The sequence below is a fragment of the Rhopalosiphum padi genome, chromosome 3 (genome assembly GCF_020882245.1).
Source record: "Rhopalosiphum padi isolate XX-2018 chromosome 3, ASM2088224v1, whole genome shotgun sequence".
Classification (NCBI taxonomy): Eukaryota; Metazoa; Arthropoda; class Insecta; order Hemiptera; family Aphididae; genus Rhopalosiphum; species Rhopalosiphum padi.
In genome coordinates, this window is record NC_083599.1 from 47282969 (window position 1) to 47571326 (window position 288358).

General features: G+C 27.8%; 5 protein-coding genes and 1 long non-coding RNA gene across 8 annotated transcripts; 3 read left to right on the forward strand and 3 right to left on the reverse strand.

Moving 5' to 3' along the window:
• The first annotated feature begins 15796 nt into the window (after positions 1-15796).
• On the forward strand, positions 15797-18396 carry LOC132924529 (tetra-peptide repeat homeobox protein 1-like). Its single transcript, XM_060988893.1, has 2 exons — positions 15797-15955; positions 16861-18396. The coding sequence occupies exons 1-2, from the start codon at positions 15941-15943 to the stop codon at positions 17773-17775; spliced, it is 930 nt and encodes a 309-aa protein (XP_060844876.1). The 5' UTR covers positions 15797-15940; the 3' UTR covers positions 17776-18396.
• Positions 18397-26575: 8179 nt separating this feature from the next.
• LOC132924008 (ATP-dependent zinc metalloprotease YME1L) lies at positions 26576-37295 on the reverse strand. Of its 3 annotated transcripts, none has more exons than XM_060988063.1 (15): positions 36782-37295; positions 35917-36036; positions 32728-32974; positions 32166-32279; positions 31822-32004; positions 30574-30668; positions 30398-30488; positions 29749-29901; positions 28587-28719; positions 28420-28522; positions 28134-28359; positions 27902-28053; positions 27695-27841; positions 27466-27627; positions 26576-27163 (listed from the first exon to the last, which is right to left on the reverse strand). In XM_060988063.1, exons 1-15 carry the CDS (start codon positions 36812-36814, stop codon positions 27032-27034), a joined length of 2091 nt encoding a protein of 696 aa, XP_060844046.1. In that variant the 5' UTR covers positions 36815-37295; the 3' UTR covers positions 26576-27031. The 3 variants fall into 3 exon arrangements, with proteins under 3 accessions (XP_060844046.1, XP_060844045.1, XP_060844044.1); XM_060988062.1 differs by having other exon boundaries at positions 30574-30656; positions 32124-32279; XM_060988061.1 differs by having other exon boundaries at positions 32124-32279.
• A 13691-nt stretch (positions 37296-50986) lies between these two features.
• LOC132925144 (zinc finger protein 271-like) lies at positions 50987-52243 on the reverse strand. Its single transcript, XM_060989565.1, has one exon. It carries the CDS (start codon positions 52241-52243, stop codon positions 50987-50989), a length of 1257 nt encoding a protein of 418 aa, XP_060845548.1.
• Positions 52244-54405: 2162 nt separating this feature from the next.
• On the forward strand, positions 54406-68616 carry LOC132925145 (chymotrypsin-1-like). Its single transcript, XM_060989567.1, has 6 exons — positions 54406-54660; positions 54766-54888; positions 55910-56103; positions 56158-56429; positions 56511-56626; positions 68554-68616. The coding sequence occupies exons 1-6, from the start codon at positions 54406-54408 to the stop codon at positions 68614-68616; spliced, it is 1023 nt and encodes a 340-aa protein (XP_060845550.1).
• Positions 68617-69032: 416 nt separating this feature from the next.
• Positions 69033-173111, forward strand: LOC132927772 (uncharacterized). Its single transcript, XM_060992365.1, has 75 exons — positions 69033-69313; positions 78640-78684; positions 78754-78911; positions 78979-79100; positions 79636-79777; positions 79854-80006; positions 82417-82621; positions 83006-83124; positions 83187-83311; positions 83762-83896; positions 84080-84287; positions 84361-84491; positions 84568-84734; positions 84819-84989; positions 85065-85174; positions 85487-85678; positions 85809-85937; positions 86010-86197; positions 86957-87139; positions 87525-87798; positions 87893-88034; positions 88098-88271; positions 88391-88686; positions 89777-90017; positions 90132-90280; positions 90871-91056; positions 91205-91374; positions 92542-92765; positions 92947-93109; positions 93742-93967; positions 94112-94325; positions 98192-98457; positions 99603-99803; positions 103564-103806; positions 103893-104045; positions 105999-106247; positions 106491-106640; positions 106740-107002; positions 107214-107340; positions 109266-109436; positions 110588-110733; positions 110821-111060; positions 111910-112108; positions 112215-112414; positions 115153-115302; positions 115385-115556; positions 116746-116964; positions 117552-117660; positions 119535-119674; positions 120325-120567; positions 121451-121632; positions 121833-121983; positions 122059-122227; positions 123311-123492; positions 123643-123797; positions 125053-125184; positions 125342-125444; positions 127257-127367; positions 127480-127654; positions 127748-127936; positions 135206-135315; positions 135468-135580; positions 136312-136423; positions 136563-136692; positions 139307-139515; positions 142701-142857; positions 147810-148060; positions 151429-151562; positions 152506-152706; positions 156569-156690; positions 156872-156993; positions 157106-157217; positions 166420-166551; positions 167711-167910; positions 172796-173111. The coding sequence occupies exons 1-75, from the start codon at positions 69244-69246 to the stop codon at positions 172880-172882; spliced, it is 12594 nt and encodes a 4197-aa protein (XP_060848348.1). The 5' UTR covers positions 69033-69243; the 3' UTR covers positions 172883-173111.
• LOC132927773 (uncharacterized) lies at positions 147985-185373 on the reverse strand. Its single transcript, XR_009661832.1, has 3 exons — positions 185239-185373; positions 149013-149108; positions 147985-148112 (listed from the first exon to the last, which is right to left on the reverse strand). It is a non-coding gene; the product is annotated as an uncharacterized LOC132927773 (long non-coding RNA).
• Between the last annotated feature and the right edge of the window lie 102985 nt (positions 185374-288358).

The window sequence follows — 288358 nt, forward strand, 5'->3', positions numbered from 1 at the left end:
TTTGACGAATTCTTTTCGGATTTCCGTCGCCTCGCGCGGCACTTCGCGTCCCTTCGCGCCTCCACCGCCGCCGCCGCCGCCTCCACCACCACGTACACCTCCACAGCCGACGACGCAAACGCTGAGCATCGCCGCCGATCTGGAGACGGACGTCTGGAACGGACCGAACGACGTTCGCGCGGGCTCCCTCCAACTGCCCCGACGTATTGGGAATTAAACGGCTATGTATTAATAAACTCCTACCGGACGGTTTATAAATACCGCACGCCGCCGCCGGGTCCGTCGACTCGAGTGCCCAGCGGTATACGCACTACATTTTATTATTATTTATTTATATTATTAGGCGTGTGTGTGTGTGTGGTGCGTTTTATCAACGATCGAAATCCATCACACACGACGACGGTCGTGCGCGAACGTGTCCTCCCCGTGATCTTCCGAGGAGGTCGATCGTCTATAAACCTTCGTCTATTTTTTTTTTGTTTTTTTCTATCGTGTAGCCGTTGTTTTTCCAAAATGTTCATGTCGTATAGATCGTCTAACGAATCGGTACAGACTAACGTTATCGCAGTCATATATTATATTGCTGTCTTTCTAGTCATATATCTCCCGTCGGCCGTCACCTGTCGGTATAACACCACCGGTTAGGGTCACACCGTTTGGTACAACACGCAATACGACATATTATAATATAGTTTTAAGCGGAGCACGGATGTAGTAAAAATTATGAAAATATAATAAAATTAAAAAATACGAATAATAATAATATTAAAAAAATACTAATCTTAATGCATACGTATGTGATATATACCGACGTACTACTTATACGCAATAAATAAGAACATTTAAACATTTTTTTTTTTTTTTTGTAATTGAAGGAATTACAAATTAAAGTTTGATTGTATACCTATTTAATAGGTAAATGCACTTTCATTAGCTATTAATAAAATTAATTATTTAGTAGTATTTAATATTTACAATAATGTATATATATATTTTATGCGATATGTCTGCTGCAGCCTGCAGGTAACACTTGGGAATTGAAAATGATCTTCAACGTTAACTGAATTTATTGGATCATATATTATGGCCTTATATAACTATATATTATACTGAGTCTTGATAAATTTAAATTCAAACTTACTACGTTATTAAGTTTGCGTAATACTTTTAGTCGTGTGTTTTTAGAGAAAATAGTAATTGATTTTGTTTTTAATGTTACCTCTTGGACTCAGGAATGTCGTTAATTCTTTCTTCTAGTTCATTAATTAAAGTAAAACTCTCATAAGACACACTCTACAAAGTTTCATGATGTGAACAAATGTTATCTCATTTATAATTGATTCGTGTTTAATTATATTAAGAACTTTTTGAACACATTCTAGGTCATATTCTGCGAGCTTTTAAATATTACCTTTTGATATTTCATAAAGCCCTCCGTGTGATATAAAGTGGCGACTTGCCATGTCCTTCATCTTGTAATTATTACTAGAGTGGCAGGTAAAAGTACATTTTCTATTTTGTTTTAATTTTTTTTACTATTATATAATTGATTAAATTTTTAATATTTGGAAATAATTCTAAAATTTTGTCTACAATACGATTGAAAACGTGGGCCGTACAACTATATTACAAGTTACGTGTAACGCGTATTACGTTAGAATAAAATAATGTTAAACACTTAAAAATGTCCATGATTTCAACGTATTGTAAGGTAAAAGTCTTTGTCAACAGGAACGAATAGCAATACACGTCGTTCGTATGGAAAACATGCAACATTGCCAAGATTATATGTCTATAATAATATTTATAAAAGAGTTAATTTATGAATTGACTAATCGCGGTTATTATTTATTTTTTAATCAATCGCTTAGATGCCAAAAGATAAAATTTTATCCAATGAAATCTTTATGTATAGAGCATCTACAAGCAAATAATAAGCATATGTATCAATCCCGTGCATTTGTAGTCGCATCTACCACAACGTAAATACAAGTTGTTCTTTCGTGTTCTTTATTGATTTTGAAAAAAAAAATTGTCGTGTCCTATATAGAGAATATATAGACTGCATCTATTAATATTATAATATAATATAATACCTACACATAGGAATATTATAAATTATAATATATGTTTTAGCAATTTAGTAAATAAGTCACTACTACTAACCAGTGGCGTAGCCAAGTGGTGGCGGGGTTAAAGGGGCTATATCCCCCCATTGGCCGTATTTTTTTTATATTTTTTGAAACATTTATATTTAAATATGAAAATTGTCTTACAAATTTTAGTTATTTTAAATAGTAAATACGTTAACGGTAAATTAACGTTAATATGTTATCATTAGTTTAGTATTGTTATTGTTTTTGATTTTCAATAACTCAAGTTAAAAGTATTTAGCCTTGCTTATAAAAAATACTGGCTATGCCTCTGCTACTAACTAACAAGGTAGGGCCTGAAAATCAAATTGCGCAGAGGCAACATGATATTATGTAATTTAACGCAGCCGTCGCCAAAACATAGTCCCGCACCATTACCTATATTTATAATCAAAATCGTACAATCACAAAATTGATACGATAAAAAATTAATAAGTAAAACCAAAATGTTACAACTAGGAAGGTATAGTAGGGAAATTCAGTACTATAATTATATAGTGTATATAGTTATATACACTATATTATACACTTTACACGCTTTATTAGAGCGGGACGTCAACTTTACAAAATATATATAACTATTTAATATCATAATTCACCCTATAAAAATCAAACATATAAAGCATATTAAGGATATAAGTAATAACAATAAAATTATTATAGTCTATAATATAACTATATGACATTTAACGTGACTTAAAATTAATTTTGGCATCATTAAATTGTATAATGCTTTGCTACGAATTATTATATTATATTATTATAATAATACATACTTCAAATAATATTTATAGTTTATACATGGGTCGAATTAAATATATGAAATAATAATTATTGAAATGTATCTATATTTTATTATTATTTTATATATTTAACACAGTTTTCACTAATAATTAAATGTTATTTAAATATAATATATAGTTTAGTCAAAATTAGTAAACATTCCGCCAGTATATCTATATATTATCTATGCAGAGTTGCGTGAAATAATAATGATTAATTTAATGGTTCACTGAAATTTAATGGACCAATCATGTTTAAGGGACTATAAGCTCACTATTGATTCGTTAAATGAGTAATTGTTTATGCATCACGGCATTTGTATTTTATTTACGTCACCAACTTTAAATAACAATTTGTTCATGTGACATGTACATTTATAGCTTTATTTTATATTTATAGTTTTCCATTAATTTACTTAACATAATATAATAGAAAAACTTCCAATTCGCTCTGCTGTATAGTTGGTTAATATAGGTTATTCACTTCTTGTACGGTGTGTATCTTCAGTTCTAAAAATAAGCCTATTTTATAATTTTTTTTATTTCTTTTCTTTTCTTTTCTTTTATTCATAATAACTATAATATTTGCTAAAAACATAGTATATTATTAGAATATTATACAATTTATTATTATTTATTGTTACCTGTAAGTTGTATAAATGATGTGAGTGTGTTCGTGGTATAAAATATTAATTAGTTTAAATTAATCTAAATATTTTGAGAATTTCACAATATACGTATTGGCAAAAAATTTCAAAATGTAAATGTTCACGATTAATTATTTAATAATTTTTCTATTAATAAAATATAGTGTAATAATATTAAAATCGTTATTTTTCGTTTAAATTTTTAATTTTAAACGCTTTAAAAAAAAAATGTGCCCATGTGATTCCTATATATTTTAAAATATATCTAAATATAAAAACACCTCTGAGAAACCTGAAATTTAAATCTCAAGCTTTTTGATCGACAACAATGCAGATAATATGTGATACGACCATATAACCAATCGATAATAAACATAGTACCTATAGGACTATTATAGCGGTAATGTCCTCGTGACTATAGTGCGCGGGATGTCAATATCAGTGTTGAAGGCCAGTGTTTGGTATTTTTGTGAAAAGAATACACACATTATACCATAGGGATATTTATTTTTTATTGAATTGTGATAAAATACGCGACAAGTTGTACATAAAACGTGACGTGGCGAGCTTGTCCCGCAGTTTATGTGGGACTAGGATCTGACGCTGAGCGCGATGATTTACGTGCGTCTCGACGCGCCTTTGCGGGCCTGTTCCGCTGTCGCCCGCGGCCAAATCATCGGTAATTTCGCCCCCGAGACACAACAGCTACGCCTCCCCATTCTGCGCCTCTTCACGCCACCCGTCGACCACCTCATCGTACTCCTCCGCATACTGTTACTCCGCTTCCAAGTGCCGCAACCACAAGAACCGCCACCGTTGCTGGACGAAGAAATGTCTCTCGTCTCGTCGTCTGAGCCTGACTCTTCGGTGGTCTCGTCGTCTGAGTCTTCTTCGTAACCACGGTCTTCGCCCGAGTCGCCGCTGAGGTGTTGGCCGCGCCCCACGCCGGACCTCGATCGACCCTGCTTCGTCAATCGGAAGCCACGTTTCATTATTATCGCACCGCCACGTACCAAACCGTAGTCGGAGCTGCTATCGTCGTCGTCGTCATCGTCGTCGTTCACCGCGAACCTCGACAGCCTCGAGAAACGGTCGGCCGGGGATCGCTTCGAGACCGTCGTCCGTTTGCGTACAGTGTAGACCATGACTATAATTGTGTTTACTTAGTCATGGTATAGACTGTAGACGATAAACTAAACTAAATATTATCGTTGCCTAGTTAAAACGATATGTTTAAAAAAAAAAAAAATTTACTACACGACGTACAAGACTGATAACAAATTGACACACGACCGTGTGTGCGTTTTCATTTCAGCATGCAACAAAAAAAGAAAAGAAAAAATAGTGATAACTAAAATCCGCCACCGACAATATTGTGCATTATTAATTAAAAAAGTATCGTATAATATTATGGACTGAATTTCGACTACTCTTTAAAAGACGATACCATCGCATATTTTATGTGTGCAAACCTTAAGATACTGTACATCGTTTTATTGAAATAAGCTATTAATTGTGCAGTACAAGAAATTACATTGCCAATATTCTGGACGGCTTTTCTATCCAGAACGACCTAACCTAACCCGTGTTAAGAATTAGAATTAGTTGAATTAACGGTGTAATTGATGCCGTTACCTATAAACTTGGTCGTGTTACCGACATTATTATATGTAGTTGTTGTCTATAATTACCAGTGGCGACAGCGGCGTATTAAGACATTTGGCGCCCTATACAGGTAGGTATGCACAATAAAATTGTACTCCAACAACATACACACAAATATCACGAATTAAAATATATTTTAATTCGTGGCATCAGATATGCACACGGAATCTCCGCAATAAAATAAATGTTTATAACTTTATAAGTATATAAAAAAAAATCTTAAAATCTTAAAATCAGATACAAATACTTATGAAAACAATTATTATAATGATTATTTTTCATGAATCACTTACTTAATTGTTATCTTTAATAACAATTCTTTTCTTTTTTTTAATTTCTTAACCTTACTAATGTCGATTTTCATCGGCTTTTAAGCATTTGTTTAACCTGTTTGTAGTTTTTTTTTTATCATAAAATTAATCATTGTATCACAAACTAAAGAAAAACAGAAAACGATAGAAACATAGATTTATTTTAAGTTTGGTTAAATTTGGTTGATACAGTAAGTAAAATATAAAATCAATAAAACGTTTAAGATGATATTTTTTGTCAGAGTATGACTTTTGTACAAATCAAGAGTTATTGAAAAGTCATTAACGTTATTAATATTTTATTTCTTATATTTTTCATATAGTACCTAATTAATAATATATATTTATTTACAACCGTGGAGTTTTGTAAACTAAAATTATAATCAATTTTTATACGATTTAAATAATTGAATAACATGATTGTGTTTTGGTATTTTAATAATCATTTATAAGGGGTTTTATATAGGCAATATTTAAGTAAATTGCAAATTATTACATTAAAATAGGATAAACTTATGAATTTTCATTCCGACATACCGGTCGATATTATGTAATTTTAAAAATGAAAATGGATTTTAATATTTTAATATGTTTACTTTGGATCCTACTATTTCCATAAATATTTTTTTTACATTTATATTTTATTTGTTATCTGAAGAAACACAATTCACTGTTGAATACATAATACATTTTTTAAGTCAAATTTTGATAAGTGTAAACCCAAATTTGTTATAGTAATATTTAAATAATATAAGACAAAACGACAAAACATTTACACCTCATTTAAAAATACTAATTATGTGAATAATTCAATGATTATATACCTAAGTAATACACCAGAGGATATACGAATTACTTACCTTGTCAGTAAATAGATACCGTCAGATTCATTCGTGAATGTCCTTTCCATATCGCACCAGTTGTATGGAGTTTCTTTGACACTTCCACATCAAAACTGGTAACTCCATAACTAGTTTCGTGCAAACCGCGTTGATTAGAAACATAAAAATGTTGTGATCTCGAAAACCTATTGTAGGTACTACATACGTCATATTGTGTAAAATATGTGTTTAGTGTTTGTATAATGTCTACAGAATATTCTATTATACGATTACTTTTAGTATATGAAATATTGTTTTAATAAATTATATTTTTATAAAATTCTTAACGCTGTCCAATAAAATTTCATATTGATACAATTTTTAAATTAAAAGAAAAAAATAAAAAAATAAATAATTTTTCACATTTTTTTTCTGTCGAGTCATTGTGTAAAATAAAGTTGTGCGTTGTTCATATTTTCTGATCACGTATAGCATATGCATTATGCAATATATATATATAAGTGTATATAATAATATACCTATGCTCTATATAACTTTTCTTTTCCATTATAATAGTTCACGAACTTTTCACTTTTACTTTTCAATAGATCTTCTTTAATACACATGGTCAAATAAAATGTTTCTGTTACTTTCGTTTTTCAACGTAAAACTTTAGTTTTTAGCTAAATCGATTGAAACAAACTAGCTATATACGTATAAAAGGACAATGTATCCGGGTATGAACATTCCCGAATCTTCGAGGTTTTCACAACTTTTTTAAATATGTAGCTTATCATTTATAAATGTGATATTATATGATTAACGATGATATATTTTATTCTAAACAAATTAATAGGTAATGTATAATACATGTTTAAACTATAAAATTAATAAAGATTATTCAAACCGTTTATATTATTTTACAAAAATAAAATCGCTTTTATTTATATTTTGTTCAGGATACCTGCAGTTTGTATAGGTATTTATTGAGATCATACAAAATAATGCGAACACATAAACTGTATACATTTCTATAGAGAATCTTTAAAATCCAATTAGATACTGTGTATATTTTTTTCGTTAATAGTAGGTAAACGTCCATACTGTTTCCGTGTAATATCTTTTCAGTTTTATCAAATAAACAAGCGAAGTACAACTACGTCAATCAAAAATTTAACAGTATAAACAACGAATTTTCCACTAAGAAATGACATCGAGAAGCTTCAGTGATATGTTGACGGTATATTATTCATCAAATAATACTGTTGATATAAATTTGAATATTATCAGCACACGCACTTGCCGAAAGAATAATTTTTATTTGATTTAGAAAGTGTTGACCATGGACGGTTTACATATTATTATGAAAAAAATACATAAAATGTCGTATTGCACTGTATTTTTTTTCGTTTTTTTTTTTATCGTTGTGAGGTTGTACAATTCAAAATTGAATGACAACATGTAGTGTCACTGATATACAAACAAATTCAACATTCAGATATTTTAAAAATATTTTATAACGATAATCGCCATACGCATACAATACAGTACTTAAAACAGGGTTGCACGATACCTATTATAATAAACAGTTCTATTCAGTAAAGTATTATTATACTGTATATATATTTTAAAAGTATTTTGTATCTCATACAAATCATACAATTTAAAAAAAATATACGCTTTTAGTATTATTCCTGCACTATCTTGTATTAGAGTAGTGTCGTCTACTTGTATAATATTTCTGTTATTGGTATATTCTTGTTCTTCAATGAATTCGATAAAAATATTTATGATTTTACATACAAAATTTAAAATACTAGAATAATGTTTCAATCAATGGTCCCGCGAAATTTAAAAGGTATCAGTTGGGTGGTTAGTAAATTGGATCATATTTAATTTACCGGCTTTGAATTCAATATTTTTTTACATTTTATTACTTGTTTTTTGAACCACAAATATAATATATACACCTATTTTTAAAAGATACTTATTATAGTTATCTATATTCTATAATAGATGAGCTACATATGTAGACGTAATAAATTATAATTAAAATATAAATAAAGAATAAATGATAATTATAAAATATAAATATATAGTCAATTTTTATGTGTACTACATATTGTATTGTCTCGGAATTATATTAATTACTAGCTAAAAACAACGAATTTTTTAAAATAATATGTGGTATAGATTTAACAAAATAAAATATAATTTTTTCCCCTTCTTCATATTTTTTTTTATAAATTTATGAATGTATAATTCTTTTAACCTAAAATCCATTTGCTGACTTTCAGTGAATGTATGCTTTTAATTTTAATGTAAATTTCTTTCTATTCGTATAATAAGAAAGTAAAAATAAATAATGGATATTGAGATGTGACAAAAAAAAATTATATTTTTTAAAATGCAAATAGAAAGACTCGACGACATTTGTAATTTGATTTCATAAGTATAAAGCTAATGGCCTTTGGTATTGGAATTAAAACTAATTTCAATACATACAAATAAGCTCGTGTGTGATACAAATTAATAATTACATATAATAAAAAATACTCTTTAGTAGGTATATGTAACATTTTTAAATACTTTAAAATACACAACAGAATGTTTAAGTTGTAGCTCATACGTAAAAATATAATAATACTTAATAAAAAATTAATATCCAATATCATTCTAAATTTTTACAATTGTAAGACATAATGTTGTCTTAATAATAAAACAAATTTCCTTTTTTAAATATTGATTTTTAGGTCTTTTAAATAATGTCTAATACTTGTATCATATTATCTAAATGTTAATAGAAAATATAAACACATTTTATATTTAATTAAAATAACGAGTTATTATTGTATACGTAATCTATAAACGAATGTGCTCATCTATTAATATTATTTTATTAACGTTTATACGGCGTTCCATTTATATATTATATGTTTATTACATAATAAATAAAAAAAATATATTATATATTATATTATATTTATTATATCATGTTCATATATAGGCGAGTTTACGTGTTTAGACATTATAGCAATAGCTATAACGATACCTGCGAATTTAAATTAACTTATTAACTTACTAATTTTATTTTATTTTTTTTATTTAACGGAAAACCTGATTTTATATAAGGATCTACCCAAAAAATTACTCTTGGTCAGATCTATGAAATAATTTAAAAACACGCCTATGACCATGATCGATGGGTGGGATTATTGGGTGAATAAGTGAATTTGGCCATTTTTCAATTATACTAGCTCGTAGAAAACAAATGTTCTAAATAAATGTCTTTTTTTTTTAACGGATTTTCTATAAAAAAAATTAAATAGCAATTTGAATTAAATCTGGAATAAGATTTTTTTTGTTTCCTAAAACACAGTAATTTATACGGGAAACCCAACTAAAATCCATTTGTCATATATTCGTATCATAATATTAACGATTATTTTATTCTACATATAAAATAGGTACATAGTTCCTGCTATTTCAGTACTGTATAGTATAGATCAGTCACGGTTTACAATTTTTCATTTATCAATATTAATTTATAAATAATTTCGAATCACGGATAACCATGGAATGTACCTATATAATTCGAAAACATTGGTTAGAATAAAAAATAAAATAACATGATTATTTGATTTCTTTCTTTGTTTAATTATGTAAATTTGAGTAAATTTAAGAAGGTATATTACAGTGAAACCTGTCTTAAGCGGAATTGCTTGAGTTTAATACAAATTTCTGTCTATAAGACAGGTTTCCATTTTACTGAATAAAAAGAAAAATTCCGTCTTTTGGATTAAAATGTATGTACTTATTTATAGTTGATGCTTATAAAGTAATAAGGCCATATACTTTGCATTTATTAACTACCTATATTAAAAAAAATTTATTAGTCATCATTTTCGATATTTTTCACAATTGAATTCATTTAAATTTAAAAGAATTTAAAATTACATTTTTTTTTACTGAATATACTGGAATTATACACGTTTTTTAAAAAAAAAAAACTCTAAATATAACTTAAGTATACAGCATTAAATATAAATTTAAACTGCACAAGGATAATAGTAACTCGTTTGTAAAATTATGCAAGTGATGGTAAAGTTGTTTTCTTCAAAACCATCTCTTACGAAATTATGATACAAATAAAAAAATTGTTTTCTGTAGAAGATTTTAAATTTAATTTAAAAACCACTTTATTTTTTACGAATTTACGGTGTTCTTGTTATGGCATTAATCGTGCTTATAGAAATCGTTTCACCGATGATTTATTGTGTATTTATTATGCTCATTGAACTACATTAAATATTAAAATAATATTGGTTTGAAACAGCTTAGTAAGCTGCGCTGTCTATAAAATTATAAACATAGTAAGATTTATTCATACATATAATACACACATTATATAGGTACTTACGACTTACCTAAATTATAAATTAAATGTCTCAGCTATTACAATTCTATCATATTGTCAATAAATTGTTTTTCAGTGCGTTAAAACTATTATTTATGCTATATTATATCTATAGCTCGATAATATAATAAAATATTGGTGAAGATATTATTTAAGTATACCTATATTTATATATATATATTATTTTTTGAAATATAAATTATAATATTACAACAACATCAGATATGTCTTGCTGATTTTTTAAATGTCAAATTTATTTTTAAATCCTTTAATGAGGTTACTCGATTTTTTTTTCGAATCAACATTCCAAAATGATTACATTTATAATAAATGCACACATTTTTATGAGGCGTTGTATATATTATACAAGGACTCGGAGACGACCACACGCTCGAATAGCTTTTAATTACTTTAATTAATTAGAATAAAATTGAAATTCTTTCAATTAAATTAATAGTAATAATCTTCAGTATTGTATACATCAAATATATAATCGTATACGGTATACAAAAATGTGATAAATTAGGTAATATGCTCAAAACTGGAATTACTGCCATTGAACCAATCTAAAGTAGGTATTTCAATTGAATCCGTAATATGAACGTAGGTAGTTTCAAGTGACATTTTTTTTTTATTATAGAATATTATTATATAACAATATATAAGGTCAATATTTTTTTCAAACGGCATTGCGATAATAATGACATTTTGTATTTTCTAAAATAAATAACAACTGACGTGTACTATCTCATCAGTTGTTATAAGAACCTACCTACATATTATTCGTCTACAATATAAATTATGTATGCACATAATATAGATAGGCACTTAAAATTAGTAATAATAATATATTATTATCAAATATACACGAAAACGATTAAAACGTTTTTTGTAGGTTTATTTTTTTCACAGGTATTATATATAGGTTAGGATAACTGCGGTAATATATAATGACTGCCTGCCTACATATAAGAGAGATCTATTCAGCCGTTGTATAACACAAATACGTTATGAATTACGATGTATATTAGATAGAATAATATGATATATAATATTATACGTACTTATATACCTGTACGCATTTGTGTGCATTTCATAAATATTTAATATTGATAGTGTTTTAAACTTTCTTGTCACAGCGAACACCTGCAATATACAACACAGAAATGTCAAATCAACTCTGAATATTTACTTACAATAAAAACCGGAACTACGAACACGATAATTCGCTGAATTTATACTTGTTATCTAACGATCCAATAAGTACCCGTGTGTTGTGTACCTATCGTCTACCGACTATACTTCCGTCCAAATAGAGTTGTATTTTTTCGGGCAAAGTACGTTTATACAGCTATACGAGTAGGTACTCATAATATAATACTTATACACACAAATACATATATTGCATTATATGCGTGTAATATATACGTCGTCGGGTTAATACTACATTGATATCCATACAAACAAATGCAAACAATGTATACACAATACCTACGCAAAACATTCAAAATATATTTCATTAGACACGATCACACGATCGAAAAACAAAAATTGAAAACTATACGATTGTACCATTATAATGAGACCTCGAGTTAAAAATGTTTTTAATACATTGCTTATATTGTATTACATTTTATTATATTTTTTATTTTATAAATTGTCTATGTCATAATATTATTTTATACTGACTGTTTATAATGATGATTTATTATAATATTACCGCCTATTAAGCTTTATTTTTATAATTATTGTATTTTATCCACAGATATATATATATATATCTGTGATTTTATCCAAAAATAAACTGTTGAATTTATTCATTGGAAAATATAATATGTTAGAAATAAAATATTTTATCACAATAAATTAAAAAATAATTAATTAATTTAAAAGGATCAAAATATAAATTTAATAACTATATCGTCTATATCGTTATTTAAGAGTTCGACATATTCAATATTTTTACAGGTCTATCTATATCTATAACCTAAGCAACATTCTAGTACTTACTAGTTAATTATATATATAAAAAAAAATGTATACCTATCTACTGCAAAGACTCGCACAAGCCAAAACTGAATTATTATTATTTTACATTTTAAAATTATATTATAAACATTCATATTTATTACACCATTACGTGTTCGGTTAAACTAAAAATGGTCAAAATTTTGTTAAAACTATCGTACTTACATATTTCGCCAGTTTTAGCGTTTTTAAAATGAGTTTTTTTTATAAATATTATGACCACAAAAACTATAAAATAACTTGTCTAAATAAGTACCACTCGTATTTAATTTTTAGTCGATTCATTACAGGGCAATAAAAAAAAATTGGAACGAATTTCTGGCACGAGAAAAAATCCAACAATGTTCGTAGGTACTCAGTTGAGAATATAATTGGTAGTCACGTCATATATTCGTAAGTGAGTTAAAAGGTATTCAACTTGTGAAAATGCAAAAACAACAAAGTTGTTCTTTTAGTAATTATTCTATTCGATTTTTTATTGTTTGAATATTTATTGAATTTTAACTATTAATAGCATGGATGTGACCTACACTATTATATAAAAAATTGCATTTTCAATCTCAATTTAAAATATTCAAACTGTATTTCCTTATACGTTTAACACTTATGATTATTATTATTATCATACCTACGTAGGTATAACTTCATAAAATTTTAAAAATGCATAGTTCTTATGTTCGTTAAATAAGAATAATAATAGTAATTAACTCGAATAAAAAGCTTAAAACTTGGCACAGTCCATTCTTCAAAACTATATTTCTAGACTTTTCTTGAGTTGGCGTAAACATTTTACAATCATCATATTAATATAAACACATAGTACGTACATGTCTAAGCCAAGAACAGTATAGTATATTACACTATAGAGTAGGTACATTGTTCGTCTAATCAAATATTATGAATAAATATGAATGGGCCACTGGGTTATTAAGAATAATTATTTTATAAAAATATACCATGATTAATCTAAAGGCGAACTTATTATCTATTTTATAAAATAGCTCAATTTTAAAACATATACAAATTATGTTCTTCACAATCTCCACAGTCTGAATAGATCATATTGTTTAATTTTTATTATTATAATAAATTCAACGCATAGATACTTAAAGACAGATGTCTTATAATAATTATTCATTTTAAAACGACTATTATATAAATTCGAATATGAATTTGAACTTAAATTAATTTAGTTAAGTTGTTTATTTTTAATTATTTATTTATTTTTTATTATAGCAAATTATAACCTGAATTTTTTTTTTATTGTTATGGTTATAAAATACATGTTGTAAGGTTTGATGAATCTATGAAATTTTCTTGAATTATAAAATATTTTAAATTTATGGGCTTAATAACTTGTAATTTTATTTCAATTTGAACGAATAATATGACAAGAAAACAGTAAATTATGATTCCGCAAGATATGTGTATTACCTACATTTGGCTAATGTCCACAAGTTTCACAAAATAATTAACATGTTCTAGCATTAAGTTTAATAAGCGTGTACCTTAATTTTAATTATATTATATTATAAATTTATAACTAATATAACTCGAAGAATAGTTAATACTATTTACCTACTTATATAGTTACTTATAGGTACTTTAAACATAACTTAATTATTATTTTATTAAATATTAACACAATAAAATAATTACAGCTATTAAATTATTAAGCTATTAATAGTATTATATATTGTTGCAGTGACCAATAGATAATTAGTTATTATGACACGAAACAAAAATATATGACTACAAAATAAAACAAAATATGATAATATATTACTTTAATAAAATACGTAGGTATATAAATTTAAAGAAATCATTAGCGTTATTTTGGTGAGACAAAACAAAGTCAAGTTAAACAGATGACTGCTTTATTTTTCAGAGATTAAAAATTAAATTAATACCATTTGTATTCATGAAAAATTATAAAAATTAAATTCAACCTGTATATATATAAATAACAAATAATATAAAATAATAACAAACATTAATATTTAATAATATAAGCACTTAAAAATGATTGCTTGGTACATATTTATTAATTTGTTAAAGATAAAATATAAATACAGAACGACTTTTTAACCATTGTCTCTCAATTTGTATTTTTAATCAAATGTATATTTATTAAAATTCTGATTTTTTACATTATTAAGAAGTCTTGCAAAAAAGTGTTGTGTTGCGACGTTACAAACCTTTCAAATGGATTATTGCTGTTTAGCTGCGATTTATTAAGAAGATCTATTGAATTGCCTAATGTATTGCAATCGAAATTGAAACAAATAGTCTTAGAACTGTCGTCCTTTATGCGTATATGTATAGGACCACGGTCCACGGATAAAAATCACTGCGTATAAATATATTTCACTTTTATTTTTTTTTTCGTATCTACGACACGTGTATGGTATTGATATAAATCCGAACCCTACGACGACAGCATAATATAATGGGATCGGTTAAACTTCGTCTATTGTCTGAAGAATACTATTTGCCACAGATGATGCTGCTGCAGCATATAGTTTTCGAAAGGAATGCGTTTGCAGCCGATCTCGGTGGCCGTGATGGCTTCGGAGTGGTATAATAAAATGAAATATATAATAATAAACGAAAACGACAATCAAGATCATCGCAACGTAATAAAAAAAAAAAAAAACAACGTTATAGGTATTGCCTAACGCGCGTCTCGGGGGATGGCGACGATATGAAGACCGCCGCCGCGCACATCTCTAATACGACGCGACGTCTTCTTTGCGGACGGGGAAAAAAAACTGGTCGCCAAAAAGCCGTCGCACGAGTTTCGCAATCACGACCTATACATTATAGGTACGTATTTATGTGGTTATAGGTAATCCTGTATACTTATGATAAACGCGCGACACCGACCGATTTTCGATGCGGAGAAAGTGTCACCGGACAGCGGGAGGGGCATAAACGAAAATTGCGATCGGACGATTTATCTTTATTTGTCAATTTTCGGGCAACGAACGACTGGTATATAAGCCGGGGCCGGCAAACCGTTTGGCATCAGTTCACTCCGAGGATCCATCGCAGTATCCAACACACAACACAAATCGCATAGCTATATCGTTTAGTCTGCAACCGCATCCACCGCCATGGCACATTTCAAGGTAACACCAAAACACACATTATACATTATACTGTAATTTTCATGTATCGTACACTGCGGATGGGTTACCCACACGGGTCCGCCCAGTGTAGAGTCATCGATTGCACGGTATACGCTTCACGAGGTGCGACATCCGAGCTGAAACGTCCTATACGGGACAAAGTCTCGCGTCTCGTGAAATAGCCAGATATCGATGACTTTTTATTTTATTTATAATATGAACGCAAAATAACCAACTCCGATTTAAAAAAAACCTCTATTTTCAAAAGTTGTATAAACGTTTAAATTTAGCACAAATTTTTGAGTATTTTTCTTGCATTATTTAAAGTTAATTTAAAAATCGGAGTACTATAATGTAACTTGAATAAAGTTTTCCATTTTCGAATAAAAAAAAAAAATTAACGATTGAAATCTAAAGACCCCATCCTTTTTTATTGTATTTGCCCGAATTGTTGCCCCTCGCAGTAAATAGGTCCTTAAGTATTTTATCGTTTTTGGAAACGGCGTGCCAATGATGCGATGCGCACATTAGTATAGAGCCCCTCTCTTATATATGTATGACTTTAATTCTGTACAATCGACTCGTGGCTTTAATGAAGGCCATAAACTGCAGTGTGCAGAGTTGGGCTTGATTTAAATTATTTGCAACAAGTCTACAAACTAGAAAATCCCTATACGCGCTTCACCTTGTATTAATTACATTTATTATTATTTCTATCGATTTGGTTCGCAGAACGTATAGCATAATAGACATTTAAAAATCATGTAGGCTAGCTCCGATCTCGAACGTCGACCGTGTCCGTATATGGTTATCATCACACATATATTTTCATACGCATTCAGTCCCCGTGAACAAAGATCAACTGATACTTCTGACTAACCGGCGAACGATTTTACATTTTTCAGGCATGCATCGTCGGTTTGGCATTGATCGGTCTCTGCGCAGCCGATACAGCCAAGACCACTGAAACCAAAACTAGCAACAAACGAAGCGCCGACTTGTCGTACGGTCTGTCCTCTCTGGGCTACGGTCACGGAGTCTCCTCTTACTCTGGTCTGGCTTCCGGATACGGTTTGTCTTCCGGTCTATCTTCCGGCTACGGTCTATCTTCCGGCTACGGTGCAGGTTACGCTTCCCATGCCGTACCAGTCAAAGTGAGCCAATCCGACCAGGTCGTTCCCGTGTCCGTGCCACAACCGTACGCAGTGCCCGTCACCCGTCACGTGCCAGTGTCCGTGCCCCACCCCGTCCCAGTGTCCGTGCCCAGAGCCGTCCCAGTCAGCGTACCACACCCAGTCCCAGTCACCGTCGACCGCCCATACCCCGTTGATGTACCACGCAGCGTGCCAGTCAGCGTACCACACCCAGTCCCATACCCAGTGAGCCGTGCCGTCCCATACTCCGTCCCACAACCGTACCCAGTCGAAGTCCAACAACACGTTCCAGTCTCCATCCCAACTCCAGTGATCGCCGCTGCACCAGCTTACTCTGTCGGATACTCCGGCGCTTCATCTTACGGATCTTTGGGATACTCCGGTGCTTCATCCTACGGATCTTTGGGATACTCCGCTCCATCCTACGGATCATCTTACGGATACTCCGCTCCGTCATTCGGATCATCCTACGGATCCTCATACGGATACTCCGCCGCTCCAGCCTACGGATCCTCATACGGATACTCCGCTCCAGCCTACGGATCCTCATACGGATACTCCGCTCCAGCCTACGGATCTTCCTACGGATCGTCTTACGGACTCTCGTCCTTGTCGTCCGGTCTGTCTTACGGACACGGTCACTCTTTCGACGAATACAAGAAATAATAACGATAACAATATTAATATATCACAATCGTCACATCGCGTCCGACAATAATGTTCTACTAAAATATTACAATCTAATACAACGATATCGTGTAACCGCGCCGCCGAAACCCAAACCCAAACGCACAATTATCGCCGCACACTGTCGCACCGTTGCCGCCACTCATCAAATCAGATTATTAAGATATATTAAATGACGTGCGTTATAATATTATACTATCATACATGCGTATATGTGTATGCGAACCGGCGACTATATGACGCTTAATGTTTTCACACATACTCGGGTTACTTATATGGTATACTTACGATATTGTGTGTACAATATTATATGGTTCATCGCGGTCGGTTATCGTATATGCATTACATATTATCGTTGTATACATATTATATTACACTAAACTCATTTTGTATACTTAATAGTTAATATTATTATTATCATCATCATCATTACTACTATTATTATTATTTTTATTATTATATTATTATATTTTGTTATTATATACTTTATATTAAATGTTACGCGCTGTATATTATACATGATAATATTATGTGCAATACAAAACCAAAATTTTCATTTTGTCTCAATAAAACTCAAAAACAAAATTTAATACCATAAAATAGCTGTTTGTTTTTATTTACAATATATATACTACATACATACATACATACATACATACATACATACATACATACATACATACATACATACATACATACATACATACATACATACATACATACATACATACATACATACATACATACATACATACATACATATATACATACATACATACATACATACATACATACATACATACATACATACATACATACATGCATACATACATAAGTATTATTATCATTTAATGTTCATTAGTACTTGTTACCTATATAGATTATATATTATATACGCTAAATTGCTTGACTTATACTACCAACATGTTTTGCAGGTGGAAATCTACAAAATATATTAATACAGTATACACATTACAGATATAGGTAGGTACTGCATAATATATGTGCAAATTAAAAATAATATATCCTGCAGTTACCTCCCCTCCATAAGTACAGATTGTGACCATTTTCTCAAACAACGATTGATATTATTTATTAGACTTAAATGCATATAAATAGTAATGCTGAAATACAAAACCATTAATTTTACCACATATAAATGAAGAAAACATTGACAATTAATATAAATAATATTAAGTTGATTAATATTATAATATATTACAACTACAGGATTATGAGATGTTAAGATGACATTTCGCCACATTTGTTGTCTCCGTCTCTAAGTCTGACTGTGACACATATAACAAATTTACGTTCAACAGTAAGTTTATGTTTAGCTTCGTTAATTGGCCGATTAAAACATTTTATTCTCAAACCTCAAGTCAGAAGTATACCTATTATCCAGATTTTCCAGAGCCACTGGTAGGTTGTTTTTTACATTTACATTTACATATTACATTTACCTTTACCTATAGGATACGATATAATATATCACAATATTTCAAGATGCTCATAATTCACTTAAAAATGTAAATATATACAATAAAAACTTATAAAATACGTTATCATTACGATGGCGCTAGATAGCATTATATCTAAGGATAATTTTATTTTAATTTAACAATAAAATAATTCAAACTATCAATGAGATAGTGGGTATCCGTGGATTTCAAACCGTTTTAACGCCATCGTATAATTAAACTGGATAATATTCATAGCATATTAAATTTGATAATAAAGGACAATTTACTTTAATAATAAAGCTATTAACATGAAATGGTTCTATTGAACGCGAATTGTTTATGTTAATAAGCTAGTGGGACTACACGCGCGCGTGTGATATTATCTTATAGAATAAAAATAAAAAGTTAATAAAAATGATGAAAACGATTGTATGCCACTTTCAATTTAAAATAGGTATTATGATAATAAAAATTAATAATATTTATATGTTAACAGTAACTTTTATATTAAAGATAAAGAATTTTCGGATACATAAAGTACATTTATAAATGATTATTTATACCTAATTATAGTAATTACACCGTTTATCTTATGCCAAGTGTTTAATAATAGAAGCCGAAAAGGTGTTAGGATTAACCTTTTCGGTTACTACCCAAAAGCGCGAGTTGTTTGCTAACTTTTAGCTTCGATTTTCACGCTTGTATAGTATAGATACCTTTAACCTATTCAACTTTTAAACATTGTGTAGGTATTTCTGTTTAATAGTATATACATAAATTACAACAAGTTTAGTTACAACTAAAGTGTACTCCATGTAAAGACATGAACAGTCGTAACTCGTAACCATGACCAATTCTTAGATTTTTATCATAATTTGTATATTATTTTGACTACTATTTAAAAATTTAAAATTAAATTAAATGAGTATTACAACATTATTTTTAATATTATGTATATAATTATTATAGGTGAATTATAATAATCAGGTTTTAAAAATCAAAATTTTCAAGTTCGATCAAAAATTATACAACTAATTATTACACTTAATTATTAAATTTTTTTTAAAATTATTATGATGTATCAAAACATATTGTGCTTTTTAATATTTTTAATTATTAACTATTATTTGATACATATAAACTGGCAATGTTTAAACTCTCAAAGGATGGACAAAAATAATAAATATATCATATTATGCTTGATTAATTTATACCTATATACGTACTTTTCTATTATAGATATATACAAAAAAAAATTGTATATTATTTTTTTCAATATTTCTTGATGACCTGAACGAAAATATCTAAACTATTATTACGATCTAGGATTGTCATCGTGTACAATCACATCCCGATAAACATAAAATAAACCTAATGAGCCTATTGAGGAAAAAAACGTATCTCACCACTTGATATTTTTTTTCTGTTAGAAAAATCTATGAATTATAAATAGGTACATTTTTAGAAGAGACAAACAATAAAACAATGAATTATAAATTAGTTTCCTTGCAAAGGAAAAATATAAAGTAGCACGTTTTTTTTTTTTGTTATCAAATTATGTAATGGGTTAATTTTATTAAAATCAAAACACAAATAATAAAAAAAATAATAAAATATTTTAGTTAAACAATAAATGTTTATTTAATGTACAAATTTACATCAGTTAGGTACACGTTACACTCAAGAGTGGCTATAATGAGAAAAATATGAAATATAATTCATTGTAGTTAGGTTTTCGACATGTATATTCCAGCTTTATTTTAGGTGTTTTATTAAATGCTACAAAGGTTTTTAATATTATCGGTATCCGGTTGCCGGTAGGTACCTACTTATAATCTATTATATCAGTGGCGTGTTGACCGTGATTTTGAAGGGCAGTTGCCCGATCATTTATAAAGGGTGTGTACCGGGTGGCTGGATTGATGGGTACTGGACTTAGTAAGAAATTGTTATACAAGACTACCTAACTACATCATCTGAATTAATTTGATATTTAATAAGAATAATAACTTAGTTATAAAATAGTTAAACAAAGAAAACACATACATAGTAGTAATTAATACTTTAATTATAGCATTTAAAATAAACTAACACTTTTTTGTTGTGTATAGTATTCTACATGGGTAGTAGATACTGGGTACTGCGTAAGAATCAAGGGGTGGTAGGTTATTCAAAAAATGAATTGCTCGATAAAATATTTAGCTTCGCCACGCCACTGTATTATATACGATATATCCTATATAAGTACTAGCCGTTATACCTATAATATCTATGCCTATTGTACTTAATAAAGCTAGAATTGATAGATGCATACAAAAAAGATATGTTAATATTTAACGTAATAAAATGTAAGTTGGTTTAGGTACTTGCTTTATTATTTATTTATTTATAAAGTCTATACAGTTTATAATATAATATAAGATTGTATAATTATCAATTATATAATTTTACTCTAACAGGAGAAGACCAAAATATACGTACTTACCAGTTACGTTCGTTCTCTTATCACACATCAATATAGTATTAGGTGGTTTTTATATTATATTATAAACTTTAAAAATAAATAAATAATAAAGCAAGTACCTAAACCCAACTTACATTTTATTACGTACGTAAAATATTGACATATCTTTTTTTTTGCATCTATCAATTCTAGCTTTAAGTACAATAGTCATCGATAGAATATAGGTATAACGACGAATAGTACTTATTTAGTCTATAATATTTAATCGAGATATGGATATATCATATATATCTAGATATGAGATATATCGATTTACAAGGTTTTTAATAATTTCTGTAGAAATGTATACCTTAAATTTCGTATGGATATAGATACAACTATTATAGTAACTTATATCTACTTACTAACAATAACGCGCTTAAACGTAGTGCAGGAACTATTACGATACAAGGTGATTTATATTATATATATAGGTATAGGTAACCAGGTGGGTATATAGCCATTATAGGTAACGCTGCAGTCTTACCCGTTTCCGAAATCGTGATAATAATAACTAATATAACTGCAGTCAATGGCATTATGGTCACGGGATTAAGATTTTTGACGTTCTGCAGGATATTATAGGATGAGAATACATACTTCTTCTTAATAAATTCCACAGTTAGGTATATTGTGATAATGCTGCGGCTATAGGTACTACACTGCGGACAGCTTCTCCGCCAACTTTCTTCGTTTGGAAAGTAACATTTTACTATATATAATAATAGATATGCCTTTCAATGTGTAGGTATAATACACTTAGTATTATTGCCTATATTATGGTCGTTATTTAGTTTACGTAACACAATACATTATAGGTATTATTGTAGTTTATTTCTATGTATATATCATATTTTTGCGGGAAAAAACAAAGTTCCGAAAGTTTTACTAAACCTAAGTATAGGTGAGTACTGAACTACTGAAGTCCCCGTATTACTGTTAGTATCTCCATGGGGGGGAATCAATTTATTTAAACGCGGTTTCTTTTACAGTATAGTTATGCATAAATAGAGTCGAAATACTTGAAACCGACCGAGCAAAGGCAAATTAAGTATTGTTGATTTCGTAAGAATAATAATTATTAGGTATGTTGTCGGAAAACAGATTGCATGCTTAAATAAATCTCGATTAGAACGTGCATTTTTGCTATCTAATTGTTATAGTAGAGCTTTCAGCAGAGATTAAAATTATTAAAAATAAATATAGTTCAAAATAATTGATATCTAAAACGTTTAAATTTTTTTAGAATATTAAAACATTTAACAATCGTATAAAATAATGTAGGTGGTCAGGTAGATGCTACTTGTTATTTTTAATGGATTATCATATATATATTTACCTATATATGTTATTTTATATTTTCTCAGTTCAAGTTTTTATTTATTACAATAACATTGTCATATTATTACAATTTGAAATAAATGGAAAAATATAAATTGTTTTGATTAATTTATAGCTATTTATTATGTTTTCTAAAATAAATAACAATAATTTTAACTATTATTTTTTATTAAATCAAACAACTTAATTGAATGGTTATAAAAAATAATAATTATTAAATAAATAAATAATTTTAATTGAAGCTTCAAGTACCAGCAAAAACAAAAGAAGGAATTTTGAAATGGCAATAAAACTATTTGAATACCTATGTTTTTTTTTTGTACAAAATGGAATGAAAATTATTCAATTTAAATAATGACGAATAAATTATTTGTGCAATTCAAATAATATTATAAAATTATAATAATGGAAAAATAAACAAATTCTAATATTGACTTAACAAAAAAAATGTATTACTCATCCATTTGGTTCAGTAGGTAATTGTTTTTTTTTAATAAAACCTGTATGTATCACCGTTATAATCTCTAAAACTTTTTCCTGAAATTAAATAACAAATATTCTTAGACTATGAATTCTTAGTACATATTGAATTAAACACAAATAAAATTTTAATAGTGTTATGCATAATGTATATCTTATATGTTATATCCATATTACCATTACCAATACTAAATTAATTATCGATGATCCATTTGGAAAAAGTATACCAAACGGCAAACATAAATTATATTATAATATCATATACCTATATAATATATAGCCTTTTGAAAATATGAGTAGGTAATATGATTACTATAGTAGATAGTATTATAATATTTTCAATTTTCAAATTAGAAATAATATAAACGAGTAATTTGTTTTATGTGATTCATATAATTCATATAATGTGGTTAGTGGTTAAAAGAAATGTCAAACTTCTCAAAAAATTGTTGGAAGAAAATAATTTATAATATAGTAATAAGTATATAATTGAACAGTGGCATAACACATAACTGTAAGATACTCAGGTGGGGGCAAAATAATTTTTCATCAAAATTAAAACCATACCATAACCTTACTGTTTGTTTTTACACAAATCTTAAAACTTATTTTATGCCTTTTGAAAGAGATCTAGGTACATATATTGTTAAATAATATTAAATACCATTATAAAAAATAATTAAGTAAATCATTATAAAAATATATAACTTTTTTGAAAATATAATTATATGTGATAATAAAAATTATAATCATAATTATTCATGAAATTTTATTACCTATTTGACTTTTTTTTGTGACTTGGATAATGATATTATAATGTTGAAAATATATCAACATATTATTACAAATTCTTTCTGTCATATATAACAGAAGAAACATAAGATTAACTCACTTTATGCAATAATTTGAGGAAAAAATATTTTTATATTATAGATTTATGTTAAATGCACTTTTTTTAATTTAGAAAATAAAAGATTTCTATTGTTGGTATATCAGAGGCCAGAGAGGATAATATATTCCCATTTACTCCAAAAATTTCAGGGGATTAATTACTGCCTAGCCCTTCTATAACCAAATACGTATTTGAATATATTATTATTAAAACCTAACTAAAATTATAAGCAATAATTTTAAAATGTTGCTTACCTCTTGCAAACGCTACCGTTTCACTTATCATAACTTGTTTTGTTATATTTTTTACAACTTTGATTGTTACATATTAGGTATTATTTGGACTGGAACTTCAAATAAGTTGAACTTTAGTGTTAAGTATATGAATCATCACAACTCTCAATATATGTCTTGTTAAATTGTCTTTTGTAATTTAGTTTGTCGTTGTAGGTATATATTTTTTAAATTTCTTAATTCATTTAATTTCTTTGTTTAGTTGCCACCATTTTATACCAATCATCTAAATGAACATATGATTTGGACTCATTTTTAATATATTCAATTTTTGAGCACCAAACAATAGAAGATGAATAAGAGTTACCACGGTAAGTTCTTTACAATTTATGATGTTATTATATATATATTGTATGATTCGTATGACGTATTCATAATGAAAAAATTATATTTCATAATATATATTCTATAATTTCTATACTTCTAATTGTTTCACTTAAATTAATATTGTAGACAGTGGTGTAACTGGAAAATAATCTAAGGGGGGCAATATAAACTATTTATTATTATCAAAACCCTGACACCCCTCTCCCCGGTTATTTGACATAGATGCACCTATGCAGCTGATAAAATGTGTTCCTTAAAAATATAAATGCTTAATTATTGCCTTAATAATATTTATGTTCAATGCTTTTTATTAAAAAAAATTCGGGTTTTCAACATTTTTTTATGTTAAAGAGTAAAAACATATTTTTGTTGACACATAATTAAGCCATAAATAAAACAATTATTTTCTATACTTTTAAAATATTATTTTAAAACTTTAATCATCATATATTATCTTAAAAGTTTCTACTGTGTGCTGCCGCCCTGCATAATATGTAAGCACTACTATATATACGATGTACGCATATCTACAAAATTTGAGTAGTTAACCAAGGTGACATACACATTTTAAGGAAAATAATAATTTAAGTTAAGTTAAATTAACTTTTTTTTAATTAAACTGGTATTGTATTTATTTATTGGGTTATAAATATAGGTGTTAAGAGGACATTATACCCGAATGTGTTTCTCTGTCATTAGTAAAATGTACATCATAACAAATTTGTGTTCAGCAGAACACATTTTGTGACGTTAGTGATATTAAAGTAAATTTACCTATTATCAAATTTGAAGGTAAGAATATTATCTAAAAAATGTTATATACTTTTTATTGATATTATCATTTTAAAGTGAGTTATAGCTATGTAAAATATCACAACTTTAAAATTTTAATAGATTCTTCATCTCAAATATTATAACATTTTATGAAAGGAAAAAAAAAACAATTATTTAATATAAATGACTGGTGAAAATACTAAGCAAGAAAATGTTCTTAATAAATTAGCATTGGAAAATTAATAGTTATTTACTGTTGTTCTATAGAGACGGATTATATGATGTTATAAACCATTATGATTAGAGGAAGTATCTATCTTTTAATTAGGTAAATTAATTAATATAAATTAAAAAATCTTTGTCTCCTTTACATTACAATAATGTATAAAGATAAATATTACAACATCTAAATTTTGTACTAAACATTGTTTTATTTTTATTCATAAGGAAAATAATATAGGATTACACTAATGAGTGGTCTGTTAATTGAGGAAATATTTTTTTCATTTACACTGTGCTGATTATTTATATATATTCCAGTGGAAACTAACTATGTAATTATGATTCACCTTACCGGTGAACTATTTATATTTAGAAGTTCAAAATCAAACAAATCTAAGCCTTACTTAGCATTAAAACTTGGGTACCTAACTGTAACAAATGATCTGTCCTAGGAATTACAATAAAAATAAAATAACAATACATATCTGTTTAGAGTTCACCTATAGAAGGCTTATAGTTTATTTCTTAGACCTCTTAAACTAAATTGTTTTCATCTGTCTATCTACAAAACAAGATAAAATAATAGTGAACATAATTTGTCAATTTTGATAAACTGATAAAATATTTTTTTTAAGAAATACAATATATTATAACATAATATTTTAAAAGATCTAGTCAACAACTAAATACCTAATATTTAAATTCAATAATTTAAAAATGTTTACAATCCAAAATAACTCAGTAATTACAGTTAATATACTTTACTGAATAACAACTTAAAATAATGGCTTAGGCATTGTACAAAAAAAAAAAAAAAACATAAACATTATTGCAAATAGGATTTCCATTTTTAATAATTTGACAGTGTCTTTATTTATTTATTTGTTTATTAGGAAAAACATAAAGCTTAATTTATAACAAAAATTATAGCTTTATACCATTATGCTTTTTTACGTAAAATTGCTTTAACGTCTTCTGCATCTAATGTTTCATACTTAAGTAATGCTTCGGCCAAAAGCTTATGTTCTTTATGGTGAACATTTAATATGCTTTTTGCACGTTCATATGATTCCTTAAACATATAAAAACATTAATCAATAAAAAAAATTAAACTTTAGTTTATATTCAAATATTTAATTACAGTTTAAAAAATTATCAAATAATAGTTGATTTATAAAAATTAAAAAGTAGATCATGAATCTTATGATAAAATAAAAATCAATAGCTGTTGACCAAATTTAGTAATACAAATTAATACATGGGAAGGTTGGTTTAGAATAAAAAGGTACACATTTATAATAGTTTAATTTTTAATGGATCTTAACAAGACATGACTGTATTTTAACTATAAATTTTAGTTGTATAGGTTTTTACCTGCATGATTCTTTTAATTTCATTATCGATGAGTTCATTTGTAGCTGGACTTAGATCATTAAAACTCATCATTTCATTTGACTGAGACTCGTGTGTACGAAGTCCTACTTTATCTGACATTCCAAGTTCTTTCACCATCCTAGTTGCAATATTGGTAGCTTGCTAAAGAACAAAATCAACAATAAATTGCTAACATCATTCTAATAAAAGTTATTACAAGTTTACAAACTTTTAAATCATTTGATGCACCAGTTGTAACTTTATCTGGTCCGAATATTAATTCTTCAGCAGCCCGTCCACCCATCATTGTATCCATTAAAGCTAACATTCTAGCTTTTGTAACATGGTATTCTTCTTTTGCTGGTATATATGCAGTCTATAAAAAAATTGTGTAGAATAATATGGGCACTAGAGAATATTTTATAGAGATTCTTACATGGCCTAATGATGATCCTCTTGGCATTATTGTAACTTTATGAAGTGGATGAGAATCTTTGGTGAAATATGCAACAATTGCATGTCCACCTTCATGGTACGCAGTTATTGTATTTGCTTCCTCATCAGGAATCTTTGATTTTTTTTCTGGGCCTAAAATTTTATATGCATGTGTTAAAATATCATAAAATTATGAACTATAATTATTTATTTTTATCATAAAAAATAATAACCCATTAATATTTTATCCCTAGAAATTTCCAAATATTTCATAGATACAGTTTTAGCTCCATCACTTGCAGCTTTAACAGCTGCTTGGTTTACCATATTTTCAATATCAGCACCAGTAAAACCACTGGTCCCTCTAGCCAAGAGATCTACATTAATGTCCTTGCTAAGTATTTTCTTTAAATATAAGTTTATTATTTGTTTCCGTCCCGCATAGTCCGGAAGAGGAACCTACAAATTAAATTAATTTAAAAACAATAATAATATTCAATGTATTATATTATAATTTACGTCAACTTCAATGTCGAAACGACCTGGACGAAGCAAGGCACGATCCAAATCTTCACGTCTATTAGTAGCTCCAAGTACAATAATATTTTGATTTTGATGAAACCTAGCAGAAATAACAAATATTTACTAGTTAATATAAATAAAATAACATGATTACAAATATTTACCCGTCCATTTCAGTTAGTAACTGATTTATTGTTTGATTTGCATAGGGATGTAAAACAGAATTTGTTCTTTTTGCACCAACAGAATCAATTTCATCAATAAATACTACACAAGGTGATTTTTCTTTTGCTGCTTCTAAAGTTGAATAATAAATAAATTACAATAATATTTATTTAGCTTAAAAAATGCATACATAATAACCACATAATAACAATATAATGGTATATTATTCACTATATGTAATATAATTGATCAAATAAAAAAAAAAAAATCAGATACATATTAATATAATCATGTAAATACTAAGATAAATAAAAATATTATTATAATAGTTTCGTTAATCCATACGGAATTGAGAAAAGGAGTCATTCGGATTACCTATAACTAGGGCCCAGATTTAAATATCATATAAACCAACAAAAAATGCTCTACATATGTAGACTATACGTATATATATATACATAGCCTTTTTAACAAAATAATATCTTTAAAAAAAATTTACCAACATTTTTTTATTAACACACAACGATACAAGCGATAGGAAAATTACAGTTTAACATTGAGCATTTTTTATACTTAAACTACTTTTTAAACCAAAAAATAATAGAAAAACAAAATATCAAAATTTCAAACTGTATACATACTGAAAATAAATGTAATCGCGATGTACCTATCTCCAACTGACCAATTTATATATTTTTTATTTGTTTGTACAAATGAAAAATAACCTAGAAACTATTAAATATAATCTTTTGAATATCACTTTTAAAGTATTTGTTACATTAAAACTAATTATGTACATGGAATATATTTAATTAAAACACTCAAAAAATAATGCACTGCATTTAAATATGAGCTCTATTCTTAAATTTATTATTATTATTATCGTTGTAATTAAGTTACCCATTTAAAATGTTAAATTTTTTTCTAAAAAATGTATGTGAAAAATGTTGTGTTAAACGATTATTATAACTAAGTCTTTCGGATTAACGATACTATATTGTTACTATAGATCTAATTATAAGAATATTAAATACTGATATTTAATCAATATCTGTAGAACAATAAAGTCACATTGAATGATTTCAATAAATTTCTAATAAACTTCTGAAAAAAATAAGAATATAGATTGGGTAAAACTATAAAATATTAAATAATGCTTACTAAAAAGATCGCGAATTCGTCTAGCGCCTTGTCCAACTAAAATTTCATCAAATTCAGAACCAGCTGCATGGAAAAATGGCACTCCTGCTTCTCCGGCAACAGCTCTAGCTAATAGTGTTTTACCGGTTCCCGGTGGTCCAACAAGTAGTACACCTTTAATTTATAATAATTATTAATATCATTTTGATTGATTTTTACTGTATTTTCTTTTTGAATAGGTAATAATAAATTTAGAGAATTTCTTATTTGTTATAGTAGGAAATTTCTGGTACCATCTGACATCTATTGTAATACTATTATTGAAAATAGATCTTGAGTAATACAAATATTTTTTAAACTAATATTAATAATATAAATATTGTACAACAGTTTATTATAATATTCATAATAATTAAGAAGATTTGTCTTAAAATAAGTAAATAAGAAAGAAAATTTTCAGTTTATATTAAATTAAATTCATTGAAATTTAATAAGACTAAATTATTAACACAACAATTTATTAATATATTTAAAAGTAATATATGTATAAAATGAATGATGACTATATTATTTTATTTGTATTCTTTATACAATATCTACTCATTAACATTTACTCATAAATATTATAATTTTTGAAAATAGTTGTGTAACATTTAAATATTTATAATACCTTTTGGTAACTTGCCACCTAAAGACGAGAACTTAGTTGGATTTTTAAGAAATTCTACAATATCTCTCAACTCTTGTTTAGCTTCATCTACCTTTAAAACAAAATTAAACAGCGCAAAATAAATACATTTTATTAAAATAAACTTTTTTTATTATTTAATAATATAATAAACTTACCCCTTTAACATCATTAAAAGTTACTGTAATTTCTTCAGAATTTACTTCAATCTGATTAGAGAGTTGTATCTTGAACATAGTTCCTGTTAATATCACTAAAAATAAATTAATGAATATAACAAATATACTTAATCTAATAATTTCTAAATTATCTAAAAAGCAAATTCAGTACTGATTACTTGTAATTAGTAGTAATAATAAAGACATTTTACAAGTATATTCTTTACTAAGTGTCAGCCGTAGACGTTTTAAAATGGACAATTAAATTTTAAATACATTTGAATATTGGAAAGAAAAAAATATAGATAGACATAATATTATTTTATTATTATATTGTTTACTGTACACAATTCAATTTTATATTGGTTTCAATACTTTTATCTTTTGAAAAATCATAAAACTGGATCATTCAAATTTCACCAGAAAACCACTATCCACTTTTATACTCAGGCTACACATACCTTTGTTCTTACTACAAAAACTTTTATAACCTTTTTCAATTTTGTTTTATGCTCAAACCACATTGATAATACAAAGTTACTATTATAATAAAACTATAATATTATAGTAAGTTATTATATTAAATATGTATCACAGCATTCATGAAAATTCATCAAAATGTAATATAAAAAGTTTTGGTTTAATGCTAGGTTTAATCAAATTTAATACTTCATCATTCGAGATATAGATATCCTAAATCTTTTATCAGACAAGAAAGCTTAAACTGATTTTTGTCATGTTTAATAATATTGGAAATAATTTTTGTGCACTAATAAATTTCACCTATTTTAATCCCATTATGTATAATATTTAAACATATTTTTGCAATAATACATCATGCACATAAAATTCCAAATGGCCACAAGTGTACTGATCAAACTAAATGATTGATATGAAAATATTTTTTTACAGTAACAAAATAAAATGACATCAGATTCAACAACTCTTAATTTTTAACTTAATTATTTTCTTTTGCTAGATTATATTGAATACCAAGCTTTTAGTAAAAACAAAAAATAATTTTTAGACTACCAGAAATTCAATAAATCTAATTACTATTTATACTTTAACTTTCACTAATTAAAATTTTATCTCAGATTTTGTGGATATAAATTTATTTTCTAAAATGTTGGTTACAAATTATACTTAAAAATGACTGCTGCACTTTTTATAAATTTGTTAAAATAAAAGAAGTGTTAGTCTATAAATACAAATATAATTAAGCATAATAATATAAATATATATTACCAAAAATAGAAATCAACGAACTAACTAACAACCCAACTATAAGTGAAGACTGGACAATTTTCCACCATTTTTGAGATTTGGTAGTATTTCCTTTTTGGTCTTTTGCTACTAGATATCCTTCCGCAAAAGATATTTTTAACCTATCTAGTTCTTCTTTATTTAAGTTTTCATTTTTTAATTGATCTACAAAATAAATATACATATATTACTATAATAAATTGTAATTTATACAGTTTAAAATTAAATAAATAAATTACAAAATACCTATGCACATTATCACAAAACTACAATTATTTATTTACCTTTCAATTTATTAAATTCCATGCCTGAAAATAAATCAGTACCTTTCAAATCACTTCCTTTGGGAAGTAAAAGCATTTCTCTCAAACGATTTATCATTTTTTCATCATTTTCCTTACTAGAAATACGTTCAGTCTTAAAGCTTCTGAATTGAACATCTAAAATAAAATGTTTTGATAAGTAAATTCTTAAATACAACTCATAAATGGTATTATTTAGATGTACAATAGTAGTGTCATAGAATAATACAATAAACACTATGATGAATTTTCAAAATAATAATTTCAATAATTCAAAATTAATTTTATTATATCAAAAAATGTCATTGAAAATTGTTTTCAAGTACGTAAAACTCATTCAATTTTATAATTAAAATAATAGTTACATACTACATTGTAAAGTAATAAACAAAATATAACGACTATAAATAAATTAATACATATGATAAAAAAGTATTCTAAAAATAAATTTATTAATCAAAACAATTAGAAGGTCATTGTGTTTTTTTTAATATAGGTTAAATAGAAAATTATGGTAAAGAACTCTATTGCTTAATTTTTTATGTACCTACCATGAATAATTATAAAAAATAATAAAACTAAATACCTGTGAAATAAGGTCTAGGACGATGTAAAAAGTGTTTAGCAGATGAATCACGTGTATTTGATACAATTAAAATATGATTTTTTATGTTGTCCACAGTATGGTGACATTTTAGACCAAGTTTTTTATTCACTGTTTTTTGCAACAAACGTACAATGTTTTGATGTTTCTTCATTTTACAATGAACTGTATATGTGGGCCTGTTCTTTAAATACTCATCCACTTTTTTAACAGGTATATTATCTAAAAGCTAAACATTTATTAAATTAATATATATAAATATAATTTTAACTAAAATAAATATAATTTTCAGATTTTAAATAAATTTAGAAATATTAAATATTACTATTGTCTTTTGTAATGTAAGACTAGTATATAGTATATAGTATATATATAATAGGGGTTGCCAACATGACTATGCACGCGAGCCACATATATTAATGCAATAATGTTAAGAGCCAAATTATCTAATCTGTACTTTTATACCACAAAAATAATAAAGATAGCTAACAACCGATAAACATATCAAATTACGAAATATAAAATTATAAAATAATAATAATAATAATAAAAACATTTTTTTTTTTTTTTTATAAATGTAGGCAAAAAAATTTTGGTTTTGTAAATAAGACTGCGAGCCGCATACGTCGATGAAGAGAGCCGCAATTTTGCCACCCCTGATATATAGTATATAGTACTGGAAATTATTATAAAATTAATTTTTATTCTTTATATTGCACTTTAAAATAATGATTTCCAACAAGATATTATACTCACACATTATAGAATTTAATAGTGAAACTTGTATTTTATAGTTATTATTATTTTTCTAAGTATTTTGATTAAACAATATATATGAACAAGAACTTTAAAGGAGAAAATAAGGGAATGTAGATAACCACTTTGTTGTATATTAGGTGTCGAGTGTATCTCATTTTTGAGTAAGTCAATGTAAAATATGGGTAAAATTTGAAATGTAGTAAATTATACACAAAATATAATATTGAGCGAACACAGTTTATTAACTCATATTTATAAGTACTTATATATACATATATAACATATATATATATTGTACATATTATAATATACCTATTTATATTGCTACTAAATTAATTAATTTTACTATTACTAATGTTAGTAAAACTACGATAGGTTTAATTACATTTTAATGAAAACATTGTATTTGAAAATATTATGTTTATAAAACCCTGAATAAAATATAATAATATACCTACGTCCTACAATAAAGTATCAAATTCTTTAGAAAAATTATTGTTCTTTGTTTAAATACCTAATTTTGTCCAATTTGGAGCCTTGTGTTAAGTTTTCAAGCTACTTACCTAAGCATATTTTTTTTTATAATCAATAAGTATGGAATAATAAATTATACCATGGATAAAAAATACTAACTTAACACAAACATTTAGTAAAAATTTCAGTACCTATAGTTATTTGTTTTAGAGTTACATAAAATAAAAATAATAACAGTTTGCATAAAAATTTTTGTTTGACAATTTTTACTTTAACCCTCCCCCCCTCAAGTATCAATTGAAGCCGATTTGCTATCACAACCACCTTCAAAGTTTAAAATCTTATTATGCTCTTAAATTGGTGATAATAGACAGAAAAAAACTCATCATTAAAAAATCAATACATAATAAATTTGCTCAGAATTTAAAAGTTTATATAGGCATTTGTAGACATTACATGGACTAGGGTTCCCATAAGTACCAGTTATGCTGGTACACTACCGGTTTTTAACTAAGTAACCTGGTGGCCCAAGAAAGAAGTGATTTGTCCCAGTTTTAAAATTTTACTTGATAAAATGCCGATTTTTAATTAGGAGAAAACATTATTATCTTTGATATTATGGTGATAACAAAAAAGTTGTTGCATTTAGTTTTGTTTTGTCAAGTTCAAATTCAAATGCAGCTTTGTGTGTTTTCACTCATGAACAGTACATTTCAAGAACAGTAGAAGCTTTATCTATTATAAAAACTTACTTCAATAATCATCTTATGAAGAATTCTACAGCCAAATTTTGGAAAACAAATTTTTATTGAAACAAGATCATGGTTCAGCCAAATATTTAATAAAATCCATAGGAGAAATCCTGGATCCAAAAGTTCAGAAGATTGATCAATGAATTATTATTACATTTGTTTCTTTATTTTATTAATGACCTTAGCCATAAAATTTGATTAAAACGCGTGTAAACCATAATTAATAAATAATATAAATAATAGGTTTTTGTATATTACTTATTGTTGCATACATAATTCATTATAAAAAAAATTAACTTGTCGTTGGTACACATATAGTTCGTAACATGATTGCTACACTGTGAGCGCGGCACACTTTACTTTTTATATTATTATTAATTGATCGATTAACTTTAAAAATTAAACCAAACTTAGAAATATGTATATTTTTATCCTTTACAAAGAAGTTAATAAACACTTTTTATGTACAGTTCATAATTTATAAAATAAAAATAAAAAACTACAATCTTATTTCAAAAAATTATTTTTACTTTATCATATGCTCTTTACATATTGACACGGTCATTTAATTGGTACTGTCGACTTTGTCTAACGATAACTTATAGGAAACAGCAAATAGCACAATAATTTATTTTTATAAATATTTATAGACATGTTATTTGAAGGTATTTATAGTATCAGATTGATTTGATAATATTTGTACGAATAACACTCAAAATGCTATCTGTGTGAGCGGCGCGCTCACATGTGTACCAACCACGGGTTAAATATTATTTATTTAAATTTATATCTATTTAAAATACCAGGTTTGAGAAAGTATAATATGGTAACCCTAACATAGACACAGGAATACAGGATGCCTGTAAATCATGTTTTACAGGATTATACTTAATCAATTAATATAAAATAATTAAAATGTTGGGTATAGTTATATATTTGGTATTTGTTAAACTGTTTATATTGTATTAATACAAACAATCTATACACCTAATAATAGTTTCAAAAAAATATTATAATATTAACTACTATATTAACATTTTTGTTGGTTAAATTGTTAATTTTTTAAACATATTTGTTGTGACTATTATTTAATAAGATATATTAAGATCTTTTATCAAATGTTCGTTAGAGTACTCAGTTTTCAAGTTACTAGTATTACTACTTGTTTTAAATAATATGCAATTACCGATTTAGCATAGTCTGGCAATATATCTTCAACAGTTTTGTTTATGATATCAATTTTATTTTGTTTCAATTTAGATTTCTGGCCTTGAATGGTGATTCTAAGTGGAAATGCTGCAGCTACCTAAAAATATATAGTATTTAAAAAATATATATAATAATACTATATTATATAATATAGTATTTAATAGCTGTTATTAACCTAAATATTAATAAATATTGAGTAATTATAAAGCTCAAATAAAACAAATCAAAATTTTTTTATTTTAATAGATACACGTAGATATTGCATAACATTACTCAACATTTTAGTACACAATGTATATAGGTAGGCGTTGAGGGAAATTAAAATAAATATCAATACCAAAGTATTGAATTTTAATAATTAACAATTATTAAGTTAAGCCTTGTAGAATAATTTTTTTTTCTTTATAAATAACATCCTTAGTTTTATAATCAACATTAAGGTTAATAGCTAGAAATTGTACGTCTTTCATTTGTTACTTATTGAACGGATTATTTAATATGACATAAATTAACAAGCCAGATTAAAGGGAAGGGCTAAGAGGACCATGGCCCAGAGCCCCTTAAAAAGAGGAGCTCCCCAGAATATCAATAAACACTTATATTTTTTTTATACTAGGGCCCTCAAATATAGAATAGGTCAGGGCCACTAATTATATTAATTCGGCTCTACTAAATAGGGAAATGCTATTGTCGACAACACCGACATATAATGACTATTATTGTAGCTGACATTGGAGAGTGCTGTTATAGTTATCTACACCCATACACTGAATCAACAATATATTATGTACAATTTCAAATTAATTAAATAAAAACATATATTATTGGTTATCGCAACTCACCTGTGTAGGTATAGTAAATCCTAGTGTGAACATAATTGTAGATATTCGAAGTGGTAGTGGGTAGCGGATGACAGCCTAGGTACCTGATAATACTATATTGACAATTACAATATGATTATAACGACAGAACGTTTTCGATTGCAACGGACGACCGAAAACTATAGTATACTATAGCGTTGTCGGAGTCGATGGGAAACATTCAAACGGTGACGTTCGCGGTGTCTGAAATCGTAGGAAAACGAATCGATATTTTCTTCTCGAAAACGCGTGACGACGCACGGACGGAATTGGCCAGTAACGATTATGGTTTACGATGTAATATTGACGACGGTGGTGTGCAGGAGTCGAGTCACTCGTCGCTACCGCAGTCGGCAAAAGAAGTCGTGTTAAGCATATTAAGCATAATTTAATACTTTAGCCGTTCCGCGTAGCGCTTTAACCTAGTAAAATACGAAAATGGCAAAAAGAAATGTTCTCTGTTCTCTCTCTCTCGCCCCTCCTCCGACCAAGAAGCTGATAAGAACGGTCGCACGTACACGATAACACGACTCTTTACAATAAAATACACGAAAATGATCGCCGCGTCGTCGCGGACAAAGGGTACGCGGATATCTGGCGGACAGATGGCGCGCGAGATGTATTGGCGGCACGGACCATGAATGTGCTGGAGGCCGATCGAACGGTCCGAACATTTTCTGTTATCACGACCGACCGATCGAGGTACCGAACCACCGGGGCACCGACCACCGACCGTGCGGGCGGCGGATGCGAACTACCTACTGGACTAGTGTGACTACTGACTGCCGGAAAACGTTTTCATAACGATATCGTGGCCCGCGGGTCGTCCGTTGGCAGTTCGGATATTGGGCACTGCTGCTGTGGATGAGATGATTTTGTAAGTAAATCGTACACATATTTTTTTTGTTTTTACAACACGTACTCATCCCGTTGGCACGCCGAAAAATATATCTAAACGACGTTCTGCGATTTTCGAGCGAAACCACCCAGAAAGCGACTGACGAGACGAGACCCGCCATATTTGTTGTGGTGACGCCGATATAGCGATCGCGCAAGAGAAGTTTCACGAGTTCTAGTATTACCCGTCAACAATGAAACGATCGCAATCTACATCATTTAATCATCACAAGAGGTTCAAACCATCGAACGGTAGTAATAATGTTGCTCCGAATAATTCACCAACCACTTCCGATAATCTCATTTCGGTGAGTGCGACGGCGACATTGTCGAATGCACACGACATTCAAGGTTTGGAGTTTGGCGTAGGTGTTTACGTCAGCCCAGAAGAATGGATTGCTGATGAAAGTTTCGACTTGCCACAATACACCACTATATGGACTCCTGATTAAGTTGTCAAAACATCAAAATACCTACCACTAATTTGTGTTCAAAGGAACAGGTAAAACTGTTCCTTACAATAATGTGAAAGACTTGTAAAGATCTGTTTTCATACTACGTACTGCCAGAATTCACATTTAAGGATTCCAGAAATACATAGATTGTTTTTTTTTCCATTCTCATTCATTATAAATTACTTATCTACTATAATATGATTAATAACTACTTTGGTTTCTTAAGGGTCAGTTGTACCGTCTCCGAATAAACTCCGATTAGGCTTAATCACTGATAACAGATATTTTAACCGGGCTAATTTCGGCTGATTAAACTGTGATTAACTTTAATCGGAGATGGTATAACTGGCCCTAAGTCAATATCATCAATATTGTCTTTCAATGAACAATATTCACAATATAATAGCTTTACATAACTTTTTTGAGAAGCTACACAAAAAATCAATATTTATAATTTATACTGAACCTTAATTAGTTATAGTTGTTATAGTTAAATTATATAGGTAAGCATCTCATCTTGAATCTCATCAAATTTCATCTGCTCGGAGTTATCTATGTATTCCTGTAAATTCATTTTTATGATTTTTGAGTTTTCTTAAGTTAAATCACTTATCTATTACAAAAATTATAGAAGTGAATATTATTGAGATTTGGCATATTTTTTTATATTTGTTTTTCAAATAGTAATGCATCTTGTAAATTTAAACTAATATTAATTTATTTTGAGACAATATTTAAACAAATTTGTTTTAAAAGAGAAAACAATTCATCCCCTGACATCCTCTTATTGTCTATTTTCTAAAATTAATTATTCTAACAATATATTTTGTAACCAATAAGTATACTAACTGGAAAAACAAGGTATTTAAATATTATTTTAAATAAATATAAATATAATCCTGATAAATATTTTTTAAAACTAAATATGTATTTTATAACTATTTTTATTATATTATACCTACTTTATATTTGTTAAATTAAAACTTAAAAGTGCATTTATTATATTATAAAATATATCTTAATATACTGCAACTACAAAGTACAATTTTATTTTAATAGCTTATTATTAACTATAAAAAATTATATTTATAATAATAAATAAACATGTTATAGTTATACTTATATATATTATAGGTAAATTATAATCATATTTGAAGACTAATTTGAACTAATTTTGTAACTTTGTAAAACAGATAAAGTATAAAAAGTTTATATGTTATATATAACTATAGTATCTATCTGTAGCAGAGATGGTGAACTTGTTCATATACGCAGGCAAATACAAATTGTTGATTAAATATTAGTTTGTTATGTAAATAATTTAAAAGTATAAAGAACAAGTTAAACATTAAATTATTAAACAATTTAAATATATTATGATATTTTTTTGAAAGTTGTGCTTGTCACTAAAAAATTATTTCCAAGTTACAAGCATATCATAGGTTCGCCATCACTGATCTCTAGAAGTTATTGTTTTGTATTTAATTATGTGTTTTACGCATTGTATTAAAAATGTTTATGTTATACGCTTAATACAATACATAGTTGTATTCTTAGTGGAAAGTTAGGGACCAGTCTTTACAATATGTCTTTTACACTGAACTGTTAGCTCAATGTAGGTACTTAACATTTTAAATTTATTAATATTTAGTATGTAATATTATGTTCTATCAATATCTAATAGCTGTGTTCATAAAAAATAAACAAGTAAATAATTTATTTTGTATAATTTTAACAATAAACTGAAATAAGATTTTAATATTTAATTTAATAACCGACTGTTATATAAGTAATCATTATAGTCTAAAGTCTTAGAAATATATTTTTATACTATAAATGTTAGTGATGCAGAACAATTGTAACTTGTATATTTATTTTTGATATTGATATTGATGTCAATATAAATACATTAGATTTTTTATTTTATATTTTTTTTACATTTTGATTACAAATTTAATAATTTTATCAGATATTAACAATTATATAGCAAATATAAATATCCCAATATTTTTTAATAATATTTATTTATATTATTTTACTGTTTATTATGAAAATTTAATATAAAATAATATTTTAAAAAATATTTTATTATAAGTGTAAAAAAATGATCAATCAATTTATTTTTGATATTATGATATTGGTAGGTATTTGATGTTGATATTTATAAAACGAAAATATTAATACTATTAACATATTGTACTGCATCACTTATGATTTTGTTAGGCAGAGGCATATATTAAATAATAAAAATACATTCTTGTAATTTTTTTAACCATACTTATAATTAATCTCAGTATGTATGTAAGTAAAAGTTAAGGATCAATAACACAATTTCAGTGCAACTATTAAAAAACCTATTATTTGTAATTATTGATTTAAAATAGAAATTAAAATACAACAAACATTTTTTATCCACAAATTGAGTTTTAGTTATATTCCAATTACCTACATCAAGTTTAGACTGTTGCATAAGAACAAACATAATAAATGAAAATCTTTGAGCACTATATAGATGTGATATCATGAAAAAATTATAAGTAAAGTAAAATTAAACAATTCAATGTGTGTCAACAACATTTAAAACAGTTGTGAATTTACAAATCCATCTAAAAATACAGAAGGTTATACACAAATGGGTTGAGTTTAAGAAACATCAAACAATATTATTAAAATAGTACAAAGTCATTATAACGATTAACTAGATTTTAACAACTTTCTGTAGTCTATTAGTAATACTTGGTTTTTAGAATATGGTTAATGTATATCTTTTTATGCTGAAGTAGTATAACTTTTTGATTATTTAGCTATGATTTATACAATCAAAAGTGTTTTTAAATCTCAAATAATACTTTGAACTTTAAGCTTATTGCCAAGATAATAGATACAATATATATAATTATTAAATGTTATAATTAGAATACCTATAGTTAAAAGATTGGAACAAAGTCTATATAGATTATTAATAAAACATTTTAATTAAATTAAATAATTATTTTATTTTAATAACTTATTATTTATTCATGATATCACATCTATATAGTGCTTTAACATTTTTTAAATGACTATTTTCATTTATTTAACAGTTTTTACATGAAGTTTTTGTAATGTTATAATATCACATAATTATTTTATTTTTATTTTAAATGGCAAAACATTAAAAAATGATTTACAACTATAAGAAAGTTGTAATCAGATAATTTTTGAATATAAAATGGTTGAAGTTTGAGAGTTGAAATGAGTCATTTTTCATCTATCAGATGTATGGGGTTTTAGAACTAAATGATTCTTTAATCCAGGCTTGTATAAACCTTATAACTATTTTTAATTATACTATCAATTTACATATGTAAGCACGGCACTAGAATTTTTTTCCAGGTGGGGGGGGGGGTAGAGAGGCAAATATTTTTTTTTACACGGACTAAGGTTTTTTCAACAATCAATAAGGTTATTTAAATAAAATATAAATATTTTTGTATCATATAACATAATAGGTATAGCTATTAGCTATATAGTACAAATGTTTTTTATATTTTATTTTTATGCTCTAAACAGTCTAAACAGATAATATGTACAAACTTTTGAATAGTTAAAAATGTTTTAGGAATAATGTTAAATATTTTTTATATACCTTATATTGTAAGAAAATGTTTAATCATAGACCTTCAACAACTATATTAATAATGATTTACAAAAATAATAATTTCTTTATTAGGTACTTTAATATTGCATACCTTTGTGAATAAATAATTATGTTTCTTTTTACTTACATTTCATAAATATAAATTAAAGTATTTGTGTTTAGTAATGAACAAATGAATTTGTTAGACTCAACTTTAAAGCAATGATTTGGGATACCTACGTTTGTTTATTTTGAGATACCATATAGAGTACCTAGCTATTTAAGTGTCTATAGACTATAGGTAGTCTATAGACACTTAAATTTTCGAAGTTAAAAGCTATAGTTTTGTCGTATTAGTGATTTAGTCGTATTGGTTATTAACAGTTATGCGGTAAACGACGTTTGTCTAATGCAATTGCCAATTGCTTAACCCTAGAAATTTATGTTGAGCTTAAAAATTAAAATTGGTGTGTATGAATGTATTATGTATAGTTAATTATCATAGTATTTTGTTTACATTAAATTGCCGATGACCTATTGCCTATTGGTCCATGTCCTATAATGATAATGTTAACTGTATAGTGGGTTGGTCATTGTTTAAATACTTTGAAATACTTGTTTGAAATATGCTCGCCACGTTACTGGTTATTAGTGACGATTTGACATTTGCATTATATATATATGAACTACCTAACAATAATCATCATTATTTCAGCATTGGTTCGTGAGCACAAATCTGTGCAAAAACTCTGACGAATGTACATAATACGTGTATTGGTAAGCAGAATAGCAATTGATATTTTTAGCTTATATAAATAAAAATCATTGTGTAAAACCGGCAGCGACGCTGTGGAATTTACGATAACGTTTGCGCAAAATAGTCGTCGCCACTGTTTTCACAATTGTAACACAGTTCAAACCATGATAAATGTAGGTACCTATTAATCATATCGAAGATAGTAATCCACGTAGGTAATCCAATTGTTTTATACAAACATATTCGTTGCATAATATATATTATATTATTATAAATTATTAAAATTGCAATAAATAGTTGCCAAAGTGTTAAGGCAATAGACCGTTGATACCAGGGGCCTATTGTAGTTGAAAATTAAATCCAAACCGTTTATTGTTATCGATAATGAAAAAACTTAAAAGAAGTTATATGTTGATTACTTATAATTACCAATTAGGTTCGTCGTTTGTGAATATATTATGATAGTAAGCTCTAAAAGCCACACATTTATGTTATAATGCATGCTGAAAATATGCATTAAAATGGACTAAAATAAAACAAATATTGATTGAATTAAATCCAAATTAATTTAATTATAAATTATAATGATTTTATTGGATAACTAATATTTTAATGGTATATTTAAATAGAAATATAAAAGAATATTACGCACAAACAAATTGCGTCCCATATTGTATTATTAATTTATATTAAAATGTTATTATAATATTATTTATGGATTGGTAAAAATTTGAATGATACTGTTTTGATATAAATGTTATAAATAAAACGTTTTATTTCGTTCATGTCGTTAATATTATTTTTTACCAGTGGTGTCGTTTGGGAGGTGGCAGCGTGGGCATTCCCCTCTTGTCATTAGCGGGACGCTGTCGGGCCGGTTATGTGCTAGTTTTGGTATGTTTTGTTTTATTTTTTGTAAATACCTTTATACTCATATTTGGCGCAAATAAGGCATAAATTGAGGTAAAACCTAGTATGTATACAATTATGTAAGAAGCATAATAGGAGGACATTTGATTGTATTTTTAGGGGGGCTATAATAATCCAATGTAAGTGATCTGCAGGGGCTTCACCCTCGCCACCCCTTTCTTACACAAGTATAACATATTACCTTTGATTTTTTGGGGGGATAAGCCCCCCACCGATGTCCACCTATGGTAAGAAGGCTGTTTATATTGAGATAAAAATTTAATTGTTAGCTAGTGGTTTTTTTTTTATTTATTATGGGTCGGTCAAAATTTTTGCCCCTACGCAAAAACTGAAATGACGTCACTGTTTTTTTTTTATACCTTCTGTCATCCTAAATTCAGAGACGCAATTATTAGTATTATAGTTGTAAAGAAAAAACGGGACGCTAATCGCAATTTTTATATAAAGGGACGCAATTCGTATGCAGCCGAATATTAGTAAATAGTAGGATATAGTACATACATTTTGTATTCCTTAAATAAAATAAGTATATGAGATCCCAATTATGATTTTTTACCCTTGATAATAAAATGTAATATAAAAAGAAAACATTCAAATGTCAGAAAACTCCGAAGTCACTAAGCTTATAATTAGTAATTTCTTTGGTACCTATATATATAATGTTTCCTATATATAATATTTTAATTAGAATCACTGTATAGCTTACATAGGATAGATAAAATCACTAAAATCGCGATTATAGCATTACAATTTAAATTAGGTATTTAAATCAGTATTGATTATAATCATATTAATAACATAAGCATTTTTTAAATTAGATTTTAATTGAACAATATTTACCATAAACATATATTTTATATTTTTATCTTTGTCGACAAATAAAGTCATAGCTAATTTAAAGTTTTAAAATTAAAAAGGAAATAATAACGAAGACGAAAAAAAGGATAAATTTCAAGGAAATATCTGCTACTAATAAATAATAATAATAAAAAACTGTGACATATCACATATCTAATGAAAAAGGGCTGCAGTCATATACTATTCAACAGTTAATTACTCCATAAATTATAGTCGTATAGAAACTATTTAATTTTGCCATGAAATAAAAATTGGTCATTAGTCATTACATATAAATATATAATATTATGTTAATTTTAAGTTAATATGAAAACAAAATTAAGCACATGACCCTCAAGTGCAATCAACTATTGATAGTTTTTTTCTTCATTGTCCATTTTTTCTCTATCAATAATGTTTAAATGCGCTTTATTTTTATTAATTTTGTAAATTTATTAAAAAAGAAAAATTAAAATATTACTTCCTAGGATTAGTCGGTCAATACAATCAAAATGACCTTTATCAATTTGATCACACTTATTCTCACAATCTCACATTAAGCGGAATCTGTATATTGACGTAGGTATCTGTATATTGTGATTGTATATGACTTGCGATGCATGTAAGTACTAAGTATATAACACGATTCATATTGTTGCATTTAAAAATTTCAAAAGTTCTTAGCAGATCTCAATTATTGAGACCAGGCTTGTCTAAAAAAACTTAAGACATCTGTTAGTAGTTTTTCTATATTATGCTTAAAAATATTTTGCTATACTCGATTCCTATTTATAACGGCGTGTCATATTGTGCAATACGTGGAAATTCTAGCAATGCATTCCTTTTATTAGTGAAATTGTGTTTACAAAAAATCAAAATGTTAATAACAAAATACCTATTAACTATTAAGATAATAATCAACATCATTGTAAAAACAATTTTTGATACGCTATACGCATTTTTCACTTCACGTTTTATTCAAAATAATTCAATTGACTTACTTATATAGCTACATGCAAATCTAAAAATAAAGCCTAATTATAATAGGTTGATGAAAAATTGAGTAGAAATATATTTATTTTACTTGAAAATAGAATCTGTAATAGTGTAATATAAATATACAATAATATGATATAGGTATAGGATAATCTGAAAACTCCTGCAGACCAAAATTTAACATAAGATTTAATCATATAAGTAGGTATACCTACTCAAATTAAAATTGAAAAATGCTTTCTGTAATAAATTCAAAACTGTATGAAAAATATTTAAGCCTATTTGAATGTTTTAGTGAGGTTGGTCAGAATTAAAATATGATAATTATGATTTCGGCGACTAAATTATCTACTTTACACACAGAAATTGTTTGAGTTAATGACGTTCAATTTTAAAATACATCAACCAAGCACAGTGAGTATAATTTAAAATTTTAAAATTATTATTTATATTATTTTTATCTTGTGATTTTTAACTATCGCGTTTTTTATAAATTATAATAATTCTGTTATGAGTACTTATTATTATATATCGTATAAATATAACTTTACAAAATAAATATCTTACACACTGGAAATCATTCACTTGTACCTCCTTTATATTCTTTAATACTTTAAATTACGGTTTTATACTTTTTGGTTCGATAGTGTAGGTAATGAATGGATGAGGTGGGTTGTAAGTATTGTTTAGGAGGGCACTGAAGCCTCGAGGAAAACCACGGTATTTCGTATTCTCGTTACAAGAGAAATTGAACCCAAACCTGCATTATACACGCAGAACCGTTGTCGATAAATATTATAACATAATATAATATTATTATGTTCCTTGCTACATGCGACGACGGAGAGATCCGTCACGACAAAAAGGATCTATTTTGTTTTATTCGCGTCGCTAACAAAAAAAAATAATTAAAAAACCGATGACATTTTGGTTCGATACGTTTATGGTAATACGAGTTTTATACGATACGACTAACATGTACACAAATATTTAAATAATATTATTATATATTCAGCAATGTGGTCCGTATGCCGACGCACAAAACGGATTACAGTTAAGACGAATCGGATTGCAAAAAAATCACTATTAAACACGATTTTATTCAAATAACGTTAACGCACTAATATTTTAATTTATTTGTTTACTTACGTTGTCGTTTCATCACGCGCGAGGCTACCCATTTTTCCTTTATCATCTGTACGTCTACTGACTACTACACGCACTCGCGCTGTGTTGCACAGATATCGTGTGAGTCCGACGACAATGATGGGTTTATTATCATGTGTGTGTGTATAAATTATTATAATATATTTATACGTCTGCGTGCTATAGGTACACTAGATACACACACACACACACACACACACACACACACACACACACACACACACACACACACACACACACAGTGGATTACAATTTACAGTTTTATGTACATAAGTAAACCAATCGTCAATCGCCCATGATTTTTATTTGAAACGTATTATCGTTTTTGAATATTAAGTAAATTTGATTTTATATTTATTTCGTATCATTAAACATATACAGTTATATATATATTATAAATAAAATATAAATATACAGCAGACAGCTGCAGTCGACGGAGACAGAAAGAGTCGAACTACATGCGGTTATAGGTACCTAATGACATTTATTGACGATACGCACTGTTGTGTTATTCACGTGTAGGTACCTATCTATAAATATTATATTATAATATATTTTTATACAACATTGCATAACTACCACTGCAGGGCTTTGAGAAACCAATGAAAAAAGATTTAGTCGAGTTGAATCAATAATAAAAAATAATAATAAGTAAATAGTTAACCTAAAATAACATAACATATCCAAAAAAAAATATAAATAATTAATACGAAAAAAAATATTAAATTAACTCAGTCGAAATAAGTGAATTGAATTTATTTAATTACCACTCGAGTCACACATAAAATAATATATAACCTAGTGATTAATTATGCATTTTTTCTTATTTTTTTTAACTACCTATAATATCTAATAATAATATAAATAGTTTCAAAAAAGTGTGTTCTACACTATATTCGTACTTATTAAATTCTTTAATGGGTACAACTGTACTGTAGTAATTCACAGGTTTAAGCAGCTATATACGTCTTTGACTATATTAATTTTTATAAACCAAGAAATATTTATTTGTTTCTTTCTATTCATAAAATCATTGTGCAAGCTGACCGATTAAATAACGAATTAATTAGTTTTAACTGTACTGCAATCATAAAAATATTATGTAGGTACTAGGTACTTCGTACGTAATATGTACCTATATGATTTAATGTCGCGTATTATTTTTAAAAAAATCAGCTGCAAAGAGGCTAAGTTGTTACAATCAGTGATGTTGGTTGAGCAGGGCGAATGCATTGTATCAAATGTGTACGTATATGTATATAGTGTACAAGGTACACATACGCTGCATCGATGCGACGAACATGCACCGCAAGCGGATTTAATATACTTGAAACGTATACGTTTATTCGTTTTAAATTACTACCCTCAAAATCAAAGTCTAGAGTCTAGACACTCAACCCCGGCAGTGTAGGAAGGCACATTATTTAATGACAATGCAATGGCGTAAATCATAGCGAGTTGTTTCGTTGCGCGGTGTGAGACGACGGCTTGCGTCAAAGAGATGCGAGAAAATATATCGTCGTTTTAATTCACTCGAACAAGTATGTAATACTAATTACAGTTTTACAACGAATCAAAAAATAAAGTATAGGAAATGCTGAAGTACCATATGCTATAATGCTATATACGTATCTATATCAGTGTTCAATTTTAAATATCTAAAGGGAATACATTATAATTTACCCAGTGTAGCCCAGTGTAGGTACCTCCTATATGGCTATATCAACACCACCAAGTACCTACGTATCCGCACGGATACGAGTTTGAAATGCAGAAGGCAATCATTATTTACTAAGCTGTTACTGGGTAATTTTTAATAATTTTATTTTGCTAGATCAAGATCAATACCATTAATACCAAGAAGGTACTGGCATCATATGTATAGTAAGAACAGTGCAAGACTTTTTCAGTCTTGTTAATTATACCATTGATTTTATAAAAATCAATGATTATACCCATTTTTTTTATTTCCCTTGATGCAAAAACACATTTTTCAGCGTAGTTTAAATTTTTTTTTCACAACAAATATACAATAAATAATAAGAAAAATGAAAATACTATTATTTATAACATTTTATTTGGACGGTGTTCGAAGAAAATACGAATATTATTGAAACAAGATTATAATATAACAATTGGAACACTGGATGTAAGAGCACAATAACATAATAAATACTATCAAAGTCACCACTAATACGATTTATTTTTAAATACAATACATTTTATTTATGGTCCTAAATACATCTCTTTTTGAATATAATAGCTAAATATACATAATTATAATAACAGTAAGTATACTTATATGTTATTGCTTATTTTGGTGGAATTGATAAATACCGTTTGATTGTTATTTCGTGCGTCGTTTGTGTGTAATTGTTGCCGCATTGCAGTTTGTAGGTATACTGTGTATATGTGTGTATTACTATACTGTCTATACCAGTGGTTCTCAATCTTTTTAGTACCGCGGCCCAAATTTACCCTGAAAAATCTTTCGCGACCCACATGGTTTGACTTTTCAAAAAGTAGTTATAAAAAACAAAATTTGTATTATATAAATATGTATAAATTTGTAATATATACATATTTAGTATTTTATAGGTTTATAACCAATTTTTTTTTATAAATGTACTTTTAATAATGAGGTGTATGCGAAATATGTGCTTGTTTTCTGTTATCGTTAATAACAGCATTGACATCATAATTCAAAAAATTGTTTACGACCCACTAAAAATTGACTGACGACCCACCAGTGGGCCGCGACCCACACTTTGAGAAACGCTGGTCTATACTATACCGTCTTACTGTTGTAGTATAGTGTACTCACTACAGTAAGTGTAGTGCGTAGAAAAGTGCTTCATACGCGAGTTCATCAGTATTTCTCGGTGACGGGGGTACCTATTAAAAAATTACTTTTTGTATATTTTAAAATATGAGTGAAGATAAATATGGAAAGGATGTTGCGAACAAACAAAGTAACAGTGACTGCATTGTAATATAAATTATAAATATTGAAAGTTTTACCGAATCAGGAAACAAAAAACTAATTACTAATAGCAATAACAATGAGTAATTTTAAATCAATAGTTTTATAATATATTGGATAAAACGCATGTTGTTATTGGATTCTTTTAAGTATGAATTCCTAATTATATATTATACATATTAGTTATTACTATATTAAGCATAATATGTATTGTACTTTTGTAATTATATTTTATAACAAAAATTCTACAATATTCTAGCCCTATAATACTTAAATAGTTAAAGGTATTTTTTTTTTAAATTTATGTGAATAAAGCTAAACTGTAATTTTTTTTAAGGTACTTACTAGCTTATACAATTTATAATAATAATCCTATAGTCTACTAAATATACTAATATACACCATATTGTACCGCCTGTACCACGCCATACACGTACCGAAGCAATCTCGTTGCATTGCTTGTATTGTTAGTTGTTACCACTTAATAGGATGTCAATAAAGTAAAATATTATATTATATTATATTATGTTTACATTTTATTAATTATTTCATTATTTATTAAATTGTACTTGTTTTATTATAATATTATTAACAAAATTCTCTTCGTATAATTCAATTTGGTATTAATTATTAGTTTATCACTAATACACCGTACAAGAGATAAACAACGTCTTAGATGAGTTACTACCACGTAATTTTAACAATATAAAATAGTAAAATACTATAAAATAAACTAAGTTATCTAGACTATCTTCGCTCGGAACCGTTTATCAATGATTTATCATTTAATTATAATTTAAAACATACATTGTAATGTCATTTTTTTTCTATAGAGCTACTACACTGCACATCTATTGTACAGTAGAGCGGTTATCTACTTTGTATTTGTTGTTGTTGTTGTTATTTTGAAAAGTACTGAGAAATATCTACTTTTGATCATCAATAATACATACTATTGAATCAAATTTCATAAATTTATATGTATAAACAGAAATTTAAATTGGAATCTATATTTTTCAATTACAATTTATGTTTTAGTTTTTAATGAATTTGGACTGATCAATTATATCGAAAGAGCAGGATCAATTTAAATTTTGTATTTTTAATTGATGACAGATGCACACTAAAAATAATTAAAAATAATATATAATTCGATAGTAAAAAAACGATGGAAATGAATAAATAGACTAGCTATCAACTTATTCATTGCTAAGGGTACTAAAACTAGTAGAACTTATTAATACCCTTATAATGATAAACACGTTTTTAAATCAGATTTAAGTATCTATTCCTGTAATCAACGGAATACCAAAGCACCCAAATCAGGTTAAAATTGACTTGCACATATATTATATCACTGAATATGTTAAAACCAGAAGAAAACTTTACTAATGTTTACAGCATAGGTACCATCATATTGTTTGTAACGTGTACGAGCAATCGTTGTTTGGAAAACGAATCGTTTGCGTTGAAATTAGTTGAACTCAGTAGTAAAAATATAATAACTGTTTATTGAAATGCTCAAAACATTTTTGTGCGATAATAATCATAAGTACTTCAGCCGGTGCACAGTCAATCCACCATTAGTGGCAAACCTCTTATCACATACGTCGCACGTGTACGGTTTTTCACCCATGTGCGTTCGCTTGTGTACCGTCAATCTGCTGTTGGTGATACACGCATAGCCACACACGTCGCACGAGTACGGTTTTTCACCCGTGTGCATCCGCTTGTGTACAGCCAGTCGGCACCTATAGGCAAACGTCTTGTCGCACACGTCACACGGGTACAGTTTTTTACCCGTGTGCGTCAGTTGGTGTACAGTCAGTCGGTTCCTATAGGCAAAGCTCTTGCCGCACAAGTCGCACGAGAATGGTTTTTCACCGGTGTGCACGTACTGGTGTATCTTCAACCCGTTAGTGGTGGTAAGGTTATGGCCACACACGTCACACAGGTATGGTTTTTCACCGGTGTGCGTCCGCTCATGGATTATTAGATTGGAATTTCGAGAGAACTCCGTACCACATACATCACACGTGTACGGTTTTTCACCGGTGTGCGTCCGCTGATGTACTATTAGATTGGGATTTCGAGAGAACGCCTCACCACATACATCACACGTGTACGGTTTTTCACCCGCGTGCTTTCGCTTGTGTACTTTCAATCTGCTGTTGGTGATACACGCATAGTCACACATGTCGCACGAGTACGGTTTTTCACCCGTGTGCGTCCGCCCATGGTTTATTAGATTGTAATTTCGAGAGAACGCCGCACCACATACATCACACGTGTACGGTTTTTCACCCGTGTGCGTCTGCTTGTGTTCTGCCAGTCGGCTCCTATAGGCAAACGTCTTGTCGCACACGTCACACGGGTACAGTTTTTTGCCCGTGTGCGTCAGTTGGTGTACAGTTAGTCGGTTCCTATAGGCAAAGCTCTTGCCGCACAATTCGCACGGGTATGTTTTTTCGACGGTGTGCCCGTACTGGTGTATCTTCAATCCGTTGGCGGTGGTAAGGGTATGGCCACACACGTCACACAGGTATGGTTTTTCACCGGTGTGCGTCCGCCCATGGCTTATTAGATTGTAATTTCGAGAGAACGCCGCACCACATACATCACACGTGTACGGTTTTTCACCCGTGTGCTTTCGCTTGTGTAACGTCAATCCGCTGTTGGAGGCACACGCATAGCTGCACACGTCACACCGATATAGTTTTCCGCCAGTGTGCGTCTGTCGGCGTGTCGTCGATCGGCCGTTGGCGATACACGTCTGGTCACGCTCATGCGGATTTCCTGCCATCAGTTGACCGTCCTGGGTGGACGTCGTGCCGTATTATACTTAGCTCAGGTACTGTCTCCTGCACTAGAGCACGTTGGCTTATGATGACTGTTAATATTCCGCGGCAATTTCCTAACACGTAACTTAAAGTTTTGTTAAGCTATATAACAATAATCATATAGCACGTTAACCATGTTCGATTTTATAATGTTTATTAAGATATTATAACAAAGTAAGTTATATATTGTGATGCATTTACGGAAAATAGGAAAATTGTCAACACATAATGTTTCAAGCCAGTGTTTTTTTGTATTCCCGTTTGAAGTAATTATATTCTAAAAACAAAATTAAGAAACCGAAGGAAATATAAACTGATCTTATGACAGAGGTGTTACCGTTACATATATCTTATATGGGAGACTCGGGTGCGAACATTTGTTATTGGAGGCTCTTAAAAATACTTTATCATAACAAATAGTTATTTTTATTGGAATGAGTATTGTATTTATAAAAATGATGATATTGTGGCAAAACTCATGGAGCAAGACTGCCAACCGATTCAACACTTAGTGCAAATATATCGTTTCGACACCGTTGCAGAAGGTTTGGAAGAGGCATTCGGGTTTGAACAAATGTATACACTCATAATATTGTTCGGTTGCGACTGCGTCATATACTCTGATACTCATACATGGGTATATTGTGAGATAACGTTAAAGCAATAACTACTTGGTCGCGTGACAGGTGTACAATATTTACCTTTCGTCCGGATAGGTTAGGTGCCTAGAGGTGCCCTAGCGACGCGTGCGGTTTTGCGTCGAGGGGCACGAAGATTTAGCGTCTGTCGCGAGTAACTAAAAATAAATAATCATAAAAACTTATTATGTTCTTTTCGCAGCATAAAAATATTTAAAGTAAGCACTTAAAGTTAAAATGTTGAGAATATTTGTTATGATATTTTGCATGCTATTTTGTAGTTCAAAATGTATAACATTTTGAAATTTTTATGTTTATAGCTTAAAAATTGTATACAAAACACAGATAAATATGTGAATATATACCTATTTAATCAAAAGAAGTCACATCTTAAAATATTATAGCAATACATGGTTTTATCAGTGGCGGAGGCCAACAATTATAAGGAAGGGCCACATAAAAATTAAAAATGAGTATATTATAATGTTTAAGGTTAGGCTAGTGGTAGGGCCATTGGTAGGACCAGGCATTTTTAAGTAGGGTCACGGCCCTACCTTGTCCGTCCCTGGGTCTTAACACCACTTTACTGATCTCGCTGATCTCAACCATCATTATCATTTATACAGTGTATTTTTATCTTGTACCTATACGACTTTTGTGATTTTTATAAACAGTGTGATCACGATTTAAGGTACGACTAAATATCTCAGCTGCATGACTTTGTATTAAAGTGAATATTTTGGAGCGCCTAGGGAGTAGGGGGGTACTTAAATTTATTTTTATTTATTTATGATTTTCAATTTTTTAACACTTTTGGTTTGTACATGCGCAATATAACTCAAAATTTTAAATGTAAACACTACTTTTTCCTACATATTCGGACAGGTTATTTTTTTAAAACGTTTTTTGTATAATAAGTTTTTTCTATTTATAAAACTAACCAAGTTAGAGAATCAACATTTGAGTTTATGCATAAAAATAATTTGTGTTTAACAAAATTTTCAACTATTTTGTTTAACCTAGGACGTTTAACATTAAAAAAATTTAAAAACAAAAGAACTTATTATAAAATATACTGGCGGGAAACAAATCATATTCATATACTCCCCTTTTTACATTGGTTCAAATCGGAATAAATTCTTTATTTAAGGAACCCGTTGGCCGTTATTTATATCATATGTGCCAATATTATGTCATAATTATTGGATATTGATTAAATAATATAGTTTTATAAACATTTAAAAAAAGATTATGTTATGATAATAACATGGTTTATTGTCAATAATAGATATTATCACCAACCAGATTTTATGTATAACGCTTTATAGATTTAGATATATATATATGCATTCGTTATTATTATTACTATTATTATTTTAGTTGTCATGTAAATTATAAAACACTGGTCAAAAGAAAAAAAAATATGAATAATTTCAAAGAGAAAAATGTATTATCGATAACAGCAAACAGCAATCGTTTAAAACACGATGCGAATTGCATTCATTTTATTACTGGTAATTAAAGTGGCAAAATTTGAAGTTAACGTGACCAAGCTCAATATTCATGAAGGCCTTATATACAACGGCCAAAGTTATAATGTAGATGATTATCCGTATGTAATTTCTATTAAAATAAAATATCCTAACCATACTAAGAAGACCTGCTCAGGTTCGCTGATAAAAAAATTGTTCGTATTGACTTCTGCTCATTGTGTTTACGGTATTGACATAGACTATATTAAAGTAAATACCTTATAATAGCTACATAAATAAACCACATGATATTATATAATCTACGAAGCTCATTTTATAAGTTCATTTTTATTAATATCACAATGTTTAATACAGGTATATCAAGGTACATGGTTAAAAAATAATATTTCCCGAAATTTAGTTGAAATGTACATACACGAAGATTATGACCCTGAAAATAAACATTTATTTATAAAAGGAGATATTAGTGTATTAAAAGTAAGCATTAATTAATGTATGTCAGATTATGTAACAAGAGGTCACTCATGTAGTATAAACTAACTAAAAAAGCCTAATTTGAATTACTTAATTTATTTTATATTCTGAAAACGAAATACTAATTTGACAGTTACAAAGGGGGTTTATATTTTTTGTGGCATTAGGTAGTAGACATTTTCCGACCCTAACAAAGGAAATAAGTGGTATTATATAAACAATTAAAAAACAGCTTTAAAACTTATTGTTGCAGTTTATAGTTGTTTTTTACTTTTTTACACCGAAATTATTATATTAAGTTAAATTTAACAAGATAATACTTACATGGTTAGATTATTCCATTAATAATATTTGATTAGGTAATGAATGTTATTTATGGTACGAAAATATATAAATTCTTATAAAACATCCTAAATAAATGTATTGAAGTATTATTAGATTATTATTTAGGATCTAGGATTTTTGATATTTTAATTCAGAAGCAAATTATAAACGTTTAAAAAAAGTGAATTGTACTGTATATTTTTTAATATTAATAATTATTGTATATTTTTATAATAACTAATAAGATACTATATTTTATAAAGATTCAGTAGAGTGACAATTTTTTAAATGACAATTGTTGTATATATTTGTTCAAACAAAAATAGTGTTATATAATTAGTGTGTTAACCAACAATGTTAGTATAGGAACTCAAAAATATTGTGGAAAAAATTGTGGTCAGCTTCTAACACCTGCTCCTGGGTCCACCTACGCATTTAGCAATCTTAGATCAATTGCATATTTCACCACCACTCTCATCGGAGAAACGTCTATTGAGAATCACTATTCTAAAAAGAGATTCATTTAATTACTTTTGTATTCTTCATATTTATTTAATTATAAAATAAAAAATATTTTAATTTAATTTTTCATATTATATTTTATTTATAATATACTACATAATATTGCTCTATAAAAAAATATGTTTTTTATATGTAGGCGTGTTATAATATATATTATTGTTATTATATTTATATTTAGATTAATGAACCGTTTCCAAAAATAAAGAAATATATAAAAATAGGTGGAACTCCTCGTGATTTTACTGATGAAAAAATCCTCAATTGTACAGTTATTGGATTTGGTTTAATTAATGAAGGTACTATGGGCTCAAAAGGATTTATGAGTAATGTTTTTGTCAAACATGGTAGAAAAGCATGTCGAGGATCTAAAAGGTAATAAACACAAATCATTCAGTCAAGATTTAAATAATTCACATGTTGAAATAGTAATCCTATAAAAAACACATGGCCACAATATTTGTGTACGATACCAGGCGAGAATACGACTTGTGATGGAGACAACGGTGGTCCGATGATTTGCAATGGTTTGCTATATGGAATATGTAGTTTTGCAATAAATTATAAAGGTGATATAGAAAATATATGTGGCAGTGAAAATCTTCAGACTGTCCATGTGTTCCTCCACTATTATAGAAAATGGATACATAATATTATAAGATCGGATACACCATACACTCAATACACACCGACTACAGTTAGTACATCGGACACAACGGTTATAACGGATATTACGGACACTACGGACTCTACGGACACTACGGATTTACCGGACACGACAGAAACTCCAAAGACTACTACCAAAAAACCAAAAAAAAAAAACAAAAAAAATTCTGGGAAATCGATTACATCATACCAAAATATACTGTATACGATTTCAGCATTGTTATTTTATTACGTATTGTCCTTTAATTGAAATTAAAAACTAATTTAAAAAATATTTTTTTTTATGGATAATCGAATTATATTACATATTATTAAGTATATATAATAATCGAATGTCTATTAATATTTTTAGATGTAATACTAAATACCATTTTTTTTTTATTCTGATCAAATAAAAAAGTAATTTAATATTATCATCTTATTAATATTGTAACTTGTAAGGATCAATAATGAATAATATTAGTAAGTTTAGCAATGGTTTCAGGTAATATTTTAATATTTTATATTTTTATACATTACATTTGTCATTGCATTATATACTGAACATTTTAACAGGATTGTTAGATTTAGTTCTCTTTTAAAAAAACTGAACAAATTGTGAAACAGATATTAGAACTTGTAATTAAGACTTAAATTTTATAGTATTTGCTATTATAAAATTCATAAATAGCTATAGAATGTTAGTACTAAATAAAATATAATATTAGTTATTTTTTTTAAAATACACCAAATATTGGCTTAATATATACAATCTAGAATTAATAACTGATTAATATATACATATTTATTATTTAACACCACTTTTCGTGTAAATTAAAATATAATAATTAGGTAATAGTAAATATTTTTATTATTGTGTATGTTATATATTTTTTAAGTTAATTAACTTATTAATAATTTAAATAAAAATGTATTGTACCAAATAAGTAATACTCTAATAATCTATAAATAAATATTCATAATTAATAAAAAAAAAAAAAAATTGTTACCAATTTCTATAGGTCTTTATTTTTAGGTCTCTTCTTAATACTATAAAGTCTTAGTCTAGCACTCTAGCTCAAACATTAGCTGTAAGAACCTTACTATAATTTTTATTGCATTATTATAAGTTATTCTTCAAACCATTCTAACAAATATTTTTTTTAACTTTAGTAACATAAAAGTCATATGATTATTTGAATGTTTCTAAAATAATATTAGGTAACTTGTTAAAACTAATTTTCCATTTGCAAACATCAAAAACACTGCTCAAAGTTATTAACATATTATTAACAAGCAGTAGTATAACTAAATAAACGCCTAGCCATGATTTTTCTATAGTAGAGTTTTTTGAATACATAAATATTGCTAGTGTATACATAAAAAAAAAACAATGGTATTGAGTTTTTATAATAAAAATCTATCAATATAATGGGTTTTAATAATTTAAAAACTACTCGTTTTGATTTAGGTACATAAATATGTTTAATAAAATAATTTGATTTTTTTTGTTAGAAAAGTGTTTATAATGTTTAACTTTTTAATTAGTTAATGCTCACATTTACTTGAATTAATATGATACTCTTAAAAAATAAAAACCACTCTATTTATAAATGGTTTTTTTTATATATTATGTAGGTAACCTATGTACGAGTATACTATTTAGTTACATTTTATTTATAAGATTTAGCGCTCTGCTTTAAATATAATGGTTTTTTAATGTGTGGTTTATTTTTGTCTAACACCAACTTTTGAAGCATTAAAATAATTAAACTTTCTTAAACTTTATTTTTTATTCTTTTCGATTTATATTAATAAAATGTTTTTTTTTAAACAAAAAACTTGAACAATAAACATAAGATTCCTCTACATATTTTGTACTTACAAAAAATAAAAAATATAAAACACATAGTCATAGGTTTTTTTTATAATTATTTGAAATTAAATTGTTGGTGTGTTATCGGGTATTTATACGAAGAATTACGATTTTTCATTAGGTACCTTAATGATTATATTGATCATAGCATTATAACTTAAATTTTCTTACATAATATCTATCATTTAAAAATATTTAAATTGATTTTGAACTACATTTATATAAATCATGTAATATTCTGCGGTAATGTATACTATCAGTATTAAAGTATTAATTGACGTTTAAATAAACAATAATAATATTTACATATTTTAATATTATACTAATTATTATAACATAATACTATTATGTTGTACATATTTTTCATTATTTTCATATAAAATGTTTTTGCAAAAAATGGTTATATCTATCTACCAGTCGTAATAGAAAAATAAATTACCTATTAAAAAAATAAAAAATGTCTTTGGATGTAGTCTAACACAGTGGTCACAGAGTCTTCACTCAGAACAATTTTTGGTAGGTATGCATTAATTATCATTATAATAACTTACTCAATGACGATGTAAGTTCACTAAAAACAGTAAAAACCTACTATAGTGCTATACCGACATTTTTAATGTTTTGATGAACTTTATTTTATTAGTGGATCAATCAATTTTGACAAACAAATTAATTCTAACAATGATGTATTTTACTATTTAAATTACCTAAATTTGATTAGACCTTTAAATATGTTATCATTGGTATAAATTTAATTATTTAAGGTTATTTTTTTAAGTGTGGTGGGTTAAAAATCTATTTTAATTATTTATTGTTATAAAACTTTGAATAACTATAAAATTCAATGTAATATAAAATATATATTATATACGATCGTATACGTAAAAATATATATTATTAATGCAATTATGCTAATATTATGGTATTTCATGACTATGCAGATAAATCGCATGGTTCGCATTTTTTAATTTTTAGATTCTTAGTGACACGACAAATACATTGATTTTAAATTGATGTGTTAATGTGTGTCGTGTGTGTGTTTTTTATTCTTGTGTCTGAAGACTATTTTTATAATAGAAAAAAATAAAAAAGGCTTTCATCTTCAATATATTTTCTGATAAGAAAGTTAATTTAGTTGGTATTTTGGGTAGTCAAGAGAAAAGAAATTCGTAGTACTTTTTAGCAATTAGAGAAAAAACAGAAATGTTTACACAAAATAAGTTTTTAACAAATCGACTTTTTATATTGCTATATATAACACAGAAACTAATACTAGTTACCTACTTTAAAATTTTCACAAACAGTTTATATTTATGTTTTCCATACATTGTGTTTGATTTTTTCTTTCTTTAAATGTTTCTTATTTCTATGTCGATTAACGAATGTATACTATGTACTAACCAATAAACTTAAAAATTGAATACAAGGTTCCTCAACATAACAAATGTGTATTTCGTTGCTGTGCGTTCAAGTTTGTGTCTAGTGTCTATATCGATGTTAAAATTATTCCTTATAATTATTGAATAGGCATTACACACATACAAATACTCCTTTTTATAGATATTAAAATATAACCACAAATAATTGTACATCATTTGTGTTTAATGACAAAAACTTCATAAATAAATATTTTTATCCAGGTTATATGTTACTTAAAACACTAAAATTCAATGTCTAAAGTTGGTCTTAATAGATAGGTACATTATACAATTACCACTTTATTTCTCACGCCTGGCACTTTATACTTCAAGTATTTAATGTGGTAGATGCATTTCGATACATTAAATTATAAAAATTATCATGTTCAGCAAAAATATGTACATTTTTAGGCTTTTAGCACTTAGTACTTGCGAACAGAGGAGTACGATAAATTACCAATGGTTGTCCGGGTGGTGAAATAGTTCTAAAATTAAATTCATTACAATTCAAACAGATAGCGCCACGGTGATATTTTATTGCTGTTTTCAAGAGGCAGCTGAGTTTGGTCGATCGTATATTATATTATGTTCTATAGCTAAATCTAAATATCTTCTTGTTATCTAAAAATGATGCTGCAAATCTGTATCAAAATTGCTTGGATGGATACAAGAGAATAAAAAAATTAAATAAATAAATGAATAAATAAGCACCACACTATACTGTACGATGATTTTATATGCTAAAAAATTATAGTGTAGGTATGTAATATAGTTTCTAGAGTCTGGTAGCGGTAGGTAAGTGGTAAGTATCAAGAAATCGTAAGATTATTATTGTGTTTTGATAAATATTGAGAACGTGATCTTATTAAATATAGCGTTAAACAAATTAAAGAACGCTATACCGATCAGGGACGGTTTTAGTTCTTGGGGGGGGGGGGGGGATATTTTTATTTTTTTTACATTAAATTTATACAAATTAGGTACACATAATCAAACAATGAAAATATTTGACAAAATAAAGAGCAAGATGTCTTGGCCTCTATGCTCCCCTAAAAGCCGCCCCTGATACCAATACTACTAATATAACTATTTATAAAAATGCGAGATAGATACTTGATTTTTGAATATTTTAATTTTTTTTCTTTAAATTTCCAATAAATTAACTTGTCAATTATTAAAAATAAGTTTCAAAATGATTTCAACACTTTAAAATTTAAATGGTGTTAAAAAATCATTAATTCAAAATTATTTATAATTACTTAGTGTTTAATTTTATTCTTCAATTTATTTTATAAGGACGAGTACTCATGTGTTTGTTTAAAAATTATGTGAAATATAATTATATTACTTTAAAATATAAATTTACTTAAAAAGTAATCATCTGTTTTTGATAATTGATTTTCTAAATTTTCTAAATTTTATTATTAGTTTGCTTCCAATACAATCATAACATTTGTGACATATTTTATTCGTTATTTCCGAACACAATATAATATTAAAAGTTAGGTATAATGACACATTGTTGAAATCATAATTCCAAAAGTCTATACCGACTATACCTATCGTGGTGCATTGTGTATTTGTGTGTATATTGTTATAAATAATTAATAAGTATATTAATATCGGAATATTTTAGTTATATCACTTATATCTTATATCTCTAAAGATTAATAAGTAATGACAATTGATTTTGATAAAATGTAGGTGTAATATACAATGATTCACTAAGAATATCCAATCCATTTGGTCCTTGATTTTTTTGAATGAATTAATTATAAAAATTATAATTTTAGGAATAGTTTTAAAATATATATAATATATATACCAGCATTTTAGATGCGTAGAATTCGTATACCATTTAAGGAGTATAACGTGGTTATGTTATGTTATCATGTTTTCTATAAAATATAGTTCAATGGTTATACACTTATACCAACTTAGTTATTTTCAAATTAGTATTACCTTTTTTTTAAAATTATTTAAAAAAATAAAAATCATAAAATATGAACTAACATGAACAAATTGGTAATTTATTCTGTGTAATAATAATACCTACTATCTATTATAACTATACTTGAATATTGTGTTTTATAATATGTTTATTTTGAAAAATATCTTTACTCTTCTTATTTTTTTAATAAGTACTATTTGACATTGGTCATTAGTAAATATTATATTAATATAAAGTTCAAACTATATGTTAAAAGGTCGTCAATATTACTCGACAAAATTAAGTAAGTAGGTACTTCACAAGTTTAATATTAGTTACCTAAAAATATTACAAAATATTTAATATTATAATAATTTACCTATATAATCAAAACATATTATATTATTCAACATTACACTTAGTGAATGATAATTTTTATATACTTATATTATAAGCTAGTGTTTCTTAAAATTTTTGAAATCATGGAACACTAAACAATAGTATTTTTTTATGTGGAACCCTAGTGAAAATTATCTTCAAAAAAGGGGAGGGTACACAAAACATGACAGTAAACGGCAACATTAACAATGTAATATTAAAATATAGTAGTATTATTATAAATGTGCACGTTTAATACGATTTGTCCCCAATTGTTCTGTAGTTAGATTTGTTCAAAATAATTTTTAAATATTTTGAAAAAAGCATTTGAGTTTTACGGAACCCTGGGTTCCACGGAACACAGTTTAAGAAACACTGTGTTAGCTAACCTATATAATTAAGTATTTTTCATTTTTATTTGTAATTTTAAAGTCTTGATTATATGCTACTAAATATTAATATTAGTACACCACATCTATGGAAAGTACATTAAAAATAATTATGTAAATAAATAAGTATAAAATAATATTACGACATGAAAACAATTCAAAACATTAATTTAGACTTTTGAGCAATTTCTTATTCGAATCTTGGATACCAATGAATTATCAGTGGCGGTTTTACGACTTAGGCTGGGATATTATATTCGCTCGGAACGCTCGGGTTTTTAGTCTTTGACTAAGTAGCTGTTACGATTTTTATAATATATGTTGGTTATATACCTACCTACATACACCTGGTTATTTCAGTATTTAGTATATTTACATTTTTGTTACGGCTATTTAAGTATTCATATTTTCTCCGAAATGACGACGTTTACGATATATATTATTGGAATTTGCTGATAACAACAGCGTTCGGCCATTCGAACTTCGAAGAACTTTTATTAGAAGTGATAAATTGACAAGTGACAATATTATTGATACACTATTCAATATTCAGCCGTCGCGCCAGTCGGACGTGTAAATTGTCGTCTTGTACGATTTTGTTAGTTACCTACCAGTTACGAATTTATTAACAATTAATATTCTTTTGATTTAAGATTATCCGCATTCAAACAATTTGAATCAATCTTGAAAAATATTTAAAATTCAGGTTAGTCAAATGTATAACAAATATTTAAAGTTATTTTACTTTTTGATTTACAAAGTGTTTATCCATATTATTTTACATGATCCTTGATCCTAATAATATTATATGTAGTCAATTTAAAGTTTTATCTAAGTACATGATTATTTATCGTAAATGTAATTTTTAATATTTCTTAATATTTCTTATTTTAAAATTAGGTACCTACAGGCTACAACATTCTTTGAAATTTGAATATTCAATGTATCATGTATGTCAGTTATTATAATATGGTTTCTTTTCGTACAATTTACTCTTACGCGTTAGGTACTGGTCTATGATGTGTAATTCACACAGATTCAAAATTAACGACTGATGAAGTTTTGGACGAATAATTTATAACAAAAAACAAAATGTGGATTTTGTCTTGTAACTTTAAACAATTTTAAAATGCTATGTTATTTTTTTCGCTTATGTAAGAATTAAATTTTAAGTGGTAAATTATTAATGGGTTAAACCTTTTATTGTCTTACTAAATATTATAAGAAAATATTAGATATTAATTCAAAAACCACCACTGAATTGAATTACACGTTATTTTAAATAATCGAATGTTAAACAGTAGCCCATTATAGAACTTAAAATATTTTTTGAAATAACTAAACGAATATTCTATTTGTGTATATTTACAATACAAAGTGCTCAAAATATTATTGTAAATTGTAATAATATAATATTATTAATATTATGCACGAATCCCCAAAATATTTACGAACTAGTGAAATACGGTAAGTGTAAAACACATATATAAAATAAAATAATTAACGTCATTTTTATAAGAACGATTTAATTCTGTTCATAGTTTATAAATAAAATTAATTTTTTTTCAATAAATTTAAATATATGTATGCCTATTAAATATTGATAAATAAAAAATTAAATAATGGAAAAAATTAAATATTTTTTTATAATCCGTTTTACATTAAAAAATAATAGATATATTATCCTTTTTACGGCTTTAAGAACGAAATAAAACCACGTGAGATTTATAAATCTAAAAAATATGATTATGTATGAATAAGGGCATAAGGCACTTAATAATATTATGTTATTGCGTTTTAAACGTATTATTAATTATTATCAAACAAGTATCATGTATTATGTATATATATATATTTTTATTTATTGAAGTAATCTAAAATCTATACATTTTGTTTCTACATTAAATAGGTTTGATAGTTGACAAATAATAAACGATAACATGCAATCATAAGATTAGGGAGGATACCCAGTGGTATGTATATATTTAGAAGCTAAGTTAGATGCCGAATTTTTGATCTATTAGATATCAATCATAGGAACACAAATAATATAATATAATAACGAATTAACAATTATTAAAATGTTGTAATTCGTTATTAATATTTTTGAATAGTACGAGATTATTTAAAAACGAGAACGAATTAATTTAATCATCAGTTTATGAGCTCGGTACATATTATTTTGTAAAATGAACGCAACTGCAACAACAAAATATAGGTGCATATAGGTCCTGCATATTGATCGAAGATCTGTTTGGAATTATTATTGTTGTGGTGATAACTAATAGTTATATATTAAACACAATAATGTACAAATACCTAATAATTTTGGGTTCATAATATGTAAAAAAAAGACACGTATTGAATTAGTCTTTATCATTAAGTATATTTTATGATATTGCTATTAAAGCAATTTATTTTATTATTAGTAATACGATAGGTCGAATTAATTGTTGACAAAAACATTATACACGAAAATGTCATTTTGTGTGTAAAATATAATAATATACTTTAAAAGGTTAAATTACCCATGAATAATACTTTTAAATTGGAACAAAATAAAGAAAATCGTTATTCTTCGTTTAAATATTTAATTTCGTATAAATTTTCATTGTGTTTAACGCAGTAATTTTTAAACTGGGTGGGCGGTGTAAGGTTTTGTTCAAAAAACTAAATAATGACTAAAAAAAAAAAAAGGTAAAAAAGAATGAAAACCACTGGTTTAACTATTTGATAGGTCCCTTCTATAACATTTTAACAAAATTGGATATTTAAACGAGAATAACGATTTTAGTTATTTTGTTGTTATTTAGAAATATTATTCACGGGGGTCGGGGACTTGAAACTTTAACGTATTTCATTATATTTTACAATACATAATGCAAATTTTAAAATATTTAGATTAATTCTATTAATCCCATTAATTTATACTATTATTGACACTGTTCTACGGTAAGTATCTAATACTTATTGACTAAAAATTTAATAATAATATAATAATGTTTTCGACAATTATTAATTAAACCCACCGTGTATTATTTATTTCAGCAAAATAAATTACTAGAATAGGTAGTAATATGAATGTATAGTGAAATTAATAATTATATACATAATACTTACTATAATAATGCTGACAGTCCGTCTCCGCTTGGAAGCATTTTTTTGTATGCAATGATTTATCATTACATTCAATTTAACATATCCATTACACTACTACATTGACCTACTCAATAACAAGGTGTACCTACTTGAAACCTGCTGTGTAATAGAGTGTTTCCTACTTGTAGATTTATTTTTATTCTTTACCGAGTACTATTATTTTAATTTTTAGATATTTTAAGTTGGTTATTTATTTTAATAAAATATAATAAATATATTTTATTAAAAAGGGTTAACAAGCATAAATTTATTTTCCAATTACAAAACACAACATTTTGTTAAAAAGGACCTATGTATGTATATAATTTACCACATTTGTCTATTTCTAGAAAACATTTTTCACATAGAAAGTATTTTTTTAATCTAGTTTTATTTAAATATTGTACAACATTGTGATTTTATAAAATCATGCATTGTAAATTTTTCATTAAAAAATAATAGAATCCCTCTTATAAAATAAATATATAAATTTGAACAAAATTATATTTAGAAGATGTAATTTTATAAATTATAATGTTATGAAATTATATTTTTCAGTTATTTCTTTATTTTAATAATTAACGCTCCTTGTAAATTTTATTACCGCCATTGACTTTATTACTTCTCTCTAAACAAGTTTCAGGCTATGTGTCTCATGATGGATTTCACTACCTAATTTAAGGATGTTACACTGTTACTTATTTTCCTTATCAATAACATTTTATATTTAATATTATTGAAGTATATTATGGTCTTGGAAAATTATTAGAGTTTTATGCATTGCGCTGTACTGTAAAACATGTTTTGGTCTATCAGAACATGCAATAAACATATTTTCTGTTTTGTATTTCTTAAAAACAAAAAGATTTAATTAATATTATTATACATAACAAATTGGTGTAAATATTTTAATAACTTGTAGTGTTACTACTGCTTTCCATCGTGTATTTAAATAGTTATATAAGTTTGAAACTTAAGTTGTGTAGATGGATTATATTGTAACAAACACTGTAACTTGTGAGACACTCGCTGAATTTGAGGGTAAATATGTAAAAATAAATATATAAATGTTTTCATTTATTGAACTAAAGCAGTATAATATTATTACCATAGTTTAAAATTCTGTTACCACAGTCATATACATTTTCATATTTTATATTGTAGATAGAGCTGGGCCTTAAATAAGAGATATGCATATAACTTAGATATATAACTGAGATATTAATATTATGTAAAATCATTAATCAAGTTACATTTTTACAAAGCAATTTGCATCTTACATTTATATACTTTTTTGAGGTGTAATTCATAATGAATAGATACAAAAACACTAATGCATTAAAAAAAAAAAAAATTAACAATACAATTAGATTGCACAATTTAATAAAACATCGTATTTGTCTCACAATAATTGGGGTATATTTACACTTATTATAAGTGTTATAACTTATAATATTTAAAATATATAATCAACAAGCACACATTAAGATGAATATTGTTAAACATTCGCCGTCTAATCATCAGCTAGTGTGTAGTTTTTCGATCAACAGAATATAGCAAATTTGTATACTTTAAGGAAAAAAAAAAATAACTTTCTTGTATTCTTATTTTAAGAATCAACAACAAGTCAACAACTCTAGGTAAATATAAAGAATAAAAGTTAATTTAAAATAAATGCAATGTTTAAATTATAAAAACAAATCTTTGCGGTTTGTTCATATAAATATTCTGTAAATAATAATTTGTCTGTAAAATATTGAAATATCTAAGATATATAGAATATAAATCCATTTATTCTTCTGCACTATGCCAAATTTATCAGATAATAATAACTTTAAAAAACATGTATTCGTAAAATGAAATTCTGTTATAATAAATCTAATCAAATTTTATATTTATATTTATTAATATTTTATAATTTATTTCAAAAACTTATTTTACCTGTTTTATATATGTGTTCTATAATTTTTATTTTTAAATACATTTTTGTTTTAAATAATAAAACAATTATAATTATTTAATAAAATAATTTTTTTTTTTTTAGATTTATTTTTAGGTTAGTAACCTGTAAAATATATTTTGATATATTACTTTAAAGTAAATTATAACTTGTATCTACAGGTTACAATTTATTGAGTATTGAGTAATTTAGCCCTGATTGTAGTTTGTCTACGTGTCTGCGTCATGTCAATCTAGAAATGTTTTTATTTACTATTTTATAACGTTTTCCATACTATGTTGTTTACGCGAATATACCACGGATAGCAGCACAAAACACCCGTGTAATTAGACACACGAACAAATTATTCAGGGGAAACCATAGGATTTTTAAAAAAATCAATTTTTTTTCTTTAATTTCATATTGCTTTCGACATTTGTGGTTGTTAAAAACATACTCAGATTTTATAATAATGATGATGATGATTTGGTGTTTAAAAATGAAAATAAAAGTACCTTTATAAATGCACAGTTCATTAATAATTTATTTAATTTTTTAATTTTATTACTAATTTATAAGTATTTAAAAATCTTTTTTAAGTAAAAAGTAAAAATTATTTATGTACATTTTAACATTAAACCAAACCTGTAAATAATGTAAATACTTAATTTAAACAGTGTTGGTAGTTGATACCAATGACCATTGTAGCGAGGGCCTTGACTAGGATCATATTTTTTTTTAAATACAATTATAATAACGTATCGTTTTCATAATTATTACGTTAACTATTTATTTCATACTACCCATTCTTCTTCAATAATGATATATATTTGTCTCCACTGTTTATTTTATACATACACAAACATAAAAAATAAATATAATAATAATAATAATAATAATAATAATAAATCTTGACCATTTTCCTCTAATAAAGAATTAAGAATATTTTGTTTGTCATATTTAATTTAATAAAAAATAAAATAAATAACAAAGTAATGTCTTTTTGCTGTCATATTATATTCAATATAAATAATATCCCTTTATAATTATACAGTATATATAATTACAACATTGTTAATATTGGTAATTTTTTATTAAATTAATTTCAATAGTTGGAGGAAAATGGACATCATTTTAATTCAAAAACAATGTTTGTAACTAATGGAACTAAATGATAATTGACATATTTTTTTGTAGAGGAAAATGTATAGTGGAGAAAACAGTATCTCACTTTTGGATGCTCCACTATTTCGATTAAAAAACATTGTTCATTTGTATTTATTAAAAAAATAATTAGAAAATCATTAATCGCAAAACGATTATTGTTCCTGGTAATTTGGATGCTACATTGCTATAATAGGTAATAGTGCTATCGTGTATGCACGCAATAATGATTCGATTTAAGCTGTACCTACACACGGTGAGCGTTGTACCATATAATATTATAAATGTATAACACATAGCCAATGATTAACAATTTTATGTAGAACATTCGTATCTCTAACAAACATAGCCTTTGAACTTGATAACGGCCTACCTTATTTACTTGAAATATTTGACGCATGTATTTAATGTAATTCCGTCTGTAGAAAATTATGCTGGTTGTCAGTGTTTAGTAACAAAACTCATGCCACGTTTTATTGTCATAATTTTGTTTTTATTCCTGCGTTCGCGGTAATTTTTTTCTTTTATCGGACAGACCATTTTCTATGGTTTATAATGTGTGAAAAATCATATTAATTTTATTTTTTAGAATGTAATCGTATTATATATATAATTTTAAAACAGACAAATCGGGAAAAATGAAATCCGAACACATCTATGGTCTGATTGTCTTGACGCTATTCATCATATTGGATACAGCTTCGCCATGTGAGTATCCGTTGATTATTATTCATTATCGATACGATCAAATACATGAAAATCTAAATGTATATAAATCTATATATCGTTAATTTCGTTGTATGACAGTTTCCATAAATGACAACTTTTATTTAAAAAAATGTTGGATTGTAATTTCTGTATAAATAAATGCATTTATTAAATGTATAAATTATTAATTTTTAGTTCCCTGACTGTATGATAATGGACTTCTTGATAATTCGTTGTGAATATTTTTTTTATTGTTACATAATTATTATTATCTATTATTAATGAATTTGAAATACTACTATTTATTGTTGTAATAAAATATTTAATATTAAAAAAAATTTCAATTTATTTTAACTAAAATAATCTTGAAATTATTATAGACTAAAGTTATAAGTACCAAAGTACCTGAAGTTAAATTTTTAGATGTTAATATCGAATTCGAATTTTAAACGAATTTTTTGGATTTGAATGTCATTTTTTGAAAACCAACAAGTGCACTAGTCTAATGATTAAGATAATAATTGAATTTTGATTGTTTAGAAAATAATATTGTTATGCTCAATCTAGATTTTATTAATTTTGCTATTGAGGGTGTATATTAATTGTTTCATAATGAAATCAAGTGGATTATGGAACAATATTATAATGACTGCTGAGTAATAAACATAATTTAAATCCAAGATTTAACGCTTATAAATTATCTCTGCCTTGGCTTCTATTTGTTCAATTTGACATTTAGAAACAATCTTGATAAATTAGTTGATTTTAACAAAACATTTTTAAACGTATTGATTGCTTATGTTAAGTAATCAATTATTATTTATTTTGTAATAGACTTACGGCGAGTTAAATTAAAATAAACAGAAGCTAAAGAAACATTATTTGTATGTATTTTTAATTTTTATGTATAGATAAAAACAAGTCGGTGCTTCGGTGGGCGTTCACGAATTGCCTTCCGATTTCCAAAATATCATTTACTTGAATTATTTCCTTATTTAGGTAGTAACTTTTTTGTATTGGAATCGCCTTCGATAGCTATATAATTAATTGGTTTATAGGAAATATTTATATAAATTAATTAATTTGAGAAAATTGAGTCAATATTAATTGATTTAATGTCAATTAAGATTACTTAAATATTAATAAATAATTATAATGTTTAAGTAAATAGACCGACTCAGCAGTAATAATTAATAATAATAAAAATAATAAATAATCAATACATTAAATAATTTAGATGAAATATCATCAAGCACGGCACTAGAATTTTTTTCCAGGGGGAGGGGGGGAGAGTAGGGCAAATATTTTTTTTACATGGGCTAAGGTTTTTTCAGCAATTAATGAGGTTATTTAAATAAAATATAAATATTTTCGTATCATATAACATAACATAATGTAGCTATAAGCTATAATTTGCTACAAACTTTACAAACTTTTGAATAGTTAAAAATATTTTAAGAATAATGTCAAATATTTTCTATGTACCTTATGTAAAAAAATTTTTAATCACAGACATTCAACAACTATAATAATAATGATGTAGAAAAATGACAATTTCTTTATTACTTTAATATATTACATACCTTTGTGAATGAATGATTATGTTTTTTTACTCACATTTCATAAATATAAATTAAAGTAATTGTGTTAAGTAATGAAGAGATGAATTTTTTTGACTCAACTTTAATGCAATGATTTGTGATACATTTGTTTGTTTATTTTCATCCAGGAACTTATTAGTACTCAATAAAGGTAATAATAAAAAAATAAAATATTTTTTCTTATTTTACAAATTTCAAAATATATTTTATTGAAATTGTAGTAAATTTTTTCCTTATTAGACAATACTAGTAGGTTAATCCATAATAAAAAGACCAAAGATGTTATTTGTTCAAATTTCATTAATTCATTGTTATAATTTATAATAAATTCAATTTAATATTTATAATATTTTATAATTTAATTATATTGTATATATTTTTAGTTGGTGTGGGGGGGGGGGGGTTAGAGCCACATCTTTCACCCCCTTGGCGCCTTGTCTGAATATCATTCTGTTAGGCGTACAGTCAAAAACTTAAGTTTGTTTATAATGACGGACTATCTATTCTTTAACTATATATTCAGTGGTCAACAAGATTTTTGTAATCGACAAATTAATGGATCTAGAAAATAATGCATGTTTTAAAAATAATATTTTTGAATATTACGGAAATCGATATATTAATCAATTTTATACGTACAATTATTGATATATTAATTAATAGTCTAGACTTGCTATGGGAGGCAGTTCGAGTAAAAAAAGGTTATCTACTAAAATTGGGAGGCAATTCGAATGTAACCACGTCGGTACCTGGTTAATAGTGTTAAATTTAAAGTTGATATGAGTTGAATGGAGTGGCACTGAGGAAATCCGTAAAATGTTGGTCCACTACTATGCACATGTATACATTTAAAATAATTTGAACTAATTAACTAACTATTCGTTCGAAATTAATTTTATGTTTATTTATAAAAATTCTCTATATTATATAATTTTAAATATATAAAATATATATTTTTTTAACAAAATATTATAATGATAACGATAAGTATAATATATATAAGTATATATTTAAATTCTTGTTTTGCATTGAATTCGTATTATGTTAAAAGTTAAAACACATATTTAAAAAAAACGTTAATATTATTAAAAATATCAGATTATGAATGTTTAATATACAAATAATAGACCAGTTAACACGTAATTTTATAAAATGATTGAAAAGTTTTGAAATAATTATTATACAAAGTAAATTTTTTATGCATCAGTATGAGTTTCACTGTAACTTTTGACTAACGACATTTATTTGGTTAATTATTGATGAATTATTTACTGAAATTGATAAGCAAATATAGATATAAAAATTATAATAATTTAGGTTCAATTCCATATTTGTCAAAACTAGGTATTATATTATTTATATAATATTGTTTAATTACATTATAATTTGAATTTTTCAACCTTATAAGTAGGGCTAGGATTTCTATGCAGTAAAAAATTGTAAAATATGCATTTTATTTACTAAAATATGAAAAAACAAATTTTTTAAATATTAGTTTATATTATTACTTAGTTATTTTTTATTACATACTATTATTATATATTTTTTTAAATTTTCTAATGTGAACAAAAAAGCCAAATCCTGGACATATCTGACAACCAATCAATTGTAGACTTAAGGGAAAAACATGCAAATACATAGAAATCCTAGCCCTGCTTATAAGATTTATATCATAATTTTTCTTTAAATATTTATTACTTGATCAAAATTTTTGTCAACCTAATTTAGGGATATCGCTTAAGTCTTAAATGGTGCAAATGCTGTTGGTGTTAATGTAGGTAATAGAGCTTTGCACATAATTATGTGGTTGTTTAAAATTTTTATATATTACCAATAATTTGTATATTCATATATTTTAATTTATCATTTAGAATCGTTAAAAAGTTTTATTTAAAATGGAATAAGTTAAATGAACTACTGAATTATTAAGTTTATATTATTGGTTAAATAAGTTAAGATTTTAAGTAAACTCAAAAAAGAAATTATATTTAACATCTATAATTCATCATAATTTATTCTATTTACGTGTATAAAATTCCTTATTTTCAAAATTTTTATAAGTAAGTTTTTGTTTGTCTGGCATATTAAATAATTGTTTAAAAAATTGAAATTATATTTTGAAACAAAAATAATGACAGCAATATTAATTTATAAAATTAAAATCAAACATGAAAATGTTATATAGGTTATTTTATCTAAATGTTAATAAACGTATTTTGTATAAAAATTACTATATATTATCTTTTAATTTTGTTTTTGAACATACCCATAACAATATTTTTTACTTCAGTAGCTGTCAATATAATTCACATTACACAAATAAGTAAAAAGTAATACCTACTGATATTAGGTTACTTATACAGTTATACAAGTATAATTTTAATATTTATGTATTAATAAATAAACACATTGAAATCTCTACCTTAATAACTGTTCCTAGTATTTTGATCATTATCAATTAGGTATTTATTATTAAATTAAAGTTAAAGGGACCAATATTATTTTAATAGTCCGATTTATAAAATGTATGTACCTTAGATTTTGCATCAAAGCTATATACCACTTATAAAATAAATTATACATTTTATTAAGTACATATCTTATTAATTATACTTGTTAATTCATAATAAAATAAATTGATTGTTTTAAAAATATAATTTTACATTCTTCTATTTATTAATTTTTTTTTGTTCAAATATAAAATAATAATATATGAATAATAATAGTTATTAGAAATAAATGTTCACGTATTCAATGTATATACTATACAAATATTAAATTATGTTCACAACAAGTCTGATAAAGTTAACAAAATTACTTGGAATAATTTTTATTGTTATGTTAAACCCACTTGTGCATTTATAAAAAGAATATTGATTAGATATTTTACGTTGAATGTTGCTTTTATGATTTTAAATTGACAATATTGGTGGTCATATATTTTTTTAATAATTTCAAAATTCGTTGAAATTTTTATTATTGAAAATACATGGTTTATTAATGTAAAATGCTGTAATAACATTATTTTGTATGGGTATAAAATATTTTCATGTTAGTTGGTACTAACAAATAATTGGATGATCGTGTATTATTCATCTCCAGGCTAAATTCTATAGTTGTATACAGTATGCTTAACAATGCTCCAATTTATTATTTTGCATGAAACCGTAAAAATAAAAACACCAATATGTACATACAACGCATCCATATAAAGTGAAATCCATACAATAGTTTTTAGAAAGCGATTATTAATCGTATTCATAATGTTAAGAATAATACTATTATTGTGTGCTCTATATTTACACAAAGCACTATTATTATCATGATGTAAATCCCGACCGAGGCCATGCTGAGTTTCGAGTGCCAGACATTGTGATCACTGTCCCGATTTTAGATTCCGAATGGACTGTCGAGTGCATTGGTTTTACAATGACATGTGATTTTATTTGATTTTTTTCTTACTTATCACTGAGAGGACGGCAAAAAACCTCTACGCATTTCGTTCAGAGCCTGTCTAGATTACAAATCGAATATAGAGGACTTTGGGTGATTTGATTTTTGAATTTCTAACAGTACTAAGAGAATGTAACAATAGAAACGTTGAAAAAAAATAAGCCCATCTAACCATAATATTGACCAGGTTTTGGTACCTAGTTCGAAGACCAGAATTATTATGTTTTTGTTTGCCTCTGGGTGGAATATATTAAGTATTACGGGACCCAATATTTTTTGTTTATTAAATACAATTTAATATTGTTTATAGCACCTACTACTTGCTGTTTATTTAATTTAATTTTGTAATAGAAATAAAATATATTTTAATTATAAATTCTTGAACACTACTTATTATTTTTTTTCGATTTTAATGCATATAAGGTAAGTTCAAATCGACACGTTAATACGTACCTATTATATACTGTGGCTGACTCGGGCGCTTCATAAATATAGCTCTATATTCTACATAGTTCCACACTATGTTTTTTAATCATTGGTTTAATTTGGTATAAAATTGTCGAAAGTTCTATGATTACAAAATGTATATCTTGATTCGACGTAGTATAGCCGTTTGTTAAATTAATTTTTTGTTTATTATTGTTTGTTTGCGTTGTAGTTATTATAAACCATGTACTTACTTAAAATCGACTTGTTTTATTAGAAATATTGCATCACAGCTCAAAGAGTTCCTATTACTTAATTCCATTCTTATCATAAATCCTGTTTGCTTGACTCACGAGCGGGTGATGTCATTATGTATTGTATATTTTTCTACCACTACCAAACTCCTGGCACAAAGTATACTTTAGACAAAACATTTATTTGTTGTATAAATTGTATATTCCGGAAACAAAAAAATAAAAATAAATCCGTTTCTTTTTTATTTGGTTATCTTATCTGGCTTCCCGATTTAATTAATATTTTATTGTCCCAACTTTAGCTGTAATTTATTGTATTTTATTAAATTGTTGTTCCATTTATTATAATTTTTTCATTCTACTTTATTACATAAATCAGCTATTGCAGTGAAGCTATAATAATTCATAAGCATAGTCCATAATTCGCATGAGAAATAAAGAAAAAAATAACCATTGTAATCATTAATATTTTTAGTTTAAAACAAGGAAGTATAAAACATTAAAGAATTTATTTTAGATTCTGAGTAAAGAGAAATAAACCTATTGATGTATAAGGTGTTTTTTTTGTTTTCATTTTTTACGTATAAGTACACAATAAGTAATCGATATAATTTTTTAATTTTCAAAAATAGGGGTGGTTTTAGAAAGAAAATTTAATCTAACTTATACTTTAGATAGGTAACTACAAATTAAAAATTCTCCATACTAATCGGGAAAACAAAACAAAAAAAATTAAGGAAAAACGTGATTTCTTTCGAAATCGTTTTTATAATTTTATATTTACTATAAAGTTTTCAAAATCTTTTGAATCCTTTTGAGTCCTCTTTAATAGTTATAACAAAAATACATATTATGAAATATACTTGGTGATGTAAGCTGGAAGAACGTCTCCTTTTAGAATCGTTTTTTGTATACAATGAAATATCATTGAATTCAAATTTAACACAACCATACTTTTTTAATTACTTTTAATAATTTTCTAGAAATGTATAACTATTAAAATTAACTTGATTTATCAATGATTAAAAATACAATAATATGTTATTTTGTAAAAAAAAATGTTTAGTTATTTAGCAAATTACAATTTAAATAAGGCGAATAATGGCGCAAATTACAATTTTTGAAGGTAAAAAATGGTGCAAATTATATAATTTCCTTTTATTTAGTTTTATGTGGTGCAGACTACAACCTTAAAAAGTGGCGCAAATTGCATAAATACATTTTCTTCCGGTTGTTTTTGGCGCAAATAACATATGCCCCCATACTAGTGATCCATTTGACACCTAATGTATAGTAAAGCGGTACTTACTTGCCTTTTTTTTTATAATTATTAATTTTAGTAAAATACCATAGTAAACTTATACATACAACATATAAATTAATTTTAAAACCGTCAGTTATCATTTGTTTGTTTTCACGACAAAATGACAAAATCTTTTCACTATTAATAAAAGTGTTTTCAAAAATTGAAAGTGCTATTTGAAATCTAAAATTTAAAAATATCACCTACAGTACATATAAATTACAAAAAGAAAATATATAATATGAAAAAATTACTTAAACAATTTAAAATAATCATATTCTATGAAACATAAAATCAATTTTTTTTCTAAAAATTATTGTGCAAGATTAAAAGACAAAAAATTTAAAAAAAGTCATCAACATTAATATCTAGTTATCATAATCATATTTTTATTATTTATCTATACTAATACTATAGGCTAAAGAGAATATTTCGTAAATACTAAATTTGAATGTGCTAATTTCAGGATTACCAGTACGATTTCCATTAAAATTAGAGAGAGAGAGAGAGAGAGAGAGAGAGAGAGAGATACAACTTTTACTTTCAATAAATAAATAAAGCGAGCTGCTCGTAATGTGAGACGTGAGTTGTCAGTTGTAGACATAGCATACAAAAAAAGAAGAAGAAGAAAGAGAAAAGAAGTTCTAGAGACTCAGGGGTGGAGTTTTTTTTTTAACCCTTATAAAGTTGCTATAGGGTGATTCATACGTGAATTTTGTTTTGGATCACGAAAATCAAATCATTTTTTTTTTTTAAATATTGGGTTGTTAGTGGTTATAGAATTTAAATTTAATAAAAAAGTAATTGGTATAAACTAGTCGACCCACCACGCGTTACTATAAGATTTTTTTCTCAAATAAAATAAAATAATATTAAATTTATTATACTTTATTTATTAGACTCACAAAATTACTTGACTGACGTTGCCAAAAGTTTCAGTAGTTGTTCTTAGATATGGTAGAAAAGTTTAGAGAGTTGTTTGAACCATGTTTGAGAATATACTAAAAGCTATCCAATACGCTACAAACGGATATTGCTCATCCCGCTCGAATTAGTTATTTAGTTCACAAAGTACGTAAGATGCTGATTCGCGCTCGAACTGAGATACACTAAAACCGAGATACGTCAATATAGCGCAGTATTTTATGTTTATTCGTATTTTTCCCGGCCGCAGTCGAGTTATACAGCTATAATATTATAATATTATATATTAATGTCTATAATATAGCTTATAAATATTTAAATTAATTCTTTATCTATTATATGAAGATACTTATAATAATGTCAACTCTATAAACACTCAAAGTGTTAATATATCTAAGCGTGTTAATCAGTGTTTTCAATAAAAGGAATGCGACAAAATGATTGACTTATATTAACTCGATTAAAGTTCAATTTATATGTGCGGTTACATATATTTTAATCACGTGAATGCCTACCTATTTACACAATAATTGTAAACATGACTCAATCCAAACAATAAATCAGAAAATCTTCAATGAAAATTATTATAATTATAATAATACTTATGTTCTTATCAAATTATTCATATTTATAGATAGCATATTATTATAATAATATATAATTTATATTCAATAAAATACCTATTTTAATAACACAACAAGTCTCAATAAAAACAATATTATTTGCTATTAATATTTTATAAGCTACTTGACTCTTGAATCTTGATTACCACTTAAATAAATCTAAATACCTAATACACAGATAATAAACATATTATTACAAGCTATTGTTGAATACCTTGAACAAAATATAATATCATAAGCCACAAATATAATTTCTGTGTTATTCAGATAACAAGTGTAATAATATGCTGTGCAGTGGAACGACCTCCATTACAGATTAAAAGGGGCAATATTTCCCATAGTGACAAATTTTTCGTATTTTATCATACTTTTAGAATTTGAGTGGAGCGATGAATGTATTGGTTTTTAATTTATGTGTGTTTTTTGACTAATGAAATATTTTTGTTTTTAACTAATATTGGCCTAAGATATCTAATGGAAGCAGCTTAATATTATATCTTTTGTATTAGTGGAAAATTACGTACGTAATATTTTATTACATTCATACTATTATAGATCAACAAAAATAAAAATAAGAGAACTATTTTTTTAATTTTTTTTTTTTTTTTTGTTAATCTGGTTGATATTTATGTTTATCGTGATACTGCAATGTTTATAATATAATTGCATATTTATTATATTATTTATATATATATTTATTATTTGGGATTAGGAATTTTATTGAAAATTTTTTTGTTTTCAGATATCACATCCAAACATAACAGTTGTTCAAGATCTGCTTGTTTTAGTATGAAAACCACAAAGAGATTATATTTTAGTTTATTTTTAACACATTGTTAATTATTTTTGATCGTAGATGATGGAAAATTTAACTTCTTACCCGGTACCATTTATGTGTACAAACATTCCATCAGTACACAGACGACGTTTGATAAGTCCAAGAACACAGCATCGATCGCCGAATTTAATTTCAAAGTTCATATACACATTCAAGAATGTGATGGGTTCATGTTTGTGAGTACGATTCAAGTTTATTCATTACGAAATTTGACGTAATAATAACGTATTTTTTTTTTTTAAGATTACTGATACTAGCATTCACAAAGGAGTCAAAACAAGGAACTCCAATACTGTGGATGAAGAAAACTATTTAAGATCAGATGACGAAGTACTATATGAAGATTTGGAAAAAAATATGTTGAGGTGTGGTTTTGTCTTTTAACAAAATTAAAAATAATATAATATGATGAATTTCATTTTAATAACTAGTTTTAGTGATACGAAAATTGGTTTTATCGTTTCATTTTGTTTATTTCACTTAATTATTATTACTTAAAAATAAATGTCAATGAAAATGTAAGCTTTGCAATATCGTGATTGCAAAATAATCACGCAACTGGGAAAATTTGTTTTACACCACATAAATTATTATTAATTGGAAAATGGAAATTATATTAATTATAAAACAAATATTCACGACGATATGATTGTTTTAGGGTACTTGTAGTTGAGTAATAATTGGGTGACTTTTTGGCGTGGGGGTGGGGGTAGAAATTTGTCTTGGCTTCTTATTAATTTTCAATAAATAAGTTCCTTATGATTATACAATAGTGTAGGTGTGCATTTCATTGAGTTTTAAATTAGAAATTAAACGTGACTATCAAAACCAATTATACTTGACGAAATACGTACACAAATATTTAAGTGCTTCGAATGAATAAAACAAATTATTCAACAGATTTTCATTCCAAGATGGCCATATTAGCACGGTTTGTCCCAAAGATGACGAACCGGTATGGGCTTTAAACATAAAAAAAGCTGTACTATCCACGTTTCAGAATCGCATGGAGAGATTCGATATTCATCACATTGTTGCAGAGGTTGATAGTGTTTCATTTTTTTTTTTTTTTTTTTTAATCAAATTGAATGTTTAATTTATATGTTGTTTTATTTTAGAGAGACATCAACGGGTTTTGTCCAACGTCATACACGTTTTTAAAATCGAATGGTACACAAATAGTAGTAGATAAAGTAAAGGATATTTCAGAATGTACCGAGAGATATCACATGCATTCTATAATTCCAACTTCACCATATGTTTTCCAGAGTGTAAGCCAATAGTTTTTTTTTTTTTTTTTTAATACAATATTCTTAGTCATTAACTACTCACTGTTAATGCTTTATAGGGAAATTGACTTAGTTTAAAGTTTCTGGATTAATTGAAACATTTTCTAACGTAGTCGAATAACGATATTTTGAATAAAATATTTACTTTATTAAACTTCCACGTTTAACATTTACCAATACACGAGTTTTGCTTATTAAATACAATAAAAAAAAAAAAAATTAAATTGAATTAAATATATTAAATTTATACATTATCATAATAACGATGATTATAAAAATTAAGAAGAGGTAATGAGCACATAAACATATTATCTAATGTAATGACTTATACGTTATACTAAATACATGCATAAAAACATACATTTAACGTAACTATTTAATAAAGGGTAACATTTAGGCAACTTTACACACGGTGCCGTCGCTCGATACCTTTATGTTAGACGTAAATGATTATTAGTGTGAATGTTAGTAACACTACGTGAGTTACGAAGCTACTATGCATGCGCACTTACATGTCATGCCAGATAAAAAATTACAAGTGTTAAATGCTCAGAAAAAACGTCGTAGGAAAAGTTCTCTGTCTCGTAGATTGGTTTGATTATAATATTTTTTTTTGTCAAAAAGATGAACGTTTTTTAAAAAGGTATATTGGATTACGGTTTTTGATTACAACAATAAAAACAAAAAGAATAAAAATTCACGAAAATTGGTGAAACTCTTACAATAGGATTTGAAAAGACAATTTTGAAAATAAAAGCAAAATTCACCTTGTAAAAAAAGCCGTTCTTTTTCAAAAAAAAAAAAAAAAACGTATTATCGTAATCAATTCACTCTAAAGGTCTGAGAGTTTTTCTTGTGTTTGATCAAAAATACAGGTCGAGCTCTGACCCGTTACAATAAAAGGAAATGCATTGATTTTGAATAACTTTAAAGTGTCTTTTATAATAATATTTTCAAAATTCCGAATGATTTTCCTATTCGAATTCAGGTTTGATAATTATATCATTACATTAATACTTGATGGGTTTAATCAATATTATATGAATGAAAAAATGTATTCCTTATTGTAAGTTATAACTTTTAAATAATTATAAAATTTACAAATTATTCTTTATAGTGCGAGAAATAAAATTTGAACAAATAATTGAAAGGGTGAAGACATTTAATAAAAACTAATATTCTATATTATTTATACAATTTGAAGTGTTAATTAAGTTAAATGAGTATGAGTATATGATCAATATTGAAGATAGTATCAGCGCTCCATTTTTGAATATCAAAATCTAATCTAGAAGTTTTAGTTAAAAATAACGATCACAGATAATTACATATTAATAATGCAAATTATTAAAAATAATATTTTTATTTAGTCCAATAAATCTGTTTAGACTCTAGGCTAGCCTTTGAACATTTTCAAATTTTCCATTCAAAAGTATTAATAACTAACAGTATGCTTGGTGATTAAAAATTCTCTAATAGTTTAGTCTGTTAATGATGACATTTATTTTGGAAATTATATACAATATTCAATATTTAAACGTGGCTTTTGACTACCTATATTTATATTTTGTATCTATTCAAATGAGTTCTTGTAGTTCAAAACTTTTACATTATGATGTATAGTTAAAACTTCTAAATTAATCCACAGCATTGTCAGTAAATAGTTTTTCAACAGAAATAAAAACTCAAGTTCTAAAAATAATCATAATATTGACAATATCTAAATAGTTATAGTAAATAATTATGACTTTTGAATTAACAATAGGTAGGTTTTAATGTACTAATGTACTATCAATCTTTAATATTCTTAATAATATGTATGCTGTATTCTTATTAGTTGTTTGGTTTATTTTATCAATAGGTGAATTTATAGTAAACGAACCTAACCCTATGGCTAATAATATTATGTAGATGGGTTATTAATTTTATAAATTTTGTTTATATGTATATAACCTAGTTCAAACATGATACAAATATTGAAATATATTATATATAACCATCTTAACGATGTTATTACTAATTAGTTATGTACATACTACATATACAACTAATATTCATTTCAGGCTTCAAAGCGATAGATTTTTTAACTTTTTGATGTTTTGATGCTATCATAATTTTAATATTTTATGAATTTGTTTTTAAAATAACATGATTACTTTATACTCATCTTTTTTTTAAATGTCAATATTATCATACAAATGATATTTTTTTAAATATTAGTGAGCGTCTATCTAATATATTTCAGGTAAGTTGTATCTGTGGTAGATATGTATTTGTAATTTTTTTACACTGCTTTTGGTATTTTTTTCTAGTTAAGTCGTTTAATTTATATTTTTCGATTGAATATCTATAATATTATTCATGCATTAAATAATTTATAATTTTTTTTTAGAAATACCACAAATGGTCTCCGATGAAATCTTTATTCGTTTGTTTTTACCACATTGATCATCATATTATTGTAAAGATCGATTGTCAAGAAAAACACTCATTCCAACCGTTTGCTAGTAATGAAACAAATAGCGCAAGAACAAAAATATTTCAAACGATGGTATTGATTAAAGAGGATAGTGCATTGTATTCATCTCACCCCAATAGTAAGATGATTTTCAAATTTTATCCTGTAGTTTATCTAATTTGTAATTGTCATACAATCGTATCCTTCTTTTAATGCCTAATAGTTCAAATAGCTTACATATTAATACAATTATCATAAATTCAAAAATGTCTAAGAAAGTGTATAAAAAAAAAAAAAAATAGAAATATCGTGAATCTTAATATTTTAATTATTTAATCATGATTTTAATAATATGACATTCAAGTAAAATATTTTTGTATAAATTACATAAAAATTTTAATATTACACATATTGATATATTATATTTAATTACACATCTTTCGAAGATTATCAATTTATATCATATTTAAATCAAGGCAATGGAATTCATTTTAATTTATATTCAACTGTTTTATTTGATTAGCTTATGAAATTACATCCAGACAACCTTTGTTATACAATCACAAGCTCATTAGTAATCCGGATTCGTCGAATGTAACGGAAACCATCGAACTGATTAAAAAGTTATGCGCAATGAGTGAGGTACGGAAAAAATAAAAACTAATTTGGTATACAAATAATTTATCTTTTACCTTCCCTCCTAGGGACAATTCGACCCTGATTCCCCAAGCGAATTTTATAAGGTTATTCAAGCAGCTAGAAAATTAACGTATGATGCGTTAAAACACCTTTATTATCTTTCACAAAATGATTTATGTTCATCTGCAACGTAAGTTTTTTTTAAATGATGTTTGATCTTTTATTTACAAATATGTATATAACCTACATTATATATACATGCGTATTGAGTATGTATATAAATATATTTTTAAATTTAAATAATTATTAGACGTATTTTTAAATTGTATGCGACTCCTATAATTCAAAACTCGAGGGAGATGAAAAAATCCAAAGTTATGGAGTTTTTACTTTTTAGAGTTTTTGAATCATTAATATACTGTATATTGATTTGAACGTGTGAATGATTTCACGAGGGGAGAAAAATTATTCGAATTATTGAACTTACGCAATTATTGAAGTTGATTCAAAAAAGTTACAATATAGTTTCTATTTAAATTTATTTGGTTTTGTTCAAACCGTCTAAAATAAAATATACATCAGTATTAAAAATGTCATGTTGTCTTTATAATTATTTTTTTAAATTTTGTTTTATTTCAAGCAAACATTTACAAAGCGCTTTACCATATGTTCGTACCACGTCTGCAGTAATACTTATGAAAGACATAATATGGAATGGAACCATTAATGAATCCATTTCTACCAACTGGTTAATGGCAATGGCAATGTTTGATAGGTAATTGAGTTTATTTTTGTAGCATATTGTCATGAATAAATTATTTTTAAAATCACACAGTCATTAAAAATATGCTTTATCGTTGTGAAAAACTTTTAATGCTACTTATTTATTTAAATTGTGACCTATAGAATATTACGCGAAAACACATATTAAACTAATAATTGTATTATTATGCTACAGGCCCGACGATCAAGTAGTTTCTGAAATTTCTCATTTGCTACACAAAGAAAATGCTTCGTCAGATATATTATTAAGTGTTACTTCTTTGATTCATACATACTGCAAATTGAATCCAAACTGTAAAGAAAATGTTGGGTTAATACCAGCCATCGTATACATTGAACAGAAAATCAAAGAGAATATTTTGATAAAAGAAAACCGAGACGAGGTAACTAAAACTAAATATTCGAAGATAATGCAGTAAAAACTTAACGAACATATTATATCCGCTTCTCTTTTAGACGTTAATATGGCTGAAATCGTTAGGTAACACAGGACAGACTTCGCCTACTACCCTCGATACATTAAATACGATAATTGCGAATGCAGATTTAACCGTGGACATTAGAGTATCAGGAGTTCAGGCTTACAGGTCTGTTAAAAAATATAATACATTTTTATATCACACATTGGCCAGTCACTAAATTGTCTGGAATAATACATTTTAGACGATTCCCCTGTAACATAACGAGACCGATTATGTTGGACAACTTCGTTAACCAATCTTTGGACTCGGAAGTCCGTATTGCTGCGTACTTGCAAGTAATGAGGTGTCCCGTTTATAGCGTGGTGAGGCATATAGTAACGGTTTTAGACAAGGAAGAAGTTAATCAAGGTAATTAAGTTAGAGAATTTATTAGACAGTAGAATCTTATATTAAATAATATGATGATATTTAATAATATCATTTTTATTGTAGTCGGCTCTTTTGTTTGGACACATTTGCAAAACCTGAAAAAGACATCTGTACCATTTTATTTAGAGCTACAGACCATGTTAGCTGGTGACATAAATAAAAAATTTAACACTGACATACGAAAGTTTTCTAGAAATTACGAAAATTCATTTTTTTTAAGCGAATACGGCGTTGGTAAGATTTTTTGGAGATTTAATCCTCTGAATTGTAATTATTACTAATCATTGTTACAAATGTCATTTTATTAAGGTGGATCTTTCGACAGTAATGTGATATTTTCTCCAAAGTCATATATACCTCGATCGTATACATCAAACATCACGTTAACTCTGTTTGGAGAATACATTAACATACTTGAAGTTAGTGTTTAACTAGTATTAATAATAAAAAAAATCTACATCTATAATTGAACAATACGTTAAAGTTCATAGTAATTAAAATTAAAAGTTTTAATTCAATTATTTTTCTCTTTATCAGTTTAATAATTTGAGATTAGTTTATTAGTTCTGATCTTTGACGATAAATGGAAATACTTAATTAATAAGTATTTAAAATTATTTTATTTTATTTTATTAAAAATAATTTTTACTTGCGTGTATTGATATATATATTTAATATACGAAATCATTAAAAAAAAAATGATTTTAATTATTTAATTATTGTCATATTAGATAGAAGTATATGCCGAAGGCTTTGAAAACTACATAGAAGCATTATTTAAGCCCGGGGGTGTATTTAGCTCTGAACGTGTAAAAAAAGGATTGGATGCTTTGCGTTTTGTGCGAAGTTTAATGCCGGACACCCTCAGGGATAGGATTAACGAATTGCCAAATGTCGTTTTCGATAATGTGCCTCCACCAAAGGTCAGTGATAATTTAATTTGAAAAATACTATACAATATTGATTCTTAATGAAATTAGTATTAAACTTTTTTCCGAATAAATTCTTAAAAGCGATTAATCGACGTGTATTCTTATTTTGTTTTTTCTACAGATATCCTTGGCGATTAAAGTATTTGGAAACGAAGTAAAATTTTTGCGTCTTAATGGTGTAGACGAAATTAACAAAGCGATCCGTTCTTTTGATGTATATAATATTATGAAAAGTTTCATGAACGGACGAGTAAATATTTCTGTGATATTTTAACTTTTTAGCATACGCCAAGTAAAATTGTACTTTATACTTTTTCTGTAGGAATTTAAATACGACCAATCTGCCATGTTTATGGACTTAAAATACGTTGTACCTACTGGAATTGGCATGCCTTTGATATTAGACGCCGTAGGTACTTCTGTAGTAAACTTAAACATGTCAAGTTACATAAACGCAGATGCCTTCAAAAACTTTGGAGAGTTTAAATTGTTAACCAAATTGTATCCAAGGTAAATTAAAATTTAGGAAAAGTATAATGATAATATTATTATCTTGGCTTTAATTTTTATTTGTTTTTTGCGAATTAAGAAACCTCATCATATATTTTTATCTACGTTATTATTCATATTAAACAAATCAATTATTTTCCTTTAATTTTTGGCATGTCATTGCATATCTCTATAATATATACATTAAAAAAAAAAACAATCTTTATATTAAAATTTCTAAACTATATTACATCCACACATTTTAGAAAATATATATTTTAACTTCCCATAGTCCTGATATTATGATTTACGGACAGAAATGTAGCGTGTATACACTGTATACATCGTGTATAGTTTTATGTATTTTTAATAAATAGCAGTGTAATTTTGTAAGTACCTAAAATGTAAAGTGCTGTATATTTCAAAGAATCAATTATCATCATGCAAAGCATCAACATTTCCAAAACAATAATTATTCTGTTTCAGAATTTTAAATTAAAATTACCGTTTGAACATTAATAATTGGTTTAGTTTTATACAGCATACTTTGAGCGTTCTAATTTTTAAAATACACATGACAAATTACTCTGAAACGAGATTGATTTATTTAAATATATTTGTATGAAGTTTTTGACAAAATTATATAATATAAATGTTTTAGTATTATGTAATATTATAGTTATATTGGTTTCTATTTTGTAATACTATTGTCGTATGCGGAATACAATATCCCATTTATTAACTTTAAATAAATTACTTATTTCTACGAAATATGTACAGTCTAGCTTTGAATTTGGAGGGCTCAATGACTATGGACCTTCATTACGAGACCACTCAAGCCAAAGTTAAATCAAAGTTGTACACTTCAACTGCATTTGAAGGTACCACGGAGGTTAAGGGATACAAATTCGTGAATTTGGTATTTGATTTGCCGAAGATCAGATCCGATATTATTAGCATCGAGTACGTATGGATTTCTGACTATAAAATATTTATCTACAATATAAATACAATAATATTTGTTAACAAGTTAAGCATATTAAATAATATTTTGACTTATTTTATCAATATGAATAATTTATTTTATATTTATTTCTAAATATATAATATTATATATTTATTTAACAACTTGTATTATTTCCGTACATAATATTATATTTAGGTATTCAAATTATTGTTGTATAAATATCTAAGATTTATAGACTTGATTTAAGCGTTTGAAGCACTTATAATTAAAATATAAATTATAATAATATTTTAAAATTGAACTTAGATATTTTTAATGTGCAGTAAAAATATTGTACCTTCACAGCATTTAATTTACTAATTTTGTATCATATTATGACAGATCCGAGTTGTTTTTAGAAGATCATAAACTAGATGTCGATGTAAATCCAAATCGAAATTCCGTGGCTCCCTCTACATTGTCCTATAGTTTGCCTGTTCTCGAAGAAATGATGGGTCTTAAATTATACACTAATTATCGGTTACCAAACATTACTGAAATAATTAAATCGCCTATGGTGATATTTAACGGGCCATTGAGGTTGAACATTTTTCTACTTAAATCGGATGTGAAAGTCAATAAATACGTAATGGAATATAAATGGCTCACTGGAAAAGTAAGTCAATGCGTTTGTTCCTGCGTAGGTACCTATGTATTATATAGGCTTAATATTAAAACTAAGATGAGTACTTGCTACTGTTTTGTTTTAGAAAAACTCATCTATCAGCTTTATATACGAAACACCTGGATCTCAAGTTAAACACTATATGAAAGCACTTCTGGAAATGGACACTCAAACGCAAAATTTTACTTTAATAGTTCACGGAAAAACCATTCAGCTACAAGCTTTAGGTACTGTTTCTGTAGTTTTGTCTAAAAATAACTTATTTTGAAACTTTGAAACAATGTTTTTAGGTTTGTATAGGAATTCTCCGTTGCACAAGTTGATGACGTTCACACTAGATATTAACGATGTAAGACACCTCGATCTGTTCATGGAACTCAAAATCGAAAATGAAAAATACGGTCGTCTGTATTTACCAAAATTATACCTTGACATAAATGCAAGGAGAATTGCTGAACTCGAAGGTGGTTTTTATTATTATTAATATTTTTATTCAGTTTTTCAAACTTATGTTATAATTTATTATATTGTAATTACTTAAATTATAAGGTTATCACATAATAATTATTATCGAATGCATTAGGTCAATACAAATGGGTTGAAAAAAAAGGAATCTCTCAGTGCGATATCAATTTGACATTTAAAACTACCAAGTTTGATTCTACAATTGTCGGTTACATCAAAATAAACGATGCATCGACCGCATTAAATTTGATATTCGAATATACGTTCGACAAAGCTGTAACTCTAGACACGATAAAACTAGAAGTGAAAATCAGTGATCGTTCAACCAAAGCCTTATCATCATTACAGGGAACCATGCAATTAGAATCATCAGCTTATCCACACATCAATCATCAGACTTCTGCCATATATCAGGTAGATTACAAATTAAAATCTGGTTTATAAGCACATAAACACATGGGTGCACGCTATGTTATGTGAAAATATTAATTATAATAATATAGTACCCATCGGAACTAATATACTCTTATCTATATTATTCTATATTAATAACGTTTTTGACTGAAGTTAATATGTTTTATTTGTTTACCTCCGATACGTATTTAATATAAAACGTACAGGGATTATGTATAGACTTACGATTAACAGTACTGTACTTGCTTTACAAAATATCATTGAAGTATGAATTGCAATAAATTCTTAGAATATCAAACATTTTCTAAACAAAATTCATAACAGCCAAACATAAATATTTGTTGATAATACGAGGGAATACATCTTTATCAAAATTGAACGTTTTATTAGTTTATTGTAAATGTAAAACATTGTGCAAACATGTTTAATACGTATTTACTATTTTTACTATTAAAAAGTAGACAAATAAATTTTATAAATTGGACCCCAGTGTTTAAACCTCTGTTTTCAGTATTTTTTTTAAACGTCTATAGATATATGAAAAATTGTTGAGTATCTTGAAATGTATTTTTTAGGGTTATTTAAAGTTAATTCAAAAATTCGAGTCCAATATGTGACCTAAATAAAGTTTTCCTATTTCAAATAATAATAATAAAAATAATAAAAAAAAAACATCAAAATCCCGACTATACAATTCGTGTGATTGTTTTTTTCTGTCAATTCGTTTTGATCGTTGCAATAGTTTGATTATATTTTCCGTAAAGCCGCTGCCGCTACGCCACCCAACTATTATAGGAATTGTTCTGCAATTTTTTCCATTTAATAAATGCCTCCAAAACTTTTCAGTAAGGTTAGATTTTGAATATTGTCACTGTGTTTATATTATATTGGCATTAAAATATTATGTTGAAAATGTAAAATATGGTCAAAAGATACACATAGATATTATTATTATCTTATACAGATATTTATTTTAATAGTTTAATTTTATTATTTATTATATTATATTATGGCTGAATTGGATTTTATAATTATACGAATTAAAGCTCACTAAATTGATTAATCCGAAGATATTTTCTTCTTATTTCAGAAAGCACAAGGTCACACCGAATGTCGTATCGATTTCATTAACTATCCTAGCCTAAAGGACAACAGTAAAAAGTTACACGTCGAATTCGGATTTACACAAATCAAATATTATTCGGGTAACAAAATAAATATAAACTTATTCGTCACTAAGATGGCGGACAACATTTTGTTCAAGTTCATAACAAACCATCAAGACACGCAAACGATGTCTAACACCGCAGTTCTTGTACAGTATGCGCCAGGTACATACCATTAATTGTGTCTTGTTCAATTTCTTTTTACTTAAACGTTATTCAAATGCGTGTTCAACGTGTTATCAATAATATATTCACACTGTATTTTCGTAATGTGCATAGATAAAAATATCACTGCTAAGCTCGACATTCTTATGCCTCCGAGTATATTATTGAACGTAGACACAAGATTCAAATTGACAATACCATCTGGAAAATTCCCGTTGGACGTACACATTGTGGTAAAAGAAAAAGTCATGAATGAATATGACGTGAGTATGATTTTGTCAACATACCTGTTATTTACTATCGTATAGTAGATATCAAAAAAAGCAATAATGGGCTAGCCTATAAAATATTGTTAGTTGTATTTTTTAATTTTAATACTTTACAATAATTCCTGGGTTCTAATTATTTATATTACAATTAATTAATCTGATAACATTAGGTAAATTAACATAGAAATGAAATACCAGTCATCTACAACATCAATATTAATTATATTAAATTGTAGTATATAATTATTTGATAATTCTAATCAAAAATGTATTTTATCAATACTTGTCTTTGAGTAATTAAAATAATTGTTGTGTTATTATATTTGAATAGGTACAACATTTTTTTATTAACTTATTTTATTTAATATAATATTGTATTATTATTTATAATATAAAATAAAATAAAAAAAAGTATGATGATATACGCTGAATCACGACAAATTACGTATTATATACTTATATTTTATTGGTTGGTTATCATTATTTTGTTTATATACTAAACTGTTACAGTATATATTTTATATAATTAAAATATTCATTGTTTAAAACATGATTTGTACATTGATAATTATTAATTTGCTTAGATCGATTTTGCGGGAACTTGGATTGGAGGACAAAACGTTACTGCGAGAGGGCTGTACCAGGACCACTCCTCATATTACCTAACGAGTCATACGCTCAAACTTTTAATAAAATCTCACTTGTTTAACGACATAGTGTTCATGGGGAGAATCTACGTATCGGACGAGGAATACAGAATGGAGTCGTGGGTCAGTATAATACCAACGCGTGGGCCTGGTTCGGGTGCCGTCTAATTAATATTATGTTGAACGTACAGATAAAATCGATAAAACTCTTAAACGGCTATTTAAATAACATAGAAAATCGACTTATTGTATTCGCTTGTTGTGTATACAGGTGGACCACAACAACACAAAGCACGCTATACTCTTGAGGCATTTGGCTCGTTCCAATATGTTGCAATATGAATCATACGGTGAACTGAAATTAAACACAAGCACGTATTCGGTGTCCAATCTGATCGACTTGAAACATCACGAGATAACTCTGGACATGCACCTGGACCAGTATGATAATCCAATAATGATTAATAATAATAATAATTATTATCTATGTTTTCTCACCGCCTCAATATTCATTTGTTGTTGGAGATTTTGTTAAATTTTAATATTATTATTTGGGTTAATTTTTTTTTTTTTTAATAAAGCTTTTAATTAAATAAACGAATCAAATCTTCGTCGTATACTAACGCATGATATGGCAAATTTTACTATCAGAATAATCAATTTTGTTTCCTTATTTTTAATATAAGGAATAATATTTAATATTCATTATATAATAATGAATCGATGATTTATATATATATATATATATTTAGTGCCTGGTGTATTTTGTTTTCGTTGATATTTTAATTTTAAAATAAGTTGTAAACATTTAAAAAATGGAAATTTGTTTTAAATTTAAAATAAGCATAACTTACTTCAAGATTAATGAAATTAAAGAAACCTTAAATAATATTCTGACATTCAAATTTGGTAATAGATCAAATTACTTTAATGTAAAAAAAAATAAAGTAAAATTAATTATTCAGAACGGAAAATTAGCTGTTGAGCGTTATTCAAACTAAGGTAATACGAGTATTATATGGGTACGACGTACGATATTCGTATTATGGATAGATAATTTTAACCACTTACTAAAACTACAAAATTCGAGTACCTATAATATAAATTTATTAAAATATCTCCATTTAACTTATTATTAGTAATTATTTTTAATTAATAATCATTGTACATATCATCATACATCATTCATATACAATGTTATTAATATTAAATTAATTAGAAACAGTCCAGTTTAATTTACAGAAAAATTAACTATTAAAAATTAAACAAATGTATAAACCTACAGAATATAAGGTTAGCGACGGCCCTTTTTGCCACCACTTAAAAACTACCCCGTTATGCTTTTGACATCGTAAAATAAAATATTCTAATAATAGATAATTTTGGATGATACGGGTGGTACAAAAGTTATTACTATTGACTAAATAATTTAATTTTTTTTAAATTTATATTTCACTATTAAATGATCCTAATTTTATAAACTATAAAGTACATAATAATACTCGTTCGTAAAATGTGGCTAATTTTTATTAGTATACTATAATACATATTAGTTAATCATTATATATGAGTAATCATCGAACGATGTGTGTTAATGGCATGATCTAGGTACAGAGACATATCAATTTATGGTAAAGGATTTGCTAAAGAATGGAACACTCATACGATTTTTGAAATAAAATGGGACGCCAATCGAGATCCTGATCAAAAATTTTCAGTCACCTTCAAAACGAATACGACCGATATCGTGGACGGTGAACAATTTCTAGGTTTGGTGGTGATAGAATATCCTGGTCGGACAGTGAACATAGATTTAGAATTGAAATATATGGGTACGAATATAACAATAGAAATTAGAAACGCTCAATTTACCGGTTCAGTTTTTATAATTTATTGTGATTGTAGCTATTATAATAATATGCTTAAGATTAATAGGTGTACCTACCTATATTATGATAATATTTATTATTATGATGTATCAATTTGTTGTTAACAATTATAAATTCCACGCAGGGCAACACTATTTTGTTTTAAGTACAATCGAGTGGGATCCAGTGTCAAAAATTGACTTCTCGTTAATATTGAAAAACGATTTTCTATCAAAAGGAAGTGGATATATTGGTTGTAAGATGCTCACGCCATTCGAAAATTGGGTGAAAACATTATACGAACAAAGGTAATGTGATTCCATATTTTATAAACTATAGTGTAAAAACACTAAAAACTGATTTAATTGATAGTGATTGTTTTTAATAAAATATAATCAAATAAAATAACTAAAAATTTGATGAACATTTTACTTCAAATTTATGTTGTCCAGGAAAAATGATCCAGGTCTTGTATACTGAGATTTGATAGTGAAAAAGTTTCACATGGACCGTCTTAGGCATATTTTATAGTAAATTAGAACTAATACTTTACGTATATATATATATAGATTATAGATATTAAGTTATGTGCATGTTAATAGAACTGTAAAAACACTGAACTTTTAACGAATTCTAAAAATTTCTATAATTATAATAATAAAAATAATTTTTCAAAAAAATTAAAATAAATTTAGTTTTGATTTCAAGATGACATTTTTTCTTATTAATTATAATGACACGATTTGCGCCAATAATATAAGGTTAGGTTTTTACAATATATTATATTATGTAATCCGCATTAAAAACTTACCTACGTGTTTGGGTTTATTATTTAAACGTTTATTCTAAAATAATTAAACTTTGAAATTCAATATCAATCACTAGTAAGCTTTAAAACGACGTAGCTACCTGTGTATAATGTACTATATTGATGTTATAGCGTTATGATTGGACCGCAGAACTTGCACACAAACGGCAGTGTAATGTGGCAAGGTACTCAATACTTGGACTTTGATGTACAATCCGGTTACCAGACGCTAGACGAAGAATTTGGATTTTCGTTTAATACGGCTGTTAACAGTTCGTTGCAAGATCTTAATGCTATTCGCATATATATCAACCACAATTATGGTACCAACAGTTTCAACACCACTGTCTTACTGCAGGTTATTATTTTATTAAACTTAAATAATGTACACTTTTATTTTTGGTTTTTTTTTTTTTTTTTTTGATACCATTTGACACTATATTAATTTGTTCGATACATTTTGTAAATTTGTTACGATAAATATTAATTTTACATTGTTTAGATAAATCCGAAATACGTAATATCGTTGGGGTTGACTGGGAAAATTAACAGCACGAAGACTGAAACCATTTACAGCGGTTCGGTGACTACGCTCACCCCGTTTTTTTATTACAAGACATTTAGCTTTGAGTCAGAAGTCGGTATACAAGAAAAGAAACTCAATGGCGTCGTCGGATTACAAATAGATTCTAGTAATTTCAAAGTCGAGTTCCACGGTAAGATAACATTGATCAACACAATACAGCATTTTTTTTTTTAATTGAAAATAAGTTTCGTTTACTATTGTCAACGAGTTTGATAACTGTATAGTCCATAATAATCCACGTTAAACGACAAAGTTTGTCGGATAAGCAATTACACAACTTAATAATTCGGTTAATAACAGACTACTGATCACTGGTATTAATAAGCATTGTTAATTTTTGAATTATCGATTTATTTTTGTTGGTAGAATTAATAATATAGTAGTATATTATTATTATTTTTTCTGACTTCAATGTACGTTTTAGTATAACCACTTTTGTACTTGTAAGTTGGTTCTCTGTTTTGTTCGTGTTCCATATCCAATGGTCTAATTTAAATCATAAAAATATTATATTTATTCACGATATAATATACAGGGTTTATGGTGTTTTTAACCTTTACGAATTTAGATTACGTAAGTTTATTTATAGACAAAAAATATTAACAAATATTTACGAGAATGTAAAAGTCCACAGCCATCACGCGATTAGCTTTTTGTTGCGCACGTTTGAATGTCAGAATATACGATATTATTATTTTATTTTGTCGGGTTTGATTTATGTAAATACAAATTAAAAAAATGAATATACACTATTACGTCCCGAAAGTTCCGTATCACCCTTAGTAATTCCGTGGCCAATCAATATATTTAAATTTGGCTTTTTTTAGTAATTAATAATTAGTAAGGACATTATAATTGAATTACATATGTTTAAAATTTGGACATATCTACTATATTTTTCAGATTAAGTATAAATGATTAAAAAAGGTAAATTATTGTTTAACAATTAATATATTATGAATTCGTCACGGGCTAAGATTTTCAGGAAGGAAATAAAGTTTAATAATTTATATTACAGTTATTCTAATATAGGTATATTTCAATATTGCATGCATACATTATACTTATACTTGTATACAGTATATTTATATTATACATACCTACATATATACACATACTTACGTTAAGAATTATGTGAGAAAACCAAAATTTTTAGAGTGTAGATAGGTACTAAATTGCATATAGGTTTGGTTTGATCAGTTGAATACGTCTCGTGTGACATTATTAAATTATATTACTCGTATTTTTATAACGAGCATTATGAGCCATTTATATACACATATTGATAACATATTATTGTTTACGCTTATAGTAAATGAATGGTATTTTACTAATATAATATGTAAGTATGTATAATTTTTAATATGGTGACATGATTGAGATTTGCGGATCAGGGAGACGATCGTACAATTGTTTCTTTGGCTAGTTTGCCCCTGATATATTACCAACTACCAATTATATACGACTATTGGTAATAGTTTGTAAAAACAAAAGTTATTATTGAATTTGCTATTTAAATTTAAAAACATATAAAAATCATTTCCCCATAAAATCTGTCGATAAAATTATTCCAAAATACATGTTTTGTAACAAATGATCGAAATGTATATTAATAATCTAGATAATATGACCTTAAAATCATAAAATATAAGTACACTAAATATTAAAAAATGTCAAAATATGCAAAGTTATGCATTAAAAATTATTTCAATTCATAATACTAGAAACGTACTTAGCATAATATAATACGATTACCCAGACAAATATGCAAATGTATACAAATCCGTTCCCTAATCATAAAGAATAAAATTTAAGTAATTTAAATGAATCTACGTGGAATTATAGTCGTTCAATTAAGTATCTATTTTCTCGTTTGCCCGTTTAACGAAGTTAAAAATTATTAATATTGATACCTATTGTTGATGAATAAAACTATATACAATGGTATTTGTGTTATTACCTAACCTTGGCATTGAAACTTTAATTAATTTCAATAACGTTTAAATGTATGTTGTTTTTTGTTTTCATTGTTTCGGTGTGTTACATGTATAATGTATTTATAGCATATGTGTAGTATATCGGTTTATAGCTTTATTATAATAATGTACCTATAGAGTATAGACTGTATAGTGTATACATTGTAACTAAATAATTAAATTATATTAATGATAATAACACTTAAATTCTTATACGACCTAAAAACAGTGAAAATAGATATTTCTTATTCTACACTAATTTATCGCAAAATTTTAACACTAGATACCCATAGCCTATAGTTAACTATTTAAAAATATAATAATAATATTATGTGCATCGTGTATTTTTTTTGTTTCATTTTTGATAAACGTCAATAGTTCATTTAGTTCACAATAATTTCCATTTTTGTATAGATAAAAAAAACAGACCAATCAAATATTCAATTTTCACCTTGAAAATGTTTAATGATCTATCTATAACTATATGGTAATATAAGACAAACATTTATTACAAAATGTACCTACAAAAGCTATTTGCTTATAACTTAGTGCTATAATAAATATTAGATAATATTTTTATCTCTTCAAAGAAGAAAATAGTAGGTATTATGTTAATGTAACTTTATCTTGTGTACATTTAATTTAAATATGTCGCTAATTGTCTAATAAATAGAAGTGAAAACACGATATATTTTGTGTAATGTATAAAAAAGAACATTTCTAAACCGGTTACCTAAGACTGAAAACTACTTGAGTCTTAAAATTAAGTCAAGCAGCCAAGCAGGTAGTAAAACATAGGTAGGTTAGGAAGAAATAAGTTACCTACATATATCCTGATAGCTGTACCTACCAAAATTGGCAACAACATATATAAAATTATGAAATATAAGAACTGCTCATCACTATTATTTTTATGATATTATACAAACGATCAATAGTAAAGCAAATATTATGTTAAATAACACCATGTTTTTTAAAAATATAATGCTTAATATTCCCTAGTTATCAAAGCTAAATATTTTCATGAATAATAATAGTAATAAAAATACGAAATACAAATTTACATCGATTGATTATCGAAAATAATAATAATAATTTAATAATATAACAAAAATATATTTCAAAAGAAATTTTAGGCCTTAGGGTAAAATTACTATGAAATGTTAATATTTATTTTGAAATTTTCGTAAGTGCGGCATTAATAGTTAGAATAAGTTTTATATTTTAGCTTAATACGTATGAAGGACAATATTCAGGTTCTATTATATTCATTAAGAAACTGTGAATAAGTTGGCCGTGGGGTATGAGTATATTAGCGATACGTAACCTGGTTATTATTATTACCTACTTCGAGTTTCCAAGTAATTTCCTGACCAAGTGTCTATTGTGTGACATAATCCTGTTTTACGTCTACGTTTTATGCACTGAGAGCTCTAATTTATTAACCGAAAGTTGTTGATGCATTAAGTTTTTATTATTGAATTGAGATCGTTTTTGGGTATTATTGAAGTTTGGATCGTTAATAATGATATTATTTTACCTTTTTTTTATTATTACTTTTTACTTTTTTTAGTTGTCAGTATGCTACTAAAATTCAGCATCGATTTGTTATGATAACATTATTTATGTTTTTGTCGTTTATGTGTACGATGATACGCATAATGCAAGTATTTTTTGTTATAAACAGTTAATTAGATTAAATATAATCTAATATAATACGTATAATCTATAATATCATTATATCCAAAATCTAATACAGGTCTATAACTATATTATGCTGTACTGACATATTGTAGTTTTCTATAAATAAAAATGTCACTGTCAAACTTCTTTTGACAGAATATTATCGTCATCTGCAAGTGTATTTTAGGTAACAACAGCAATTCAGTGCTGATCTTTATCCCGAATTTTGGCGAAAACTTACACACATGTTTCTTTTGTCTGTTTACGCAGCAAACGCACATAATATATTATGTACAACAATAACAATTTATAATAATATTTTATTTTTATATTTTAGGTGTATACATGCCACTCGACAATAGCAAAATATTGTTGAAAATCTCAACTCCTTATGAAAGTTACAAGACTCTATACGGAAAAATAGGATATAAAGCGAGAGAAAAACACATTTTTTTCGATATATATGGTGATCACTTCAAACTAGGAACCGAATTGCGTTACTTGTATAAAAACCTATCCAACTACAATCTTAAGTTACGTATCAACACACCTGTAGATCCGTTAAGACAGTTGATCATTGCCGGTAAACTAAATAGTGAATTAGTAAGTATATATTTTCATCTGATACCTAAAAAAAATATTGTTGATATACACTAATAAACTTAGTAGGATGTATATTATATGTAAATTATATAATATTACAATCAGGACCTTGAACTAGAAACATCCACAACATGCGGTAATATAATTTAAAACCATAAATGCTTTAAAAATAATAAAATAAATATTATAAACTAGGTATACGAAAAAATATCTTTTCCACAAATAAATTACTGTTATAATAATCTTTATTCTTTGTTTTACGTTCATTAAAACAAATACTTTTTAGTAGCACTTTAAAAAAAAATGTTCAATCATTCTTATTGAAACACTCAAAATGATTTGACTATTTTATTTAAAATGACATGGTTTAATACTTCCTATAAGCAAGTAAGAAATAAGAATTATTGAGTGTTAATATAAAAGTAGTAATTTCAAAAATATTTTTCACTCATTAAAATTATTCAAATAGACTTATGCAAGTCAACATTAATAAAATATTAACATACCTATACATATTGACGTCGACATACGTAATAATATATAATTTAAGTTTTGTTTATATCATAAATATATGTAATGACCTTATACATTGACATAAGTATATTTTGATAAAATAAATTATGTCGTTTGAGCGTGTAAAAATATATGCAAATTCTGAAAGTTTACAACCCTGATAATATTCTATACAATAAATACTCAAGCTATTTTTTAAACTGTTATTTACAGTGAATTTACAGTCTTAACTAACATTTATAATATTCTAAATGATACCAAAATTAAAACCACATTAAAACATAATTTGTGAGATAGATTCAGATGACACGCTGGTGTCTCAAAAAACTAACTTAATATTTACTATGCAATTAAAAACTTTCTATCGAAAACGTTTGGTATAATACTCGAGTAACACAATTGAAAATTTTCTATTTTAATCTTTGTACACTATTTACCATAATATCAATACGATATTTCAACATCAAAAATAAAAATTTCCATTAGCTGTTTATACAAAATTATTTTAATAAGAATAAATATATTTTCGTTGCGTTATCGTATACGCAGTTGGATTGTTATACTTGTAAAATATTTATAAACTAGTGATCACTACCTTGTACATTATTATATCAATATCGCGATTGTTATAGGCTGACTTCCGGCTAGGATGGAATCACTTCGTATTGGGTTTTGCTGGAATTTCGCACTACGTCAGCTGGTCCGATTTTGAGTACGCTTTACAGATATACACGCCCGTGGAGAAGTTTACATACAGCAGCGCTACTGTAAAAATCTACATTATCGATGACATTGACTGCGAGATCCGAGCGGTTTTGCCGGATTTATCAATGGTGATTATTATTTTTATAAATACTTTATTCTTATTCAATAATACCAAAAAATAAGAAATTGAAACCATACCATAGCCACTAGAAAATAGATTTTTATAATACGAAAATAATAAGCAATAAACTGTACTTATATATTTGGCGATCTTACCCAACAATTTTATTTCATAGATTTTTAATAAAATTATATTCAAAAATAAGTATTAATTTATGTAATATTATTTTATTGGTACCCGCAAGGAAAAATTTTTAAAGTATACATTTTTTTAATGCAAGTACTAGAGTTAGGGACTTCATGCCCTTCAAAATATAAAAATATGCATTTATTTATACCCTAAAAACATTAAATATCCTTTTAAAACATGCCTTAAAAATTAAAACATTTTAATTTTTAACTACACTATATCAGAAATTATTTTTTTGTTAGGTAGTATTAATAATACTGTATTATTAATTTATTTTGTAAAGTATAAATAAATAAATGCAAATATAAAATATTGACTACTAATACTAATCTTAAATATAAATGCTGGTACAAACGAGTAAAATACTACCTAATTAATAACCATATCATTATATTATAAAAGATATAAAATTGACGAACAAGTAACAACAATGATAGATATCCCGTGACGGCGTGAGCCGTAGAAGTCTATAAGTTACTGTAAGAAATAAAAACAATATTATAGATAATAGGTATGCATATAGGTACGGTATATTATGTATCGTCTGTGTGTAGATAAAAGTTTATCGGTAATTCATAATTTCAATTATAAATGTTCTTGCAGACGAGGAAAACACTACTCACACTAATTTCATGGAATATACTTTTTTAGGTACTTACATTAAACATTTTTTTTTAATAATTTAAAGACAAATTAAATTATAATTTAAAAATATAAGTAAAATATCCACTTAAAATGAAAATATAACAAAATATGCACTAACACGTGAAAAAGAGTAAAATATTCAAAATATCCAAAAAAAATAATTACTGTAGATTCCTAGGGTTATGAAACAATCTTTTATATTACCACTAAGCTATGTTTTTAATGAATATTAGAAAACATGTTAACTCATATAAAGGTCTTAGCCCTAGTAGGTACTAATGGTTTGTATATAAATAAATACATTAATGATAAATTATAAATAGGTTGGTATTAAAATAAACACTATTTATAAATATACAATAAAGAAAAAAAAACGCGTTTTTGAATAATATTATATAATATGAAGTATATTATGATGATAAAGATGATACTGGTTTGGAATATATATTTTGTAAATTTGTTTTTATTAAATTCTAACCGCAGAATACAAAAGTTATATAATATCACAATTCACAGTACTTAGACACCTAGTAAGTAGTAGTTACTCATGAATAATTATTTTCCTTTTGTTGGTCCTACAGAAAATGTGGATTAACTGTTGATTTTCAAATGGATAAGTTATTTTTAATTCCAGGTAGCTATTGAGAAATTTAATTTGACGAATTCCAGCGTTTTTTTTAAAAATAATTTTTCAATAATAAAAGTTGTTTGTATTAACAAACATATTTTTTAACCACTTTAATAAACATAATGGTTATGGGTAATAGAATTTTGATGATTCATTGCATTTGACAGATCATAGTATATTATAATCATTTCGAAACGTTTCTATATGCAGTTTAAAGAGTATATATACATATAATTAATATACCAAGTATTGAAGTTTCAATTTAAATGACTAAATTTTCGAATTATTGCAATCATCATCCTATGATTTTTGACGTAGTTTAACGTATTTGTTATCTAACATTAACTAGTTATAATTCAATACATTTTTATTTTAAGGCCAAGGTTAAAATGCCAAAATGACTTAAAATTTGCTATATTTACATAATATGGAGTTGACAAAAAGGAGTTGCTTTTTTAAATGCAAGTTGTATTGCGCATGGAAATGATGTAAGAGATACAACTTTGAAAACCTTCAAAAAACGTTTCATCTATTTCAGTATTGTCTAGCTCTTTTTAAAATTCCCACTCAATTCCGAAGTCACTTTATAGAATTGTATTATTCTACCTGTAAAAGGAAAATACTGTAGATATAACAATTAACAATATTATACAAAACAATTTTACAACGAAACACACTGTTATGAGAGTATTCAAAATTAATTTTATGAACTATTAAATATAACTTACAACTATGACAAAATAAATTAGTTTTTGTCATTACTTGTTCAATAAAACACTATTGTAAAAATGTTTTAAAATATTTAGTGACTTATAACTATTATGATATTTAAAAAAAGATTTAAGCGTTTCTTTCTTTCGAAAAAAAACCAAATTTAAGTAATTATATGTTACCAAACGGATTATATTAAATGTACATTAAAAATGATAAACTTATTAAAAAAAATATTTTTAGACATGTATTCTAGGTTGAGACTGCCATTTAAAAATCATAAGTTGATATTTAATTAGGGTAAACGACGAAAAGGGTGACTGTTTCAAGAGTAGGTACTAAAATATTCAAGAATTTTGTATTTTTTTTTGTATTAATTGAAATTCCTGTAACAACTTTATTTTTTATAAAGTTATGATAATATACTTTTCTTGAAAATGAGTTTTGCACGTAAAAAACTTAATGCTGTTTAAAATATTTAATAATTTTATAGAAAAAGGTAACGGTTTTTGTTTGTTTTATATAAACAATTATATATTAAATTAATTTAATAAATGTATACATAAATTATATAAATGTATATCTTTAACTTACTAACATCTTTAAATAATTTAGAAATTATTCAACTTGTGCCGTACCGACGGAGTTTTTCGCTAATCCCATATTTATATCGTTGATTATGAATTATGACAACATGTCTTTTTTTTTTATAAAAATGCACTTAATACAAATTTCAAACATAATTGTGTTTGTTTATGTTTAAAAAAACCTTTTAAAAGGCTTTACCTCCCCCGGTTCAATGAAAATGATCTAAAATAAGGATGCTCTTAAAGTTAATAGATGTGCCCATCCTTTTGCGTCTTTTTCCTCGCCAATTTAAGCTACACATATTAATATAATACTCTAATTTATATTATTAAGAGCATGAAAATTAAAATTAAATATTTTTTAAACAATAATTGCAAGTGATATATCTTAATGTATTGAATACAAATAGGTATAACAATGATGAAAAATATAGGTCCTTACTACCTAAGAACCTAACAATCATTGGAACAGCAATTAAACTCTTCAAATATCGACTTACACCCAATTTTTTTATAGTAAAGCAGTGGTTCTCAACCAGGGTGACACAAAATCTCCACCAGGGTCAAGTTTCCCATTAAATGTATATAAATTTTTATTATTTTTGCTTTTATTTTTTTTTATTTGCCAATTTAAAGTTTAAAGCGTCAACGTTTATTGAACCTATAACTCAAATTAAGTGTATAGGTATTTATTAATTATTATTTTTCAGTGTATTATTGTATATTTTTTTTTTTAATAAAAGAATAATTCTAAAGTATACAGTTGAAATTGTTTATTATTTTGATGTTAGGGTGACGCAGTGTTTGACACTATTGGCTAAAAGCCTAAAGAAAATATGAATAAAAAAGGTTGAGAACCACTGGTTTAAATATTTATTGAAAAATTATTTTCTGGGATTATAGCCCTTTCTCCAGAATTTTGAGCCTAGATATATTTTATGCCTGTATACTATATAATAATAATAATAATAATAATAATCATCTTATTTTTTATATCACATTTTTAGATAGGCGTGAAACTCGTGTACGCAACCATACCCAGACCTGAAGAAATAGACGAATATTATTACGACGAGGACGCTGAGTTATCAATGGTGCTCTATAACGGGCTTTTTGAAATCGACACGGCATACTATCCCTCAGTGATTGCGAATTTCAATGTAACACAAAAAGATATTATGTATACAACACAAGTCGGCCTGTCGGCAATAATCGTAAAGGTCACATTGATAGACGAATTATTTTTAAAGGTATACAATTGGATAACATAACCTATGTTGTTTTATTTTGGCGGAAATCATTAATCATTGTAAGCTCATGTTATTTTTGTTGTCAGAATTTTTTGGATATCAAAAATGAACTGAACGTGACGACATCGTACGAACGGTTTTCAAAGATATTTTCTGAATTTGCGGTGTTTGCCGAGAACGAAAATCATATTATATCCAATTTAATCGCATCTATAGTCAATTTCAATAAAACATTAACGGTAATTCCCAAAAAGTAAAATTACGTCTAACTATAAATTTGAATTTTTAGACTTGAAATTTTTGTTTATTGAAACCCATAAAATCAATAAGTATTATTTGAGTGAAATTTAATCAATATATTCAAACTAATATTTTACGTGGATATGAGAATAATACAAATAATTTTGTGCTATAATTAATACTATATCTATTACATGAGAAAAGTGACAGTTGTATGTTGTGCCCTGCAAATAAAATAAAATAAAATGTTATTCATCTGACATATAAAGTATCATTACGATTAAAAAATTTATCATACAATTTTAAAATTTTATATTTTAGAATAATAAAAATGTTGAGCGTTAGACTACGATTGGGAAAAAGAAAGTATTGTTGATTTATGTATAAGTAATGCAGTAATGTTTGTTTTCAAAAAATAACTTTTAGTTCAATATGTCAATCAATCAATTGGAATTTGCACACAGGTGGTTTATGGATATTTCATGAAAATTGCGAAAGAAATATCCAAATAAATAGTTTAATATTTTTATTAAATTGGTCACAGTTAGGCACATCTTTATGTAACAACACTTACAAATTTAAAAGGCGTTACCAATACATTTCGTACAGCGTACTTATGTTATTCAATTAAAAATTATTAGCACACTTATTATATTTATAATCTTTAAAAATATTTTTTAGTTAAATAACTATAAATAGTAAAATAATCATAAATTTCTTATTTACCATGTAATACGATTTTTAGATTATTTAAATTTCAATTGAATATTAATATATTTATTTTCTTTTTAGGTTTACAAACTTTACATATTTGATGAGAATCATTTTATTTGATTTGATATTTGTTTTATTTAAATTAAATTGATTTACCCAGTTTAAACTTAAGACAATGAACTGCCCACGTGCAAAGAATATTAGTTTATTTTTAATATTATATTGAAACATATCCAAAAAATCATTTATTTTATTCGTGTAATAAAAATAAAAATAGAAACACTATTAAATATAACTTTGTTTTTTAAAATTATAATTATATTGACAATCAAAATGTTTGAAAGTACCACATACCATATACCTGTACGTAATAACTGTATATAAATAAATATAGGTCTGTTTATGCGTATGAGTGTTATTGGGTTATTTTCCAATTAGGAGTATTTATTAGAATTTAAATTATTTTTTAATATAAAATGGCATTTAAATAAATTCAAATACATCTTTGGTATACAATTTAATTTTGTATTAAACTATATTTTAAATGTTACAAAAATTTCCGGTATTTTAGGGTTTACTCAGTCGTTAACGGGTAGTTCAAATATTGTTATATTTCATGGATTCCAATTTCTAGTATTACTGTATTTGCTCATTTGTTGGAATATTATTACAATTCTCATACTATAGAAGTTTCGTAGGTACCTACATTAGTGTTTCGTTGAAGCGCTAGTAATTAATTTGAAATTAAATTAATATTGGAAAATAGATTAAACTATTAGTTTGGTATTAAATTAATGTTCTAAAATCAAAAGTTTATTCAAAAATATCAGCATAAGTTTAAAACACAATAATTATATTTTTTTCTATATATAAAAAAAAAAAATTATGATTACAAATAATAATATTTTCGAGTTAAATAAATAAAAATATGAACAAGATATACACATTTAAATTCCAACCATTTAAACTAATTTTTCATTAATTTTCACAAAAGAAAATTACGAAAACATAATATTTATAGCTAGCTGATATTTCACCGCCTATAACACAACAGTTTATAGTTAAGCATTGTGTAGTTTATTTGTGTGGTATGTGGGATTTTTATTTTAATACACAGAATAAATCAAAAAAAATATCTTTAGTCCTTAATAATATTATTTTAATTGAATTTAATAAATAATAAAATCCGGTTATGTTTTAATGTATGAAATCGATTATATTTTTTTACGTTATTACAGACAACTCTCGACGCTGACTTTTTAACGACGGCTTTATCGGATCCCGGTTCAGAAGATCAGGACGACCCGGATTTGGCAAACAACGTCCCATTTGGTATTTATGAGATCAAGTTCTACTTAACTTCGCCGTTCAAACTCCTCGAGTTCTGTAACTCGAGCATGAGTGTAAAAATACTGAAACATTTTTACGAAACAAACATCACGGTGAAGACTAACTACACCAACATGTTTGTCATAGGAAATATGGAGGTACAACATTAATGATATTATTTAAGTTAATCTTTAAAAACCTGAGAGGAAGGGCAAACTATGATTGGAATGATAAATTTATTAATTCGATTCAATAATTTATTTTTTTATCATAATTATATTAATAAGAATTATTTTTTTCCAAATGTATTTGTAAATTTTTCTCGCTCTCCTTTAGTCCTTTCCCCATACCTGCGAGCAATTATCAATTATATTAATAATATTGGTCGTGTGTTTTTACAGGTCTATGACGGTTACTTCGATACGATAGTGGACGTGGACGTGACATCAAAACTATTTGAATTGCCTGTGTTCCGTGTTCAAGTGAAAAAAGATTATACAGAGATAGAGAAAAACGTGCAGTTCGTGATCAGCAGACCAACGGTGTCACAGGTGAGTTTAGGCGTAAATACATGAACTTGTAACCATTTTTATATTATTATCACTATAACATTATTGACACCCGAACAAAATTGTTACGCCGTGAAAAAGGTTAACGAGGTAGTGTTGGACATCAAGAGCACTTGGCAGATAGACGGATACAATTTCATAAAGCTTAGTGGTGAAATCGTAACACCGTTCGCGGTGCTCAACCACGTGCAAGGTAGCTTACAGTACTTCCACCAGAAAGACACTAAGTCGTATTTCCTGGAATCATACCTCAACTATTCTCGGAAAGCCGAAATGAAGGCCAGAGCTCATTTAAAAGAACAGTCGATCACTCTTAACTTGGAATCGTCGCTGGAAGGATTGAGGTCAGCTAAACCACAACATTATTATCATATTTAAGATTATAATATGTTACAAAACATTACAGATTTAAGTACTTATTCAAAATTCGTATAACATTATTGATTTCGGAATGTTTTTATAAATTTATTCCATAATAGAATTATAATAATTGAATAAGGTTATTTCATAATATTAATGATTTGATATATAAATAATAATAATAATAATGTACAGGAACGTTCACTTTTTGGGATCGTTGTTTGCAAAGGATGGTCGAAAAGGAATCGATGCGATTATGATCGGTGACCAGTCATACAGGATCAGTGGCTGGGCGTCCGCAAATAGCTCGTTTCCATTAGCAGTATGTATTCAATATTATCACTATTATAATTATTAATATTTTTGTGATATAGTAACAAGACGTTTCATGGCAATATGTACCTAATTGTTTCCATTGTAGGTTTGGTTTTTATTAGAATGGTTCGATTGTAGATCGACGATTTATTCGTTTTCATTAAATCAATAATATTATATTAAGACGTATATTATAACATTTATAACAATATATTGACGTATATTGAAATATTTGTATTACCTATACCTAACGAAGTACTCAATTTAGGTATATTGCAAAACATTATTTTTAATAGTTATTTAATAAAAAAAAAAATAATAATAATAACTAATAGTACATATACTATTTTTGTAAATATTGTTATAAATTATAATCCTTTCTTCAGTGAAGAGTGTAATAACTAATGACTAATGAGTATAATATATTATGTGGATTTTATTTCAACTTCATCGTATGACAACAAGCCAGTTAGAAAGTTATTTTATTTTTAATTTTTCTATTTAACTGAGACCGTTGTTATAACTTGCAGGTTTTTCTAGTTGATTTGTAAAACAAATTAAATTCCATGTTTATATAAGCAGGTACCTATATAAAAGCCGTTGTTAAAATAAAAAATTAATTTAATATTTTAGATTCTGATTCAGATAGAAATAATCTAAATGACTAGACATTTTTACCTAGAATGTATATCGTATTTTTATTTACTTAGGTACCTATATCAACCTATAGTTTTCAAAAATATTTAGACTGATACGTTTTAAATAGCTACTATTATTGTACTTGTACAATGAACTTAACTTATACACTATTCTGTAGTATGACGGAATTTACTTAAAATACATATACGATAGCTTAGACTAAAAATCAATTTATCCAATCAAGGAGATACTAATAATAAAAATTAATATGACTAAGGCCGTAACTGAAAAAAAATTTTGGGAGAGGTCCAACGTTTTTTAAAATATAAATACCTGTACATGTATAGTTAATATTCACAACTAAAATGTTATTATTTTTGAAAATAAATCCGATCATAGGTCTGAAAATAGGTCCGATCCTTGGACCTTCCTCCCCAGTTACAGCCTTGAATATGGCATAAACTTTCCTTAAACGGATAACTACGAATTGGTTCCCGTAAGCTTTCATGATAATACAATCTTGTTAAATTAATTTTTCAAATTATTATGATATATTCAATCATCAATTTCCTTCCCATTTTATACAGACTTAGGACTGTCTAGAATTATTATAGATATAATATTTCATATTTCATACTTCAAACACTATCTAGAATACCTAAGTATGGTTAAAAATGTTGATCAGTATAATAATATACATTATACATATTATACACTACATACTCGTATTTATTGGTCAATAATAATATTTTTTCCTTACATCAATAATAATATTTAAGTGAAACTAAAAAATTACTACTAGATACAACTAGATATGAAATTATTTTTATAAACTTTTCCAGACATCGTAAAGCCTAATAAAATATTATAAGATTATCGATTTGTATATATTTTATAACAGTTGTATACTGATAAGTAATTTTTTGGGAACCAATTCGTAAACTTTATTTGACCTGGGAACCATTTCACATTAACCCCTTAAATGTATATGCTGATTCGCTTGTTAACTTTAATCAGAATATATTTTTTTTTTAATGTATATAATGATTTATTTTAAAATTCAAATTTAACACATCTATTACAATTGACAACCTACTATATAGCAGATGGAAATGTTTTAATCAACTTCACTAACCTTTGTGGTTCAACGCTTACAAAAAAAAAAAAAAAAATATCAAAAGATTTTTTTTTTGTAAACAACCTTTTATTATTATAACGAAAATATTATATTATATTATTATGATAGGTACATTTATAATATTTATAATCGACGCGTGTTAAACCGTCTTTTAGCTGGAAGCTTATTTAACTAAAGAAGGGATTTCGGTCGGAAGTATTGTGATGCAAGTGAAGCATGATGCCCATGGTTACATGATTTTAGCAATGTTGCAATCAATGAAAAAAATAATCAGATTAAGTACACTAATTGTATCCACTGAAGAAGGAAGAATGACTACTGTAGAGGTAAGTTAGTTTTGTTTATAATATGCGCAACAAATATTAATATAAATATAGGCATTGAATCGAAGATACGGAATTTTACTATTGACACTTGTGTAGTCGCACACCTGTATCGGATGAATTAGATTTATTTTTATGATAATATTACTTTTTATCGCCAAAATTAAATATCAAAATTAAATAAAAACACACGCTAAAAAATGATTATGGATCATGACGAATTATTTAATGAATGAAACATAATTAATTTTAATATAAAATTCTGTTGCACGGATTATTAGGTAGTACATTTTACTTTATTATATATATCAAGGTTGGAAAATTTGCGACCCTCATATCTCTTTTGTCCGGCCAATGCTTCTTTTATTATTTTCATATAAGCATTATCAAGTAGATGATTATTATTCAAATGTGGCTGTAGACTATTTAGGATTAAAAAATACAATTAATAAAGTCATTTATTATAACGAATCGTTTATTTAAATTTGAAACAAACATCATTAGTTGTTATAGGCAGTGTGTTATTAGACTATAGTATTTATAAATTTATGTATATTGAATAAATATTATATTTTTAAAATTTTTGTATAAAAAAGCACAAATAAAATGCTGCCTGTGGAACTTAAATTTTTTTTTTAATTACCGCTTTGGTAAATTTGAATTGCTCGTCCCGCCTACAGCTGTATATAATAAATAATCAATAATTTCAGTTAGTTTTTGTTAGGTAAATGTTTAACTTTGTAATTATTCTATTAAAAATAATGGATTTTCTATAACGTCGTATTCACAATGTTGATGTGTGTGAGGTTGTTTTGTTTTCTAGATTAGCGAGTAATGACAAATATCTAGTTTTCTAATCAAGCAGATTATTATTCAGTGAATGAAACATGATCGATATTATTAATTAAATTTGTTGATAAGCATAATATCAGATTTCTACCTCGGGGAGTAAATAGTTCATTAAAAAAAAAGCACGAGTGGCTCAAATTTCTTTAATTTTGAGTGGGCACGCGTAGGCCAATTATTATTTTGTCATCATAGTTTTTTTGAAAACTTCTCCAAATGACCTTGTATTTGATCAACGTATTATGAGTATATAATATCATATTATTTACTATATTATAATATATGTTTGTTTATTGGTTTACTTGTAGATATCTTCAATGCAAGATAACTCTCAAGCTGTATTCGTGAAGAGTTCATTAGTGTTCAAACGCCCAGGAATATATGTGGTAAACGTTCAAGGAGAATCAATAATCGATGGAGTATCCACTTTGTTATTAGGAAACGTCAAACTGTGGTACGTGCGGTTGTTAGGTCGGATGGTCGAGAGTTAAGGGGTTTCCATCGATAATAGAGTTTTAAATCACGACATTTGTGCTAACAGGTTCATCGGCGACAAAGGCGTAATCAGAAGCTCTGTGGAATCTCGATATTTACAAGGACACATAAATATCGACTGGGTAATGTCGCCGCCACAACATATCTGGGGAGCGGTAGACATCGAATACGCGCTGAATAAAATGTCGTACCAAAAGTTATTTTCCAAAATGTACTTCATTGCCCCTGATAACAGTATCAGTCAAATAACCGTAGGAGCACGTGTCACTGCCAACAAAAAGTGGACGTAAGTCATACTTATTGTATATATTATTAGTTATAACTAAACTATAATGGTTTTGTAGAAAAATCACAATTTACATTGGTAATAATAAATAATATTTAAGTATTAATAAGTAATATTATGACATTAGTTATTTAAAATATTATACTCGTAGAACAAAAAAATTACAGATCTATAATTATTTGTGTTCCTTAAGGGCTTAAATTAGAAAATAAATACTAAATATTTTTAAGTTTTTATTTATCGTTAATTTTTTTTGGTTAGGTATAATTTTAAATTAAAGATTTTATATTAATTTACCAAGTCTACGTAAAACATGCACTTCTATATTTATCGAAAGTGTTATCATTTTTTGTGTATTAACTCACCTACCACATCTGACATATATGTATATCAGTTAAGTTTCAATACAAAACAAACGTATTCGGAGGATAATAAATTAAGTTTATTAATTCTTAACTCTGGGCATGCCATTTATTTTTAAATTGCTTTTGGCTTTTGCTTTATAATACTGAAAATATATTAATAATAAACAATATCTATGTAGTAATAAAACAAGACATAGTTCATTTAAAATAAAATATTTAAAAAAATATTTCTTACTACTGAAAAAAACTGTAATAACTTTGTCAATTTCCCTTTGATAACTGATACTTATTAAAAATTACAAAATGTTTAAAAGAAAATAAGTAAAGCAATATTGTTATAAGAAAACTTCCTGTTTGTTTACATTTCATAGGGCAATGTTACAACCTGCCCTTAAACCGTGCGAATAGCTCGTTTTATATATAGAGCATGATAATATTAGTTTTCGTAATCGCCAAATATTTTATTATGTTTAATAAATAATAGATTCGAAGCTAATTCAACAGCGATGATACCGTCGCTCCGGAACATATCATTTTTGACGCATTTGATATTGCCACAAAACATTACCAATGAATACGCAATTGTCGGCAATCTGAAGATTCATGATCAATTCGAATTTATCTCGCATCTGTTCCATTACCGATCGCCAGATCTAAATTACGAATTTGCCACGTTCAGCGAGGTAAGTGTCTTATGTATAGGTGGTTACCTACCAAACTATGACGGACAACGACAATGTCATTGTTGTGGCGGACGGTTTTAAACGTGTCTGAATGTTTTTGACACAGGTTCTCTGGAACGAGAAAATAAATGGTTTGGTGACGTGGGCGTATAGAACAGAAAATCGCGTGTTTTTGGTTGACACGTTCAGTGGTAAGACAATGGAAAAGTTTTACGACATACATAATGTGTTTGACGCGAGTTTCCTTAAGCACAGACATATTTCTAATTTAGTGTACAAAAAGCCAAACAAACCGCATAATATCAGGTGAATCAAATTAATTTTGCATGTATATAATTATTATAGTAGGTAAATATTATAATGCTTACTATTTCGATAAATAATTTTGATGATAATACTATAGAAACATTTAACAGATTTTATGATGCAATGAACGTTTATTTTAATTATTTTTTAACTCAATAATATTAGATACGTAAAGATAAATTCAAATTTATAACAATAATTGTGGTTAATACATACTTATATTTTAATCTATATACCATCAAAGAATTAAACATTGAATAAATATTGTCATAAACACTATGAATATTTTTATTGCTATTATTGTTTTTTTTTTTTTTTTGTAATTACTGAATGATATTTTTTATCAAATTTAACTTATTATTTCAAAATTTATTAGTTTTTAAAAATATTTTTTTTTACATAACTTCCAATCGAAATCAAACAATATTAAAAAAAAGTTTTTTTACTGTTATAATTTTTTATTTATTTGTTTACTTTTTTCAAGAACATACATTTTTAATTTAACACATTTATGGCCATGACATATTTTGGAAAGTTGGTTAAAATAAACCACAACATAACATTTTTTTAAGTACCTATTGTGGTAAATGGTACACATTTGTGCATTTTGGAGTTTAATGAGTCGCCGAGTGAAAAGATACAGGGATACTCCACAAATTTTTTTCTACTACTCACTTAAGCTGTAAATATTTATAACTCATAAAGTCATAACTACTCATGAATCGTCCGAATTTCGATTTTTATTTATTGAAATATACAAAAAAAAATATTCTACTTTAGAATATGAAATTAAAAATGTATGTCATTTAAAAAAGTAAAAAACTTAAAAAATATGATATATAATAATAAAAACTTTTTTGTTAATGTTGTTTGATTTTGACTGGAAATTATAAAAAAAAAACCTTAAAAGATTTTGAAATAATGAGTGTGATTTTATAATAGAATCAATCTGTATAGACATCGTTATCCATACAAATGAGTCAATTTTAAATTCATAATGATGACAATGTTATTAGTTATTAGTTATTACTTTAGAGATTCCTTTTATCAATATTTAAAAGTAAAATTAGTACCCGATACTTGTATGGATAAATGTCGGATTTTGGATTTGATTTAAGTATTGTAAATTTAACTGTAAAAACGATGTATCACTACATAAAAAGTAGGTTAATAAATATTAACATAGTATAAAATTGTCTCGTTTTAGCATTTTTAGTGCTTCTATTTCTTTTGTATTTATATTAATGAAAACCATGTTTTAGACATTTTTTTAAAATTTTTATGAGTAATTGTAGGTTATTGAAAATAAAATTGTATTGTTAGATTTTTGGAATGCTTATTTTTTATTGTTAATTATCGTTTAAAAAAGGTATAAAAAATATAATGAAAACGAAAACATGAAATTTGAAAAGGAAAGTAATTATAGAGTGGCCATATTATTATTATGTACGCGAATCTCGCAGAATGAAAACTAGACATTTTATCAAGTTGGATAATAATAAAAAAGAAACTTTAGGGTCACAGAGTTAAAAATAGTATTGTATTTGTAACCAAGAATAAAAAGGCTACAAACAAAGTATTAAAATAATTGTCTATACACAGCTTATTTATAAATAATATGTTGCATAGGAATAACACACGTGCATAATTTAAAATAATAATACTATTCAGAGCGTCTAAAATATCATACATATATTTTCTACTTACATCTCTGATAAAGTAAAATATTTTAAATACGGGTATGCTAGTATGAAGAATGAAAATCTAATTATTTTTTACAAATGTAAATAAATATTATTCCAACATTTCGATCGATATAAGCTTATTATTAGTCCGCCATAATTTTTACCAAAATAATCAAGTACCTATCCAAATAGCAAATTAAAAATAAATCTTAAAATGATTATTAATATAAATTTGATTCAACATTGATTTTTTAAATTGTTTTAAAATTATTTAGAAAATAACTTACAGTCTGCAGTCATATTCAATTCAATAGTATTTGCTTAATTAATTTTCATGTCCATTTATAAAATAAGATGAACAATTTTCAGAATTTCTTGTAATATACATTTTCGAATATTACCTTCTCGTCTGTCAAAAATACCTACGTAATAAAAATGCTAGAAATACTACGCGTGGGTAGATATTGTGCAAATACAATATGTGCTAAATAGATTTACATTATGTTTTTAGAAAACTTCAAAAATACTAATAAAGTAAGCCAATCATATAAAATTACAAATAAATTTAAAATAATTTTTTAGATAGGTTATATGCATTGTGTTAACATCTTCATATCAATAAATATATTACATTTATTTCGAATATGCCCTGCGAATACAGCTCTGACACTACTTATGTAAAAAACATATTATTCATTATACATATAAGTACTTCATGAAATTTCTTAGTACCTATACATATAACTATTATGATGTGTATCATATTAATTAGGTAGAAAACAATTAATTTATGGATTATAAATCAATAATATAATTATTGTTTTGACTTTTTTAAAAGAATATAAACAATAATATATAATATTAATATAATATAATCTATGTTGGTTTCACTGAAAAACAATTATTTTATTTTTAAATTGTAGCAGTAAGGTTTTCGTTAAAAAATTGAAGTGCTTATCTGCTTAAGCAATGGTTGATTTAATTCCCTATTTGTACATAATGTGTAAAATCAATAAATTGTATAGATGTTTGTATTTATTTTTTAATTTATAGTTTGGAAGTATTTTATCCACCGGAAGTCAAGATCACTTCAGCAATGGTGAATTTCGAATCGTTCGATAATTTTATATCGTTCATTAACACGACTACGCCGTTCGTCACTATTCCATACTTTGCGTTGCGCGTTATTGCAGAAACAACACTGTAAAATATAATTTATTTTTAAACTTTTGAAACCGGAAACTTCTGCGACAATAATATTACAGTGGTGGTATGCATTCGACAGGTTGAACTTTCACCGACATATCGAAGTGTTTTGGCCACACACTAGCGCTCTATTGAACGCCACCAATTCCAAGACACTGAAAGAAGTCAGCACATTAAACGTTGGAGAAATACTTTTACAGTTCCCAATCGACAAGAAGTACCACGTTGGTAGGTTCGCGTTCAAATACGAAGTAAGTTCACTGGCATACAATTGTAATACCATATATATACAGCGTATACGTCAATTTCTTTCAGATCAAGCTACCTCCCTTTCTTTCGAATAAAAACAAAAATACCTAAGTCCTGTCATTATCATACATTTTGAAAAATCGTCTTACTATCGTCTAAGATTCGAAAATTATTGTTCAAGTCTAAGATTGTAACTCTTAAATCTTATATTTAACATAAATAGGTACCTACTTAACCTAACGTTGGTGTGTATATCTACTGTACCTATACGGCTATACATTACTTATAATTACTTACTGCCAAAAATATTAATAAGAAATATTAATTGATAATTATCGTAAATTACTAAAATATTATATCCAACATACAAATTTATAAATTATAAAACAACTTAGATATTCAATTTATGTATATTATAGTAGACATCTATAAATTACAACAATCAACAAAATAACTAAATTAGAAAAAATTTAAAATTATAGAAAACTGAAAACAATACTTAACTTATTATAATATGAGTGATAATTTGAAAACCTCATTATTTTCTTCAATGATTATACCTTAAATTAGTTACATTTTGGTTTATAACTCTTGTCTGAATTAGAAAACCACTACACACACAACACATAACTTTCACTAATTCAGCACTTACTCACTATTATAATCTACTAATTATTAAACTATTTTAAGCAATCCAAAAAATACATAGGTGTCGTGTTCTACTTATCTAGTAAAAACATATTATATTTTAAAATGTGTAAATAATTTGTAGATACATGAAAGAAAAAGTCCCGATTGAATATTTAATCGGGAAACTCTATAATTTATGTTGCCAGTTTTGCTTATTGTATATATTATTATGTTATATACTTAATTTAAAAATAGAAAAAAAAAAGCTTACAATTAAATAGTAATTTTTAATCTACGGTTTTCGTTATATAACAATAATAATTATTGGTGATTTATGTACTAAAACATAATATATGAATAACCCTAACTTATAATATAAAGCCAGACGGCAGAATAATAATAATATATCCGTACCACCATTAATCTGATCGTTTTGATTATGATACTTATATAGATATAATATGCATGTTATTTGTTGAAAATAATCCAAATTCGTATTTCTTGTTCCATTCACTGTACATTAATATTAAATTCTATAAAATACATTATTATGTATTATAGGACTTAACGAAAGAAATAATCGGGGATTCAAGAGTCGTATACGACGATATTAAAATCATTGAAGGAAACTTCACCAGGAAATTTACTGTACACGAAAACGACTTTATTGACGATGCTATTGATGTGACGGTCCAGAATAAAGTGCTACCACTTGGCGTGAAATACCTCCACAGGGTGAATAAAGATGGTCATGTGGCCACTGTGGACGTTCCCAAAACTGTGCGTAACAATATTATTTTTATTTAATTGCTTTTTTCACGCGTTTATCTGTCAAGGACGACTCACTGCCCTTTTTTGATAAATAAACACGTTGATGCAAATTGGCTATTACTACCTTTATATTAATATTATATAGGTAGAGGTAAAATATTTACCACGGAGACTAAAGATCTTAACCTTTTGAGAGGAATTTCATATGATTTAAAAAAAAATATTTTAACAAAAAGCTAGTTAATAAATAAATACATTTAAAAAATTGAATTTCACAACACTTGCAGAAATGTAGCAAAACCAATATGAAATCCTCTCAAAATTATTTTATTTTTAAGATAAACGTTAAAAAGTAATAGACGATTTAAATATGTATGCTTTAATCTTTAATTTAAACCACTTTGAGCCAATTCATAAACATTTATTTTTCAATTTTTCTCCAAATATCGATAATGTTACTTATATTTAGTCCTTGGAAAATGCCGGTGAGTCATCTTCCTAATCGCAATCTAAGTAGCTTATACATAGAGACTATTTTATATTTATAAAGCTGTTATTATTATACCATTGAATAATATTTTTGTATTGGATTTTAGGACTTTAAACGTATAGAAATGTTTAAACTTCACAACGAAACTGAATTCAACGTGACTCTTGAGATGCTGCAGGACAAATATGAAGTAGCCAGGGCAAATACATTGAAAGGTTTGGGTTTTGTGTTATGTAATCGAGATTGTTATTCGTGTGATCGTGCGGTGATTTAATATAATATTTTTGTACCTAAAGGGCTGTTATAATAATAATGACGAAAAAGAATCTGTATTGAAAATACAATAATATTATATTATATTATTATATACTTTGCGCTTCGAATTCAACTAATCTGAGGGTTGTGTATACATTTTTAGTTTAAAAATATATTATATTGCGTAATCGATCCCGAGTTACCATTCATGGGTCTAAAACAACACTTTGCATAATTAAAAAAAAATCCATTTTAATGAATCCTGAGTAAACAACGCACAAGTTCGCATTTATCAAATACCTTACCAAGAATTATTTGCGTATCGGTATCGTTTGACATTACAAGTACCATTACGGTCAACAGTAAATTAATTATTTTTCAATAGATGAAAACGTAGAATGATTGAGTGAATTTTGTGATAACTGGGCATGTCTTTGATGTCGGAAACTAATTATTCAAGGCAAGGAGAACGCTATTATTGGTGTATAATTAGATTCATTAATCAATAATATTATATTAATTTTTTGTTATGATTTAAATGATTTCACGCGTACAGACTATTAGAAGACCACAAGTATAAAATACCCAATTAAAATTAAACTATATACTTTTTTGTCTATACGTGACACGTTGACAACGACTAAAATTGATGCACCGGAAAAACGCTGAAAAAGATATAAAGCTTTTAAAAAAAGCCATAAAAGTCGGAATAAAAATATTTAAAAATTATCTATACTTGAAATTTTAATCAGTTGTTTATACACACAGTATTAAAGTTAACGGAGATGGGCATCAAAAATTATTAGCTAGTCTGTCAATCTAATTTTAACTGAGTATGCAAATGTGTCGATTCCTGAATATATATTAAAAATTAAAAATGTATTGGTGTCTAAAAAAAAAAAAAATGTTGATGAAACAAAAATATAATACTTCTTTAAATAATGTGTTTAAACAAATATTTAAAATTAAAATATAAAACTTTATACGTGTTTTTCAAAATTATAAAATTAAATTATAAACGATGGGAGCAACGTTGTGACTGGCCCATTATAAAATATAATATATGTTTGTTCTTGATAAAGTTTTTCTTTTTAACAACGTGCATAATTTCCTGGCATCAGATATGATATTATATCTGTTTTGTTAGTATTTATCACATGTATCGTTCTGAATTATTATATATTACTAATAAAAAATAAGAAATCTGCCTACCAACTATAATGTAGAATATATTATATAATGCCTGTAACAATAATCAACAATACTAAAAATGCAGAATTATATTTTAATAAATAGGTAGATATAATTAAAAAAATATTAAACTACACGTCAAGCATTTGATTAGAACTTCAACTAAGCACAAAGATTACGATATTAGGAATGTAGTGCTTTATATGTGTTACGGGAAAATTTGCACTCATTCCTCTTCAATAAGACATAATTACTTTAGGAAATAGGTTATAGGTTAGCTGGTTAGGTAAATACTACTAAATAGTTTGATTTCATTACTATACGAACTATCTGTAGCATACTTGGGATTTTTTTCAGGTTACCAGGGCAAGGTTTTAATATTGTATTACCGAAGTTTTTATTTAAAAAGCCATATAATATATAAACTTTAGAAAATAATACATAGGTACCTACTCTAATATATTTTTAATTTTAATTTACATAATAATTTATTGTAAAATTTAAAAAAAATAACTAAATTTTTCCGATATTTATTTATTTTTTGTGATATACGTATCTTTTAGTTAATTTTTTTTATACAAATAGTACGCATTTTTTCAAAATCAATAAAAATAATTTAAAGTCGTTTTCATTAAATTTGCAGTGATCAATTTCAACAGGAGCGTCGTGGTCAATTCATATTATGTTGACGATAATGATGACTCTTATACAAGAAATGTAAAAATAGTTTTGAATCCCGAAGCTTGGCTGAATTCGGCACTTAGGGTTGCTTATCATAATTCGGTAAGTAAGATTGTAATTAAACTAGATAAGAAGATGTTGGTGCACTATTTGTTTTCTATCTCTGATCCTCGCACAGTATACTAAATTTGAATTAACTATAGTTTGCCTAGTTATATTTAATACTAGAGTGTCTACTAACAAACTTGTGATATATAAGCTTTTTAAATTTTAATATTTTATATACCTATACTAGCGGTTCCTAAACTGTGCACAGGGGTGCCCTAGGGGCGCCACGAGCACTTTCTAAGGGCACCGCGGTCTACGTAAAATTGGTTATCAATGAGTATTTTTTTTGTTCTGTCTTTCGTGTTATTCACAGCAGGGCACCGTGGCTAAATTGGGCCCAAAAAAGGTACCACGGGAAAAAAAGTTTGGGAACCGCTGACCTATACTAATCATTATTTGCAGAAAAATTGAAATATCGTAAAATAGCCAAAATGTAAAAGCACAGACAATGTTTTTCACTTTAAATTTGATCATATTAAATCCACTTTATATACTATTTAAGCTAACAACACGAGATTAGTTTTGCTGAATGCGAATTTGTTACGATTCTCAGAAAGAGAAATTAAATAGCGCACTGACATCATTATAAGTATATATTTCATTTTTAAATCGCATAATTTAAATAATTCTAACTTTGTTTGAAGACACCCAGTGAATATGGAAAAATTATTGATATAAACGTAGCATATCCCAGGAGGAATTTTTCAATTATTAGCGACGTAGAGACAGACACTAAATATTTGATGTCTCAGATGACACTTATACAGCACAGAACTTTGCCGGACGATAAATACGTACTCGGATATCGAATTGATTGGAGAAAACTTGAGTCTAAAGTCAATAGACATCGTATATCTGTATTACTATATCACCCTTCATTCCAAAAAGTAAGTAATTCTAGTATAAGATGTCTCGATTAAATAAACTTCGAATTGTAGTTGTTAACTTTAATTTTATTTGAGTGGTACATATTATATTATTTTATTTATAAAAATTATTCAATGTCTGCATATTTTTAAGAGAGCTTGGATCTCGAGATTGTTTTTTTTTTAATATTCATTTATAAACATACTTTATTACAGTGATGTGTTTTCTATTTAAAAATATTTGTATCGATAATTTAAACTTCGCACCAGTGTAAATAATAATAATATTACCAGTTTCGCTGGTAAACTTGTAAATGTATAAACTAATCACACATTTGATGAGCAAATATTAGAAGACATTTTTAAAACAAAGAGTAGGTAACCTTAGTAGTATATTAATTTATTGTTATATTATAATTTATAAGATATAGGCCACTTTATTTCTAATAATGAGGAGAAATTATGCGTTAACAACGTCATTCAAATGAGAAAAATAACTAACTATAAAGTATAAATATTATAACAACTTGTTTTTAGAATAGTATACTTTGTTTGGTAAATTAAAATAATATGATTTTTAATTTATAAATTACAATTCCTCGAAAAAAAAAAACTAGTGAATTATTTTATTTTCAGTTATGAATCTATAGTTATTTAGAATGAATAATATGTTCACTTTACTTGAGTTGTTTTTTTTTTTAATGCTTTTTAATATTCACAAAATAGTTATATTTTACATTTTAATATTTTAAAATATACTGTTAGTAGTACTTCAAATTATATTTTTAGATTTGGGTTTTAAGATAATTGCTTAATGATGCAATTATCATAATATTTAATTCAATGTATGTAATATAATATTATGTATGTTGCTATAGGGTCTAACGATGTATTATATTTTTAGAATGTTACAATTAGAGGGAACTATTCACGTGGTAATTCGATACTCTTCGATTTAAATGCTGAATACGACTATGCATTGGATTCAAGACGGAAATTTACTATTGGTTGCTTGATTGAAAATAATTCGGCTAAGTCTAAACGAAACTACTTTTTATCCCTTAAAGGAAGACATTTGATTACCAGGTAATAATTAACTATAATTATGAGTCACGTGAATGATTGTATTTATGAAGGATAAGAAAGTCAACCAAATTATTGATAAAAATTAAATACCGTAAGACAAAATCATCGATGAAAATATATATTCATAAATAATTTGTTAAAACAAAAAATAGTGTGAAAAATAATTAATATTATTGCTAAAACATAAGAATTACTTTTAGATTTAAATTAGACGCCGCTGGTACTTTTAAATCACAAGAATTCTATCATTACTTCCATAACAATATTACTTATAAACGGGCATACTTACCAGATCAGTATTGGGATGGTAAGGGCTTATTGGATTTTTTTAACAAAACCATACAGATCGAGGTAAATGTTTTTAATAATAAATTATTACTACAAAAAATAAAAAAAAAACTAACATTAAATAATATTGTGAATTAGAAATATTCAATTCACGATACTACTATTATCCACGGGAATTACAGTAATTTTCAAGGAACACATTATGTGAACGGACTGATACGAAGAGGAGATGATCAAAACATTGTTGGGAAATTCTACGTTAATATTCCGCAGAAGGACACACATTTAGTTATTAATTTCACTCCAGGTGAGGATAATTAATATTATAATTTATCAATAATACGAGTATTGATTAGCATTTAACGGTAGGTATTATATTTTCCATTTCTCCGTATTATTGAACGAAAAAAAAACAACAACCAGGAAATCGCATTAATGAATATTTAAAAAATAGGAATTCTTATAGGGCGTAAATTTGATTTTAAAAATTTTTTTCTAAATCGTACACTTAAAGTTTGAACTTCATCAATTTTCACGAGTTTTTAATATTTTTTAGTATGTATTTGTATTTTTAACAACGTAATTATAAATCAAAGTCCAATGTGGCTTATTAAATACCTTCTGCTTTCTACCAAAAATCAGACCAATTTATGAAGCGTGAAAATTTTTCTTATAACATACCTATGTTTTAAGCATAAAATCACACTTGTGAATTGTAATTTTTCTGTCTAGCAGAGCAGTTGATATATGCATGCGTGTATTGTATAGTAGTCCATACAACAATACTTTACAGTTTACACTTATACTAAAAATAATTTACTAAACACAAAGGTACTGGTCGGTGGCAACCAGTGTACAAATTGATTAAATGTTAACCCTTATTAAATAGTCATTTAGGAGTAGGTCCTTTAAATATCTTATTTTGTGAAAAATTGAACTTTATATATCATGTTATGGGCAAAAGATAAAATTTGTACGTTTTTTACAATGACAAACATTATATAAGATGCTCGTCATATATTGGGCATATAATGATATATATTTATACTATGAAATTTATATTGTTAGAAAATATAATTATTTTTTTTTTATTTAAATAACAAGAAAAATGCTTCTCTGACATTTTGATAGGCATAGTCACTCTACTTCTTTACACTTGCACTTCTGTATTTTAAATTTTCGTGTACACATTACATATACATCGGTCGATCACTCAAATTGAATAATTTCCGTGTCGTCTCTAGGAATTTTGATTAAACACAAATTTTTTTACAACCTATAAAGAGCTTAAAATTAGTTTAAATATTTTAAAATTATAATGTATACTTAGTTATTATATAATTATAAGTTATAGTTATTATATATAATAATGTATATATTCTATTTTTAGATGCAACAAAACAATTGTTTATGTCTGGAAATATGTTGGAGAATAAAATTGCCAAATTTAACATATGGAGAACCGAGGATAATGTAATTATTCCAGACGTCGGATTTTCTTTAAGTCTTAACCATTCTAGATTACTGTCTTCTTCTTTGGAATGGAGAATAGATTTAAAAGATAATATTGTGGTAATTAACATGCATCATTATTATTATGACTATTCAGTTAAATTATTATATTTATTTATATTAGTATGATTTTATTACACTGGTTATGTTACACTTCGCGTTTAACTTGGTAATTTATGATGCATAATAATATTATTTGTGTATGTTTAGAGTGTGCTACGTACATCGGTTAACCGTACTTGGTGTTATATCCAAGATACGACAGAGTTTTGGACACATTACATAAAATCTCAGACGGTGGAAACTGCAAATGGCATTTGGGCTGACACAAAACCGGAAATACAAGAATTTCTCAACGATATAAGGTATTGTGATTTTTATTTTATTCAAACTTGGAGAATAGAAACTTAAGAAAAAAAAAACTTTGTGATAAAAATTGTTTTATTATTTAAACTAAATGTGTTTAATATAGTTACGCACTTTATAATTTAATACCAAATACTTTTGGTTTATTGATTTGTACATAGAAAGTATAATATGACCCTTTCTTGGAAGTTGAATTTATTCAAGCATAAATTTGGTGTACTCAAAGTTGATTCACTTTGATTTCACGAAGGTTTATAGATTTAAAACAATAGAAAAATGTATTTTAGATCTTCATAGATCACCTCGTGTACATAAAATGTTTATTATGGACAATGTTCAAATATTCAAGCATTATATCGATTTATTCTATTGATTTTAAAATAGGACATATGTTCAGTTTAAACAATAAACAGTAAAACTTTCAGAAAATTAACAAAAAACTGAATCAGAGATTAGAAATATTATTTAGCATTTATTTAATAACAATATTATATTTGAATTATTTCTAAGTAATTTATAGGTATAGTTTAAGGTTTTATGAATTACATTTTGTAATATTATGTACTTACTGTAAGGAAAATAGTTATATTGTTAAACAGTTAAGTTGAAATTTGACTACATTATTTCTACACTTATTATTTCAAAAAATTGTAAAGTTTTTACGAATTTATTTTTATATAATTTTGATTTACATAGTTTACGTTATGAAAAATTAAATTTTTTTAATAATGCGTAGGTATTATCATCATTTTATATATTATACATTTTCAATATTATATTCCTATGTAAAATATTTTAATATCTAAATTAAAATCAATTATCAAATTAGTAATCAATTAGTTATACCTAAGTACCTACCATTAGCAGCATTTTATGCTATATCATTGTGTCACTTTTCTCCGCTGTTTAAACCTTTAAATACTGATAAATAATTAATTACTCATTCGAAATTCGATTTTTACGTAAATATAAAAATAGTTAAAAAAATTTGATGCTAGGTATTTAAGATGTCTTCTTTCATCAAAAAGCAAAATTTCAAAAATAATAACGATAAAAAATTGTAAATATTTTTTCCCAACAACATTATTTTAACATCAATTATTACGTAAAAAAATATTTTCAAAAAAATTGAAAATCGTCTGAAATAATGAGAGTAGACAGATAAATGGATCATCTTGTTTATGTATACTTACCTATATTATTTACACATATTGTTTATTCTACATTTATTCATGCTGTTCGTAATTTATTCAGCAACTTCCACGTACTAGAAGAAGATTTGGCGTACTTCAGAAAGGTGTTCAATAATTCTTACAACGCGAACGAGTTTTATCTGAAAGATATCCATGGGCTGTACATTGCAATGATGGAGGACATGTCATTTATGTAAGTATTTCACGAGCATTGAAGAAATCGAAAGTGTTATAAACTTATAAAATTAATGTATTACCACGATGCATTTTTGTGGTGTTCCGTTTACACTACGATAATAATTAATACATTTTTCCTAATATTAATATTATGTTTTCGTTTCGTTTTTTAGGGATACAATGGGATCATTACCACAAATCGTCAATGAAATATGGACAGCACTAGGTGACACAGGCCAAACAATTAGGAAATCTATAGTTTGGTTTATCGATAATGTGAGTGATATTATGCTTAATTTAATATATTATACAACGGCCATAATATATATATGGTTTTACAGTAATAATTTATAAGTTTAGTTAACTTGCTGTTAAATAATCACCAATATTTTTTCTGATTTTTCTACATATATAATATATAATAAAATAAATAAAAAAAATTATTACAAATTGTCAGTTCTTTTTGTTACATTCTATATGCATAATTTTAAAAATCTAAAAATAATCAACTACATAGTGACATAACTTAAAAATTTAACATGAATAATCATACGTTTTAAATTTTACTTAATATATCAATTTTTCAAATGGAATTCTCGTTTAATACTTAGATGTAACTTTAATTAAGATATAAAGAAAAAAAATTGATAAATTTACTATTATAATATTATATTCTTGATTCTTATTCTCATTTTGTTTTTATTTAGGTTGTCCACAACATTTAATATTTTTAATTTAAACCCATAAAAACTATAAAAATATTAGTAAAATCATTTTCAATAAAAATATAAAAATACTCGAGAAACAACTTTTTTTGGAACAAAATATTAATACAATTAACATTTATTTCATATTTTATTATGAAATTTTAATGTTAGTTTGATCTGAGGTGCTTGCTTTTCCCGGATCTTAACATTTTTGTTATTGAATGTACACAAGTTTATCGAATGCGTACCATAACTTTTAGTAATTATAATTATGTGGCATAACTCTATAAGGAAAATCAATTTGGAAACAACTACTATATACGCCCAGCAATGCAATGAAAATGCAAGATACCTAAATTAGGGATACTTATATCAAACATTATTTTATTATATTTATAAGGATACAAACATTATAAGGTATAATATTATATTATAGTCTAACCTGAGAATGGTGTATACGGCCCATTTTCAGAAGCACGTTAAAACTACTTTATAATTGAATATCTTTTTTACATAAAATAACAGTATAAATATTTGTATTAGAAAGCAGAAGTATAAACAACTGCTGCATATTGTAATAAAAACGGTTTGAAACAACAACATTTGTGTTGTTAAATTAACTCTTTGAGAATTATTATTATTATTTGCAACGTTCGTGTACTTATATACAATTGTCAATTACCTCGGTTTTACAATATTTTATAGTATTCCGGTCCCCATTGTTTTTAATGAAAATGTATGTATTCGAAGAGCTATTATAATACTTGTTCCTAGTTTTTTGCTTTTGTCATCGCAGTGATTTTTAAACCATATATTATTTTAGTTTTTCTAATCGTGCCACAGATAGTGTGCTTAGTGTTCTAAGCTTAGATTTCACACAATCCAGATCGTTATTGACTGATTAATTCATTCTCACTTTTGTACAAAATTAAATTCGTTCACGCATCTGCGTTAATTGAAAAAAAAAATATTTTCATTTGGTTTTTCACTGTTCGCATTAAGTAATAATTATAGGCTAGAATAACTTATTGATTATTTTTCTGAAAAACAATAAAAAATTTCCAAATTATATAATAATACACAAAATAAAACATGGTATAAATATTTGAATATATTAAAATTTAAAAAAAATACTCCACGATTTTTATGCTCTAAAAACATTAAAAATACACTAAAAATAAATGTTAATTTAAATTAAATTAAATTAAATCAAACTTATTAATTTACGTATGTTTAATAAAAATGAGAACTTAACGTTTTTCGTCGATACTAAACATGAATACAATAAACATAATGGCCTTATAATATCAAGATAAAAACAATAAACTAAATGTCTTATAAAAATGATTATACTTTATTGCTTTGACTGTTTTGGTTGTAGATAAAAATGGCCTATGAAGAATTTGGTAAACTATTGAAACGATTAATGGAAGGCGAAGCCTTTGTTTACGTCTCAGACTTTATCAATAGCTCCATGGTTAAATACGACAAAGTGAGTATAAAATATATTATATTTGATAATTACTATAAGATAGAAATATAATATTTATTATTTATTAAATACAAGTAAAACTTCATCGTGTAACTGCATTTTTGTTGACCAGTTGATACGTGACGTTCATATATCGTTCATACGGTACGTTGAGAGTATGTTGGAAGAATCGTCGAACACTGTGGCGGCCTATTGGAGCAATGTACTAAAAACTATTGAGCCGACTGTGGTGCAAATTTTCCATCATATCGAAGCTGTTTTCGTGTCAGCTACAAAACACGTCATTCGTGAGTTACTCGAACAACGATAATTCAAATGAATTAAAAAAAATTAATATCGAACATTTTTTTTGTTGTTATTATGGACATATGATACAATAGAGTTTTTATATGCGAGACAACAAGAGCTTATGCAATCACCGTATTATGCGCACACACAGAATATGACACAAGACTTGGACAGATTTTATAAAGATCTTATGCAAAATGATTTATTTACAAATCTAAAAAAATACTTCACAATATTGTACGACGTCATCAAGACTAAATATTATCCCCTCATACCGTTCGGTAAGTACTCCACTCGCCATCACTTTCTCTCTCTCTCTGTCTATCTAAATAACATAATAAATAATATATCTACATAAATATATTATATCTATATGCCTCTACAATAAAAATATATCGAGTATAATTGTATAAATGTAAACATGATACAGTTTCAGTTTTCAACTAAACATAAAATATGTTTTTTGAGGCTCATATGATGAAATGAACAGTTTAAAGTATTTATTTTTATTTATATTTAATAATATTTTTATCCAGTACAATTCGAGTGACTGATAAATAAGTTGGTTCTGACATCAAACACCGGACACAAGTACACAACCGTGTTATTATAATGGACAATGGCAAAATTTCAATAGAAAAATTGGGGTACTGAAGCCTTTTATTTTTTTAAAGTTAGTCCCGCAAATGGTATAATTATGAAGATGATAATCACCCCCCCCCTTCTTCAAGCCCTCCCACCAAATTGGGATAATTGAGATAATAAGTAACTACCTATTATATGTAGTTCTGTAAGGGATGGCTTACCTATTAGTGAAAATAACTTAACGCACTCCGTGAACACCGATTAGCAGTGAATCTAGTCATTTAGCAAAGACAAATGATCTTTTTTTTAGTTGACAATGAAACGATGGTGCCCATGGTATATCTAAGACTTTTTTTTTTCATCTTGGTTTGTTTTTCTATTATCAAATAGGAAGGTAATATTGTTAAGTAAAGGCGTAATAAGTTATTTTCTTCGCCAGTTTCGTTTTATGTCTGTGCATATCGTATTTATAAATATGACAAACAAATATAATCATGCCTATTATAATAATTGCACCAAAGTTGAAAGTTATCAATATATCAATATGTCAAATCGATGGGCTTCTCCAATAAAGCAAATAACCGTCACTAGGAAGGTGGCGATTGCCATACTATCTACCCTTTCTAACTTAATCTAACCTCACTGGACTATGTGCGTTTACGACGTTTTATCGCGTGTGTTATGAGAAATAATTATATCGATTCTGTCCGACAGCTAGCTATAGCGATAAACATTGAAAAAACGCCGCTTCTTCAATACTTAAATCGCAATTGGGGGTGGGGGGCAATAACACTGAATCAAGCAATATAATGAACTTAATCTGCTGTGAAATCAAGATTTTGTTTTTGACTGTCTGGGAAGTTATTTCTGAGACGATCAACAATGTCGCAGTCACGGGGTAGTAATTTCAACGACCAAAGCCATTATCCCACATAAAACAGACGCAATAAAGTTGGCAAATTTTACAATGTCAATGTAAAGCGAAAAAATAAAAATACAAATAATATAAATTATGTGCATATTGTATTATACATTTATACGCAATAACAGTGTGCATTTTATAGTTTAATACAGAACAGGGAATTTACGTAATTCACAATCATCCACATGCAAATATACAATCTATCATTGTTTTATTATTGTAAATTCGCATACATTTTGTAAAGTGAATGTATAATACCGTAATGACTAAATATATATTATTTAATAAATCGTCGAAAATCCGATTAGGATCGATTTGTGTAAACAAATAAACCAGGAAAATTGAGGAGATGTTTATAACATGGTTATGATATGTACATAGAATTATATTGTGTACATCAATTTATATTTTATCCTTAATGAGTTACTATAAACTATTACATTTTGTATTAATTGTAAATTTGTAACTATAAAAACATTTGATAGGTACCTATATGTTGAAACTGAAATTGTTAACTATTTAAATAAATAAAAAATACATAAATTTATTAAATTATTTGAGTACCTATATAGAATCGAAAAAAATGTACGTTTCACATTTGTAGTGCCTATTGACATTTAAATAAATATTATGTACAACGTGAGAAGTAACTTAAAGACAAAAAATAATTTAAAATAATATTGAGTCCCAAAAGTATACCATTTAGTTATAATGATATTTTTATTTATTTAATGAACATGATATAATAATAATATATTCAATATAAAATTAAATTTTAGATCACAACTTGAATTAAACCCACACTAAAATTGTTATAAAAATAGTTTATTTTTTACTTTGGAGTATTTACTTACATAATTTTTATATTGTGTGGAATATGAGTTATAATAAAACTGCTTATATATACTTTAATAATAATCCGGACTAGGAAGGTAGGCACGGAAGCAACGTGCGCGGAAAGACCTTGAAACATAATTTGTTTAATCATTGAAATATTTAAGCTTATAATTCGTATATTTATATGATTTATTATTTTGGTAATTTTTAAAATAATAATTTTAATTATTGTCGTCGAAAAACTGAGAAAGCTTAAAATCAATACGAAATAATAAAAACAAATATTTTCTGGTCTAATAGATTTATTAGTTAACAGTAATCGGTAAAAATGGCCACAGACAAAATATACAGCTAAATAAATGTACATTTACAAAAATAACCAGATGAAAACATGACGAAACACAAAAATAGCCCAAAGCAAAAATTAGTAAAATAAAATAAATAGGAGGTTTATCTATTTTTTTTAATAGTAGCATTCATTAAAAAATAATAATCCAGTCATCTATGTGTTTTTTAAAAACTAAAATTAATATCAACGTCCCACATATATTTACGATTTCAGTATTTTGTAGCATCAGATACTAGATTCTATATAATTCTATAATTCTTTATTTAATCTAGATTCTATATAAAATATTATTGTAGCTATATTTTTTTTATTTTTTTTTTTGTTATTATAAACGAAAATGTTTTACCACGTTTATTATAAGATACTTAGATAGTTAGATACAATACCTAGTATTATAGTGATTCAGGTAGAACGGAATACGATCTGGAAAATCAGCACATTACGTACATGATACGCAATAAAGCAATAAAAAAACTTAGTGTATTATTAATCCGTAAAGTAAAATTAGGCACACTTTCGCATTTTTCAAGTTCTATAATGTAAAAATTAATTAAAGCTAAAGTAGTAGGTATTGACAAATAGATATTAAAAATACGTTTTGTATCGATTAGATTTATCTAACTTTGAAATATTCGTTCGCGTTGTAAAAAATATGGCTTATTTAAAAGTTTGAGATAGTTTAAAACTAATATGGCCTATTAACATGTTTTAATATTATTATTGATGTACACTGTACATATTTTGGTTTAATCTAATTTTATATTACTTACCTCCTTAACTATTTACTTGATATTATTATATTATGTTATGTTATCTCTAATACTGTAAAAATTAATTATAGTAAATGTTACTTTAAGTTAATGATCTTTGACCTTTGTAATTGAAGTCTTAAAAATACTGAATAATTATGGAAATACATAGAGTAATCACTAAACTTTACTATATATAGTATATAGATAAAATGTATAGGTACATATTAACATTAATATGAATATTATATGATAAAATATATTGGTGTATTTAATTTTTTTTTTTTAATTATTTGGTAATTTATATTGCCTAAAATAATGAGATGTTGAATAATATAATATTGAAGACATTTTAATCAGTGGACCATTTCAATATCGGGATTACGAAAATGTTGATAGTTATATATTATTCATAGGAACTACCAAAATAACTTTAAAACTATTAATTTAGTTTTCTAATATAGGTCCTTATATCTACGCAAATATTCATTATTCTATATACATGTAAACTTATTAACTATAAAAGCGTAAGACTAAAACAATTATGCTAAATACAGTTCAGTTAATGATATAACACAATTTTAAATACAATTAATAAATGTTGAACAATTTTAAGTACAACAAAAACGAAACCAGAGCATTTCGTACATACATAAAACAATTATTTTCTCCGTACCTTTGCTTATACAAGTATTCAATAATATAATTAATAATATTGTCTAACCATGTAATATACATGTGTTATGAATTAATCTGTAAAGTTATATCGTACCTACTGCAGTAATATATGAATACAATTGTACTGCAGTATTTTACGTAGTCATGCTGTGTCTATCAGGCACGTTGACAGCATTTTTTTTTGGAGAGCCTTTACCATTTAATTTTAAATTTTTAAAAATTTCTGGGGTCCAGACCTCATAAACCAGCTCGTGGATACGTGCCTGGTGTCAATACAACGATAATAATATTGATGTTAAATGTAAAGCAAACTTACCTAGCGAAAAAGTATCAGTATGTCAAACATTTGTTTATAAACCGAAATAATAAACTTAATAATAATAAATAAAAACGAGTGTCAAAATATGATTTTTTATATACATATAATTGTAGTATTAGTAGAACACTATATGTATTGTATTATCCTACATACAATATATAACATTCGTCGAACATAATATAGCACTGTTGTAATCAATCATTACACTATATAGTTGCGCGTTTTGTCGCGGAAACATTTTTTTTTTCTAATTGCTTTTGTTACTCGGCACCTACTACACGTTTTTATCATGATAAAAACAAGTGTGGTTTTTACTCATAATACGTATCATTAAGGTTAAACATTAAACATTAAAAGGGTTTAAAAAAAAAAATTAAAATACAAATCAACGTCAATCGAAATTCCGTACGTTAAAATATAAGAAACTCTGTAATATTGTGTATCGTGTATATATTTGTAAATATATTATACATACAAGTCAAATACTACTCACTTGTTTGCTAACCGCTACTTTTTAAAAACGTCAAAACGTATGAACTTTAAATTTTGAATAATGTTTTCTCTAGTGTTTTACAGTAGACAGATTAGTATTTATTTTTTATACCATACTAAAGCCTATTTTATTTAGAAGTAATTTTGACTTAGAATAAGTCAGATGTGTGGCTATTTACAAAAGTAGATATACAACATACAAGTTTTTTGCTCATACGCGTTCTGGGAGAGTTAATAATTTTTTGAAATTCACTATAAATATGTGGTTAGGTCTTAGGTAGAAGGTACCACTAACTTGTCAAAAAAGTCCTGATTCAATCCGTGTGACATATTATGTAGAAACAATTTCAACATTTTATATTACAATATTTTCATATACAATTTTTTACAAATCAGACCTATTTCGTTGTCCAGCAAAACCAGATTTAAACCTGATTAACAATATAACATTCAAGCAAGAATTTCTAACGTAGATATTCGTACAGGCGGTATATGACTTGCACTTTGCAGTAGATAACCTATTTAGTATATTAATTTATTATAATATTTATATTCTATACACCTACTGTTTTTATTATGCAAGAGACTCACTAAAATATATTGCATATAATATATATTTATATATATTTATTATATATTTTTCTATATATTAATATTATTATAACCATGCAATATATTTATTTTGTACTTTTTATATAAATTAAAATTATTTAAATCAATGACTGATTTCATACGTATTATAGACTGTATAATAGTCAATAATATTAATATATCTGAAACTTGAATGGATTTCAAGTTGTGTATGATTATAAATAATTCTACTGAAATTATTGAGAAATGGAGAAAAATTTGTTCGCATAATTACCTACTCAATCCAATAAAAACATTATATTGGCATAAATCCATTCGTACGAGATTGCAAAAAAACTAGTTTTCGTATAAATACACGTATGATTTCCTTATAGGAATTGCACTTAATGAATGTATTCAACAATTTCAAGTCGTGCCAAAAAGAGCCCAATAATAACAATACATATATAATATTATAAAATATCATGTACGCACTTATACAAATTAAATATCTTATTTGCTACACATATAAAATTTTTAAATTTTAGAAAATTTGTATTTATTTAACTATTTTTAAGTTTAATTCAACTTAAATTTGCAATAATTTTTAGCTGTTCGACATGCAGTATATTAATAAATAGTATTCGCTTACCTCTTTACACATTACTTCCAAATGTCAATAAATGCATATTGCATATATCACAATCATCATATTATGGTAAAAACTAGGAAATAATCATTGTGTACGTTGTTATTGTTTAATATTATGTTTGGAGTTAAAATTTAAAAGTATTACTATCGTTAAAGATATTGTAGTTCAAAACATTTGTCTTAAGTAGATTCTGTGTGAGTTTTATATTTGACTTCGTCAATACGATTTAGTGCGTTTAACAACGATGACGTCAACGACGCCATTAAAGATTTATTTAAAGAAACTGATACTTTGAACTGACTTTAAAAAAAAATCATAGTTTATCCTATTTTTGCCTTTTTTGTACTAGATTTATGGCAACCTTACCCTTATTTTCCCAGGAAAATCTCATGTTATACTTAAGTTACAAAAGTAGCATGTCAATGTGCTTTTACAAATTAAAATACGATGGCTTATTCCTGTATATTTCCCTGTGGGCTCTTCCTCCTATCAAAATTACAACATTAAATGATGATTACGATATGAATAAAGTTAATTTATAGTTCTTTCGACAAGCTTTAATGTACTTTTTTAATAATTTTAATTCATTACAAAACAACATTTTTGAAAAAAAATATATATTTCTACTGATTACCTATGTCGTTATAATTTGTAAAATTTATTATAAAAATAGTAAAAAATATATACATTTTTTTTTAATGCTATTTCTCAGTGACCATAATTCAAATTATATAAGAAAAAAAATATTTATTATACTTTTCAAGGAAATGAGTGTTTACCTTTAAAACAATCACCCCGTATTATTATATTATAATATAATATAAATAGGTATATCAACAAATACACTACATCGACAATACGGTGTACAATAATTATACTTAATTGCATGTATAGGTTCGATTTGTACTTATTTTACTTATAAGTATAATATTGTATAGGTATACTGCCATACCGGTATATATATATATATATATATATATATATATATATACGATAACTCGGACAATTGTTACTATATGGAGTTTTCCGTTATCCACTACGCGTACATATTTTACAAACGATTTTTGAATAATTTATCCGCTTTACTTGCAAAATGTCAATCTCTTCGTACAAGAGCAAATATCAACTCAATGTAGTTAGGTATAGTGACTACTTACTGATATATAGGTATAGTGTAGGTATGTGCGATGCGTGTACGTACATCATTTTTGGTACTCGACCGAAAAATATTAAAATATTGTGATGTTGCTGTATTTTTTGTATGAAAATTTCACTTTGCATATTACTGTTGCGCTGTTATGTGTCAAACAGACAGACGTGTTGTACGACATATTATGCGTTCTTTATAATAACATATATTATATATTATATATGATGTGTGTTTGGAATGATTTCAGCGACCGAAATGAACGCCCTCAGACTGGAGATAATGGACGGCGTGAATCAATTGCTCAAGTTGCCGCTGATCTCTTATGTTATCGACAACACTAAGACAATGATCAACCAAGTAATAATCATTACACAACCAAAAATATGACGTCGACTGTTGTTCAGACACATAAAATATTATTATACTATCTTGAACAATGAAAAAATCTAATATTATTTTAAGTGTGCGTTATTCACGGCCTATTTACACTGTTTTGTTTTGTTTTTTAGTTTGTGTGGTTTTGCGAATACATCGACTTAAGCAAAAAAATACAAAGCATTATCCCCAAACTAGTGAATCGGTTGTATGATCTAACGTATACGGCTGTCGACAATGAAATGAAGTAAGGCCTGTGTTTGTGTTTGTATATAGGCGTATGAGTCACCAAAGATGCTCACCCCAATTTACTTTAAATAATGCATTATTATTATTCAATTACCAATTTTAGAATTTCCAATTATATTTAATTATCATATTTTCAAATACTTAATTAATTCAAGAAGTATTTAATAGTATTCTGTGATGATATAAACTTACTTTTTTTAAATGAGAAGTACTCTTTTTAATGTAAATTATTGTTAATCATTTTGATGTATTTATATCGAAATTCAAATGAGTATAGCTTTTAGATTATTTAAGTTTGTATACTAAAGATAGGTTTTAATAAGTAGGTTTTGAATGATTAAGAAAACTATAATAGTTTGGGAATTTTAGTAATTTATGTTAATCTTTATGAAAATTTTATAATTTCTATAAAAATAATCTTAGTACAATTATATTATAATAACGATTACCTAAGTAATACATCTATCTAATATTTTATGTAAAATAATAAATAGTGGATATACAGAAGTGAGCATGAATTTTGAATCACCCTTATAATAATTGTAAGTCGACACCACCACCACTGTTTATTAGGATAATAGGTAACTACTTAATTGATATAACGACGTGCCGATGTATCGAATACTAAATTTATCTTTTATACTAAAAAATATATTAAAGTTTATTTGTTTTATAGTTAAGTTAACGGTAAAAAAATCCTAAATTACCATGTTTGTTATATTATTTCAGATATCACAAGGCGAAAACAAAATTTTTATGTAATCCGGAAAAAGGAATTTTAGAACTGGAACAGAAGTTACCGTTCTCGTGGCACGCTTTCAACGAAACGCCTAAATACGAAGTAATTTTCAATACGACATGCCTATTATAAATTATTCATCAATATAATATTATTAAAGAATACTTAACTAATTGTACCAAAAACTATGAAATAACGATTAAACGCAATCGCTTGGTACTCAATGGTTATTTTTTTTTAGGAAATTCCAGAGTACAGAATGGCCACTAAATTGTTGAGCATGTTTGCGCCATCCAATGTGACGTTTTGGTTTTTGTACTACAATTTGATGCCGTTTATGGACTACACAAACTGGTTGCCACCATTCCGAGGTAGGTGTATTTACACAATTATAAGCATCTATAACTATTAAAAATATTAAAGCTATTGGCTAAGCAATTAATATTTTTTAAGTTTTTAATTTAACTAGTTAATTTATTTTATAATCAACTTAATAACTTGAATAGTTAAAGAATCCATTGCCACAAATTATACTTTTTCAGTTAATTTGAAAAATTAATACGTTAAGTTAAAAACGTGTTTATATATAATATATATATTTATCTTTTGTTACCTATGACGTTAAATACTAATAAACGAATGCATTTCTTGACTTAATAATATAGTTGACAAAAAAAATATATATAATTGCTTAGCATAGGTATATAGCTTTAGTGTGCAATAAGAAGGAATACTATAGCCAGTATAAGATTGTTTGATTTAACTAAATTTATTTCTCCGTGTTATTAATTTTAATTATTTAGATTTAAATAATATTATATTGTCTGTTCACTATAATTTTATAAAGCTTTACGTTATTACCGTTGACTTGACTCAACCAACTTTAGCTAATATTTTATAGTTTTCATGAATTGGCCAACCTTTAAATATCCTGTATATTATGATGTATAAAGGTAATAACAAAAACCACGAGGACGCCCCTTCATTACGGTTTTATAATGCGAATAAGTATATCATATTATTATCGTGTGCTTAGCCACAGTTTTTCTTGGTATTTCAGGCTACACTGCTACAGATCACGTAACCGCGTAATATTTAAACGTATCTTTATTATAACACCAACATTATAATGACGATAATTCCGTATCTTATAATAATAACGCCTATGGATATGAGTGTGGGTACACGCGTGATCGGAATTTCGTTGCTAAGAAATAGATTTGAATACACTAATCGCGTTTCGTGGTTTAAAATTTCATACCTTTAACAATATCATATAATATATGTATATATTATTTAGCCTACAAGAAAAGTGTACTATTATACTAATTAGTTACGTGCACCAAACGCAAATTATTTTACGAACCAGACGCGAACTTGTATGTTGCGTATTATTGTATAATACGCATAAAAACGGTCAATTAATACGCGTGATGGTTATAACTATTACAATACATAATATTATTTAAAATATTGTGAAAAAAAAATGATTTTACTGAAAACCACGTTTTGTATAGTAAGTAGACGTACTTCATTAAATGCCAACGTTCGTATCGGAAACGTAATAATTTTCGTATACACAATACACAAATTACATAATATTTGTGTATATACAAAAAGAACATAATATAATATGTAAGATGTAACATTTACAATATTTGATATTACGACATGTGTGACATTTTCATTGTTGAGTACCTATTGTATTATTGTGTAAATATATAGCAATTAATATTTGCTTGAATTTGACTGCCCCGAATAGAAATTATTAGAATTTACTAAAATATTAGAATAATATATATTTTATAATATTATTAGCACATTGCAGTCTCGCAATATATCTAATAATTGACATGTAATTTTATAAATCATTTTCCTCTGTATGATCTGTACGACTTATAAAAAAATTGTCCTTTGTAGGTTTTTTTATTATTATTATTATTATATAATAATGATAGGCTTGTTTCTTATCATTGTTGCGATCGTTTCACAAAAAGTAAACATTTTAGAAAAGTTCGTTTTTAACACAAAAGTAATTTTATTAATAAATTAATTAAGTATAATAGTATAAACATAAAACAAATACTTAATTATAGGTAGATAATACAAATGTATACGTGATAAACGGTGTTTGGCTTAATAATGGGAAATGGATATTTGGGATTTGGGACATGGATATTTGATTGGAAATATGTAGGGCTGAACCGATACCAATCGATACATCATGCAGTGTAAGTTTTTTTCGAACCTATGGTGAAACCGATATAATACCTGTCACATATAAATTTATATAATATAATGATGTGGGTTATGATGATAATAATACTTTTAGATCTACGAGAAATCCTAAATACGTACAATGTAATTGCGTGTTAAAGAATATTTCTTACCATGGTTATGATTTATTAAATTGATAAACGATAATAAATAACAATAAACAATATTGATATTATCAATATTATCAAACAAATTACAAGCTAAACACAAGCACATGACATTTTATTTTTTTTTTTTATTTATGTTAAGAAGTAGCTATTATTAATTTATTATTATTTACTTATTATAATAGCTATTATAGTAAGTTATAATCGTGTTTTATTAGTTATTTGTCGAGCGAAAAGAATATTTCAATATAAAATGCCTAACCCGTTCATAAGTTTATAGGTTTAGATCCAATCGTTAAGTATTTAATGTTAGTTCATAGATATGACAAAATAGTACATCAAATATTCACATAGATTTTATAATGGTAATACACGACACAAGTACATAAGAATAATGGATATAGGAAAAAGTGCTATTGATCCACTCTTCATAAAAAAAACATATTATACTTGTTTATGAAACACTTTCGTAATTCGACACCACTGACACTATCCATGAAACAATATTGCACTTAAATATTAATAAATTATAATATTATACTTACCTGTTTTCGTTTATTATTTAACTTGTTGCGTAACCACGCACATGCATATGTTACAGCTCACGCGATGATAGTTGGCTCGCAGCACTTTGTGACGTTCGACCAGAGACATTACGACTTTAAGGGGCAATGCTCATATCTACTGGCCAATGATTTTGTCGGTCATGAGTTTTCCTTGGTGCTCAACTATGAATCAGAAATTAAAGGCCACTATACGATGTTGCTGTTATTGGGGTCAGAGACGATTTCAATAGATCTCCATCGCAAGGTAAGAGCAGCTTAAGTGTATAATATTTTCCTATAGAGAGTAACGTTTTCACTTTTCGGCGTACACGAAAATAATATTTTAATACCGCAAATATATTATAATATTATATGATGTATGAGTAATTATAATAAGTATCGTTGTTGTTATACAAATGCGATAAAGTACCTATGAATAATTGTCTTTTAAGCACGTTGAGGTTTGATGAACAAAGTTCTCTCGACTATTCAATTTCGAATGCTTACAATTATATGTAGGTACCTATGGTCACTAAGCATTATTGTAGTGGAAACTTCAATGGCACGCCATTAATAATCTATATAACGAACCGTATTTAATACTCAATTTCACATTTTCCACCTCTTCCTATAGTATGCATTGCATTTATTTAATACAAATATACGTTCGTAATTTAAGATAAACGCATCAATAACGCAACAGTAGCGATCCCGTAGTTGCATTATTACAATATTTGTATTGCATTATGTAGGTATACAAGGTGTAACAGATAGACTTGACCTAAAAAAAAAAAAAATTATGCTACTTAAACGTATGACAAAAATTTTTAATGTCATATGATGAGTAAATAATTTAAGAAATATACTTTTGTCAGCAAATTCTCAAAAATCATATTTTTAAAAAAGTTATTACGTTCCAAATTGATTTAATCAAAAAATATTGATATTTTAAAAAAATTCTTCTAAAAAAAAACTACTTGACTTAGATAAATATTTTTACCATCAAAATTGTTTTTATAATCAGATTTACAAATTGGATATTTTAAATTAATCCAAAACAATTTAAATCAAATATAATTTTTTTTATTTTCAGTACTAAAAAATAAACATAAAAAAATTAAATTTTACATGTAGCCCTAGGGTCTCTTAATGATAAATAAAAAAAAAATGAAAATATTAATTAGAACAAAAGTTATTCCAAAATTCAGTTCTAACTGTTACACCATGTATTATACCTCCTATAATAATATAGATGATGTACGGGTGACATGGTAAACGACAATTATTTTGGTATAAAATGACTGGTGGGCTGAATAATATTATAAAGTACGTGGTCTATCAAACAATGCTTCTAACCGTACTGATTTCTAAAATTTAAAAGTATAAACTATATTTATATAATTTAATATATTCTAAAACAGCGTTTCTCAAACTGGGTTGCAACTTGCAAGTCAATTTTTGGTGGGTCGTGAACATTTTTTTAAATTATACATAGATTCTAAGATATTTTTGTTATTTTATACTGTATTAACATAAACTATATAAATTATGGTTGATAAACCATAATAGGGAAACAAGCACATACTACGTATATATCACAATACGTATTCATTATTAAAAATACATTTGTAAAATTATATTCATTATAAGTTTATAAACTTTATAGTATAAAGTAATAACTAATAAGTAGTAAAAGTAATAAAAAAAATTTGATTTTTTTTTTTTAGGACTACTTATTGATTCTGTAAAAGTGAAGCCATGTAGGTCGTAATAGATTTTTTGGTTCGTAGTTCTAAAAAGATTGAGATTCACTGCTTTAAAATATACCTTATAAAAATATGAACAATTTGTGAAAAATAAAATTGTGAAAGGTTTCTGAATATTTGACAAACTGTGACTAGAAATTGTTATTTTAAATATTTTTACTTTAATTTATATAAGTGGTACTTATAATTTTTTTAATGAAAAAAAGTATATCTTTAAAAAAGTTCAAATATACAATACAATAAATTTATATTATATAGGCAAATAACATGCCTGTAATGGAAACATTTACTTACCTATCTAGAATGAATAAAATATAGCAACAATTAAATAAATAATAAAATACTAAATTAATTATTATAATAATGATATTTAAAATGATCATAAATTTTATTTCACTATTAATTATGATGTTTTTACGTGTATACTATGCAAAATCAATATTTAATTAATTAGATTCTAATATGTACAGTGAATTATAATAAAACTACTAAATCAACAAAAATAATAAATTATACTTTTTATTATAAATCTATAATACTACCTAAATAATTTTACTTTAATACTTTAATACTGACTAGTAATATTAATAACAAAATATAAACTCAAATGAAATATATTATTTTACGAATTCATCATAATCATATATGTACATTGTACATATAATATTTCGGTTTCATTTAAATTAATGTCTGAACTCTTTTTCCACTTAAACCAAGATGGCACTATAATATTATACTCGCTTTAAATTTCTTTCATTTATGTTTAATTTAATTTTGTAATTATATTTTTATAATTGCATTCACTATAAACTCATTTTGAGATAATATTAATAATTAGTTGTTGTTGTTACTTAATTTTTTTTATTTGTATTTAGTTTAAATTTCTTGTTTATTTTCTATATTACATGTTGGATAAAGTGTAAAATATTTAATCGGTATCTACTATAAAGAAGTAATAACTAATAACAATTGAAAATGAATATATTTTATTTACTATGCAATAAGGTTTAAATGTATAAATGCTTAATCATTAATCGTATTTGTGACCTATTATTTTATTTTTACTACTAAAGTTCTAATGATTATCTCCTAAATTGGAAAGATATTCGTATTTTGCATTGTTGTCGTTTATTCTATGTTTGCCAACGACCTCAAAAACATTTAAATTTTCAAGTTTTTGTGCTTTTTATAAATTATGTTCTACAAAATGTCGGCAAAAAGGTTTTTATTTACTTGTTAAATAGCGCATTGTAAAAATATAGTCAACACGAACGTTGATTGATTGTAATTTTAAGTAGATTACATACTAAAATACTACAGCTGATTTGGAGTAGGTACCTACAAAATCGATCCTCGGACATATTATTCAACCATTATTATTGTGACGAACCAGCTATATATACGCTATTATAATAATGCATGTTCTAACAACATACGCCATTAGAGTTCAAAACGAGTACTATATTATAATAATAATTATTATTTATTTAATATGAAACTAACCCAATACTATGTATGTATACATGGTTTATACATTATACATATTCGAACGATGTTTCCTGTAAATGTTATGCGGTATACTATCACGATATGATAATATTAATAATGATTATATTGGTATATTATAACTATAGACTATAGTATATTGGAACGGTCTTCATCGTTTCTTTTTTATATGCTTTAGGACGTGAGAGTTTTTCCCGACAGTATTAAACAACTACCTTTGCAACTGAACGATACGGTTATCTACTACGAAAACGAATTACTCATTGTGGAGAGCGAGAGGGGATTATCTCTAATATGCAACATGAATTTCCAATACTGCACGTTTCATGTATCAGGTACAAAATTATTATTATTTTTATTTTAACTAAAATTATTGCAACTATATGAGCGTATACGTATGCATAATAATATTAGTATATAATATACATTATGATATTGTGGTATATGTGCCGTGCAGTGTATCTTATAAAGTTACTTAGATAGTGTTATCATTGTTTTGATTACCTTGTTTTGGTATACTATTATAAGTGTTATACGGCACAATGCTAACCAGGTTACAAATTAATGTCATCGTATAATGATTTAGAATGTTTCGTCATTTTTACTTTCCATATTTTGTAAAACTATCATAATAAATATCTTTGCCTTATATTATATCTATGATGTACAGTGAGTTTTGTTTAATATGATTACTGGTTTATAGAATCAACCGTTTATTGGAATCAAAATTAAAAATCCCAAACCAGATCTTATGTTACTAATGTTAAATTAACCTTTTATTAGAATCATCAAGTACTGGATAATTGAATCATTTTTAAGAACATTCTTATCGTTTTAATGGTATTTCAAACTTTCACTAAAAATAAAAAAGAATTGTTTTGAAAAAGTTAAAAGGAGCTATTCAAAAATATGGCGAAAACGATACTTTTTAGTTGTTCCAAAAGTTATAGGTACAATGTATATACATTATTATTTATTTAATTTTGAATAATCAAAATTCATGTATATATTATAGTAATTGAATATGGATTTTAATTTCAGGCTAATATGAAAATAAAATTAGTAGATTCTCAAGTACAATCAAAAATAGATAGTTTTTTTTACTTTATTTTAATTTAATTTTAAATATACATATAGATATAAACTGATAAAAAAAAATGTTTTATGGAATCAACCAGTTAATAGAATAAAAATTATCTGAATCACTGTGATCACATTAAGTGGAACTCACAGTATATCAATTTATAACTAAGCTATTTTGTAATTTAAATTTTGTATACTTATATTATTTAAAACAAAATTAATTTGTAATCTTGTAAATTTTGTGTATAGAAATTGGGAAATTATGAATACCTATGTTCTGACTTTGGAATTAATCATATAATGTATATATTATTATATATCATATTATAATGACGTATATTGTATATATGTGAATATATATATACTAACTAAAATAGTATGTAAGATCAATAAACATACAAAGTACCTACCTACATAATATATTTCAGTAGACCATTCTACGTAATGATAGATGTAAACAAGACCTCCAAAATCTAAAATAACTTGACTCTATGTATTATTGGTGTTGTATACTCGTATAATTGTTTACTCAGCTGGTTTAAAAATTATCTTTGCAAGCTACCGTAATTATGAGTTCGATTATTACGTTTTAATTATTATCAATACATGTGTTAATATGTTTGATCATTATGTCAGTATAAACAAATTTAGCAATGTAAATTGAAAAGAAAATTAGGCTTTTGGTACAGGATCATGATATAGGTGTGCATGATGGGTGATACAGTGACGATGAAATTGTTAGAAGGGGAGGGTCGCAGAAAAAAAAGTCGGAAAACACTATTTTAACTACTCTTCAATGTCTATTTGAGTGAAACGTTTTGGATTCACTCTCAAAAAATATTAACTCACATAAATCACAATTCACATAATATTCTCTCTCGTGTTTTATCTCTTAATGTTAATTACATCGAAAATATTTTGGTTTCTTTGTTATTAAGTTCAGTATCTACTTTTTAACTTATTTTTTTTGTTAATTAATAGTAACCGTATATCTCTGTTATCGAATTAATCGTGGTTGGTTTATTTTATTTTTTGCTTTTTATTTCAATTATCCTGCCTAACTGATCATGTTGGATTGATCTAGTGATCTTATATTGTTATCTGTACCTGGTACTAGTGTTCCTTATGTTCTTTAAACGTTTGATTTACTTAATGAATGACATACTTGATTTACCTTTATTTAACTGAATTTTTATTTTTGTTCAGAAATTAATCTGTCTATGTATGCATATTTTGAATTAGGTTTTACAAGTATTATATTAATAAATAAATAATTATTATTCCAAAAATCATAAATTATTAACAAATTTTTATGCATAAAATAAACTTGTCCTCTTAATATTAATATTTTGATCGTGATTTTATATAATTTATATACGTAATCTTCAATTATTTCTAAAATTTGTCACGGTGACAAAAATACACAACGAATTATCTTATGTATTCTTTCATCGATACACTATACATAATATAGTTCCAACTTAAAATATATAATATAATCATTTTGTACTTAAGTAACTAAATTTATTATGATTTTTCTATTACATCTGTCATACTACTCCAGATTAATTTCGCTTGTTTTATCATATTAGTTCAAAATCATAAAAAAAACTTATTTTTTCATATCGATATTTATTTGGAAACAAAATTTTTTATTGTTATAAAGTATTTGTGGCATCACTTCCTCTAACCTAGGAAAAAAAATCAATAATATTAACAGTATTTTATCTTAAATTTTATTTTTTTAATACGCTAAATATTTATTATTTATTGATCTGATAAAAAATAAAAATAAAATTTTAGATTGGTTAATAAAATTGTCAACATTAAATAAAATCATAGTTTCGTTCTTAAATCACAATAAAATTGGAATATAAAAATACACTATTACGCACGACTAAATTTTTTTTTTTATTTGATAAAATAAGAACAAGTTTAATATAAAGTTATGATATCAGAATGTCTTGAAGGTGTGTAAACACCAAGACGAATGTTTGCCCCTAAAATATTTGCCAAGTGATGCCTATATAAATATAAGTAGGTATATACAACCGTTATCTTTTTTTTCACTTTTACGATATTATTTTAATATAAGAATACTGCTGGAAATATAAATCAGCATTTTACGTTTACAATATTTTCTAAAAAAATGAATAGGTACTCGTGACTTTTTCTCTTTTGCCTGTTGGAGTTTCACCTCAATATTTAACCGATTGTCGTTCGGAAATAAAATGTAAATTACATATATATAAAGTATAGTAACTATTATAAGTATTAAGTAAATTTATAATTTAAATACTACAATATAATAACACAAAGAGCAACATATAATTAATATTATGTTCAAATAAAAATCAAGTAAACAATTGGTATTAAATGAAAAATTGACTCAAAGTAAAAGAATAGATATAGAAAATTTTTTTTTTTAAATATAAGAAAACTTATCTATTGACTATAGTTGAAAATAAATTAAAATCATTTACAATATTACCTCCATAATATAGTATGTAAACATTACAATTTTATCATATATAATAGATATATGTATTTTGTATATAGTAATTAATAATTAATAATATATTTGATGAATTAAACATACCTATGTTTATTCCCGGAATTTATTAAAATATTTACCTTACAGACTTATAGTTTGTCCGCTCGAGAAATTCATGGCAATCAATCATAATTTCATCGAATAATATAAATACAATTTTTAAATTTAATATAAAATAACTAGGTTTTAAAGAGCTATAATTTGAAAAAAAATACCTTTACAAAATACAAAAATTAATAATTTATAAGCGTTTTAGTCTAAAACCATATTATGAATATTGTAGTTATGAAAAAGTTCCATTATTTATAAATTTAGATAATAATTTAGGGAGATTTAAAAACTTTGATATAAAACACTAATTTGTAATTTTAGAATTATCATATTTTTTAAAGATATTATGTGATGGTATATGAAAACTTCCATTCACCTGAAAATATACTCGTCTAAGTCCATTTATTAAATTAAAAAGTCGATGTCCCTAGATAAAAATATATAATATAATAAAACAAATGCGATTTCTTTGAAAGAATGTTTTTGAAATATCATCTGGGTAATTATAAAAATTAAATTTTATAAGCTATAATTAATTAAAAACGACAATTTTAGATAATATATAAATTGAACTTGTATCGTTAATATAACTTTTGGAGTTACCTACTTATAGTTAGTGCATAGCTTAGAGACGCTTGACAAGAGTTGCCTAAATAGATTAACAATTATGGTAGGTACCAAAGTTAGTTTTCCTATCTTAATTCTTAGTATCATGAATTACATAGAGGCGGGTTTGTCTCTATTTAATAGATATAAATTTTATATCATTTCTGTAGTTTTGTTTAACTTCAAAAATGATTTTGAATAACTGATAAATAAATAAATTGAATGTTGTGTTTTATTAATATATATATATATATATATATATATATATATATTTAATCTCAGTGTCTTATATTTTTACTTGTATTGTGGTACTAGAAAAATTAAAGTACCATTCAGAAAATTTTAGAATTTTGAAATAATAAATGGGTATTTGGTTTTATTTAAATTACATTTAAAGTTCTTTACTAAGTTAAACGAGGTAAGATATAATTTATGTCTATTGTCTACGTACTTTTAAGGGTACAATATTTATTGCATAATTGATACGATAGTAGAATATTACCTAAGTTATAATTAATATTAAAATTATAGTAAAATAAGGAAGGTTAATATTAATAGAGCTCAAATAAGCTAAAATAGATAAAATGAATCCCTATGTTCAGGTTATATACATATTATACATGATAAATACATTCTAAGTCACATCATTTTTTACTAAAAAAAAAACCTACTTAAAACTACTAAAAAACCATTATCTAATATTTTGTTTGATTAATATTTGTTTATTTTATGTAATCTTTATAATTTGTTTTGAATACATTTAAGATCTTCATTAGTAGTTTGAAAATTGGTGTTCATAAAGTGTTAATGGTTGAATGAAACTATTACAAACTAATATACATAACCGGAGTATAATATGCTGATTATAAATGATATTATTATTGTCTGTTAACGACTTTCAATATAATATTATTATCGTTAATAAAAACAATAACTGATTACAAAACTGCATACTACCAAATAATTAATTACGCATCTTGGAAATTGCTGCAGGTTGGTATTTCGGGAAGACGGCGGGACTGCTGGGAACGATGGACAACGAGCCCATCGACGACATGCTATCGTCCAACGGCTACTTAGAACCGGATTTGTTCAAGTTCACCGAGAGCTGGTCGCTGAACGAGAACAGCTGCAGCGCGTACACGTCAGTCCAGAGGAAATCGTCGCCAAGCGCTCAGATCGTGGAGATCTGCGACAGCTATTTCAAACATAAGACTTCGTCGCTATTCACCTGCTTCTCTGTGGTACGCATAATATAACCGACAGTAGTTGTCACTCGTCTTCGCCGTTGTGTCACTATAATAATAATAATAATAATAATAATTAATTATATTATATTATTATTGTGGACGACTATATTATATAATACGTGAGGACTCGACGTGCCCGACAAAGAATAGGTCCCCAACTCGATTTTAACAACTTAATAGTAGTTTAAAGTCTTTGTTCGCTCGCAAACCAACATTAGGATTTTGATGTACAACCAGAATACAGGGAGTTGTTAATTTCTTTCTTTTTGTTGAAAGGGGGGGGAGAGCTACGTTTGTGCACTGAAAGAAAAAGCATACACTTCAAAATTAATGAAATAATTTAAAGCTAATAGTAATAAATAATTAGGGCTGTGATTTTAATAATTTTTCGCATCGATGAACTCAATTTTGAATTAATTAATAATAACTGAGATACATATTCGATTCAAGATACTATCGACCTTAGTACAAAAATGTATTTTGCATAATTTTATATACGCGTTGTTGGATATAATTATTTTTTTTTTTATTTTACTATTTATGGTTTTAATTATTATACGGATTTATGGATTTGAATTTATAGATTCAGTATATTTATAATATTATATTATTTTAATATAAAATGTATTTTTCATAAATTCTTCAAGAGATATTATTTTTTTATTCATATATTACTTATAATTTTTATTTTTTTATAAACATTTACTAATGTACAATTTTAGTGTTTTATGCGTACTATTTATAACATCTGAACACTTCTTTCAAGCTATACAACTGTGCATTTTTTCCACGGAGTAAATTTCACATATTTCGGAATATTTATTGCATTTTTGTAATGCTCATTTTCCTATTTTTGAGCGCACGAATGCATTCGTATTTCATGGGTTTTTAGTGCATTAAATTCACTGCGCTTGTAATAACGTACCGCAACGGCAGCTATGCTTACCGGATTTAATAACGAGTCCCAGACGCCGTGGGGCACTGGTCTTAGGACGTCAAATGGAAATCACGCGCCATTTAATTCTAATCTCGCTACATCGCTCTGTAAAAAAAATTTAAATCAATTTTCTAAGTAGGTATAGAGAAACGTGTACCAGTTAACTATAAAATATCACACACAGTATTACAACCTATAGATATATTATTTTCAATACTAATCATAACAGCAACAAATATAATATTATTATAATTAGGGCTGGGATTTGTATGTAAATACATATTTTTAGTAAAACATGATAAATTAATTTCACGTGATTTGCAATAAAATAAAACATATTTTATTTTACATGTTTTAACATATTTCGTCATATATTCATATTTTAACATTATTTGTAAAATGTTTGAATTTTGACAATTTCGGTAGTTTAGTAGTATTATACATTTATTATACTTCGACAATAGTACTCGTACAAATTGTAAGTGTATAATACATATAGGAATAAGTATATGAAAGTATTAGTTAAATGTTAATAACTTGATTATAGTTTATCTTATTTATTTCTGTTCGACAACTATTATACATTAATGATCTTCGATTATACTTTATATTCAACAATTATTAAACAAAATATATTTACGAATTTTCAACTGTGTCAGTACTTGCATTCGTGTGGTTGTGAAAATATCTTTATATTTTGTAATTTTTAAATTAAATTGATTAGAAATTAAAAACAATAATTTGTATATTATTCAAAAATTATTTAGAATTTAATTTTAATTTTACACGTTAACATAATTTTAAATTTTTCTTATTATATATTTTTTATTTTATACTACATATTACTTTGGCCATTTGAATTACATATATACGATGTATGTACATATTTTTGGTTTTTATTACATATAAATCCCAGCCCTAATTATAATAATTGTTAAGTTACACATAATAATATGGACATATGGTATAAGTAGGGGTGCATTTGAATAAATATGCATTATGAAAATATATTTTCCATTATACTCTCCTAAAATAAATAAAATAATAAATTTAATGTAAATTTATCAAACAAATTATCATAAAGAAAAATAAATTATTTTAAATTTTTGACAAGTTAATTGGTAGAAAAATACTAATCTGTTATTGATTATGTTAGGATTAGGTTACTCTTTTTAATAGTGAAGAAAGACCATTTGGTGAAACAGTTACCTGACTAATATTAATTTTTAAATTATTTACTATATAACTAAATATATTATGATAATGGTTGGGTTTTTTAAAAACAATAGTTTGAATCATTAGAATAGAAGTTATTACAGTGTTCGATAATTGCATTCGTCAGTCAGTTATTTTTGTTAAACCCTATCGGTATATTATTATGCCGTAATAGTTTACGGGTTGTTGCTATATTCACATTAGACCTACGCGAAGTGCATCTTATTAACAAATCTTTTATGACTATTGGTGTATAACTTATGTATAATACATAATATGATTGACCAACAGCAATCAACATAAAAAAATTCAGTAAAGTCGTGCTTTAGGTACTTACCTGCCTAAAATGGGTTTACTCACGGGTTATTGCTTATTGCGTAGTCCTAATTCTCTAATTATAGCATTGCTGTAAGCGACGATCGTGATTTAATAAGCAATAAGACTTAAGAGGTATTTCGACAAAAAAATTTTAGAGTGATAGACGATAATTCAAATTTTGATATTAAATATAATCATACGATATACGAATATACGTAATAATAATATGTTACAGCCGTTATAGGTGATATTAACATTTAAATAATATCGACATATTATATTATGTATAATCATGCTTTGCATTTACGTCAATAAAAATTTCGAAAATATTTTTACTTTCAATTAATTAATTAATAAATTTTAATCATTGTAATTATTCCGTTATCGAAATAATCAAAAATTATATAAAGCTATTTAAGTGGATAGTGATATCCATTCACCATTTTGAGGTTTTAGAATTAACATTTTTTGGTCTAAAAATCGATAGTGTGAAAAAGAGGTTTTAGTACAATGTAATGTACAGCACAATTTAAACATTATACCTAATTTTAAAATGCTTTTCGATCATTCAAATGTCTGATACGCATTAAGCGTCTTCATAATATTATTATAAATTTTAAATGACAATAATCAGTAATATTCCTGATTCGTTGCTCGCATCGAATTCCCAACCCGTATCATATTGTTATTAGGTACCGTAGTCGCAGCCAAACTATAATGACGCCATGATAATAACTATAATATGTAATATACACGTATGCTCTATCGTATCTATATAATATAATATGTACCTTATTATACCTAATGATTTTCCGCGGAATGCAAACGATTCGCGCAAAACCAGTGATAACGGCTCGTATAATTTTTCCGTTGCACTGTTGATTTTCTGCAGATAAACCCCAGCCCTTATTACGACCTGTGCCTGAAACAAGCCAACAAAAACGAGACGTGTACATCAGCGACCGCCTACAGCGAAATGTGCTCCATAGAAAATCTACCGGTCCGCACACCGACAAACTGTGTCAGGTCAGTGATCGGAAATGTATTATTATTATTATTATTTAATCGCCTGTCGTACGGGTTTTCAATACGGGATCTTATCATAGTAATAATATTGTGGTTATACTTGTAGATACTGTATTTTCTAAAACCGTTTTTTATGTTTTGAAACAAAGAAAAATGCTTGTGATTCACTCCACCATTTTTCCTAAAATGATGATTTTATTTTAATTACGATTCATGAAGTTTTTAAATTAACTTGTTTTTACAGATACTTATATTTTTTTATGTAATTTATAAGGAGTTTCGTGTGACATAACAAACATAAAGTTTAATAACTCGAAAACTACTCATTTCTATTTTCTTTTGGACATATTAACCCTAAATAGTTTGATTAAAGTATATTTATAATAACAATACAGGGGTGGCTTTAGTTTTTGCCTGGGGGAGGAGTAATATTTTTTTTACATTAATATTATACAAATTAAACATAACTAAAATCAGAATATATTCTAAAAATGTTTATCAATTAATATCGAGTATTGAATAAATAATTTTGTGTGTTTATATAAGTTTAGATTAGTGGAGTAGTGAGTAGTGTACCAATTATTTTGTAGGATACCGCTTATCATTTCACTCCAATCATACAAACTTTAAATGTAAATCAATTAAAAAGCCATTTATTTAACAACTGATTGTTGTTATATATATTAAAAAAAAAAATTAAAAACCTTTTGATAAAATGTAATAAAAAATATGAGATTAAATATATGTGTACTTACAAAAATGTTTTTTCAAAAATTCAAAAACCGATTTTCAAAGAGAGTGAAACTAGTGAAACCAATCACTGTGTAGTATGTAGTGTGTAGTGTGTACCTAGTGCATAATAGTATACATATATAATACATTATATCCGATTTGCAATATCGATACTTATTTCACGATATATTGCCTGCGTGTTTCGCCACAGGTGTCACGGAGTAAACAACACGGAAATCACCGAGGGCGATTTCTTGAGTATCAACGGTAGCCACGTACCATCGTCGGCCGACATCGTATTCATCGTCGAGGCCAAGAAGTGCAACGAGAATTTCGCGGAGAAAAAGAACGTGCACACCCTGCTCACGATGATGGTCAAAGAGTTGCACGACGTTGGAATGACGAACAACAAGTGAGAGCACCCATGTATCATAAAAGATCAAAGATCCCGATTAAATCTTAAACGCGACCGCAAATGTTTTCGACTCGACGAAAATCGCGTTTATGTTTGTACTTTATTTCGAATGGATATCGCACGATGTGGTGTCTAACTATAGGACTAAGATTTTATAATGCAACACGCATGAATTATTATGAATATAATAATATACAGTTTTTTCTATATTGATAGTTCCTTAAAATGGTGAGAATAAACATAAGAAACAATGAATAACTGACTGAAATGTTTTAAGATGTTTAGATGCTATACACTTATTATTTTTTGTCTTTTGGTTAGATGTTGCACTATGGTAGATAATTATAGCTTGAAACAGAAATAATAAGTCTATATAAATCGAAATTCAAACGAATGGTGGCAAGGACGTGGACAGTCGTTGTCTCTCTGATATTTTATAATGAGAGAAAATGTATCGTGTTTAAGTAGTAATTTATTATAAATCATAATATTAATTTTTTTTTCAAACATGATTGAATATTATATTCCAGTGTTCCTATAATTTATTATGAAGGTAATTACTAACATCGATTTTATAATAGTTAATTATAAAATCAATGTTACTATAGTAAGTCATTAAAATATTTATATAACTTATATGTACTATATTGTCTATATTATAGACAAAAGTGGACAAGTTAAGAAAAAAAAAACGAGTCTAGGCCAAAATTTTAAAAGTAACAATAGTGAAAACTAAAATAACAACAGTAATAATAGCAAAGTAAAAAGAGCGAGCGAAATCCGAAAAATAAAATAGTTTATTTATTCACAATTATTCACATAAAACGGCTAAATAAAAAGCTAATAATAATTATTATAGACACATCATTAGAGTCATAAATATTCATTTTAATCATATTATTTTAATAAGTATTAAATATATTATATATTATAGATTATACATACTGTTTATATATTGAGAGTTACAATGGCGTAGCCAAGATTTTATTTCGGGAGGCGGGGACTGATAAATTTTTATAAAATATAATTTAAGATTTTTGTAGCAATTTTCATAAACCATTGAAAATTAAAATTTTTTTTTTATTTTCTTGATATTTCAGGATAGGGGGCTGCAGCCTCCTCAGCCCTACCCCTGGCTACGCCACTAGAAAGCTAAGTGTTATGCTTTTTAGGAAACTTAAATTATCATTTCAGTCATAGTTATGTAAGTAATATTTTAATTGTCTTTGCAGAATTTTAATATGTTTTTTTTTGTGGCAGCTCGCCAGACAAATATTGTTTTCTTCTTGTTTTCTATCAATTTTTTGTGAACTCTGCAGTCCTTCGATGAAATTTCAAAGTGTTGGATGATCCGATCCTTTACCAACAAATTCAATAATATAATAAATAATAATAACACAAACAATAATAAGATTCGAAAATCCTCTATATCAGCTTTGACGTAGTTGTTAGTGGTTGGAAGTCCTAAGCTAGCAGATATATTACAATTCTATATTTTTTAATTGGAAATATTAGTTTTTAAAGATTTCTTCTTTCTTCTAGTCTGGCGTACAATTCATGGATCTTCAAAATAACTTATAAATGAAATAAATACATGTAGGTACATTTAACGTGAAAAATGTATCTTAAAGTGTTTCGTGTACGTTTATTACTCGATCAGCATTCGTAAGTTTATTGCATATTCTGAATTCGTTATATATTTTTCTGCAAGACCAAATTTCTGAATTTTAGCACCAAATACACTGTGATAAATGAAAAATAAAATATTCATGCTGATGTGATTGTGTAAAAACTGTTTGAAACGCATTAATAGAAGCCTGCTTGAAATCCATTATAATTAACGAAAGTTTTAATGTAGGTTTAATTTTAAGTAAATTGTTAATTAAATGAGAGTAAGTTGATTGAATTTTATTTAGTAATAACGCGTACACAGTAGGGCTCACGTTAAAATCACGAACTCCGTATTCAATCAGGATATGTATTGAAAACAATAAAATTGATAAAATAAAAATGGTACAGTCTTAAAAGTTCCATCTACATTCTACAAGCCATTTTGTGTATTTTTCTAATAAATTAAAAATACTAATAACCCATTTTCATTCGGGCAGCTGTCGTATACTAAGAACTGTTTTTCATTCAATGTTGTTTTATTTTCCCGGAATTTGAATGTGACTTACTGTTTTGACAGAACAAGTGAATTATGAGTTCGATGTCTATACGTATTGTATGTTATAATAATGAGACTAAAGAAATTAAACCTACCAGGTTGTTGACTTGTTGTTGCCTGTTACTTATTATATGATGTGGAGTATTTTGACTATCAATTACTGATTTTCCTTATTAGCTATTTTTGCTTATTACTAATTTACCTAATCCAAAAAATAACAAAATAAAAAAAAAATATAAAATAAAATAAAATAATAAAATAATAAAAAATAATATAATAATATAATATAAAATATGGGCCGTATGCATAGTCCGACACTTAAGGGACATCTTAAATCACTTAGGTAATACCTAACTATGGGACACCTAAGTGTTATGTAGCTAGTTTCATAAGTCATATATTTTAAAAACAATTAACGTATATTATAAGTTATAATTTGATATAATAATACGTATAATAGTTACTAATTTAGTATAATAATTTTTAAATTATATAGTTTGCATAAATTAACAAAATATAATTAATAAATACTTACTGGCCACTTGACTAATTAATATTATACATCCTATGTAAATTTTAATTATTCTATTTTATATTTGATTTAAACTATTATTAAGGACTATTATCCTTAGTTCATAAATTATAATATCTCAGAAACTAGTAAACTACTAGTTGGCATTTTAATTTAGATACATCAACATTTACGTTGAACAATATAACTAATACTAGGTACATGCATATTATAAAAAGTAATATAGAAGTACATTTAAAATAAACTGTACCCATATAATATAAATAGGTATCTGATAGGTTCATATACAATTATTGAATCAATAACGACGATAATAATATTATCATTGATTCGTTATTGCACAAAAGTTTTATGACAACTATAAAGAATCGTCCGATTAAAACGAATAAAATATTGTATATAAGATGTTTAATGGTTGAAATAGGTATTTTTAATAGCGTATTATGTGTAATCTATGTACATTATAAAATTGTAAAATATAAATATATCTTACTACAAAGAAGAAAAAACGAGTTAGTTCGTTGAGCTTAATCGTATAATTCAGATAGGTCGTTAGATAGATTGCCGACTGTCATGTGAAGTAATTTTAAACTATCAATGCGTAAACGCGTATTAAATGGGGCATCGGTTTTTATTATCAACTATCAAGTCTTGCTTATTTTAATACTGTACGCACGAATTTTTGTAAGTATTTTATCACGTTACGTTTCGTAAATATTTATTTGAAACGGGCTATTGTCTCAACAAATGTGAACCACGCATCATAAGTGGTGTCAAGGTTGAGTCTGCAGAGCTCATCCTAAAAATACATCAGTTCTATCGTGTTGATACATTCAAATAAAGTTTTAATGTAAAATAAAATAAAATTGTTTTAAAATTATAATATGGTTTAGTAGGTGCCTGATATAAAATATAGATAGTGTTACACACAACTTGAAAAATTATATCCATAGAATAAAAAAATTAATTATCCAAAATTCTATTTTATATTAAAATTAACAATTATTTTCAATAATTGAGCACTGGTTATAACTTTATGAGTAGACTTTGGACGACTAATAATATCAGTTTTTTTCTATACCATACAATGTTAAACGAATAATTTTTCATTTAAAATACAAACGTGTAAGCATTATAAACTTTATTTTTTGTGATTTCAGATTTTCAGCTGTTTTCTTTGGTGGCAACGGTTTATTCGACGAACCTCATAGCGTTGTCATCAACGGACAAGTGTTCGCAAGCCCAACGCTGTTCTTACAGTTCTTGAACAACATACAAATCGGTATAGTTTTAATACTCAATATTACATTTTATGATATTTCGTGCGACTGGAAAACAAGTATTTAATAGTATCCACAACAGTGTACTATATAATTTATAACGGTTGCACGATGTTTTTGATTTAAAATAATATTATATTAAAACGTTTATTATTCATTTGGTATTTTTTTTTTTTTTTACAGGTGACGGAAATTCTGACGTATTCAACGCCATTAGGTTCGCGTCAAAGTTGCGTTTCAGGACGGCACATTCAATAATATTTTTACTGTTTCCGTGCAGCGACTGCGATCCGTCGAACATGATGGTAACCCGATTGTTATAATTACATTAATTTACCACAAGTCTCTACAAGTAGAGCACACGTCGTATATATAATGCCTGGCGTTTTTACAACAATACAATTCGTATTATTCTAGTTGGACTATTCCGTTATCAACCACATAATTACGGAGAAAAGTATAAAGTTACACGTTTTAATGGACAAGCCATTCGTTCTTGATAAGTCACGAGCGGGGAGCTCGTTATTCGGTAAGTGTGCACAATTTACTTTTATTTTTCGTTGTGTCTTATTCGCATTATTCATAATATATTATTCTCGTACACGCGGAGTCTCTTCCAATACAGCGGATTGTTGTTCGGTAAAACGAGTGTACACCTACTTACCGCATAAACGCTCTCCGCGGAGCGCTCTGTTCGATATATCGTTGGAAACGTTTCCATTTATTTATAATTGTGATCGGTCGTATAATGGTATATATATATATATAGTACGTACCTATAGATACATAGATAAATGTAGGTACGCATATTGCAAACAAAACAATAAACGCAGGTATAGATAAATGTTCAACACGCGGAACGAACCGACTGTTGTTATAAGCTGTATAATATTATTATTATATTATACATATATATATAAATATATATAGGCGTCGACAGTCGTTTTATGTAGGACCGTATACACAATGTATCATATTATTTTATTGTGCCTACAACTACTGCAGTTCTGCATGGAAGGTGCGCTATAGTGCATAATATTATATAAATATAATTATATTCAGTGGATTGTCTGACAAAGTATAGGTAGATACTTTAAGTCTCCCGTGATCGAATGAAATCAAAAATCCCTTGACTACAGCGTTTATTCGAATTTGGTCATGCTTGCACGGCAGTTATCATCTAGTTGGTTTTTTTTAATTCGTGCTAAATCAAACACAGCTCGTCGTATATAATTTCTCGTCCTCGTAAATCACTGTGTTTTTGTAAATGCTACAAAACTAACGGTGACATAAAGATACAATATCTACAAATAAACAGTATATCTGTATACGTGTATATAATATAGGCACCCTTAAGTAAAGCGATTAAAACTTGAATTTTTCATTTTCTATTTTTCAAACAATGCATCCTTTTCAGATACAACAAAAATTAAATTTAAATTATAATTACCTATTATAGTAATATACAAAATTCTCTTACTGCATTTAATTATAACTTATAAGCAATGAGTAGCTCCAAAAGAATCTAATATATTATAATAAATACAAACTTTCCAATCGATATACGTATGATTACGAATTAACTATCTTATATCTCAAATCATATTGTTCACTAGAACTTAAAAGTTAAAACACCCTCAGAAGTAGCAACATCTACTTACAAACTTTTCCGCTCCTGCTTTGCAAATCATTCAAACCCACTGATCCTTGCCTTTGGCTCCGAGAATATTCCTTCAGAAAATCTTTCAAGAAGGATAAAGAGAAACTGATGTAGAGATTTAACATAAAAGAAAATATTTAAAAAAAACCACGTCAAAAGTGTTAAGTAATTCCTTCATGTAATTCCTTTTAACAAGTCTTTCATTTTCATATGTATATTATATATATTACCTACCTATACTTATTACTTATATATGCGTATTTTAAAAATATATTTAATGATTAAATACTTCAGATAAATATCAAGTTTAAAAAAAAACACATTACGAATAAGTATTAAGTTGCTCTAGATATACAAAATATTGTATAATACGAAACTTTACCTATCTAATATATAGCCACAATAGATAGAACCACAGAACAAATAAACATATACAAATAATTCAAATAATTACTAAATTCGAATGTCCCTGTCATAATAATTATTTTGAGTCATTTCGACCCCTATAGTCTATTTCATGTCACTATCAGTTAATATAATTATTCTAGTAACCGAAAATAAACCGATATAGTGAGTATTTCTATAGATCGCAGGGGTCGTGACGTCCTAAGCATTTGCGTGTCACGTATACTTACAATATTAAACAATCGCATTATATTTAGGTTAAGTTAGTATACGATTGATTTGATTTTTTCCCCAGTTCATTTGGCCGTATTGTTCTAACTTGCCTGATATTAAGCTTCACCAATTACCACGCATAATATTAGACGACCACTACCGCACGTTGTATGAAAAAATAAAGAAAATAAATAAGTAGGAGAGGAAAAATAACTAAATTTATAGCGTGCTCGGCAAACGTTGGTATTTATAACATTAACGCGTGTGTTGTGCGTGCACATTCGTCGTGGTGAAGACCATACAGTACCTAATGCACCCGGTCTGGCCGGCCCAATATTATAAATCATAATGTACAATGTTAAAATAGTAAGATTACGATACGAATTAAAATATTTCTGTAAACGGCTATTCGGGCTTGGAATGAATTCTTTTTTTACTTTATTCTTTATTATTTTTTTTTCTCCTTTACCATAATAGGTACACGTCAAGTACGTTGGAAACATGAAATGTGAAATTCATAATAAGTAACATATTATATTGTTTATAATGTTTATATAAATACCATTAAAATGTAGTAAATTTATAAATGTAACATAAAAATAAAAATAAATAATAATAACTAAAATTAATAAACATTTTCGTAATAAAGTTACTAAACACGGTACACAGTTGAAAATGTTGAAATTATTAGTAAGCTATCGTAAGAATCAATATAGTTGTATTACATTATTTCCCTGATCCGATAAAGGGAAGACTTCATATCCCACTAGGACACGTCATTGATTTATTAATGTATATTAATTTATGAGGTACGATCGACGCTTCGCGCATTTGGCTATGTAAATCCATGTTAAACGGGTAAATAATTGGTTCATAAATTATTACTATTAGGTTACTAAACTACTAAAGAAAACTTGCGCTATCGTTTAGCGTAAATTGTCGTCATTAGCAGTTACGTGGATTTAGAAAAAAGTAATAACTCAAACTCAACCTTTCAGTGTGAAGCGCTAAAACGATTCTGTACTTCTGTAGTATATCTCATTGATTTCATACTAAATTTAACCGAACAATGTAGATAAACTGACTATTACTTCTATATTTTTAAAGGGAAAAATGAAATAAATTAGTTTAAATAATAATAATAACGCAAATAATTGTATATTGGGGTCAATTCATGCATTCACATAGAGTTTCGAGTAAAAATATTGGCCTAGAGGTCTTAATACATATATTCATCATAATATATACATTAAATAGATTAAAAAATTAACAGATATTATGTTGATTCTCGTGCCATAAATATATCAATAATGTAATTTTTCCACTTCGTAGCTTTTTTTAAAAACCTCAAAAATATATATTGAAATATTTGATACTTTTATGAATTCTCATCTACCTAATATTACTAACCAAACCCAAAACACATAAAAAATGTATTTTCCAATGATTGGATTGTATCTCTGTGTCTTTATTTACTTCTTTGCCATATTATTTGTGATACATTTTTTTTGACATCCTACGAAATATTAAATTTGCATCGGTACGTGAAAATTCTAGGACTACAATGTTTTTTACTTTTTTTTTTTTAATAATTATTTAAACGAATTCAATATTTTATATTTGATCTGTCGTTCTATTTTAAATATTGGTTTGAAAACAACTGATGTAAGGTGAAATTTTTATCACCCTGAAAATAACACAGTGTGATGTACTAAAATTAAATACTAATTATTTGAAAGGTATTAACGTGGTTGGAATGTTTTTATGTTTATATTATGTGAATAGAAGCAGGTTAAATAAATTTACTTTAAAAACAAATACATCTATGTAATGGATCTTTTAGTTACCTAATCCATTGTTTCAGAAGTAATTTGGATGTGTCGTTATAATACACGCTTTATAATCCAACTATAAACAATTTTTTTTCAATTATAGTGAACTACTATCTGTATTTTAGTTTAATTAAAAACCAGGTCGAGCAAAAATAAACTTGAATAGAAAAAAAATCTGAATATCTATTATTATACTACTGAATGTAAAAATTTTGAAAAACCTAGAATTGATGTTCGTTAAAAAAAAATTGTACGATATTGTCTCGTACATATCATAATCACCGGTGTAATGAGCGTAAATATTGGCCTAGAAACTTATAAAACATTTATAACTTTACAATACTCAATGTACATTGAATAATTTGAATGAAAAAATATAAACAAAGACGGTATTTTTATTATGGACATCATTAAAAAACAAAACGAAATTTAATATCAAGAAACAATGATACAAAAAATTAGTACGTTAATTGTGCTACACGGTGACGTAATTAGGAATTTGCCTTAGGAGAGGGGATTTTAATTTTTAGTAGAAAACTGTAAACTTTCTTCACTTTAAAAAAAAACCTTAAACTCTCTGAGTTAAAAAATGTGTTTATATGAAAAAAATATAAAAACTATGAAACAAGTAAAAATGTCCACTCCATACACACCAAAATATGAACGTTTTAAGTTTTTTTTAAATTTGTATGTTCATAATAAAATAAATATTAAACTAAAAAATTGGCCAGTACTCTATTTGACAGTAGGTATTTGAATATACCTCATAACTGAGTAAGCCGCAGTAATGTATGTGTCAAATTTAAATTCAATGAATTAATAATTTTATGATTTTCAGTCATAAAATCGATATTTATATTATAATAAAAAGTTAAATTAAATTAAAAATATCAAATGTCTACAAATAGTTCAAAAAGAATCGAAATATTTTAAAAATTATACCATGTACAGATAATGGAAATATGATCATTTGGTAAATAATGAATAGGTATATTCAAAAATATATGATTTTTCTAATTACATAAAAACAAAAACCTAATCTGCTTTTGTGTGAATATTTCCGTTTTCCTTCATTGTTTCTTGATTATTTAAAAAAGTACCTAATGGAAATTTTAAATTTTAAGTTCCCAAAAGTATCATATAAATCATATTACGCATTTTAGATTCTAAGAAATAGAATGAATATATTGATTTTATAATGATGTTTTTTTTTTATGTCAGCCATTACCTTTTATTATGAAAATGTTACAATTTTCAGTTTTAAAGATGATTTCCGGTAGCAAATTATATCTAATTGGCACTTAAGGGAAAAAAGAAGGGATCAAAAGTAAAAATTACTAGTTATATAATACTATATTGAAAATATTCAATATAATAGGAAAAACAAATTTAAAATAATTGAGAAAAACATGAATTTTTATGCAAAACCAGTATTCGACAAAATCGATTTTGTATTTTTGATGAAACTAAAAAAAAAAATAACTTAGATATTTGAAATTTTAACCAAATATTTAAGTATAAGCAATTTCTATACAAGAGATGCCAAAGGTGTATTTTACTTTTTTAAGCTATTTTTAGACATTTTAAAATTTTTTTCTATAAATGTCGATAAAAAATGTTTGCTGGAACAAAATTAACACAATGTTTCTCATAAGTTTATAGCTATTTAATATTTAATATTAATAGGTAAACTTATGAATTATAATTTTTATATATTTACATTTTATCAAAATCAAATTTTGAAAAAACTTTGTTAAACTCACTAACATTTTCCAATTATTTCATAGCCAACAATTTAATAAAAGGTTTCTCATAAGTAGTTAATACCGAACTAACAAAATCTTAAAAATGTTTAAACCTTTTTAATTTATAATAAATTAAGTATTTAAACGAATTATAACAATTATTGTAGTTATTTGTTGAATTTAGAAATATTATTTTTGAGTACTTGCTTTCAACGTTTATATAGTTATATATATTTTAAACACACAACGATGTTTCCAAATGCGATGTTTTTGGAAAGAATTAATTCAACCTATTGACTAGTGTCTAGTGACTACTGTATTACTAAAAGTAAAAGAAAATACAATATAAATACATCGTAAAACATACTTAATAATAATATAGGTAGGTTGACAGACTGTTTTCGCTTAGAATCGTTTTTCTTATGCAATGATTTATCGTTGAATTTAAATTTAGCACATACATTACAGTGACTTACTCTCAACGACGAGGCTCACTCGACGCCTACAACTGTACAATAAAATGGTTGCTTACTTTCCCCCTTTTGAAGATTGCATAAACATTTTTAAAAAAAATCTTGAATGTTGTATAACAAAATGGATTTTTCGATTCTATCGTGTATAAATAAAATGTCGATACAATATAACTTGGTAATGATATTAAAAAAAAAAAATTCAACTAAACGACCTAAAAAGGTTCTTTTAAAATATTCATTTCGTTCGCGTTCGCGTTCTCTATTTGATGTAATAGAATAGCGAGTGACTATCATGACGTTCTCGTGTCATTCGCAATGTATCAACGTGAACGTAATACACGCGCAATCTTTTCAAACACTAGTTGTGGGGTACTGGGGTGGTATAGTAGTAAAATTAACGATATACGTATTACTGTAATACTGTGTTAACGCATTATATTATTGTAATATTAACGCGCGTATAGCGATTAATGCCGATTTCCGATCGGCTCGATCGCCGTCTACAGCGAGCTCAAAGGTCGGAGACGTGCGTTCCTTATACCCATAATAATAATAATATAATCGACAAGTGGTATATATATACGTAGTACCTCCTATTGCAGAACCGATACTGGAAAATCGCAAGTAATATCATAACGGCACAGCACATGATACAATATTATGCGTCGTCGGTAAATCGCGCCCGCTAACCGCGAAATCCCGTATATTATTATCTCGGGTATACGATCGCGGTGACAACAACAATAATAATAATAATAATATATAAATTCTGTGTGCCCGTTCGTACTGCAAACAACCGCGTCTAGTTTTTGCGCAAATACGTGCGGATCGTCTGCAGTGCGTGTACGGCAAATTGCGAAACGTAGGTGCGTTTACGTGTCGTGTATTGTAATGATAATACGTAGTCATACGCACGGTACCTATACTGCAGTCGTAGGCGTTCCGGAAAAATGAATTAAGTCGCTTTTTCCGAATTATCGAGGAGAACGAATGAAAAAATTGTTTCGATTAAATTTTTGTAATCCGATCTTTTTTCCATCGCTTTTTTGTTTTCCAAAACTGCGCTACGTTTATTTCTGGAAAATTATAGATTTAAATTTTTATATAGCACCTGACTACGTAGATTATATGGTTTTCGCGGAAAGAATTAATACGAGACCTGCTGCGCGGTTATAGAGTGCTTACGGCATTTTAACAGGTATTCCCCTGCACTGACTGCAGCACTTGATGCTTATAATATAATATCCACATATTATAATATCTCCAACCACTTCGCGGACCACTGGCCCTGAGCGATACGTGTTACCGTGTCTGTCTTAGCAGAAACCAAAACGCCGGTAAAAATGATAAACGAAATAAATTAATAAATGTATATATAATACAATATTATGTGTTGTACTTGCATGGTCTATGGGAACAGTTGAGTAATACAAGCCGTTTTCAAGAGTGCAAAGACCTTGCGCGAGCGCGCGCAGCATAGACGGATATCATGGTATAATATTATAATATTATTATATCGTAGTGAATGTGCTGCATTTAGTATCACTGCAGTACGAAAGGTAGGTAGGTAGGTATAGGTTATATTGCGAATAAATAATATTAACCAAGAGGTGTATTATAGTCGGGCATGATGGTGTAACGTCACGTAGGTATATACGTATTATATCTGTTAAATAATAATCGGGCGCGTTGTCTTTGTGCAGCGCGATATCATTATTATATACCTAGGTAGTAGGTGCGCATTTTCAGACAACGGGTCGAAGAAAAAAAAAATTATTTTATTTAGGCGACGGCGCTCGTGCGGTTTCGTCGGTATAACGCTCATTATATCACACGGTGCCCTACGAAAGTGTACCTGTACGGTATACGGAATAAAATATACTTGTGTATTATATATATATATATACATATAATAAAATATGTATGAAAAAAATACACACGCCCATTAACCTAATAACACATTCATCGACTGAAACACAGTGACAGTGTACGAGAGACACATAGATAATCGTATAATATTATAATAATTAATAAAATATAGCATAATATATATATATATATACAATAATATAATAATAATATGGTACTAAACTTAATTATTATTAAAACGATCCCAGTGCCGAAACAAGGGTTCATCCAATTTATTTTGTTTATTGAGTAAAACAAAATTTTGACTTTTAGTGGCTTCAAGCGTTGTATAATTATTCAATTTATTTATTTTTCAAATAAAATGGGCAAGTAAAATACGCAATGTAAATAATAATATTAATCAACAATTTGTGGTAGTATAATAGGAAAAGACAGCAGATATACACACACACACACACACACACACACACACACACAAGGTGATGTATTTAAGTACGCTTACCCCATTTTTATGCTTAAATGATGCATATATTCAAATTCTGGTTTTTGGAATTTTTAAACGTAATTAAAGACGATATTTACGAGTACTTAGATTTTTCACAACAAGAATCCTGTAGCGATACCAACTTTGGTTTTTCAAATGAGAACATATATATTTTAGAGAAAAATGTGAATCAGGTAATTTTTCTGAAAATGTTGACGTATTGTAATCGAAATTTGAACGAAAACTTCCGGAGATATTCTACTTTAAATACTTAGGAATAAGGATAATATAGTCTATTATACATATTTCCTTTGCTTTGAAAATTGTCAGGTGCAATATTAATCCATAAACATTTAGTACTATTACTACTTATTAAAGTAGTAATTATTAACGAATATTTTATATTGCATACCGAATTATAATTATCGAGCTCGTATCCATTTACAAAGTATTTAGTATAATAGACTATATTATTATCCTTATTCCTTAGTATTTAAAGTAAAATATCTCCGGAAGTTTTCGTTCAAATTTCGATTACAGTACGTCAAAGTTTTCAGAAAAATTACCTTATTCAGATTTTTCTTTAAAAACTATATGTTCTCATTTGAACAAACAACATAAAAAGATTTAAAATGAAAATAACTATACAAATTATGATTATGTATAACTTATCATTTAAATAAGTGAATCGCCCCTTGAATAATAAAACAGTGTTGCCACATAAAAATAATTGTTAAATTAGAAATTTTACAGCCCTAGAACACGGATATACATACTTTAATATTCAATACTCTAAAAAATAGACTAACGTGTAGAGTTCCTATACCGAATATAATGAAATAAGGTTTAAGTAGTGGGGTGTTCGTGTGGATTTAATAATAATATTATGAATTATGTGCGAGATAGGTGTACACGAAATATTGATACATTTGAATGTATCATATAAACATGTTTTAAACAAAATTATAAAATACATTTTATTATAATTCATAATAACATATTATACAATAACATTATAGTATTAACTGCTTTTGGCCATTTGTGTTTTAGGTGTCGACGCCGAGACGGCATACACGAGAAACGATTTCAAGGCGCTAAAAGGGGACGTGGGTCTCAGAAAGCAGGTGAAGTTGACGAAGAACATGCTGGGATACTGCACGCCGATCGTTTTGGAGTCGAACGGTTTGTCGATTGAACTACCGATAGTGTTATGCGCGCAAACATTTTATAAAAATATATATGTACGTCCCGCAAAGAATTTACCGTTTTAAAATTGTCGCGCTGACAATAATGGTACGAGCTGCGGCGTGTCATCTATTGTTACACTACAACACTTTAAATAAGTAAATCCTCGGCGGGGTACACTATATGTACATGTTATACGTCATATATTCATATATGCGATCGATGTCTTTAAAATATACAGCGTTCAGTCCCACTATGTTTGTCCTCGTCATATATACATATTCTGTACAGACGATCGCCTACTGAATATATATATATGATATACGAGTCGCTCTACCCTCCTCCCGCTTAGACTTTAAGACTTACCCAACTGTTTGAATACTTAATGGAAATTAGCCATTCGACTTTTAAAATATTTCCATAAATCAGCAATCGATAAATTAACTATTTACGTGTCACAGAGAGCTGCACGAAGACACGCCATACTTATTTATTTTATTATTATTGAGTTTAAGTATAAGCTGTATAAACCGTTAACTTCTATCAAATATAATAATAATTTTAACTAAGATACAGTGATAATAATCAAAAAAAAATATCATACTTTAAAAATATATTATATTGACACGGTGCACAAACGTTGTGTAAAACATAGTATATACAGAGTGATTCGTTCATTGCTTACTTCCTTTTTTCTTCAACAATATAGTCATTCATTATCTGATTTTTTTTTTTTAATTTTCAAACACACCAAAATAACAAAATTTAAAAATTCTTGAAATTTTTTTGTACTACTTAAGAAGTGTCCTGTAAAAATACAAATTTATGTTTTTCAAATAAGTGCTCCCATTTTCCACCATTTAGCAAATAATTTTCATGAAAATGTTAAAAAAGCCTTAAGAACTTGAAAATATAATCTTTAAATATAAGTATTTAAAAATCTCAAAACTCAGAATTCGAATAAAATCGTTATTAAATGAGAAATAGGGGTTTGTAGTAGTCTTAATGATAAACTCTGTATAATTTATAATATTCCTATCATACCACATACTTATTGTATGTATTCGCATCGATTTCGATTGGGTTTAGCAAATTGATAATGACATAATGTTTCAGTAATTAGTATTCTTAATGATAATATTATGATCATACGCAGGTTCGTTGTTCACGTCGAAAAAAATGGAAACCGACAACTTGAATTTAGTGAAAAAATTTTTGCAAGTTTTCGCTAAAAGGATTGCCAAGACAGCGCCGGCGCCGAAATGTCAGACGTGCGAATGCAACTCGGACGATAATGGAATTAGCCACATGGACTGTTATCCTTGTTCGTACCCTACGGCCGCTAACATCGAATACGTAAGCAATAAATAAAACACTGTAAACACTTACTAACAAACGCACTATGCCTATATATATAGTGCAACAGTTCCCGTGTATCATATTTATTATTACTATATATTATGTACAATAATAATAATATTGTTGTATTATAGGTATAATACAATAATAAATTATAATAATATCATAGGCATTGTAATATTGTAATGAACCGAACAAATCCTTGATTTCTGCAGAACGGTTACAACATATTATTATAACAAATGCATTGTAAGTAGGTATACAATATATAAATATATGAGTAAACGATAACAATATTCCGTCTTCGTTCTGGAACGCGTTCATATACGGTCGCGGTGCGCGCGCGTGTGCCCGAACCGGTGGTTGAAAACAATAACGACAAGTACCCATTGTGATATTTTATGATTATACCACTGCAGAAGTTCCCAAACGTATTTTAGTTCTAGTGTACGACTATATACCCATTTCCCGGCATAGAAAAATGTTTGGGGCGTAAAAGTTTGGTCACTGGCTCGTGAATCGTGATACCTATACATATTATATATTTATAATTTATATTGAAATGTACTGAACCGCATTTATGTAATTTCGATGTTTTAAAATTGTTAGAACAACTCGTGTGAGATCTTGGGTCGTATTTCTAAGCCTTAAAATTACATTCCTTGTGCAATTTTTTACTACAATTTAATTTACATATTTTATTGATTTTATGTGATTTCGTTTCACAAAAAAAAAAAATAAAAAAAAAAACCAAAATTGATTTTCACAAAACTGGTATCGCGTAAATATTCTGGGTTTTCCATGATTTTATTTTTTCCGATTCTTTGAAAAAGTACTGTGCATTTTTCCCAGAGTACAAATTAAATCAAATCAACTTTAAAAGTTCACTCTGAAAGTTGATTAAAATTTTACTGATCCAAAAGCCAAAAGGCGATGACATACGTAAAAATATAAATTGAATAAAAACACATTTGATTCAATACACCACCACTCAGAATCTAAAACGAAATAGGTAGAATATTGGATTTACTCGCATTATAATTTATAGTCATTATTTTACAATAGGAATGTATACAATACACTCTTATAACGGACTAACTTTTCAATTAAATTACGCCATATTATGTTCTATTTATTGTACATTATATTTCAGTATATTGTACATATATAATATAAACTATATATTAATGATATTACACAATAACGTAAAACGACATTAATCATTATTAGCGATAACAAACGTCATGTCGTTGTTAGAGAAGTCCGTTCGTGGAAAATTGACGGATTGCGTAAGCCCCCCCGATAATCTGATACAGCGTGGGTTTTCAAACACCCCTGCTGTCAGCAAACGAATCGTAAATCCAAAAATTAAATTACTTACTATTTTGTTTCCTAGAATGGATCTATGAGAAAATATCTAATTAAAAAAAATAATAATAATTGCTTATAGGTATTATATAGGTACTATACAAGGTGATTTACCAAAGATGAGTTTTATGTGAGAGATAAAAATAACCAAAATTCATTTTTATATATAGATTAAATTGGAGAATTAAATTTGGCATAAAAAACATGTGACCTGAAATACTAGATCGTCTAGATCTAATTTATATTTTATCTATAACTATTATTATAGTTATTATTATAACTACCTAGTAGTAGGTATTTTAAAAAAAATATTCTTATAAAAATAATGCTTCTTATTTAAAAAAAAAAATAAGACTCTATAGGGCAGTTTTTGAATGACACAAAAAATATGAAATATTTAGAAATACCAAAAATCAGAATTTAAACAAATGCATAATTATTTATTAACGGATACTTTAAAAGAGGAGAGTATGTTTGATGAACTCTTCCTGTATAGTATTAATATATTGTTATAGTGTATTTATTATAATATACTATAAAACGTATGTTTAGTTATATTAGTTTTATTAAAAATTTAAAAACCATATTTACACTGTTACACTTATTAATAGTTTAAAATTAAGTATTCCTAATACAATTATAACAATTTCAGTTGCATTAAACTAAATTCCATAAAAATATCATGTGTGTTATTATAGTATTAAAATATTTACAATATTGAATATGATAACTAAGGCTCTGAAGTTTAATAACCTATAAACAACATTAAATAATGGCTTGACAAATCTACCACGAATGTTCTTTTTCTAGAAGCAGAATACTTATCAGAGATTAGGATTTATATAAATCAAATTTTGAACTAGCAGTTTATTAATTGTAATTATTTAAAGTTTAAAAGAAAAATTTAACTTATCAAAAATCAATTATTCTGTACATATCCAATCTCTACAAGGCACTGCTATAGTGGAATCGGTCTTGATGGATAATCAAAATTAAATTATAATTGTACTAAATTGAAATTTTCTGAAAAATATTCTGTGTATGAATAAAAAAAATAACAATATATATTGCTTCGACGTATAATAATAATTGCCCTCCGCATAGAAACTGAAACATGTGCAGCCACCGTCGCCACCGTTTATGGGCCAAACGAGTGTGATATACTGATATAGTGATATGTTTATACAATTGATATTTCTAAAATACTATATAGGTACTAACTATTCCGAAGTTTTAATTTTTTTTTATTATACTTTTTACATAATATTTTGATACATTTTCAAGACATTTTTGAATTTTTTTTCATGGTTATTACTTTTTAAATTTTTAAATGAATGACAGTATATATTTTTAATTGCATAACCTGAAGTAGAATATTTTTCTAAGTATTTCAATACATATACAAGTCAAAAAAATAAACACGAAGCACTTAATGAGTTATACTTTATATTAATATTTAAACTGTAGAACTCCGCAATATGTTAGTGTGCTACTCTATTCGTCTAAACTTTGAATTTTTATAATTAACTACTTGTTTGAAATTCATTACAATTTTTGTATCGCCGTTCTCAAATAGATTTTCTGCTCTGGAAAATGAAATAAAAAATGTGCTCTGTCGAATTATCGAAAAAAATGTTATATATTTATATATATATATATATGTAACATTTTTTTCAATAATTTTATTTTGGAAGACATCGGGCTATGTAAAAATAATATTTAAAATAACAAAAATAAAAACTTTTCGAAATCATGAACGTATATACGCTTGAACGGGCTACACTGTATTATATTATTATTATTATAGCGACGACGTGAACAAACCGGCGGTCGACTCGTAAAATATGTATAATACGTTCGCTACCTAACTACCTATAATAATACTGCGACTGCTACGATATTATATTTTATATATTATTTTCAAGGCGAATACCATAATATAATAATATAATGTTACAGTAACAGATTTCCTACCTTCCTGGTGGTACCTATAGTGTATCTATTCACAATATCATTATATACCTAGTATATCTGCGCTGTGCAGGTCTCTTGTTCGTCCGGGAAGTGTTTTTTCGACGTGTGATCACAGCACGCACACACACACACACACGCTCGACCGGTTGCATAACAAATTATTTATTATAACTATATTATTATGTTGTATTATAGACAAGTGTGCGTTTGTTTGTATGTATGCGTGCGAGTGCGTATGCGCATAAAAATATAATCGTCATCACACGACATATTATAATATAGAACTTCACAATAACAGTGTTATCGTTATCGTCATTGTTTTAACGCCGTGATAATATTATAATAGTATTAAGTTACACGAATATTATAATACTGTCGACGTGTGACATGTACATTTAGACGGAGACGGAGGAGAACAAGGACTCTATATGGAGGGGTAGTGGGTTGTGGGTAGCGTTCCACGGGAATGGAGCGCCGCGCCGTCTCTACGGCGTTGGTTCCATAATAATTATTATCATATTATTTGACTGATATAATATTATACCATCTACGGTTTTCGACATGTTCAGCTTATTTTTGATTTTTTTTCCACCACGCGTCAAATTACTCTTAACGATAGACTATCGTAGTTGGAAATTCAATATTATTCACAAAATACTGTTATCGATATAACTATAAATGGTTACGAAAATCACGATTATAATACGAAACGTTTTAATGGCACATTTAGGATTTAGTTGGACTATCAAAAATTAATTATAACAAATCACAATAATTGAAATGAAAATATATGATAATAATTAAAATATACAAATAATGGTTATATAATATCAAGTAAATATATTCTAACCGATTGGATGTGTAATATTGGGAATACAAATATTCGATTTTATAAGAATGTATTTAAATCTATCAAATACTTTTTGCCTACGCACAAAACAACATAATATAATAATATGTATAATATCATCAATATATATGTTAATACGGGAAGTTAAATTAATAATACATTTGTATTAAAATAAACACATCACCTTAATTTGGTTAAAATAAAGAAACCGAAAAAAATTTCTTTTCAGTATGTTTTACAGCTTGTTAAAAATTAATTATAAATAATAATACTAAAACGTACGTAAATGGTTTAAAAAAAAAATAAGTTAATAACTAACATTATTAGTTGCTAGAATAAGTGTGGGCAGCCAATGCCAAGACGCATCTATTATTGCCCACCGTGGATAGTAGTTTCTATCGTAATATTTTGTGTTGTGACTTGTGAACGGATACGATAAAAGGAGCAAATGTCGAATAAAATAGCAATATAACTAAAAGTCCGACAAGAGTATTTTTTTTTGATTACTAATCATTTCACTTTATATAATATAGTTAATTAAATCTCGTATTCCAATATATACGCTGCAGTACTAACGTTTTCCCGTCTACACAGTCTTATTGTGTGGTCATGGGGTGAATTTTATTTTAAAGAACCAATACGGCTGACGCAGTATTTTAATATATGTGTGTATTTGTTTTTTTTTCACAGGGTTTCAACGACGATTTTATTCCGCCAAATGTTTTATCATACGATTCCGGCAACGGATTCTACTACGACGATCACAACGTTAATTAACCGCCGACATAACGCCGTATGACACTATATTTATTTTGCTATGTTATAATGTATACATCACATGAAATGCGTCGCTCTCTAAATATTTTCAAGATTTTATTTTCATTATATTATTATTACCCTACCTATTATATTATTATATTATACACTATATTATTGCATATTTTACACTGTATCTTCTTTTGTCGCTTCGCATTTCATTCGTTAATAAATTATTGATTGCTATATATTTTATCGTTAAATTATTGATGAGTTGATATTATCTTTATTCCACAGAATCACGCCCTATATTAAATGTTTACACACTATGATGTATATTGTAGTATATTATATTTACATAGATGATACATAAAATAGCTCGGCCGGTAAAAAATATAATATATTACGACACTAAATCTCCGTATACCCATTCAAATAGTGAACTGTTAATAATCAATAGTACTTGAATATTATAATATACTCATACATTGTATAGGATCTTATTACTTACTCAATACTACTAAAAACTACAACGTTGGTCTGTTCATCACTTTTGTATTATTTAATATTTTCACTAGTTATAAACTGATAACTATTACTTAAGTTAAAGGTAGTTACCCGCTAATTATTTGGTATTTCGTATAAAATATATAAAATGTTCAGTTTAAATACCTAAACGACTTAAAAATGAGATACAATATATTCCACATAAGTTGTTCATAAAGCAATTTATTGATATCGAAAAGTCATGACGTTTACAGTTTTATTTGATAAGCGTTCGAACTGTCCGCCTCCTTCACTCAGAATAATATTTTATATACAATGATGTAATGCATTTTATTTTATTTTATCCTACTACGCGACAGAAATAAGTTCTCCGTTTTTTTTTTTTTTTTTTTTTTAAATAACAGTAATAAGTGATTCCATTTCACGCAATTAGTCCATTTTTCAATTAAACTATTTTTTTAGTAATAAGCTACATAATGACTATACATAAATATTTTATACAACATTTTTAAAGTAAGGTTAGGAATGTGTATATTTACAAAGGAAAAAAGGCTACAATTATTTTTGTATTCGTTTTTTGGGGCTTTTAAGGGGGCTAAATAGTAAGCATCCCTACGTTCCCCGATTTCCATTAATAAATCATTGATACCAACGACCCATATGGCAATACACTAAAATATTTAAACATTTGAGAATTATACCATTTATAACTATATAAGAATAATTCAAATGGAATTGTATTCAGGAGCTACTATATTAATTTTAGTATAAAAATCCCAAATTTTCATCATGTGTGATCAAACACCAGCTTCATAAAATACAAATCGGTAATTCGTTTATAACTTAAATATCATACGAGTCGATTGCTTTGCACTTTAAAATCTCACCTTAATCGTCGTATCAAAGCGTTATGAATAAGTATAACAATTTTATTGTATTCAAAAAAAACAAAAACATATCTCGAAGAAAAAACGATTTAAACACTATATAATCCTATTACACTGCTTAATATATTTTGGGTAAATCATTAAATCGGTGTGACTGTGGGTCATATTATCAGTTAAGTATATGTTCGTATAATATTATTATGACAGTGCTTGGGCAACCTATTGGCTATTTTATATTACTAACTCCAACATTTTACGATCAATATCACGCGACCTCACTCGCACACAAATGATTTTAAATATTCTTGATTAAAATTAATTTTTGGCAACTCCCAACTGCGATTTCCGGACTACAAGTTTTCGCACCACTGCATTATGCAACATATTAGCACTGAGTATAATGAGCATATATTATACTTAAAATGATATTATATTTGAGTACTTAATTTATATAAGTAATTAATAAGACGTAATTATATTATGAAGATGTTTACAAATAATTTATCATTGATGTAATGTGCGCGTAACATGTGTGGCGAAGAACGAAGAACGGTTGACTTTAAGTCGGAAATTTACACAATATTTGTGAGTTGATTTGAAAAAAATAAATGTCAAAAATACTGTTGAAGAAAAAATAAAACATGACCAACATCTAATAATGATGGACTAAAGAATTCTTCTCCCAAGAACTCAAACCGTAGGTTAAAATTCGATGTTTTCTATCGTAATAAAGTTTTTCGATAGCGAAATATTCTTATTTATTTTTTCTGACATATGTCTGTTTACGCTTTTTTTGGTTAAGAGAAATTCACTAAAAGTTGCATATTTATTGAGCGACTTTTTTATTATATTTACAACTAACAGGCACACATCTGTAATTTTTCTTTCAAAATATTATTTTCATTAGTTAAGCTTTAACTACGGTGGTTAAATTTAAGAAAAGTTAACGTGCTACACATTAGTGAACCTAAATTGAAAAAAAAAGTTAATCAGTCCAAAAGTTGATATAAAATATAGTGCATAGATACCTAATTTTTAATATACGGATTTTATTGGATACATTTTAGATAAAATTTGTACCATCAAAACACTAAAATTATTTAAATATGGCAGTTATAAATTGGTGAGCTGAGTATACTTATTCAACTTGTGGGCATTACATTGTTTTATCGCCGTGTGCAGGATAGATTTTAAATTACAAGGTGTTTAATATATTGAAATATAATAATATATTTTATGGATTTTGTTTAATCAATGGTGAAATTTTTCTGAATTGGACACATCAATATGATTCTGAATATTAACATTTTTTTGTGATTATTTACTTAGTTCTTAGACTATTTAAAATGTTGCAAAATAGAAATACTATTTAGTATTTCGTACTTTTTATCGTCCTAAAAAACAATTAGTCATATTATAACGGTGCTATTGATGTAATTCTAGTTCAAAGAGCTTATAATTATTAAATTATATTATGCTAATGCTGCAGCAGTAGATCCCTGCAGTATTACAGTAAAATCAAACATAATGATATTAATAGTACTACGATAATGAAAATATTGCAGAGTTCAATCAGCTGTTCATTTAGTTTGGAGCACATCTATATCGTCACTGTAATGAGTGTACAAATTTGACAAAGAAAAATGTCTGATACAAGTGATGGATCAGCATTAATTTTTAATATGATAACTTAATAAAATTATACATCATCTCAATGTTATTATTACTATTATAATTATTATTTTCACTATTCGGCAGATTGTTCTTATTTTCCAAAAATATCACATACACGTTTAAATTAATGTTTATGTCTCATATAAGTAATAAGTCAATAGATAAAATTGCATTATACAATATATAAATAATAATAAATATAATTAACAACAATAATAAAGAAAAAGTCTCTATATAATGATTACATTTTTTTAAATTACCACAGAAAAATAATTAAAATGCATAAAGAAAAAAATTTCGTTTTAATATTCGATATCAATAACCTTGATAATCTACCAATATCATAATTTAAACTTCAAACAATTATACAAAAACAAAATGGGCCATATAGTTTTGGTATTTTTAAATTTATGTAAGAAATACTTACGAGGAACTTTTTATTACATTTTCAAGACCGTGATATAAAAATTGAAAATTTTATGAATTAAGAGGACGCCATACCCGCTTGTATTGTCTCTGTCTTACTAACGTACATCATAACAAATTTTCGTTCAGCAGAATACATTTTGTGACGTTTGCTTTAATATTAGAGTAAATTTACCTATTATCAAATTTAAAGGTAAGAATATTATCTAGAAAATGACATATGCTTTTAATGATATTATTATTTTAAAGTGAGTTATAGCTATGTAAAATATAACAACTTTAAAATGTTCATAACTCACTTTAAAATGATAATATCAATGAAATCATATGTCATTGTCTAGATAATATTCTTACCTATAAATTTGATAATAGGTAAATTTACTCTAATATTAAATCTAACGTCACAAAATGTATTCTGCTGAACGAAAATTTGTTATGATGTACTTTAGTAAGACAGAGACAACGAAATAGTTTGCAAATAAAAAAAAAAATTCACATCATCTGTATTGGTACTAAAACCGATATAATCTTTACGTCTATCAAAAAAAAAAAAACCAAAAAAAAAAAAATTAATAATATTGTTTTAAACTAGTATTTATAGATTTAATAACGATTTTCGTACACCGGCGTACAGTCTCGTACGATATTTAAGTTTTCATTGTACATTATTCCAACTGTAAAATAATAATAAAAAAAATAATAATTTAATAATGTTTTCCGTATGAATTTGAAATTGTATTGATTTCCCCAGTATATTACATTTTCTAGAGTGGTGTTTATCTTGATAATTTTGTTGTATAAACAGAGAGTTTATTCGCAGAACTGAAAATGTTATTAATTTTGACAAAACCTTATACATTTCTAAATCGTCTCGATAGAAATAATATTTTTGTTTTCATTTATTTCAATTGAATAAACAAGACGTTTTTTCGTTGAACTCGGTATTTCATTAATTTTGTCTAGACGTGGCTTTTCTCGGATCTCGAAAGGGGAAAAAAAATGTTTAAATTTCGTTGATCAATATTCTATACATTCGTAATGATTTTCGCGTTCGACGGGGTCGCGCATCGTGGCTTCAGCAGTGTTATTGTAAACGAACGACGGCGTAACAACCCCGCCGTACTCCGAAAACTATTATTTAACAGAGTTTACGGTGTAAAAATGATTTGTGCGTCTAATTGCACTTTCAGAATAATTTCAATCAAAACCATTACTCAATGCAGTCATATAATTTAATAGGTACTTATACTTGCACGAATACATAATTTACTGTAGAACATTAAACAACAATGGTATTGCATAATGGCGATCAGTTTATCGAGACAATAATATAATATATATATATTTAATAATAATATGAGAAAAACAAATTTTTGACATTTCCGCAAAATGTGTGTCTCACTGAATTGGATATAAATATTATGAGTGTAGTTGCAGTCGAGTTGTCGAAAAAAAAATCATTTTATAAATGTCCAGTCTATTATTCACTGCACTGTAGACAATTTCAATTTATAACACGACGTGTATTATAAACTTAGAAGCTGTGTTGTAGCTTATAACTATAAAGTGTTTTTAATAATTTATTATCAGTGCTATTGTGTTATATACACATATTATTCATTAGTCATTAAATATTCACAAATTGAAAACAGCACCATAAGACATAAGTAATAATATAAAGACTGAATTTAAATGTTTCAATAAATACAGAAATAAGCTTAAAAATGTTTGAATGTAAGTATTATAAAATATAAACAAAACAAAAAAAAAAGTTAAATATATTAAGTTTGGAAAATGTTAATTTAAACCATAATTATAAAAAAGTTTCTTACAATAATATATTCTTGATAAAAAATGTAATTAAATATATATATATATATATATATATATATATATATTATATATACAAATTTAATGATATTTATTGCTTAAAGTATTATACAAAGAACCAAAATAAACAAGTATATATAGTTCCATACAAATATGAAAATTAAAAAAATGTCAACATTTGAAATGATTTTTTTAAACTGTTGTGCTTTGCAACATCGTCATTTAATCTAGATAGAATAATAATAATTTATGTTTACGAGTATTATACAATTTCAAAGATAATTAAGAAATACCCGACGTACAACTTATTACTAAATAAGCGAGTATTAAATATTTACATTGCAATAATAATATAGTTTTCAAAATTATTATTGAATGTAAAGTTTTGTCGGTTATCTACTAATTAAGTTTTAAACTTCAGAAAAGTTCTTTCGACATTTACCTAGTCTATCGATATAGGTCGTCTTCGAACATATTGTTCTGTTAAGATACTTGAAATAATTTCCTATGTTTGCAGTCGTTTTGTTTTGTTTTTTTTATTTTTATTTTATTAAAGTAGTTATTCATATTTTTATATTAACATTCAATGGAACGATGAATTTATTGGCATTACAATGGTGTGTGGTCTTTTTTTGTTTTTGTTTTTTTTTCTTATAATTAAAGAAAAATAAATTCTATTAAATTTCTATTAAACTTTTTAAATTAAAAAAAAATGACAAATACTATGATTTATCAAACCTTGTACATACATAGTTGAGTCTTCGACAAATTGATTACCTATGACAAAATACAAATTATTTGAAATATACATTTGTTTTAATAATATTATTAATCTAGAGGTATTTAATAATATTATAAAAATGTACAATTTAGATTTTAAATGGCAAGTTTGCCCCAGAGGTCTGAAAATATCAGAGCTCTAGACAAATGTCTAAAGTGAACTATACGTAATTATTAATCTACGTCTAAACTAACCTGAATTGTAATAATTGTCACCCTCATTACCGCAGAATAATAAACCAGCTTTATCTGGCAGTAGCAGTGACATAATTATGTCATCAACCCCAAGATTATTGGAATTGACCAACAAAGTTATATAATGAGTTAGTATTATTATTATTTATTAATAAATATTACAGTTAAATTACTTTTTGATGTAACATGTATCAATAAAAGGTAAGGGACTATTCTCGGGAAATTTCAAGGTAATATAAAATTGTCTTAAGATTTCAATGAAATGAGCTTTCAACGGCGAACAAAAATAATCTTATAATTGTTTGAAAATACTAAAAATTGCTCGATAGTTATCGCTCAAATTGAAAACGAACGATTTCTTAAATTAGTCTTTTATAATTTTATTTTTTGACGCAGAACAAAGCCATATATTTCACTCTACCCAGTCTATACATCGAAAAAAATCGATAACCGTATTGAGTTGAAAGTCGTAGCTGTGTCAAAAGTGCATTATTTATTAAATTTTTTAAATTCAATGGCTCATCGTTGTGAAGTTACATAACTGTATATTATTTCCGAAAAAAATGTATTTTATTTCGTTGCAGTTATGTTAAATATTTAATAAATATTATAATATGTAACTGTATACTACAATATTTTTTCGTTTGTAGTTTTGATGTATTGGAATTTCCTCTCTGCGTAGAGTGTGTATATATGTGTCGGTAGTATATTTTGTACTAATGACGTAGAGATGGTCAAATCGTTCGTATATGACAGAGGAATGAAAATGTTCGGTACCCCAAAATTGTATCGTGTTACACTGATGATTGATGGCTACGGTTATGATCGCAACCCAGCCACTACGGGCCGACGAAAGTATGTGGATTTATATTAGTGTTTATACACCGGCATCCACACTCCCGTCCCGGACTTGTAAATATCAAAAAAATATGCAATAACTTGTATTTTAAATAGAAAAAAATAAGACATTTTTTTTAATAAAATTCAAAAATATTAACGTAAGTATAATTATTACTGTTATGTATATATTTTTGAATGGGTGTTTTTAAAACATTTTTGTTTATATTATGATAAAAATTAACCTACGACTTTTAAGTAAAAACAACATATGAAATATGCTGGTAATAAATCATTGCTGGAATAGACTATAAAAAATAACACGGCAATAAGCAACAGTTTAATAATAAAATATACACTTAACTCACAATCCCAATAATATTATATAGGCAATAAACACAAATAGGTGGGTAATAAATGTATATTATAATATTATGTACCTAATGTTAAAAACTGTTTTCACTGTTTTGAGTTTTTCTCAAGAAAAAGTGAAATAAATATAAGTAAATACAATATATGACTTCCTATTTAACTTAAGGTTACCCATAGAATTTGAAGAAATTACAGGACGTTTAAATAAAACACAAGGCATTTATATTGTGTTTTAATTATTATCCGTCTAAAGATATTTTTACTGGTGAATATTATACATTTTATTAATTTTGTTAAGGTGACAAATATTAGTATACATTTTTTTTCGTTGTGTATATGACAAAAATAAAAATATAATTTTATCAGATCATTGATAAAATATCAAACACAGGTTTACATTTTTGGAAATATTTTTCACGCCTATGTTTTAAAAAATAGACAATATGATATATTATCCAATTGTATAAATACATATACATACAAAAAGGTATAAAAATACCTTTTTTTTAACGGGTACCGGTTATCAAAATATTAAAATCAAAATGTACCTGATTATTTATATATTATATTATAATAATATTATGTAGCATGTACATTTTAGATTCTGAGTGAGTATAAAGTGGCGAATGTATTGATTTTACAATGATACGTTTTTCTTCTTCTGTCAACAATCAAAATTTTTTTATGTACGATATAATTTAATTTAATTATTTTTGAACTGATTTTAGACATTTGATATTTTCTATAAATACCGATCAAAAAATGTCCGCTGTGTCAATATCCTTAATAATTTAATAAAAAATTTCTCATATTATATTATAAGTTATTATTATTTTTAAATATAAATTTTAAAGATACACAGACGTGATTTTTTTTTATACATAACGATTTAGGAACTTAATTTTTTATAAAACTACGAAAATTGGAAAATATGAAAATAAATTTATAATTTAAAAAAGCTAGCTAAGTATTATAGATGTGTTAAATATTAATTCAATGATATATCATTGTATACAAAAATCAATTCTTAGCGGAAACGGTTAGAATAAATTTTTAGTGAACATTTCAAGTTCCATTGTTATTATTTATTTATTATTATTATTATTTTTTTGAAATACAATAAAATATCAATAATTGTTTAAATAGGATTTATTATTTTACGGGTGAATATACGGCTTTCCGGTAGAAACATTTCTTCATATTATATAGGTTGAAAAACTAATAAATAATCTTATTGTATTAAATTTTTAATTCTTTGGTATAAAAATAAAAATTCTTTTGAATTTCTAATTTATAACTACAAATATATTACATTTTTCGTGATCTTTACGAATTTTGTCAAAATTCTAACTTTAAACGCTTATAAAAAATATTTTTGATTGAGAAATTAACAACTTTTAATATGAGCTTTGTATTAAATGTTTAATCATTTAATCAACAAAAACTAAAATAAATTTTACTATACGTCAATAAATAGCTCAAAAATAGTAGAAATATATTTTAAATTAATTGTATTGTAATTAAAACCGATTTCAAATGGGTTTTTCATTTTTGAGTAACAACAAAATAACATTGAAATTGGATCTGCATAAAAATTGCCGTTTTTCCTTGATCTACTTTTTTTTGTTTTTCCGATTATAAAAATAAGTAGGTATAGGTACTGGAAATTAATTAAGTTTGACCTTCGTTACTTAAAAATACCGGAAACTTCATCCATCGTACCAAGTAGATCCAATTTTATACCAGAAACTCCTTCCAAAGTTAAAAAGCGAAGCATTTTTAATGCTCCAACAGGTAACGACAGACAGAAAAAACAACTTGTACATCACTGTGAAATCAATACGTTCATAGCTACGCTCAAAAATCTAAAACGGACTATTTATTTTCGGTAAAAACGATTGCAGTCGCTCAAAGAATCACCGCCCTGCAATGCCATTAATTTCTCAGATCTTTTTTCTAAGACAGTTGCACATTGTTCGATTTCCGGGTTATACTTCGTTTGCCCGTTTATCTTGCGTCAAATTATCGCATAATATTAACGTCAGAATATATTTAACAATAACATTGAACTGAAGAGAATGAGGAATTTCCAAAAGCTCATGTTGTTCACTAACTTTCAGCTTAATATTTGAAGTTTGTAATATTCAACAATATATATATATGCGTATTATAATCGTGACTGTTATTTAAAATCGAATTGAATAATCAAATATTGAAATTTATATTTAATTTTACATATTATAATAATATGTGCTTGCCTATACTTACAACAATATTATTGTATAAATTATAAAAATTATTGAATTTTCAAGTCAGTGAGTTTGCACGTGTAAACATAGTACGATGAACGGTGGCTATATATATATATACACATTATATAGCTGTTGTAGGTCCGTAGTGGTGTAACACAATCATATTCTAAAATATAGGTAGCTTACATATGAACACTTTGCATTTACGCTGTATGCGGTGGGGATACGACCGGTTGTTTAGTAGTAAGTTTTTTGAAAAAAAAAAATATATTTTTTTATAATAATATATTTTTATATTATTTTGTGTGTGTGTACATAGAGTGCACGTGCGCGAGAGAAAATTTATGGACAGAAGATCTTGACGGTCGAAAGACACGGCTAGTGAAATAACGAGCAGTGCAGCGCAAGTGCACGTCGGTCGGTCGTTCGGTCGGTAACGCGTACACCACACACATTATTATAATAATAATTTAAATATTTAACACAACTGTACAAACCAGTTTGTCAGGCAGCTTCGGGATGGGTAAAACACTGAAGTTAGATCTCGGACACGCGCTTTTCTCCTATACCGTTTTATTATTTTTCTGTTCCGAATCGCGCACTCGACGTTTGACGTGAAAACAATAACAACAACAACAAAAGCAACAACAATAATTTCGTTTTACACGCACAGCGATGAAACGAAGTTAAATAAATCGTAAATACACGTTATCGGCGCGTAGGCGATATTTTGCGCGTGTAGGCGTGTGTCGCGTGTGTGTCGTGCGCGCGCTGATGACGTCTCAGTCGTGAGTTCGGTGGAAAATGTTCGTTTATGAGGTATTATTAGTACTATATACGGTGGTGGACAACAATATTTTTCCGAGAAATACCTACGAACGGAGGTGGGCATAGCACACAATTTCAAAACTAATTTTCGTCAAAGCTTTCAACACGACGAGTATAAGCGGTAACGAGGGCCAGCAATAACTGATATATTCCCAATTAGTCTGAAAAATAATACCAACAGCAATAATATAGTTTACTGACGAAAGTGCGTCTAATATGGTTTTTTCTCAATCACGCTGTAACGCACCACCGCAGTGTATTCAATGATTTTAAATGAGATTTAATTATCAGACGAATAAAAACATTACATACCTGTAATTTACGTCTAACCATTATAGGTACGGCCGTATAATATTATTATATGCTACAGGCATCATTATAAAAATTATTGTAAAAATACTATCGTTCTCTCTTGATGCTATCTGGGAGTGTACCTACGACGAAAAGTTAGTAATAATTGTTGTTTAAATATTTTCAATCTTGCACAATCATTATCATACAGTGCGTCCCAAAAGTGTCATAAATCGTCCATAAAGTATCACTGCGAGGCCGTCACACTTCAATATTATATTTAAACGCTGTTTATTCAGCAGTGATCCACGAGAATAGAATTCTCATTCGACGGCATATACCTACTCACGTTTTCTTAAAAATAACTGTTGAAAAAAATCCCGCGATTTTCGATGTAATGATCCGACACAATATGACAGTATCAGTTATATCAGTGTGATGGCGTACTTTTGGGATACATTGTGTATGATATCGTATGACCTAGGTATTAACCAAAAAAGAACAATAAACATAACGTCGTGATATTTTTTCAACTGCGTTCAGCTAACATTTTTCTACATAATATTATAACTCTTACATTCCTCTGTTAAGTGTATATTATTATTCGCTATAAGTCGGAGCTGTAATTGTTATAACTTGATAAATAATACTTATTATTAATACGGTTTTTAATAGATATAATATAGTAAATTACTTTGTTTCGTTATGTTTCGTACGCGTGAGACTAAAATAATGAAAACCGGAAAATATATGCATAACGGCTAACAGAAAAAAAAAATTAAATTAAATAATAGAGCCGACAGGCAGTGTCGGTAATGAATCAGACCGATGCAGTTGTGCTGTTACACAACTGCTTGCACGCTTCTACATTGTCACTCGAATTTCTATACATTTGTTAAAATATATTATACAGTAACTGAATCATTCTATTCCATAAATTTTATTGAACCAGCGGTAATAATTAAACGATAAGTTGCAATATTGTTTACGAAACGAATACGAGGCATGCAATATTATATATTATTATTATGACAAGGTATATACGTAATCAGTCGCTACGTAATTATTATATATTCCAATATATTGCTCGAAAACAGTAGGTATATATACTACCTAATGGCTAATACATACTCGTAAATGTGCCGTGACATTTGGCCCGTGTACACCGCAGTGCCTGTTATTTATAATAATTTCGGTTTGGACGCATAGGACTATATTATAGAATTATTCTTTTTTACGGTTTTTAACTGGTGTACAAAATGTTTTTGAAACGAGCCTATGGACATCGGAATTTTACCATCTCCTAAAAACGGCATCACAAAAGACGTTTTTTCTATATAATACACCTACCCGACCAACTCGAGTTCGTTGTTCGCCTTTGAATTTTTGAATAACATTGTCGACGGACGAAAAGTAAAAAGTAAAATATACACCGTTTTCTTTTCTCAATAATAGGGAAAAACTAAAAAAAAAAATTCCCCAAAATATTTACACTTACTAGCATTTTCTATAGTTGCGGTGTTAAAAAATGTTTCGGCAACTTTTGAGCTGTTATTATTATAGACGTTTGAAATGTTTGACTTTTTTACGCCTCGTATACGCGTTCTCGACAAGTAATCACACGTGAACAACAATCAGCAGCCACTGTATACACTGCAGTATCGTGCAGTGTATAACATCATTAATAATAATATTATTCTAACCATTGTGCGCTATAACGAGGTGTCTCGAGGTTGGCTAGAACTTTTATGATAATAATATTATAATAATAATAATATTGTGACTACGTTTGTTCGGTTCCGACGAGTGACGACGACGACGGGTTCACAATAAATCGTAATTTCCTTTCGGTCTTTCGGGAAAATCGCGCGTATTTTTTCGTTATAAAATGCGCGACAGATACGAGCGCCGCATCTATAGCGGTATACACTTTACCGTGTGTTCAATTTTAAAGGTAGGTAACAGGAAATATTTCGAACGCGTGGTTTTGAGTTTGATCCGGAGTTTTTTTATTCCGTGAAGGACGTATAAATCATAAATGCATCTGTTTTTGATAAATTCTAATATTTAACTATTTTTATCGGCGTATATGCGCAGTAAAATAAAAATGTCTTAAATACATAGGAACCACTAGTTTTTACATTGGATTTGGCCTATCATAATCACGCATTTATAAGTATAATTTATCAATAAATTCCAGTGATTATTTTTTTTTATAAATTCAATGTAATAATAAATACACCTTGCAGTTTTAATCAAAATAAATTATTATTATAATACTCACCTTTAATTATACGAATTGCCCGATTTAAAACTTTCGACTGTCTTAAAAATGTCAATTTTGAAGATATCAAAAAACTGTAAAGTTCAAAGTTGCTCAGAAAAAATAATGCAATCCAAATCCAGTATCGAAAATAGTGGTTCCTACTTAAAAAATCGTTATTTTACTGCGAATGCGCAGATAAAAATAGTTAAAAATTAAAATCTATCGAAAATAGACGTATATTTTATATTATGTCCTGTACGTAGTGAAAAAAAATTCCAAATCAAACTCAAAGTCATGCGTTCGAAATAATTCCTGTTACCTTTAAAATTGAACACACGCGGTATATCATAATATATACATATATCATAAATTATAATGGTATATATCACTATAGTTACCCCCTCGTCGTGTCATATATATATACCGAAAACGAAAGTTTTGGCACACACGTCGTTAAAACGTGTGCTGCCCACGCCGCGTATCATCATATACGCGTTTGTATGGAAATGAGTTTTTTGTCTCGCAACACACCGCGGCGGTGCAGCGCGTACAGTGCCATCACCTACAAACGATTGAAATCGACGACCGCGCGACAGCGTTTTCGCGCGTATATCATGCGCGTCTGTTACGTCTACGCGGCGCGCGCGTTGCTCGTAATAACGACAATAATATTATATTATATACCTACGCCTATCCCATATAATAATAATTATAATAATAATAATATATGAGATTTACTCGCGGTTTATATAAACGACGACGACGATTATTCTCAGGCGAAAAACCGAACAAACCGCGACGAGATGGACGTTATGTATTATATAATATATAATATTATATCGTGTGTGCGTAGCAGTGCGAGAGATGTTCGTCGTCGCTCGCGTCTCTTCGAAACGTCATCTCGTGCACATTTTTCGCGTGGCGTAGTCGGACGACCGTAATGGCCTGCTGCACGACTTCTCTTTCAGTTGTCACTCAGCTCTGTATAACGCGCGCGTATAAGATAAATAATATACATATATATATATACAACCGATATACATATAATATATGTATGATATATATATATATATACACGATATAGTACTATATAGCTTATGTATAGCTGCTCCCTTATATATATTATATATATATTTTACAATACAATATAATATTATATTATATTATATATATATATATATAGCTGAATTTCATATTTCCGCCTCTCGTCAGAGCAGCCCAACCACCGTGTGCAACGATTCTATCGAGCACCGCCGCCACAACGGCAATGCGTGTTATATATGTATAGGTACATACCTATAATGTAATAGTATATTATTGTGCACACATCCATGTTGCATCGCGCAGATTATCCATACGATGGTGTTACGGTGTATTAGGCGTGCAATAGGGAACTTGCGATAATCCCGTATAATATGACTATATATATATATATATATATACCTACGATGTGCAATCTATTTTACGTAACGCGCATGGCACGCATTATTTTTGTGTTATATATATATATAGGTACGACTGTAAGTACCTCTACTCGAAACGGCTGAACAACGTTATCGATCGGAAAGATTGATACGCTGCAAATATTATAATAATATATGCGCTATAGTATAGGTGTACTCGTATAATATTATATGGTGCGTGGGAATAATAATTATTATCGGTACGCGCAATTGCAGACGTGTGTGTGTGTGTGGAGTTGGCCCTCCGACGGGTGGTTTTTTATTTTTGACATTTTTTTTACGAAATTTTACGGTCTCTGCGTGAAATTTATTTCGAGGGCGGTTGTCAATTGTATACGCGCGTACGCGAAACTCAGTGTCTAATTTAATTCAAATTTATATTATATAATACAATATAATAATAAATCGTAAAGAGTTATAGCGTTTTCGAACTCTGATATTATGCAAAGTTACCCGAAGAGTTGATATTCTAATATTCTATTGTGTTTGAACAACTTCAATATATGTACACATAATATATGTTTTTCTATGATCGATTTAAACTAAAACAATGTCTGTTGTGTGCTCTCAGTATGACGTACATTGTTGTTCACACATAATAATATATATATATGTATCTATATATTTTGTCACGTAGGTAAGCGATATATTCACGCACAACATATACGCTATACAGGGTGATTCATCGTTTATGATCAAGCTCATTTTTTTTTTATTCAATATTATGAGGCGTTAAGTATCCGAGTTTTGGAATTTTCAATTATATTTTATAGCGACCATATTGTCGATCGGTTAGACTTTTATACTATTCGAGGAGTATTCTGTGGTGACGCAAACTTCCTTTTTTTCAAAACCAACCTTTTTTGTGTAAATTGTTAAGCAGGTGATTTTTTAGAAAATTTTAATTTCCATAAGTCAAGATTTAAACGAATAGTTTTTACTTTTAATGTATTAAGGATATATTATTCTTAAATAATAAAATTGGATTAAATATACCTAGTGAATCACCCTATATAAAACCGTATAAAGAATATAAATCATAATGTCGTTGCCACGTTCGCCGTCAAACGCTTTCAGAAAATGCGTTCGATTTTCTCAATTGTTTTTCTCTGAGAGAATTTCAGTTTTTCGATCTTAGCCCGTTATAAATATATGCGAACATCTATCATACGTAAAAATAACTAAGTATAAAATGTCAAGTATAACACAGATAAAGTGAATACTATGTATATACTTAGTTTACAGTAGATGTTATAGAGACTCATTTTAACAATACTATATAATATATAATATATACACTACACACAAATAAATCTACCCGATTGGTTATTATGTTGTGTAGATGATTGGGAAAATATTGTAAAATATAAGTGCTTTATTGTAAGTTCACCCGACGACTAGTGCTAAAAATGGGCTTGTTTTTAATCGGTGACGATCGGTGTTATATTTTAGAAAATAATTTTATCGTTATGTGCGATCGTAATTAAATACGTTGTATGTAAGATATGGACGCAAACGGCAGTCTAAATGTCACGTGTACGCATAAAATAATAATAACAATGAGCGATTTTACGACTGCCATCCCCAATAAAAGAAATTTCACACAAACTTCAAGTAATCGTGAAATAATTATTTCCCTATAGAACACGACAACATGATTCAAGAATTTAATAATAAATACAGGAATATTACACGAAACGAGATACAAATATATTCACAGCTGTGTGAGCCTCGCCATAAAAAAATGAAAATAAAAAGTATTACGCATTTTTTCGTTAAGCCAATATTTTTTTCTGAATTTAATTCACGATATCAAGTAGATTTAATCTGCATTTGACTTTGTAATTTCACTCTGATGAACATTTTTATTTACCATAATATTGTATATTATTATGATTAGATTAGATATAGGCCGTTTAACGAAATGTGTCAATCCCAAACCGGAGTAAAAACTTTGGAGTATACATGAGCAGAATGTATAGCTCACAACCGTATAGACATTTTGACAACATGAAAATAACAATATCAAAAGCCATTTTTATTTTACAGTCGGACATTGGACGAGAATTGTCAAATAAAATCGTTAAACATTTGAGATAAGTTAGGCACAAATAAAGAATCGTACTGTTATAGCCAAGGTATAACAAGCTGTGAGATGCGTAAAACGGGACAACCAGAGAAAAATAAAAACGCATCATCATTCATCAACCTTCACTGAATTAAAACATCACGATAAAGACAAAATTATATATATATATTTATATATAGGTATATATAATCAGTGGTCATAAAATCAGTTTTTATATACCAAATTACATAGTACATGATGTTTCCTGTTCCAATTGTCGGGATATGTACGAAATATTTTAGTGGTTGTTTTAAAAGTGAGAAAAATTTCAATAGTTAATTTTAAATATAATAGAAGAATATAGTAATTGTATACAACGAATGTGTTGGCTTGAGGTTTCTATCAATTTGACAATATAATATTATTTTAAGCGCAATTAACTGCGGATGTAATAATTATAAATTTGAATGGAAAACTATAAAACTATGTTGTTACAGACGTTAAAAATCAATCAGTAAGTATTTACTATTGATAATGAACAAGTGACAGAAATCTAACAATACGAGTATAATAACCTCCGTTAATTCATTTGCGTTCGCCGGTGTACCTATACATACCGTTAAATTGTCAAATTGAGCGAATGACTTGTCACCGATGGTGTGTCTCCGCCGGTGTTGCGTTAGTGAATAATTGGTGGCAAACGGCATTCCACATATTTCGCACGGATACAGTTTCTCCCGCATGTGCATCCGCTGATGTGACTTTAAATAGCTGCTTTTGTCGAACGATTTATCGCACACGTTACTCGAGTATGGCTTTTCGACCGCGTGTGTCCACAGATGTGCCTTTAGACGCGGCTTCTTTTGAAGAACAATTCATCGCACACGTTACACGAATAATACTGCATCTTTCTCAGGCGCGTCCTCATAGGCTGCGGTACGGAAGATCGTTAATATTCCTCCATAGACGTTGTCGGTATCGTGCGTATTTTCTCACGTTTCTAGAATCGTGTTAAATAGTGAGTACACCCGATGAAAAGTTATCAAAATCAGACGTTTTATGTATACAACCGACCAGGGCCTGATTTAATAAAATTAAAAATTTTGGGGCCCCCAAGTCAAAAAAATGTTTAAGAAAAATTCTACATAGTGAGGGGGGAAATGTTAATAATAAAAAAAAATATTTATAAGTTAAATATTAAAATACCTTAAAATAACTTATAGAGCCCGGGGGCACCCAGAAATTGGGGCCAAGTGCAAGTGCTTCATCTGCACTTGCATAAATCAGGGCCTGCAAACGACTGATCGGTATTTGTTTTTCTTATAATATAATGACGTGGCCACTGTTTAAGATTTTCTATTAATTATTATCAATTAGAATTGAATACAAATCATGAGTTTTCATTTAATTTGAAAAATATGTATTTAAATGGTACAACCATCATAATTAAAATGTATTTTATTTTGTCGTATTATACTATAAAATATTTATGTATAATATGTTCATTTTTTTCGAAAACGGGGGGGGGGGTTAGTAAAGATTTTATAATTTTTTTTTATTTATTTATATGAGTACATTAAATTTCCAAATTGTTTGTCCTCTTGATTCACTCGTCAGCTTAATTTCATTAGTTTTTACTAAATATCTTATAGTAATACTACTGATAATATAATATATATTTTTTTAATTTAGACGTTCAATAATAATTTTTAGTTTAAGTTCAATGAGAAAGATGTTGGTAGGTTTGAATATATCTCGATCAGAATAAAAAATAAAAATACATTTTGAAACCAATCAATGTAGGTATATATACGAGTTATATACCTAGATTTAATATATACAGTAGTAAAACATTATTTGGTTTGACTTTGAATGCTATAATAGGGTTTAATATGAATGGTTAAATATAATAAAAAAAAAAACTATAATGCGTTATTTAAAACTAAATGCATTTTCTGAAATCTTTAAATTTTTGGTAAGAAGAATTTTCAATATCAGTGAATGTATACTATCTTTACATAATTATTGCATAAAATTAAATATCCTCATTTCTTTTTCATAAGCTTATGCCTTATATACCATCCTTGAAAAAGTATTAAAAAAATTATCAAATATTTGAGATTTTTGTGAGTTTTTTTTATACTCATGATAAATATATTTTTCTTAACTTAGCATGCTCATATGTGAAAATTGCTGTAGCAGTAATATTCTTACCCATGTTCAGATGTATAATTTTATGAGTGTTATGACATTATCATCAATTTTTTTTAACATTTTTATTTTTGGTGAGCTTAAAAATTAAACTCAAGTGTTAATTTTACTCAATTGTTATGAAAAGTTATATAACAATAGTATAAACTAACACAATATTAGGTAGTTTACTCATCATTTAACATAAACTCACAAAATTAACTTAAATTATTATCATATTAAATGATTATATGCATTTATATAAATATCACGTGTTAAGACAATTGTTATATATATCGTTTAATTTAAAATTTTAAAACGAAAAAGGTGTAAAAATATTAAATAAGTTAATCTTATACCCTGGATCGTTCATCTTCGTACATTTTGACACCAATGATTAAGTAACTGAAACTTACGCCTTCATAAATCTGTAATTTTAGGTAGGTATTTATGGTATTCACTAAATAATAATTTACTGTTGTCAATTGATATGTATCTAACCACATAAATTATAACCTATGGCGTGTAGTGTAAAATAATAATTTACCAACTATTAAGTGACTTAACGTACTGAATGCTTATTGTAATATAAATAGTATCACGAAATGTCTTCAATTTTTTTTTTAAATACCTACATAAATTTTTTTATTATTTTTAAATTCAAATTCATAGTAAAAATAATAGAATTTTACGCAATTATAAATGTATTATTTACCTTGAAGATAGCTTCTACAAAATAAAAATGTAATATAACTTGCTGGTACTTATTAAGTATAATAATAATATGCTACGTACGCGACATTTGATGAAGTATTAAAGTACTAACTATATTTTTTTGTTAACTTAAAGGCTAAGTGTATGTTTTTAGTCCAGTGATTTTTAAAAATTGAAACTTCATTAATGATGAGTATAATTATATAATAATTGTGCTATCACATAATATTTATAGTAAAAAAAGTGAAAACGTGAAATTTGTCAACGAATATAAATTACTAGTTGTATTATCTGGAGCTGTCCGGGTTGTATTGCATTTTTCTTATACAAGCAGATTTTATACAAATTTCGAATTCCTATTTTAGCCCTTTAGAGGTTAAATTTTTAAAAATCTTTTCTTAGCAGATGCTCACATCAATACATCATAATAGCTATCTGCATGCAAAATGTCAACCAGACCCGTTCAGTAGTTAACGTTATGCATTGATATATTATCAGTCAGCCACGTTTTACTTTTATACACTAGTAAATATTGTAATGACCAGATAGATTACCAACGTTGGGTATTTAAATCAAAGAAAAAATGAAGTGTTATTCGACAGAATATTAAAAATATATGCTAAAAATAGTCAATAGAAAGGGATTTGAAGGGAAATTTTATGAAATCATGAGACTAAAGTATACAAAACTAAGTTGTCAAACATATTATTTATCAATGCATATAATTTTGACGCACCTACATGGATATAAACGGCAAATGTTGGTATGTTGTTTTTGGCGCGACGTGAAACTAATTTTTTTTTAATATTATAAAATAAACTTCATTAGTAGCAATTTTCTGAAATAAAATATGCCTTAGTCATGTAAATTAAATGACCATTAAACTAATGTCCATTATAACTTTTAATAATAATAATGAGTTAGTAGCAGACCATTGCAGACCTAACAACGTTTATTTACAATATAGCCGATATAGGTCACATAGTTAACGAGTATCAAATTGCTAATTGAATTCAACAGTTATTAATTGATTTTTAGAATTATAACATATATGTTTCTACCGTGATAATGTGCAAACTATTTTAATATTTGCAGAATATTATAAATAGGTAAATGCTCAACATTCTATTGAATCTGACAGGAGAACTGCGTGTTCACAATGAGATCGCTTATCCCGGCTCCCTTCCACTCTTACTGCCCGGCCGTAACGAAATTACTCCACTTGGACAAATACCCATACATTTAGTGATGGATAAATTCCTCCGAGTAGTACAATATAAAATTTCCAAATTATTACAATTTTTACTATATGTTTTAAATTACGCAATAAAAATGCGTAGATAACACCACCACCAATAGTCATATCCGATTTAATTCACAGATAGAAATATAAACTACCTTTATTTAATGTTTAATAAAAGTTTATGATATATATATATTTTATTTTTACCCATGCTATGAAAACATGAGAAAATTGAAAAATTACCTCACTAAAGTATGTTCCACACCCGTTTTCTTGTGAAGAGGTATCGGTTGAAACTTTTGATCTATTTTTTCTTAGTATAAAAGTTTTTACCTTTGCTCTGAACCTAAAAACAAAATGCCCGATACACCCTTGTACAACGACACAATCGATAAAAATCAGAACAGTACGACAATAATAATTAGTAACCAAACACTATATACAGGTATGTACTATAGATTTCACTCAAAATTACAAACACGATCAAACCCTTTAATCTTCATAGTTGCATCATATTATGCACTTCCGTGAAATCCAATGGGCCGCCTGAAAGTTGTAAGTTCGACGGTGCAAAGTGTTACCCCGGTAAAATACATGACATCGTAAATCATAATTAAAAAAAAATACACGTCGGGTTCGATCAACGGATAGGTTTTCCCTACTCGTATAAATACCAAAAGTATCATTTGTACCTTACGATAAAAATATACTCAATCTACAACGGACAACTAGTAAATATTCCTTAATATGAGAATTAAAAATAAAAATCTGGGAGAAAAATATATTTTTTTGGAAATATTTTTTCCCGATAATATGTATTTATTTATTTTCGTTATAATCCCGCTCCCCCCCCCAACAAAAAAAACATCACACTATATACGTACCGGATAGATCGAACGTATATAAAATATAGTCGAATGCAATGTTTATGCACTGCTGAAGTTATTATATATTGTTACCTACAACTGTGGAGTGTTGTGCACGCGGAACGACGAGTGTTTTCGTGCGATCCGATTCCGAAAACGTTTTTACCACACTCGTGTTATATACCAGCTACACAACATACATACCGTCTTTTATAACACAAAGACGGTGGCGGCGGCGGCGGCGGTATGTTTTGTAAACAACTCGCTGTTTATTCCCGCGTGCGGCGTGCCTATTATACGTATATATGTAGTAATAATAATATAAACCGTGATATATGTTATGATGGTATGCACGGACGTGTACACACAACGTAGTTATATTAATATATATATATTATATCGTAAATGCAAAACGCTCTAAAATGTTGAACCACACCCGCGGAGACTCGCGTTTGAACCCCCTCGCCGGCGAGCCCCAGCGCGGCATATCATCGTAAGTACACGCGTATCCGATTACTAGGTAGGTATATTATTATTATTATATACATTGTCTCTAGTATTATATCGTTGTATATATATATATATTTCGTTATCAATAACACATGAGGGTGTTTGTTTTTAACAGGTGTATTTGCCGAGAAGCTTTCACTTTTAAGTATACCTATGCACATTGCACCTATATGTATGTTTGTATAATATAATATACTGCGCCGTCCTCTGCGCGCGGGCAATGGGTATATTATTGTATAATGATATTCTAAATGATATTTAATGCCCCCCCCCCACATATCGTTTGCGATTCAATCGCGTGACCTAAACCACACCGCACATACGAAGTAATTGTTTTTAAATTTTAATCGTCCGCGGCGTGACGGGCGCTCGTAATCTGTGAGCCGTTCTCCCGATCCATATAGTCTAGTTGTGTCCGCGCGTTTTGGCCGTCACTAAAAACACCGCCGTCATGTATAGTATACCTAATAATACGCCCGTGTCACACGACATAATATTTCGACGCGACATTATTGTCTGTCTGTTTATGCGTACATAATATTATAATATATTATTATATTATTATTGTCAACGCGTTGTGAATAGGGTATATTATATAGGAATATATCATTATATATTCATCATTAGTAGGTACCTATGAATATTATTATATCAATAGCGCTTATCGCGGAGGGCAGGGAATATTTTATCAACCCCCAACACACGTCACAACTCACAAGTAATTAAATACGATATAATATATTATGTATATTCGGTTGTCATTTCGAATACGAATCGATAGGTACCTACATGTATTATACGCACATTAATAAGAAAAATAATAACATCCATAGAGCGATCAACGGTTAGTATACTCTTCAACAGTCTCTGCGCACACTCGCCACTTATTGGGTGTTTATTTTTTCCATGATATATGTTCCTATTCGACAATTTTACTCATCGTGTAAATCCCTTAGATCGAAGGTTTTAACTGTAATAAATAAAAGTTGATTTAAAATAATGTCCCAATAAGTTTATCTTACAAAAATCTAGGATTATTAAAAATACATATAACAATTTCTTTCATAAACAAGAACATTTGAAGTTGATTTTAAAGTTTTGAAGAAATTGAATATTATTTTAAACAAATAATAATAATATGCCCTGCCAAAAAGCTTGAAAATATAACACAAGGCCTCTCATAAGTTGCTTTTACTAAAATTTAAAAATAATTGAGCATTAATCTATTGCATTTAATATCAAATGTATAATAATAATTAATTAAGCATTTATTATTATTTTGTTATAATTCAAAAAAATATTTATTTTAAGTAATTGAACTTGTTTTCCAGTAAGTAAATTATTATTATTATGTTCTATATTATATATATTCTATACACAAAGGAATTTAATCATCAAAATATTTAGATTAATTTTAAGCTATTTATACCACGAGCATATTCATACTATTCTACGATACGTCGGTATTGACTTATAACTTACAAGTTAACTTATATACATTTACTTATAAGTTATAAGTTAACACGAGCAATCTAGCAATATTATATAAAATAAAATTGTATAACATGTACGGTTTGTTTTTGGAAAAAAAAATAATTCGATCTAATTTAATAGTACAAATATAAATGTTGTACAATAAAAAGCCCTTAGAAAACATATTATACAGGCTGACAGACGGTCTTCAATCCCAATCTTTTTCTGTATACAATAATAATTTACCAGTTGTTTATTTCTCGATGACGAGGGACATTCGACACATTCACAGCAAAGCGAATTCCCCGGTTTTCGTTTAATGAACACTTCAGTCTTTTTATTATTTACTTAGACGTGTTTGATAGCGTTCACATGACAACACTGCCTATAATATTATGTACATTTAAACACGCCACAATTGTAATAATATTATCGTCTGGATACGTCGCTTCAAGTTTGCACAACGTCAGCAGCAGTATAACAGCATTGCAGCATCCAGAATCGCTTATATATATATATATATATATATATATATATACGTGAACCCACTAAGTTTTGGTGTAACACGTCCGTTCGACGTTCGCTTGGTAAGTGCATATACTTGAAACACATAAAATGATTTTTATTTCTATCTCCCGTTGGTACGTGCTCATGTTACGTAAAAAACGATATAGTCGAAAAACATTACGTTAAATAAACATTCAGTGGTGTGTATGATTAGTCTTGCAATAAAAGATACTTAACCGCGCACGACAGTCGATAGTGTAAAATGTTATATATTATCTGTATTAAACACCTACAATAGATTGTAATATTAATAATTTTATGTTAAGTATATATGATGAGAAAAATTAATAAATATATAAGTGAACCGCCACCGTAGAAACAAATGGCCTCGATGAGTGGCAATAGATCTTGGTTGTGAGTTTACTTCGAGAGAGAGAGAAATACTTCTGAAAGATTGTTCGGATTGCACACGTGAAATTCATGACGTAGTAAATTTTATATAGTTTGTCGCAGCAACTTTTTTTCATAACTATATAAAATTTAAAGTATAATATGAAATTTCAAAAAAAAAAATATTTATTAATTCTTAAGTTTATCTACTGGCTACTACCCAAATCTAATAAAAAAAAAAAAAATGCATTACTTATTATATATAATATAGATGTATAAAATGTTTTAAAAACTCCTTAACTTCTTCACAAAAAAAATGAAAATCAAAAGAAACTTCCAAATAATTTTATATATAAAGATCTTAAATCTATAATAGTTCTTGAAAAATCAAATTTTTTACAATATTTTCATATTATTTTCTGGCCTAACCAAAGATTACACAACAATAAGGTACGAAAAATAATCAGATGCGTATAAAGTATCTATGTCGTAACTGATTTCCATCTATTTCATCGTATTATACAATAGTTATTAATAAAATATGATATTTCAGATGATGAATTTCAGCCCGAAGGAAGTATGACACCGGGTAAAATATTTCAGATGAATTTCAACCAGAAGTATGACACCGGGTAAAGTATTCCATCCAGACACCGTTACTGTTACTTCCGCGTATATATACTATACGGCGTCTATGACCTCTCGCCACCCCCACCCCCCACTACTCCAACCATAAAAATACACCCCCGCAGTAATATACACTCGTATTATTATAACAATGCGATAAGTGCACGGTGGCGCCTTAACGGCTTTGTTAACATTTGATACTTTTTCGTGGCAGTATTGACAACCTTTTGTATTTTCCAAACAAAATACACGTTATTAATATCGTTATTGTGTACACTATAGGTGTATAACCAGTGCAGAGCCATTATTATACGAAGTAATACGAGTTTCCTAAGCGACATCGCTTCCTATTATACCTATACCTACGTAAAATGCCAACGCGCGCCATCGCCGGTCTGCTTTTAACCGGCAGAAAATATCTTAAAGTTATAAGTTATATTTTAGGTATTACGCGTATACCTATAATATTATATACCTATAGTAGTCAAAAGCGGTTTAAATTCGTTAGGCGGTATATGATTTTTTTAGTTTTGTTTTCACGAAAAAAACGCTGTTTCGCGGAGATAATACATGACTGTATATGACTGCTGCTGCAATAAACTCATATCAGGCAATTTCAGAACCGTTTTTCGTATATATATACAACGACGTATCATTGAATTCAAATTTAACACATCCATCACAGTGGCGACCCATTCTACGTCTACTGTATACCAATGGCGCACCCACTTGTCCACCTTTTTTTTTCCTTTTGTTCATAAGTCTTATAACGTAATATTATTTTCCCAGGGTTTTGCATCCGAATCGTTCATTCGGGTTTCCGCAGCAAACGAATTGCGTCCCAATAAGATCCCTTTTCCATACGAATCGCGTACCGACATAACATGTTTTTTAACAACAAATTGCTAACTTATTGCGTCAGATGAAATTTATATGACCATAAACTAATTGCACTCGATGTCGATATCGATATATTATTATTATTGTATTCATCATTTTATAATTCCCTATGATTTAGTTTTGACGGCTTATTAAAGAGGATCGTCTATATTGCCTTGTGTTACAAGTTATATTGCTTAATAAATTGTTGTCTATTTAATATTGCGACATAATAACTTGCACGGCCGCGTTCACTAGTACGTTTAATATTTCATTTTTATCATTTTATTTAATATATGACTTTTTGCAACACGTCCAACGCTATAGGCAGATAATTTTTTAATAATTTTTGAAAACCAAACAGCGCACGATGGTAAACGGTATACACTATACACAATCAAAACACACGTCGTACTAAAACCGCATACGTTTATTTCATAAGTATTATTTAATAGATATTAATCATAATTATATAGATGCCGGATTTGTATGTGTTTACATATTTTTAATAAGAGTACCTACGCAGCTCTAATTGGATACACTTTCTCGACGATTCATTTTCCTATAAACTGATATGCAATATTTTTTAGTGCGTAAAAAGCATATTTCAAGGTTAAAAAATATTTTGTGCAAAATAATTATGTTATAAGAATATATTGCCATATTGGGATTTAATTTGAATATTTTATAAAATATGTAATGTAAAAAAATACAAAAATATTTTTGACCTCCGTCAGTTTTTATTTTTATTATTTAAAACGTCATGTTGTTATTATTTATTTTTGAATTTTAGGTAGATAACTGTGTGTTACAAGTTACAATCATACATGTAAAATATAATTAAGCATTATAATTACATAGTAAAGATTAAATATAACTGTTTAAATAGTTTTATAAAGATTAGAATTAATTTAACTATCTTAAAATTATTATAAACTGTTAACTTATTTGTTTTTTTTTTAGTACCTATTTAATAGATAATTATGAAATTGTTGTATATTTTTTCCAAAATAACATTTATGTATGTTAAATATTATTTTTATTAAATTATAAACCATAAAAACATCTTATTTTTAAGATTTTAGGCGTTTATAAATCCAGTCTCTAGACTCACAATACTCTTATCGGTTATTGATTTAGATAACCATATATGTACTGATATCATCGGGACGCAATTTTCATATCCAGGACACATTTCGTACATAATATAAGGATATTGTCCTTTACATATAATATACGTATGCCATGCACCAAAAAGTGTCCCGCGACCATTACACAGGAGTATAGGACTTATATTATACCTAAACAATACAGCTGGAGTATTGATATCACAGTGAAGTTGGTCACGTCGTTGTACACACTCAGACTCAACAGGAACGGCCGTTTAAATGTGTCCGTCGTCACATTTGAGGCCTTTCCGCGGATATCGCGCACATCTCTTACCAATCCGATCCACTTAACCGCTATAGTTTAAACAATAACATTATTATATAAACGTGTTTTTGCTCGACCATTTACTTGTATAATAATATGAGTACATTGCAAGTTTTCTCTGACGGACGGGTGGGTGTGGTTATTTATTTATTTTTCTTTGCCAATAACAGCTTAAGTGCAGATGACTGTGGTAACTTAGGTACGAGCAAATTACGCGTGTACGCATACCCTACTATACGTATGTGTATTTTATAGCTGTCTAACCACGACGGTCAAAAGTCAATAAAGTGACACACTAATAATAGACACTCGTAATATTTAAGCACTAACTTCGGCTTGGTAATGACTACGGTATACCTATTTATTAAAACTCCCGGGTCGAACTTTAAACTCCAACGGTAGGAATCTAAAAGAAAATCTATATAATATATAATTATGTAGGTTAAGCGTGTGTAATAATAGTATTGTCCATAAGTATACGCACGGTCGATTCTTACATTTTTACTTTTATTTATTTGACAATTTCTACGTAACACGCGTCGCGGCCAAGTCGACTTCCGCTGTAATATAGGTACGCCGAACAGCTAAGAAACGATGCGAACAGAAATTTATTAACGTTATAGCTAAATAAACAGAACTATTTTAATGGCAGACATGTTGTGTCTTGTTTACATGTCGTATTCACATATTACCTATATATTCTCAATAACGTCTAAAAGTAAAGTTTATAATTTATTATTTATTTTCAATTCTTTAATAATACATTGATCAGACACGTCCCAATTAATCGAAAAAATACATACTAACTCTCAAAATGTCTCGATGACAGTTCCAATAATCCGCACAAATAAGTTTATGTGTTGTACCTGTATAATGTGTACTAATATAATATGGTTCGTAAAAACATTTTTTCAGATAAATAGTCGTACACAATAACATTCATAATACGTCAATACCCAATAGGAATAATAAATAATCATCTTTTATTAATGTTATATGTACCTCTATGGCCTACTACACCGCCTATACGAATACGATTATAATATAACAACAGTAAGCTAATTAATGTAAATTAATTAATATAATCACAATTATGGCGTATAATCTTACAAAAACATTCATAAAAAAAAGCATAGCTTGAGTTTTTTGGATGACTGCAGGCTAGCATAATTGACACCTGTGTTGTAGGCCCGGGTTTTCACGTATCCGGCGAATTCGGTTTATAATAGCGTACGTATGTAACATAATATTAGTTGCACACGCGTGTTTAATGCAATCGCATGTCAGTCAACCCGTATACAGAGTGATGGTATAACAATTATATATCGGAGGTCAAATCCGATCGTCCGCAATCGTTTATTTAAAAAAAGTTTATTATACAGGTAGGTAACCTATGCCGTTTAATTCACAAAAATGTGGAGTATCACTACTATCACTACTATGGATCATTTTATACTTAAAAGACATAATATACCAATATTATTAAACTTTAACTTTAACGATTATTATTGTCTCGATATTAAATACACTATAAATACCAGTGTCGTGTCTAGAACTTTTTTTGTGGATGGGCCACAAAAGTTAAGTTCAAAATGGTTTTACCCCCTCCTCGTATTATAATTTGATCTATTTAAGTTTTAGTATTTTTATTGTAAATGACTAATTTTTATATTTTTATAATAAATGATAGCTTACCTTTTATTAAAACATAAACTCTTTAAATATTCACTTCTTACATTATTATTGAAATACCTAACATAATCAAAATATTTTTTTTTCTAACTATAAATCATATTTTCATTTTTCATTGAGCATCGGACTTATACTAGCAGCCTAGTACTTATATAAAAATGCGGGTGGACACTTGCCTACCAGGCCCACCCCCTAAACACGCCACTGCTAAATACTTTTAGAAAAAAAATAATAATAAAAGCCTAAAACCTAAAACATTAAATGATTCTATAAACAAGTGGAAAAGCTATAGCTCAAATTTTCTGTACTAGTATAATCACTCCGTAAACACGATTGCAAATGAATAATACGACGAAATATACGGCCGCGTTACGCGTGTGAATCTTATCGACTTATCGCAAACAGCAAATCGTTTTTATTTTATTTTTTTATATTATCATCTGTCTGACACGATTACCTATGCCACGCACATTCGTTGTTTACTCGGAAAATTATAAGAATAAGATAATACATTTGGAACCTATTCACGAACGCCTTCTCAACACATATTTATATTTTAATGTATTCGTTTAAGCGGCTTTTTGCCAGCCACGCGCGCTCGCTCGTACATCGATTATGATGGTTTTTTGGCTAATAATAATATTGTTATAATAATATAAAGCGAACGATATAAATCGTTCCAATACGAAGGTGTGAAGGACAATAGTACGAAAATAAACTAAATAATAGATAAAAAAATAATAAATACTAGTTTGTTAGGTCATATTATATTATTCGTACACGCGCAGGAATTGTGTGAAATGATATTTCGTCAGTGGACACAAAAGAACGTTATTTTTATTTATTTTAAACGCTTCTGTGCGCGAATTTCCTACGTATAATATATCTATTCTATTATTGTAGCAAATAGCAATAGTCCCGCATAATATTATACTATTATTGTGGTCGGACCGTCGGTTTTTTTTTTTGTTTAATACGAGATAAGAAATTTGAATATTTATTGTGTTGTATAATATTGTACTTTTCGTACGCATTGTATCCTGCTGTAGGCCTCGAGTCGAGGCCCTCGAGTAACGTATACATAACAATATTCATTCCATATATTATACAGTACTAGAACCAATATAATATGTAACTAATTCGTAAATCGTGATATATTATACCTGATAAAGCTATACCTCTGTCCTTGCCCATAATGTAAGCAGTGTCGTACCTATTCTTCGAGATGGCGAGCGGGTTATTGGTGAATCTACTCATCGCCGCCCGCCACCCGCACTCATTTGGTGTGCGCCTTGAATTTTTTTTTTTATCTATAGTGACGAAATCCTCAAATTAGCATTAAATATGGTACTGTTACCACTACACTACTATTTATACTATTTAATATTCAAGGGTAGTTACGTTGACTTCTGGAGTCCGCATCGAGCGTTTTATTGTAAAAAAAAAATGCCCCCACCACCGCCGGGTCGAGCTTTAGAACAGTTAAAATACTAGGCCACTTTAAATATTTACCTACTGCTTACAATTAACTATCTATTAAATTATGTTAAGTCCAAGGTAAATTTATTACTGCTGTAAATAGATTACAACGATTTACATAATATACCAATAACATAATATATGTGGTACATTAAAACGCTCAATCTCGTGGAATAGTGTGTGTTCTGCCGCACACCGCAGGTAACTATAGGTAAATTAATTTTTTCGTTTTATTTTCCCGTCACAGGATTTGCACATATTTGTGCGGGAGAAATTTATGGATTTAAATAATACCTATGCCGCAGTATGACATGGCAAAATAACATAGTCCTTATTTACATTATATAGGTATATGTGTATAAGGAGAAGTAATGTAGACGGCGAGAGCGACTTTACTAATTTTACTAATTCTCGAGTTGGTTACACAGCTGGAAAACGTTATAATCTTTTATTATAATAAAGAAAAATACTCATATTACATCACAGACTATAATACTATCTGAAATTATACTGAAGTACGAAAAACGTTTGCAATTAAACATCTAATGCTGTAGAAAACTGTAAATAATTATTATTCGGACGGACGATGCACTGTGAAAAAAAAAATAATAGTATCAGATCATAATAAATTTTGGTATAACAAAATATAATAAATATCATCATAAGTAATCGCTATTATGAAAAAATGTTGGATCGGTCACGCACACAATTAACGGATAGCCTAGGCGGTTTTGATTGTACCGGCAAAAATTAAGCTCTCGACAATAATTATTATAATATGTGTGTTTAACACGTGTCGTTATATTATATTGTTATCATTACAACTAAATAAAATGCATAACGTCGTTCAAATCGTCGAATTTAATGTATTTAAATAAAAAAACATGTAACGCGATTATCTCTGGTGGAAAATCTCTTCGGCAGCTGGCCAGCGTAACTATATGGAAAAATATTATATACGCCATGACATATTATTATTGTGTTGCAATATTAGATTATTTAGAATGGTTAATAAGCGAAAAAACTGTGCGGGTAATGTCCTATAACAGTTGCATTCGAGGCGTTTATGTTTTTCGTTGGACATTTTTAAAGTGGAAAAAAATATTATACATAATATTCGGATTAAAGTGGACTTGACAATGATGATTGATGAATACAAGAATACGTGGCCCAGCAATTGTCGGTAACAACCGTTTCACCGGAATATGGGAAGTCGAGTGGGTAGCCAACATTATAATATAGACAACAATAATTATTAATATCTAAATAAAAATGTAACCTCAACGACTAATTATTATTGACATCGTTAAAATAAACTAGTTTACAGAAAATTCTAACGTATATTGTGATAAAAAAACAATTCCTATTCAGGATATAACTAATCAAAACTTTGAATAAGAAACAAAAGATTTCCGTAAATTAATTTTATTCTTCGCGTGTAGAAACTTGCGATTTACATTTTTTGGAATATATAATACGTAGTTGAAATTGAATATTGTTCTATGTTGAAATGCAATAAATGAGTCATTGAAGAAGTAAAATATTATAATATCATAATGATACTATACCATTCAATTAATCAATAATATATTTTTTTTAAATTAACACGACACTATTAAATGTGCTTCTTTGTATAATTTCACGATAGTGAATTAAGTAATATTATTGAATGTTTTTTCGTTACTATCGTGAAATATACAAAGAAGCACATTTAATAGTATCGTGTTCATTTTTTTAAATATGTTATTGATTAATTGAATGTAATAGTATCATTATCATATAATGTTTTATTAGGTTTACATAAAATATTATTCGATTGTTGCTCATCACTCGAGAATATGGTTCAGGCTATATAGTGTGTACCGTACCTATAATTTTCAATGATTTTACAGATGTCGAAATTGCTTTTATGTACAGAAAATTATATTCTTATATCTCTGGAAAATTGTAGGTTCCGAAAAACAAGTCATCGCCTGGACCAAATTCAAATAAAAATATCCAAAACAAAAATATAGGTACAAGTAATACCTATGAGTTAAGACTGAAAAGTTTATCTAATATAAAATATAGTCAATATATTCAAATGTATATAATATTATGTTTAATATTGCAACCCACAAATTCCTACATCTCAAATATATATTTTACTTATAATTCTTAACAACCAGAAAGGGCATATAATTATTAGATACAGACGATACAGTTTTATCAAAAAAAAAAAAAATGTAATATAGAATTAAAATACATAAAGCGATAAAGCTATAATAAAAGACTTACAATGAGTATAAAAATTACAGTTTAATTAATTAAGTAATATTTTTAGTATATTTGTTAATTTAAGATGCAAATCAAATGAGTAATCAAAATTGGGTACATTATTATAAGCATCCAAAAGGCGGTACTACAGAATGTATTTAATTATATTTGTTGAACATTGTGGTTCTAAGAAAAGACAATTATTTCTTGGGTTAAAGCCGGAATTTTAAATTGTATTTTCTTTAGGAACTCCGGACAGGATAATTTACCATTAATTAACTTATGCACACAAAAACTATGTCGTTGGGACGTTGGACCACCTTCTGTAAGCCAACAGCTTTAAGCCGAATTCCGTGTCAACGATATATCCAAAGAGATGATCACTTGACCCAATTAATTCGCCTTCATCCTCAGAAAACGACGTTGGATTTCTTCAAGCTTGTTGAATTAAATTATTTTGTTCTGAAATCCAACTTATCTAAAGCGAATACAAATGCAACGATATATATGTAAACAACATACAATAATATCAAATCGGACAACAAATTATGGTTAAAGTTCTGCGGTTATGCCAAATTAAATGTTGAAATTTAATTTTATCTCGCGCTATTCAAAATTTTCTTTGTAATTGCTTACCAAATAAAACTGATAATATTAACTCTGAAACTTCGAAGATAAAATAAATCTCGATGTTAGAAAACCTAAGTAAAGAAAAAGCCTCTGTACTATTACATGATTTAATAAAAAAAATTAAAAAAATAGGTAGGTATGTCTGAGAAGTATAAAAAAAACTGAAATCTCTTCTAACTGACGAGTTGGTAAAATTAAATATATAATTATAAAATAACTGTATTTTGATCACAAGTCAAATAAACTCAAAACTATTGATAGTTCAAATTATTAATTTCCTTTTAGGGCTTTAAGTTTCTACTGCGGGTATAAATGTAAAATATAATATAGTTATTTTTAATTTAATTATATAATTTATAATTTATTTTACTAAAAATAAATCTAAACACCGTCTGCTGCAGTAATCATTGAAAAAATATCTCTAATCAATTTTATTACAAAATGTCTGTAGATATTGCAGAAAAAATCCAGTGATTAACTTATTAGTAATTACATTTTTAGACTATGGGTGAAGGGATAGTATATATAATATTATGACAAAGATGTTTCTCAATTTTATTTTATATACGTAATATCGACCAGTCAACACTCGTTCGGGTAGAAATGTTTAAAAAGGTTTCGTGTGACCTTATGAGATCCATCGAAATAATTTGAAATCGAGTTTAGTCGATACCTATACCTACTTTAACGGTTTTCGATTTTCTCAACAGTTTTTCTTATTGTGTGTACATAATATGTACTACGAAAAATATCACAAGAGATGAGACGAACAAATTGAGAGACAATTTCATTAGTCGCAATTTTAACCTCAGCACTACCGAACCCCGTTTTTGAATCCAACGGATTAACCATTGCAGCTTTCTAATTAAATTTTTTAGCACACCTATATATTATATAATATGTCCCAAACCCATTCAGTAATTGAACGTAGCCCTTCAGTATACAATATATGTTTATAATAATAAAAACATTATTTCATAGAATAGGCACGTTTAATAATGTAACACTAGTAATAAAAAACAATTTGATAGCAATTATAATTTTTATGTTAAATTCTGAGAATTTACGTGCGTTTCGTCAATGGTGTTCATTAGTTAACCGCTAGCATAAATAATACTCTTAACGTTTTTTACATTTAAATAAATTAAATGTTTATTTTTTTACTGTTGTCACCGCATACTTGGTTTTTGAAAGAAAAAATATGAATCTTCAACATTGAAAAATCTCAAAAAAAAAACTTTGTGTAACGAACTAATCTACAGTATTATGCAAGCACTCTCGTCCACGATGTGCCTTATCTGCGCTTAATTAGATTATATCCTCACTGCGCATAATTATCGCAATTCGCAATGCCGCCCTACACAAACAAAACCACCACCGATTCCAAATCAAAAAGGACTCTACAGTGTTCCCGGCTAAAACATATAACAACGCAGATCGAGCAAGTAGGTTCACTGTTAACAGCGCAAATTAAATCAATTAAACACTCTAAAGACGTTCCTCGAAAATCCATCAAACAACAAATTATGTGAAAATATCCACAAAAATTGTTAACAACTCAAAATCGATTTTCTTTCTACTAGTTTATTCAAATAAATAATATTTATACCTAACCTATAATATCATTAACTCAAATAACTCAAGCAACGGAGACAGCGAACAAATAAACACAAATGCAGCAAATATACTAACGATTTTAATGAGCTTACAAAACAATCTATCCCGTCAAAAATATATATGCTTGTATATAACAAAAACTTGAATTAAAATTTGCTATTTGCTACTCAAATCTCATGATATTGGCCTTATCCCTCGCAAGGTAAATTTTAATGGTTTATTTTGCAAAAGATCAAAAAAAAAAAAAAAAATCGTAAAATCCAAGCAAATACTTTGGACGAACACCAATTCATAATTATTAATTTCTTCAGTTATAGTAATGCAAAGAATAATTTTAAACTTATTTACGAGAAAACAATTTGTAAGTTCTTAATCTCATAACCTTCGTTCATCGATATGTTGTGAGGAAATAAAATCAGCCTTAGAACACGGAACACTCTAATATTGACTTACTAAATAAAAGTTGATAACGCTCTACGCGCCACAACGACAAACAAAAATTGCTCTTCCGCATCTCATTCGTTGATTTGGCAAAATTCGATAGCTGTCAAACCATTTATTCAACACATCCGTTTTCCGTTCTAACCTATTAAGGTAGAATAACCACACACTATCTGTAGTGTTGCTAAATTATTCAATGTCAAAGATTCCGGGATAACAAACACACCTGTAATTGCCTATTGTAATTGGAACCCATGCCCCGTACGCTGCGGAAAAAGCCACGAATCATCCTTACACACTAGACCGCGAAATGTCTACTTACGCTTTTTGTCAAGGTTAGCCTAACCCTAACCATAACCTATCCAACTACAGTTTCTTCAAAATCCCAAAACATCAACAAAAATATCGCAAACTCGCAGCTAAGCCCCGAGTAATCGTATTGTAAATCTCTACACAAAGCAAGAGATAGCTCCAGTCAATATCCGAGTAATATCATATAAATTAACAGAAATTGCCAGCAACCAAAAATACTACTCACGGATAACTTGACGGTAAAAAAAAATCTTTTTTTTTAAATAATAAAATAATTCGACAAACTGATAATAGCTCATTGTTTAATGATGTTATATCCTGGTCTAAAATTTATAATTATTCCACCACTCATAATCAATAGATATTTTTTTTAAAAATGACATTGGCAAAGTTTAGTGTATTATGTTATAGTAATATAATGTTAGTATTACAATAAGTTAAAGTACTTATAGTCAATTTTTGTTAATTTTTTAATTGAGAAAATAATTTAACTATTTTTTTCCAAAAACATCGTACATATATAATTATTATTATAATAATAGTTAGTATTTTAACAATAATAATACAATATTGTGATTCATTTATAGATAAATAAATATTGTCGTATCACAGAATTGTACAAATAATTATTTCATAATATATACGATATTACATCGTATTATAGCTTTTTAAATTAATAAGAATATTTCTATTTAAAAAAATATTATTTTATTGTTTATAGAAAACAATAATCTAATGCAAGTAATAACACAAAGTTTCAATAGTAGGTAAATACGATTGCTATTTTTTGAGTTTCTAAAAAATAAACTTCAATCGTGAAAGGAAAAATTGATTTTTTTTGTTTTGAATATCCAATTCCGTTAAAAATTGAACTACAAATGCTTATAAAAAAAACACGCATAAACATTTACAGTATCTTTGGAAAAGTAACTTATAAAAAATCTTATATTTAATTATCAAGCCGAAGCTTTTATATTGAAAATTATGATTTTTAGCTATAAAATTGTCTAAGTTAAAATAATTAATTGTGATAATTTTAAGTAATAATAGATGTTTCCAGTTTATACAGCTAAATGTTTAACAAGTTATAACACAAAAAGTTAACATTTTGAAATGGCATTGAAATACTCAGAAATATCTCAAATATTTTGAAAATTATATTTCAAGAAAATGATAATACAAAGTAAATTTAATGACATTCCAAGTAACTAATTATTGTTGTTATTAGTTAATCATTTTTTAATTACAACAAAATAACAGAAATTTGTTAAATACCAATATTGTGTTAATACTCTGAATCATTCTTATGCTCAAAAACGCACGACAGGTGTAAAAACGTAAAAGCGCGACATAATTTATTTCCCCTATCATTAGAATTTAAAAAAAATAGATTTATTGTCCAATAAAAATTGCAAAATTAAAAAATTGAAAAAACTTTTTTGTTAATACCTTTGCATTAGGTACATATACTATATAATGATGAGTGTTATACATAATTATAGTTAAAATATTTTTGATTATTTTAAATAGAACCATAATTAGTTTAATCATTGCCATAGAAGCATTGGCGTTTGCCAACTATACCTATTTGAATACAGTGATTGTATACTAAGTTGGTTAGTTTTTTATATGAGCTTTAAATTATTTTGAGAACAATGCAGCATAGGTACCAATTATATACTATGAGTCATAATAAAATAATAATGTTTCGTTTCAACTCGCGTCACAAATACAATCGCGTGCTCAAAATTAACAGTTTCATTATTGGAACAATAAAATAATGCTTTTCTGATTTTGCATAATAGTTGATTCAGATTGTATTTTCCGTCACGACAATTTTAATGTCACTATATTTGTTTTTGTCTACTTAAATAATTTCGACCATTAAATTTACTTAATATTAATAAGGAGTAAGGACAAAACTTCATTAACACTCAAGCCGCAGGTATGCGTTTTAATTTGTAGATTTGTTTAATTTAAACATTTTACAGACGTGTGGAAAAACAATTAATTGTCTACATACATTCGTCGTTTAAACGACGCCTTCTCAACAACAAAAAATGTTCGTATTATAATAAACTTAAGTAAATTTTTAATGAAAATAGAATTTAACAACAGTTTAAATACAGTAAAAGTTGAGTGTATCTATACTATCTATCTCTCCATTGAGTTGGTCACTTTTTTTTATTATAAGCTATAAGCCTTTGAAGTTCATATTTTGAAAAAATTGGTTATTTGATTGAAAAATAAATATTTTTGTTGTTTTATTGTAATTCAAAAAAATTTAACCGTAGGGACTTGAAACTCTTTGTTATTGCGTTTTTTTTAGTGTTTCCTGTGCAATGTGACAATAATATTTTCAATATATTTAAATACATTTCAAGTTATAAAATGTAAATATCAAGATCATACCATTGCATGTGTTCGTCGATGATATTTATACTTACAATAGTTTTTAAAAATAAGTGTTATTATGATATTTTATAATAACTTAAAGTATTTACAATGTCTTAGTAATAAAATAGTTTAAACTACCGTAGTATTACTGATTTAAAAATAAATTATGTATCGTAATATGATTACATTATACATATCCTTACAAACAGAGGCTAAGATAAGAATGCGCTTAAAATCTTTCTTCGTCTTCAATGATGCATTCAATGATTCACATTTAATACACACACTTACAGGAACCTAATATAATGTATTATGAAATTATTTCTATATAAATTAATTTATTTAAAATATTCCATTTGATTACTAATAGAAGTATACACAAGTAAAATAAGTTGTCTCTGAACACAAATTTAAATACTTTTGTATATTGATCTAATATAGTTTGTTTTTGATAATATTCGTGTATTTTTTTAAAGCACTCTCAACTGAGCATAACTTACTAGTTTGATACTGGGATAATAATTAGATTTATTCGTGTTGTTACTTGGAAAAACTTCATCAAACAATTGATGTTGAAACTAATTTAATCATTTATAATACGTAGGTACCCACGTCACTTGGCACTTGCTTTAGTTGCATGGAAAAATGGATTACATAGTTTCAAAAACTCCCTGAACTGTGTAAGTTCATTACTGAAAAAACTGTCGTTTCAGTATGACGAGATAAAAGTATTAAAACTTTGTTCAAATATTTGTTCATCAAATGTATTACTCAGTTAAGTAATGAACAACAAAAAATGGCCAGTTCAATTGTACAGTAATACATAGAGGAACGTATAAAAATAACTTTATCCACCGATAAGATTTAGCTATAGATTTAATTATAATTAGAAGAAGTGTTTCGATATGAAAATAATTATTGCCTTTCCTTCTCAGAACGACTGAGTTCAAATCACCAATATAAGATACAGTTTACTATTTGACAATTTTTTTTTTTTTTATGTGTTTGTGAGTGATAAATAGGTTAGATACAGATACAAATTCAACGACACATTCATTGTATGATTTTTATGTATTTATTTTCAAACTTTTTCTGTTATACTTACAATTCTTACAAGACCTCAGCAACATCGACTAATCTTCTCCAGTTTTTCCAGTCAACGGATTCTTCCAACGTTTCGGATTAATAAATCACTTTAATGTCTTTTACTACCGTGTCCAGCAATCACTGTCGCCACCCCGACCTGTCCTCCTTCCACTTGGCCGTTTTCGGATAAGTTTCGAATTTTCAAACTTAACACGTATAATAAGGGCATTTAATTTAAAGCATTTCGCTTGAAATGTTTTAAAATTTCACACTTCACATTTCTTGAAATATTTCAGTCAAGTCATGCAAAATATTTCTTCTTTTTAAATATGTATCCTAATATATAATAAGTAGACGATTAGACATTATTAATTAGGATCATTAATGTAAATAACCTTGGTGCAGAAATCAACTGTTAATGGTTGAGTGTATATTTTCCGTTTATTAATAGCTGCTCATATTTCTATATTAGATGATAACTAATAAACACTATTATAGTTTTATAACACACTATTATTTAAAATGATTATCAAACGATACAAAATATTTTAACATATTATACTAAATAATAAATATATATTTATGTATATATTATTATGATATGGTATATCAAACATTTTTTATTTTAGTCTTAAAATGTGTCTTGATGTTATAGGTTTGTGATTTAACGGACAATAGGCTATGTTGAACTTGAACTAATTTTTGACAAATTCATCGTAATATATTATTTAATCACTATAAAATATTGTAACTAGATTTTAAGAATGATGATGTGAATAAGTACAGTAGTATAAACTATAAATAGCTATTTAATTAATATAAATATTTTGAAAATTATATATTGTGTATAGATAATAATAATAATAATAACAATAATAATATGCGTAGCTAATGATAAAAAATTTCATGTTAGTAGGTTTAATATTTTATAATTTGCAATTATATTATGTAACTTTTTCGATAAACGGAAATATGGTTGTTTTCAATATATAAATTATCCAATTTCGTTAAAATTTGAACTTCAAATGTAAATAAAATAAAATTGTACAAGGTACAAATTCTCAGTATTATTAAATTGCAGTTAGAAAGACTTTCAAAGAACTTTGTATTACATTTTTAAACTTTATTAGCTAACAAAAATGTATCGACCATTATCGAAAAAGACTTAGAAAATTATAATTTATGTAATAGTTGAATTTTTTTTATGTTTTTAGGGATAATTTTTTTTTTTTTGTTCAACAAAATGAAAATGTAATTATTTAATGAAAAATCATTGTTTTTAATAAAATATAATTAAATTACATATTAAAATATCCAACTATAAAAAATATTGCGAATTCACGTGATTTTGAAAAAATTAAATAGCTTAAAAAATCAGAAATATTATAAAAATTCTTATACATATTTGGGGAAAATTGTAAGTCTCTATTGTTATTTATTTTTTAATTACAGTAAAATAAATTAATATTGTCAAACAGTGGTGTCACGCAAATATTTTCCAGGTTTTCTTAAATATTTTAAAAAGTAATGAATTAGAATAATTGCAATATACATTTTTTACAATTTCTCACAAATACTAACACTACACAGGTCACGTAAAAGCAAGAAGGCTCCACATTTTTTTCATTTTTTTTTTTTTTTTTGTAAGAGAGCTTAGATTATTTAATTTATATACAATCAACATAAAATATGTTTATTTAAATTATGTTCATAAAATATAAATATATAAATAGTTATAAATATAAATTTTGTTTATAAAATTTAAATTAAATCTTTATGCGTTTAAGAAAAAATATTAAAAATGTCTGCTTTAATAACAATACCTTTATCAATGTTAAGAGTAGCTTAGTTAGAAAACCTTTACTATTATGTTATAATATTTAATCTTTAATAATTATTGAATTTTTGCCTGACAAAATGTCAGCTAACAAGTAAATCAGCTTACAGCTACCTGTAATGACTACCTCATACTTATACAATATTTGATATAAATTGTGAACAGTTTTAAGAATAAGATGTTTCTTAAAATAACAATCAGAGTATTTTTTTTCATGTTTTGGAATACAATTATTTGGCAGTGAAACGCTTTAATTAGACTCCTTGCGAAAATAAAGTCAAAAAAAATTTGACATAGATGCCCAAAAAATTGATAATTTTTACGCATAACAAAACTGTCCCGAAAGCAGTTTAATTGATAGCGTGAATTTGGTTAAATATATTTATTTTTTTTTATATAAAAATGCATCGTTATAAAATCGATTGATTCGTCAGAATTTAAAATATGAAATAGTTGGAGTGCCTATACCTGTATTATTGTTATTTGTTGGTATTGGTCCTTTAAGACCGTCAGTCTTAATATTGAGCTACTCCACCTCTCCACTAATAATCTTATTTCCGTAAAACGTATTGTAATAATTTGTAGTATTTTCTAACCTAACCAAGTCCACATTTATTTGCATTAATATCTAATATGTAAGTGTGTGTGTGTGTGTGCAGACGACGAGCATAATATCAGGTATTATCCACCATACAAATACAATATAACCAAGAAATACTGGTATGTATACGGTATATGCGTAGGTATAATATTATATAAATTATAATAACATACATAACATACAGATTGACGTATGTGTATTAAATATGATGTTTTAATAAGTAATACTAGGCTATATAATAGATAATAGGCTTATAAATGGTGTACAGTGTACAGGGTGATTCACTAAGCATGTTCACTTCCATTTTTTAAACTATAATATTTAAACATTTATTAACATTTTGATTTTTGAAAGTTTTACTGTTAAGCACACTCAAAACTTTTTTTTTAATAATTGGATAGTCTTTTTTCCATTAGACGAGTATTCTGGCGAAATAATACTTATTATTTCCAAACGAAAACATTATTAAAGGAAGTTTTTAGTATACTTATTACTTAATATTTGAAGACTATAGGTCTTAAAGTGCACGGATGTCTTAAATGACATTTTTCTAATAAATACAATATATGTAAATAAAACTTATTATTTTTTAAATACACAAAATCGTACATTGTTTTTTAACTGTTAACCGTCAAGCAGGTGTTCTTTTTTTAATTGGAATGTATTCTGAATATGAATTTGTACGAGTATAATATAGTTTCCGAGTTACTGAAGTTCATAGTCTAAGGATAATAGTCAACGATAACCGGTTTACATCATAGGGAATATGGTTGGCTATAATATATTACACAAAATGTAATATAAAATATGTAACATTCAGTCTGGTATATTTTATTACTCTTAGAAAATCTTAACAACTTTTATAAAACATCCTAACCAATTCGTACGAATAACTTTAGTTTTAAAACCAATAAGGCTATAATAACTAATATACGAGCTATAACAACTCGGTGTAATAATTATGTATATAGTAGTATTATAGTAAATACAATTGGTTAAGATTATGAAAAAATAATAATACCATAAGGCTGATGTTAAAAGAAATTTATATCGCCGTTATTTAAATTCACAGGCGTTTCTAAAACACAGCGTGTAACTACTTGTGTATATTATGCTTAAAATTTCCAAAAAATCTGAATTTAAATAAACACATCACATAATAATAATTGTGAGAACAAAATACGCTTTGTAGATCGTTCTGTACAGTTTATATATTATTATCTATACATTGTATAAACCGTGTACTGTTATACGTAGTATTTGCGAATATCATATTAATGTCAACGGTACGCAGTCGCCGCAACAATATATTATACATATATATATATGTAGTATCCATAATTTTTTCTGGGTCATTTTGTCTTGCGTATAAGTATAGGTACGCACGTCATCACCATCACGAGTATTATAGTGCACAAACGTAGTAATTTACCCGACATGGGTACCTATATCGTACGTATAATATATTATACGGTTTTTTTTTTTATTTCGTGTTTTGTCGTCGTCTAAGTCGTCCGCGGTGACTGCTATTCCTCGTGTCCGCGATCAAAGCGATAATCGCGAAACAGTTACGACACACACGCCTGCTATTATATAATAACATATTACGCACTTTTGATCGCGACGTTTTTGTGTTTTCGACCCGCCTTAAATAATTATTAACACCGAATTCAAATGTATATATTAAATAGTATCGACGAGATTTTGTGCGCGAGACGTTACGACGCGCGTACATTGTACTGCAATGATATGCAACACATATATAATATAGACAGTACGTTCATTGTTCTTATGTGGTATTATAGTGCGGCTATAGACGATTATTTTATTATTACGTCATAATATACGAAACACCGCGTATAATACCGGTGTAGAATAAATATAGAAGACGGCAGTGGAGTGCTCACGGGGGGGGGATCAGGGCGTCATATCACTCATATCCCCTTCCCCTATGGATTTTTTTCGTAATTATATATTATCTACATGAAAAAAATGTTTAGGGTCTATGACAAGTCAAAAATGAATATCCCCCCTTTCAAAAAAGCTGAGCACGCCACTGGAAGACGGTTAAGTATATATAGACCCCAATTATTGAAAAACAAAATACGAATAGGCCTGCCATCACTTAAAATACGAAATCGAATGCAAAAATCGCGTCTCAAGATCGCAGAAACGATAATAATCACGAACGTGGGACATATTTTTGGCACGTCGACTAGAACAATATAAAATATTATATTATAATATAGGTGTAGAGGCACGTCGAGTAATTAAATATGCATAATATGAATTTGCTACGACGTTATTGAGTTTACGAGTGCGTTCATATGATAATATAATATACGAAAAACCAGAACGTAACTTTTTAGCTAAAGAAAAATTTCTTTCAAAATTCTCGAGGGTTTTTTGTATTTACTTAATGAATATCTTGTAGAGATATCAATTCTGTTTTTAAAATGACAACTATTGCACATTATTTATTGGATAATTTTTCTGAAATTTTTTTTATGAGGATTTCGATTTTTTAAAGAACTATATAGTTTGTTATTATAAATTCGTATTGTATAATTTGATAATTTATTCATACAACTTTTTTGTGGCATCTTTCGTTTTAATCATACCTATTTATTTAACAATTAAATGTTGAGAGTTTAAAATAATATTGTTTAGAATACTAATTTAAGAAATAAAAATGCTGTTTTATTTTTTACATTGTATTAAATTTATATTTAATAATTATTTTTTTTTTTTTTTTTTTTAACAAAATTTTATATTACGCAATCTGTTACAATTAATGAACAATAAGCTTAAGTGATAAAATAGAACAGTAGACAGAGAAAGACAGAGGGAAGAGACCACCCATCGGAGGTACTTCAGCATGATTAATAATTATTAGCTGATATAAAAAAATTGTTGGATTCAATTGTTATTTACTACCTACCTAAAATGCAAAATGTTTGTTTATCTATTAATTTTCTTTTTTTTGTATTATTGTATTGAAAAATCAGGAAATTGTCGTCGGACACAACGATTTCACGAAAATAGTACCTATATCGATTCTGCCAGTAGAGGTACGTCATATACATGTTCCAATCGAAAACTGATTTTTAGTTAATTATATTTTCAAACGGTATAAGTACTTTTTATATGGAAATTTATCAAAAAAAAACTTGAATATTCAAATGAAAATAATGAAATATGCCATTATTTAGACTTTTGATGCGTAAATAACTATAATTCGTTTTCGCAGTTTCTATACGAATTCTTACACGTTCCCTGGAATTGCCAATCCCCTATTTAGTATTAAGTACATAAAATTGGTATTTTTATGTAACCAAGTATTTTAAAGACCCCGAATTTGCATTGTAATGTGTTATATTTATTATGACGGTGTTGGGTATGGAAACTGTCGGCATTGTACACATTATTATACCGGCACAATCATGAAAAGCATATTATAAAATAATTTTCTGGAAAGGGTGGGTTTTCAAACGATACAATTATATTGTATATTTTATATTATTTCGTTACTCGGAAAATACACAATGACTGAAGACAACATATACGAATTGCATTTGAAGTATCTACAAAACACATAATTTTACGCTATATAATAATAATATTATGTATAGGTGCCCATTCGTTACATCACAATGCAGAAAAAAAAAACAATATATATTTTTCATTTTAAAAAATAATTGTTTTTAATTTAAATTATCCGCACGTTGCACTTAAAATTTTGCCCACCGCCGATCGTAATATAATTTGTTACAGTTTAGTCGTAATAATTGTCATACGCGCGTAAGTCGCTGTGCAGTGCACGTGAGTCGTTCACTTATTATTATTATTATTATTTTTAACGTTAATTGTTTTGCTCCGTCAGATTTTCACCACCGCGCTCGTTCGATACATATATATATATAATTATATATGTAATAACTGTACGTAGGTTGTTCGACAGTTTGACGACAGACGGCGTAGGTAGGTACACCTATAGGTTTTTCTCTCGCTTTCTTCTTGCGGGACCAGAAACAATACGAATTCGTTAAGACGCTCTGATCGTGTACAGAGTGATTCTTTTGACAGTTAACGCTAATTTTATCGAGAGAAAAAATAACAGTTTTTAACATTTTCTCGATGAGAATTTTTTTAATAAACGAAAATCCTATATAACTATATTATTTATTGTATTTAATTATTTTTTTTTTACTGTTCGTTTTATCGTTAATTATTCAAGTCGTTTGCTCTTGATTTTTGATTTTATATGCGAATAGAATGTTTTCTCGAATGTAATATAATCATTATTTATAACATAAATATCCAATAATTTGTATTTTTATTTGTTTTTCTTATATTTATTTTTTACGTTTAACTAGAAGTTAGTTATAGTAATAAATAATTGAGAATTAGGTAAGCCGATTAGCGCACCGACATTTTTGCAAGACAATAATTATTATTGGTGATTATATAATGACACAGTAATTAATAATTATATACGAGTATATATGGTTTGATAATCGATTTTCATATTTTAAGCCATAGTAAAACTAATTTGTTTCAGAACACGAAATCAAAAAATATTAAAAACATAATTACATAAATCTATTATAATAGATTTTGGCATGTCGTAAACATTTTTATCTACAAAACTTTTAATTTTATACTCGAGTCCAATACATTTCGAAACGATGAGTGTTAACTGTATTAAAAGAATCGCTGGTCCTCGTTTTATGGCTAAATACAATAATAATTATACTTAACTACTGCAGTATATCTAATACTATATGCGCCGTACAATGTTGCTTACCTATGCGAGGTTTAGTCGAGACGAAAAAAATAAAACGTAGTTTTGCGCAGGAAAATAATAATATGTACAGCGAAGCAGAGTAACAAATCGAAATGACATGTGTCACAGGTTTTTTTTTTGTTTTGTTTTGTTTTGCTCGCAAGTAGTAGTTTTATAAACGCAACCATCGACACATCACATCGACAATATTATTATTATTTATTCTCGTATAATCGAAGTGAGAAATAGTCGTTAGTTTTACAACGGTATATTATTTTTCGATTTTATTTTATTTTTTTCCGTTTAGCATGAACACTGTTTTATGCTTTCGAGACCGAAACACTAGTTTTACGAACGTTTCAGTGTTTCACAAAGCTCCACATATTATTCAAAAATTGAAAACTAAAGACAATTTTGCGAAATGCACGACACAGACATGGCTGTTTCGAACAGAACGCGTATTTCGATTATTTTCTAATATTTCCTTGCGTCGCTTTATATTCTATATAATATTATGGTTTGACAACTTTTTTGATTTTTTTTTTCACTCGACGTATTTTACACTAGTTATGGATTTTAACTTTAAAACCAAATTATATACAATAAAGAGTTTTCCAACTCTATTACACTTTAAGCATCCACATCATACACTATATAATACAGCCTTATTATTATTAATCAAATATTTACTTTTAAATTAAAATAATGGAAAACTTAACTGCTTATTAATAAGATATCATTTCGACGTCTGAACAATATTCATATAGATATATAAATTAATATACTTACTATCGAATTTCTGTTTTCTTAATATTATTATTATCTAATTATAACTTAAAACTACTATATTATATGGTTATAAGTTACACATTTAGTTTATATTTTTTTGTACAGTAATTTGTTATTATTTGTTTTTATTTTGACAGACAAATATGCAATAGTTTATTGTTTAATAGAAATTAATATTTTGATGTTGTCTTTGGGGTTGGTACTAGTGAGTCATCTAGGGGATATCTTATGTAGAGTTGGAAACGGTGAGGGTTATAAATGTGACATTATACGATTAAAATGTGTTGTACTCGCACATAGGGGTTCTATCCACTGCCATGACAAAATTTATATTTTTGCTTATATAGTCTAAACACGATATTAATTTTTATCGACATCACACATTGACGAAAAATTTGTCTCGCTTGCGTGTTACGCAATATCAAGTATAAAATAAAAAAAAAAAATACAAATAAAGGTACATCATCGCACCATTACAGCTGGTATGGAAACCAAAACGTACACAATATGCACAAAACATATACGTAAAATATATTTAGTGAACATACTACTATAATGGGGTGAAAGTAAACGCGTAAACCGATTTTTTAAGTAATAAAAGTATTTGAGTACCTATGCGAAATCGCGAATAACACGCATTTATTACACGAGTTGCTTTGTTCTACTGTTAGTAATTTCACCATACGCTCTATGGACCATATTATAAAATATATATATACATGTACCTTATTATATGTACTTTAATTATGTGAAGTATTCGCTGGAACAAGAAAAATCAAATGAATATATAGACGTCATATAATGATACTGTGTGTGTGTGTGTGTATAAACGAGTGCGTGCAACATATGTATTTTATTAGAATACGCAGTCATGTAGGTAGGTATCATCCGCACGCCATAATAATAAAAAAATAAATGTGTATAATAGGTATATATTAGCAACGAATATTTGCAATACGACTTTCTATATATTACTATGCCGACATAATATATTATGTACGTACAGGTGGCCTATACCGAGTTTTCTCGTTTTCACTCGATTCGACTAAATCGAGAAACTATGTATAGGTACACCTTGTATATATATATATACCTACAGTGATTATTTTATCAAATAAAATTTAGTATTTCAAAAACCATCAACGTTTTTGAAAATGTATTTTTTTTTACATAATTTGAAGTCAATAAAAAAAATATTTTTTCCCACTTTTATTATTATAATTTTGTAAATTTATTACTGTTTTAATGACAATAACATTAATTTTGAATAGCGTATTACTAAGCAAAATATTTTCGGAGTATTTCGATGCATAAAAATTGAAATTTGGACGAGTAGTTTTTGAGTTACAAGCATTTATACAGTTTAGATTATTTAAGTTATGGTTGAGAGTGGTAAAGGGGTCCCCCGAAAAATATTGGTCCACTACTCAGCTCATTTAAACTTTAAATACATATAACTCAAAAAGTACTCGTTCAAATTTAAATTTGTACGCATCGAAATAATCCAAAAAATATTCTGCTTACTCGCGAAATGATAATGATAAAAAAATAGTAAAAATATTTTTTTTTAAATGTTGTTTTTTATTTACTTCAAATTATGTAAGAAAAATATTTTAAAAAACGTTTATAGTTTTTTAAACAACGAATGTTATTTGATGAAAGAATCACCGCCTCTCTATTGTATAATGTATTATATATATATTATGCATTACGCTTGTACCGTTGTAAAACGACATCGGAAAGTTTACAATATATTAAATTATTACGAACGCGTAACCGTATATTAATACATATATAACAATAACACATATTACGTCAAATACACGTAGGCACAATATTATGACCGAGGATGTGGAATAAATTATTTACGGGTAAAATGTGTGTGTGCTGGATTTGCCTGCAGTGAAATTCGGTAAATCGGTACCTACTACACGTTTCGGGTGTTATTGTTTTTCTTTGAATTTCCAAATAGAATATGATGTATTTTTAATTTACATCCCTTTCCAAACTTTTATTCGACGTGTACGTGAAAATGTTTATTTTTTCCTATATATTCGTACTATAATAATTATAATATCTCTAAAATTATCGATAGGAAGCATTAAAAAAATGCGTAAAATATATAGAATATTATGTAATTATATTAATATTATAATGTGCGTGGTAGTATCATAATAGACTAAACAACACTACGTAATAATATGAGTGTGTAAATCACTCTCGATAAAACGTTTAAAATTAGAGTATTACGATCACGTGATTTCAACGACTGTGGAAAAAATGTAGGTATACCGGAAAAATAAACATTGATACGATTTCCGTAAATTTGCCTTCGGTCGCGCGCAAAAAATTTACCAAACTCACATCTCTGACATAATATAATGATAAACTGTAATAGTAAGTTACATAATATTGTTGATCTCGTGGTTTAATTAAAATGTTCAGGGCCTCGTATAAGTATATAGTTAGTATATACGTATATAGTCTTTGTTTATCGGATACATCTAGCTGTAGGTGCGCAGAAAAAACACAATATCCGCATCGTCATTGTAAAAACAGTTTCGATCAAAATCTAAAATAGTAAAGCGCTAATAAAATTTCGCATAATGTATATAGGTACATGAAATGACTAATGATCTATTCGTTGATTTTAATAATATACATTATAACATTATCTTCGTTCGAGACGGTCTGAAAACCAAAGTCGTAGGTACCTCTATACACTACGCGCGTATATTAAGTGAACAAAAAAAATAAACAAAAAACTATCGTTCGACATAATCACAATAGATGCTATACATATATTATGTACGACTATCTACCTATATATTATTAAACATTTTAATATGTACGATGTACAATACCATTATGCATTTATTATGCGATTATACGATTCGAAAACGTCACGAAGGTCGAGTGATCGAAAAAAAAATATATAATATAATGTAAAAAAATATTCGACATATATTTTTTTTTTATACAAATCGCGGTCGCGCACTCGCGCGTCAATCACATTGCGTCTGAAATGTGTGCAATTGCGTACAAGTGTGTTAGCGGCGCGGAAGACTATTGTAGCTAAAACTATTATATTATACAGGTTGATTCACCAAGCATGGCCAAACACATTTTTCCTTTAATAATTAATATTTTCAAGTTCTGTTTTTTTTTTTTTTTTTTTTTTTTTTTTTTAATGTTTAAGTTTAATTTATGACCATTTTTTAAATATTTAGATTTTTCATACCGTTTAACGAATGTCCATTTGAAGGTACGAGCTTATTATTTTCAAATTAATAGAAGCAAACCTTTTTTTTTATTACAAATTGTTAAACAGGTAATTTTTTTTATACTTTGAATGTACTTAGATTTATTTAAAGAAACATTCAATTGAGTATGTAGTTTTGAATTATTAAAATGTATGTTATTCTGTATAATTCGAATAGTCCTTGACAATTATCTTACTAAAATATGAAATATATCGACGTATTATAGTACTAATATTAATTATACTCGAACAATTCTCATAAATTATAAAATAGACTAATAATGAATTATTACAATAATTGTTAAACCATTATTGAGTAGGTACGCGTCTTCCAAACTTATTATCACGTATGACGTAAACAAATTTAAAAAATACTCGTTTAATTTCGATTTGGTTACATTAAAATGTTCATAAGTCATATTATGCTTAATAATTAACAAAAAAAAAAAAAAATGATTCACATTTGAAAAATGATTTTTTATCGCTACTATAGATTCTCTTTTTAAACGGTACAAAAACAAAAATCATATAAATATTTTTTTATGTCATTATTTATGCATAAATAATTAGAAAAATCCAAATTTCAATAAGTCAATTGTCAGAGAAAAGTATAAAAGAGAGCACTGAGTATGTTTGGTGAATCATTCTGTATAATCGGTGGCGTAACGATAGGGTGACATTGCGGCTTTGACTACGGTCTAACAACTATAGAGGGCTTGATGTTTCATCATTAAATATTGGCAATTTAGTTGCTATAACTATTATTAAAAAAATATATGATTTTATTCCAATACGGTAATTTCTTTGCTTCCTAATTAGGAATTATACATATATTATGCACATAGTGTATTTCGGTGGGCTGTTATAAAAGTTAATTTGACAATGGTTGTCATCTTCATGCTGTCAACATTTTATCAATAAAATACAATTTTATTTTGAAAATGTATTCAAAACAAAATTGTTATTAATGGTTTTTATAATTAAGGCTCAACAACCAATAACAACTTATTTTGATAGAATTGTAAATCCCATGGTAAGTACGCCACTATAGTGATAAGTATACATCTATTGTAGCTAATATAATATGATACGAGTATGTATGTGTGAGTGTGATAAATGTAAATATCTGAATATTTTTTGGGGGTATTTCAGTCCCACTTAATATTTAAAGGAAGAACAAAAAACTGATCCTCCAAATTGATGGATTCAAAAAAATGTATAATAATATATTAACATCTATAAGCACCTATACACACATATTGTACATATTTAATATATTTATTATAGAGAATATCATTGTCAAATTGTCTATGAAAAGGCAAACAATTCATACTTATTATAATTTATCTTACTCCGTTGTCCATGACACCGCACAAGCATTAGAGCTATATTATGTACTATCTAGTCTTCCGTTACTTCGTATTTTTATATGTAGATTTATCACTTTTATTAAGACAGAAATAAAGTGCCTATCATAAAAAAAATGTATGTACAATGTTTGTATTTTAATAACTATATAATTAGCCTTATTTTTAAATTGCAAACGAAAATGATACATAAAGTACCTACTCGTATGTTTGATGAGCACTTGATTTAGAAGATTATTTCTATACATATGGGTAGATTCGGGATACAACTATAAGCATAATATGTATTATAAATTATGTATGATGATGATACTTGAGATCTAAAATATTTCATTTATTATATTATATTTAAGTAAATATTTGTTTTTTAATTATTCGTGTATAAAAAAAGAATGATCGATCTTATGTTAATAAATATAACTTTTAAGGAAACTAAAAATAATATATTTAAAAAAAATTACTATTGTGAGTTGAAATTTTTATTTTTCAGTTTTTATGAATATATTATGTCTAAGACAAAATGTACAAATAAAATAAAATAGTGTATGGTGGTTAGACGAGTGGAGCGAGCAGGATGTTAAGTTTCCTAGTTTAACATAATTTAATATTAATTATTATTTACAGTTTACAGTTTACACGATAAAAATTGTTTAATTATATTGCAAAATAATTTAGCAAAATTATATTTGTAATTATTTACCATTCATTTAGAAATAGTTGGTGGTATTTATAAATTAATAAGATTAATTGATAGTTAATAGCATATTATTGGGACAATATCCCAATCGTAAGTAATTGTTTTTTTATTGCTCATATTTAAGTTAATGATTTTATATTTTAGGCCAATTAAGCTTACGAAAATATTGTTAACATTTTATTTTTATTTTTCGATAAGAAAGTGAAAGCAAATGCATTTTTCGCCCCTCTCTAACACAAATGCGCTCCCTTAGTTAAAACATATATATTATTATGAATTTATGATACACTCGTGAATGAATTAAAATGTAGAAATTAAAAATCGTGACTAAATCACGAAAGTCAACCATTTATTTATAAAAGCAATATTATATCTTATACATAATAATTAGACATAATATGAACAAGAATGGCAATATATAAAATACAATTTTTTTTTTTAAGTATACAATTTAATAAATTTAAATGTTCCTTCCCATTTATGAAGTATTTTCAAAAATTATTTCCAACGAAATGTTAATAAATAATGAGTAATTAATAAATTAGTAACCTACTATAAAATTTAAATTTCAAGTTTACACGGATTAGCTTTGACATATAGGTACGTATTGTCCCAAACATTTTTGTTGTTAATTTTTCTAAACACCAATTTAGGGAATTAGACCAAAAAAAATTGTCCTCCATTATAATACAATATAAGTGTCACCGTATATGGTCTACGGTGAAAAGTGTTTAAAAACAAAACGCTTTTGGTCACAAACGCATGAGCCACGATCGCAGACGTAAGAATAGAATAAAAAAAGACAGAGAATTAAGAATAAACATGACTGCGATACCGCAAACTGACAACCATTGTGGCAACGCGACACAGACACGACCAGAAATCACGAAAGTCGAAAATCATTAGGTGTGGGACTCACTGCAGTACATATTATATTATTATTATTATTATTATACAATAATATCGACCAGCGTTGAAGTCTCGGACGAACCACCGTGAACATACACGTCATCGCGATGAAGTATACGCAGGTTTCCAATGGCTGTATTTAATTTTACACACACATATATGTATATATGAATTATTTGTACGGAACTAAAAAACGGGTATAAAAAGTATATTAAAGAAAAAAAAATATACTTTTGAACAAAAATAAATAGATTAAAACCTAATCATCAAATTGAACTTGACCTGTCACCTAATTTATTTTTATCTTTAAATATTTAACTTAACATACATTTGCAATTAAATAATAATTTTATTAAAAAAACGATATACCTCAATCTAAATAGGTACACTATCCAATTTTATTCTAAACACTTGAATGTCTTATAAGATAAATTGAATTTTCATTTATAATTTTTTTTTTTTATTATTATGTTCGTTATATAGCTTATTATTATTATCTTATCGATTTTTGCGCGTACAATACTCCACACCGCACTCATCATCGGATACTATTGTTACAATGCCACTATATATTATACGATTGCTACGTCATTTTTTAATATTTACAATATTGTCATCACACGCGTTGCTGTTCTACTCAATCGGTCGTGGCATAACATTGTCGTATAGCCGTTATATTATATTTTGTCTGTGTAAACGCATTTAAAACGAGTGTACTCATCGTATCTCGGGAAATTATAGTATAAATTGCATTTTAAGTGCCTCCGTGCATACCATTATCGTTGTGTGTGTATGTCGTTTGTGGAACGCCGGTTCGCGAATACGGTCAGTATAGTGCACGGAACCAGATGGATCAACAAATAATAACCGTATACCGTAAAAATAAAACGCCGTTACCGCGGTCCGGCAGTCATATACGCGGAATGGTATGGAATCGCACTGCCAGATATAATTAACCTGTTGAGCTAATATTGTATTAAAATCCCACAAACATCGCCAATCGTTGGGACGAAATAGGAACCAGCCGAGTAACAGTCCAAAGCGTGACCTTAATTTCGATTTCTATAGTATTCGAAAAGAACGCTACGTAAAAACTGTATGGTGAAATACGGGACGAAACGCTAAAATTATAGCTGCATAAAAACATCATTATTTATTGCAATTGAAAAATTGTAAAAGTCGATGAAATAATATATATGTTTAAATGTTGATAGTATACTGATTATATTATTTTCGTGAATTCGTGATACTTAAAAAGTGAGATTGAAAAGCTTTTCTGCCAATAATTTAAAATTAAATAAATTAAATATGGCCAATAGCACAAAAGTAATAATAATGTACTCGTACTCAATACTAAATATAGACACGAATACCAATACGTCAATAATAAGTCATTATCGAAACTGTTAATCAGTAACTACTATTCTTAGCAGGTTTCTTTGAATTAATTCGTTTTGCATTAAGACAAATGAGACGAATATTAATGACTTTTTTAAGTTACTATAATTTCAAGATAAGTTTTTATACCTATATAGTTAAGCAAATTATAATTTTTACCTTTTAGTATAATACAATGAAACCTCTAAATACCGGTCACTGTCGGGTGCCAAAATTTTATTCACTATTTGGAGGTTAAGAGAGGTTTCACTGTATAATGTATGTATATTATACAATTTAAAAATTATTGAAATTATATTGACTGTCATTTGTCACTAATTTGTGTAATTATCTTAATGAATTGTAAGTTTATAAAAAATAGATCAGAATATAAATTTTAGAAATTGATTTTCTATAAAAAGAAAAGTTCCGTAGACATTTTTAAAACAAATAATTATCATGACCTATAGTAAAAAAAATAAAAAATAAAATACTTTTTTTTTAAATCGAGGTATATGCTTTTGTGGCACAGGTTAATTATTTTTAATCATTCCTAAACTTTACCAAAATTTATTGTAATTACTATTCAAACAACTTTGAGAGGTATAATTTGAATAAATCGGAGATCGAAATAAAAAAGACCACCTATTAATATACATTTTATTATTAAGTATAATTTTCTGTTATAGTGTTAAATCTATATATAATATAGTCTGAGTATTAATACCGATAATTTTAATTTTAAATTAGGTATGTTATTTTTTACATGATATTATATTTTTTATAATCTATTTGTTTAGTAGGTTGCGTAACGGATAAGTTCCTCGTGGAATCAATTAAGTACGAGAATTACAGAATGTTATATAACATAACCATTAATAACATTAGGTGACCTAGGAGAAATATTATATTTGTATGTATATTATTGATGTGTTAAAATTAAATCATTGGTAAAATTTTATTTTTTTACCCCACACAAAAAAGTTGATAGGTAGTATTTACCACATTATTAACTTTTTTTCTGATTTTCTTAAAAATCGTATTTCGTGAAAATGAATAAGACATGTAAATAAATTAAAACATGATAATTGTTATTCTGTTTGTAGGCATATATAAAGTTTTTGTGATCACTAGAGGAGGAATATTATTACAGAACTGAGCTCTCAGATGAGACACAAACATTTTCACAATGAAGATTGTTTTTATACATTTTACATAAAACAATTTATTTCTTGTAAATGCATCATAATAATATTATATTATATTTATAACAATAAGAAATAACAAAATATAAATTTTAATAGTAGTCATGTATTAATATTCATCAGTTATTAGAGTTTTAGTTTTGTGATGCAATTTGTCATCAATTTAATTATAAATATTATTCTATGACTAAACATTGTGCATTTACATATTTAATAAAATGTAATAACTTATCAAATTCAATGTTTATGTTATGCCTGTAAATGTATAAAACAGGCAGCATTTCATCGCTTACGAGATATATAATAGATTAAATTAAGATATAATATTTTTATTTAATATATCGATGACTCTATAAATGGTAAAAAACAAAATAAGTGATACATTTTTAATTAGTTTTTTTTTAGCAAATCATTAATTTCAACATATTAGAATTCGTTAATTCAGGGTTTTAGATATAAATTTTTTTATTATCGTTTTATCAATAATATTAAATACCTGTATTTAAATCGATTTTATACATAATATAACTAAGAGATTTTTCATAACAACAACAACACTGAATACGATAACCTTATAATATTATCAAATAAAAATGTATGCAGACGTGTGTAATAACTTAAGTTAAAAAGCTAAGTTTTTTTTAATGTTTTATTAATAAAATTATATAGTTAATTCGATTACCTATGAATTTAAAGAATCTATTTATCCACTAAATTTATTCCAATTATTGTGAATTGATCATACGCAATATATTTATAAGTTATATTATTGGTTAAAAGTTGTATAACTAATTAATTAATTATAGTCAGTATAGGTATAATACGTATATTTGATTATGCTATGATTTTAAATGTACAATAAAGGAATAAATATTCCTTGATTTAATAAATAGGTTATTGGTACAAACGAGTTATTGTCTAAGCCGTTATATAGCTTGTGTGAAATAAAAATAAATAATGTAGGATGTATATTCCAAAGAAATTAAGAATAATTGCACAATCACACAATCGCTATAATATTATGTGTGACCCAGGTGGTAATCAAACAAAAAATCAACCAACTTCTTTTTAACTCGGTTAATCTCTTTCCGTACAACCAATTCTCAGAGATGAATACCTATTTCGTTTCAATAAGGTATATAGTTCAAATTATTCAAAACACCGTAAAATATAATTCAGGGCTCGATGTTATTGTAGGACTGATAGTAGTATTGTATTATTGTAAGTACCTATTATAGCGTCATTAGTTGTACCTAATATGGCTATAAATGTATACCTATCTACTTCGACTTGCAATTTTTAACGCCGAATTAACACTTTACAAGTTCACTGCAACGTTTGTCTGGGCCACCGCGACTAGTTTGCGAAAATTTTGAAATTTTCTATTTATGACCCGGAACTCGTTTGCGCAATAATACACCATGCGCGTACACATATATGGGTTGTATATGCAAATCGTGTAAAATGTATTATTTTCCTCCTATTGCCCCAAATTATTTACTCAGCTGTATACCGTTCAAATGCATAAAAACCATTTTTACATACCAGTAGTAATTTGTTTTTATGTAGAAAATAAACATAATATTTTGACGTATACACAACGAAAAACACTCTAAAATGTATGCAAACTAACATTCTCAATCGGCGACTTAATCTATATATACATATATAAATGTGGAAAATGGAAATCCTTGTTACGCAAGTTCTCAGAAACTATTCATCCGATTATCTTGATAATATTAATAATATTTAGATTTCTTTTTTTAAGGAAAAAGTACATCGTGGAGTACATTTTAAACCTATTTCTGATTGTATAAGTTAATGAAAAATCTCGTTATTATAAAAATCCGCACATAGAGATATTTTTTTTTTTCATCCGCGTAGTCACGTATTAGTTATTATTCGAAATCAGTGTTTTTGTGAATGTTGATGTAGTATTATAGTACAAACCATTTTTCGTTGTTTTTGGTTCACAACATTGACATTTTATGAATAATTGTTGGTTTTTGATCAAGAATGAAAAGGAAATCAAAATTGGGTCGTTCGAAATAAAAAGGAAATTGTTTTAAAAAAATGCTGTTGTCAAAAATGCAACGCTGCAGGGCGGGACAGCTATATGTAAAGTTGATATATTCAAAATATTATCTATACACCAAATCATAAAACCAAAAATATTCATTTTTCTTCACACGCGTTACGCTAAACGTTAGAATTGGGTAATCAAATTTAACACGGATGCATTTTGTACGGGAAACGAAGTGCACGGGGATAGCTATATGTATAGTATCAAATATGTCCTTGTTGAATTTGGAAAAATACGTTCACAGCTATATTTTAAAGGTCTGCCTTTCTGTGAGTTTTGCATTGCATTTCGAATAATCTTGGTTTCGTCGAGTACACAAATCATAGAGAGTTCGTTATATATTTTATTATATTATATATTTTATTATTTTTATTTAGTATTAATTATTATAGTTTCATTGTAGTTAGCCGTTACTGGAGTATGAAAATAATATAATTCCTGGTTAGGCGAACGGCTTAAATATTTGCTCTGATTAAAAATAAGTCGTGATCTTCTCAGACTCTCGGTAGACGTGTGGTGGATCGCTCGTCGCCTGCAAAAGACGAGCTCGGCCGACCCTGGATGTTTCCCGGTAAATGGTTACTGGTAACTGGTCAGTGCGAACGATACCACGGTGATCAAAGCGGCCCGTTCGAAATACGACGACGACTCGGTCGAGTTGACAAAAAAAAAACCGTCACCGTGTGATGACCGTGTGCGCCCAAGGACAATTTCTCGCGGGCCGTACGCGGAACATCGCGCGTACGAAAAACGAAAACGTCCTGTTTGCGTCTAACAGCCGTTATAACGACGACGAATATAATATAATGTCTGCAATATTTATAAATTTATTGTATTGGTCTGAGGGACCTTCGGCCGGTGCGGTTTTCCGTGTAGTTCGTCGCGCGATTGTTAACACACTACAATATAATATTGTTATTATTATATTGTTATTATAATATTATCGTATTATCGTCACCTATTATATATTGTTGTTATTACTATTATTACAAATAATTACAATATTATAATATGTCGACCCATTGTCGTCGGAAGACGTGCAGAATAATATATATAAATAAACATAACGGACACTGATCCATGATCATCCATAATTGTTGTATCATCTACAACACACAGACGTCTGAACTTGGATGTTTTTCGTATTTTTTCTACGGATAAGTCGGAAAGAACGCACATCGCCTTCGGTCTCGCGTGTCACTACTATTATGATCATATATTATAATTACCGGCCATAACATTGTTGACTGGCGACGAGGCGATACCCATCTTAATAGCAATATATTAACCATATAATTTTCATCGTCCGACATTCCGTAAAAATCCGAGCGATCGACTCAAATCCGCGATGTCGTAAAAAGCAAAAAATATGAACTATTTTTTTCGCCGTCGTCGTCGATTTTAGTCGAAATATTTGTTTTGCCGGTATACCGTTGACAAAAATAACGCTGCGCATTATGCTTAAGCGTGTGTCAAACCATTGTTATTTTTATACTATTTCACAGTATCACACATATTATTGTCGTTGCAGTGTTGTACATACATACAATAACGAGCTGCGGTTAAGATTTTACGTTTTCTAGCCATAAAGTTCGAATCGTGTAAATACAAACAACAACAGCAGGCACGTACGCCCAAGGGGAATCCATAAGTTCAACTCCTCGCCTCCCCATCCTCCAAAAACAAGTAGAAAATCCTGGCTACGTGCTTGTCTATAGCAATACAATACTTATATATTATTAAAACGAAATAAATATATTTTATTTTTTATACTTTCCAATATATATAAATGTTTAAAGCAATACTATTTGAATATTAAATTACTGCAAATGCTTATATCGATTTGTATTGTGGTAACACAATAAATTGATAAATATATATTATACTAAACAAAATACAAATATTGAAAATAATATTATAGACTTTATAGAAAAGTATAATCTCGGTATTTCGCTACGTCCAGTAATCGATGAAACACTCAGTAGGATAACAGTCAAACTCGATAATCCTATCACAGCTAAATCCTGAAAAAACGGCAAATGAACAAATTGATAGCAAATAAATTAAGAAATTAAGTTTTATAATCTAATTATTTTAGTACACAAATTTGAAACAAACCGTCTTAAATAATATCATATATCATATATCCGAGGGGAGGTACAACGGATTTCTTAAATAGTTTGCAAATGTTTGACTAAAATTTACAGTCATTAATCAATTTATGGCTAAAACTCCAATTTATTAAATTGACTATCGACTGTTTTATATCATAAAAATATTATTTTACTTATATTATTATTACCTAAATTCAGTAAATAAGCGATATACATTACATAGGTTTTGCCTCCCCTACGAAAAAAATTTCTGGACACAGCCTTGTGGATATATTAGCTCATTGCGATCCATATAGGTAATTTATAACACTGATCATATAACTTCATGAGCGTATAGACGTTAATATTATTATTTATTTTTCTATTTTTAGGGTATTATAAATACCTTCATAATCATAATCATAACATCTACCCATAATGTCCTAAGCTTAAGACACGCATATTTTTTTATAAATATCCGAGCTAGTTTTTTTCCACTGATCCCCTCTCCTCTAATACAAAAGTCATGTATACGTTAATGGCTATACGTAATGTGATCACATCAACATGTGTGCTACAATAATAATAATAATAATATGTGTTGTACATAGCTGTAATTATTATGGCCGCCCCGCTCGCCGTGTATATAACAGCACCTCGTTTCGAGACAATTATCGCGCGGCACCAGGAAAATCTATGCGATCGTATTGTTTCGCGATGCACTTAACTAGCGAGTCGCGGTCGTCGTTTCGCATTTCGCCTACTGACCTACAATATACCTAAAACACAATAAACGCGGGCCCCTATGGATATCACGACATCAAGGACTTATGACAATTTGGGAAAATAAAATCATAATTTATTATACGTATTATTATGATGCGTACAGTAAATAATCGAATAATAGTACAGTTTAGCAGTGACCCGCGTATACAATTTTAGACTTAGAGCGGAGCGATATCGGTTTTACGATGATTTTTATTTTATTTTTGAACAGTAAAATTGCTTTGATCTTAGATTTGGAGGGTTGCTCATGCGGTAGCAAATCGGATGCGATTTGTAGAAAGTAAAAAAATGCCCAATACTTTAGGAAATAATCGGTAAAAACCCGCCAAACAAAAACTACGGAAACCCGTATAATCACAAAAAAACAGCTCTCGAAGACCCCCCCCCCCACGCCCAAAACTGTGGTAATTGTGGCTACGATGTGTTATCGCTTGGTCGGTAATGCGACGTCCGCGGAAAATTTTTAACGACCTCGCACAGCGTTCGTCCAAAACGCCGCCGCCGTCGCCGCCGGAACCGTCCTCGACACACGCGGCACACGGCGTGTGTGCATAATGCGCGCGCGAGGTCGATTTGACGACGACGGCGACGACGACGACGACTGCAAAAATAAAACGATGAGCTCAATATACGGTCATACGACCGGCATAGGAAGTGTCTAACACAATTTAATATAATATTTTATCGACATACGCATATTATGGTGAATTAATATTGTATTACTATTATATTATAGCCGTTTGACGGTACGATGTGTATAATATTATAATTGTGTTGTCGCCCGCGGACCACCGCCGCCGCCGCCGCCGAACGAGACACCGACTTATTCAATGGCAATTATTATAATATACTATACGTTGGTACCTGATAGTTATGGCTAGACCGCGTATTACTTAATGCATATAACATAATATTATGATGTTTCTAGTCGAATTACACTTGACGAACGATTATGAACAAGAAAGTTCTAAACCTGTTAAAAACGACACACGTAATTTATATTAAATTTGTTTAAAAAAAAAAAAACCTTTAGGTCGAAAAAAATAATTATTATTACAATTTCCTACTCGGCGAAGTATTATTTTACACATTTACTGAGTCTTAAAAAGATTATATAATTTAATTTCACTTAAATATGCATTGAATATAAAATGTTGCTAAGATATTATACAAAAAAAATATTGTCATTACCTTGAAATCATTTTAATAATTCGTGTAAACTATTGACAAGCCTCTAAAAATATATGAGGAAAAGATATAACGAAAAAATCGATGATCTAGTGCTCTAGTTTTTACGCAAATACGTAATAATTTCTACCCGGAAGTCAAATCAATTTTTTGTACATTTTTTTTTCAACAAAATCCATAGTTAATTTTTAAGTTTTTATAAGAAGTTTTGTTTATAAAAAAAAGCATCGCTATAATGATGAAAGATTTTTTTTACGGACTTTGTTTATTATTTTATTTTTAATCAACCGAGCTCCAATAAAAAGTACTTTCCGATCCTTCTACGTTCTACTTTAAAGTCATTCGGGATTCTATTCAGTACTTTTTTTTGTATACTCGTATAAATTAACATTTTAAAAACTTATGTTAAAAAAAAATGTTTGGTTAAATATTTCATGTTTTTTTAATACGCTCTTTTGGTAAAAATAACAAAACAAAACAAAAAATTACAAATTTTGTTCCTAGCTAGTGCTTATTTATAGCGTTAACGATATAAATAAATAATAATATATACGTCAATTTTTTTTTAGAAATGTTTGATTGTACAGCTGTATAATATACTGATTGAGCCATTGAGCCTAATTGAAAGCAATTTTATCGAGCAGGTTCCATAAACCTGATGAACGCATGATATGAATATAAAATAAATTTGAGGAATCATGACATTTTCATCGGAATTAAATACTACGATAATGTTCAAGATGAAATAAATCAAATCAAAAATATATTTAGTTACCGCGAAGGACCAATATTAAATTAAAAAATGTGGAAAAAATCTTGTTTTAAATGGTCAATTATTAATAACTGAAGCAATTTGGACGACATGAATTTTTTGAGATTATAATATTATATTATAGAGTATAGACACTTAATAACAAAATTACAACCACCGCACATACTCACTACATCGGATATCATCCAGTCTATAATCTCTTTAGCACTGCGACCCAAATTTTCATCGGAAAATTGATTTGACGTAGATTAAGGAAGTGCTTAGCCCTCTGCAGCTGCTTTAAAATTGATTATATTTATGTATATAATTCATAGTATGTATTATAACATATTATGTGGATTAAAAATTTATATTAAATTGTTAAAAGTATTATCTATGTATTGTTATTTATAATCTTTTATGTACTAAGGTTAGAATTGTGTGTGTGTGTTTTTTTTTATTGGTCCTTCTCCTCCTCAATTAGAAATAGTAATTTTAATTTACTTATTAAAATACGAAGAATTTCACGAGCTTATCAGGACCTTTGTAAACACGACTCGCGTCCGCTCATATTATACATGATACTTAAAAAAACATTTAATATACCTAGGTATGTAGAAGGTAGGTCGACATAGAAGATTTACGAGGAAAACCGAGACCAGGAATGCCAGGAATAGCCTATAGGCTATCGTGAAACCTATTTCGAGAAGTATGTAACACCTACATATTTTTTAAATTTCACCGTAGTGTTTTGTAGTTAATTCGTTTATTTTTTTTATCCCATATTTTAGCATTACGGCTAAAAGGAAACAATAATGAAAATTAAAATAATACTTTTGATTTTATAAAAGGTGTATCAGTATTTCTCGACAATTTCGAATTAAAAAAAAAAAAATGTTTAAGTCACTACTGTATTGTAGGCTTTTAGTGTACCTTGTCACTATAATAATTGATAATATGTTTAATTTGAATTCTTTTATGAATCGTTGCATAAAAAAAAAAACCATTCTAAGCACAGACTGTTAATGAACTTAAATTTTATGATTTATTTCTATAATTAATTAATTTTTCTATTCGTAGCATGATATATTGAATTCATTTTTGCCAAAAAGGCAAAAACAAATGTACACCAAGTATTTATAATATTAAAATATAGTCATAAAAATGTGGCTGTTTTGAAAAGTAGTACTGGACATTTTTAACTTTTGACCTCAAGTGCCAACTAAATAGAATTCACTACCAGAGAACATCGCCTAAGTTGAAATTTGAAGCATTTTTATTGTTTACTACTTCAAAAGGTATCGATAATAGTTGAGTAAAAAATACACATATTATTAAAACCATTGTAATATAGGCTTTACTAAGAATCAAAAAAAAATAATTATATAACAACATTTAATATCTATAATAATTAATATTTCGTATTTGTATAATCATAATAATACAATAGGTATATATTATAGATATTTTGATTAATTAAAAATAAATAAATATAGTTAATATTTTATACGCTGTGTGTAATAACTCATGTTAAATAATCATTTGGCATGTTTTAATTCTTATTAGTACATCTATCATTGTTGTATTAAATAAATACACCTATATATTATATTATATACTATTTAATTAAAAATCAAAACTATAATATTATGTCGATGTGGAATTTACGCATGACAAAATACGATAGTGTGTCATAGTACGCTTATTATATAGTGTAAAAACATAAAGTACTGAGTATACTTAATAGGATGGGCCTTGTTTTGGGTGTTATATATATATATATATATATATCGATACTTGATCGGAACTGAATTCAACGAAAAATAATCAATTTTTTGCTTATAAGTTATAACTGCACATGTGTCTGATTATAGGCGCGTATATACATATTTTATCTCTGTTGATTTTTTTCTCGCGGTATTTCACGATTTTCTTGAGAACGCCATTGCGGAAAACCGGAAAATGACCTTCCAAAAGTATGCAGGTAGTGATAGGTATAGAGTCGTATACCATTACAATAGTTATATTAACCATAAATTCGCAGTGACACACATAGTCGGCCGACCAAACTGATAAACATTTATAACGGCCTCGGATGGGACCAGGGAGTACGAGGCTTATTGTTTTAAGTTTCAAACGAGTATAGGACGAGGTTAAATCGCCTATATCGTGACGTGGCCGATCGTAGAGGGTCGGCAATGGAAATCGACAATTATTATACGTTGGTAGGCACTAAACATTTGCCAAACGAATACCTATCGCGAGTACGCCGGAATAATGGATTAATACGTTGCATAATATTATGTATAATATGCATTACCTACTATACATACATATATATATATATATACGCGTTACCGGGCATGATAAACGCCGATTGTTTAATTAAGCTTGTAAAAACATCAGTCGGTACACGTTAATTTTTATCCGCGGCTTTTAGCCGTAATTATAGCACATCAAATAAAATAACAATTCAAAGTACTGCAAAACTCTTATTTTGTCGGTGTCGATTAAGAACAAAGGTAAATCCTATACAATTGTTCATCAAATCGTACGTTCGGCCTAAATAACGCGTCGTTAACAATAAAATATAAATGACAATACGTTTTTTACGTTTTAATCATATATCTATACATACATATATTATATATTATATTATTATGTATATTGTAATATTATAATAAAAAATTGATTTTGACTTTTGTGTTTGGCTCAAATCCCAGTGTGGCAATCAAAATAATATTTTTCACAAGACTCCGATATTTATGATATTATATTTTTTATATTCGTGCAGGTATAACAAAATGATTTCGAAGCACTCTTTCCAATGGGCGTATTTTTTCGTCACGAAAAATATTATGAAATAGCGATCGAGAAGAACAATCAAAATATCAGTTAATACGAACATATATAATATCAAATAATAATATTTGTGCATTCGGCTGGATGTGAAATGTTGACATTTAGTGCGCACATACGTCAATTTCAGTGAGTTCGCCATACTTGCCATTACAGACGCGTTGAAAATTCCCGTCTCCACTGTTCACGTCATCCGTTGACCATCGCAGTAACGACACTACTCGACCAAGTCGACCACCGTCGTTTATGTCTCTGTATATACGACGACAGTGCTGGTGTCTGAATAACGTATATATATATATAGGTACTTCCACAAAACGTTCGCAAACGGTACATAAATCACGAATTCGACCTATATCTGCAGTTGACGACAACCCCGCCGAGACCGGAGCCTCGAACACTAACAAATCGTATAGGCTGACGAGCGGTAAAAATTCGAGAAAAATCCATAGATTTCCTCCCGAAAACGGTATAATATTATTATGATCGCTGCAACGCCTCTCGTGTGCATTACTATTTATAAGCATAGCGCACACTAGGAATGGTTCGTATAGGTATTAGTCATAGTTTATTAATATAGACGATTTACATATTATAATGTCTTATGTAATATGTATAGATTCTACCAAAACTGACATATCAATCGTGTCGTAGTCCTCTACCGACTCTATTATTTTTGAATGCGGGTACACGAATATTTTGGTGCTTTATTCATTTCGGGTTCCTGTTATTGTATTAAAAAACAGGGGTTTTATTTTATTTTTAAATCGAGTTCTCAGTTGTTAATAATTAAAAAGATTTAAAAATAATTCCAAGGTAATGAATTATTTCTTGTTTTGTCTAGACTTTAAATCAGTTATTTTGCAGATAACCCAGTGTTCGCGGACAAAGTGAAATCAAAATTAAATTATTATAATTATTAATAGGTATGTTTTTTTTTTCTCATGAGAGGTATAACGATTAATATTAATCATATTTGCACGATTACAAATATAATTACATAATCATATATTATGTTGATATAGTATAGTACTATACCCACTACCTATTGATTTGTACAGTGTTTAGTATAATATTATTTACTATATGGTTGTGTAGCTTCAAATTAAATACACCCGCAGTAAAAGACTTAAAAACCGTTAAAATTTATGTCATTTTAATGACGACTGCGGTGATTGTAGCCATCATCGTGATCGTGGTAATTATTTGACACCAGCCAAAGCTATATACATAATATTATTATATTAAAAAACTCAGGACTTTGCCCAACGGCGTCTGACACTCCTCTGTATGCAATTCTGTGACTATTCGACGACCGTCGTGGAGTATTGCGCGAGGACAATTTATCAAGCGATATGGAATGGAACATAATACGACTATATAGGTGATGACGATCGCGCAAACACTATAATATGGAAATTTAACGGGTTTGCCGATATCGTATACGATGTAGACATTCGCTCGTACCGATACAATACATATCGATCATTATAATATTATAGTATTTTTTGCGCAATTATTTATCAATCATCAATCACGGCCTACGCCGTCGACAGTTATCTCTTTGTCTTCGCACACAAGTGGGCGATTTTTAAAAGTCAGTGCCGATAAAGATATTTCACTATATGTATATACGCGATTACGGTAAGCGTGTTTTTAACAACAAACAACTATAAAATATACTGCGCACACATGCCGCAGCAGAGAAGCGATCGATAGATTAAAAACAAAAATGACTGGCGATATTCTGCTCACGACGTTTTCACCTAAGACGACCGTAATATTATAGTGAGTTGTCAAAATGAAAAAAAAATAAATAAAACGCTCGTCGTAAAATATAATAATATTATATATATATGTTTTACGATGAAATCAATCAATTCCGCGAACACTGCAGCGCATAGGTATACCATTGGATGGAGCACGTTGAACATAATAATAATAATAATATAATATATTTTAATGGTAAAGATTTTTCATATTTTATAGACGCCGGAAAACGGTCTCGAGCGGATGTCAATGTAAAATATCGTAAACAATGCGACGTGGAATATATATACTTTTCGATTTCTGTTTTCAAAGAATCCATATTGTATGCACTATCGGGTCGATGGTGGTCGGCCGCGGTCCGCCCGGCTACTACTACTCGAATCGCCATCACAATAGTGACACTTAAACTTTCGCTAATAATACAAGGATATTATTATAATATGCCTGTTTCGAACATTTCATCCTCGAAATACCATAATAACGCGAGCACCCTTATAATATTATAGTAATGAATACGTTTTATTATTATTATTATTATTATTACTCTCGGATATCCATTGTGAAAGAATAAGTTTCTTTTCTTTGCATAACATAATGTAAACGTTATATATTTAGGTAATCGATATAAAATAACGTAGTGATTGAAAATTTCAGAACCTATTATGGTTAATTCGGCGTCGTGTGCTCGATTTATATGTTCAAGTGTTGATCGTAACGGTTTTTCCGATAAAGTACTATTCGTGAACTAAATAGACACAGAATGATTAGGAAACGACGTCAAATCGATGTCATCAATACATTTGAGCACAATAAAAGCGTAATATAAGCACCGTGTTGCGCCCATGTCATTAACTATTGCAAATCAATAGTTCTCAAATGGTGTGTTTAAATATTATATATATTGTTATTTGTATGATTATATTAAAAAATTGCATATATTATCCTATTTTTAGATAAAAAAAAAATGTGAAAATCAAACGAGTATTTGACAACAGATCGTTTTGAATTTCAATAGTTATAAAAAAAAAACCAGAGAAGTCGCTCTGCTGTATAATAGGTGTCGAGTGCACTGCGTCATAGAGTAGGTCACTGACCACTGTAATGGAAGTGTTGCATTTGAATTCAATGATAAATCATTGCATATGAAAAACGATTTTGAGTGGAGACAGTTTGTCAAATTACATTCATATGGATGTTTTATTAAAAATGTATACTCCTGTTGGTAAAACGATCGATTGAATTCGTTTTTACCAAAAACATCGCATAAATTACATTATTATTACCATATATATATATATATATATATATAATTTTATGTAATATTATTAGCTGATATTATTAACATTTAAATAAACAAACGTATTAAAAATTATAAGATGTCAATACTCAATACCGACGCCGACGCGTAGATACCGTAGAACGGTGTGAATAGGTTTGTAATATAAAATAAATAGCTAAAAATGAATCTAAATATTTAATTTTCAAAGTTTTTAACTGAGCATTGTATCAACAATTATAAAATGCCTTTAAATAGCTTAAAATTATTTTAAACATTTTGAAAGTTTCATTGTGTATAGAGAAATAATTTAAGTAATAGATAATGTATCTAGTGTCTATGATTAATACGAAAACCTATAGATTATAAACCGTTATTATACCTCTAAAAGCTTACAATATCATAAACAGTTTATCATTCATTAAAAATTTATGTCGCTTTAATTTATTTTTAAATTTCAATAAATATCGTACGTAGAATTTTTCATTAAATTTTCAAATTATTTAAAATCAAATATTTTATATCATATGAATTTAAAAAAAAAATCGAATGAACTTAAATCCGGTTTCACGGTTATCCTTCTGTTTTTCATACTTTTTTGAGGATTTAACCTCATAATTTTTAATAGTACCAACTATCAAGAATTTTTGACTTTTAATAGTACTAACTAGATCTAATTAACTATACTTGAACCACCCTTAATGTTGAAAATTAAAGCATTTTTACTGCTCCTAAAGATGACGAAAGACACAAAGTTAAAGTTCAAACCCGTATTTGTACTTTAATTATTTGTGTTTAATTTAGGTAGATTGAACTACAGCTCTATTCGGTGTGAATCATCTTTAAATTATATTTTAATGTTTTTTTCATTAATCAACAGCATATAGATTTTTGTGCTGAAGGCGATTAATAATGAACACTAGTGCCACTATAGATAATTATTTGTCACGCATTGCAATGGTTTATTGCGGCACAACGGGCCGATGATCACCCGATGCGTGTCTTAACAAAAACTAATCTGGTAGTATTTTAAGTGTTGAAAAAAATAAATAAATGATGTATTGAAAATCAGGTTTTCAACATGAAATCACACATGAAATAAAAAATAATTTAAAACATAAAATATAATTTTATAATTATTGAGTGCAGTGGACAACTTTTACACGCTTAAAAATTGTGATCGTGGTTTGACCGACCCAACGAAATTATACGCGGCTGTTCGTTTTATAAATTTCTCAATATTATCTCCTGAGGTATATAATAATATTGTCATGGTCTATGCGGCCTAATTCGTGTTCATACGTCTGTATACGATAATTTAACTTTTAATAATGATTTTACGAAACAAAAATCGTCCGCGTTCCTTAAAATATATTTTTAGGATTCCGAAAAATAGAAAATATCATTATATGATTAGTCTTTTTATGACCGGTTTTAAACAATACACATTTAGGATTTTCGTCATCCGAATAAAAAAAAAACAAAAACATTTAACCATAATAAATAATAGTCGAACGCGACTTTACCAATTATCTATAATATGTATATAATAACCGAGGTGATGTGTTCGCGATTATGTAATGAGTGGGGGGGAGGGGATTGCGTAAAAATGTCGATACGAAAAATACATATACGTATCATACAAACGGTTTTGGTCTTATCAACAACATTCACGCATTATAAACGTTTAATTTTCTGGACAATCGTGTGTACATATAACAATGTCGATATTACTTCGACGGTTATTACTCGATTAAGGGCAACTGGCGGGGCGAAGAATCTCTCCACATCCAGCGTTTATAGCAGATCTTTATTATTAGGGCACGGGTTTTAATGATCTAAAAACAAGAAAAATGTCTTTAAAGCCAAACGAAATGCACTAAAAAGATAACTTTTATAAAAATAACATAAAAAAATGCCTTAAAATTATATTTTTATCGTTTGATAACGACAAATGTTCAAGTCTTACTTTAAAATTCTTAGTGTGTACTGCTATTAAAGATTTATTTATATTATTAGGTTCATTACACGAACGGGCGGCTTTCATTGGGGCGAATGACCCAAAATAACATTTTGATGAAATTTACACAGCCCCTAATGGCCTAATATATCTAATTTGGAACATCATTTGGACGAGCTTAATAAATATGATGATAATATTATATTTCATGTACCTATGTGAAATTTACATGGACTTGTACGTTTTCCTTTCCATTTTTAAAGACTAGTTATAGTACTCTCAGTTAACTCTAACTGGTATGATTAAAAATATATTTTAAATATTATCAAAGTTTTTGTGTATACATGTTATACTTCCCTCGCAATGTACACTTCGGTTTTATAATTATGTATATTCACAAGTTCACAACTCGCGCATGCGACATTCGTATTTTTTCTTACCAACTATATTACTCGTTAATTTATAAATTTGTCCAAACGATCGATTACTTTCTCGCCCAAATATATGACGGCCTCACGAATAGAATTTACAATCGCCCCACTTCTGACATCTCCGTATGTAGGTACCTATGTAATAGTATATACCTACACAACAATTTAAGTATGCCAAAACAAAATTAATACTTATTTTTTAAAGCTTTTTCATTCTTTTTTTTATGGCAGATGATAATATTATTATCTCTATCTAATCTCACTATTTAATCTAAAAATGTATGTATACGAAAAATATTCTCATAACATAAAAAATTGACGAAGAATAAAAATAACATTTTGTTCGGAAAGCAATATATTGTACTAGAATTCTCAGAAAAAATGCAATTTACATTTAAATTCGTGACTTATTCAGTCGGCATATCGTGCCTATTAAAATACATACTATTACACTAAATACAATATCATCAACGTCCATATAATAATAATGCCTATTATGTTTACTGTGATATATTATATATATTATTGTTGTTGTTGTTGTCGTCGTCGTTTTTTCTTAAACGGTAGACGACGATTGTTTGGGTCGAAAAAAAACCGCTCGACTATACGTTTGCTCCGTACAGTGACCTACTCCAAATCGTCGCGGCGTTTAGGTTAGGTCACGTCGGCGGCGTTGTCATTAATTACGCGGCCGATGCTGCTGCTCGTCGCCGTATTGTGTATGAAAACTATAATAATAATAATAATAATATAATTATACGTTTTTATACCAATAACAATAATAATAATAATATAAGACCTGACGCGGTATCGCACGGCACTAACGGACACGCGGAGGTCGTTGTTTCAACGGTGAAGGGGTCACTGCGGAGACGCGGATTGTGACGGACTTGCGGAAACAATAATAAAACGACCAGACGACGACGACAACGACGATGATATGAATTTTTTTTTTTCGTGAAATTCATTTTTTTTTCCAGTCGCCGAGCCGGTTTACTCCGCAATAACGATATATATTATTTTTTTTTTTATATCGTCGCGACTTTTGTTTGACTACGTTTGAAACAATAATAATATTTTATGACCGGTGCCCACTCACACGTCATATTATACCTATTACTATTATACGTCCTATATTGTCATTCCTCCGTCGTATCTCTCGCGCTGTTTATTGTCACACAACGATTTACGATTCCAACGTATATATACCGTACACAGACCAGACTACGGTATACTACGCGAAATATGTATATACGCGTATATAGTTGTAGCTGACAAAATGTGCTATCCAAAAATATAGATCGACTTTAACGCTTTTTATTAGAAAAAAACCTTACGCTGTAACACAACGATGTCATATTGTTTTTGTAAAGACGTAATAATTGAGGATGCATAATTTGATAATATTCTTTTCTCCACAATAATTAAGCCGTTACACATTGGTTGTGACATATTATTTTGTTATTTTTTTTTTTTTACAAAAAAGTGTTGTTTTGAAATTTGATTAAAGCTCTCCAAAAAAAGTGTCTGTTCCCAAGCCGCTAAATAAAATTCAAAGTTATGTTACTTGATATCATGATACATAATATTATGGAGAGTATATGGAGGGAGTAGGAATGGTTTACTGTTCTCGGACCACTTTTTAACAAAACCAATATTATTGTATCCTTGCATTTACTGGCAGGTGCTAGTTAATTATATTAATATATCATCAATCGTGTGTAATGAGAATTTGTGTAGAACGCAATGACGCGTGTGTTATTAATAACTTCTTGGCGTAAATCATCCCGTGGAGATGGCGGCAAATATACTTCACTAATTTATTACATATTTTATTTTTATCAATCAACCGATTGATTCATATAAAATATTGAAAATCACACAGCAAAGATGATTGAAAACCTCTTACTCATCAGTATGCCCCAGAGTGATTCTTGGTGAGGTATGTATTTGATAGATTTAGATTCGGCGGTTCTCAAAATATATGCAAAATAATGTACCTATTAATTTATTTTAGTGGAAATTAAATTACATTTAATAAGATATCTAATCGTTTTTTCGTAAAAACATTTTAGGTAAATTGTATGTAAATATCGGTGACTTTTGAGTTCGGACAAAGAACCTGCAGTAGCAAGCAATCAATTAAAATCCATAATAATACGATAATTAATTGTTGTTCAGACGACAAGAAAAAACGACTCGTGACGTTATAATGTGTCTGAATAGTCCATATTATTCGGTACCAATTATTATCGGTATAAATATACGTATATTATATAAACGCGATGTGACGTGCATATTAATATCGTACCCAAATATTTCCCGACGAAAAACAAATTTTCCCACTGGGATGCCTTCAGCTGGGTATATATAATAATAACGCGTTTCCTCGGCACCGCCGTCCCGAGCTCACCACACAACAATATGATAACTGCGATATACCTATATATATATAATACGTACGTATTAGTTTATAAAAAACTACGGTCAACGACAAAACGAAAACGTTTGGGCCCGCCAATAAACACACTCGTTGACCCGTCGCAGTATTTTATTATTACTTGACGCGCACACCTATATACGTATATAATTGAATAATGACGTACCTACACACACGCGTGTATAGCAATAAGGTATAGATGCAGATAAATGTGTACACGTCGCAATAACGGACGCGTCGTGCGGTGATTTATTGGTGCAGTGGTGCAGTTGTGCACGTCGTCTGCCCCGTACGGCGTACGATGATAATAATAATAATAATATAATATATGTATAACTCGCCAACCGATTATAAACGCCTCGTCGGTTTGGCCGAGCCGTAATAGGACTTACGCGGGTGGTGTACGTGAGGACCGATCACTGCGCTGCGCCAATCGGACGAGGACGGCGATCGCAATTATTATTATTATTATACCTGTGAGCGGACCGCTCGGCCGGCGAGTCTGCAGCCGTCGTCGCCGGAACTCATGGGAAACGTGTGCTTTGCAGAAGACCGAAGGATTCGTCGTCGCGTCACAATTATACAGCATCCGGACGAGACGCCCGTGTGTATTATATATATGTGACTGCGTTCGTTTGTGCGACTGCGCCGGCTGCAAGAGTGCAGCAGTCCTTGCACTTTAGGTCCAGATTTAAAACACGAGTGCGACGGGGGTGCACGTGCGCGTACTGCTTTGTCTTGAATATAAAGTGGACCCGTTTTCCAGAAATGTCCTTGTAGAACAAACACAATAATATATTTTTATTTTTTTTTTGTTTGTTTCGGCATCAATTACGGGGTTATTAGCTTACGACTAAAAGGGTGGACTTATGGTATTTGAATTATATTTTAAATATATGGGGTGATATTTACATTCGGTTTACATTAATTATAATATTAAGTTGTACAAGAAATTAAATATTTCAAATTTAAATTTAAGAAATAAATATTTTTTTGACGTCTGAATAAGATTTCCTATTGCTGCTTCGTACGGGTTATCTGGAATTTGACATTCTTCTCTAGTCTCTGAGACATTGTACATGCAGTGGATAATTGTGTGTCTGATCGTGATGTTTGTGTTGCACGAAGGACATATGGGAGGTTCCGTTTTTCCCATCCATGTGTGACTCTTGTGTGACCAATTCTGAGTCGGGTTAATATGCCTTCTTCTTTACGGTTTAAACTGTTGCGTTTATGTTGTACTGCAGAGTACTTAATTTCTCCTATAATAGTATTATAAAATTCGATTTAGGAAAATGTTAATAAATTGTTCCTTTTTAATATATATTATATATTATACTATTTTTTTTTCTAACCAGCTGTAAGTGTTGATGTTTAAAATCAATATTCAATGGACCACATGAAATAATAGCGATTTTATCGTTAGTGCTTTTACAATCTTTGTGTCTACCTTTATACTCAAAAATTAGAACATTTTATTTTTTAATAGGCGGAACGGTATGAAGAGTTTTTAAATTATAATTTAGAAAAATATGGGCGTAATGAGTGCTTCGGTAAGTATATTATTATTCTAAAATTTGGATGTATACACTAGAACAACAAGTTGATTCATGAACTTGGCCCGAGTTAATTTTAATCGGGCCCGAGTCCAAATACAAGAATACTTTGTAGCCATACCGGAGTATAATGACAAAGAACGAAAACGTTATAAAAAAACCAATAACTATGTGTTTACTGTTTAGGTCTCATTCGTTCGAGGAAAGGAATTATAGTTAATCTCTTATTTTCTTACATTGTGGGCCGCGTGAAGACCAACGTTATCAATATCATCATTACTAGTATTTTTTAATTTATTTATGCATGTTTTAAATGTATTAATGTTCCAAACGTTTAATCTGACATAATAATATGATAGACATAATATTATATTTTATAGAACTGACTGTAAGAAAATCTCATTAGCATAATGAAACTACACAGTATACTCTTATTTTGTATAAAGTATAACTAATACTAAGTGTATGTCTATAAGAACAAAAATGTTTTTAAAAATAGTCGTAAAATCTTTTAAATAATGATAAAATCAAAGTTTCAAAAACATTTTTTGTAATGTATAAGTTTATAACGTCTAGAAAGTATAAAAAAAAAAAAAATGTTTTTGCGTAATATTAATAGGTTGCCTTTATAATAATATTATGAAAATATTAAGAATAAAATAAATATTGCATTTTTTTATTATTTCTATATTCCAAACATATAAATATACTATACGTTTTTCGATAATCTGCTATTTATTATACTTAACAGATTATTGTATAATATTATTTCGTGTAATATTGATACAAAAAAAAAAATGTAAACACGCATAATACGGAAATATTAAAAAATTAATAATTTACCTTTTTTTTTTATGTTCCGAGCAGAGTGGAAACGTATTGATTTTACAAAGAAGCGTACGTTTTTATTTTCTTATGTGTGTCATCAATTTTGGAGCAGAACACATTTACTTCGACTTTTATAGTGATTTCAGGTAGACGTAGCTAGACAGCAATATGAACCTATAGTCATTTCGTATAATAATTAAAAAAACATTAAATTAGAAACTTGAAACTTTCAGCTATTACTCATAAGTAGTACTAATAGTACTATTATTATTTTCTATGTCACTATGACATAAATATTTAGTTTAAATTTCAGCTATTCGTACCACGAAGGCTTGACTATAATACGCTTGAATCAGTTGAATCTATTCGTTCAATTCTACGCGTTATAATATATGTCGGTATCGAATAGTAAAAAGTCAGCGATGTTTTTTTGACAATAATAATAATAATTACATAAGTATAGTGTAAACATCATGTATTCATGTTACATAACTGCGTATGAGCTATCCTTGGGATAAGGTTCTGATCCATCAGCGTCATTGCGCAGTCTCTTTCGCTAAGAATAGTTTAAACGTATTAATATAGGTACAGTGATTTATCATTGAATACAAATCCGACACATCCTATTCACTGACGAGCTACACTCAAAGCCTATCATATAATACAGGGTGATTTTTTTACCATTATATACACTCATTATTTTGTCAATTATTGAATTTTTTTTTTCAAAATATTTTGTATCGTGCTTTTCTCAAACTGTATGCAATTTTTTATTTTTTTCACCCTTTTAAATAATAGTGAAACCGCTATCAACTTTTGATTTTCAAATGGCAACCTACGTTTAAAATGTACTAAATTAATAAAGCTGTTTTTTGTATGAATTTTAACATTCAAATTGTTATTTTTCGCTTATTTTTTAGCGAGATATAACTTTTCAAAGTTTGGCGGTTTTCGGTTTTTATAATATTTCATGTTTCTGAAGACCAGTAGTCATCACTCGGGATATAGATAATAAAAGGTCATATGAAGTAATAAACTTGTTATCGACTATCGACGCGGTGATGAACTTTGTACTTGTAGTTATTATAACAACGACTTACAGCCGTAATAACCTGTAGGATGAGCATCTAAGAACCACAAACCACCCAACTTTAAGCAGCTATAACTCATCACTAACGGTTAAATATTTTTAACGTTAAAATTCATAAACAAAATAGCCCTACTACTTTATGAAATTTTAAATTTAGGTGACTGTTTGAAAATCAAAAGTTGATAGTGGTTTCACTATTAAATGAAAGGGTGAAAAAAATAAAATTTTTATACAATTTGAGAAAAGCATGATACAAAATATTTTGAAAAAAAAAATGAAAACGAATCAATAGTTGACAAAATAATGAGTGTATACAATGATAAAATAATCACCCTGTATATCAGAAACGAGTTTTTTTAAGCAATTTTATCGTAAACACGAGGTAATATTTTTCCATGACGGGAGCCTCCGAATGCCATCGCTTTAATATTTTAACAATAATATCATCGCAATATTATTGCGTTGCACGTCTCAATCGTTGGGCGTTATTTTTTCATTCATTGGCTAAAATTTCGCAATACCGATCGTCGGGACGCGAACGCGGTAAGCTACTCACAACCTACAAAACTATCATAGTCATATATATATATTAGGATCTTGGATAAGGTTCGGAAAAATAAAAATGATATTCAAGTGTATTATTAGGACTAATTGTGGTGTAATACGGCGATGGCCGGTAAATATACACCGCGCGGGAAAAAAAATGACGAAATTACTTTTGGATTTTAAATCACGACGACGATGGGATTAAAAACTGCGTCTATTTACTATACTACCGACTGATATAAAGTATATGATTATAATATTGTCGTGTACGTGTGTGGAGGACGGCACACGATGATGATGATGTGATGTACAATAAACAACGATTATTATTATTGAGTTAAACTAATACGACGCGCCCCGTAGAAAATATTATAATATTGAGTACCTATGTTATAATTAGGTTTAGGGAAATCATGCCCTACAATACCTTAAAATATGCATGTATTTATGCCTTAAAGCAGGGATTCTCAAACTTTTATAATCACTGTACCCCTTTTTATCAATAAATTTTTTTGGGTACCCCTTCTTAGTTACTAAACTAAAATATATATAAAAAAATTTTAAGACTTACATGCATGTTGGCCAGACTTGTACCCCTTAAAAAATTTCGAGTACCCCTATGGGGTACGCGTACCACAGTTTGAGAAACACTACCCTAAAGAATCACTAAATATGCTATTAAAATATGCATTTAAAAAAAGTATGTTTGTAATTAATAATAATATTTGTAGATATGATACATAAATAGATCAATTTTATTATTTAAATAAATTTTCTAAAATTATCTGTGATAAATATTTTCCTTTTTTTAGATTTGTTTTCATCTTACATTGAGTTTTAGTCTAAAACAAAAATTTTATAATTTTTTTAAAAGACAACTTAAATTGAATAAATTTGTTTATTTTTAATATAGTACTAATTATTTTGAGCATTACATTGAAATATTAGATATTTTCTTAAGTTGGAAATTAAAAACTTACTTATTCATATAAATAAAATTGTCAAATATGCAAAATATGCAACTATAAATTTAAAAATATAAACTCGTATAGCTATGAAACAAATTTCTATATTACTGAGCTATGTTTTTAATGATTATTTAAAACATGCAAACTCCTAGAAGTCCCGAGCGTTAGTTATAATGGTTTGCGCGGATATTATTATTATTATAAAAAATAGGAATGAATAAGTTTTTGAGCCTAATCCGTTTACGTATGAAAATATGGAATAACCAAAACACGATTTACAGCTGCAGAAGAGTATAGACAATAACACTTTTGAGTGACTACCTGTACGGCCTATATTATAGTCATTTCATTATTAATACATCGATGTGTATAATAATATGTATGTGTATATAGAAACCCGCGGGATATTAACGCGTACGGCACATAATATTATTATAATATTGTCTGACGTTCTCCGACATTAAAATGTTATTATATTATTATTATATTGTAACCGGTGGTGAATTATATTGGTTGTAATGTTCGTCGTCCTTGTACTATTCAATTTGTGTGTACACATAATAATAATAAACCGAGAACGGACATATGTGTGTGTGTGTGTGTTTTCATCGCCGTGCAATATTGTATACGACCGAAAACGACGACGTGCCGCGTTATTATTTCGTTCGCCAGTCCGACCGAGCATTAGCGTTGACCAATATTTTCTTCGGGTTACGGCCGAATTGCACATTATACACCGCGCCGAGGGAAACGCGGGGAAAAGTTTAACTCGTGGGGCTCCCGGGGGCTTAGCCTCGCGGCAACGCCAATGGCTCCTACCCGCCCTCGCTATCTTTCCGCACACGAATGCAATTCCTTGTATTATTATGCACTTGTACGTGCTCGGTACGTGCTGTGAACGGGAATCGGTGTTCGGTTGACTTTACTATAGAAAATTCGCTCCCTCCCCCCCAAAAAACACGAAATAAATCATCCAAATGTCTGCATACGAGCACACTTCATGTTTGTCTTTTGGTTTGTTTGGACGTATGTTTAATTGATCGGGTGCGCAAAGCCGCGGACGGCGACGTGTATCGATCGCTTCACAACAACAGGCCACGATATTTTTAATGGATTTGATTTATTTCATGTTATAACGCACCCAAGTTTTGATAGAGGGAGTGATGGATGCCTCGAGTGGGCCTATAGAACTTTGAAAATAAAAAAATAGTGGCTGTGACTGATGTGATGTCGTCGTACAATATATTATTATTATCTTATATGGGTTTTAATTTTACCTACTCGTTAGATAACTGATAATAATGTAGTGCACACAGTACTATAGATTATCAATAGTGATACATCACAGTTATACCTATGGGTACAATAATTTTTAGAATTTAAACTTATTTGATAAATTGAATATAATAATATAAACGTATAAAATTAGTATTTTCTTGGATTTTATTTTTTACAAACTCGATACGTGCTACTTACAAATAAGTTTTTTTGTCTTTCAATATACAAGCTTTTCTAGTCGATTATATAATTTTGTATGAAATAATATAGTATTTATGTTGTTCATAAGTCTATTTCTGATTAATTTTATTGACCAGTTAGGTATGGAATATGTAGTTTTTCGTTTGCAATTTTCCCATAAAACTTGTTTATCGATTTTTTTTTAAATTAAATCAACCGAGTAGTTATGCTCACTTGCTATCTTATATTTTCTAAAATGGTGTTTTCAGTCGCCATTAATAGTGTAGTAGCTGTACACTATTTTTTACAACATCTCAGATCTGACATATTAAGTTTTGAGCTTTTGATACTAAAATATCACTCTTTAACAATATTATATGTTGATTATCTCGGCACTATAGTTCCGTGTTTTTTTCTATAAATAAAAACGTACAGTCAACATAGTAATGCTAATAAAAATATTATTGAATTATATGTTGTATTTTTGTAAATCTACGTTAATTGAAAGTATAACATAATATATTTCTGCTATGTATTATTAAAAAATTTTATAAATTGTAAAATTGCGCAAATTAGTTTGTATTTTCGATTTAATTTTTAATTATCTTTAAAAAAAATTGTCTGGGAGTTATAACTAATAAATTAATAAAGGTAGTGAGGGGAATAATTAGGGACAGTCGCAGTTTAATTAGCCCGGAACGCAAATGTTTTATTTGTCTTTTGCAGAGTACCTCTACGAATTCTTTCCAAAGTCAAGCACTGCGTGTTATAATAAGAGTATTATGATTATATACTTACAACAAATAAATAAAATACACTTACAATTGTACAAATTCCGGTACCAAATAGCTCTCATACTTACTTATGTATAATTAAAGTATAATAAGAAATATTTTATATAATATAACTATATTTAAGTATTTAAATTTTAAATACGTATTAGTTATGTGAATTAGAAAATTTATTTAGTAGGTAAATAAAAATGTACGTTTGTCGTCTACCACTCTAATTAATAATTAGAAACTTCCTGACACTTATACGCATTTTGCAGTTCTTGGAAATTTTTTTCATAAAATTATAAAAAATTACAACAATATTATAAAAATATGTTCTGAGTTGGCAAATAATCGAATCATCGTATAATTACTCACTCTACTGAAATAAAACGAGACGTGGAATATGGAAAATGGAAATATTAAATTATGTTTTTATCAATAATCTAATAAGTTAATCATATTAAAATCAATTTAGTTTTATATTTATGTTTAAATACTGAGTTTTTATTGGCCACAATTTTTACGACGGGTGGCTTATGGATTTTTATGAACAATACAATATTGTTATATCTCTGACCTCAATAATTGAAATTCGTGTAATAGATAGGTACATTTATCCTTAATAACAATCAAATATTTTATAAAATAAACGAGTCTTGCCGTCAGTGTATTACACTATTACCTAATCTTATAGATATTTTTAAAATACGAGAAGATATTATTATTTTTAAAACATTGACTTTTATATTAATTTTATATATATTTATGCAGGTTGTCTGAGTGTCTTTTTGCAGGTAAATGCTTAACATTTTAGAGCAGAATTTCGTCAGAGTGAGTATTGAAGACAGAATGTACATGTATTTATTGTTCATTTAAAGTCACCAGCTTTTTCAATTTTCCAGTCATTGAAAAACAACATTGAAGTTTATCTAACTCGTAAAAAACATGCAGCTGTACTTTTATAAAATCTTGGAACTAATAAACTTTAGTCGGTTAATTTTTGAAATTGTTATTGTTGTTGAAAAAATATAGAACAGAAGTTTTGGGAATTTTTTTAAGCAAATGGTATCGTTTTAATAAAAAAATGTTTAACAAAAAAGCTCACGTCAGACGCAATTGCATGTCATTGATTATTACAATCATTGATGGCACCAATAATGCATTTTAGTCTATGAATAATTTTTAAAAACTATACGCTCATCATGTACCTTGCTTATACAGTATTTAATAGCAATGTTGAACTAAAAAGTAATTAAAAAATTGATATGTTTCTATGTAATGTTATTTACTATATTATTTTCTGATTCTTATTAATTTTGCGTTGCAAAAATACGTATCAACGAGTGAAACTTCACAGAACCGAACTAGATCAATTCGATATTGTCCGACATCGTTATATAAGTCTGTTCTCGATCATCTTGATAACTTTTAATTTAGCCAGTCGCCAACTTTTCTCTGTACCATGTCGCGAACAACAGCCTCTGATTCGAATCCTGTTGTACATTAAAATACAAACATCGAAATAGGAATTCCACGGAGAAAAAAATTATGAAAACACTAAACATCAGGTATGTCCACGGAAGGTTGTGTTTTTTTTAAACCTGCCAAAATTAAAATTAAAGAGCCGAAAGCCAGAAATGCGTTTTAATTTTAAATTTATCGGTTTTTTTTTTGCTATTTTGTGTTTTTTTTTTCTTGTCACTGCGATTTGACAATATTCGACTGTTTGTCTACAAAGAAAAAAAAACAAATAACAGTTAAATTATATGATATTACAAAGAAAAATTATTAGTAGGTATATACAAAAATAATTGGTTATTATAATTAATGAACATTACGCGTTATTTTGTCGTTTATCTTGTCGTCATATGTTCTATAAAACTGAATTTATCTATTTACGTCATATTATAGCAAATGAAAATGATGAAAAATATTTAGTAATTGGCGATAGTATGTCGTGAGACGTAGCAATAGTTTTACAACGGTCTGAAAACGTTTTAGCACCACACAATTATTAACAAATTGACGGAGTCACGTGGTATATGTATATACGAAAACACTTTAACACGGTACCGACTAGCAGCTTTTCTAGCAGTCGTAGTCGACCGTGCAGTTTCGTCAAAGGCCGCGTGGACGTACGGGAAAACGACGAGGCGGCTAGGCGGACGCGTTTCCGGTCCGCACATAATATTATTATACTGGTATATTATTATTGTTTCCGCGAATCGAAATGCCGCTATTGATTGTGACCGGCCGTCAGTGGACATTTTTTTAATCGTTTTTTTTTTTCTACAGTCGGCGTATTTATTTGTTTCACAGTACTTAAAAAAAAAAAAAGGAAAAAAAAACATTAGACAGCGCACTGTCCCGCAGATTTATAATAAAATAAAAACGTGGAGAATAGCCGTTTAGAATAAGGTTATCCATTTCCCGTCGCGTTTCCAATAACAACCGCGTCCGAACGTCTAGCTAACACCCCGAACGTTTTCACCTAAATCGTTTTTCGAAATCCAATTCATTTGCTCAACGTTTTCAAATTTAACGCTACACTGCACATCTTTACCCGCCAGCGAGTGATTTACTCGCGGTTCGGTGTTCAGTATTTTTGTTAATTAAATTATACACACCTCCGGTACGGATACATTTATAAGCAACGAAAGTTATTTTTATTTTTTTTAAATATAATAAATTTGTTTTTCGTTGAACAAAATGTATGACACTTCACAGCAATAAAGATACATATATTGTATTGCCTTGATTCCAGTCAAATTATATGATTGCAGTGGTTTTAACTGTCCGCGATCTATTATGGGTCGCGTCAAATGTGACAACTCGCGATTTTCGAAATTGAATTTCGTTAAATTCCTTTCGGCGAATCACGACAATCAGATATGTAATATAATTTTATAATATAATCTATAAATACGTATAATAACGACAATAATAATGGCCAATGGATAATTTTTGTAGGAAATAATAACGAATAGATATTCTAATACGTAAAAGATACCATACTGTAATAGTGTTTGAACAACAAACAACATCAGAACGTAAAAAAAAATATCGTGTTAGACCGGTTTTATATTTGACCGATTCCAAAGCGTGCACGTGTGGTATTATAAACGAGGGTATAAACTAGTTGAACGAAAATAATATATAGAGAATATTTCTCGCGTCCAGTAAATATTCGATGTTCGATCGGTAGACACAAAATATTTTCATCTACGAAACAGCTGTTTTGGACATTTTTTATTGACTTTGAAAAATATAACGGACAATTATATTGTTAGAATATATTGCACACGTTAAAACGGCAAGGTGACAAACAGACCATATTATGTGACATGACAATGAGACTTTCGAGGTCACAGTTAGACTAACATTAGGACAATAGGACCACAACAAGTAAAAATCTACGAGTGATGACATTTTGAAAACGCATTTGTGCACACGTAAAGGTTTAATAAACCCAACTGGTGCAGTCGACTGATAGACTTTGGTCGCCGTCATTTGTTCGCCCATTGTGAAGCTTAAATTAAAATAATTTGAGGAAGTAGGCAAAGTAAGAAATTGCTTACGGCCTCGGCTCAAGAAAAAATTGTAATTAATTTTTAAAATCGAAAAATGTACATTCGTGTTCACTGTTATGTATATTGTTCTTGCACAATTCGATCAAATAATTTACAATGTTATCGTCGATTAATGAAAATTACGATAAAATAAATAAGTAAAATAAAAAAAAAATCACTGATGAGTCATGACTATTTAAACAAAATTACAAATAACTGTAAAAATTAATTTTGGTAGTTAATTAATATATATTTGTTTTTAAACGGGACCATTTTTTTCGGTTTTACATTGATATTTTATATACGATAAATCGTCAGTGTGAAACATGAAAATTATACCTAGAAACGTGTAATTATAATAATTTTAAAAATTAATAAATAATAGCCTGTAGCCGTGTAAATTAGGTACCTAGTGAAAATATTCTGATAAATTATGGACCGAATAGTCTTAATCCGGCTCGGCCTAAAATGACCTGATTGTGTCATCGAAAGTTTCAATCCGGCCGCAGCGACAATGTCCACTCTTGAATAAACCGATCTCGATTACGTGAAAACCATACGCGTCTTAATGTCCCGATTAATAGACAATAAGGTCAGTCTGGCGACTCTGGTGGTGGTGTTGCATATATACGACTATAACGCGGATCATACCCCAAACGTACAATGATAATATTATAATCATATGATAAGCATAGCCGATCATATTATTCATAGATCCGCCGCGGTCGTGCGACTTAAACTCTTCGGGACGCGCGCCGGTTTGAACATAAATGTTGTGCATTTCTCGTCTGGGAAATCGGAATGAAATTGTTTGAACAGTAATACGCGCTATCCTATATATATATGTCATAAACTCCGAGAAAACGTTGTTCATGATATATTATTATTACAGCCGAGTCGCGATAACTCGAAAAACTCGACGACTCGATTTTTTTTTTTATTCGCCTAGAAATATAAATTACATATAAATGAATATAAATACGACTTAGATATCTCGAATAATATACATATACCCACCTCGAATCGAATATTTATCTCTCTTCAACTTCGAGTTATCGCGACTCGACTGTATATATTATAATAACTGTTGTATTAGCGTTCGTAGTGAATTATTATTATTAAACGGTTATTATCAATAACGTCGTCGCACGTATATTATGTTTTTAATTCGCGTGGGCGTAGGCATACTATACGCGCGCAATGTGTACTAATCAAACAACGTTCAACCGTTGACGGGGTGTTAACGCGTCCGCCACCGCAGAGCAGTAGCCGGCAGTGGACTTCGCCGAGTCCCCGAGGGACTTTCAGCTTGTCATCGTCCCCGAGACCCCCACCCTCCCACCCGGCGCCTTTCCGTCACGATTAACCTACTCCGGCGGCCGACAGCTGCACGAGTATACGCAACACTGACTGACGAACTTTTGTAAACCACACTCGGGTAGTTGCAAAATCGGTGTTTTTTAAGTTTTAACGACCCGCACTAGGCCGATGCTGTCGACGTTTTGTTATAATAATATATTATGTTATATGCGACATCATAATATTATTATGTACGGTGTATTTTTGTATCCTGTCCAGCACGTGACGCTTATCGAGTTCTATTTTGTTCGCAGACGGTGTCCCCCCCCTCCGCACGACTGCAGGTACGCTTACAATAATGCCGTGCGATACACCTGTAATAGAATTTTTTAATTGTATATTATTGCAGGTAATATAAACGCGTTTAAGAATATTAAAATATAATCAATAAAGTCTTATAAAGGTTAATTGAATAATTTATGTTTTATTTTTTTTATATTTGAAAGGACTATAAATCGAAAATATAGGTATAGTTGTATATTGACTATATAATTGAGTTTAACTCAAATGTTATAGAATAATTATAATTTATAATGGGAGCATGGGCGCCCGGAGGGGGTGCAATACGGGGCATTTGCCCTCCCCCCTCTGGAATTCAAATAGAATGTTGAAAATTTTAACTTTTATTTTGATTTATAAACATTTCATCGATATTTTTACTTTAGTGTGTGGGGTTGGTATTTAATTTCATATAATTCTAATACATTTTGTAGTTTACAAGGAATAAACTTTTTTTAATATATTTTTTGGTGTTTGATTTCATTATGCCCCTCACTGATAAATTTCCTGCGGGCGCCCGTGAATAGGAGTATAGAACAAGTAGGTTTATTTAGTATTTTTCGCATTAGCTTATCTACGAGCGATGTACTCGTACGACTAATTATTGGCTTGATCAGTACCGAATATTACGAATAATTAGGTAAGTATAATGTTGTATTGGAAAAGCTGTCTGCGGCCATAGCGAAAATAAGCGTTCGTCGTTTATCAAATGTCCACAGTGTTTATATAATATAATAATATATACAGCGCGCGATGATTGCGTATTCCCTCAATAATTAATATTTCTAGTCTGAAATTATTACAATATTGGTATTGATAAAAATGAATAATGGGCAGGTACGCCAGCGAGAGGCGTAGTTCAAACTTTTGACAATATTAAATTAATAATTGCACCGAATTCTATTGCCGATTTTTCAATTAATATATGACGTTATGTTACATTCACGTTCTGTCGGTAGCTCTTGAAAACTGCGAAAACAACAACGTTTTTAAAATCCAAAGTGCGCGATGAACAATGATACGGGTTATTTGCAGAAAATTTTTCTTGAAGACTTTTGAAAAAATGATTCAAACTATAACATATTTTGCATTCTGTGTCTCGTCATTTCTCAATTTCAACTTTATAGTATGAAACTTTTTCAACAATATTAATGTCGAATAACAAAACACATCACAGCTAGCAAAACCAATACTTCCAGACACTGTTGATATATAGAATCATAGCCCACACCATACGAAATTATATTGAATATATTAAAAATAATTCAAATTAAATCAATCAAATCGATTTAATTTACGCACTTATGAATATGAAAATTAGAACAGTAAAGTTTTCAATTAGACGTCAATTAAAAACGTTTCAGATTTAATAAACTTCCTAGAACGACTTTAAAGAAATAGTTACCTATTATACTATATACGTCATGTTAATAAACTATGTAGAATAGAGTAAAAATTCTCCTTTTTTAGGGGGGAGGGGCGGGGGAAGTGGTAAAAGTTACACGTGTGCCACCGTATATAGTTATATCATACTCATATGAGTTATCAACATCATCATATTGATGAGTTATGACGTTTAAAATAGATTTGCAGTGAAGACGTCTTGTTAGCTGCAGACATTAAATATCAATCAAACCATTTTAATCATCTCATATCGTATTGTAAGTTATTATAATATGTACTGTGAGTAAATAAGTTTAATTAACTGTAGCGATGAAAAAATTATATATTTTATACTAATATAATATGTATTCATTTACGTATAATTAAGTCGATTCAAATTTATGCATATATCATAATATCATTATGTGTACACGTGTGGTTGAAAGGATTTAAAATTAAAAAACCACGAGAAATATATTGTTGGCTGTACGCCATTGACGTTTGCTTAATATATTGAAAGACCGCGTTGAACAAATAAACAGAGAAATATTTTACCGTCGCCGTCGGTTTAATAATATTTTCTAGTAGGTAAATAAAATAATAAACCCGAATAAAACGGAATAGCTGATATTATTATTATTATAAAAGCATAATATTATATACGCTCTGGTGTGAACGACGGCATATAATAATAATAATAATAATAATAATATGGTCGTGTCTCGAAAAATAAACAACGTATTTTTATTTTTTTTTTATTACAAAATACGCATTTTCGGTTAAACGCACACTACACGTATATAATATAATATATATGATTTCATATATATTACGGATGTTCGTCGATCTATGTGCATTGCGCACACATACACATTATACGGCTGACTGTAATAATATAACGTTATCATCGTCATGTGCTATAGTTTTGTTTATTTTTGTTTTTTTTTTTTTTTGTTTTACGCGTTCGCGATGAAAATGGCCGGCGGCGTGGGTCGGGTTTTTCGATAGGTACTTCTATATAATATTATTATTAGATTCGACGGGGCGATATTTGCTTTTTATTTTGACAAAATTTTGTTTTTTTCCCGTGTCCAAGCTTTGACAACTTTCAGTGTGCGCGAGAGCTATCGTCAAAACGAAGAATTTCCCATGGGACGACGCGAACATCACAAAAAAAAAAAAAATACAAAATACAAAATAAAACTATTAAAACGCCATCAGACGTCATCATATTATCGTATATATTATTATTTGTACGAGTGGGTATAATGTATAGTTCGGTTCGATTCATCTCGGTCAACGCAAATTACTTTTTCCAATTATGTTTACAAACGGCAGCGTACCATGTATATTACCCGCATATAGTATATAATATACACTATACAGTGCCTTTTTCGCTCGAGAAATGTGTTCGATTTTCCTATATTATGATCGCAAGACGTATTTGGACTTTTGACGGCACCTAATTACATACATCGTACATAAAATATAAAATAAATAAATCACAAAACCGCAAAATCGCGGTAATATAAAAAATTGTCGTGCGCCTATCTTCGTCGACGACCAATTACTGTATGATGAACTGTGGTTGTAGATTGCAGTGGGCAGCGTGCAATACCGTTACATTTGAGACTCTAAAAATTTAACCACCCCGAGCGAAGGTATACACCACGGCATACCGTCCAACAGTCAACACCCCTAAACACGTCGTATAGCGTGATCGGCCGACGTGGCGTGCCCACTGCAGAGCACACGAACTTAATAATCGATGTATACGGGCAATCCGGACACGGGCCAGTTGCGTTTAAGGCTAAATTTTGTTTGCCTTGTGGTATGAAAGATATATTTTCATAAAATTTAATTACGTCGACATTTAATTATCTCATAAGTCAAACTATGTATAATAAAATAATTGAAAAATAAAAACTCATATCAAAAAATTGTTCAATTCATTGTTTAGTGATTAATTAATTTTTGTTTTCTGTATTCGAAAAAAAAATATAAACAGGTATATACTTGTATTTGAAATTTTAATGGCCGAATTTCAACCAAAATAGTCTATGACTGTATCGGAACTATTATGATACGTAACTATTACCAATATCACGATTCACAGCTATAAATTATTTGAGTAATTCCTAAATAAATCAAGTTTTCAATATCGCTTTATATTTTATTGATCTAATAATTGTTTCGTTGCACTGAGCAGTAATGTATATAAAATTATAGGATAACATAATAATTGATAAATAATATATCCTTTCGTGATATGCACAAAGCACAACTGCCGTTTATTTTCATTGTATTTGAAATAATTATTCATTATTGTTGTACGTTTTTATTTTAATTAAGTAAAGACAGTAAAGTATCTTAATATAAGTTGTACTAAATATAATAAATATTATTTTTGCATAATATTTTAAACATAACTGATCAAACTCTATTATTTAAGCGCATTTATACAGATCATCAACCCTGAAAATAACGCGAGTGCAACTTACTAGTCCATCGACCCTAAAATGTTTTGAGCAGAATTGGTTTACGAAAAGATCATTTTAAGCGAAATCTATTGGTGATCTCACCATGATATACTGCACCGCGTCCGATGTACAGAACGCACGTCTTGAAAATAAAACATATTTTAACGAATTTCTCAGCGGTGAGAAAAGCAAGAGGGGACGTACGAAGAAGCTGGCTGCACTCGTTTTTGGGAAAATCTCAATTGTGTCTTATGATCGTTTTTTCCAGAACGAGATTCAACTGTCGTCGTTGGTTTCAAACCTATATATAAATAATAGATATATTAACTATAATACGGAGTTTTATAGAAAATCGTAATAGACATCCAGGAATAAATCGTACTTTAAGCGATTATCCTGCTCCAAAAACCAGGCAAACCACATAGGATATTGGGCCCCCTTTTGTTTATATTCTGTATATTCATGATTTATTTAGAGAAAACTGTAATAAGTTAATTTTCTCGTTTTTCTGAAGACACGTCAGTCATCGACATTATTTTCAATATTGTAAATAAAAAATAATATATAAAACTATACTTACACGATTCGATAACAACCATCTAGAACTAAATTCAAGCAAAAGTTACTTTAACTTAAGTATTAATAAATAGTCAGTAAATTAAAATAAATACCATAGGGCCAATTTAATGACAATTACAAAAAAATTTAATATAATCATGGTGAATGATGAATGGTGAATACTAATAGTAATGATTCTAAGTATAACTGCACTGTTACTTATCCAATGAATTAAGAAAAATATCTCAGTAATACTATCGATAATCACATAAAATAAAATTATCATAATACGTAGGTTTGGACATTATAAAATCACATTATAATTTTATAAATTTTAAACCCTTAAATAAAACTTAAATAAATATACTTTTACCCGGACTTTTACCTAAAACTACAAAAATGGTTTTTATGTCTATGATATAGCTCTGTTGGTGTAATCATTGATGCTTGGAGTGGTGCCTTAATTTACTTGAAACAAAATTGAATTCAGGCGGTGGTAAACTCTCACAATAGTAAACTCTCTCGGGTCAACAATATGTTTACCTGAAGGAAATATGTAAACTCTCCCGAGTCAACATTTTGTTTACCCGAAGTACCTATTGTACTACACATATAATCAAAATGTATCACACAATTATAAGTTTAAAGTTGTAGTTTACTAGAACAGTACAATTTATGTACTTGACTTGTTTAAAATTTGTATTTTAATTTTAATATTATTATAAGGATTTAATTTTAATTTATACGATATATAAATATTAAATAAAATTAATAATATTAATAGTATAATGTATATCTCGTATTAAATTTAACATACGTTTTATTTTTATCGTATGTGTATATCACCTATACAATCTATAAACTTCACCTTTTTTTTAGATATCATAAACATTAAATTATAATATACAAATTACAGATTAAAATATTTCAGTTATTATACAGACTCGCAAGAATTTAAAACCACATATAGATTCTTTAGTCCAAATTCTTTTTTAAAACAATGTGGATTCCTAAATGAAAATCAGAATTTGGAAAACAAAACTGCGTTAATATTGACATTATGTTAGCAATGGAATTAAACATTGATAAACGTCTGTTTAGAAACTTTAGATTTTATATAAAAAAAATATAAATGAAAAAAGAATTTATTATCTTGAATAATTAGAATAATTTGTACTCAAATACCATTGTATGTCCAAGCTATTTTTTATTTTTACTTTCTAATAATTTAATGCTCATTATTCAGTATGAGAAATTAATTTTTTGTTTTTAGACTTTTGTTTTTTAGATAGAAATTAAGAACTGTTGTATCCACAACAAGCCTTAGCCCCCGTAGATAATAATTACTAAAATGTACAAAATTTGCTTTTGTTATATACACTATAAACATTCATTTTAATATTTATATAACTTACTAATCCTATGGAAATAAATAAAAATAATACTTTTAACCAAATGAAAATAATTAATATGATATAATATTTAATTTTTAATTATAATTAATAAATAATAACTCAATAATGTTTTGATCATTTTATTTAAAATCACATTACGTCCAATCAATAAAAAAAAAGTATTTTAAATATGGTCATGGAGTTGCATATATATATTTTTTTAGGTAAAATTAGTTTGAATTTCAATCGAATCCAACTACACGAGTAAAAATATGCATCGTTATATTAATTTTATACGTCATAGATATAGGTACTGTGCAATTAAAAATTAGTCAAACAAGTCTAAATGAATTGTAATATTATGTTTTTCATTATTATATTTTTTATTATTATTTACATATAATCAAAGTTGATGAATGTATTTGATTTTTATTTCCAGTCGAGTCCTGAAAATATATAGTACATATATAAATAAAAATAGTGAATATATTATGTATGTGTTTGTGTATTTATGGATCAAACCTAAATAAAAATAATTTGTATTTTCCTAAATCAATGTAGCTTGTTTTTAGAGAATTTTTTTGTAAAATAAAATCCTCTTATATCCACCTTTCTCACTCCATCCGTCCATCTGTAATCCTAGTACAACATCGTGGAGACTTCCGGTTTTTCGCAATCGATTTCTTATTAGAATACAACAAAACTGACAAAGCACGATTTCTGACTCAATAATTTTCAACGAGTAACTACAAAGAATGATAACACTTTTAAGTTTTATCGATGGCATTTATTAAAAATGAAAGATTATATCTTGTCTGGACACTGCAAATTTACAAATCCTATTTTTCGAATCGAAAACTTTTAATTTTATAATTAAATAAATCTTGTACTGAATTAATTTCCATTTATCCCTAATTCAAAGTTAACCTACTCAAATATTAAGGTGTGTGACAGGAATGTACTATAGATGACGTTCGTCATCAACGTATTTTATCTTCATTATTTATTTAGGAATCATTGATAAATATCAGTATATTAATGTATGGCAAACCGAAGTGAGATAAAATTTAAAATATTTTTTATGAATTCTCTAAAGTTTAGAGCCTAAACTAAAGATTGTTTGTTTTAAAGATTTTTAAATATTGACAAGAGTAAATGTTTGGATGTACTTACCTGTAAAAAATATAAAATATCGAATATCAAACTAGTTTTTTCTATATTAATATAGGTATAATGCATTTTACGTTTGTTCGAATGGAGTAGCGGGCAAAGATGTTTGCGAGAACCCAAAATGCTTTGAAAAAAACATAAAAAAAAAAGTTTTTTCTTCAAAGATATAGACAGTGCGTTATATATACATTTCGAACTATGTATATTATACATTTTTTAACTGACACAAAAATTGACCGGTATAAGACTGTGTGATTATCGTTAAAAAACCGTCGTATATATATATATATATACGTATATTTTAAAATCACGCAATGGATTGTTACGCTTTTGCGGCTTTCGCACCGAACCATTAATAAAATATGTACATTAGTAAAATGTTGATATTATTATTATTATTATTATTATCGTTACGTCTGCGCATAATAATATTATTACGAATGAGACGAAAACCAGCTGCTGTTGCTGCTGCTGTTTACTTGTCATGATGTTTTAAAATCGCCGAACACAGTCGGATGGGACGGTTGAATAATAACACTCAATAATATATACAGTATATATGCAATCTGATTGGAAAGTCAGCGCCTGTATGCGCTATACAGTGTATTATTATAAAATATAATCTATGCAATACTTTATTGATACGAAAATACGTGATGGTCTAAAAAAAGAAGAAGAAAAAATCAACTCGAGTTATTGCGTAGAAGTAACATAATATATAATATAATGATAATATCATATATATACTGTAATTACATTACACGTGTACCTGTACACATCATAATATCTAATATTATAATATCGATATATAATGGAATATACGATGATACAGTGTACTAAAATAGGCAGGTATATATGTACCTATTATAATATATTACACTACATTATACCTATTTTACCCGAACTGCAGCAGTTATATATATTATTATTATTATTATTACCGGTATAGGTTGACTCTCCAAATAGACAACAGCACACTGAATAATAATAATATTAATATTATTATTAATGTAATATCTTGTAATAGCTATTACATATTATTATATTATACGTTACATGCGAGTGTGTATTATACCGTCATACTGTTTCAGATGCAGTGGTGCCGCGTGACTTTCTGGCAGATCTGGTAATAATATTATATCCTCTCCCGGACCAAATTCCTAGGAAATTCGTAACGATTAACCAAACTTTTACTCGATAATGTGTGTTGTGTGCGTGTGTGTGTTTTTGTTTGTTGAAATTTTCGAACTATATAATATTTCACTGTAAACATTTCAAGTTAATATTATGAAGACAAATATTGACTAAACTCAGTTAAAAATGGTCAACTTTTTATAATTATAACAATATTTCTTTTGAAACTTTTAAATTGTTTAAATAACTGTTAAAAAATGCTTAAAAAATATTAGGTACTACTCCTTATGGTTGCACACTGAAATAGCTTAGACAAATTAAAACATGTTTGAGTCAAGTTAACACTATATCAACTGATTTATAAAATAAAATAAAATGTTTTTTTCTTAAAATCATTGCGTGCAGCGTGTCTAATCAAAATAATATATTTTTACCACAGTGTTCTTGATTATTAGGTATATGTGAAAGTTAATATACCTATTATATTTCGATTCGTCTAAAGAAACCTAAGTTATTGCAATGGACAATGGTTAATCTAATTAAGTTATTGACTTAAATAACATATTAACTTCTTAACTCGGCTTTAATTTTTTAATCAATTGATGAGAGTCTTTTTACTCGAGCGGTCCTTCTGGCTGGCTTCTGTGTATACTATTATTGATCAGTCTGAAACGAATATCGTTGTTAATTTTCTTTTCTCCTTTAATACATAAGTTAGGTTTGTTTCTTTGATACAATTATCTGCGTATGATTTTTGTAAGAAAAGCGTTGTCAATTTTGTATTAAATTCATCATTTGAATAAATGACAATTATTTAACAACTTAATATGAATACACTAGTATGATATAGTATTTATATTAATAAAAATTAATTTAAATTAAATTATTTTTAATACATAGTTAATTTTATGGATTATGACAATTGTGTACGTCCCGGTAATAACATGTCACTGGGTTATATTCGATGGCGTATATTTCGTGCGGGTAAACGATGGGGACGGATCTTCCCATATGGAATTTTTTTTTTCTGTTCGGTAATTCAAACAACATGTTTTCTTTGTCGCGTACAACAGTGAGTAGATAAGTTGACACCGCAGATGATTGCAGACTAATTAACGGATTGCCGGGAACATCGTCTGGTTCACATCATCATGAAATATATGTCTACCACAATTTTTGTAACATGAAGTCTACACATAATTAGGCTTATAGAAACACATCAAGTTGAATTTCGTTTTGTTTTTGTGGGGTGAAAAGGGGGCCAGTGCTGCTATTTAAGTACATTTTATTGTGATTCGGATAAGGTTGATTATAGAAACGTATTCACAACGAGGCGTACACAGACGACAAAAAACAAAATCATATTTAAAATACTAAGTATCAATGATTTTTACAAATCCCCGAATAAATGTATATAATATATGATATAATTATAATATTATATTCTACCTACTCCACTGGTAAATGTAATAAATTTGAATAACTGTAATAATATATACTTATTACATTTATTTATTTGCACGATATCGTTGTAATGAGTTAAAAATATGGTATATAATTATTATTAAGAGATAGTATTTTAAATGTTATTTATTTTTAATGTTTGTTAAGATATTTTATGCGACTTGATGTAATGAATGCTGGATGACCGGGGCGGAGAGAGGTGTGCAAGAATATTATATTCAACAACTCGAAAGATATTAAAGTGAATTAAATTTATTTAAACTTGTAAGAATTTGACACATAAAAAGATCATACATTTATCGATACAGTATTGTGTAATTGACTGAGCACGGAATTGGTTGTTCTTTGCCCTTTTATAGACATAATATGCCGTCTTTGTGATAGCATTTGGAGATTGCGGCGTTGCTCATCGTCAGTATCTTATTTACTAATTAGCCCATATTTGTACAGCTGCAATGATTGTAATTATTTCTAAGTCTAAGGATAATTTAATTAATTGTAATTTTATCTTATAGTTGATTAATTTAGTTCACAATTATATGTATTTGCTTAGTCTATGATTGTGCAGCTGCACTGATATTTTATAAAAATTTAAATAATGATGTATAATAATGTATATATCATTACATCGTTTAAAAGTAAAATTAAATATTTACCCATTTAGTTGTTACAGCCGTTGCTAATCAATAGCCATTGGCTATCTATACTGATGGTTTTTATACGGCACATATATAGATTTAAAAAATTACTATACTTTAATTTTGAACTCCGTCATGAGCGAGAAACTCATTGATAATCTGTAACAAATTGTTTTCACACAGATTTTCAATGCGTGTTTGTAAAATTTTAAATCACCCGCTGGTCATTTGTTGATTTATGTGTTATACTTCAGTAGATTTTTAAGAAATAAAATTGTCAATACTAAATGAATAAAACATTAAATTAACACAATAGGATTTGTTTTACGATTGTCATTGAATTTTTAAGTTAAAATTTAAATTTAAAATGTCAGTGATTTACTCGTTGTGTTTTATAGTGACGCGCCTCCATTCATCATATTTAAGCATGGCAATCAAATTTAAAAGTTTATTACAATACCTTTACATACTTATAATTATACTGTCTACCTGCGCGAGAAAAATAACATTGATCAATTAACTACACTTACACACAATAAAATATTATTATTGTCGTATGACACATCTCATATGCAAATCATCATATTTTAAAAAGTTACCACTATATTATAAATAGGTGATAAATATCACGAAGAACCGATCTGGTGTGTGTGTGTATGTGTGGATGGAAATCGGATAGCGAACAACGGCCAGACGGCCAGACGCTGGTAATAATAATAATAATAATATTATTATTAAAATGTTTAATTAATGTTCGCTCGCAGTCTGCACATGTCGACAGCCGAAGATATATAATATACGATTTACAACAATCGCCGGCCGGTTTCTCGTTTCAGAACTTTTGATTATGGTCACGCGTAATCGCCTGCAGTCAACGTGTACGCGCGTGCAGTCGCATTCGTTTTCCTATATGTATATTATTATTATATTCCACAACGACCAGCTGTTGCGAAATAATTCTACTACTATTATTATTATTATTATCGCTATCGTTTGCCCGCCGCTTGAAATCTTACGATTTTAAACCGTATAGAATGTCGTTTGTGTATAATACATTATATATTATTGTGTTCCGCGTTTAGTCTCGCCATATGGAAACAGCGGAAAGGTACGTATCGGTGTATATAGGTAATATTCGCGACGTCGATCGGCGGTGGTATATTAAATTGTACACCATTATTTTTCCCGTTTGCGAGTCATATATAGTGCGCTGTGTTCTCGATTCGAATACGTTTTTAAAACGTCATAATAACCTCACTGCGACAACTGCGTTGATGGTCGACAAACATTTAACGCGGCGTAGGTGCGTGTCTGACGTAGGTACCTGTGCAACGTAATAGTATACTGTTATTGACAATACTAGACAAATATCGCACGTCCCTCGGCGAACGGATTTCGAAAATATACGAACGCGCGTTATGCCTAAGCCAAATACGTCATTACCAAAACAATTTAGAATAATATTTCAAATGCATTGTATTATGATAATAATACGTATCCTCTCGAGGACTTCCCCAAAACGTCACTCGCCGCCGTCCGAAAAGGAAACGGCGCTGTTGATATATTGCGTATATAATATCTTAATAATGGCATAAACAACACTGTCGTAATAATATTATTATAATAGGGTATCGTCCATAGTATGATTTGAATTCGAATAGATGAGGACGAGAAGCAATACCGATCGCGATGAACGTGTCATGTATCCGTGTAACCGAACGGAAATGTCGAAAAAAATTACTCTCAATGAGAATCATAATCACACAATAGCTAGAGATTGTAAACAATATTTTTTACTAATAAATCATGATCGGTTCCTTAGTTCAAATAATATATATATATTGTTATGACGACGTATAATATTATATACAGTGACACGGAACCGTCGTCGTGCAAGCGTAGGTAGCTCAAAAACAACACGCGGACATTCACTCGACGTGAATAATATTATATAGGTACGGCGCTATTATGATGGCAACTGGCCGACAAATAGGTATTGGTTTTTTTACGCGGACACGCGAGCGCGCGACGTAATTTTAGTACTATTATCGTCATCTCGGTGTAGGCTGCAGATCGTGATAGATTAGACGTATCGAATCGAATCGGAAATCGCGAATCGAGAGGACGCCGCGCCCGCACGACTCGTCTATTAGATATACATATATACGTATATAATATAGTGCTATCCGTCTTACGAACGCGCGTGTACGACGTGCGGGAAAATGCCGTTCGTCCGGCGGAAGCAGATTTTCTGTTGTTGGCTTTGATGTCGGGGGTGGGACTGCCCTATTATTGTGAAACTTAAAGGCGTAAGAACATAATCTGTGTTTTCGCATCGGTCTTTTACGACAATATTAATTAATGGAGCCGAGAGCGCTTGTGTGGATTAGCGCTATTGTATATATTAAACAGGAAAATGTATTGACTTAATTTACTAACCAGTGAGTGCTATTATTAACAGATTCTTCGCGAAAACGAACAAGTGAAAGTCCCTCTCCCCCCTCCACCGCCATAGACAATGTCAATTCGCTTTAATAATGTTAAAATTAACAACGCGAAATTTATTACGTCGAACACGGTTGTACAGACATGCAAGTGAACAATTTGTTTAGTGATTATTTTACTATAATTTTTATTTTAAATTTGTCTTGTACATTTCGATGAACTTATAACTACTAAGGACATTTTTTTATAGTATTTTTCAGTTCTCGGAGAGAGAATTTTTTCAAATGATAATTTTCTTCTTTAAATAAAATACCGGTCATCGTATGGTTGGGACTTGACTAACATATACTATATTGACTAGATGTGTAAATTATAATATAAAATTTAATAATCAAAACGATAAAAAAATGGTAAAAATATCATTTTTTTCCCCATTCAAAACGGTGTTGAAATAATTGTAGAGACACGACTAATGACTTGAAAATCACGTGAAAAATAAACACTGTTTCAAAAACACAACTTTTCCGAGAAAATGTAGAATTTTTACTGTGGAAAAAATCGTCTTACGCGTGTTATAACGATATTCGGTGTACGTCGTTTACGGCTCTTTTTAAGTGGTACAACACGAATAGGTGTACCTATACAACACGTCTCGTGTACGACAAACTAAGTATAATATCATAATATCGTACGCGTACTCGTACGGCCTATCGCTGTCGGTACCTTTTCTGCGCATAATATCAAACAGATATCGACACCGTTATATAAATATATATATATACGTACTGAGATGAGCCCCTCTGGAAATATCCGAACAGCCTATATTTACCTCCTATACACACACGCCTATCACGAGCTATTTGATAAAATAATAATTACTTATAATAATAATATATTATGTAGGACGACGCGTCCGCGCGCATATAATATGACATAATATAGGCGTGCCCGCACGATATTTTGGCAGGTCGTGAGTGCTTCGTCGTCGGCGCGTTATCTGCGAAAATGTGCCCTCGTCCCTATATAATATAATAACCCTCTCTAAACGCATAATATTATACGTACACGGCCGGCCCGTAGGTCTACACTATAATATTATAATATAATATACGTACGCGTATGTATTGCAGACAAGTCGGCCCGCCGCAACGATTGCACCGACTGGTTTGACGCCTGTACGATGATGGCGTTTTGTTTATATTATGTACAGCTATTATAAAATATGATATATATAACACGATTATATTAATTATGTGCGTATATGCGCAGTCTTACACATATGTAAATATAGGTATAAAGTATTTGAAGAAACGCTCGTTTGGCGATTTCGTTCTTGAAATGGGTATTGGCTCTGAAGTACAGTAGGTGTCCAGTGTATACCTCGTCGTCATGTAGAGCGGTGGTTCCCAACCTTTTTCATTCTACACCCCCCGCGTAAATTTACTAAAATTTCATTCCTCCCTCCTTAAATTAGAGTTTAGGCGAATTTTTTTTGTTTTTTGAGCGATACAAATAAATCATACAAAATAACTACCTATATATTATACGATATACGACTATTTTCATCGTTTTAAAAATGTATTATAAATCAACTACGAAGTAATAATATTAAGTACAAGAAAAAAATAATGAATTTAAAAACAAAAATATTAATACAAAATATAAATAATACAAGTAAATTTAATGAGTATAATTTGAAACTGATTTTTCTTACCTTTTTCTAAAACTAATCTAGTGACTTCAATTTTACACATTGTAAAATAACATAATTTTTTTCATAATTCCATCATCACTATATTCCCCCCCGGAGCAGACTCTAAATTCCCCCCGGTTGGGAACCGCCGATGTAGAATATATAATCCACACTGTAATGTCGAGCCCGAATTCAATGGTATAAATCACAACGCGTACACGAAAAACGATTCTGAGCTAACACGGTCTGTCACCTTATATTACCGAGTATATTTTATAATATATTCATATTAAAGTAATTTATTTTTCCGTCAGTAATACGATAAGTTGAATGCATTTTTGCCAAAAACATCATATTATTTGAAAATTTCGTATGTAACTATAAAATATAATGATGTTTTTAAATTACAATCAAATTACTAAAATTGTAATTTTTCGTTTATACAATATCCAATTACATTCGAATCTGAACTTCAAATGTGTATAATATAAATTAAAACAAAAAATACGTATGTATTTCTTATTATTTACCTTACATTAAAATTTCAAGCTTTTAGACCGATCAAATAATTTATTATTATTTATATATAAAAGAAAAATTAAAAAATCGAAAATTTCTGTTAAATATTGTATTATTGTATAGCTCAAAAAGATCAAATAATTTTGAAAATATTACCATTTTATTCTAATATAAACATTTGGTGAAAGTATCTTCAGTTATTCGTTTTTGAGTTATGCCAAAAAAAAAAATCGATTTTGTTGAAAACTGGTATTGCTTAAAAATTCTCATTTTCCCTAGTTATTTTAAAACATAATGGGAATTTTTCAGTCTTGACCTTTTTAAGTACTAAACTACTAAATATATTCAATTTGCTACTATAAGCAAACAGAAACCACCATTGAACTTGAAAATCTATCACTTCTGCTGCTCCAAAAAATGATGACAGACGAAAAATAAAACACACATTATAAAATCAATACATTCATTTCTCCGCTCAGAATTTAAAATATAAAAAATTAAAAGAAAAGCCTGAATAGTCTTTTGTATTAAATTCTATGGGGATAAATATCAAATGACTGTTAACTTTGTCTCCACTAAACTTGAAAAAAAAACACTACTATAGAAGGTTTTGAGTAAACTTTCACATTGAGTAGGTCACTGTGCGAATTTGTTAAATTAAAATTCAATGATACATCATTGAATACGAAAACACGATGTTACGTTCTACATTTTGTATTGTTGAATATAAACATAACCACTGTTAACATATTCATATGGTTGATTGAACAAATTATTCGTAAGATATCAAATATCACTTACAAATCGTTACAGATATACCGTATAATTGATTCGTTTCTCGTATTATAAATAATATCTTAAAATGTGTTTGAATATTTTTGAAACGACTATACATCGTATGAAGTATATAGAAAATAATACGCGTAATGGTAATAATTTTAAATCCTCAATAATTACTAATTTAGAAACACTCGGATGTTTAAGCATTTATATTGACCTATTACGAACAATAATAATATATATGCCGGTGTGTGAGCAAAGTGGACTACTTGACAATGTGTGGATACTGCTCGATTTATTTGGGCTATTGTGTGGTAAAATGTATACGTTATGCGGAATAATACAGAACTGCACACCCTCCCGCCAGTCTAGCTCTGGTGGTGTAAATTATACAATGTTTTTTTAGGTACGTCAGCCTGGCATCCCGAATTCAAAATTTTGATCTCAAATCTTTTTAGATAATTAGTATCTAATTTGCAACAATTTTTAACGCAAAAATTACCCCCGATATCGACGTTGTCGAATTTAGTACCTAATGACGTCAGCCCAGCACCCCGAAAAAATTAACACTTTTTTCGGGGGTAAAGCTTGTATTACAAATTCTAATTTTTGCGTCATTCAATTTTTACTCATGTTACCTTATTTGTAATACTAAGTTTTACTCAAATAAGTACTACTTATATTTATAAAATATATATAATATGTATATTGCTATTCCGTTTCGATTCGATTAAAACATTTAAAACACTGCAGAGACTTTTACAGCAAATATTTATAACGTTATGCACGATCGTACTGCATTGCACATAATAATACCTGCAACAACTAAAGCGTTAGGCATACCTTCGTCGAACGTAAAGTGATTAGTGAAAATATGTTAAAGCGCAATACTACAAAAATATAATAACAATCTCTTAAAATTTAAAACCGACTTAGCGATCATTAAATTGATGAGTACACTCGCTAATATTATTTTTATAAGCCGATAATCCGTATTAATCTTGTAGATGAAAATAATCTTGACACGGCGATAATTGACGAGATAATAATATCGAGAGTTCGATATGTAGTCGTAGACTCGTAGGTATACGTGACATTTTTAAATACAAAAGAAAAAACGAACAATGTAGTGTCGTATAGGTATTACTTATTATATTATTATTATTATTGCATTACTATATAATATACTTTGTGAAAATACGCGTTTATGTGCTACGCCAGTCGATACCAACGTACTTAATTAACGGAAAACATTGTACGTGTTTTGTAATTCTTTAAAGTCGGTATGTTTCATTTAATAACACGTAAATTTGTTTATTTCTTTCGTTTATGATTAAAATTACAACGTCCTATTTACCACGGACAAAGAAAAATACTTTGACCGGGCAATATATGTTACCCGCGGCCTGGGCAAATTATTATTTTAATGAGTCGCTCCAAAACACCAGGCAATGTATCACGTTTCCCGTCACATAATATATTTCATAAAATAATAATAAATACCCGTTAAAGTGCGCTATGCCGCACGAGTCAGCAATTTTTCGTCGTACTATGTAGGTAAATCCGAAATAAGTCCGATATGCAAGTACGAAATATTATGTCTACCGAAGTATTACGATCTGAAATATAAAGTGGCCTTTTTATTTTCGGGTTTATTTCGTCCGTCGGAGTATACCCCGTCGCCCGCGCGTGCACGCTTCAACGGCATATAATGTTATGTAGGTATATAATATAATGTGCCAACAATCGACGATCTCGATATTATATTGTTGATAAATTATCAAAAGCAATGCGTTGAAAACTCGTATGCCGTCGTGTACTCGTGTTTGGAAAACTGTGAAAACAATATTTCTCCGCACCAGCTAGCTAGGACTAGATTTAATAGCATCGTGATGTAGTACCCTGCAGTGGTGCAACTATTAATAGTCGGTGAGGGGTGTTTTGGGTGTCTGGACACCGGCATTGAGTCGTGTTTTCGTAAAACGTATTTAATGGTTTGCGTCGAGCCCGAGCTTACCAGACCAAAAACGAAAAAGCAAAGCCTATTTATGATATAAAATTAAAACGGTACGGCGCATGCTTGACTCGTAGAAATGTACTGCAACACAACAATAAAATATAAACTGTACATTACTGTTTTCGGTAAATAAAAACATTACGATTTCGTGTAGGTAATACATGATGGTTATAAAACAATAAAAATATGGCAAAATATGCCATTTAAAACGCATTAACATAATATGTTTATTGTCAAATATATACTTCTCGTCGTTTACTAGCAATAATATCTATTATCGATGTCCGTCCGTACATTGAGTACTGAGTAGTACTATATTGTGCTAACGATAATATTATTATTGAAAAAAAGTAGTGTGGAATGATTGAGTTCAATGCTTGTCGTGGCTATATTGCCGTTACACTAATATCATTAATAAAAATATGTATTTTGTGTTAAATGAATGGAGTAAATTAAAGTAAAGATCGACGCTTTTTTTTTTGTCTGATCACCACTTAATGATGCCTAATGTACATTTAACAGGCTTGTGTATAACAGTTAATAATCTTCTCACGGTTAATAGCAATTAACAATCAACACAACGATAAAAGTCTCTCGGTCATATACCGCAGAGCGCGTTTTAAAATAGACACATAATTCTTGATGCTGTTTTAAATATATAGCTTTCCATCAATATACAGCACTCTGCCTCCGAGATTACAAGCATAATAATAATATTGTACACACGAATCGGCCCTGTAAGAATCTATTTATGATCTGATAATATTATATAATCCAGACACGTAGGCAAATTTTTGTATGTCTTGGCAATACGATTTTTATTACTTATACTCATATATTATATAGAAATATGTATACAATGGATCCTAACACGATGGGAAAAAAAACCTTGGCCAATAACTGAAAAGAGACAAAACGGCGGTTATCAGAGCCAACGCTCGCGATTGGCATCGGCGGACAATGAGATATGATAAACAAATGACAACTATTAACACGTCACTCGTGTATACGCTTAAAACGCTCTCTCGTATAATATGTCGTATGCAAATCGTATATTATATACAGTAGACGGAATGAACTATATATTATATATACGATCCGCTGCATATATAATGTATAAAGACCGCACAAAAAATATCATGTTATTGTGGATGAGCGGTATATACGATGATATTCGTGACGTATAATCCACAATAATTTTACAGAACACTGCGACGTCTCCGGAGTTGACAGTAATAATTAAATATATTTAATTTCTAACGGTTGGCCTAAAACCGTGTACAGTTACGTCTGCGTATATGAGCGACCGAAAACGCTTTTGATTTCAAATACAAATTAACGAATTTCGATAGGCGAGCCGCAGAAAATAAATTATCTTCGGATAACAGGCTTCACGACGACTGCCTCCTAGTCGGTATAGACACCGACTTGGGCTGCACAGTCGAACAGCGAAACGAGCGATGGTGGCTGCACACTAGAACCTTGAAAGAGCGGCGATCAACTGGAATTCGTCCATGACTATATAGTGTAGACTTCCGCCGCGCGTCTTTCAACAGCAGAACATCGTGGCAACGCTTATACATCCAGATTTAATTTTTTTATTTCTTTTCCGAACGATGTCATTTACGTTATAATAATAAATGTATAATTATTATATGTGTAGCCGTCTCCGTGAAGCGTGCAAATATTAAAATATCCAGTGAAAACCTAAGGTTCCGAGTCCCGTATAATATAGTATCGGAGAAAGAAATAGGTATTACACTGTGTCGAGTAAAACTACGTAGCAGTAAAATATAATATCGTGATCATTCACATTATTATAGTAAAGTGTGCAGATATTAAAATTAGATTCTCTCGAAATAATGAACGAAATGATATAATATGTATATATGAATATGTTGACAACATGCAGTCAATAAACGACATCACACAGCCCTCGTCGATAGGTATACGTTCTACAAATATAATATCTATTAGAATTTATACCGGCAAATCTTAAGATCTCCGAGACGAGAGATCAAGTGCGAGAGAGCCTTTAACGTGTCCGTGACAGACAAAGTGTTCGATAATTCGACATAATATGATGACTGTTCTTTTATTTTTAACTGTGAAAAAAAAGAGAGCGTAACTTATTCAAAATCCATCATATTTAAATTACATCTCTAATTTTAATAAACGGTCAACGAGTGGTGTATATTTTTACTGATTTTAAAAACAACATCATATCGTGTCAGTTGACTCATTTGTATCGTCGTTTATTTATATATTACTATACTAATGTTACCGTTATTTTGTCATCGTTTTTTTGATAACACTACATATTATAACTAAGCATTATGATACTTATATAATTTAACGGGAGTTTTGCACCTGCCAAACAAAGTAATATTTTCACCGCCATAGGTAGCCAAAAATAGTGTTTGTGATTTGCACCAAAATATAAATAAATATGTGATTTGTAGCACCGTATAGGTGATTATTTTGTCGGTACCCTCGTTGACGCCGAAACGATACCGACTCCAATGACAATATAATAATTTATTGAGTTTTCTAACTACCCGCTGCCTTATCGGGTGATCATTCCAAAGTTTGACCTTTGATCCGTTGTAATCGCGTTATTACACTTGTTTAATTTTGACAAAATACAATAAATACCTTTATTATATTATTTATACTTTTTTCATACATTGGTTGATTAATATCTCACGCTAACGAAGATCCTTTTTTTCTCGTGCCTGTACATGAAACTTAATATAGTTATAGACGTTATAGTATTGTATGTATATTATTATTATTATATTCTATAACTTAATGATTTTTATAAATATTATGTTATTTGTTGTTAAACTTTATTTGAAATATTGAAACATATCTATTACCATATTATTATATTCGTACATTTTATATACTCTTATAGCAAGGGCTCATAATAAATAAATAAATAATAATTATTAGGTAACTTTTAGCTAATCGCACAGAGTATAGAATAATAGAATAATCGGTGACGTTACAATCATGTCATATCTTAATATCTGATACTCTATACACAGTTTAATGCCATGAAACGCATACTTAAGCATAATCGATTTGAATTTTGGGGCAAATTACGCAATATGATATGTATACCTATATGTTTTGGGTCAATTTCGATGTTTTGAAAGAAATCATATTATACGATATACGTTCGAAGATACGATTTATTTTATCTTTGTAAAAAAATATTATTTTTCAGTATCGGAGTGATAAAATTATTTCTGAATTAATATCACAGTATTTTTTATACACCGTACAACACAATATATTATATTAAATTACTATAACCCGACTTCGTTAAAAAAAAAAAAAATGAACAGACATGATAAGTACGGCGCTGTATCGCTGTGTCTCGGTCTTAATCTAATACTTCTCAGTTCACGAGAAAGCCGACGTTGGTGTAACACCCTCGGTTTGTAATTTCGCAAACTGATTTCACCGAGACGGTCAAACCGCGCGTCTTTGGCGTATACAGAACGGTAAAGCACTTTTAGGTATATATTTTCGCACGCAGTTCGACATTGCTCTCTAAACTTTCATCGAAATCGGTCGAGTGGCTTTTATATAATAAGTCACTATAATGGTATAGGTACGAAGAAATTGCCTGTGTTCAATTGCATTTGAATAACAAACAATAAATTAAATATTATTATTTTATAAAAAAAAACAAATCTCACGGTAACGTATAGCGAGTCTGCTGTTTTACATCTTTTTTTTTGTTTTCAATTTTATTTCTGTAACCGTAATGGCAATCTTGTATTATACTTAAACAAAAAAGTATTCGATTTCTATGAGAAAAACGACATTCACGAGCGAGCCACCTATATAAAGGTTGACAAAATAAATTAAAAACACCTCCCTAGTCTCAAGAAATCCAATCTACTAGTATATACCTATCTAATGAATTTTATTGAAATCGATCCAGTAGCATTTGAAATTGGCGTTTTCAAACGCAGAAACTCTTCGGCTTTATAAACATCAGTGTTATATAGCTATATATAGGTTATACACAGCAGAAAAAAGCCGATTGCCAACCTGGAAAGCGCAGTCGTGTCGCAAACCACGCAGGACGATATATACCAACAGACGCATATAATACCACCACAGAAATACGCATTATGATAAACATGTTTTTTACTTTATACACACAACACCCGAGAGACAAAATAACGTTTGCTCGTCCCGATTTACTCGTATTTATATGCGGTACCGCGATAGTGACCATCGTTTACAGACTATAAGTTTTATAGTTATTATAGACCTTACATAACCCGCTGTTACCTATTTGGTTCCATTTAAGCTATTGGACGTGGATATTATATTAGATCGGTTTTACAGTAATACGATATATCAACCGTAGGGAAAAAAAATTGATTTAATTCGGAAATAGGTATTTCATAAAAAATTTTCATTTTTGGGGGTACGCAAAAATGAGATTCGGAGCTTCAAATAGAAAACGGTAAATCAAGAATAAAAATAGTAACACGCCACTATCGGCAGAATATCGAGACAGAGCACGCGCGGGTGTTGTTTGGTGTTCGTTTCTGCTCACTCAGTTCACTGCATATTAATAACGTTGTGCTGTTTTACTTAATTCAAAAACAATGGAAAATCATCGCACTCGAGTTAATATATGTTTTAATGTATGAAATCTATAAAGGGTCTAAAAAAAATATACATATATATGTTTAAATAAAAAACATATTATCATTCTAAAATCCAATGCATTCCTCGCGTCGTTCAACATATAAAAGGAAACAAAATTAAAAATAATTCAATAAACTGTAAATACAAAACATTATCCAACATAACTAAAAAATAAAATAAAAATGTGTACATGTATTATGTATACACACATATGTATATGCATAAAAGCGTTACGGCACTACACAACGTTTTGCATATTACCTATTACATTATATCAACGAAAAAAAAAAACATTAATACAATAAAAATAATCATAACCATGATAAATTAAAAACGGCATTCAAATTAAACGTGTGATCAAATCGTATAAAAAGGTCGGTCACAAAGTTTTACCCTCATCTGCATTCCGACAAATGTCAACATTTTCATTGATATAATAACAATCCATTTATTTATTTCATAATTTAATTTGCAGCGGAAAAAAAGGTATATCGTGTATGTATTCACGTGTGTTTTATTGAATTTATGTGATGTATACAACAAATGAAAACCGCAAGACATAAATCACAAATACAAATAAAATGAACGAGAGTCAAAAATCTTAAACTAATGTTCAAAAATACAAATCTACCCAGAAAACCCCTATGGCATAACAACTATACTTGCAGACGAATATTAATAATGTAAAATTTTCAGATGGTTTTAATATTGAACTATCATAATTAAATGGATCTCAAACCGTATTTATAGGTTTTTTAGTAAATTGAATAAAAACTTGTGTGATGTATATCGAGAATATTATAAAATCTAAGGCTATATCAGCTAGGTTCGTCAATTAAGATTATTTTTAATTATTACCTTTACTCCCCCCCCAAAAAAAAAAAATTGAAATCTATCCAACTTGCCACTTTCTGTTTCTGTTTTAATGATTAAAAAAATGATAACCTATAAATACACGTATTTTCATATTTTTAAACATGTTGTGTAATGTTTATTTTATACCTACTATATACTCGTATATAAAAACAAAAAACAAAAAAATCATACAGCGATAGATGATAATATTTTATAATACGTATCACACTTATAATATTCGTATTAATAATACAAACATGAAATGATTACATCGATATAATAATCATCGTAGTTCTTCGCTCACAACTATAGTAGAGTCCATAATAACAACAGTATAATAGCATAATATAAAAATGATTCATCAGACATGCTCAGCCCTATTTTTTTTCTTAAATGACGCATTTATTATTCAAATTTCCATTGAGAATAGTCGGGAGTAGACGGTGATAAAAGTTTTGAAAATGTAATAACAAGGGGTGTGCACGATCATCATTTGAAAACTGTATAATAATCTATAACAATATATGCAGATACCTAATATAATTTATTTAATAATTCTCTAAGTTGGCGTATAGCTAATAAGTCTTAAATAATAATTCTTATTTTATATTTTTTAATATAAGCGCCCATCATTGTTAAGGACTATTATTATACTTACATACAACAACACTTTGTATGACACATATATAGGTCTATACAACCATCACCGTCACCGTCGGCCAGCGTTCTAGACCGAGAATCCTAATAATAATCCCTAAAAATCATAATAACATTCAAATAAACTGTTATCACATTTAATTCGTAGCGAAACGTATATGTATGTATGTATGTATTATTATTATTATATGTATATTGCTTAAAATATATGCATAGACTATATATTATACAGTTATACGTATGAACGTCGAATATGGTCATCGCATGTACCTATATAATGTATATATATATATATTATATACGCGACGTTAAAAAACGCATAGAACTCGCTTCGCAAACATGCCTTATATTAACGTACACTCGCTTAGCCGACCCCTTTTTTCCGGATACATTTCTAATATTATATATATATATATATATATATATATATATTATAGAGGTACCTACGCGACAAACGTGCAAAATATAACCGTTTACCCACCGCCGTACTACGCGTATCACACAGTATAGGTATACCTCAACAGAAGTCGACCGAGTATTATTATATTAAACAAGGTTACCGCCTCCACTACGCCCTCTTTATCACTCACTGCCTCGCCATTCTCTCTCTCTCTCTCTCTCTCTCTCTCTCTCGGGAGTATACTTATTGTATTATATTATGCTGTGTAATCTTCGAATTTTATTTTTCGTTTATAAGCGGTCAAATTTCGCGAAAAAAAAAATTGCACTAAAGCAGCGGGCTTTGATTTGTTTTTATATTTAATCGTACCTACGTGACTGGAATAAATTATATAAATAGACAGGTACGAGCCATCGTCATCGTGTAAGGTACACCTGCGCACGGCGGCTATATAATATATACCTAACCTACTGCTGCTGCTGCTGCTGCTGCTGCTGTTGCTGCGACGACGGTGCGTTTTGATGTACCCGTAACCGGCTAAGCGAAAGCGAACCACATTCACTTTGCACGCGCGATTATCCTCGTCTCGGATAATTCCGAAATATCATTTCGACAATATAATATTCGTACAGCGATATCCGTGCAAGGTCCGACCAATCTTTTTCTATTATATTAGATTAGAGGAATATATGTCAAAAAAAAAAAAAAAAAAAATGATCCGACCGAGCAAATAATAATTATTATTTTGCCGTTCGTTCAGTGTAGATAAGAACGTTTTACGTGTATAAAACTACAACTGTAAAAGCACAATAATATATATAATCTGAACTCTGTCCGAACGTACTATATTATTCTACATAATTTACAATAATCAAATAATGTGTGTCTTGATAATTATTGTTAATAGGCGTATACAAATCGACAGTATTAACCGGTATTTTGTCTTAAAATTTACTTACTATAAAAACAAAAAATAATCATATATTTTTTATTTTTACTTTTTTGAAAAATTTAATTTTTTCTTTAAACTTATCTCGTTTACGCATAAGATTTTAATTGTATTATATTATTATTTATTAGCTATACTACATATATATGGTCTGGAACCTAATACATGTAAGTTATGTTTTCAAATACTTTCATACGATAATCGTTTTTATAGATGTTTAATTTACGTCACGTAAAATTAAATTATACAAATTTTAATGATCGTGTGTGATTTGCGCCACATTTTAAAATCGATTTTGGTAATTTACGCCACTTGTTTAAGCTGTAATTTGTGTCACATAAAATTAGATAAAAAAGCATTATATAATTTATGCAATCTAGTAGGTACCTACAAACATTTTAAGAGACAAATTTCAAAATAAATATTAAAATGTACATTAAGTAAAATAATATATGTAAGCTAATTATTGTAATTGTAGGTAATCTGAACGCACTTAAGTATAAATGAGTATATGAGTAATATTTTAGTTAATAATGTAAAAATCATAATTTATTGTTAATTATTCGTGTTATTTATTACGTTTTATGCACTATAACTATTAACCTAATGTAAGTTCGGTAAATTTATCAGCAAATTCCAATAATTTAAATTGAAAGTGTGACGCAGATTACATCACATGACAATTCGTTGTCTGTCGTGACGCAAATTACCAAAATTAATACTTAGATGTAGCTCAAACTACATGTTTTTTATATTTTATCACGAATTTCGTACACACTTAAACGTACCTATTTATGGCACAAATTAAAAGTATACTAAAATTCTTCAAGATACAATCTCCTATTTTAATTTGTGTTTTTCTACTTTTTGTTTATGATGGGTGCCTACTATAATTATTTGATTTTTTTCTCGTTTTGAATTAGAGTTCAAATATTTATTAAAAAAAAATAATAATAACATAATATTAGCCCATCGTTCAGTTGTTTATATAATAAATATCATATTGTCAATATACCATTTTTATACTTGTTTACAAAACCACTATGTATTCTGTAGCAGTTTCACTAGTTATGGGTATCTATTTGTTTTGTTACAGCCAGCCTTGTATAGTCATTAGACATCATATATATTGTAAGCCGTATGTATTCTGCAATTAAAGATACCAACATTTATTTTAAGATTAGTGTTTAGTATTGTAAAAACTAAAAAGTAATTTTTGATAATTGTAGGTAATTTTTCGTTGTTTTTAAATATTTTTAACTTTATTTTGTATAATTTTTTAACGATCAAGTCCGGGACACTAATTATGTACAAAAATATAATTGCTACCTAGACTAATGCATTCTCGCAGAGTATCGTTTTTAAATATTTTTATAGAAGTTTGTGTAAATTGTGCACTTGTTAATTAAAACTTAATAGTATAATAATAGTATTATAACTATACATAAGTACAAGTGTATATGAAGTACTCAAATACCTTAAGCCGCACATTTTCCTTTAACTTTTGCCGGCCTTTTAATTTGTAAAAGGAAGTATAAGTATAAGTACATAAATTACACAAAGTATAAAACGCATTAGTTCGTATATGAACTGTAATAATAATAATAATATGACATTAGTATATCATTATAAATGCATGTTTAACTGTATAATATACATAAAATGTCTCGAACGTCGTGTCAATAACAGTACCGATAACAATATTAATCGAAACAAATAATGATTAGAAACTTGTACGCCGTTCGAAAGAATAAGTACTATCATTCACTGTACAACGGTATAAGGCGTGAATAATTATAACGATAATAGTAGCAAAAACAATTACCTAATAAAAGCCGGCTCGACGGCACCTTTTAATCAAACAGAAATTAACCCCACGGCATGGCGCAAACATAATTACAATCCATTAAAACAAACTGCACTTGCATTTTTTACAACACTAATTAAATTTTCACCTCACTGTTATATTACAGTATCGTACCACAAATTTGTACCGAGTTGTGCGCCCGCAGTACTGCAATAATTATACAGGTAGGAACCTATCTATTATCTTCACATACTATAATAATAATAATGCCTATTATTTATATATCAGTGTACGGCGCGTATAGCGTGTGCGCACAAAGCACGGAAAAGCGTCGATATCTGCGCAGTGGCATCACCAGACTGATTAAAAAAATAATACATACCTATATATAGTGTGTCCTGTCATAAAGTCCAGTAACACCATATGAACAACGCCATAATAGTGAAAAATCAATATTTTTATGAATTTTTCTGAGGATAATCATTATAAGAGTAAATTTAAATGTATATATATATTTTTTGTAGTCAAGTAAACATTGAATAAGTGTTAGAGCTGTTCATGGTTTTTGATTTTTTTTTTTCAATTAATGATTACGTTAGCAGATTATAAAAATATTTCGTGATCATCAAAAATCTAAATCAAACTATTTTGTAATGCTGAATTGCTGAACTTTTCGTAACAATGGACTCAACACATCTACTTTGTGTACTTTTAATATAAATTTGAGCACATTAAAAGCATTTAACATGTTGAAAGATAATAAGAAAAATGTAATTAACTCCTGGGTATAAATAAATAATAATAGAATTTTGAATAAACAATGGCAGAAATAATTTCGAACATTTGTTAAAGTTTAAAATAATTAAATTTATAACAAACAAGATGATATTGAAATAAATTTGTTAATTTTAATGATTAACTATTTGTAATTAACTAAGAACTAATATTTTTGTTAAATTAAAATCTTGCCAAACTAACATAGTCAGTCCTTTATAATATTTACTAGATTTAAATTTATTTTACCTAAAGTATACTAAAATATATAGAAAAAATATTTATTTTAAAATATTGATTGGTAAACTATAATATGTACTACAGTAGTTCAAAAATAAAATACAATATTTTAAGTGTTGTTTAAATATACAATATATATATATATATATATATATATATAAGTTAGATATTTTAGTAGTTATTATGAAAAATATGGTATTATAGGGAGTTTAGTTTGTTTTGTATTAATCTAAGGTAATTACTAATTATTAATTTCAAGAAAATCGAAAATTTAACCAGTTATAATTTCGTCAATTTTTGTTTATTATTAATATACTTTTTTATAGACTTTTAAAAATTGGCTATTTTTAGTGTTTCCAAACGTTAATTTTGAGAAAAATAATTGTTTGAAATTTTGGAAAATTACTTTGAAATAAATATAAAATTGAAATATTTCTTCAAATTATTTTGTAAAAATCGCATCAAAACAAATTGATTTACCGCGGAGATCGGAACTTTTGTGAGCTTGTTTCAATATACCATAATATAATATATATACGATTATAGACTGCAGTACCTATAGTTATATTACCTACCGCTGTATAATATTACATTATATACTTACTCATAGTGTAACTATTGTTACAGTCACTTTTCTCCTCATAAACCTTACTACGAGTGTATTTATCTACACAGGAGTGTGCATTGTTGTTAAATTGATAAGACCGCTATGTTTAAGTTGTTGATTGCCCGTTGCCCGTCAGTATAATATCACGCGATGCTCGTGGCTGTTGTGAATAGTATACTAATAAAACGCCGTTTTTCGTTAAATTCCATGTCCGTTTTCTGGACCTTCGGCGTGCCCTAACCCTTAATTCACATAATTTTCTCCCGTAATGAGCCTATTGATGGTGAGATTGAATCATACTGCATAGGTAATGGTCGAAGAAAGAGCTTGGCTTCGAATAATTCTTGCAATGCCATCGCAAAAAAATACTCGTCTGTCCGTATTCATTATTTTATAGAGTATTCTGGACGAGTAATGATTTAAATAGCTTATAAATTAGATTTTTGGATTTTCGGGGAGTTTTTACATTTGAAAATAAAACCATTTTATTTTGTCAGAAGTATCTTATTAAATGCAAATGAAAAATTAAAAGCTATTT

What these genes read in the sequence shown, in the direction of transcription:
- LOC132924008 (XM_060988061.1), bottom strand. Translation starts at nt 36,814, where the DNA reads ATGTTCACACTAGGATTTACTATACCTACACAG. An exon ending in TCCTAGACCTTATTTCACAG is followed by an intron (nt 32,280 to 32,727) that starts GTATTTAGTTTT and finishes ATTTTATTTTAG; the next exon opens with ATGTTCAATTCAGAAGCTTT. An exon ending in GTTTCGACATTGAAGTTGAC is followed by an intron (nt 28,360 to 28,419) that starts GTAAATTATAAT and finishes TTTAATTTGTAG; the next exon opens with GTTCCTCTTCCGGACTATGC.
- LOC132925144 (XM_060989565.1), bottom strand. Translation starts at nt 52,243, where the DNA reads ATGGCAGGAAATCCGCATGAGCGTGACCAGACGTGTATCGCCAACGGC.
- LOC132925145 (XM_060989567.1), top strand. Translation starts at nt 54,406, where the DNA reads ATGCGAATTGCATTCATTTTATTACTGGTAATTAAAGTGGCAAAATTT. An exon ending in TTGACATAGACTATATTAAA is followed by an intron (nt 54,661 to 54,765) that starts GTAAATACCTTA and finishes TGTTTAATACAG; the next exon opens with GTATATCAAGGTACATGGTT. An exon ending in GCATGTCGAGGATCTAAAAG is followed by an intron (nt 56,104 to 56,157) that starts GTAATAAACACA and finishes ATGTTGAAATAG; the next exon opens with TAATCCTATAAAAAACACAT.
- LOC132927772 (XM_060992365.1), top strand. Translation starts at nt 69,244, where the DNA reads ATGAAATCCGAACACATCTATGGTCTGATTGTCTTGACGCTATTCATC. An exon ending in CTGGACATGCACCTGGACCA is followed by an intron (nt 91,375 to 92,541) that starts GTATGATAATCC and finishes GGCATGATCTAG; the next exon opens with GTACAGAGACATATCAATTT. An exon ending in CAATAGATCTCCATCGCAAG is followed by an intron (nt 139,516 to 142,700) that starts GTAAGAGCAGCT and finishes TATATGCTTTAG; the next exon opens with GACGTGAGAGTTTTTCCCGA.